Raw genomic sequence first — 208605 nt, 5'->3', positions numbered from 1 at the left:
TGTGTCAGGCACTGTGAGAGGTGCAAGAGAAGATGAGACTCATTGCTGACCACAAGGAACTAAAATAAAGACCATGGGAAAAGAGGGATGGGGACAGGGAATCTGCAAATTTAAGATTTTTTTTTTTTTTTTTTTGAGACGGCGTTTCACTCTTGTTGCCCAGGCTGGAGTGCCATGGCATGATCTCAGCTTACTGCAACCTCCACCTCCTGGGTTCAAGTGATTCTTCTGCGTCAGCCTCCCTAGTACCTGGTATTATAGGCACCTGCCACCACACCTGGCTAATTTTGTATTTTTAGTAGAGATGGAGTTTCTCCATATTGGTCAGGTTGGTCTCAAACTCCCGACTTGAGATGATCCCCCCACCTCAGCCTCCCAAAGTGCTGGGATTACAGGCATGAGCCACTGCCCTCGGCCTCAAGATTTAAATTATACAGAAATGTATAGCAGTTAGAATATTTTTAAAATTATGGTATGTTATCAAGAGACTATAAGGTAGTCTTTACTCAGGAGTATAACTTTTTGGCCTGGCACAGTGGCTTCTGTCACTTTGGGAGGCCAAGGCAGGAGGATTTCTTGAGGCCAGGAGTTTGAGACCAGCCTGGGCAACACGGTGAGATTTTGTCTCTACACAAAAATTTTTAAACAGAGTGGAACTCAAAAAAATTTTTCTAGCATGGTTGAGCTGTAGTTCTATCCTAGTTCTAGATCTCTTAATATCCTTCACATCACATGAGAATCATGGCAGCAGTATTTAGAAACTTGCACCACATCCGCTGTGGAACTTATCCTTCAGTCTCTGTCATTGGCATTTACACACTTGATTGTCATCAAAATGAATAATGCCATTTTCAGTGCTTCTATAAGTAGTTATCAAATTCAGGGAGACCAACATCCACCAAGGTCCTCCTGAGTTAGTGATAAAGAAGGCCACATCTGAATGCAGATATGAGGGCCTGAGCAGCCATGGGTAGCTTGAGGAAGTTTCTCTTGAATGATCCCTCTATGCCAGGGCTCTGCAAAATGTGGAATTCGGACTCCTGCTGCTGTACCCACCTGGCAGGGAGAGACTAGGCAAGCCTGTAAGGGGCCAAGTCCTGCCCCGCTGTGAGGATCGCTCCCCAGGGGTGGAGATCTTTAATGGTGCACCCCAAGCATGGTTTGCTCGCAGGCCATGACACCTCTTGGAGGTAACTCTCCTTCATGAAAGTGCCCCAGAACCAACAAAGGCAGCTCTCTAAGGTAGGCAGAACAACATCTGTGACAATTCACCAATCAGTGACCTGAAAGGAAAGATCAAAGTTGGCCAAACTTATTTGTCTGAAATGAGAATAACATATAGTGCTCCTGGAGAAACAGAAAAGTGGAGTTTGGGCACACACACGTGTGCTCAAGTGCTTGTTTGTGTGTGCACATGCAGGGTTGTGTCCACATGGAGAGGACATCTGAGCTCTGCACCCAAACCAAATGAGTTTTTGTAATGTTGAAAATTGTCCTAAATTGGCAAAAACAAGAGGTTAGCTGGTCTTCCTTGCACTTTGAAGAAACAGGTTCAGATCCAATACCAATTCCACAGCTTATGATAACCCAGAGTCCCCTCATGACATTTGCTGATTTCTGGGGCTCATTTTCTCCGAGATCCTGTGTCTCTAGCTGCAGGAATATCATCTTTGTTCCGCTCAGCATCAGCCCAAAACTCAGTCCCCTCTCCAGTTTGCAAAAGAAATCCATTTACACCAAACATTTCTAAAATATGGTGTACCTAGCTAAAGATTCACACATCACACGGAAGACCTTATGGCCTCCTACCATCCACCAGGTCCTCTTCCTTCTCTCCTCTCCTCTGCTCATCACCCCTCTTCCCTTCTTTCCAGTGCTTGTCGCTGAATGGGCTCAGCCCAAATTCACCAAGGTACTAGGCAGCTAGAAAGCTTTATCTCTTTTAGAAAGAAGACAGATTGGCTGGGAGCAGTGGCTTATGCCTGTAATCCTAGCACTTTGGGAAGCCAAGGGTGCATGGATCACCTGAGGTCAGGAGTTCAAGACCAGCCTGACCAACATGGTAAAATCCTGTCTTTACTAAAAATACAAAAATGAGCCAGGAGTGGTGGCAGATGCCTGTAATCCCAGCTACTCAGGAGGCTGAGGCAGGAGAATCGCTTGAACCTGGGAGATGAAGGTTGCAATGAGCCGAAATCCTGCCACTGCACTCCAGCCTGGGCGACAAGAGCGAAAGTCTGTCTCAAAAAAAATTTTTTAAAAAAAGAAAGAAAAGACAAGAAAAAGAAAAAGAAAGAAAGGAGGAAGATATAGATGGCAAATCCATTTTTCTCTGTCACATTTACCTTTGCTTCACCTTCACATCTGCATGAGTACCCTTTCCCTCACTTCTAGAACATTCCCTCTTCTTACGTGGTTGCTTTAACCCATTAAATATGTTGTCTAGTAAAACCTACTCCTTTACTCTCTTGAGGAGTATAGACTTTTTTAAAAAGTAGAAAAGTCATAAATACAAATGTTTGAATGGCTTATATAGGAATTCCAGCATCTATGAAAGAAACAAAACTGAAGTAGAATTTGTTTTAACCCAGAAAATTCTAATCAAACCTAATACATAGCCAGAAACTTTACCCTCTCTTAAGATTAGCCTTGTGTGTCTTTACCACACCCCTCACTCAGAATGCTTGTTTTCATGAGATTTAACAGGAAGCAAAAAACTCAACCTTGTTTTATGGTTACACCGTAATATGTGCATTCAGATCTTTCGTGATTCGATAATGGGTAAAAAATCTTCCTGTGTTCAGAAATTAAATTGGCTGTTTTTTTATTTTCCTAAGGCAGTTAGCCTTAATGATTGGCTCCTATTTGTCTGAATATGAACTGTAGGGATCAAAGACTTTGCTGTATTCATTCTCTTTCTTGTCCACTCTTTGAGAAATTAAAAATTACAACAAGGCACAAAAGCTAGTGTGTTTCACTCTTCCCCCTTATTCCTATTCCAAAGTTCAGAAAAAGTCTATGTTTAGTTGACAGTTAACAGAGGTGCTTGATTTTGGGTTTGTGGAATAGAAGTTATGTTAAAACCATATGTTCACCTGGAAAAAAAATAATAATTTTGGTAAAAAATTAGATTTTTATATTCTCTCTCTCTCTCTCATACACACACACACACACACACACACACACACTTGCCCCTTCCTTCCTCATCCGTCTTTTGCTCACTAAGCAAAAAAAAAAAAAAAAAAAAAAAAAAAGGTTTACTTAATAGTTTCTATAAAACACATTTAGATATTTTCACATTTTAACAGGGTTCACGTGTCCCCTACCAGCCTTGAATAGTTTAAGCAAAAGAATGAGCAACTGGGTAGCTAGAAATTGTCAGTTGTCAACAAAAAGTACCTTTAATAGCTGTGGCAGGCACCTCCAAGATGGCCCCATGATCTCTGCATCCTGGTGTTTACCCTTGTGTAGTCTTTTCTCTCACTGTACCAGGTCAGGTCTTTGTCATCAACACAATATGGAGTAAGTGATCACGTGCCATTTCCAAGATTAGGTTATAAAAGGCATCCTGTGGTCATCTGGGACGCTCTCTCTTGAATCACCCCCTCTGAGACAAGCCATCTCGAGGGCAGCCCCAGAGAGTGCTCCACATGGACAGGTCCTGAAGCCTCCTGCCAACAGCCACATGAGTGAGCCTAGCAGCAAGTCCTTCAGTTGCAGTCGAGTCTTCAGAGATGACAAAGTGTAGTCAACAGCTTGACCACAATTTCGTGAGCAACCCCAAGGCAGAACCACCAAGTTAGGTCACTGTCAGATTTCTGACCCTCAGGAACCATGTGAGATAATAAAGGTTTACTGTTTAAGCTGCTAAATTTTAGAGTAATTTGTTATGGCACAATAGATCCCTAATAGCTGATAGAAAATGAACTTATACTATATTCTTTGTGGATCTAACAACAAATACATAGAAGTCAGGGGTACTTGCTAGTAAGAAATGACTTGATCTCCATGGGTTTTTGTTTGTTTGGTTTTTTTTTTGGTACTGTATTTCCCTCCTTACAAAGTAGTCAAAAATTCAACTGCTGCTCCTACTCAGAAGCCCTTTTAGTGTCTGCGATGTCAGGAAGCCATTTCTCTTAAAACTCTGGAGTTTCTGTTATCAGAGGAAACGTCCGGTCTTACAGATTGTTCCACAGATATTAAAAGCACCCTTTCCCTAGTCTGATCACATAAAGTCTCTCCCTTCTACACGCTCATTCTATTTATTCAACAGATTTTATTCATGGATCAGAAGGAAACACATTTGTTTTGTCAAGAAAGCAACATTTCACCATAATGCCCTCACAATCGGGGGTCTTCCCCAAGTTACTACTGGTCAGCAGTGGCGTCTGAGACCCCTCAGGGAGACAGATCTCTACGAACCCTGAGGGTACACTCAGCGTCCTTCAGGCAATAGCAGTTGTGATAGCAAAGGCAAGCATTTGTGAGAACAGTGGGTGAAGGACCCCTTGGGCAGCTGCCCATGCTTTGTGCAGACAGTCTTCTCTTTAATCAGAAATGTTCTGATGATGCAATGCCTTCCTGCCGTATTAGCTCTTGTGCCCTGAAATCTCAAACAAGCACTTTGCCTTATGACATGGTAAGAGCATAAAAGGAAAATCTGATCTGTAGGTTACGTTCTCAGTATTTTCCCTGTGTCGTGGCTTTCGTGCTTTGGTGTCTCAAATACCCTCTCTGCTTCTCCCATTGTAAGAATGTGAGAGGAAAGGCTGATCTGTAGATCGTGTTCTCACTCTTTCCTCCTGTTGAAATGTTGAAATAAATGTCAACATTTTCCTTCATGGCTGTATTTCTTCTAAAACCTAGAACTCTAGAAACTTCTATCTGGGGCTGGCAAAAAATTAAAGATTTCCTTTGTTTTGCTGAAATTACCCAGTCCTGTCAATATGCATCACAGAATACCCTCTGAGGTCAAGTCCAGATATTTTGAAACATTACAAGAAAATTTAGATTTAGGAGGGAAAGGAGATTAGGAAAGGGGGAAAAAAGGTGATTTCACAGGGACCACAGGCATGCATTTTCAGGAAGGATTTTAGTCATCCACTTAAAATTGTTTTGCTTCAAAGTCATGTACAGTTCTCTAGAAATTGATGACACATTTTTTAAAACAACAGCTTATTTGCCAAGGTACTTGTATAATATGTAACACATAACATCTAACAGGCACTGCCCTTTGGTCTGAAGCACACAGCACCAGTCATGGGGCACAAAAGTCACTTAAAAATTATTGATTTATATAAGTAATGCACAGTTAATGAGTTTTAAAATGTATAGAATACTATAAATGAAAAAATTCTCATACCCTAATACTCAGAGATAATTATAGTCTAACATACCCACATATTTTCTGCTGGCCTTATTTCTTAGAGAGTATGTGGATACAATTGTGCAAGATATATATATATATATAAAACTATGTACAAATATTATATATACACAACAAAAAATGCAAAACTTCCCAAGAGACACAAAAGAAAACAAGTGAATGAAGAGTCATGTCATGCTTCTAGAGAAGACTCAGTAATAAGATTCATAATGAACTTTTTTGGAAGTTGACAAAATAATTCTAAAATTAAAGTGAAGAATAAGGGCAAATGGCAAAGCTAACTTCTCAGTAAGTGCCTGTGTGTGCCACACACGGGTTCCACCCACACAATCATCATAATAAACTTATAATATAGGGACTACTATTACCCTTACTTTACAGAAAAGAAAACTGAGCCATGTCGAAGTGAATAAATTTGCTGGGTCACATTGCCAGGCAGCTAAGAAGCTGGGATTTGAACCCAGGCACAATGAAAGTGAAGCCTGCACTATTATCCAAAATCTGCATTGCTTCTCAATTTTCCAGAAATACATAAGATCAGTCAGGAAAATATGAAAAATAGTAAAAGGTTAGGAGAACGGATGATTTCTCCTTAAGCCTACTGTTGTCCTACAGATATTCCTCTGTGGATATTCCTACAGATACTCTCTTTTGAGCCTACTGTTGTCCAATAAAGTTTCAGTAATTAAAATAATATAGAACAGCCACAGGAGGAGACAGACGACTTACAAGAAGAGAATAAAAGATCTAGAAACCAATGGAGCATTAATAGGAATTTATCACAAGATTATCAACATGATGAAAAAATCAGTATATCAAACCTGAAAGAATAAGTTTTAAATAAATGGTGTTATGACTATTTTATATTTAATTTAAGCATTACAAATGGTTTAATATTATCATTATAAAATATAAACATATTAAAATAATCAGTAAGAAAATTTAATCAGTAAGAAAATTAAATTCCAAGTGGATTAGAGATTTAAAAGGAAAAAGAAAAAAGTTAAATCTGTAAGCAGATAGAATTAAGTATTTATTTGGTAATGAGGTATAAATAATATTGGCCTTCTAAACTCAATGATAGAGATAGGAATCATAATGTGAAAGACCAAATAAATCTGATCACATCTGAAAATACCATAAATAGAGGGCAAGCAAAAAACCGATGAAAATGTTACAAACACACATATATGCATACACGTGCGTGCACATGCGCACACACAGTCAACAGAAATATTTTATAAATTAATAGCAGAAAAGACAACAATCTAAACTTTAAAATATGCAAAAGATATAAACTAAATTCAAAAAGAAAGTACAGAGATTTTCAATTAACTAATTAAAATATACATCAAAATAAATAAAAATACTAATTAAAACCAATAAATGTGCCATGAAGCTTGGAGGTTTAAAAATTTATAATAATGATACCTAGATATTTGGAGAGATAATAAGCATACAAACTGGTGCAACCTTTTTAGATGATAATTTGGAAATCTGCATCAAAATACCCCTGAACTCAGCAATTTATCTTCTGTTAATACAGTTGAGATAATCATGGATGTTCAAAAACATTTAGCCACTCATTCACCATGTTGTAATAATAGTAGGAAAAAACTAAATATACAAAATAAAGAATTAATTAATCTATGGTACTTTTAAATAGTAAAATACTTTGCAGTCATCAAAAATTATGTAGAGTAATAATATTTAAATAAATAGAAAATGTTTGTGATATACTTTGTTTAGAGGACAAGTTCTGTGATTTCTACTTCCAGCCAAGATAGAGTAACAGGAACAAGATTTACCCTCCTGACTTAAACAACTAAACACTGAACAAAACGTATGAATGTACGGTTCTCAAGATATGAACATCAGGCAATGGACGATAGTGAACCTTGAGAGATGAGAAGCAAAAAAAGAGCCCGGCAATTGCCCTGATTACTGCCTGGAGAGTTTCTGATCCATGACAAAGAGAAGAGGAAGACAGATGAAGTCCAGTGGTCTCTCTGAGATGAGGAATCAGAGCTGGGACTCTGGGAAGGCTAAGATAACTTGAGTTCACAGAGTACTGAGGAGGAGATCACTACAGAGATATCTGTAGAGTCCTCTTCAATTACTCAACTCAGTACTGATGAGCTCATGCTTCTGAGGAAGTGATCTGTGGTCAAAGAAAGAACCACCCAAAAAGATTAGAGGGAACAATCACCACAACTCTTATAGAGTCAGAAATAGTACCTGTGCCCACTATTCAAAATGGAAAATGACATAACTCATGAGTTTTGTCTCAATAGTAGTATAAATTAACCACAGACTAAATGTCACTCTGGGTACACACAAAAAAACTTAAAAGTAAGACCCAAAAAGGTCAGACTTGTTTCAGGGCAACCTAACAGTAATTCAAAGCATAGCTCAAATATTTATAGAAATACAAAAATATTCAGCCGTCAGTATGTTAAAATTAACACTGCCTGGCATATAATCAAAAATTTTCAAGCATAAAAAGGAGCAGAAAAATATTACCCTTAATAAAGAGAAGAATCAATCAATCAAAACTAGCAAAGAATTAACATAGATAGTAGAATTAGCAGAAAAGGACATAAAAACAGCTATTACATCTAAATTCTATATGTGAAAAACATCTAGATGAAATATTGTGTTAAGCAGAGATATGGCAGATTTAAAAAAGACCTAAATAAAACACCTACAGATAAAAGCTACATTTCAGATGAAAAATATATTGTATGGGATAGAAACTACGCAAAATAAAATACAGAAAGAAAAAAGATCTGAAAAAAAATACAGCATCTGTGAATTGTGGGGAAATTTCGAGTCATCTAATGTAAGTATAATTGAAGTTCCAGGAGTAGAGGAGTGAACAGAAGGACAGAAAAAAAGTTATGTGAAGAAATAATGACCAAAATATTGCAAGTTTGATGAAAAGCATAAATCTCTGAAGTCCCAGAAACTCAAACACTAAAAATAGTGATAAAGAAAAACTCTTGAAAGTGAGAAAAGAAAAAAACATGTTACTATAGAAAAACTAGGGAGAGGGTGACATCAGATTTCTCATCAGAAACAATGCAAGCAAGAGGACAGCAGAATGAAATCTTTAAATAACTGAAAGAAAAAGTCACCTTAGAACTTTTTACTCAATAAAAATATTGCCCAAAAGTAAAGACGAAATAAAGACTTTTTCAGATGTACAACAGCTGAAGTAATTTGTCAGTAACAGACAAGTACTACAAGACATGTTAAAGGAACGTCCTCCAAGTAGAAAGAACTGATACCAGACACAGATCTGATCCACAGGAAGGGATGCAGAGCACCAGAAATGGTAGCTATGGGGTAAATACAAAGATTTTTATGTCTTACTGTTTAAATTATTTAAAAGATAATTGACTGTTTGAAGCGAAAGTAATGACAATGTAATGTGGGTTTTATAATATGTGTAGAAGCAACATGTATGACAGCAAGAGCACAAAGGCCAGAGAAGAGAAATGGAAGTTGACTGTCGTAAAGCTCTTAAATTATCAGTGAATTGGTACAATATCACCTGAAGGTGAACTGTGCTATTTAAAGATGTATACTAACTCCGAATCACCCTAGAGAAACCACTACAACAGCACAACAAAGAGCTATAGAGAATGATCTTACAAAGGAGAAAATTAATTTGGAATTATAAAAAAATACAATTAATCCAAAATAAGACACCAAAAGGATAAATGAGGAACAAAGAACAGATGGGACAAATAGAAAACAGATAGCAAGAGAAGAACTTTAAGCCCAAATATATCAATAATCACCTTAACCTAAATGATCTCTGAACACCCCAACTAAAGGTAGAGATTCTCAGTTTGGATTAAAAAAGGAAAACCTAACAACGTTCTGCCAACAAGAATCCAGCTTTAAATACAAAGACACAAAAAGACTCAAAGCAAAAGAAAGAAACAAGATTTTCCATATTAATGCCAACCAAAACATAGCTGGATTGGCTATCATAAGATTAGACAAAAAATGCATATTATATATTGTCCTAAAATTATATATAATCAGGAATAAAGAGAGTTATTCCATATATTATAGATAACCAGGAATAAAGGGAGTTCTTCCATAATGATAAAGGGGTCAATTTATCTAAAGAATATAACAATACTAGCTGTTTATGCTTCTAATAATTGAGCTTCAAAATACATAAGGAAAAAACTGATAAAAATGAAAGGAGAAATGGAGACATCCTGAGTTACAGTCAGAGATATCAATATTCTTCTTTGAGTGAGTGATGGAAGAAACAGAAAAATCTGTAAAGATACAGAAAATTTGAAAACCATTGTTAAGCAATTAGACCTAATTGACATTTACGGAACTCTCCACCCCACAGCACTGGAATAAGCACTCTTCTTAAGTAGACAAGGATCATTTACCATGAGAGAGCATATTCCAGTCCCAAGCCAAGGCTCAATAAGTTGAATGGATCAAGGCACACAAAGTGTGTTATCTGACAGCAATGGAATTAGAACACAAAATCAATAAAAGAAATATCTAGAAAGTTTGTAAACGTGAAAAAACCAAATAATACACTTTTTAAATAACCCACGGCTCAAACAAAAAAATCAAAAGGGGAATTAGAAAGTATTGTGAACTAAATGGAAACAAAACCACTACATATCAAAATTTGGGACATGCCACTAAAGAGGGAAATTTACAACACTAAAGACGTACATTAGAAAACAATAAAAGTCATAAATCAGTATCATCGGTTACCACCTTAAAAAACTAGAAACAGAAAAGCAAAGAAAGCACAGAAAACAGAAGAAAATGAAATAATACAAATCAACGCATTAAACAGTGAAATAGAACAGAAAAACAATAAAGAAAAATCAATGATGCCAAAATCTGCTTTGTTGAGAAGATTAATAACCTTGATAACTCTCTAGCCACACTGACTGAGGAAAAAAGAAAAAAGACACAAATTACTAATATCAAGAAAAAGAGAGTTGACACCAGTAAGTTTCTATAGATGTTAAGAAGATAATAAGGGAATATGATAAACAATCCACAAGAATGACATATTGATAAATGCAATAGTATGGATGCACTGATAAATGCAATTGTATGGATGAATTTCAAAATAATTATGCAGTGTGAAAGAAGCCAGAGAGAAATAAGCACATGCTGTATTATTCCATTTATATCAATTTCTAGAAAATGCAAACTAACTTATAGTAACAGAAATCAGGTCAGTGGATGCCTGTGGATTAGGTGGGAGAAGTTGAAGGATGAACTTCGAAAGGGGTGTAGAAGCTTTACACGGGATGGGTATGTTCATTATCTTGACTGTGGTAAGGGTTTCACTGGTGTGTATACATATGACAAAACTTAGATTGTACAATTTAAGTGTATGCAATTTTTCATATGTCAATTATACCTCAATAAAGCCGTAAAAAAAGGAAATTTTAAATGTAATATACGTTATGACTCAATGTATAATAAATACTCAACACACATCTGCAAATGCATGTGTAAACACATGCACAAGTACACATATGCAATGTCCCATACATGTGTGCACACAGACATAGGAAAACATGTCTAGGGAACAAGGACTCCAAAATCTTGTCAGTGGTTATTTGCATGCATAGAATTGCAGATGATTTTTTTTCCTTGTTTTTATTTCTCTGGATTTGCTATTTCCTGCAATGAAATATATTATTTTTGAACATGTATCACAACAAATATGTTTCTGCCTTTAATTTCTCAACATTTGTCTTATTGCATTTGTATTTCTATATTAGGTCTACATGACAGTGATGATTAAACACTCCAGTCCCTAGTCTGGGAAAACAGACCTCTAATACTGCAAAGGCAGAACTTTGAACATACAAAAATCCAGAAGTTTGTTCTGTTCAAAAGTCAAGGATAGCATAAGACTTAAAAGGTGATGCAAGACTAAATGCCCTAAACCAAAAGATAAGCTTCAGATATTTCTGCGTTCAACAGAGTGCTCCCTCATTCCTATGTACACACACACACACACACACACACACAAACATTTTTAAGATATTCTCAATGAGGGGTCATGGGCAAGGTTCTGAAGGACTGAGAATTTTAAGCGCACAGAAAGACATGTTCCAGATAAACATAAGGGTTATTCAATCTTTCTTCTAATTCCAGGAAAAAAAATGACATCTTAGCCTAATTCAGACAATGAATACCCTTCAAAATATTGAAGGTGCGATAAAAGGAAATTGTGTGATAATGTATGCCTCAGTAAAGGCATATGAGGCCAATTGTCTCTCACTGTAGGAAATTTTTCCTCTGTAATGAAACCTTCTCTAATTATCTGTAACCATTTTCTGAACGGTCTTCAGTTTCCTGGTATAATTTAAACCTAATTACCTATTATCAACCATCCGTATTCCAGGTTGTTCAAGCCCATTTGTGCCAAGCCCAAGGATGAACCTGGATCCTAATTATCCACTTAGTGCTAAGGTGACTCCTATGACAACATGTGAATAGCACATTTCTTTCTCATACACTTTTACTTATTTACTTGAGAAACACTTAATATGCATGTTCTGTATTCCAAGTCATATGTTAAGTAAGTTCTATGTTCATAGAAACAGACACTTAAGCTAGTAACCATGATAAAATGCCCCAAAAAAGAAAATATATAGCTCTCATTATACAGTATTTTTAAAATTTATATGTTAATAAAACCCTAGGAATAGTAATATTCCCCCAAAATCTGAAAATTTCTGGTACAAAAGATGTAACTATTCTTTATCTATTCTATAGTCTAAGTAAATGACTATCGCCTTCAACAGATTAAAAGGCATATGGAAACAAACAAACAAACAAACAAAAACACCTCATTATATGCCAGGCTTTAATATTCTTAATATCTCAGAGACTTTACTAGTTAATACAAAAATGTTTTTGTTTGTGTGTTTTTGTTTTTTTGTTTTTTTGAGATGGAGTTTCCCTCTTATTGCCTAGGCTGGAGTGCAGTGGGGCAGTCTTGGCTCACTGCAACCTCTGCCTCCCAGGTTCAAGCTATTCTCCTGCGTCAGCCTCTGGAGTAACTGGGATTACAGGCACATGCCACCACGCCCAGATAATTTTTGTATTTTTAGTAGAGATGGGGTTTCACCATGTTGGTCAGGCTGGTCTCGAACTCCTGACCTCAGGTGATTCACCTGTTTCGGCCTCCCAAAGTGCCGGGATTAGAGGAGTGAGCCGCCGCACCCAGCTAAAGAGGTTTTTAAAAATCTACAAGTTACAAAAAATGCAAATGGCCAACAAACACAATGTTCAGTACCCTCATAATAAAAATGTATTTAAGGAAATGACTATATTTCTTATGTGCCAAATTGGTAAGGATGAGAAAAGACTTTTAACGTTTAGCTTCTGAGTAAAGGAGTTACTCCCTGTTCCAGGACCTGCAGTTGGTTGCGGGGTTGAATCTGGGAGAAACTTGTTTTCCCCAACGCCCCTCAGCCTAGTGACATCAGCCGGAGGGCCTGAGCCTCTCAGCATGGCTCTGTTTTACACTTGAGGTTCGAGGGCCAACTGTGAAAATAAAACAGGAGATCTTGAACACTTTCCAAAACCCTGCCAAAAAGACAACATGGCATCTTTAGAAACTTGATGAAAATGTCATCAGATAAACTTCTTGGTAAATGGATTGTATCAGCTAGTGTTTGCCCAAAATTCTAAGTAAAAGTCAGCAACTGAGAGGCTTGGGCTGTAGAAAGCCTGAATAAAAGATAATTCAAAGAATATCTACAACCAATTCCTTAACTTTACCAAAGGTGACATTGAGGTGATGTGAAGGGGTATGTCCAAAACCACACAACTAGCTGGTGACAAATTCTGGGAATACACAATGACCTGCTCAGCCAGAGGTCTTTACTCAAAGTGGTTGACTTGTCTTTCTGATCTTTCCTTTTCCCCTAGAACTGCTGTCCCACCCAAGAGATTTCTAACTGTGTAATCTTGAGGAAAATCCCCTAAACTCTACATAAGTCATAGATGTCTTATCTGTTTAAAAAAAAAAAAAAGAAAAAAAAAAAGCAGGGGTGGGGGTGGTAATATTAGGTAATAATATCAAACTGTTAGGTGGTATACATAACATAATAAGTAAGAAGAGTTAGTATGAGGTCCAGCAATAGTAGATCCTTAATAACTGTTGGTTTTCTTTCCAACCCTAAAGACTTATCGCTTTACTAATTGTAGACTAACCATTTTGGAGCATAGATTATGTAATACTAGTAAAGTTAGTAATTAAATACATGCAATCCCTCCATGGGAGGAATAAGAAAAATTGAGAGAGCTGAAGAATGGGTAGTTAATGGTGGAAATTTATATAGAGAAGTTATTTTAAGGAAGGAAATCACTTCTTGTTATCCTCTCTAATCATAGCACGCAGATAGATCGCTTCGCCTAAATACAGGATAACTTCTGCTTCTGCAAACTAAGCTTTTATCCTACTGCTAAAACTATAGCAGAATAAAATTTTAAACTAAGTATTTCTATAGAGAGAAGTATTATATTACCTATAAGAGAAATGTCAAGGTTCTTGGCTAACCTCTCCATTAAAAGCATCTAGTATCAATAGCACAGTTTTGGCAGAAACAGATTCTCTTCCAGGTGAACTGCAAGGTGGCATCAATGGTGAGCCAGATGAGGACCACACAGGGCAGAGCAGCAAGATAGAAGGCATTGGGGATTCTGAGTGACTTCATGAAGCAGATCCATCTACCATCCCTAGAACACCTGGATACCCATGTGTTGTTATATGAGAGAGAGATAAACCTATGTTTTGTTTGAGCTACTCTATTTTTGTTCTCAACTCTGACTAACGCCTGAAGCATCATGTATACACAGTTACTAAGGTATGTCGATCAAGAGTAACAATATTAAGTACAGTTAGCTAAGGGAATGTTTGCAATCTCCTCCACAGTTACATGTGCAAGAGTAAAGTAAAGGAGATGATTCTAACAGGAAATTACAACTTTTTGTTTGTTTGTTTGTTCTGTTTTGTTTTGAGATGGAGTCTTGCTCTGTCCCCCAGGCTGGAGTGCAGTGGCACCACCTCGGCTCACTGCAAGCTCCGCCTCCCAGGTTCACGCCATTCTCCTGCCTCAGCCTCCCGAGTAGCTGGGACTACAGGCGCCGCCACCACGCCCGGTTAATTTTTTGAAAGGCAGGCAGATCATGAGATCAGCAGATCGAGACCATCCTGGCTAACATGGTGAAACTATTTTTGATTCTATCATTTTCTCTTCAGTCTACTCCTTTTCCAAGTAGCTTTTGGGCACTTGTTATTTAACAGAATCTCTGTGAGGGGTCGTTACAGATCATCTCACTTCTTAACCATAAAACCCTGAATGACTTTTCGGCTTGTAATACCCCCAGACCACTCTGCAAAGGATGCTACTTTCCTAATTTGTCTGTCTGAGTACAAGCATCTTGATCCTAAGATCCAGGTGGAATACACTAGATATGTGACTCTCTGTATGACAGTACTAAGTATCTGTATGTGGCAACTGGGGGCTTCTCTGACTCAGGACATGACGTAGACGTCAAACAGCTTTGTTGAAGTCTGAACACGTGTGTTGTAATGAGAATTGCATGCTATTTGTTTTGCGGATTGTATACAAGTAATTTGTCGGTAGAATGACCTTTAATTTGTGATCAAATATCAAGACAAATATGAGGTTTACCCATAAGCAACTGGGTCACTTTTTAATACCCATTAAGAATTTCGAAGTATTTAGAATGCAAGACTCACATTGAATTCAGTAGTATTTAGACCTGGGTAGAAACACATGTACACATCTATGTAATAAGAATCGAGACCATGGTATAATTTAAGGAATCTATATATTTGCAGTTATGTATTTGTAATGCCTAAAATATTGACCCATTAGAATAATAGTCCTGCAACTCTTCTTTAAATAGGTATAATTGGAAATTGTTTAGATTTGCGATTTTAAGTGAAATCCTTACTAAGTTTATATCCACTATTTAAGCTTGTATGTAGCATCAAAATTTCTAAGAGAACTTAAATTTATAAGAATTAATTCATTACTTGGGAAGGTTTTAGTCAGAGTTCTTAAGAAGAAAAATCAAATACAGTAAATATATAAATGCAGTTTAAAATATCTGAAAATATTTAGTTAGCTAAATTTGTAAGTGGAATAACCTAGTGTTGAAGTTTGTTAAAATGTGCTAGACATATAAATGGTGTAATATGATTTTAAGGTGGTCTTCAATTTATAATAAACTAGATGTTTTTACATTTCTAACTTTGAAAAATTGAATAGTAATTTTAAAATCAAAATAAATTCACGAAGAGTCTTTTCTGCCCATAAAATTGGCCCCAAAATCACTTAAAAAAAAAAAAAAAAGGATGGGCGCGGTGGCTCACACCTGTAATCCCAGCACTTCAGGAGGCTAAGGTGGGCAGATCACGAGTTCAGGAGTTCAAGACCAGCCTGACCAACATGGTGAAACCCTGTCTCTACTAAAAATACAAAAATTAGCCTGGCGTGGCAGCACGTGCCTGTAATCCCAGCTACTCAGGAGGCTGAAGCAGGAGAATCACTTGATCCAGGGAGGCAGAGGTTGCAGTGAGTTGAGATAGCACCATTGCACTCCAGCCCGGGTGACAGAGCGAGACACCATCTCCCAAATTCATCGGACAGAGCTATAAAGGACATGTACAAGGTTTGGTTATCTGCCCCAACTGCCCATCATTAAGAATACACAGATAAACCGAATTTACCGATACTTACCTGGGGCTGTTCTGTTATGCTCTGTTGCGTCCTGACAGCTCAGCAATGCCCCTTTGTTTTATTAAAGTAATGGCTACTGGTTTCACTGTTGATCTGGGGAAAGTTTGCACGCCACTGTATTTCTAAGTACATGCTGTTTACTTTCAGGCTGCAGGACTCTGCTTTGATAATGCATTCTCCAAGGGTCATTACGTAGAGGGGTTGAAAAGTTCTTTCCACAGTAAGTACCTCTTTCTGATGGTATCACAACTGCAAATGTGCAGCACACATTACACTTCCCATGTAACCACTTCCCCTGAGAATGAATTAAGTTGTTCAGAGTCATTGTGCTGAGAAATGTTGTATCTGCCATCTGGGGATTACACTACTTCACTTCAACTCTGTTTCCTGAAGGAGACCCCTCCACTGTCCAGGCTCCCTTCCTTTCTCTTTGCCTCTTCCCTCTTTCTCTGTGCATCATTTTCCTCTCTCTCCTCCTGACTTGTCTTTATTCTCCCTCCTCCCCACCCTCCATCTGCCAAATGCACTACTTCGCTTCACTTTTTCAAGTTCAATTCTCACTCTCTTTTCCTCCATGATGAAAACTGCTGCTATTGCTCCCAGTCATGATCTTTTTCCCCAATGAAAACAAAAATGCTCTTTCTCATTATGAAACCAGATGTCTGCTACAGAGTTAGCTAAATATTTACAAACATTGAAATAGGATCTCCTGTGGAGAGCAAAATACCTGACAGGCCAGACTAGACCATGCTGTCAGAGGGTGGATCTGGAGAAGGCTTTATGCAGTGAGCTATGAAGTCAGAGGCAGCTATGAAAAGGTTCAGGGCTGAAAGATTCAGGGCTGAAAACCCAACTAAAACTTGGATTTTGGTCCTAGCTCTACTACTTACTGGAGCAAACCAGGCCTTCAGAACTTGAATATGCAAAATAAAGATAACGATGGTACTTCCAGGATTGCTGAAAGGATTTAGTAAGATACTGTAGGGAAAGCACTTTATAAAATTATACTCATACAGTCATAAGGCATGGCTTTTTAAACATCTGGAAGCTCTTTAAGGGCAGATCACAAGGTCAGGAGATCGAGACCATCCTGGCTAACACAGTGAAACCCCGTCCCTACTAAAAATACAAAAAATTAGCTGGACGTAGTGGCGGGTGCCTGTAGTCCCAGCTACTCGGAAGGCTGAGGTGGCAGAATGGTGTGAACCCAGGAGGCAGAGCTTGCAGTGAGCCAAGATCATGCCACGGCACTCCAGCCTGGGAGACAGAGTGAGACTCTGTCTCAAAAAACAAACAAACAAAAAAAAGAGTTCTAAATCAGCAAACGATGTTGTTGTTTTTACTAATGCACATAGCAGATAGGCTTTTACCAATATAAACTACGTTCAAGAGGACATTTAGTGATTCATTAATTGTAGAACAAATGCTGTTCTTTACCTGCCTCTTTTTATCCCTCCACCATGTGATGTGATTTGAGAGGACCTGGGAAGACACACCACCACCACCACCACCACCACCACCACCACTACCACTAAAATGCATTCCTTTGAGCTAAAGGTTTGTCCCTGCTGAAACTTAACTAGACATGAGAGGCTGAAAGGAATCTTTTCCTGTTAGTCATTCACAGTACACTATGAATCATAATGCAATACACATTTATTTTCCTGCACGACCTCTAGGTGAGAGAGGTGTTAGCTGAATGAGCTCCTAGAACAGTATTTCTCTATGTGTGACTCCCAGACCAAATTCAGACCAAATTAATCAGAGTTGCCTGGGGCTTTCAGTAAAAAATTGATTCCTAGTAAACTTCTACTTCACAGCTCTGCTTCAAGCCTGTCCCATACTTTTATTTCCAGCGTGAAGACAGTTCTGTCAGGGACAAAAGGAAATCATGACGCTAGGAGGTTGCACACACTTTCAAACCACAATATCGTTCTAAAGAAAGCGAGGCTAAACCAACTACCTCTTTTCAAAAATCCTCAGCCTTCCACCCAGCTGACTAATTGGGAAGCAGGGTCTTCTTCCCTTCAAGTGTGGTAGTTAAACGAGGTTTGGAGTCCCTGGATTCTGTAGTCCCAACAGCTTCCTATGTCTCACGTGTGTCAGCTTGCACAGTGACTTGGAATCCTGAACCCTCTGGGCAGTTCTCCGTGAGCAGAGCCAAACCAAAAGGGAACACCAGTCCTTCCTTGGCCCTGGGCCAAGGTTTCCCTGGGCCTTCAACAGGCCCTCAAGAGCTGTTCTGCATGCAGAACAAGGGATAGAATAGGTTTCAGGACAGATTTTAGAATCGACTTTGATGCTAATGGCTCCCACCTGGAGCACTGTAGAAGGTTTCTGGTTTTATTAATGGCGTAGTGACTCCCTAACTCAACACATTAGAATCTTCTCCTTTGCCCCTAACATTCTACCAGGAGCCAAATATTGTTCCCAATAACACGAGCATCTCCCTCCTATGTCCTCTTCTCTTGTTTCCCACCGCCAGCATGAAGAACTATCTATCACTGTCTAACTCTCCTGATCTAACCAGTGGCAGGAACTATCTAACTATACCCTGGACCATTTCAGTGGTCTCCTCTCCCTCCCTGTATACCCTGCTCAGTTGACACAATTTCCCAAACACATTCATTCTCTGGAATGCCAAAGACAAAGATGAGCTGAAGATTCCCAATCTGAATAAGGCTATTCCCCAAGTTGAATAAGCATAAAATATACCGATGCTTGAAAAAATATTTAAAATAAGGCAAAAAAATACTAGAACATGTTTCTAGTAAGCAAGTATAAGGATCATTGTTTTCTCTTAAAAAAAAATATGGGGTTTTAACTAACAATTCAGACATAGCTATTTTACAACCCTGTGAAGTTAAAGATTATCTTGTAGAAAACTGACAAATGGGAGGTATTTTTGCTTCTCTCTCGTACAAAACACAACAGAAATTGCTTTATTACACTGTAGGACCTTAAGCAGTTTTGCATCCAAGTTATCAGTATTATCTTAACATCTTATGTAAATACCAGTTTCTCAGATCCTTATGGACTCAGTCCTGACATCCTGTTGCTTCCTTCATTAATTAAACTTCGACAGACACTATTTACTTCATGAGAATCATGATTTTAACAATTTGAGGATTATACTTTCACAATAGGTACCTATTTTCAGAAACATTTTCTGGTGTGACTCCCAGACCAAATTAACTAGCCAGAGAATTGAACTGAAGAGTCTGCTCACAAGTGACCAAACATGGGATGGAACATGAGAATCAATAGTACCTGCCATTCAGGTGCCTGGTACATGCTAAGGTCTTACTTCCCTGGTCCATTTAAGATCGTGTCTTCCTCTACATTAACGGGATCACCCCAGGTGTTGCCTGTTGGATACTTACATACAAATCCTGCAAATTTTGACTATGCACTCATGCATAATTCTGGGAAATTTCTGAAATACGCCAAACTTTCTTCAAATTCATCTCTAAAAACCCAATGCTCACCTTTTCATGAACTTTTCCACTGTATGAAATTTTCCAAATCTAAATATTTTAATATACAGAGTTTATGGTATTGAGTTACAATTTACATACAGTGAAATTCACAGATCTATGATTTTTTGACAAAGACATAAACCTGTATAACCAATGCCTCTGTTAAAATATACAGCATTTCCATTATTCCCAAAAGCTCACCTGTGACTACCTATATTAGTTATATTTTGCTGAATGGCAAAGTATCTTCCAAAACTTAGATATTTGAAACAATGAGCATTTGCTTCATTATCTCATATGGCTCCTGAGGGTCAGGAATCTGAGAGTAGCCAAGGTGGGTGGTTCTGGATCTTGTTGTCTCATAAGCTGTTAGTCATGCTGGTGGCCAGAGCCACAGTCTCTAAGGACTTGGTTGGAACTGGAGGATTCGCTCCCAAGCTCATTTGCTTGATGCTCATGTTGGCCTTCAGTATAGATGCTCATGGCATGGCTTCCCCCAAAGTGGGTGATGAGAGAGAGGTGGGGGAAGGGAGAAGACCTATATGTACTTGAATATGTATTATATGGTTGTTGGGTAAAGTGTTCTGTAAATGTCAATTAGTTTGAGTCAATTATCCATGTCTACTAAGTCTTCTATATTAGGCAGAGTTTTTTGTGTATTATTACTGAAAGAAAATTTAAATGATATCTAATTATAATTGCAATTTGTCTTATTGCAATTTTTACTTATTGTGTTTTGAAGCTGTTATTAAGTACATGTACTCCACAGAATTGTTCCTGTTTTAACAAATCGTCCCGATTTAACATTATAAAATGTCTTCCTCTTTCTCTGACAGGACAGTACTCCTTGTCCTAAAATCCACAGTCTGCTACTAATATAGCCTCCCCAGCTTTCTAACAAATAGAGTTTATGTGGTACACATTGTATATTTTTACCATCTTTCTATTTTAATTATGTCTTTTTATTGAATGTGTGTCTCATAAACATTATACAGTTGGAACTTGCTTTTATTATCCAGTCTGGAACTTTCTGCCTTTAATTGGGCTATTTAGTCCATTTACTTGTAATGTAAATATTGATATTGTTGGCTTTTGTCTGCCGTCTTGCTGTTGTTTCCCATTTGTCTACTGTTTTTGCTTTTTTATTCATCAGTTCCTGACTTCTTTTGGATTATTTTTACATTCTGTTTTTCTCCTCTATTGAGCTTATTATCTCAACTCCATTGCTTTATTTGTGTTGTTCTTACTGGTTGCTAGGGTTTACAATATGCATTTGTAAATCATCGTATGTTCCTTCACACAGTATCATACCATGTAAGTATTATGCCACATAAATAAACCGAATGAACATTAAGACAATATATTTTATCCTCCTCATTGTGCTATTATCACACATTTTACCTCTACACATGTTAAGATCTCACAGTGCATGGCTGGTTGTTTTTTACTTTAAATAGTCACTTATGTTTTAAATCAACTATAAACAGAAAATATTTGTTTTATATTTTCTTACTTACTTGACATTTCCTGTACTCTTTATTTCTTCATGGAGGCTTGAATTTTCACTTGGTATCATTTCACTTTACCCTGAAGAAATTCCTTTAACTTCTCTTGTATGAAGCTTAGCTAGTAATAAATTTTCTCATATTTGATTTGCACAAATATTTTTGTTTTATCATAATTTTAAAAATATTTTTTCTCTGGATATAAAATTATATGTTTACTGATGTTTTTGTTTCTTTTTTAGTATATTAAAGATGTTGTTCCATTGTTTTTCGGCTGGTATCGTTTCTGGCAACAATGCAGTAATCAATCTTATCATTCTTCTGTTGCATGGAATGTATTTTCCTCCTTTCGGGCCTAAATTTTCTGTGTATCACTGGTTTTCAACAATTTGATTATGCTGCAACTTTTTTGTTTTTAATCTGTATATGATTGTTGAGCTTCTTGAAACTGTGAAGGATTTTTTAACCATTTTTTTTTTTTTTTTTTTTGAGACGGAGTCTCACTCTGTTGCCCAGGCTGGAGTGCAGTGGCATAATCTCAGCTCACTGCAAGCTCCGCCTCCTGGGTTCAAGTGCTTCTCCTTCCTCAGCCTCCCAAGTAGCTGTGACTACAGGCATACGCTGCCACACTCAGCTAACTTTTGTATTTTTAGTAGAGATGGCGTTTCACCATGTTGGCCAAGCTGGTCTGGAACTCCTGACCTCTGGTGATCCACCCGCCTCGGCCTCCCAAGCTGCTGGAATTACAGGCTTGAGCCATCATGTCCAGCCTAAATTTTGAAACTTTTCCTCGATCATTTCTCCAAAAGAAATTGTTTGTGCCTTAATCTTTTGTTATTCCTTCTGAGACTCTAATTGCAGGTGTGTTAAACTCCTTAGTATTGTCCTACAAGTCCTGGAATCTCTTTTATTTAGTTTTCCAGCCTTTCCTCCCCCTCTGTACACTATAGTCTCTTATTTTCAATTACCCTATCTTCAAGTCCACTGATTTTTTTTAATTCTATGTGGTTTATTCTGTTGTTAAGCACATTCAGCAACTTTTTCATTACAGATACTGTAATTTTTTGGTTATAAAATTTTCATCTGTTTCTTTTAGTTTGGTCTTTCCATTTCTCTGTTTAGATGCCTTATGTGATCCCCTACTGTGATCATATTTTCCTTAAATCTGTGAACATGATTAAAATAACTGTTTTAAAAATCTTTGTCTGCTACTTTCATCACCGCTGTGTCTATTCCTATTTACTGATTTTTCTCTTGGTTTTGGGTTATATTTTCCTGCTTTTTTGAGTGTTTAGTACATTTTAATTGTATGCTAGACATTTTAGATGCTATGTTATTGCGTGTTTGTTGTTGTTTTCCTTGAATTTTGAATCTTATTCTAGTAAGGAGTAATTTACTTGTGGATCAATTTGATCCCTTGAAAGCTTTTTATATAGCTTTACTAGGATGAGTCTGGAGCAAGCTTTACTCATGGTACATTAAGTGTTCTTTTAATGTATGCCCCTTTCAGGGTCTCCTCTGAATACTCAAAATTTCAGTAATGTCTCTCCACTCTGGTTTGCTAGAACTTGAATGTATTCTACCTCTGGGAGAGAGCTAGACTCTATTTTCAGCTCACAGCTTCCTTGTCATTGTTCTTTGCTTGATAGTGGGATTTTGCCTAGCATTGTGGAGTCTCACCCTGTGCATATACAGCTTAATATCTGTCCAAATCCCCAAAAGGACTTGTATGTAGATTTCTGCTACTTACCTGGTACTTTTCTTAGTTTTCTTTTCTCTGGTATCCTTTCCCTAAAATATAAGCTACCTCCATAATCTCAAACTCAGATCGCTGTCCTCTCTGATAAGCACGACCACTGTAATGTTTGTGCTCCTTGCCCTGCACAATTCAGAAAGTACTTCCAGGCAAAAAGCTGGGGTAATGTGGGAATTACCTACTTCCTTCCTTTCAAGGAATACAGTGCCTGTTGTCCAAACTCTGATAGATTTTTCTTGTGTGCTGTTCAGTTTCCCAGTTGTTTATGGTGAGAAGTCTAGTCTAACACCAGATATTCTATCATGGTGCTGAAGAATCAGTTTCGATTATGACTGTGTCCTGCTCAAAATCATTTAATGGATTACTACTGTTTGCAGAATAAAATCAAAATTCCTTAGCTTGATAATCTGATCCAACCTACTTTATCTCCTACTTCTGCTCTTTCAGAGTATCCTCTCTTTAAAAAGCTAATGCTTTCAGCCCAGTTATTAGAGATTTGGTTTGAATCCTACCTGAGTCACTTACTAGTTCGTAACCTTGGACTAGTTATTTCGTCTCTCTGAGCTTTGGTTCTCTAATCTGTAAAATAAGAGTTACATCAATACCTACCTTGTAGCGGTTTTAAAGCATAAATAAAATAGTTTATATAAAGCACCTAGCATAGGCTCTGTTATATAATAGAAGCTTAACCATCAGAGGTATTTATGTACCTTTTCTAATTCTCCAACTGGCCGGCAATTTCCTCAAGAGTGGATTTGTAACTGATTCATCTCTCTATATTTCCCACAACCTCTATCTATTAAATAGAGTTCAATGGTTAAAGGTGTTGACCTTGTAAACAGACCACAAAGGTTTGTTCCTTCATTCTCCAAATACGTATATACTGAGTTTGTGTCACGTGTTATGTATTTAGCTCCATGCAATGCAGCAAGAATATTACTGGAAGCAAAAGCAGACATGATATCTGCTCTAGTAGAGTATGGCAGTTTCGCATGAGAAAGATACACAAACCAAAACAACAACAACACCACCACCACCACCAAAATGTAAAATGTATTCATGCTTCTCATGTCAATTCATTTTAGATTCTGTTGACCTAGACTGTGTGGTGAAGGGAAGTCTCCCCGAAGAAGCCAAATTAATCCATGAGCTGAAGATGAATTTCCATTAATAGCATGAGAGATGAGCAAAGAGCATTGAACGGTGCAAATCACTGAAGGAGTAAGGCAAATTCAGAAAACTCAAAGCAGGCCAGTGTGGCTGGAAAACAGTATGTGCTGCAAGATGAGGATGGAGAAGCCTTACGGAGTCCTCTAGGCTAGATTCAGAATTTTGATATTTAGCCTAAGAGCAGTGGGACATAATTGAAGAGTGTTAAGTAGGGAGGTTATTGAGAGGAATAGAAATGTACAAAGATAAATAAGATAACTCAGTGTGTCAGTTACTGTTGCTGCATAGCTAATTACTTCAAAATACATCAGCTTAGAGCAACTTTGTTATGATGCAAAGTGACTCTATGCTTCTGGAATTTGGACAGGCCATGAGGGTGGAAGGTAGAAGGAGAAAGTGGATAGCTGCTCTATAATGTCTGGGGCTTTGAGATGGGAAGAATCAAAAACTGGGGAGTGATTTGAAGGCCAGGGACTGGAATCATCAAAAAGCTAGCTTACTCACTTGTCTGGGCCTTGGCTGAGATAACACAAAGACTAGAACTGCCAACCAGAATGCCTACACTTGATCTCTCCATATGACTTGGTTTTCTGATGCCCTGGTGATCTCAAGGCTCCTAACATGAATGTTCCACCTAGCAAGATAAAGCTGTATTGCTTTTTATGACCAAGCTCCAAAGTCACATGATGCTACTTTAATGATACTTTTGATCAGTGCAGTCCCAAGTGCATGCAGATTCATGGGAATAGAGCATAGACTTCACGAATCAATGAGAAATATATCAAAGAACTTGAGAACAATGTTTGAAATAGCAAAATCAGTAATAAGGTTATTGTAGTAGCCATGGTGAGAGATAAGCATAGCTTGAAGGAAGGTGGTAGTAGTAGAGGTGGAGAAAAGATAGATAAGAGATAAAATTAGTGAGACTTCCTGATAAAATTGGCATGAGAGAAAAGAAGAGATGGTGAGGATGACTACTGGGTTCTTGGCTTGTGCAACAGAATGGATGCCAGTGCCACTTACTAAGCTACAAGACAGAGGAAGTGAACCAATTTGCTCACTGTGCTTTGTGGAAAGGATAATGTAAATTTGCCTTTGGGAATGTTGAATTGAGAGACACTTTGAAGCATCCAAGCAAAGAGGTAAGTAGGCAGCTGAATGGACTCAAAGAGAAATTAGAACTGGAGATATAAATATAGGAGTAATTAGTATTTAAATGGTGATATTAACCCCAGATGCAGATGGTGTCGGAGAGAGAATCTAAGGTGAGAAGAAGGATGCACCGAAAGCTTTGGACAGCTTTAACACAGAACTGCCACGGAGAGGCCAAAGGTGCTAGAAAGAGCAGCCAGGCAGTTAATAGAAAAACAAGGAGATTTTGCAGCTCAGAGGCCAAGAAAGAAAGAAGTTAAAAAGAGTGTCAACAATGTCAAATGCTGATGAAAGGCTAGATGAGAAGAGGCCTAAGGATCTAATGCAGGGAGGTGATTATTGCCTGCCATGAGGAGGTTTCTATGGAGTTAACAGGTACATCAGGAAAAATGAGAACATGGAGGCAGCTTGTCTGAAAAGAAGATGGAAAGCAACCCACATCTTTTATTCTATGACCGCCAACAATCTCAACTTGGCCAAATCCAGTGACTGATTTTTCTGATCTCTCTCTTCTGCTGATTTCTCTGATATGGATACTTTTAATAAACAGGAAGTGTTAGCTCTTCCTGTTGAATTGATCCCTTTACCATTATGTAATGGCCTTCTTTGTCTCTTTTGATCTTTGATGGTTTAAAGTCTGTTTTATCAGAGACTAGGATTGCAACCCCTGCTTTGTGCCAACTCTACCTTTTGCAGAATCGTAAATGCTGTACTCTTTATTTTTAAATTAAATGTGTTTTTCCTGAATCCAAAATGGTATGTATAATGCATTATTTTTAATGAATAAAAATCATGTGAAAATATGTGATATAATTTATAACACATATGTATTTTAATATAAAATAGTATCTGTAATCACTAATATATCAGATACACAAATGAAAAATGCAAAGAAGAAATAAAAATCACTTCTCATCCTGCCACGTGTTAACGCATGTCTGAGAACAGCCTGATCATGGAATCAGTCTATTTGCCCCAGCTCAGCCTCTTCTAAGAGGCAGGAGTTTGTCAATTTACGGAAGAGGAACTGGAATGGTGAGACCCTTGGCTGTGAAGAGGCCCCTCTTCTCTAACAGGGAGAATCTAGAAATTACCTCTGCTCTCATGCACAATAAGCTGGTTGGAAGCAACTCCTTGGGTGTGCATGTGAGCATCAGGCTGAAGTTCTACAGCACCGCACCCCTTCACGGCACTTTCCGACCAGGTGCGTGCCTGCCTCAGGTGCCCCCTGCAGATGAAGCCTCATTCTCAACTCACTGCAGGCCACAGAGTCTGAGATGCGCCTCATACCATCTGCCCACTTCTCCAGCATCGGGTCCTATTTCTCAGGTATCATGAAGCACTAAACTAGGTGCCCACTTGAAGAAGATAAAGCAGGAGGCCGGAAGTTTGGAAGCTGCCCCACCTACCCTGCAAGCTGGAGTCTTCGTGAATTAAATCGTGTGCAGATTGAACTTGACTGTCTCCTTTGAGAGAAGAGAGCAGTAGCTGGTTGGCAAAGCCCTGCTCCCACATTTTGAGGCTGTTCCTTTAAAAGCACCCACTATTCCTCTGTTTGGAAGGGAGAGTCCTGCTTTGGCTCCCAATTAACACTGCAATGGGTCGCCACGGGATGTTAAATACATTTCTGCAACTGGGGCAAAAATTCCTGGCCTAATATTCTCATCTTGTTATGCTCAATTACAATATCCAAATAGACCAGCAGAAGTTGAACAATAAACCCAAATGACAATATAATAATATCCCAATTCCAGCCTTGTTCCACCTCAGCTGGGGAGTTGCATGTTGATCAAGTAAATTTTTTTTTTTTTTTTTTTTTTTTTGCCATTCTGTGCATGTCCATACATGACCAGAAAACTTTCTCTCGATTGATTTTAGAATTGTAAATAAATTTTACAAATTTGCAGATGGAATCTGTGAATAAAGAGGGTCGAATATATGTTCTCAAAGCCCAGGACACAGCACATTCCAGACCCATGTTGTGTTGCCATCCAAAGACCACAGAAAGAGTCTAATTTGCCTAGAGGAGGGAGCATAGACAGAAAACGCAAAGAAAAGAACATCTCACATTAGCCTTGTCAAGACCCCAACTAGTCTGTGACCCTTGCACAATGTCTTCAGCCTCTGATTGTCACATTTGGATGAAATATTTCCTCTTAGGGGTAATTGTGGTTCTATGCTTGTCATGTCCTGGAGGAAACGTATCCCCTTCTATACCCTCTTTCCTACTCAGGGAGGTTTTTTAGGGAGGAGGGATGCAAATAACATTTCCAAATGTCCAACACGCACTGCCTCAGCTGGGAGACTGCCAGGCAAGTGACAATAGTGACATCTGAGAGGCAGAGTCCTACAAGGAGACACCAAACCCCCTGACTCACGCGAGCAGTAGCAGCTGGGCTTCTGTGCTCTCAGCTGAGCGGGATTCCTACTCTCTGGGTGAGTAGTTCGCCGGGAATCGTCTCTCAGAGGTTTCACCTCCGAATTTCAGCATGTGCGTCTGCAGGCTTCAAAACACTAGGTTGGCCTTTAAGTCCCTTAAAGGCTGTACTCTTCCACCCCCATTGGAAAACAAGGCTGGGAGTCACTAGTGTGTGAGATTTTAGGCAGAAATTCAACTATTTATCCCCTTATTCTGTGTCTCTTCTAGGAGTGTGAATTGTAAAAGCTGCAGGGCATGCGTGCTTCAGACTTTTTGTTCTAGGATTCTTAAGCTGCAGGGTGGGGCAGGGGTGAGGGCTGGCAACAGGAGGTTAGCTGCCCACACTCTGTTCCTCTTTATAATATGGAGAGTCTGTATTGTTGGAGGAACTCCCTCTTAGGTTCAGGAGGCCTGTACACAATCCCTCCAGCAGAGGCTCATTCTCTGCTTAGTGGTTTTATGTTAATTATGATCACTAATTGCACAACTTCTGATTAAGATTGTGGATCTCAAGTACTCAACCTGTGGGTTCAACCACTAGGGGTGGTTGATTTTTATCACAGAACAGAACAGATAGAGAGAATGGATGACCTTATCACATAGTAAGTCAGCAATTCTTTTGGGTAGAGAACAACAACAACAAAAAAAAACTCAAAAGAAACCTAAAGGAAATGTCAAAAGATACACACTGTTTTACGTTTCATTTTTTTCTTTTTTTTTTTTTTTTTTTTTAAGATGGCGTCTCACTCTTTTGCCCAGTGTGGAGTGCAGTGACACGATCTAAGGTCACTGCAACCTCCACTTCCCAGGTTCAAGAGATTCTCCAGCCTTAGCCTCCCGAGTAGCTGGGACTACAGGCATGCATCACCATTCCTGGTGAATAGATACACTATTTCTAACAATGCTGTTGGAAGAAAGAAGAAAAGGTGTTCATTTAAAACAAAAGATAAGAAAAAGTAAAAAGAGAGCGCTAAAAGGCGGCTTGCTCTGCATATGTGAAACAACTACCCTGAAGTTTGTGAAACAACAGCAGGAGCCTTCTTAGGTGAGTTGGCATCCCTTGCCCTGGAGAAGAATACAACTGAACATTTTGTTTTGATGGGCTCAGTGAAAGCTGCTTGTGTGCTGTACAGCCTAAGGCTTTCTTGGTAGAGAGAGACTGTTCCCAGGGATTCCAAGTTAGAGAGGGCATATTACAAGGCAGGAGGGTGACCCCACCCAAGATCCTCAGTTATGAGTGTGGACTAGTCACCAGAGTCCCCAGCACAGTTGTGGTCCATTGAAAGATAACGGACACCTCATCTGGAAGTGCAAACCAAAAGGAGAGAACCTCCAAGGCTACGAGTACCTCGTGGCAGCAATGGCCATTTCTCATTACAACCCATGTGGTGGGGAAGCACAGTGGTGACGCTCCTGAGCTCCCTGAGCTGATGAAGCAGGTAGTATCTGTAATAACTGTGAAAGATTTTTTTAACGGAGAAACATGTACTATTGTCTAAGGACCTAATTTTGACCTAAAGGCAAAAATCCGTATTTACTTTACAGGGCCATTCAACGGGATTGCCATTGAGGAGAATTCCCTCTTACAGTGGCTCGTTGTGCTCCCAGGCTCATTTCATATCTACTGCAGCAATCATAGTCTTGCACCTATTGTCAGATTACTGGAGCAATCCCTGTTGCCAGTGGCCCCTCATTTGCATGTAGCATATGCAGACCAACATTCAACTTCTTACTCTACCTCACCAGCCCCAGAGAGACCCATCCAGCTGAAAGCATTGGGAAAACGACTGCAGCATCCCTGAGTGGACAGCTGCTAGCAAACAGACAACAAGACCATCCCCACTTCACATGTTTTGACATGAGACGAAACCCTCGCGTTCAACAAGAGAGGTCAGTTGCAAAGACTTATTAATGGGTCAGAAATTCAATTCAACTATATTGATTCAAACTCAGCTGAAAATTTAAAAAGGTAAAAGGTGAGTGTAGTTTTTTTTTTTTTTTCTGTGCCAATTTTTTTAGTCATTACACCCTAGGAAATGGTCTTTCTAGGAACTGGAGAATTGGACCAGTGGTTTCCCGACACCTTCTTTGGGGTGAGAAACCCTGACATAAAAGGACAGGTGTTCAGCTGATGTGCATCGACATTGACAATCATGTTGTGTACCTTACAGGAAAAGTTGAGAAGAACCATAATGATAGGCAGCATCTCCTCTAGAACCAGACAGTATCTCAACAGAGATCCAAAAAACTAACATTTCTTTTACGATCACAGCAGCTGCTTAATTCAAGATACTCAACATTTCTACATGTATTAGTATAACAAAAAGACAGTTCCGCATTTTTTTTTTTTTTGAGACAAGTTCTTGTTCTGCCATGCAAGCTGGAATGCAATGACACGAACACCACTCACTGCAGCCTTCAACCTCCTGGGCTCAAGCAATCCTCCCACCTCAGACTCCTGAGGAGCTGAAACCACAGGCGCGTGCCACCATGACTGGCTAATTTTTTTATTTTTTGTAGAGGCAGGGTCTTGCTGTGTTGCCCAGGCTGGACTTGGACTCCTGGGCTCAAGCGATCCTCCTGCCTTGACCTCTCAAAGTGCTGGGATTACATGCATGAGCCAGCACATTTGGTGTTCCACCACTTTATATAAAAATAAGTCAGGGCAGTGAAGGAGAATGTTATATTTGACAAGGAGCTGTAAAAAAAAAAAAATTAAAAGTCTCAAGATCCCCAAACTTATTATACCAAATGGAAAGTTAAGCCTGCACAATGAGTCACCAAGCACCTCCATCCTTTTTCCCAGGTTAGTAGCTATTATTGCACAAACTGGCATCAAAACATTGTATATTAGCCAGACCTCCCCCGCATGGAAAGGTAAAAGGCCTCAAGCGTGGCCAGATGGCTGCCCTCACAAATTGTTCTTTGCTGGCCTTGAAACTTTTCAAGATGTATATCCTCTCATAAAACAAGGACATATCAATTGTAACTTTATGTCTAAGTCCAGCTCCTAAAACTAAAGTCTGTTAGATTTCACACTGACAATGCAGATTACAAATTTATCTTCCAGATACCAGAACATCATCTTGTCTTTGTTCTGTTCCAGGTACAGGATTTTCTGTTCCAGGTACAGAACAAAGACGAGATGAGATCAATCATTCCTCCACTACCCTGAGACATCTGCATGATTGAGTCTTTATTTACTCCCTTTTTCTTCGAGCATTCACCTTATCTTATATAAAATGTAGATTTACTGAGCACTAACTGAAGTCTTGCAAAAATGTCACCATTTGCTTCACACTTGCCCTCCCTTCTTCCTACAGCCTTCTCTCCTTTAGGGAAATGTATGAATACTAAGCTCCTGAAAACCTCTTCAGAGAGAGCAAGCCACGGATGTTTTCTGTGACTTGTGTTGATGAAAGGAGTCAAACTCTGTAAAATATTTGAAAATATTTATTCTGAGACAAGCCATGGCCCATAACACAGCCCTCAGGAGACCCTGAGAACATGTACCCAAGGTGGTTGGGGTGGCGGTTGGTTTTACACGTTTTAGGGAGACTTGAGACATCAGTCAAACACATTTAAGATATACATTGGTTCAGTCCAGAAAGGCGGGACAACTTGAAGTAGGAGGGCTTCCAGGTTATTGGCAGATCTTAAAATTTTCTGATTGGCAATTGGTTGAAAGAGTTATCAATGGAAAGGAATGTCTGGGTGAAGCAGCGTCACTGTCTAAGGTAAATACCTGGGGTTTGCTGTCTCATGCCAAGAAAATTAAGGACACAGACACATACAAGGAGTGAGCTTAGGAGTGGAGGGTTAATAGATAAAAAAAAAAAGAGAAAGGAGAACAGCTCTCTCTCTTGTGAGAGAGAGGGGCTCCCAAATGGAAATTCCAGCCTGGAATGGGAGGGCACTGGATTCTATAGGCAGATTTGAAGAGGTGGTGTCTGATTTACGTAGGGCTCACAGATTGGTTGGACCAGGTGTGACATTTACATAATGTGCGGGGAAGGCTGGTCACCCCACCCTAATCTTATTATGCAATAGGCTTCCACTTGGCCAGCACCATGTTGTCTGCTGCACATGCGGCTGACAAAGAGAAAGGAAGTTGGAGCTTCCATTTTGAACATGCCTAGTCCCAGGTAACCTTTTCCTATTAGCACAACTGCTGATATTCACCCATGCAAACTTCTGGTTTGCTTGTCTATGTTTGCAGCTCAATTTTACAGGCTGCTCTTTGTTAAAAAAAGAAATGTTTTTTTTATTTGAGGGCCACTTTTCATTAAAAGTGAAAAGGAAAACCTTTTCAAGGACTTCTGTACCCTGACTATCTGCTTAAATAATCTCTTCTTAACTTTGTATCATGGTTTACACTTGTGTTTTTCCTGGGTGCGTCTTAAAGCTCTGGCTCAGTAAGTCTCCATTAACTAAGACTCTTGCCTCAGTCTCTCATTTTTGGTTAACAGAGTACCGTGGTTCTAATCGCAGTAGTTGCCATTTACTGAGATCTTTCTTTGTGTCTGGTCCTGAACTAAGCTCCTATATTAGCCATTTGGATGATATAAACAACCTGAGATTATGGCATTATTATTCTTATTAGATAGGAAACTGAGGCACAGAGATATGAGGGTCACATGGTAAGTGGAAAAGCCAGGATCCAAAGTCTAATCAAGGCGACTCCAACACCTGCTCTTAGAGTGATAGTGTCTGCCTAATCTCTGTGTTTATTGTCTATTTTGCATCATTCTTTAGGTGGATGCCTCTGGTTGTGCACAAGAAAATAGGTGTAGGTTAGTTCCTAGTAACGAAATGCTATTGCTACACCTTGTCTCCTTGTGCCGTAACTGAGGTCTACTAGTACAGAATACATCATAGACCTAGACATATTACAAGAACAGATCATATGTAAGCTTCCTGCTTTCTAGAACGTCCTGTGCTAACACAGATGTATTGACAGCATTTTCAGAGACAGATAAGGCATTTCAAAACAAACACATATTCTTAGAGAAGTACAAATGCCATGTACCCCACAGAACAGACTACTCACGAAATGCTTTTTGAAGCAAAAAGTCCATGTTTCTGGAAATGACAGAGGTTCTCAGAGGTCTTGAGGTCAGCATTTTCTGAGCCTCGTTGAACACAGAACACTTCAAAATAATAACACATTGACTTAATACTACAAGAGATTATGAGATGTTTTACATTTAGAATCAAGTACAAAGCAAAGATGATCTTACAGATGAATTAGTATAAGAAAAAAGTTAAAAATTAATGTATAAAGTTTTTCCAGTAAAAGAACATTTTAAAAATAGATGAATTAAATCATAGTTTTGTTAAAAGAACAAAATATCGTACTACATGTTGAACTTATATGACAAAAAATGTGACACAATCTGTGGATCTTCAACCAAAGAGCTACATGAAGGAAACAATATGTTGGGGAATGAGATGATGGACATCTGAACATTTGTGCAGGATAGGATCCCCAATGAAAATCCCAGCAGGTTCAGGTATGGCTCACTATTCTTTAAAGGTAGATTTTCTAAAACGAGGAGAAATATATAAATGAGGTTTAACCTTTTTATTTTAATTTGATCTTAAATATATTTTACAGAAATTATATCCATGGCATTGTTTCTTTGTCTATGGAAGAACTCAGAAGAATATTTGAGGATTAATAGTGATCTAAGGAACTGCGGTTGACAGGAATTTGTATAGAGGAAAGAGATGAAGATGAAAGAAGAGAAATGGAGGCAAGTTTTCCTTTTACCCCATAACCCTGTGCAACCCAATCTTCATTCTAATTAAATGCAAGAGTCAGTTTAGGTCCTAGATTCTTACATTAATAGCATAGATGATCAGAGGTGACCAACAAGAAGTTGGGATACCAGTTAGGAGGCTTCCGCAGTAACCCTATCAATAGGCAATAAGGGCTAGAATTTAGAAAACTAATGTTAGAATAAGGAAGGAAGGGGCCGGGCACGGTGGCTCACTCCTATAATCCCAGCACTTTGGGAGGCCAAGGCAGGCGGATCACAAGGTCAGGAGATCAAGACCATCCTGGCTAACACTGTGAAACCCTGTCTCTACTAAAAATACAAAAAATTAGCTGGGTGTGGTGGCAGGCGCCTGTAGTCCCAGCTACTCAGTAAGCTGAGGCAGGAGAATAGCGTGAACCCGGGAGGCGAAGCTTGCAGTGAGCCAAGATCATGCCACTGCACTCTAGCCTGGGCAACAGAGCGAGACTCCATCTCAAAAAAAAAAAAAAAAAAAAAGGAAGGAAGAACAAATTGTATTTCTATGCTTAAAAGGAGAATCAGTTGGATGCATTAACTTGTTTTGCATTGGAATGGAAAGAGCAGGAGTTTAGGACAGCTCTCAAATTGGGGTGGTAAAGAATCATTCCCGGCCAGACACGGTGGCTCACGCCTGTAATCCTGTAATCCTAGCATTTTGGGAGGCCGAGGTAGGTGGATTGCCTGAGTTCAGGAGTTCGAGACCAGCCTGGGCAACACAGTGAAACCACGTCTCTACTAAAATACAAAAAATCAGCCTGGCATGGAGGTGTGCACCTGTAGTCCCAGCTACTCAGGAGGCTGAGGCAGGAGAATTGTTAGAGCCTGGGAGGTGAAGGTTGCAGTGAGCCAAGATTGCACCATTGTACTCCAGCCTGGGCAACAGTGCAGACTCTGTCTTAAAAAAAAAAAAAAAAAATCATTCCCAGAGATACCATACCAAATACTGGAGGAGAGGAGGAACACCTGGTAGGAAAAGGAAAAGGCATGGTGAGTTCAGCTTTGAATGTGATGATGTTAGGGGGCTGTCTTGACATTATACTCTTAGAAATACATGTCAGCTAAATTCTAGGCTAGACCCATTCATTAGTAATTTGCTAATATATAAATTTTGTCAATATACAAAAACTACAGTTAAAGTTGAGGTCACTCAGGCAGAGAGAACAGAGCAAGAAACACAAGGGACAAGAATGGAGCCCTGGGATCAGAAACTTTTCAGAGGCCAGAGGAGAAAACGTACCCACAAAGGAAAGTAAAAACATTGCCGATGTGACAGGAAGGAGCACAGAGAGAGGGCAGAGAGAGCTTGTATAAGAGGCAGTGGTAAGTACAGTAATGGTAATGCCTCCAAGTGGTTAAGGTTGAAAAGGACAAGGAAGTTTCCATCAGCCATAAATACAGTCACTAATGAATTTTCAAAGTTATTTCCGAGATATGGAGGGTGGTGTGGGCAGGACGCAGGGATTGGAAATGAATTTTAGAAAAAGTGAAAACAAAGTTCCACGCTGTTTGGAAAATGACAATGAAATGAAAAAGACTGCTGGCCTCTCCAATCATGCCTCAGAGGTATAAAAAGGGGCAGAAGTAGCAACCCCTACAGCAGGCACCAAGTCCTCAGAGGAGATGCAGGTCTCAGTGAAGTCAAGAGTGTTCTCTCCGAAGAATGTAGGGGTGAAGGAAGCCCATTAACAGTGGAACAGTAAGTGTTCCTTCTGCCTAGCCCATCTTCCTAAGTACCCCATGCTAGTTAATTCCTACTGATCCTTCAAGGTTCTGCTTAAAGGACTTTCTCAGGAACTCTCTGGGTTCAAAGCATTTCCTTTTTTTTGTGTTCCAATAACCCAGGATAGTCTCCTATTGTGCCACTCTTCACACATATAGTTGTCCGGTATCTGTTTTCTTCTAGGCTGTGAGTCCTGTGAGACTAGGAAATGCATTTACTGCATTCATTATTGTATCCCGACATAATGGTAACTCAGTAAATGATTTATGGAATGAATACATGAATCAATCAATCCATAGGGATTCCAGAGAGCAGAGTGCACGTGCTTGGTCCAGGGGACACCAGTGGGAGAATGAGGGGGTGGGTGGGCAAAACAAGGTATTGGAATGAAAGTAGGACAAAGTAGGTGACTCAGAGGGACATGGAATTTAGTTTGGGATGAAGAAGAACATGGATGAGAGACAGAAAGGTATTAACTAGTTTCAGCACTCTACTTGTAATTCCAGTCTGAAGAAAGTTCTGTGTTGATACTTTCAAAGATTTCAAATAGTATCCAGGGTTGGATGATGTTCACTAATCATGGTACAAATGGTGTCCCAGGGTCTTTGCCCAGATTTTCAAACAGAATATTGGTAATTAAGTTCAGACCTTGCTAAAGGGTAGCAAGTTAAGGCCCATCTGTCTATCCATCCACCCATCCACCCATGTATCTGTCCATTCATTCATCTGTCCCTTCATCCACCCACCCATCTGTACAGCCACCCACCTGTCCCTTCATCCACCCATCCATCTGTACATCTACCCTCCTGTCCCTTCATCCACCAATCCATCTGTACAGCCACCCACCTGTCCTTTCATCCACCCATCTATCTGTATATCCACCCACCTGTCCCTTCATCCACCCATCCATCTGTACATGCATCCACTTGTCCATTCATCCACCCATCCATCCATTCATCCATCCACCCATCTATCTGTATATCCACCCACCTGTCCCTTCATCCACCCATCCATCTGTACATGCATCCACTTGTCCATTCATCCACCCATCCATCCATTCATCCAGTCATCTATCTAAGTGTCCATTCTTCAAATCCTACTGAAGGCCAGACATTTTTCTAAGTATTAATGATACTCTAGGGTGCAAAAGAGACAAAACCTCTGCCCTCATGGATTGATGGAGAGGCAATAAATAAGATAATACGGAATAATGGAAGATGATGAGTGCTGAGATGAGTCAAACAGTGAAGAAGAGTAAGGAGTGTGTGTGTGTTGAACCTGGGGAGGGTGGATGACAAACTTGAGATGAAAGAGCCAGAGAAAAGCTCACTGAGAAGGTGACATTTGAGCAAGACAAAGAACGTAAGGAAGCACACCATAAAAATTGGTTAGAGGTGAGCATGCCAGGCAGAAGGAACGGCTGATGCAGAGGTGTTGAATGTTCAAGTCCCTGGCATGTATAGGATGCAGGCAGGAATCAGGTGAGGCAGGAGCAGACAGAAGGAGGGAGAGTCAAGTAGGATCTGTGTCAGAAGCTGAAGGGGACACAATGGGAGGGCTTCGTGGGTTGTTGTAAGGATTTGATATAGCTTTTCCTCTCGCAAAGAGGGGAGACTTTGGAGGCTTGAGGAGTGTGACCTAAAACCCGACACATCTTTAAAAGGTTCCTCTGGCTGATAAGTTTGGGGAGGGTGTCAAAAATGGAAGTGGGGCATTTGGGAACTACTGCATCATCCGAATGACAGATTGGGACCAGGGTGACCGAGGTACGGTCCTAAGAAGTGGTAACATTCTGAATATAATTTGAAAGTAAAGCTGATGAAATTTGTCGTTGAATTGGGTTTGGGTGAGAAAGGAGGAGGAAAGAAAGATCTCAGTCCTGAACACCTGAAAGGATGGAACTGGCATTTACTGAGAAAAGAAAGGTTGTAGGTAGAGGAGATTTGGCATAGGGCTCTATTTGGAATATATTAAGTCTGAGGAGTTTTTAAAATATCCAAGTGGCGGGTTAAATGGGCTATTTAGAGCTCAGGGGACAGGTACGGGCAAGAGATATAAATCTGGACATCATGGCTCACGCCTGTAATCCCAGCACTTTGGGAGGCCAAGGTGGGTGGACCACCTGAGGTCAGGAGTTTGAGACCAGCCTGGCCAACATAGTGAAACCCCATCTCTACTAAAAATACAAAAATTAGTTGGGCATGGTGGTGTGTGCCTGTAATCCCGACTACCTGGGAGGCTGAGGCAGGGGAATCACTAGAATCCAGGAGGTGGAGGCTGCAGTGAGCTGAGATCACACCACTGCACTCCAGCCTGGGTGGCAGAGTGAGACTCTGTGTCAAAAAAAAAAAAAAAAAAGACATCATAAGCATATTGATTTTATTTAAAGTCATGAAACTAGATTAGATCACCAAGGTAGAGAAACAACAACAAATGAGCCCGGGGACCCTCCTACACTTAGAAGTCGGGTAGGAAAAAAAGGAACTAGCAATGGAGACAGAGAGAGATCAGTTAGACAGAAAGAAACCCAGGAGTTTGCAGAAGCTGAAAACAAAGTAAGGAATCTTTTAAAGAGGAAGGAATAACCAGTCATGTTAAATGCTATCAGCCAGTAGGACGAGGACTGGGAATAAATCACTGGATTTAGCAACACCATATCATGGGAAACTTGAGAAGCTAGTGTTTCTGGAATGGTAAGAATGAAAGCCTGTTTAGAGTGGTTTCAAGAAAATGTAGGGGGAGAGGAATTAAAGATAATGAGTAAATAGAACTATTTCAGGGAATTTTGTTGTAAAGGAGAAGAAAGAAATGAAGGAAAATCTGGAAGGGAATAGGAACAGGAGGCAATGTTTGTTTTTAATGGAAGAAATAGCCATCAATGTGTTCACTCAAGAGGATGGCCCAGAGGCAAGGGAGAAGTGCTGGAGCAGCCTCCTGGGGCAGGTGAACAGGGCCTCGATCTAGTGCATAAGGGAAGAGCTGAGCCTGGGCAGAAATCTCCATCCTTGGTAAGTGATGAGAAGGCAGAGCAAGGGCGTGCAGATGCTGGGAGCTGGTGCAGATGCTGGTGGGAGTTTGCAGAAGCGCTTTTCCAGTGGCTTCTGCTTTCTCAGAAGGTCATCGGCTGAGGGTGAGGATGGGAGGAGGTGCTGGCGGTTTGAAAAGAGAGAAAGAATGGTAGTGAAATCATCCTCTAGGATGGTGGGAGCGAGAAAGAACTCAGTCCAATACAGGAGGTCAGTCAGGCCACAGCAGGGATGCCCTGGAGGTCTGCGGGCATGAACTTGAAGTTACAACCCTCAGTGTGAATGCGTGGTTCCCTCCAGGCCCATTAGCCACAAAGCTGCAGACACAGAAGTGGGAGTTGGGTATCACCAGGTGAGATCCCAGCCAGGGGCAGCAGAAAGCAAGAGATGGGTGAGGGAGTTGGGGTTTGTTCAAGGGGGTTTAGGAGGATGGAATTTCTCTTGAAAACATGAAGTGGGGGAGGACAGTGAAGAGACGTGTGGGTCAGAGGATTTTCTGTTGACTGTTGGAGTTGAGGCAGCAGAGGAAAGGGCCAGGAGGGAAAGAGGCAGAGGTAGAAGAGGGCAAGGCTGGAAGCTGAGATGATGGCAGGGGTTGTGGTCATGGATGTTGTGGAGATCCAGGGCCTGCCTGAGACCGGATGGCAAGTGAGATCGCTGGCAGAGGACACAGGACACAGGTCACATGAAGGGGATCATCTGTATAGCTTTCGAAGTCGACAAGCAGGGTGAATGTCAAGTGGAGTGGCCGTGACTCAGGGCCAGAGCCTTTGAGAGCTGAAGAGGAGCGATGCGACGCAGAGTGGGGCTGGGGTGCTGCTGCCCAATGCCAGGAGACTCATCTGTGACCAGAAGCAGCAGGGACAACACGAGCAGCACCTCCAGCCCCCGTGATGGGAGAACGGTGGAGAAAAGCCCTTCTGAGGGCAGCAGGGCACAGCACCCAGGGAAGATCCAGCAAAAGGGAAACTGTGCAGAGGAGTGCGAGATGCAGGGGATTTTGCCAGGATGCCAGGTGAGTTCTTGAGAAACTGGAGAAGGTTTCTGAGAATGAGAGAGGGAAGGAAGACAGAAACGGAATTGGGTATTTCCAGAGTGTTATGGAGATTTTGAGAGCAGGGTAATGTAGCGAGTGGGAGATGAGGGGTGATCTGGGGGGTGGGGGGGAGTGTGGCATTCCAGGGATAAAAGGCACCATAAGCTTAGACTTGAGGTCTCAAGGAAGACCATGGTGGTGAGCACAGGGGAAGTAGAGTAGGAGTCAGATCCCTCATAGAAGGCTTGGAAGCAGGAGGAACCATCTTACTCCAAGCCCAAGGGACCCTCCGTGCCCCTGTGAATGGAGATCAGCAGGCCTGGGAGGAGGCTTTTCTTCTGACTGTGCTGGGCTCGGCTGCTCTTGAGCCAAGGAGCTCAGGAGACTGGAGGGCCTATAAAGGTTGCCCCACACATGGTGCAAGGAACTGTCAGGGCCACGGGGGAGGCATTCAGGGATCATTCCCAAATGCAGCCTCCCATGGTGTCCCCAAGGCAGTTGCACCATTAGCATTCCTGGACTGGTTTCCCACCCAAAAGGCCAACTGGAAAACGGGAGTTGGGTTGTGAAATCAGCAGCATCAGGAAGCCTAAGGAGCTGATATATGAGAGATGGTGAGGTGAGCAAGTGCAGAGGAGAAAAGTGGAGGTTGCCCTGGATGGACCAATCTGTAACTGGAGGGCTGGGTGCAGCATACCCCTGGAGACAGGAGGCTGGGGTGACCAGGAACACTGGGGAGTGATGAGTAAGGCTCACTGGAGCTGTGACCTCTGCAAAACTGAGCTGGCCTGCAGGGATGGGGGTAGGGGAAGGACGCCTGACCCCAGGGCAGGGACCAGGGCCCACCTGGACTTCTCAGGAGGCATGCCATGGCTGGAGCCCTGCGGGAGCAGTATGGCATTAAAGGGTGGTGCCCACAATAAAGAAGGAATCCCATGGCAATATGTTCTCAGGAACAGCCCCGCCCAGCCCAGCGATCCAGCCCTTCTACCTTGCCTCCCCTAGGACAGTTTCCTCTCAGGATCCACCAAACCCCCTCTATCAGGACCTAAGTATGGGAAGGAGGAAAAAGACCCACAGATGCTTAATTCTGCTCTGTACCAGCGTTTGAAAGCCACTCCTGTAGTATCAAGTGGAAGTTCTGGGTTGCATTCTTATCAAGAACATTTGCATTTCTTAATATGCCAATAAACTCCTTACTGAGTGCATTGTGTCAGGCTCTGGGCTAGCTCTTAAAAACTGTGAGCAGGGTGGCAGTAACAGGCCACAGCCAAGACCTGGGATGGTGAGGCAGCTCAGGGCTCAGAAGGTGGCCCACCATGGCAAGGGAAGAGGCAACAGGAAGTTGTGGGGAGAGTCAGGACTTTGAAGCTTCCATGGGCTCAGATGTGGGGCCTCAAAACCCACTGTACTGGCATGCAACATGTTGCAGCAGGAGGCCAAGTTCTTCATGTACTATGGCCTGGCAGGACTGGCCTTGGAGCCAGCAGAGGATCCAGTGAGCAGCTGTGGAAGCCAGAAGCAGAGAGACCAGACTGCAGCTAGAGTGTCATCCGTGACTGGCAAACTCTTCCCTCGTCTTCTTGGATTTACTGCCTGCATGATTAAGCAACATACTCTTTTGAGAGTGCTGAAAAGTCTCCCTTGAAGCTTTGTTGGAGACTCTCAGTCTTAGACCAGGGGCTACTGATGTGACAAGGAGGCTGATCCTAGTTCTATGAGCCCAGGCAAGATTCCTGTTTACCTTGACCCCATGAAGAGACAAATCACTCAAAAGCGAATGCCATCATCTGCTTGAACATTGCGTTTTCTCTTCTGCTATCATTGTTACTCTTATTAGCTATCATCGGCCGAATGCTGGTTATACGACAAAAGACTTTACCAAACACCTTAGCTTCGCAATCTCCTTTAGTCCCCAGGGAGGAAACGTTCTTCCCATTTTGTAGTTCAAAAACCTGAGGCTTAATAGAGAAAAATAAAGAGTTGTGTATATTCTTGAGGGAGGACAAGGAGCTAAAACTCAGGTCTGATTCCGCAGCTCATAACCCCTTTTAAAATTTGTGAGGACAAATACACATAATATACAATTGACCCCCTTAACCATTTGTAAGTGTACAGCTCAGCAGCATTAAGTACATTCACACTGTTGTGTAGCCATCACCACCATCCGTGTCCAGAGCCTTTTCATTTTCCTAAACTGAAACTCTGCCCCCATCGAACAGTAACTTCCATTCCTTATACATCCCACTGGCCCAGGCACCCACCATTCTATTTCCTATCTCTGAATCTGACTACTCCAGGGACCTCACGCTAGTGGAATCATATGGTATTTGTCTTTTTGTGACCGGCTTATTTCACTTAACAGAATGTCCTCAAGGTACGGCAGAGTCATGGGAGAGGATGTTTTCAATGCCATGACCACTGGGTTGGGGGGGCTGTTGTTTTTCCTCTGTACCACTCTGCTACTTAGGCCCACACTCTTGATTCCACTGAGGGCAGCGTGCAGACTGAACTGTGTCCCCCCGCCCCCACAAATTCACATGTTGGAATCCTAACCCCCAGTATATATGGATATGAAAGTATTTGGAGATAGTGCCTTTCAAGATGTAAGTGAGGTAAAATAAGCTTATGTGGATGAATCCTAACCCAACAGGACTTGTGGTCCTCATAAGAGGGCAAGACAACTAGGGATGGGAACACACAGAGGAAAGAGCACACAAGGACACAGCAAGGAGGCAGCTGTCTGCAAGCCAAGGAGGGAGGCCTCAGGAGAAACCAAACTGTTATTTACACAGCAAAGACTGTGGTATTTTGTTATGGCAGCCTGAGTGGATTAATACAGACAGGGGTCTCTGTGTCACAAGATAGGATGAACTGTCACATACAGGCCTCTCCCACTGGCAGTAATGCCTCTTCAGTCTTATTTGTGGTAAGGAGGACAGTGGTCACTGGCGGTCTACATTTATGTACCACACAGAGAGAGGTGTGGGTTCTAAGTCCACCATGAGGACAGGCAATGGATGTTCTTTCAACATTTTGAGTTTCCACTAACACAACACTACAACCGGCATGGTCTGTGATTTCCTTGGCCAAATTTACCCTTTTTTTTTTTTTTTTTTTTTGAGACAGAGTCTCGCTGTCACCAGACTGGAATGCAGTGGTGTGATCTTGGCTCACTGCAGCATCCGCCTCCTGGGTTCAAGCGATTGTCCTGCCTCAGCCTTCCAAGTAGCTGGGACTACGGGCATGCGCCACCACACCTGGCTGATTTTTTGTATTTTTAGTAGAGACGGGATTTCACCACGTTAGCCAGGATGGTCTCGATCTCTTGACCTTGTAATCCACCCACCTCAGCCTCCCAAAGTGCTGGGATTACAGGTATGAGCCACCGCACCCGTCCTCACCTTATTCTAACCAAGCTACACAAACTCTTCATACCCAGAAGCACCATAAAAATATAATGTCTTCACCAACTACACAAATCACTTTTCTCTAGCCTGCTGCTTTATGGAACTAGGAGAGGAAAAAGACTCAGAGTGAGTGACATGACCCAATAAATGAGCTTCCCCCACCTGGAAGTCACCAGCCTCCTTATTAAAATTGCAAGGCACTCTGACCTCAAATACAGAGGAATTCTCCCACATGTCTTTGTGTTGAACATTGTCATTACTGGGTGCCATAATCTACATATAACGATTACTTTTCAGAAAAACAAGTAGAAAAATCAGCCATTTTTTTCCATTCTAAGACACATCAGAAATTCTAAAATGTAACCTTCAAGATGGGCCAGAAAAGCTGATGGCCTGAAAGGAGTTCAAAAGTATGCAGAGGGCTGGGGGTGGAGGTGTGAGTCCAGAGAACGCTGGAGAGACATCCAGCCTGACATTATCAAGAAAAGGGGCTGGGAGAATCACTCACTTGCTAGAATTTCCTGGGGCCTCCCAGGAAATTCAATCAGGAGGATCATGCCCTAAAAGTCATTTTGGAAATGTGTAACTCAGCACAGGAAAACTGAACAAGGATGAGAATACCCACTATGGAAATAAGATTCATACATTTTCAGATGACCTCAAGGGAACATCAGCTACCTTGGTGACGCTGTGGGTCCCTGGGGCAAATGTTTCGACCACAAGCCAATGTAGACCCCAGGCAGGGGAAAAGTCTTCATGCTTCAAAGACCAGAAGAGACATGGGGGTTGAGTGAAGGAGCAGTGATGATGCCAAAGAGAATAGATAAGTATAGAATTACAGGATAGGAATTAAAGGTGAACTGAAAACTAAAAGGGAAAAATCTTATTCGCAAAGAGGATAGTCAAGGGCAAGGAACTGCAGCCCCTAATGAGGAGCAGTCCCAGGACTGGGGCTATGGATGGGCCTCACAGATCTGCGAAGCTGGTGGGAGGTCCCCTGCCCATGCTTCATCCCAGTCCACGGTAACCTGTGCTGGTCATGCACCCCCACAACCAAGTAACAGAAATTGTCTGTGCATATGATGGATTCCATTGAGCTTGGTGGACAGGTTTGAGAACAGGAAACTGACAAAAGGACTAAAGTGGAAAATGTCTTTGAACCCAGAGTGACATATCTACCTCTTTTATCACTTGAAAGTGTCAAGTGGGGAAGTTGACCAGCATCAACAGCAAAATGGCCCTGGCTTTGTGGTGGCCCCTGTCTTCTCTTTCCCTAATTCTGTTTTCTCCATTGGGTACTAAATACGTGCTGGTGAAATTTATCTCATTTTACTGATTAGCACAAGCATAGAAGGCATCCATTAAACAAATATTTACCGAACATCTCCTCTTGCCAGGCACTGTGTTATATCATGGAAATGGAATGGTGAACAAGATAAACATGACTTTTCTCCTCACAAATCTAACAATCTCAAGATATCCAACTACAGTCAGAGTGCCTGCCGTACTTCTGATTGACCCTTCTACTCACCCAAAGCTTCTTTCTTTTCCATTCCAACAGCATCTTTTCAGATGTTCTATTTGACTCAGAAGTGAAAATTCATCATTATGTCGTTTGCTATGAGCCTCTGTTTTCATTTCCTAACCATTGAGAAAAAGGACTCTTGCTAGTGCACCATCACCACCTGTCTTGCACAACTCAACATTTCCCAGGACCAATTTCCTCCCTCATCCCCATTCCTCCTCCTAAGAAAAACATGTCTCTTTTCCAAGCTCGGCCCCTCCACTTGTGTTCTAGGTTTGATCTCTCAATCCTCCCAGCTCCCAATGCAGTCTCACCTTTCAAAGGGTTCTTCTATGTCTCAGTTCTGACGTCTGTATCTATCAGCTTCAGATAGTGGTGTCTGTATCACTCGCTCTCTAAGCATGTTCTAGACACACATGCCCCTATAACTAAAGCGTTCCCTGATTTTCACTTTCCTATGAAACTGCTGCCCTACCTCTCTCCTTCCTTTCTCTGCCCAAATTCTTACAAAAGAGCTCTACTCCAGCCTTCACCACCCCCACCACACACCTACTACTTGGAGCCTTAGGGTTTGAACTGCTCATTGAAGGTAATAGATTGCCTTCTGACCGACTTGCTAATGAAATCTTCTCAACTCTCATCTGTTCTATACTGGTGCCATTTGACACTTTGACCACTTCCTCTTTGACACTCTACTCTTGGCTTCCATGACACCCTACTTTCTTCTTTGTGTTCCTCCTATCACTCTGATTGCTATTTTTGGGTTCATTCACTGATTCCTCTTAAATGTAGACGTTTTCTAAAGATCTGTCTTTCCTTCTCTTTCTACGAACTCTCATAAATTCTCCTAATTTCAACTATCAGCAAATGCTGATGGCTTCAAGATCCATATCAAGCCAGTCTTCCTTCTCACCCCTCCTCACTTCACCTCACCTGCAAATTCACTCATGCTACCTACAAAATATCCATTACACTTCTTCACTTCTTTTGTTACTTACTACCACTGTCCAAATTCAAGCCTCGTCATCTCTCAGCAGGAGTGTTACAATAGCTTCCTATTTATTCTCCATGTGTACCCTAGTCTTAGCACACTCAATTTCATTTCCTCCTCTATAACCAGCCTATGGAATCATGTCGACATTTATTGCTTACAAGTTGCTCAAAATATGGACAAATTATTTACCTTCTTTGAGCTCTGTATCCTTACCTCACAGCATTGTGGGAGGAACCGTTGTTCAGGTTGTACACTGCAGGAGTGTGTCCAACTGATGGAGCAAGTGGCAACTAAAACCCAACCCATCCTCCAATCACTAAGTCAGTTCCATGACCTGGGCTGAGTTTAAGTCTGCTCAGAGAAAGAGGTACTTTTCTCTGCAAAGGAGGTACCTTTCTTTTCACACAAAGGTACAGTAACGGCTGGGACTTCCCCAGATTTCTTTTTCAACACATGTATTTTATCCTCATACTTGACACTCAGGCCCAAATCTTCTGTTTTTCCCAAATATGCTGTGTGCATTAAGAAATCAGTGTTTATGTTCCCATTATCTCTACAGCACTTTGTCCTCCCATTCTCTGCCGGAGAAACCTTCTCATTCTCCAGTGTCACTTGGTTTGGGAGAGCTCTGTGCATTCCTTCTACTTTGGGACTTCCCTTTGAGTCCTGCATCCTGGTTACACACTTACACAGCAGTTATGTCACTTTGCCTTGCATTGTACTCTTGACAAGGAATCTGTCTTCTCCATTTGCGTTGAATGGCCTTAGGTCAGGACCCTGAGTGGAGCCCACCCATATTTGCTGGTTTGAACTCAGTAATTCTTGTAAACCCGGGATTGTAGCTAAGCATTATAAGGGTACAGTTTGGGACACAAAGGTATAGAGAAGAGTTTAAGGCTTAAACATGCATATCTAGAAGGAGCTAGATTAGAGAATGATTTTAAAATAACCCTAATTAAAGCAATAATAGTAGTCATAGAAAATGTAAACTAAAAAAGAGAGAAACTAAAATTACTTATAATTCCACCACTCAAACCATTGTCATCATTTTACTGTATAAGCTTACAAATGTTATTCTATACATATTATTTATTTATTTATTTATTTTTTTTTGAGATAGAGTTTCACTCTTGTTGCCTCAGTTGAAGTGCAATGGCATGATCTTGGCTCACTGCAACCTCCGCCTCCCAGGTTCAAGAGATTCTTCCACCTCAGCCTTTCGAGTAGTTGGGATTACAGGCGCCTGCCACCACAGCTGGCTAATTTTTTATATTTTTGGTAGAGATGGGGTCTCGTCATGTTGGCCAAGCTGGTCTCAAACTCTTGACCTCAGGTGATCTGCCCACCTTGGCCTCCTAAAGTGCAGGGATTACAGGCATGAGCCACTGTGCCTGGCCATATTATTTAATTTTTAAAATAAATTACCAACTTTTTCATGTGTTACACTGTAAATAGTTTCCCATGACATAAATACTTTTGATTAACATTATTTTAATGTCTGCATCATATTTTATTGTATGCTTGTACCATAATTTATTTAAATATTCCCTGAATTTCATTTTTTCTCTGTTTTATATAACACTGGAGTCAACATCATTATAATTAGATATCTGGCACACCATTAATAATCTCTTAAGAATAAATGCCTAGCAGGGTCAAACATTGGGTGTTTTCTTTTCTTTTTCTTTCCTTTTTTGGAGACAGGGTGTCACTCTGTTACCCAGGTTGGAGTACAATGGTGCAATCATGGCTCACTATAGCCTTGATCCCCCGAGCTCCATCACACCTGGTTAATTTTTAATTTTTAAACTTTTTGTAGAGACAGGGTCCCACTATATTGCCCAGGCTGGTCTCGAACTCCTGGGCTCGAGCAATCCTCCTGCCTTAGCCTCCCGAAGTGCTGGGATTACAGGTGTGAGCCACCATGCCTGGCCCAAAGTTAGGTACTTTTTAAAGATTTTTGATGCCCGTAATGAAACGGGCCCTTGGAACCACCACCATACCAAGCTAACCATTCCATTTGAGATCAATGGCTCGCCAATTTCACCAGTCTCGCCAAAATGGGTATTGTCAGAGCACAGAATTTTAAGGTTGGAAATAATCTAGGACTTGATCTGTCCCGTGGGTCATACCCAGAATCAATGGGGCGTTATGTGTTTTCTTAAACTCCTCAGTTAATTATTCTGTGCAGCCAGGTTTGAGAACCACTAATGCAGTCAAAACCCCTCACTCTAGATTTGAGGAAACTAAGGGCCAAAGAAAGTACATAACTCTACTAAGTTGACCCATGGAAGGTACACAAATAAAAATGTATCCAAAAGATAAAGGAAAAGAAAACGATGTATTCAGGTAGAAAATTAAGTAGCAATCATTTCAAGTTAATTATGGATAAGAGAACTAGGCATTTATATTTAAAATCATATTCTAAGCATGCAGACTGTTTAAGAGCACGGAGTGAAAAGAACACTTGTCTTTCTTCTATTCCATGAAGAAACCATTCTCAGCCAATCAATTCACAGCCATTTGTTCATTTCAAAACTTACGTATTTTTAAGTCTAACTTTACAAAGAAAAGGGGATAATAACATGGACCCTGATAAATTAACTATGTATGTGTGGGGTGTGATAGACACAAAAACACAATTTTACACAAAAAACCCTGATGGTACCAAATAACTAGTTTTTTGTGAAAAAGAAATGAAAATACCTCCCAGCAGCCACAAAATACTGTAATCTTGTGGCTTTAAGAATCTTTAGTGAGTAACAGTAAGACATGATTGGATTTTGTGTTTTCAGGTTACATTTTATTTCAGGTTAAAGAAAAGGTGTAAACTTGTGTGATATGTCATTTCTCCAGACTTGAGCACATGGAGAGGAATGGCTGCATGTGTGTTTGGTGAGAGGAAGGGTACAATAGCCTAGAAACCCTAAGATGACATGTCTTTTAGAGCAGCTGAATTAGCAGTTGTGATCAATGCTTACTTCCAATTACCACTTTACAAGAAAAAGTGATTTTAGCACCTTTTTTTCTGAGAAAGGCAATGTTCTCAGAAAGGAAAGAGAAGCTTTTTACTTTGTTATTTGCTGGTCTCAGGAGATACTTGTGGTTTTGAGAGTGTTACTTGCCTGTTACTGAATCCACCTTACTACTCCTGATGGTGAAATGAAGAGAGATATTACTTTAGTATGAATGGCTCGGTGGGTGACTCTGTAGATGAGTGCATCCCTGCATTGCTGTGAGCTGTATGAGGCACGGCCTCAGATTCCAAAGTGCTTAGACTACAGAAAAAGGAAGGAGAGTAGGCTCCCTTTCATGGAGGATCTCCTGCCTCCGGGTGATGAGGCAGAAGCTCTGCACGCTTCTCACATCACTTAATATTCCCAAAGGAGACCCTCCGATGGGAAGAGCGTGCATGTAAGAGATAATCAAAGAAAATCGCCATTCCTGGAAACCATTCTACAGTGATATAATTAAGCCAAAGGAAAGAGCACTTAATGGTGTTTGGAGAAATGAGAGTAACTTCATTCAGAAGATGATCTTACCCTGTTCCAGGACAGTTCTGCTAAACCATGAATGGGGCACATCAGAATCATTTGGTGGGAACCCCCTAAGTGGTTCTCAGGGCATCCCTTTCCCTCATTGCCTAGAGCAGGTTTTCTCAGCCTCAGAAGTATTGACACTGGGGCCTGGCACTTCTTTGTTGTGGGCGGCAGCTGTTCTGCACGTTGTGGGATGTGTAACAGGACCCCCGACCTCATGAAACTGATCTCTAGTTGCCAAATGTCAGCATGTCCCTTGGGGGCATGACTAGCTCAAAAGAACTAGTGATAGACAGTAGACTTATGAGCAAGGTAAGGTAGAAGGGTCTTAGATTGCCAGGCAAGGAGTTGACTTTTTAAATGCAAATGACATTCTTCTCAGTAAATTTTGGATGCTTTTTAATAGGCAATGGGATATTAGCTTTGTGTAGGAATGCAAATTTTAGGAAAAGAGTGCTCAGAGATGGTTAAACACGCACAGACAGTATTAGAGAAGAATATACAAAGAGCAAATCAACTAATTAGGGTGCAGTTAGAAGCTTAAAGACATAAATGTGATTATTTTGTGGTGGACCTAATGTAAGAGAAAATAAAGATGCAGGAAATATTTCTTTATTCTTTTGTAATGAGTGACCCTACCAGAGGGACACCTACCCAGAAACTGAACTTGAGTTTGTGTGTTACCAGCAGTCCTTTAAAATGAGAGAAGTTTCCACTATGATGTAACATAAGTTAGGATAACAAATCACATGAGTTTTATTGAGAGGCCATCCTCATTTAGAAAGTCACACCACCTCTGGAGCACTGACAGTGTCTTCCTTAGAAGGGCAGGTTTGGGGGAAAAAGGGAAAAAACATTGATTGCCCTGAGGAAAGAGAGTGACTCCACATAAGGGCATTGCTAATGGCCAGCGAGACCAGGGCAGACAGAGGCACGCACTAGAACGGGTCCTGACCCAGTGCTCATTCCAGACGCCAAGACGGGCACCCTAGCCTCCTCTGTGATATCCTGAGTGTGCCCTCCAGAGGCAGCTTTGCTTGTAAGGGTAGCAACTCACCTCCCTGAGGCTCACCCCTCATTGCTACAGTCTCCCTGGGTCTCCCACCAAGGAGATTCAAACCTCAGCCATCCTAGCCAGCTTCTACTTACAACAGAGCCCCAAATCCTTAACCCTATAGCCCAAATCCTCATCATCTCTTGCCCCTGAGGTGACAGTGCCCTTGCCAGTCCCTAAGCAGGGAGAGGCAAAGGGTGAGACAGGTTCGTGGTGAAGGTCCCTTTCACATTTGCTCTCTGGCAACGGCACACTAACTGCAGTTCTGAATTATGTCCCTGTCATGCTTGGCTCAACATTGTCCTGTACAGTTGAGTGAGTAAAGCAATGTGAGAATGTGAAAATTGGACACTAAAGTTATAACAGGGAAATTATCATCTTGCTTCTAATGCCAGAAGTACAGTAGTTATGCCGAGAGGTTACTTAACATTGTATTATGATAGGTAAAGACTCTGTTTTCTGATCACGATGAAATAAAGCTAGAAATAATGAACAGTTACACGCAAACGAACTGAACCACCAGGAAAAAGAAAAGGCGACAACATTATTTAAAATGAAACTCAACAATCAAAAATCAAAACTTAAGTGTCTCAGTCTTAATAAAATACCCAGAAGAATGCTGCATAGCAAACTTCTAGAACACAGCCAAAGCTGTACTTGGAGGGCAATTCTTTAATTCTTAAAAAAATAAAGTTTTTTTTTTTTTTTTTTTTTTGGAGACGGAGTCTCGCTCTATCACCCAGGCTGGAGTGCAGTGGCCGGATCTCGGCTCACTGCAAGCTCCGCCTCCCGGGTTTACGCCATTCTCCCGCCTCAGCCTCCCGAGTAGCCGGGACTACAGGCGCCCGCCACCTCGCCCGGCTAGTTTTTTGTATATTTTAGTAGAGACGGGGTTTCACCGTGTTAGCCAGGATGGTCTCGATCTCCTGACCTCGTGATCCGCCCGTCTCGGCCTCCCAAAGTGCTAGGATTACAGGCTTGAGCCACCGCGCCCGGCCAAAAATAAAGTTTTGAATGAAGTTACTAAGTACTTATCCTGCGAATTTAGAAAACAATCATGAGAGTCACAAATAAACTTGAAAAAAAAAAAAAAAAAAAAAAGAGGGAGAAGGACTTAAAGATAAAATTAATTGGTTAAGAGGAAAATTTTGCATTGATAAATTCAAGTGTAATAAAGAGTAGAAGGTAAAATAGGCATCTCTACATAGTTAAGCCACAGGAGGGAGAAGTGAAAGTGAAAGTAAACAAAGTTAGAGATGAAACAAAGAACAATACTTTATACATTCAGAACATTAACTGCTTTTAGAAAGATTACTTTATATCTCCATATAGTAATTAATTAGAAAATTATATGTGCATTATTTCTAGATAAGTGTAAATTACCAAAATAAATAAATAAAAAATAATCAAATGTGTTAAAAATAACAAATATAATTTAAGAATAATCACCAAAGTAGTACCTGACTCAGATAGTTGCCTTCAAATTTGTAAAGAATAGTTACCAGCCTATATTTACACTGCCAGAGCTTATTAAAAGATGAAAAGATTTATAATTTGCTTTATAAAACCAACATAACTTTTTTCCTTTTTTTTTTTTTTTTTTTTTTGAGACAGAGTTTCACTCTTGTCACCCAGGCTGGAGTGCAATGGTGCTTTCTCGGCTCACTGCAACCTCCACCTCCTGGATTCAAGCGATTCTCCTGTCTCAGCCTCCCAAGTAGCTAGGATTTACAGATGCCTGCCACCAAGCATGGCTAGTTTGTTGTTGTTGTTGTTTCTTTGTTGCTGTTTTTGTTTTGTTTTGTTTTGTTTTGTAGAGATGGGGTTTCACCATGTCGGCGAGGCTAGTCTTGAACTCCTGACCCCAGGTGATCCACCCACCTCAGCCTCCCAAAGTGCTGGGATTACAGGTGTGAGTCACCATGCCCAGCAAGCCAGCATAATTTTTACAGGACAGAGTTAGTAAATGTAAAGATTCATTTGTAATTTCACTTGCAAATATAAATGAAAATTCCAAATAAAATTAGATAAATGAAGCACATTAACAAATACAAGTACACTGTATACTCAGGAATTCAAAGATGACTTAATATCAGAAAATGTATCAATATGCTTCATCATACTAAAAAGTCAAAGAAGAAAAATCATATAATCATCTTAATATATGCCAAAGACTCCTGTGACAAAATTCAATACATATTTTCAAAACCCTGATTAAAGCTTTTAGTCAACTAGGCCTAGAACATCATTTAATTTAAAACAATTTAAATTTAAAATAATTAAAAATTTCAAAGAAAATAAAAACAGCCAACATTATAGCTAAGAGTAAAACCATAGAGACATGTCCCCTCTCATTCCTATTAAGCAAAATGTTAGACAGTCTAACAATTAGACAGCAAAAAGAAACAAACGCTACAAATAATGGAAAGAAAAAGACAAGCTGATTATTATTCTCAGTTGTGATTGTCTATATAAACAAAATAAATCTGCCAAAAACATAAAATAAATAGCAGTTCACAAGTTAAAATAAAAATAGAAAAACCAGGATTTCATCAGCCAGGAATTAACTATGAGAAAAAAAAAAGGAAAACAAATTCCCGATAGCAACAGCAAAACAATTTCTGAGAAGAAACTCCTTAAGAAACTTAAGCCAGGATCTACGTGAAAAAGTACTGTTCTATTAAGAGATGTTAGAGAGATACTGTATTAAGAGATAGTACCTGCTTCTAGAGAGGCATAAAATTGTAAATTAGCATAAGTTCAAAACAATTAAAATCAAAATACCAATAGAAACTTGTTGAAACTTAAGACACTAATGAATGAACAAGAAGAGTCAAGAAAGTGTAGACAAAAGTGTAACGACAAAGGTGGCTGGTACTGCCAGATTTTAAAATACTTTATAAAGTAAAAATAATCTGTGTTTATGCCTATATTCCAGGACTGGGGATGACTTCTTTGTGTTTTTTGCATTTTCAAGCTTTTATTCAAGTATTTATGAGCAGAGAAATCTTTAAAATTGTAACACCGCTAAGTCTTTCTCCAGTTGTGCCTGTTCAAGGTTCCCACACTCTCCTCCCTCTCTTCATTCTTGAGTTCTTCACCCCAGCCTCTACCTCCTAGTCCCCTCTTCATTCCAGACTTCATGCTTTGAGAAATTGAAGTCCTTGTGGGGCTCTGAACATTTCTCATTATTTTATGCTTCTTTCTTTGTGTGAGAGGCCATCACACAAAGAAAGAAGCACAAAATCATAGGAAATGTTCAGAATCCCACCAGGTCTTCGGCCACATCCACCTCCACTACATCCACCATTTCCAGCTGACGCTCCCTTATGTGGGGGTCACATTCTCCAGAAAGTTCTCTCTGATCTCCCATGCCCCATTTCCCTTGCCCTTCCTACACAATATGAAAATTAAATGTAAGAAAATTGATTCAAGAAAAAGAAACTTTGGTCGAAGGTGATATTTCACTATGGAAGGGGGGTGTCTTTTATTGTCTTATGTTGAAATCTCTTCTACTTATTTCTTAATTGGGTTATTTTCAAGATTCATGTCTTAGTCATGTTTGAAACCTTAGACTTCAAACCAGTTTATTGATCTCAACTCAAAAACACTTCTAAAACACAAATTGGATATTTTACTAGGGATGTTTATAATCCTATTCTTCAGTCAGATTTCAATAATCTGTTTGAAAATTGGCATAAATAAATTTAAAGCCCAGAGATTTAAAAAAGCATTTATAAGTAGAGCCTCTATTGAGATATTCAGAGCAGAATGGGTGCCCTCAAGTGACTTACACTAAATTTTGTTTTATTTTTCAAAATATTCTAGAATGCCACCCTTTGTGGCCCCTGTCTGTTTTGCTTATATCTATTATAGCAACAGTGATTTAAATATTTTTCTGAGCTTTTAGACCTCCAACGGTTTCTTTTTGAACTCCCACAATGGGCTCTTATGATTCTTCTTTATCTCCTATGATATTTTCTTGTTAGTTTTATCCCCCTCCTCCCACTTTATTTTATTTTATTTTATTTTGTTTTATTTTATTTTATTTTTTTGAGACGGAGCCTCGCTCTGTTGCCCAGGCTGGAGTGCAGTGGCGCAATCTCAGCTCACTGCAAGCTCCGCCTCCTGGGTTCACACCATTCTCCTGCCTCAGCCTCCCAAGTAGCTGGGACCACAGGCACCCACCACCACACCCAGTCAATTTTTTGTATTTTTAGTAGAGACAGGGTTTCACCATGTTAACCAGGATGGTCTCGATCTCCTGACCTCGTGATCTGCCCGGATCGGCCACCCAAAGTGCTGGGATTACAAACATGAGCCACCGCGCCCGGCCTATTTTCCCCATTTTTAAAGGGAAGGGTTTATTAGTGAACTCAGCAGTTACAAGCCAAGGGGGTGAAAAAGTCAACTCTCTATTCAAGAGCAACTAGGAGTAAACAAACTTGCCCTTTTACCTGTGAATTCACACCTGGTCATGGTGGTGAGGAGGTGAGCAAATCAGGACTTCCTGGCCATAGAAACAAGTGTGTGTTATCAGCAGAATTTTTGTGTGTTTCTGCAGCCTGTACTGTATGCCTTATCTTAGACAGCAATGTCAAACCAAGCAAAAAAGGAAAAAGTCGTCATACTCTGGTAGTTCTAGCACATGGTTCCAGCTAAAAGAAAAGGCAAAATCTTAGAGCTGCCCCAGGTCATTGCCCTAAGCTCCCCTCCTTAGAACAACCAGAGCAAAACACAACCCACCAAGTCACACCCTAGTCAGAAATTGAGTCATAATGGAAAAGGCATTGTTGCATAATGACTTATCTTATTCATCTATGTTGATTATGCAGTCTTTAAATCAGTCCTTTTAAAAAGAGAAAAAGAAAGAGATATCTCTTCATTGGGGATGTCAGGTATGAAAAGGAAATTCTCTAAGCATCCCAAACACAAGTGGAACCAGGATGGGCTGTTCTCACAATCTGGGCAATCTTCTTCAGGACAGAGAAAGGTGGAGAGGTCTTTGATGACAATATGCCCACTTAACCCAGAGCATGGCTGTGCTCAGCCCCCTTTTGTGTGGTTGCTTGGCTTGTTCTTGCGTTTTGAAGCACCATCGGAACAACCCAAGTGTACCAGTGACAGCCCCGGCCCCTTGCCGGGTGTGCCCTTCCTCTCTAGCAGCAGCCAGTCCCCCAGAGAGACTTACCCATAGCCCATCTGCTCCACACTGCCTCATTAGGGATCAGCCCTCACTCATTCATTTATTCCTAAAGCTTATGTGTCTAGGAGTGGGGAAAAGTGATGGAGTAGTAGAGGATTATGACATTTATTGGTTCAAATTTAATTCTGCTTTCATAACTACAGAAAGCATTTGTCTGGCTAGGTTATGCCAAGTAGATCCATTAAAAGTTGTTTCTCGGCCAACAAACACATGAAAAAATTTCTCAACATCACTCATCATCAGAGAAATGCCAATTAAAACCACAATGATCTCATCTAACACCAGTCAGAACGGCTGTTAATAAAAAGTCAAAAAAAAAAAAAAAAAGGTGTTATCAAGGACATAGAGAAAAAGGAACGCTTATACACTGTTGGTGGGAATGCAAATTAGTTCAGCCTCTACGGAAAACAGTGTGGAGATTTCTCAAATAACTAAAAATAGAACTACCACTTGACCCAGCAATCCCACTATTGGGAATTTACCCAAAGGAAATGAAATCATTACATTAAAAAAGACATTTGTACTCAGATGTTGATCGCAGCACCATTCACAATAACAAAATCATGGAACCAACCTAAATGTCCATCCAGTTGATTGGATAAAGAAAATATGGCAAGGAATACTATATAGCCATAAAAAAGAATGAAATCATGTCCTTTGAAGCAACATGGATGGATCTGGAGGCCATTATACTAAGTAAAATAACTCAGAAACAGAAAGTAGAATACTGCATGTTCTCACTGACAAGTGGGAGCTACACAATGAGTACATATGGACATAAAGATGGAAGTAACAGACACTGGGGACTCCAAAATGGAGGAGGGTGGGATGGTAGTGAGGGATAAAAAATACCTGTTGGGTACCATGTTCATATTTTGGTGATGGGTACACTAGAAGCCAAATCCTCACCGTTATGCAATATATCTATGTAACAAACATGCACATGTACCCATGAATCTAAAATGAAATCAATATTTAAAGATTTTTAAAATATATTTTAAAGAGTAAAGCACCAAACCAAGGAACACGGGGGTCAAGGGTAAGCTTGGAAACGCCCAGGTCTGCTCTGCTGCGCCCCCTGCAGGATCCCGTCCACACACGCAGGAGCGGCAGCTGGTGCGCGCTGGGGCAGTTTTGCTTCCCTCCTACCTGCCCTCTCCTGCCCCAAGTTCAAGCCCCACCTGCTTTGTCACCCACCACCAGCGATGGAGGTTCCCACTCTGGTCCTCCATGTCCCATGGGTAAAATGGACGTAGCATGTCTAATTGCGCATGTTCCCGCAGTGATGTGAGGGACTGAAGGGCTTGTGTAAGGGAAGGCGCCTGGAGCACTGACTTCGTCCCCTTTTCCCAGTCCCTGCTCAGAGCCGCGCTCCCAGGCCCCCGGGCCCTAACCGTATCCCAGTCCTCCGATCAGCCTTTGCCTACTGAGGGCAAAACGACGGGGTACAAGAACAGGGGCTGCTACATCGCCCCATTGCCTCTGTCTTCCATTTCCCCTGCTTGGTCCTAAACCCGGAGACGGGGCCCTGTGCCGACTGGCGGGGCGTTCCTGGGTTCGGACGCGGCGCGGGTCACAAAGCGCATTCCGCCCTGGAACGCCCGGAGGAGGTAAAAGCCGCGCAGGCCCCGCACTCGCCGCGCACTCCGGCCGTTCCGACGAGAGAGCGCTGCACGCGTGAAAATGACTCGAAAGCTGCCCCGCATCTCCGCCCCCCAGCCCCGGCGCCCGCTCGGCGCCATCCCGCAGCGCCCTGGCCGTCGGCTCTTCTTTCCTCCCCTCCGTCCTGCGTTTCTGGACCCGCACACCACGCTCCTGTTCCATCCCACCTACTCGTCCTTCTGCCCCATCTGCTACCCGTCTCTGAACCAGTTCGTGCCCGTCCACTACCCCGTCGTGGGCATCGCCCTGCCGAGCTCTTCGTGCGTGGATCTTCAGAAGGGCTGCATCTGCCGCCCGCACGCCCGTTGGGGCCCCAACTTCCACTACATCCCTCCCTATCCCCCCACGCCCCCGCCCAGCCCCTGCTTCTAGAGCCTGCCTGCAGCCCGCCCCCGCCCCAGCCACACATGCGGCCTGAGGATCCACGACCCCACGGAGAGGCCCCTGCAGGGACCGTGCTCGGGCAGCGAAGGAGCGGACCCCGGGGTCCCCACGGCCTGGCTGTGGACACGGGGACTCAGGACCACGGACACCCACCCTCGGCCCCGCTGCCTGCTCAGCCAGCCGGGCCCGCCTCTGCATTTGGAACCGGCTTCCCCGTGGGCCTTGGTCTGGAACCACCGAGCAAACTGCTGGCCCGAGACGGAGAAGGGAGAGCACGAGGAAGCGGCGCCTCTGCTCGCTGGGAGGGAAACGACTGGCCAAGGTGAGGCCTAACCACATGCCCATGACCTCCGGGTCTGTCCCGTGACGGGAAGCCCTTTCCTGGAGGGGTAAGGGCTGGATCGCAGGAAGCTGGGGCTGTGGGAGCATCATTGCCTGGAGACCGCGTGGGACGCCGTTGCCTGGAGACGGCAGAAGCCCGGGGCCAGGAAGAGAGGCACAAGGGAGCAGAGAGCGCATGGAGCCCGATGGAGCAACGCCAAGGCCATGGCGGGACACCCCAGGGAGAAGGTGACCCAGGATGAGGTCCGTCAGAACCAGATCTTGCAGGAGCTGTACCTCAAAGAGCTACCAGCCCGGAACGTCTATGCCCGGCATCACGTGAACCCCTCCACGAGGTCCACAGATCACCAGGAAGTCCATGTCTTGGCATGGTAACCTGGAGGAGCCTGGAGACGCCAGATTTCAGAATCTCATTCACCACGTTGCCCAGGGACCAAGGAAGAAGGACCCAGACACAGACTGAAAATTAGGAAACCGCATGGGACTCAGAGCCCTCGCTCAACCCAGAATGCCCGGATCGCAGGCTGAACCACGGCAGGGTCTGCAGTGACATTGCTCTGTGCAAGGCTCAGATGTGGAGCCTGGGAGAAGATGATCGCCACCAGTGACATCCCAGAGGTGGAGTGAGGCCCGGATTTCACGTACCTAGTGTGCACTGCCCCGAGAAATAAATTTTTTTGAAGTTACTTTTGAGCCATTGTATTATTTATACCAAAACACACTCATGATAGGAACCCCAAACCTAGTATGGCTTTTTAATCTCTTTTCCAAGGAGAAAAACTTACATGATTTCATAGGAAAATTCACATTGCTATGGTGATCTCAATCAGAAAGAAGTCTGCAGGAAAAGACTAACATATTGAGGCTTGTATTTGTTAGGATTCTTTCCATTGTGAAAAACAGAAACCAAATTTAAGCAGAAATGAGAAATATCTAACTCCTGAACTTCAGAGTTCCAAGGAATTCAGGCATGACAGGATCCAGGGACTCAAACAGTGTCACAGATCTTTTCCCTTCTCTGATTCTGCTTATCTCTGACTCTTCACTTTTGACATGATTCATTCTTAACGCTGACAGATTCTATCCTTGTGGAAGGAAAGACTGCTACCAGCAAAGCTATACCCACATTTCAGAGACAGAGTAGGAGAAGCAGCGAGAGAGACAAATTTTCCCACCTAATCCAGCCATAAAGAATCTCAGAGGATTTAGGTTCATCTATCCTGTGTTACAAAGCTGCTGCAAACTGTGCAAGCCATACCATGTCAGGGTTGACCAAGCCTGGACATGGACTCACAGGAGCGAAATCCACACAAGAAGCTTTCTAGTGGAATCAAAGGAAGGGTGAGAAAATGTACTGCTCACACCCAAAGTGGAGTCTATTACAAACTTAGACATTCTCCAGGAATAAACTATAGGGTAGGACGGAAACTGTCAGTTAGCGGCATTATGGCTGATTGAATTTTGGAGTCAGCCAGCCCTGGGTTCAAATACTGTGGGGTATTAGGGAAAGCAATCAAAACTCTCTGAAGCCTGATATATGCATGTGCAAAACATACCTCATAAGATTCATGTAAAGGCTTGTACAGCCTGTGCCTGGCACATACTAAATGCTCAACAAAACATGAATCCCTATAGTGGTCAGCAGCACCATTTCATGATGTCGAGTGTAGTTTGCTGTGACTTGTTTGCATGTTTAGACAAAACACCTGCATTCATTCAACATTGTCCTGCCATCCCCAGAGTGGTACCCACTTATGCCTTCTCCCCACAGCAGCCCACACTAAATGTCAATTCTGTACTCCTTTCCTATAACAAAGCTTCCATTTTGTCTCCTTTCCATCTCAGCCATCAAATTGAAATGCAATCAAAGAAATGTACCCTTGCAAGCGTGTGAATGGCGCTGTTGGAGACAATAATAAAACACTCTTGCCGATTGCATGTGTTAACTATTTGAAAAATGTAATTCTAGAAATGTATGTAGTAGTAGACTGGTCTCCACCAGAGATGTTTTAGAGCAGCACAGTGTTCCAGCATCTCTAAAATGTTACTGGATAGGTAACTGCCTATACAGAAAGCCAGATCTGACTGAGACACAGTACCAAGTAATAGGCATCAATCTTATTGTTTTTTATCAATAATAAAAGTCTGCTATTGTCATTCAAGCCAATAGCAGGCTTTTATTCGCGACATAGAGTCAATGGCCTTTGGTGTTTCAGACACAAGCTGTTCCCAAAAGCTTGAGCCCAGAATAAGGTAACAAAAGCATCCTACATTAAAGCTGGAAGTGAATAAGATGATGATAAACTCACAAGTAACCTTGTGAGACAATCTTAGATTCTGTTTTGTGTGTTATATTTTGCTATATATAACTAATATAAATATTGTGCATATTATTCTGAAACTTCTTTATCAACGTGGCTTTGAAGTGTACCCATGTTCATACATGCAGCTGAAGTTCATTCTTTTTAAGCTGCAGATAATAGTGGATGTGGAGTAGGTACACAGCTTCTCTGTACTTGTATCCATGGGCATATTTAGTCTGCTTCCAAATTTCCACAGTTACAAATAACACATCAATAAATATTCTAATGCACATGCCCTTGTTTGCATGAATGAGAGCTTCTTTAGGCTATGTGCCTAGGACAGCTATGAGCTATGGCTAAATGCTCTCCACGGTGATTTTACCAATGTGCTGTAAGTTCAACAGAGAAGCATCCCTACTGCCCCAGGACCTCACCAACATTGCCAGGCTCTTTAAACTTTGCTAATCTGCAAGATATAAACCAGTAACTATTGTGGAATGCCATGTCCCTTATTGTTAGTGAGGATGGGCTCTCCTATGGGTCTTGACTATTTGGTGTCCTGAGGCTTTGAATTTCCTGTTTATATTGTTTGTCCATTTTTCTATTGTCTTTTTTCTTTGGTTTTCAGAAGTTCTTTGAGAAAACATGGTGTCAGATGCCACACAGTATCTTCCCTCTTGTTCAAGATCTTCAGCAGAGGCTGAGGCTGAAGGCAGAACATGCTGAGCATCAGCCACAAGCCCACTGAGAGGGATGTTCCCTAGGAACTGGCCCCACCTGCACCCCCACCCCAGTGAGCAACCACTCCACATATGAGGAGAGCTCATGGGTCGTCCTTGGGCCTTTGTGTTTGGTTCATGAAAAGAGCTTATTTCTTCCTCACTCTACCAGGGTGAGGGGAGATCCCCAAGAGAATTATTCCAAAACTTTGAGTGCCATCAAAAAACCGGGACTGGATTTTGATTCCTGCTGTGCACCTGATTAGCTGGTAGATTTGCTGTACTGTCCCTGAGCCCCTGAACTGGAGAAAAGTAGACTTGAGAAGAGGTGGTTTGGTGAGGCCCTGCCCAATGGAGTGGGGCATGAAGGCACGCTCCCCTCAAAGTTGGGCACATGCCACAAGAGATTCTGATTCCTAAGAAGTAGGGAGATGGAGCCCCAGCGCACCTGCAGACCTGAAGGTAGACTGTGGCAGGAAGCTGAGCTAGGAGCTCCAGGCACAAAGCAGCACAGGCCCCACAGGTGTGCGTGTGAGGCCACCCACTGCAAGGCAGCCTGAAAGCACAGTTGGGTCCCTCCAAAACCCACCTTTGCCAGGGTTTCTCCTCAGATGTGAGCCCCTTGTAGGACATGAAGGTGTCACCATCCAGCCACTTGATGCCCTTGGGCAAAGAGCAGGGATGACAGTTGCGGCACCCCAGGGAGATCCATCATATGTAGTCAAATATGTAGACATGGCTTTTTCCCCATCTCTCACTGCTCCAAATGAGGTGGGACAGACGGAGGAAGAGGACAGGTGTGTGATAGCAGCGCATCACCACCTTTATCCCACCCATTAGAGTCTCAGCTCCCATCTCCCCTGAGCAGAGTAGAGGAAAAGAAAGGCTTTGAATCAAATGATTAAAGTTTTAACATGAACCAGAGTTGAATCTGATAAACCCCAAATGACTCTTCAAAGCACCAGAAGTGACCGCAAAACTGTGAGACCTAGCAGAGATAACTGAAGAGAGCTTCTACCTCATGGAAAAAAAAAGGGCTTGACGTTGGGGAAAAAATCATGTTTCTACCACGCTGCTTTGAACTCAATTACCTGGCTACACCTGTCTTCCACCTGCCGCAACAGTCTACGGGGCTGTTGTGATGATAAAGTGAGATTTCATTTGACACTCTTCCTACCTTGATTGCACTTCTCTAGAAAAGCTTACCCCAAAAATGTTCACCCATCCAATCCTGAGGCCTAGGGCTGAGTGTTGTGTCTTTAATTCATTCATTCCTCTGTGTTTCTGAGGCAAGGAGGAGGCATGTAGAATCTGGGCTCCAGTCAGCAATCTGCATGTGTTTTTATTGCTTCCTGTCAAATCAAGGTTGCATGTTCTTTTTAGAATCCCTTTAGGAAGCGGAAGAAAAACCCCAGGGCGCCCCCTGCGGGACGCGTGGAACAATCGCGGGCGCCCTCACTTGGGTTTGGGACTTAACGCTGCTCACTTGCCTGGGTCTTAGGGTCCCTTCTTTGTCACTGAGGTCAGACTACCGGATACCTCCAGGAAACGTCCGCAAGGTTCCTGGTGTGGCGGACAGACCCTCCGGGGCAGACAGAGCAAGGCGAGAACGAGCCCTGAGGACAGGCCCTCCTTCCACCCCGCGCCACCGCCACCGCCACCCCTCCCCACGGGCCAGCGGGACCTCCAAGCATGATCTCAGTACATATTTCAGGCTGATTTCACCCGATGACAATTTCCCCGAATACCGAGGGAAAACCACTCTAGGTTATTTATTCTAAATAAGCCAAAACAACGTCCCAAATGGACATGCCTGGTGGAGGGTTTAACTGAAGCCAGACAGCTGGGAGGAGAGCACAGCTCTGTTGCAAGCTCCTAGATGGCTCCGGGCCACAATGCTTTCCCACACTCAAGGCCTGATGTGGTGTGGAGCCGGGCCATCACCTGGTCCCTGGGTCAGAAACAGGTGCTGGAGCTGTTGCCTCTTCCTTGGGTTGCGGGCGGGGGTGTCGCAGTCAGGTCAGCCACAACCCCTTGTGACTAGTGTTGCATTTTTAAAAAGAAAAAGACTCTGTCATCAAATAGCTTTCTTCCATGATTTTCTTCCCCTTCTCTCTCTGCACCTCCTCACTCCCCTACCCCCAGCCATCTTCCTGCCCCTTCCTTGTGACTGTCTCCCCCATCCATTAGGTCATGCATGTCATCAGGGCAGAGACGTGCCTCTGTGCTCACCTCTGGATCCATGTAGGAGGGCCATGTGTTCAATGAATGGCAGAAGTCGACAATAAAACTACAAAAAGCCAGTTTGGAACTTTGGTCATAGCATGGCTAAATGACCACCCGAGTTCTCTCATTTCCCCCTAAAGTGGCTACCATGCACCTTTGGCTTGGAAGCTAGACAGATGGAGTGGAGGGAAGTACAAGATTGGTCCTTTGAGATCCCTGAATGCTCTTTCACAGAGGTGAGGTTTCCAAGAACCCAAGCAAAGCCCACCTTTTGGTCTCACACCATAGAGAGGTGGGCCAGGCACCCTCCTAACACTAGGTTGCCCACCGGACTCTTGGGAGCTGCCTTGAACAAGGCCTGAAGGGAGACCCGGTGCTCAACCCTGAAATGGAAATCCGCCACCATTTGATATTTGTCCTTCAAACCCCCAGGTCGGATTACAGATACAAATAAAATTAGGCCAGATGGTCCTTACCTTGCTTGGAAGCCGTACTACAGATATGCAAATTAACTTGGGCAGGAGAGACCCAAGCAAATCTCACCATTGCTCTTGTGTCCAAGTTCCCATCATTCATTCATTGGGCCAAGCTCTGTGGAAGGTCTAGGGTACCAGCAGCGTGCTGGGGGTCCATAATTCCAGAGAAGGCTATGGCTGTACCTTCCAAAGCATTTATTGGCCGTTGTAAGAGCTGAGAGAAAAAGACCCTTAATTTTCACACAGAATAAAACAGGGCCTACCTATTACTCATTCAATCAGAAAAGCTTTGTGGGCATTCTGACACCTGACTGATGTTGCTTGAAACAGAAAAATTGGAAAACTGGAAAGGGAATTGATTTTCAAGCATGGGGGCTGGGAGTAAATGTCCTACCATCGCCCACCCACCTGCCCCCAGTCAAGTACTTGGCTTTCTTATTTCAATGAACAGATAATTGAGGGTCTACAAAAAGATTCTCAAGATTCCAAGCGTCCCCATTAGAAATGTCTCTAGAGCCGGGCATGGTGGCTCATGCCTATAATCCTAGCACTTTGGGAGGCTGAGGTGGGCAGACCACCTGAGGTCAGGAGTTTGAGACCAGCCTGGCAAACATGGTGAAACCCCTGTCTCTACTAAAAATGCAAAGATTAGCCGGGTGTGGTGGCATGCACCTGTAGTCCCAGCTACTTGGGAGGCTGAGGCAGGAGAATCACTTGAACCCAGGAGGCGGAGGTTACAGCGAGCCAAGATTATGCCACGGCACTCCAGCCTAAGTGACAAAGCGAGACTCTTGTCTCAAAAAAAAAAAAGAAAAGAAAAGAAAAGAAAAAAAATGTCTCCAGAGTATCTGTGCCCTGTCAACTGTGATATGTGAATGAAATCAGAGAGAGTGACATGACAGCAGGGTCGGGAATAGCCCAACATCTAAAGCTTTCTCTTCGTTTTAGGGGACTTCAGCCTCCTCACAAGAGAGCAGCTCTCCACTGCAACCTGCTGACCTCAAGCCCCTGCCTCCTCCATCCTCTTTCTCTCTGGGACCACACACATGGGAATCATAAACACATAAAGACCCTGAGACTCAGTATGGGCTTTTTTTGTTTGTTTTGCCTTGGTTGGGGCTGGGAAAAGAGATAACACCAGTCAGGTTTTAGGGTTGCTACTGTTTTACAGTAACCTACTCTACCAGAGTGGTTACTGGGAAAGGCCAGATGGTTCTCCCCTTTTGTTTGGAGCTCTGAGCTTACTCCACCCCTGTGTTATGGCCTCTTAAGTTTTTAGGATCCACCCAACTGGATGGAAGCAATGGCAGACCCTGACTCTGCAGGAGTGCCTGTGCCACCCCTGGGGAGGCCTGCTTGAGAACGTGCCCTACTGAGAATCACCAGCAGCAGAGCAGGTGCGATGGATAAACATACAGGGCAGGGGACTAGTGGGGGTGGGAATTGCACCGCCACACCCTGAAACAGAGAAGTGTATTACTAGGTCCTTCAAGACCAAAAACATCCCATCACAGCTTGTTGATCATTTCTTTTGAAATGCACAAAAAAATATATAAAACAAGAAGTTCCCCAGTGTCATTACCAAACTAGGAACTCAGGCTTGAGCCTGGGACACCTTAGAATACGTTTTGCTTTCTGACGTCTTCAGCCAACACTGGTGGAAGCCACAACTGGTATAAGCTTTCTGGAGGGAAATTGGGAAGAATGCATCAGATGGTCAGCTATGAATCTATCTATTTAATAGATAAATTATTCTATTTCCAGTAATTTATCTAAGGCAAATGGTCAGATGAATGCACTTTGTTTGTAAAAGTAACAATTGGAACACATCTAAACACCCATGTGATGGTTCATGTTATATGGCAACTTGACTGGGCCGAAAGATGCCCAGATTAAACATTATTTATGGATGTGTCATTATTTATGGATTAAGGGTGTTTCCAGGGGAGATTAGCACTGGAATCAGTGGACTCAGTAAGACAGAGAGCCTTCCCCAGAGCAGGTGGGCATCATCCAAATCCCTTGAAGGCCTGAACAGAACAAAAAGCAGAAGAAGGAAGAATTCTTCTCCACCCCTTTTTAAAATCTGCCTCACTCATTGCTTGAACTGAACTGAACCATCTCATCTTCTGCCTTCAGACTGGGATTTACATCATCAGTGCCACTGGTTCTCAGGGTGTTGGACTCCAACTAAAGAAATACTTCACTGGCCTTCCTGGGTTTCCAGCCCGTAGACAGCGGATTGTGGGTCTTTTCAGCCTCCATGATCATGGAGACAGTTCTTAATTTTGTATGTATATAAAAGTCAATATTGGTTCTGTTTCTCTAGAAAACCCTGAATAATGCAATTCATAAATCTAAGATTGGTACTGCAAGATCAAATCTGTGAATATTCATATATACACCAAAAGGATAATGAATAGTTTTATAACTTCCTGTTTTTATTAATTTACCCAATAAGCAAATAATCAGGGAGGAAAAAGCTGTTTATATTTTGAAAGCAAAACAAAGTATCTCCGTCCTTAGTTTCATCCGGCTCTTCAGAATAGCCAGGATGTCTTATTTCACAGCAGACTTGCGTAAGTGTCAGAGGGTTGAGAGTTAGTTTGTTTTTTAAGATCTTTTTAACTGCTCTATTTTTTACTGAATGAACTTCACTCATGGCTAGTCTTGTTCACAAACTCATGTCCTCCACCACTCCCCGCACTGGATTATTTTGAAGTAAATCTGAGACATCATAGTATTTCATTCACAAATATTTCAGGATGTCACCTCGAAAACATAAGATGCTTTTAGAAACATAACAATGCGACCATTATCATACCTAACAACAGGAATGCTGTAACATCGTGAAATACCCAGCCAGTGATATATTTCTCTGGGGCCACGTGTAGCAACTGTGTTACCCCTGGGTGGGTTACCTAATCTCTTACACACTTACTTTCTTCATGTTAAAATGGAAAGGATATAGGATAATTGACTGTTAATGAGATACGGTACTTAAAGACCTTAGCTTGGGGTCTGGCACATGGTGGCATCAGATCATTTGCGATGTTACACACACATTTTCCATTCACCAGGTTTTGTATGAATTAACCCTTACTTTGTAAATGTCCTTTTCATCGTCTCTGGCCCTTTTTGGAGTGGGCAGTAAGGATACCAACATTGTATTATCCCTTTTTTACAGAGGAAGAAACTGGGGCACAGGGTTTGTGACTTGCACGAGGGATTCAGCTAGCATACTCCATTAGCAAGTGGTGGAGCTGTGATTGGAGTCCAGGCAGCCCGACGCCAGGGCCACCTCCCTGAAATCCCTACCACTGTAGTCCCCTCTTGCGGGTACATAGCAAGTGGAGCCTGCTAGTCCCCACTCACCACCCTTGGACAGACTGCGGCAGTCTCAGAAGCCCAAGAGGTAGGAACCCATTCGAAAAATGGCACTCTCTCCACCTTCTCCATAGCCGAAAAAGAAGAAAGATATCCTTGGCCTTAAATTGGAGAGCCCCGAGAGGCTAATGTGTGCACCCTGGGATGTCTGTCCACTCCATTCTGGCCGCCTAGGTAGGTTGCGACAGCCTGAGCGGGGCTCTGTGAGCTTCAGGCTGGACAGCGGTTCCTCAGCAGCCACTAGAGGGCGCAATGCGCCGTGGGCAGGCACTGAAGTCCTCGTTTGCCCAGCTCAGGCGTGAACTTGTTTGTCCTGTGTCTCAAGAGAGGAAATGTTGGTCTCTTTCTCAAGGTTCTTCACCCAATGCGCTGTTTTCTTTTCCTCTTGATGTCATCCTTTTACACAGGCAGGAAACTATGTTCACTTCTACTACCCTGTGGTCATTTAAAACCACAAACAAAGCTGATTGACCAGGAAGTCAGATAATTAAAAGAGCCTTAAGTTCTTGATAAAGCTTTGTTGACTGAGGAAAGAAAAGTAGCCAAAGTATCGTGATTGACGGGGGGACCAGCAGCCAGAGAGGCTGAGCTCTCCAGATTGCAGTGGAAAGGCATAAGTTGGTTATTAAAACAAGTTGGCGAGCTGTGACCAGTATTTGGAAAAATTGAACTAGACTTGAACAAAATAGAACAGAACAAATAACATAGAACAGAGCTTTTTCCATTCCGTGTGTGCATACTGAGTTGCTTTCTGAATTATGTTTCTCATTGTACTTCAAAGTTTTAAAAATATGAAAGCCTTGGCCGGGCTCGGTGGCTCATGCTTATAATCCCAGCCTCGGTGACAAGAGCGAAACTCTGTCTCAGAAAGAAAAAAAAAAAAAAACAGATAAGAAGAATAAATTTGGAGAAATGAGGCCATCAGAGAGGATAAGAGGATGAAAATACTCGTCAGAACATAAAGCTTTGGTCTCCAGGCTTCCCCAGGCCAAAGGTGGGAGACATCAATTAATCCACCACCGTCTTGGTGGCCGTCAGACAGAAACAGTCCATCTACTAAGTGTGGGGGAAAAAGCTATTGCACATGGCCCTCATGTTTCTCTACGGCCACATCACAGCTTCGGTTGATTTAAGGTGAAAAATATTTGAATGTTGACAAGCTAATTGTCAGGTGATGACAGCAGAAATTGGTTTTCATTTTTTAAACTGATAAGAACATGTTTGTGATTTTGACAAGCGTGGTAAACAAACAAAATGGTGATTTATGTTGCTCAAATGAGAATAAAATTTATTTCACAAATTACTGATATTTCTAACATACACAGTTTAATTGTTCATTCTGGAAAAACAGGGGAAAGGGTATACGCTATCCAAGCACAGGCTTCCATGTAAAGCTCAGCCCACCATGACATGGGGATCCCCCCAGCTCTCACCCACTATGACACGGGGATCCCCCCAGTTCTCATCCACCATGACATGGGGATACCCCCCAGCCCTCACCCACCATGACATGGGGATACCCCCCCAGCTCTCACCCACCATGACATGGAGATACACCCCAGTTCTCACCCACTATGACACGGGGATACCCCCCAGTTCTCACCCACTATGACATGGGGATGGCCCCCAGCTCTCACCCACCATGACCATGTTGATGCCCCAGCTCTTATCCCATCCTCCTCTTCTCTAAGCCTGAGCTCAACCGGGTGTGTAGAAGGCCAATCCTAGCCTCATCCTGCAGCAGAAAATAGGTGTAGGAATGAGGGGGTGTGGAGCAAAACATGTCATCTTCCAGCCATAGGTGTCAGTCCAGCAAGTCTTAGCCAGTCTTGAGAGTACACTTCTTTCTTCTTGAGCCTAGTTTTGGGCTTGAAATCAGGAAAGATCTATTTCCCCCTTTTCTGATGTGGTGGGAGATGGGGGCCGAGGAGGAAATCTGCCATGGGAATGCGAAAATCTCTACCTTGCAGTCAGTTCATCTGGTGGTCTATCCCTGAGGCTTCCGTTTCTCTTGGGTTATCTTTGCAAGGTGGTTATGCCAGAGCATCACAGGTGAGCAGTGGCAACTGTCGCCTTTCCTATGAGAGCCCCAGAGGAAAGGTGAATTTGGATGATAAGAGCCAGGGCTCTGAGGTCCTTCTCAAGTGGAGAGCCCCTCTCCAGGGACAGCCTGGGAGATGCGGGTGGAATTATATTGTGAACAGCAGCGTTTCTCAGAAGTCCCTGGGTGTATGGGCGGGGATATCCACACACAGAGTTCCCATCTCCCAGAACAACATTACTGGAGATGTGTGGCCTCTAACATTCAGACTCAGCAGCCACCGCTCCTAGAGCCAGCGTCACCCTCTGTAGCTCACTCCAGACCTCATCTGGAACAGCCTCTGTTCTTCAAGGAAACTAGGAAGGAATTTTCCACTTTACACAGCCCCAGATCCATAACCAAACAAGCATGTGTTGGAGAGAAGTTTATAAATAAAAAACAGGACCAAGTGCCCAGGAAAGGTCAACCGACTGTGACGTGGCAGGAAGTGGTCTGCGTCACTATGGGGTGCTGATGGGTGTGGGGGCCCTGGGGGCTGAGGCTCCCTGAGCACATTCCATATTTTGGCAGGCCAGCCCCTCACGGCATCCCATGGTGTGCCAAGCACTTCATCTCGCCTGGTCCTCCAGGGAAAGATCGCACCTTCCCGGGCCCTTTATTTCACGTGACTGGGTCTCTCCCAGGGCCTTTCTCACGAGCCGACTCAGGGTATTTGAGGGGAGATACCAAAGGAAGTGGGTTTTGTGGCTGACTCAGTCATTATAGGAAGGTGAATGTAAAGGTAACCCAGTAATTCAACACCTATATTTCACCTCTCGGGTCCAATCTCCTCTCTCAGCCCTACCTCCAGGTCAGTCCCTGGGGATTCCCAGGGAAGCCTCTAATTCCCTCAAGCCAGGATCTTGGAAAGGAGTGATGAGGGTTTACAGCTAATTTATACTATTAAAAAACTCTGTGAATCATTAAATTATAAATTGGCCTGTGACGAAGGCACACTGGCTCATTGGAAACGGACTTCGCTTTGCTTGGACTAGAATTCTGGAGCCCACCCCCAAGGACTAGGGATAGGACCCCATTGACCTCATATTTGCTCCAAGCCCAGTTGGAGAAACGGGAGAGAGTTGAGGGTGGCCTTCAGCTTTCCTATAAACTGCCTTTTTGTCCCTTAGCCATTGAACTCTTAAACCTCCTTTCTTATGCAAATTTGGACTTGAGACCATCAGCAGAGCTGTTACCTGCCAACCTGCTTACTTGTCAGCGGTGAGGCCAGGCTACTTTAATTATTCGTATTCTTGCTGCATTGCATCCCTATTATTTCATTAGGAATTAGTAGAACTTTAAAAAGTTTCTTTGCATCTCGATTTCTCTCTCCAACATGGGAGTCATCATTCCTCATGGAGGATTTGCTAGTTTAATTAAAACAGGCTCTTTCTCCTGTTGCATCCAAGAGGAAAATGGGCGTTGCTGGATCTGTTCCGCACTCTGTCCCCTCACTTGCTGCTGTTCTCTTCTCTGGGCTGGTCTCTGGAGGCTGCCTGCAGTGCTGGAGCGGGCAGGGTGGCTGCGGGCTGGCTGAGGACACTTCGCCCTTCCTTCTGTGGAGAGCGTATGAGACCAGGCCAGGAAACCCCCTGAGGGTAGTGGACACCACCTCTGGCCGCTTGACTAGCCCTGGTGCAGTAAGATCTGGACCGCAATGGGTGAGTGGTCACTGGTTTGTGGTTTGGTGAGGATTTGGGGAATATTCCTACCCCATTCCGATTTGAGGGCATCTCAGCACCCTTCCTCCTCCCTTCCCAGCCACTTCCCTCTGTAGGATGGAGGGAGCCAGAGGCAGCCACAGTGTGGGGAAACGGGAGAGATGCTGGGATGTGTCCTCTCTGAAGGGCGTGCCTGTGAATTTTACAAAACGGATTCTCTAGCAATTAATTATTTATAAGTGAATGATCACACTCACAGGACATCAGTCGAGGCTGTCAGCAAAATAGAAAGCCGACCCGTCGGAAGAAAAGGTATTTTCTGGAAACCTCTGACTTACAGGAGACCAGCACTGTTGGTGAATTCTTTAACTGGAGTTTTATAAGTGAAAAAGCTTCCCTCTTTCCAATGTGTCTCTACTTTCTTTTTATTGAAAAGTATCAAAAATGTAATAGTAGTAATGAATTATAGTAGCCATTTTTTAATGCTGTTATTCTTAAAATGTATTTTATGTCCTACCTCAGAGCAGTGGGGAGGCAATGGGAAGGCAATGGGGAGGCACAGCTTAATGGTACAGAATTTCAGCTTGAGAGGATGAAAGAATTCTGGAATGGATGGTGGCGATAGCCAAACAACAGTGCCACAGAACTATACACTTAAACATTGTTAAAATGGTAAATTTTATGTGCATATAGTTTACCGAAATAAAAAATTTAAAAAGCAAATGTTAAATAAAAAGTGGACCAATGTCAAGTGGAGGCCTCTGTAGGATGCTAAACAAATGTGTAATGTGAGGTTACCTTGGAACAGAAATCCTTCAAACACAGGAGTGGGCTCCTTAGCACCTGAAAGTCCATCCCACACTGGGCACAACCCACCGCCTGTGAATGAAGGCACAGCGCCTCCCAACCCACCCATTCCCCACTCCATCTGGCTCCCGCTCCCGCCCCCGACCCCACCGGCTGGTTCTCCAGGCTGATTCCCCTCCAGCCCGCACTGACTGCTTGCTAAGTCTCAGGGTCAACAACCACAGCCTCAGAGGGTTGAGCTATGTCTAATTCCCTCAGGCCAGGGTCTTGGGAAAAAAGCGATGAGGGTTGACAGCTAATTTTTTGTATTAAAAAACTTTGTGAATCATTAAATTACAAATTGGCCTGTGATAAGGGCACACTGGCTCATCGGAAACTGACTTTGCCTTGCTCGGACTAGAATTCTATCATCTGTGTGCTAACTGCGTCTCTCACAGGCTGCTCAGAATTCTGCTTGACGTGTCTAAAAGGGAAAGGAAAGGAATTCTTGCTTGCTTTAGTTTGACAGATAAAGCCTCTCAAAGCATGGAAGGGTGACCAAGCGGCAGTCATGGCCACACCCGTGGGTCCCCACTGGTCTAGGTGACTTTTAACTCGCTTCTGGAAGCACAGTGCTAAGGCTGTAGTCACAGCTCTTTGAACTGGCAGAGAGAGAGACACGGACACAGCAAATGACCCCTGAGCACGGGGCCCTGCGGACACTGAACAGACGTGGACAAATACTGCTATCCTTGCCAACCCTCTCCTGGTGCTAGACTGCCCTCCTGTCATCCCCCGACAGCAGAGGCCCCCATCTCAGACTCCGTGGGTGCCACATCATGGGCAAACTTCCGGGCATGCGCACTGCCATCTCTAAAACCCTCCATGTCCTGTTCCCAGGGGGCGCACGTGCCGTATGCACCCAGGCCGCAGTGAGTGTGCATGTGTGTCAACAAGCCCATAGGCTAAAAAGGGCCTTCTGCAGAAGCCATGTCTTTCCCTGAAGAAGCAGCTCTGATCGAAGCAAACAAATGCCAACAAATACAACAGACTCTCTCACTACTACGCAACTGCCAGCTTCAGAGTGGATGGCCCCGATGAAATGTGTCCTCCTCCAGCTGTGAGCCACCACGTAACGACAGACCCTCCATCAGAGCGTGACGAACCTTGTGTCCTCCCACCCGCTCACCTGTCGTGAGGTAGCAAGGCGTGTGCTGCAGCAGCTGGACCGCAGGGGACGGCCGACACCTTCTGGGCGGCATGTGATATCTCACTGTCTTCCAAAACTTGGTCTTCACACACTGTGACTGCTCCGTGAAGTCCCCATGCCACCGGATCACCCCGTGCTTCTGTCTGATGTACTGGATGGACTCCGGCATGGCTGTGTAGTCCTCAATTTTCTCCAGCTCAATGAGAATAACCTTCATCCCGTCCTGGATGAGGGCATTGTAGACCGCGATTTGTTCTTCTGACAGGTTCTTCAACAGGCAAAAGCCCAGCGATTCAGGGACCACAATGACAATCAGTCTCCTGCACAGCTTAACATTTTCATCGATGACATTGGCCACAGCTGGAAATAAAGAAAGAAGGCTCAGAAGAGCTCACAATTAAAACAGCCTGGGTCTTCATGCTAGTGAGAATATTTGAAACAGGCTCTGAGAAGAGAAAACTCACTTTTTTCTTTTTTTTTTTTAAATGAAGTCTCGCTCTGTTGCCCAGGTTGGAGTGCAGGGATGCAATCTCAGCTCACTGCAACCTCCACCTCCCAGGTTCAAGCCATTCTCCTGCCTCAGCCTCCTGAGTAGCTGGGATTATAGACACGTACCACCATGCCCAGCTCATTTTTGCATTTTAAGTAGAAACAGGGTTTTACCACAAGTGGGTGTCGAACTCCTGGCCTCAAGTGATTTGCCCACCTTGGCCTTGCAAGGTGCTGGGGTTACAGGTGTGAGTCGCCGTGCCTGGCCAAAAATGGACTTCAGAATAAACATGACTTAGTCAGGAATGGATTAATACAAGTTTTGGGGGCTTTTTCTTTTTTTAACATTTGTCACCTCTTCTGTGAAGCCTCCGTGGCTTTCCCTGAAGCCTTGGTCCTCTACAGTCATGAATCATGTTTTGCATGTGGTTTCTTTGTATGTCACTTTCCCTGGCCAGCAAGTATCTGATGTTGCCTAACTTTGTATCCCCAGACTACCTGAAGGTCTGGTGTATATTAGCAGATGAACACATTTTTAAAAATAGATTTTAAAAGGATAGTAAACATGTAGTTAGCTGAAATGTTGCGTTAATCTTGAATTTGTGTTTTCCTTTTTCTTTATAGTTATTTAAAGGACTAGGATTTATGTGACTAATTTAGAAACCAAATAACATGCCCTGATGATTGCTTGGGAAAGGGAGGGCTCTTTAAATACCCAGCTGTGCAGATGCTATTCAGTCTACAGTTGCCTCTCACAGGAAATAAGAATAGACTGGAACCTCCCTGAGGACAGGCCCTTCTGCTTGGCTGATTTTCGTATTTCTAGTGCCTAGAATACTGTTCATCACATAGAGGTTTTCAGTAAATATGTGTTGAATAAGTGAGAGAATTGGCATTTACTGGTGACTAGAAAAGAACATTTATTTCAGATTTCAGTCATTTTGCTGTATAGCCTTCCAAGAAGGAGAATAAAGGGACAGGAAGGCACCATTGTGTAAGTGTCTAAAGTGTGCTGAGCTCCATGCCAGCGGCCCCTTCTCAGGTTTTCTCATTCAGTTCTCTCATCTGAGTCAGGGAAGCACCCCATCCCCATTTTACAGATGAGACAACTGACGTTCAGAGATGTTAACTGAACTGTCCAAAGCCACCTTCCTATCAAATGGGAAAAGTGCACTAAAACTTCCATTGTATTTAGGGAGGGGAGAGGCAAGTAGGGTTGAGGTTTATAAAATCAGCGTTAAGCATGACCTGATTTACATTGTTCAAACCCATGGAAAACACCTAGCAGTTCGTCTCAGGGACGTGAGGGCAAATGACCACTCGCCACCTTTCAGTCCTTTAGCCACAACGTAGTTGTGTAGTTGTAACAATGTAGTTACATCACTGGCCACCTGTTTCTGTGAACGGTTTAACCATATCCTCACTCAAAGTGAGATGCACGCTGCTGCAAGCAGGAACCCCAGACACTGCGACGTAGGGAGGAGCCTAGAGCGGGCAGCGAGCTTGCGCCTAACCTCCTTGGCTGGGGACTAGGGGCTGGCGGGCAGGGGGCGCTGGTCATAGACTTCCTGTGGTTCCATGGGGAAGGCAGGCAGAGTCATCGCCATCAGTAAAGTGGAGGAAAAGAAGGGTGGCTTTCCTTCTTTTATTTGTTATTTTTATACCTCACTCAAAACACACCTTGTCCAGGGAATTCATCTCTGCCGAATATAAACAACTTATATCCACATTGCCTCTCCAGCACCTCGGGCAGGATCTTCAACACCAGGGTATCCACGGCACGCCTCTGGCTTTCCCTGTGGGGCTTGGGGTATAAGACGTAGGCGTCATACAGCTTCCCGTCTGAAAAGGAAATGGATACGCTCGTGGAATTGTTGCTACCGAATTCTCTCATGTTAACAAACTGGAAGCCTGAGCGGCTACCATGGTGTCCTTTGGCCTGGGATCCATGACTTCCGAGTGCCCAGCTGGCTGACGGTGCCAGGGGCTGCCAAGCGACATCATCTCCTCTCACAGATGGACCCCTGAGGGAGGTGGTCTTATCTCCAACGCACAAGAGTGAAGCCGAGACTGGGTAGGCTGCATCACATCTGCAATCCCTAACCTTACCCCACGTCTTTTGATTCTAAGTCCACCACTCCCTGTGATGCGGCCAGAAATGAGAATTAAAGGCAGGAGACTCGTCCAGCGCAGTAGCGTATGGCTGTAATAAACGGGCTGAAGCAGGACAGCTTGAGGCCAGGAATTCAAGACTACCCTCGGCAAGATAACAAGACTCTCCAAAGAAAATAATTGTTAAAAAGTTAGCCAGGCATGATGGCTCATGCCTGAAATCCCAGCTACTCAGGACGCTGAAATGGGAGCTTAGGAGTTCAAGGATGTGGCCAGGCATGGTGGCTCATGCCTGTAATCCCAGCATTTTGGGAGGCCAAAGCGGGTGGATCACCTGAGGTCAGGAGTTCAAGACCGGCCTGGCCAACATGGTGAAACCCTGTCTCTACTAAAAATACAAAAAGTTAGCCAGACATGGTGGTGGACACCTGTCATCCCAGCTACTCAGGAGTCTGAGGCAGGAGAATTGCTTGAACCTGGGAGGCGGAGGTTGCAGTGAGCCGAGATCACACCACTGCACTCCAGCCTAGGGGACAAGAGCAAAACTCTGTCTCGAAAAAAAAAAAAAAGGAGTTCAGGGATGCAATGAGCTATGATCACGCCACTGCACTGCAGCCTGGTGGACAGAATAAGACCATATCTCTAAAACAAACAAGAAAAGGATCTCTAAAATAAACAAACAAAAAAGCAAGAAACTACCCATTTACCCATGTTACCCTCAGCGTGTTCTGTGTGACGGAGCACTGTCCTAACTGCACCAGGCCAAACTGGATGACTCCCTCCTGATTCAGACCCACCAGTCTAAGAATTCCATCACTACAAGCCCACAGACTCACATCTGTGAAACGAGAGAACAAGCAATTAAGCAGACTCTAGTAATCTGCAGTGCCGTTGAGAGAAGTCAGACCCAATGGCGCATGTCATCGTCATCAGTATTTATTGAGTGAACTCAAAAGCAGCCTCTGCATTGGCCAATGCAGAGATGAGCAAGACACAGACCTCACTGGGCAGACCATTCACATGCACAGAAATGAAACAACACAAGACACAACACGGCAATGAGAGCCAAAAGAACAGAAAAGACAGCAAGAAACAAAAATCTCCATGGTCTGGAGTCCTTGGAAAAAAAAAAAAATTCACAATGAACATGGGACAGCTCCTGGATTTTTAAATTTTTTTGTTATTATTATTTTTAGATGGAGTCTCGCTCATATCTACCAGGCTGGAGTGCAGTGGCGCCATCTCGGCTCACTGCAACCTCCGCCTCCCAGGTTCAAGTGATTCTCCTGCCTCAGCCTCCTGAGTAGCTGGGATTATAGGCACCCGCCACCATGCCCGGCTAATTTTTGTACTTTTGATAGAGACAGGGTTTCACCATGTTGGCCAGGCTGGAGCTCCTGGATTTTAAAGGGTAGGAGAGTTTAGAGGAAAAAAAGTGAGGGTCTAAGAGTGGATGGTAAACAGGCTTGCAAGGGAGCAGCTTCAGAAGGGCATGGAAGGAGGAATAATTTCCTACTCAGGAATCATGTAAATCAATAAGGAACTTCAGCAGGGCCAGAGGCCTTGAGTGGAAGAAGAGGTAAGTGTGGGCGTCTCGTGGGAAAATGCGATTTTGAGCTTTGGGCTGTTGAGAAACTCAGACAACCTAGAAGGTACTAGAGAGGAGTGGTGTCCTTCTCTATTCTCTTTTCATGAGAGCTTATTGGATGAGCAGATTTGCAGAAACAGGTGATTTTAAGATTAATAAGGGAAAGGAAAACCTTGTAGTCTTCTAGTTTTCATCCAAATAATAGTAATGAAAACGTGCACAGATCTTGACAGTTTACATATCACCACTTCTCATTCCATCAGTTCTCACACCAACCACTGCTGACCTTCGGGTCCCTGCTCACCATTCTTGACCATCTCTTATGGAGAATGGTAACACACACACACGCATGCATGCACATGCATGCACACCCGTGTGTGCACATATAGTCATACACACGCATGCACACACACAGGTACACACTCCTTCTCTGCCTCCCACCCCATCATGAAAGGAAGCTGTGTGAGAGTGGAGACTTTGTTGGCTCCCTGCCCTACCCTCAGCCCGTGGAGCAGGACCGGGTGCAGAGGAGGCCTTCATCAGTGCTCACCGAATGTCCAAATGAAGCTTGATTTTACAGAGCCTCAAAGAGCTTTATCTATGTTGGGGACAAAGCTGAGGTCAGATTCAGCTTTTTAAGGTGGGATCACAGGGCAGGTACAAAAGGGGTAACTAATTTGTGTCTTGAATTGGCAAAAACCCAACAAAGCTGAAACTCCTTGTGGAATCTTGAAGGTCACTGATCGAGACCACCGCTCACATAAGTGGATACTTTTCTGTGTAAAATTTCATAGCACACATTTGACTTTCCAAAGCCAGAGGATTTTTTTTTTTTTCTGTAGATAGAAAATCGAAAAAGAAACATTTCATAAGGTTCTTATGTTTCTGAACTTTTGGAGAAGGAATTAAATTTTCCCATTTAAAAATGTGATCATATTTATCCTTTGGTTTCTGATGAAGGGCTGGCTGAGTTGATGCTTGGTTCACCACAGAATACAGTATTTCCTGGTCTGTTCTAAACTACAGCAGACATGCAGGCTTATTGCCACTTGTCCCAGACCCTGCCACTCGTATCTCGCTTCTCTCAATCTGTTTTTCTTTTCTTCCTACCGTTTCTGATTTAAAAAAAAAAAAAAAAAAAAACCATGTGTGCTAAGTGTATTCTGTCTTTTGCCAATGTTTCCCGTTCCCTGTTTCTAAATGAGGTGTCTGAAGATATAGGTACTTGATGCTCTCCAACTTCAGGATCAGAAGACATCTGAGTAGCAAGAAAGTCTCACACCTTTTAAAAATTCAAAATGTACGAACATGCCCAATTTTTTGGTCATCTTTTTTTTTTCTTTCTGTCTGACTAAGCTTTTGAGTAGAAATAGAACTTGCTGATGTTCTCAAAATGTAGTGAGTTTTCATCACTTTCAAATGACTAATTCCTAATTTACTGACCAATATATTAAGAGCAAAAGATCGAGCTGTAGTCTTTTGCTTTTTGCATCAGGCCACTGGTTTCGAAGCGCCTTGCCAGGCAACAGCACCTCAACACTTCCTGGCTGCGCTTCTCATGACCAACCGTGTGGGACGTGGTTCTTATCTCAAATTATGAGTAAGGAAGCTGAGACCAGCAAGACGGCGCGCTCTCTCCAAAGTCTCCCAGCTGGTGAGTGCATAGCCTTGATGTAAACCCAGGTCCGCCGTTCATTTTGCTGTGACTAAAATGAGAAACGGGCGCAAGAAATTTCACAAAACTTATCCCTGATTAGTCCTGTGCAGCTGTGTCAGTCTGAGTTTTCCAAAAGTAGCCCCAGCAATATTTCCAGTCCCACATGTTCTTCCAGAACTTTGCCACACCTTCGCAAAGACGCAGAGTCTCTTTCCACTCCCTTAAAATCGTTACGTCCTTCTTGGCTCTTGGCAAAAAATATATAAAAGCTCATGCACATAAATTAATATTTATGAAATATTGCCTAAAGATTATTCAATTCCCTACCTTCTCTTAATATGATATTGCTAAATTTTAGGCCAGATCAAACCACAACAGTGGAAAACTCAGATTCAATCTGGCCTCCATGCAAATGCTTTTACTGAACCGCAGGACGTTTGGTGGGTTTAGCCCCAATACGCATAGAAAACACTAGAGGAAAAGTCACACAAAACATGCTATGACATGCGAAAGTTGTTGCAGTCAAGCTTCCCTACACCACGCCCTTTTGAAATGAGGACTCTCTGTTGGAAAAAAAAAAAAAAAAAATCTGCCTTTGGAAATTAGTCTCAGAAAAAGCCATGTTCTCTCATGAAAATTGGAAAGGTTGTTGTGAACAGCACACAAGGGATCTTCTCGCTGCCTTTACTTTGGCTTGAAAAGCAAATTCACCTTTAATAATTGTCAAAGGTATCATTAACTCTACCGCGACTGGTTTTCCTCGTCCCCTTGGTTTCCCTTCGATCACTCCAACTGTTTGCCTTGTCTGCGTTTTAACCATTCTATCGTACATGCACATTCTCCAAAGACCTATCTGGAGGAAGGCGAGGCGTTTTCAAATCTCTCTAAGAGATCTGTACACAGACCCTTCCGTCCTCGTACACACACGCAGCCCTGCCAGGAGCATTTTTAAAGCTCCAGGGGCTTGCTGGAGAAGATACAGAACTTGCTGACTTCAGCCAGGGCAGTCAGTGGCTTCTCCTAAAACGGTGAGTCATGCACACCTAATTAATTGAGCGATACAGCTTAGCTAACCCAGTCAGGGTAAATGACTTATCCTACGAAGGACATTATTTCTCTCTTCCTCATTTTCATCCATTAATTGGCATTTCTTGATTTAACTCAGAAAATATCCTCAAGGGGAACAAGGACATAAACAGGATCTGGGACTCATCTCAGAATCTCATCAGTAGCTTAAAGCCAACACACAAAGATACTACAGGCGGTTCTCGTGGATGGAACTGTAGAGAATTTCATGACAAAATGCACACGTAGTTTTCTGAATTAAGCAAAATAAAAATAAAGAAAAAAAAGGACCCCTGGCTGCCTGTGGGCCTCCATCGCCAAATCCTCTGCCCACTAGTGGAAAATGTGGGCTGCGTCCCAGTCTCGGCAGAGGGTAGGGCTGCCTAACTCTGCCATCTGCCCAGCCCCCGCTACTCGGTGTGAGTCACTATTCCTGTTTTCTCTTCCTGCTAAACTCGACCTCACGAGCAGCTTCCCCACACACACTGCACAACACTCATAAGTCACAGCTGTAATCACGCTCCTGGGAGTCGCAATGACTCAGTGAGGGAGTCACTGAGAGAGTCAGTGAGAGAGAGAGAGAGACAGCGAGAGAGACACGCCACAGGGCCTGGGCTGCCAGGAAGAACACGTCAAGTGACGCAGGCTTCTGTGAGTCAAAAAGTAGAAAGCAGCTGAAGCACTCACATCTGTGTCAGAAAACAGTAAGTGGTGGGGACTGAACTGTCTTCTTCTCAAAGATGCAAGCAGGAGAGCAGTCATGGGTGTGCTTAGACAGGGCAGCCTCTGCAGATGCCAGAGCCAAAACCAGAGGCCAGAGCCAAACCCCACCATGCCCAGTCGGACTATCCGCAGTGCTAGGAGTACTTCAGGTTGCACTGGACACTTAAGGTTCAGATGACTTCTGTCATTAAAAGGAGTTTATTGCTTTCTCCATTGCTCGGGGTTGCTAATTTTGAATGCTGAAATTTAATTTGGAAAAAATCCAAGTTAGGACACCTATGTTTTATCAGACATGTGGACAATAACTGCGCTGTGTATTTTATGTGCAAAGCAGGTGCTTGATGGCAGTGACCTCTTTTATGTTTTAGCTGCCCATACAACATTCTCGGACACCCAGTTTCCCTCCCTCTCCTGCTCTTGTCACTCAGGCCTCTGGACTTCAAAGGTATAAATTCGTGCATCTCCACACAGATCAGCTGCACCGGGTTTCTTTGGGCTTATATTAATTTTTTCATCTAATTAGGGGACACTAGAGCAGATTTATCACTTTTTCAAGGACTTAATAGATTGTATCTGTTCTGAGACAAAACCAAAAAAAAGTAGCGTAAAGAGTCACAAGCACCATGGTGGGAAATGCCAGGCTCTCGGAGAGTCAGGATCACACTGAGGCGTTTCTGTGCCAAACAGCACTGGCAGGACATAGCCCCACAGACCAAAACCCACAGCCGTGGTGTTGGGGATTTGTCTTGACCTCCAGACAAGCAACAGAGGCCGCCCTGTGCCCCAGGCCCCTGCTGAATGCTTCCGTGTGCTTCAGCTGTTATCCCCACTGTCAAAAAGCAGGATGTCATCACTTTCCCTTTCTTTGTTTCTTTCTTTTTTCCTTCCTCCTTCTTATTTCCCTTCCTCCCTTCTCCTCCCTCTCTCTCCCCTGCTTTCTTTCATTTCTTTTCTACGAACCTCCCTTCTTCCTTCCATTTTCCCTCCCCCTCCTTTCCTTCCTCCTTCTCTCTCTTTCCTCCTTCACTGTCTCCTTCCTTCCTTCCTCCATTCCTTTCTAAAGCTGAGAAACAGAAGAAAGTTGAAAATCCAAGTTTACATAGGGAGTAAGTGGAGAAGTTGCATTCAAACTTGGTTCGATCTCTCTCCATATCTGAGAGTTGAAGACTTAAATCCCTTCAGGCACCAAGTACGGGGCCTAGAGAGAGCTCCAACTACAGGCAGCTCATCCCTCTCCATGACACATATTCTGCAACGTGTGCTCATCCACTCTGCTGAGCACACGCCACGGATTGAGAGCACTTTGCCCTCGGAGAAACTTCCCTGCAGCGGGCAGAGGATGGACGTGGAAACCTTTACAGCATGGTTGCAGCGGGACTCAGAAGATGATCTCCTCCCGCAGCTTAGCAAATATTTCCTCAATCGCGACGAGCCTGCAAACCTTATCTGACCGAATGATGCTGGTGATTAGGGACCAATCATTTCTCTAAAGCATAGGCAGTTCCAAGGAGATTCCTTTCCCGAAATTTGCCGGCAACATAGTAAAATATGACAAAGTATATTTGAAATCGTTGTATACGTATAAGAGGATGCCAATTTTGAGGCATTTTTCAGTGATTACACACACTTACCTTCTAGGGTCTCTGTAGAACAGAAGGCACTTCGATACCAAAGAACAATGTCGATCTTAAAAATGCTGTATATGTACACAACAGACACAGCCACAGCCAAAAAGGCGATAAGCCCTCCTATCAAGTAAGCTCGAAAATCTGGTGCTACAAATGACAGAAAAAAAAATAAAATAATTATAATTATAATAATGATACAAAGACCCCATTATATACTTTACTAATACAGATCACACTATGAATTCCAAATGGAAAGGTTTTGGATGTCAGTGAGGGCACTGTTTAAACATTTCTTTAAAGTCAAAAGAGTGGTGTGGGAGCAGAATAATCTGATCTGGACCACGATTGTTAGGAAACAACTCAGCTCCTGGGAACCTATAAGAGTAAAAGTCTGCAGAGTCCTAGTTTCCAGTAGACACAGGATAGACCCAACCGCACGAAGACTGCTTTCAAAACACCCATGTCCAGGTTCTGCTGAGTCAACACAAGACTGTCCAGAGGTGGCGCCTGAGTATGTTCATGGGGCACCTTCTCCAGCTGGTTCTGCTGCCTGTTCTTGATTACAATCCTATTGTAACTGCTTTCCCAGCCATTCAAAGTTGAACAGCTGGACACCCATCATCCTTAAACAACCAACAGTTGTCCCCTCTGGAACCAGCGTGGCTGGCTCCACAAGACAGGCCAAGAGCCAAACCTCTACCTCATCATCTCTGTGCCATCGATTTCCAGGCTGGGTGCCTGTGCGAGAGACACAGTCTCAGAAAGAATGTTTACACCCTACCCTGCTTCATGTGTCCATTGCAGAGCAATTATGAGCCTAAGTGGTGGGCAGGAGATGGCCAAGGAGCAGAACCAGCTCCTCTGGAACCTCAAGTCCCTGAAAACATGCTCCTACACATCCAAGAAAAGGAACAGCATGACTTCTGTCTCACCACAGCCCAAACCCATACCACCAAAGAAGACCCTCTGGGAAGGAAAGAATTAGAAAAGGGGAAGAGGGGGACAGGAAGAAAAGTCCTCCCCATTCTTAAAACCCACCTCACACACCACTTCCTTCTTCAGCCCCTTCCTCATCCTCCAGTCCTCACTGGATGGTGGGGTGGGCAGAGGAGGGGAGGAAGAGGGAGGTTCTTTTCTACTGAGCCCCTAGAGCACTTTAATTTTTAAAAAAGTTTATAGGTACATAATAGTTGCACATATTTATAGGGTATGTGTAAGATTTTGACACAAGCATACAATGTGTAATGACCAAATCAGGGTAACTGGGATAACCATCTCCTTAAACATTCATCTTTTCTTTATGCTGGGAATATTCCAAATCCATTCCTCTAGTTATACTGAAATATACAATAAATTATTGTTATCTACAGTCATTTTGTTGTGCTACCAAACACTAGAGCTCATTCCTACTATCAAAATTTTTTTTTTTTTTTTTACCCATTCACCAACCTCTCTTTATTCCCCCTTCACCACTATTCTTCCCAGCCTCTGGTAATGGCCATTCTTCTACCTTCATGAGATTAATTTTTTTAGTTCTCACATATGAGCAAAAATATGCAATATGTGTCTTCTGTGCCTGGTTTGTTTCACTTAACATAATGGCCTCCAGTTCCATCCCCACTTTGCTGCAAATAACAGAATCTCATTCTCTTTTATGGCTGAATAATATTCCATTGTGCATCTGTGACAGAATTTCTTTATCCATTCATCCACTGATGGACACTTAGGTTGATTCTACATCTTGGCTATTGTAAACAGTGCTGCAATAAACACGGGAGTGCACATATCTCTTTAACACGCTAATGTCCTTTCTTTGGGGTATATAACCAGCAGTGGGATTGCTGGATCATATGGTAGTTGTATTGTTAGTTTTTTGAGGAATCACTATGTTTTCCACAGTGGCTATAAAACACTCATTAAAGAGCTTATTGCCACCTGCCTTAGGCCACACCATGTCGTAAACATCTTGAGGCCCAAGATTTCCCATTTACTATTGCACATCTTTAAATACATGGCACAATAACTAAGAACAAATTTATGCCAAAACAAAATGAATTCATTGAGTAAGTCCCAGTGCAGCCAGAATAGACGCACGGCACTACACACCAGTGCCCGAGCTAATCCTGGGCACTTGTGAGAACCTCTCACTTCAATCATGAGACAGATCCTTCCTGCTTCCCCATCCTCTACCCCTCTTTGCCCTTTCCCAGCTCTCATTAGAATTCCTTCTAGGGGCAATATTGCCACCTCTCTCTTTGGGATGACTTGTGTCTGGGAATATTTAGTGTCTGTTTCAGAGATCTTGGTGTTGTTAACTGTCCTAATAAGAAGACCATGCCCACAGTACTAATGAGGCTCAGAAAGCCTCTGGCACATAGACAGGAGTGATGCTCTAAAATTCTCGGGCTTTTCACTCACTGCCTTCGGGAGTGTTGATGCCCTCTGCTCTATAAACGAGCTAAAAGAGAATGAAATTGGAAACAGGTCATTAATGAATACATTCAGAAGGACTCAGGGCTTTGAAATAGAAATAAATGGGGAGTCCATTCTTGATGTACTAGATGTCCTGGTAAAGGTTAATGGTGGTATTCACCATCTGAGTCATTTGACTACTACCAGCCTTCCACTGAGAGGGTGGGTGAGCATAAGTAACATGCCAATTCACAGAAGAGCACACCCAATTTAAATAACTTTCTAGAGACCCTGCTTCAGAAAAACCAAGTAAGATTCAAATCTGGAGGTGTCTTCAACAAACACAAGGAAGTCAAATGGAGAAGCTATAACCTTAGCTCTGTCCCCAAGTAAACCAACAAGAGGTTTAGATTTAAGAGGGTGAAGTTCCAGGAACTCAGGACAAACAAAACTAAGTCAACAGAACCAAAATACTCTACATTTGAAATAAAATGAGCATTGCCAGGAACTAAGGGATTTAAGAAGCAAGAGCTTAAAACAAAGGAGGTAACGGACTCCATCCCTCCACAAGCTTGACAGGTGTTAACTGGTCACAGCATTGGCTCCTCTGAGCTTGGACTTGGCCTCAGAATCCTTCGGAACACAGTGCTTTCAAATAGTCCAACAAGTCAGTATTGGGGTGGAAATCACTATTGGCCAACTTCAGTCTATATTATCCAATAAAGAACTCAAACTTCTAGGTTGGGACAGATTTAAGTTGTAACCACTTCAGGTGTCGTGGACTCTCCAAGACTTCTTACATCAGCTTCACCTCTGTTCTCCGGGGTGGACCCTGAGTCTCTCTCTCTCTGACCTAAGCCAGGCTGCATCTCTGCTGTAAGCTAATGGAGAGTCAGAGGGAGGAAACGCCAGCAGACTCCACTTTGGTGAAAACAGGTTTTCAACCTGTCCTCACTGACCTACCACACATTTCTGCACTTGTCTCAAAGTCACCTCCTTCATCACAATATGAGCTCACAAAAGACCCACCTTTGTCTGTGATCTGGCTCTCTGTTCTGTGGGGTAGATGAAGGTGACAACTGGGAAATGAGTGGGAACAAGTAGATCAGGGAGGCCATGAATGCCAAGCCAGGAGTTTCCATTTCATCGCCTGGCAGTAAATATCAGTGAATCACACTGTAAAAAAGTGTGGCATTCTATGGAAATGTTAACGACAGACTCTCACCTGGCAATGCTACTCTTCATCACATATCCCGGAGGGATGCCTCTACATGGGTACATAGACACACAAACAGGCATTTCCATAGCAGTATCATTTGTTAATAGTTCCAAACTCAACACAATGCAAACCACATACTTATAGCCCAGTGGATAAATTGTGACCTAGTTATTCAATGGACTAGGATATAGCAGTGTAAATTAATGAACTGTGCTACATGCTATATCAGTGATACACTGATAAGCCCCCCACACCTAAGAAAATAAAACATACTATCTAACTCTCTTAATATAAAACTCAAAAATAGGCAAAAATAAATTATATTACTAGGACTGTCAGCATAGATAGAAAATCAAAGAAATGACTTTCCTAAAAGTTGGGAGGATGATTATCAAGAGGGAAGGATCAAGAAGAACATCCAGGGGTTTTTCAGGCAATGCATTTTTCTTAATCCAGGTGGTAGTTTCATGAGTATTTGCTATACAATGACTTGTTATGTGATGCAGATATTCTGTGTTCCTTTACCATATATGTGCATGTGTTATAGCATGTATAATATATACGTTATATTCCACAATAAAAAAGTATAAAAGAAAATCCCAGCTGATTCTTACAACAGCCGTGGAAGGAAGTCGCTATCCTCCTCATTTCCCAGATGAGGAGACGCGGGCACAGAGAGGTTGAGTGACAGTGCTGTCCTCACAGAGCTCCTAAGTGAACAAGATAGGATCTGAGCCTGAAAACCTGACCTTCACGTCCAGGGCAGGAGTCACCCTACCATCCAGCTTGTTAGTGGGAATGGGCAGGAGGGTAAGAATCCACAGAACTTGGCAAGTCATTGGGTGCTGGCATGAGGGAGGATAAGGGAAAACATCAAAATGACCCCAGATTTTGAGCCCGAACAACGTGGAAGATACAGGAGTTCCATTCGCAAACGTAAGAAAAACAGAACCAGGAGGCTGGAGAGTTTAAAAATGCTTTCTGACATCAGCCAGTGTATCTGCAGTCCCTTACACAGTTGGAAATGCAGAGCTGTCACGGGAGGAAACAGTATACAGCTGGATATATGGAACATGTTTGCACCTGCCCAGGAATGACAGTTGATGCCATAAAGGGGAAAAAGATTTCAGGGATGAGGACACAGAAAGAAAAGCAGCACAGATGATGAACCTCATAAAGGTACCAGAGAGAGAGAGATGGCAAATGTAAGACTGACTGGGGGAAAGTGATGGAAAAGGATGCTGTATGACAAGGAAAAGTCAGTAAGAGGAGAAAAAAATGGGCAGTGGTGACAGATGAGCCCAAGGGTCCTTCCACATGACGCAACCCAAGAAGGATTCCCCATGCCATGAGGGTGAGGAGAGGGTGCTGTGTTCATTCAGTTAAGGCAGCTGAGGCCAGAACGACACTGGCCTTCAGGACACAGAAGTGAGGCAGAGAACGTGCACACCCAGAGCTGCAAGCTACTGTGCACGGATCTCTATTCATCACAATTCTAAGAGAGGTCACGGGCACTTAGGAGGCCAGGATCTTGGCAGGGGCAAAGGCACAATTGCTAACTCCATACAGCAAACACTGTGTTTTCTGTTACGTGTGTTCTGTTAGGTGGGGCTTCAGCGTGATGTATGCAAGCACAGGTTTAACTGATCATTGAAGGACACCAGCAAATTCAAGTCCTCTCTCTTGCATGTAGCTAGCCAAACACACACACACACACACACACACACACACACACACTAATGATATTCATAGAATCAAGAAGAACCACTGCCTTGATAAACCACACAGAATGTTGCAAGATATTTCATACACTTCTGATATGTTACGAATTTAAAGTTGTTCTCAAGATTCTGGCTTCACCTTTCACTATCTGTACACTGGCTTTAAAACTTCCAGTGGATAATCAATTAGTTCTGTACGGTGCTCAGAGTGCAATTTGTATACGCATTGAGTTGGAAGCCCTCCTGCTTAAATACCAGAATTCAGCCTCTACAGATAATTTTACAAAGTTACGTAGTAAAAACAGACATAGGCATTTTGGCTTTATATCAAATTATAAACATTTGGCAATCACACTTAATAAAGAAAAGCTTTTGTTTTCTTTCTGTTTTGATGTATAAATCTCGATGTATTGAAAATATGGCACTTTCAAAATATACTACAATAAAATCACAGCCTCACTCCAACAACATTATGAGCCGTTGCATGAACTTTTCCCTAGATTTCATACTGAGTTTGTCCCTTTAATACCATCCTCATGCCTCACTCTGAGCATTTAGAGTCACTCCTCCTTCAGATGTGTTTCCTGGCCATCGCTTTGTACACTCCGAACAGTGTGTAACCCACTGGAGTATTACCTGGGAGCTGTAACATAATGTATGCTGCGGACACTCCGGCATGGCACATGAAAGGAAGCCCATAATCTTCCATTTTCACTTCCAAGAAGGTGATGTTTACTGTGTACAAATTATGTTCCCGAAAAGAGGCATGGGTTCTATAAAAGAAAAGAGCCAGTCATTAATACATGAGTTGTATTTACCTAACATATTTTATAGTCTGTTTTCTGGAGATTAAGTGTTTTCTTGGAGAACACTTTGGACCATCATGTTATCCTAAGAATACTTTGCTGACTGGCCCAGTGAGGTATGTGGATTGTGTATTTCCAAATTTGCATTTTCTTCTGCATGGTGACAAGGAAGTATGATTCTGTAAGCTACAGACACCATTCTCAGCCCCAAAGGCCCTTCCCCTATTCCTTTCCACGTATCCTAACTTGTCCACACTGCAAGGCCCAACACAAGCTCTCCTGCCCTCTGACTTCATTATTTACGCCACTCCATTTATACCACCATAACTTGAGTTTATACCCATTTAATTAGCTAATGATTATGCACTGTCTTCCCTCAGAGTCCTTGTTGGTGCTTGTTTAGTATAGTAAAGAACTATACTACTATTTCCTCCTTCTACTGTTGCAGTATACACATTTGTGTCACTTCCAGTGTTTCCCTAGTATGCCCAGGGCGTTAAGCTTTGAAGGCCTATGGATCATGATATAACTGAATGGAGATGGTACTAATTTTAAGTAGTAGCTGAGAGAAACGGATCTTACTGTTCTCAGGGATACTTGGTATTTTACCATGTCTCCCTAACTATGTGGTAGGTGGGATTGATAACATGAATCACTGAGAGGCAAAAACAAGAGGAGAAGGCGATAGTGAGACCAGATTCACTTAGATGGAGAAATCCTTGCTAGCTTTTACAGAAGTCAAAAAAGCAAAATACCTACTCCACCCCTTCTCTGATTCGTTTGGACTCATTATAGTAATCATCCACCAAAGTGTTATTGACTCTCCAGCATCGTAGATTTGTATTATCCTTCGTGTCTGTTATATTACAGTCCACTATCAGGGTGGTACCTAAAAAATCAATATTATCAATATTCAATGAAAATTCTACAAACTTTCAAATTTGTTAACACCTGGATAACGAGTGCATCTTACTCTCAAGCCTCAAATACCTTTTGATTACCAGAAATACCCCCATAGGCTAATGTTATCTATTTTTTTCTTTCCCTGGAGAGAGACCATGAGGGGCAAGTGGCCTTCCAGGACATCCATTGTAAAGGGATACATATACATTACCAAACATCATCAGGTACACAAATGTTATTTCTACTCCTAGTAACACTAGCAAAGAACTTGACAGTTCACAAAGTATTTTATGCATTTTCTCCTTCATTCTTTGCATCTTCAAAACAATCTTACAAGGCAGGAAAAGGGGAGGTGTGATTATCCTCATGTTAAGGATGCAAAAACTGAAGTTCAGACAGATGGAGTGACTTGCCCAAATTAAGTAGAGGAAGAAATGAGAGATGAACTCTAGATTTCTAACATCAAATCCAGTGATATTTCTACTTCAACAAATGTAACCCTCACCCTTTCCCTCTCTTTCCCTTATCTTGCCTCTACACACGTTCACAAATTTCATCAATTTATAGTCTCAGTGGATTTTGTCCCGTGAGCCTAGTAAATTCTAACATTCAAGGAGTGTTCTTTATTCTAAATGATATTTTTTAAAAATATATGTGTGTGAAATATAACACATATATACCAAAGAGTATAGAATAGAAATGCAAAGTTAATGAGTTATCATAAAGCAAATATCTATAACACTTTCACCTCATCAAGAAAACAGGATATTCCCAGAAGCAACGTCTTTTGTCCATTTTTTAATCAAATTATTTGTTGTTCTGTTTTTTGGACTTTGTTTGTTTGTTGTTCAACTGTTTGAGTTCCTTATATATTCTGGATATTAGCCCCTTGTCAGATGCATAGTTTACAAATATTTTCTCCCATTCTGTAGACTGTGTTTTCACTCTGTTGATTGTTTATTTTATTGTGCAGAAGCTTTTTGATTTGATGTAATCCCATTTGTCTATTTTTACTCTCGTTGTCTGTGCTTTTGAGGTCTTATCCAAAACATCCCTGTCCAGTCCAATGTCATGAGCACTTCCTTTATGTTTTCTTCTGGTAGTTTCATAGCTTCAGGTCTTATATTTAAGTCTTTAATCCATTTCAAGTTGAGTTTTGAATATGTTAAAAGATAGGGGTCTAGTTTCATTCTTCTGCATGTGGATATCCAATTTTCCTATCATCATTTATTGAAGAGACTCTTACTTGTTCAATGTGTGTTCCTGGCACTTTTGTCAAATATCAGTTGTCTGTTGATTTGTGGATTTATTTCTGGACTCTCTATTCTGTTCCATTGATCTATGTGTCTGTTTTCACGCTAATATCATGCTGTTTTGATTACTACAGCTTTTTAGTATATTTTGAAGTCAGATAGTGTGATACCTCCAGCTTTGTCTTTGGTTTGGGGCCTTTTGGTCTTTTCCTCAAGATTGCTTTGGCTATTCAGGGTGCTTTGTGGTCCTATATGAATTTTAGGACTGTTCCTTCTCTTTCTGTCAAAATAACGTCACTGGTATTTTAACACAGATTGCATTGAATCTGTAAGTTGCGTTCAGTAGGATGGACATTTGAACCATATTAATTCTTCCAATTCATGAGCAAAGGATGATATATTCAGTGCTGAACAAAAATAAAAAACTGCTGTCCAAGAATACTATACCCAGCAAAGCTATCCTTCAGAAATGTAAGAAAAACAAAGTCCCTTCCAGACAAGCAAAAACTATGGGAATTCACTGCTACTAGACCAGCCATACAAGAAATCCCTAAGGAAATGCTGCAACTGAAAGTGAAAGGGTGATAATTACCATCATAAAAACATGTGAAAACTAACTAGTAGAGGTAAATTCAAAATTGAATTCAGAATATCTCAATTCTGTAATGGTGCTATGTAAATCTTTCAAGCCCCTAGTAATAAGTTTAAAGGTCACAATGGTCAAAAATAACTACAGACACAATTGGTTATTAAAGAACACACAATGTATAATGATGTGAATTAAGGCAACAAAAGTATAAACTGTTAGGAGGAGGATAAAAGTCTAGAGTATTTTTATGTGACCAAATTGTAATCAGCTTAAAACAGTCTATTATAACTATAAAAGTCTTTATGTTAGCCTCATGGTAGCCACAATGATAGAAATTGCAGCAGATACACAAATAAAAAGAGAAAGGAATCAAAATTTAGGACTACAGAAAACCACCAAACCACAAAAGTAAACAAGAGAGGAAGAAAGAAACAAAGGATCTGGAAAACAACCAGAATACAATTAACAAAATGTCAGGAGTCATGTTCTTACTGATCAATAATAACCTTGAATGTAAATGGATTAAATTCTCTAATTCAAAGACATATAGTGCCAAACTGGATTAAAAGAAAAAAACAGGAACCTACTATGTGCTGCCTAAATGAGACTCACTTTACTCACAGACTCACAGTAGGTCCAGTAAGGATACATATACACAGAAAGTGAAGAGATGAAAAAAAGATATTCCACGCGAATGGAAAACAAAAGCAAGCAGGAATAGCGGCACTTATGTCAGAAAAAATAGACTTTAAGTTAAAAATTATAAGAAGAGACAAAGAAGGTCATTATATAATGATCACTAGATTGTTGAATTCCATTGTTGAATTCTCAATTGCATTTATTTCATTCATTAAATTCTTAAACTCAGACTTCTCTTGGGTTCTTTTTTATAATGTATATCTATGTTGAATTTCTTATTCAGAAATGTAAGAAAAATAAAGTCCCTTCCAGACAAGCAAAAACTAAGGGAATTCATTGCTACTAGACCAGCCTTACAAGAAATCCCTAAGGAACTTTTTTCATAAATTGTTTTTCTGATTTCATTAAATTCTTTGCTTGTATTCTCTTGTATCTAGTTGGGTTTCCTTAAGATCATTATTTTGGATTCCTTTTCAGGCATTTAGTAAATCTTATTTTCTTTGAGGTTTGTTACTGGAGAATTATTGTACTCCTTTGAGGTGTCATGTTTCCTGTTTTTTAATGTTTCTTGTGTCCCTATGTTGATAGCTGCACATCTGATGCAACAGTCACCTCTTCTAATTTTATGAAGTAGCTTTCTTAGAGAAAGACTTTTTCTGTAGATTCATCCTAGCATGTCAGTTGGATAGGGTATGTTGGCTTTGGTTCTAGATAGAGACAGAAGTATAGTCTTCATGCAGTGACTTCAGCTACAATCCACATCTGCAATATCTTTGAGTATTTCAGTGGCGTAGGCTGCAGGAGTTTGTACTGGCAGTGGCATGGCTTTGCAGGATGCTGGGCTACCAGGTTGGTTCTCAGGCCAAGGGTGTATATGCACACACAGTAGGTCCAATTGAAAAAGGGTGTGGTCTTGCAGGTGCAGGGCTACTGAGCTGGTTCTCAGGTTGAGGGTGAGTACATACACCCTCATGGGTATGAGGGTGAGCAGAGTAGATCTGCTGGCTAGGGGAAGCTTCCCCGGTTATATAGGACTGCCTGTCCATACAGGAAGCAGGGCACCATGTGCCTTTGGGCACAGTAATTTCACAGGGCCCATACTCTAAGTAACCAGGATTGTGAAGTTGTAGCCACCTGTATGAACATGGTGGAATAATGAGAAAGCCTTGGGGATGGAGAGACGCAGGGGCTACTGGCCCCCAGAACAGGACTCACTCTAGCAGTAGCTATAATTCCAAGATAGTGCCATGACATAGCTCATAGGTCATAGGGGATAAGGGTGTGCACAAGGTAGTTTCCTGCACTGGAGCAATGTAGCCATGAGAACTCCACGCTGCTCCCCAAACTGGGCTCAGGGCCTGTGAGGACTGCAGGTTTCCTTTGTAGCAAGAACTGCAGGTGTCTGTGGTTGCAGGGGCCTTCGGCTTACCTTTTCCCTGCAAGGAGAAGTTTCTCTTGGCTCCAAGTCAATCTTGGTGGGGGAAACAGAGTGACAGAGAAAGGGTGATTTCCACCCCTCTCTATGCTGCCATCCTGGGTTTCCGTGCTCCACAGAGATTCCATCATTTCTGTGCCGTACTCTAGCGCCCTCCTTCAGACACACTAGTCAAAATGTAGCTATTTATTTTATATTTTGGCCCTTTTGTAGGGGAATTAGTGCTAGGAACCCCTAGTCAGCAATTTTGTTGACATACTAATAATCTCTATCTTTATAATATATTTTAATACTTACAAGGAAAAGACTCTCTCTTTTTTCTTCTATTCAATTTTTTTCTTGGCTGTTTCCAGCATTTTTGATAGAAATTTTAGAAATGTTTTGACAAGTTTTAGGATATTCAGTAATTTAATTGGTATTATATTAAACTTGCATATTAATCTAGAAGAAATAACATTTTTAATACTGAATGTTTCTATTTAGGAACATCTTTTGAAATTTCACTAAAACACATATTACTTTATGTTCCACCTATAAAATGATAAAATGTTGCATTTCTAATTATGTAGGCAACTCTTTCTAATTTCTTGTTCAGTTGTTTCTTACTATTTTCTTTCTTGTATTGCAATTGTGAATGCTGTTTTCCCTGGTTACATAATATATGCCATTTCAGGCATATAAAAATGCTATTAGCTTTGAATGTTTATCTTGTATTAAAATAACATTAATAAGCAAATGCTAGTCATTTTTTTTACTTAATTTTCTTAAAATTTCTAAGTAGAAACCAGTAGATCATGTTTTAAAAATTATGTTTGTCTTCCTCCCTCCAAGACTTCCAAAACTCCTTCTCTTGCCTTTTAATTGTCTAAATACACTGGCTAGAATTTCCAAAGACAGGAGTAGGGGAAGAAAGTCAACTAAGAGAGATAAAACAGCCAAGTGTGTCTTTTAAGACTATTCACATAATGAGGAATGTGTAGACAATTATCCTTTTTATGGGTATTATTATTTCCTTAAAAGTTTAAAAGAATTCTCCTAAAAATATATGGGCCTAGAGGCATTTAAACAGATTTTATCTCTTACCATTTGTTGTTTTATATAAACTTTCCCACGTTTCTAATTATTTTATATTTGGGTGTCTCTGCATTTAGGGGATTAGATTTGCTGGAAGTTTATCTTTCTCCCCAACTCTCACCTCAACTCTTCTGCCCTTAACCAACTTTGGGACAGATTCAATTAGTTTATTTTCCTTTAATAAATTCATTATTTTCTACTTTTATTCTAGTTGTCTCATTGGTCTTCCTATAGAGTCAAATGGTTAGTTGTATGTTTTAATTATTTCCACACTTATTAATAATAACATTATTTAAAGATATAAACTCGTTTAGAGTACAGCATTGGTCATATGCCATGAAATTTAATATGAAGTATTCTCACTATCATTATTTTCTAAATATTTTTTAACTATGGCTTTGGTTCTCTGACCAAAAACGCAAATAATTAAGAGATGGATTTTTTGTTGTTTATGTTTTTAAATGTTTTTTTTTTTAGTTTTAATTGACAAATAATAATTACATATATTTATGGGTACAATGTGATGTTCTGATACATGTTTATATTGTAGAATAATTAAATCAAGCTAATCAACAAATCCATCACTTCACATACTTAATGAGTGTGATTATTTTATTGTTTTGGTTTAGATATAAATTTTTACACTTACTGCATCATGATTACACCCCATGATCTGTACAATTTCCTCTTTTGGACTCTGGGTTTTTCATAGATGTTTCTGAGAGTGAGCTATGTATTAGACACATTACTTTTGCTAGATTACTCGAACCATGTAGACTCTTACTTTCCTAGCAAATTTCTCAAAGCAAGAGTATGTTAAAACCTCCCCCTACAACCGAAACAATTGTGTTGTTTTATTGTATTGTATTTCTGAGACTTTTAGCATTATATATTTTGATACACTACTATTTGACACTTAAAAGTTTCTCTTTTGGGAGGTGTTGAGATTTTTGTCTAATTTGCTTTTTCTTCAGATGTAATACAGCATATTTATTTTACTAGTGTTTTTTTTTTTTTTTTTTTTGAGACAGATCCTTGCTCTGTCGCCCAGCCTGGAGTGCAGTGGTGCGATCTCGGCTCACTGCAAGCTCCGCCTCCCGGGTTCACACCATTCTCCTGCCTCAGCCTCCCAAGTAGCTGGGACTACAGGCGCCCGCCACCACGCCTGGCCAATTTTTTGTATTTTTTAGTAGAGACGGGGTTTCACCGTGTTAGGCAGGATGATCTTGATCTCCTGACCTCATGATCTGCCCGCCTCAGCCTCCCAAAGTGTTGGGATTACAGGCTTGAGCCACCGCGCCCGGCCACTAGTGATTATTTTTTAATCAAAAAAAATAATTTGACCCCTTTTTATCTACTTAGATCACAAACTGAGGCAATGCTTATTGATGCTTTTCCATGCAGATTAAGGAATGTAACATAATACTTTCTTCACTCCTTTCATATACCTTGCATTGTGAGGTAATACAATCCAGAACTCCTGGTCAACATTATTTAATAGTAGTTTTATATTATACTACATATTGTCTGAAGAATTATTTGCATCTTCATTGCCTTTGCATAAACAGATTTATAATAATCATTTTGGGTCCAGAGTTCTCACTGACAGACTTCTCTGCCACCACAACTTTTCCAAGCTTTAGCTCTCTGGTGTTTTATTTTGATTCCTCTCCCCATGAGTTCAGGTATATCAAAAGTTGGAAACTGGGTGTGTATGGGATTTATCTTCATCCTTAACATTCAAATATTCACCAGAATACACAAACATAATGAGCTCTTCCCCTGGTGATTTCAATGGCTTCAATGATTTTACTCACCAAGCTGTACTTCAATTGAATTATTTTTTGGATAAATGATTTTAGGGACACTTCCTCCATATCCAGCTCTTTCTGCTAAAAAATCATACCCACAGGAAATTCATTAGAATCACATATGATACATTCCCAAGTACTCTGATGCAATAGCATGAAGCCCAACACAGCAGACCATCAATAAGCTCTGGTCAAAATCTCACTCCACCAATACGCATTTTCAACCAGAAGTAACTGAATTGCCAAAAAAGAAAAAACAATAAACTAGAAGCTGAGCTATAAAGAGAGTCTACCTTGGCCATTATATTTTGATATAAACCATAAACTATATTGTTTATAATGTAAACTAATAAGCTTGTATAATAAAATCTCATTACTTAATAATCCAAAAACACTTTTCAGGCAGTGGCTATAATAAGCAAAGGCCTGGCTTAGGTGCTGGCTTGAGAGAAATAGTAACCCTCTTATTTCACCTTCAGAAAATTCCCTCATGCAATTCCTGTTTCATGGCAACCATTACTCTGTTTTCTATTTCTATAGTTTTGTCCTTTTAAGAATGTTATAGAGATGGAAAAACACACAACATCATATTTTTGAATTACTTTAAAATAACCATGGCACAAGTATACATATGTAGCAAACCTGCACGTTGTGCACATGTACCCTACAACTTGAAGTTTAATAATAATAAATTAAAAAAATATATATATATCCTTGGGAACTGGTGGGAGTGAGTAGAGGTAAAGATGAAAAAAGTCTAACCAGAAGTTGATAATTGTCAAAGTTGGGTGAGGGATCTGTGAGGGTTCATCACATCTTCAGTTTTGCTCTTCCTCCTCCAACTCTGCATTTCCATATTCTTTTATATCCCATCCTCTTCTTGGAAATATTTTATTTCCAAGATTTTTATTCCAATAATAAGAATAATTATTGGAAATAATTTTCATCCTACCACCAAACTTTAGCATTATCTCCCTATATTGACCCCCTGGACTCCCTGCCCCTGAGTCTTTCTGTACTTCTTCCCTCTCCCATTTGTCTACCAAAATTTAGCGATCACCTACTTAGTTCTATTATTCCTCCTATATATTTGGAGTGGGATATGGAAAAGTTGCAAGAGAGAAGCTAAGAAAAATGCAAAAACACATACATTTTATGATGGCAATAATTGTGCATTCCACACACTGTTTAAATGCAGCATGTCCCAAACAAAAGTTATCCCCAGCTAGTTAATGTACCATCATCCACTAGATCACACACATGTAAAATCCAGAAGCCATTCTGGGCAACAGCTTTTCTTTCACCTTCTTCAATCTATCAATCACCAAATTCCACTACTTTTACCTCCTCATTTCTCAGTCTGGCTTTTTCTTTACTCCTAAGCCTTCTATTTTCCATTCTTTTCCTAAGCAATCTCATTCACACCCACTTCTTCAAATATCATTTCAAGGCCAATGACTTTGAAAGTCATGTCTGCAGTCCTTCCTCTAAGCTTCACACCCATACAGGCCATGACCTACTCTGCACCTCCACAATCCAAAGGCACTTCACACTCAATGTAGCAATGACCAAACTCATAGTCTCACTCCTAAATCTGGTTTTCCTCCAGAGCCATTTTATTTCACTGAATAGCATCACCATCCAGTCAATAGTGCATGTCAAAAAGCCTGGTTAACATTTTTGACCTTGCCATATTTCTCCCCATATTCAGTCCAACACTAAACCCTGTAGGTTTTACCTCTTCAAATGCCTTGAACCCATCCACATGTCTCCATCTTCAATGACACCATGTTACCTGTGCCTTCGTGCCTTACCTGAACTTCTACACCTGCACTTCAGATCCACCCTAGAATAAATCATTCTGTGCACAGCAGCCAGTCTGCTGTTTCAGAAGTGAAAATCAACCCACGCTACTCTCCTGCTTTCAATCTGTCAGGCTGCTTGTCATTGTTCTTAGAATAAAATTTATGCTACTTACTCTGAATTGCTGGTTCCTACATGATCTTGGCTCCTGACTTCTTACCCAGCCTCATCACCTACCATAATTTCTCTCATTCAGGATCACTCTAGCCCTGCTTTCCACTCCTCAGATATTCCGAGTTCCCTGTTGTGCTAGGGTCTTCACATTTGCTACTTCCTCAGTCTAGAAAAAATCTCCCCAACTCTGTCATCCACATAATGCTTCCTGACCATCAGCATCACTATTATCAGAAAGCTTTCCCTGAGCCACTGCCTTCTCACCAGGCCCTGGTCTGTTTGATCTCAGGTTTTTCCTTTCCTTCATTGCTTTCATCTTCCCTGTAATTACACATCTTATTAGTGAATTATCTGATTAATCTCTGCCTTCCTTCCTCTCAGCCTTCAAGCTTCATCAGAGCAGTGGTGGTGGCTGTTTTCTTCACCACAATATTCTCTCTGCCTGGCACAGAACATAGCTTTGTTCAGTACTCAGCAAAGAGTCCTTAAATGATTGCTTGAAGAAGAGCTCTCCCATGGCTTCTTCCCAAGTTGAGACTATCAGCGCTCTTTTGGATATTTTATCAGCCTCCTAAGTGGCCTCCAAGCTGCAAGGCCCTCGTCAACTCCGGCTTCAAACCATCTCAAAACTGACATCATCCATCACAAATGCAGCCCAATGACTCTGCATTTGCACTGTCCCAGGGCCCTTCAGTGGCTGCATGGTAAAGCCTATGCATATGCAGCCACCTGGACCTTGCCCCCGTTTAACTCCATGGCCTCAGCTCCCACCCTCCCCACCCCGTATTCACATAGGCTCTAATGAAAATCACTTTAGATCCAACATAAACATAATGCTTAATACTTCCATGCTTTGTCCTATACTGTTCCCTCTGTTCTCTCTGCCTAGAGACCCCCTCCTCACCCTCCTTTACTTTTGTGAATCCTATTCATTCTTCAAAATTCAGCTGAGAACTCCTTTCCTCTTGGAAGCCTTCCCAGACCATTTGCTTGCCACCCATGGACCCTTCTTATTCTTCTCCTGCTCCGCAAACACTGTCTGTGACTCTACCTTTAGCACATGATGTCAAAATGATCCATTTAACCCCTAGATTCACCACCACCAGGCTGATAGTTTCATAGTAGAAGAAACAACACTTCATTTTTGAATTATCAGGACCTACCATAATACTGGCATATAACAGATCATAAACAAATGTTTCTTGAACATGAAGTAGTGACTACTGAACCCAGTTACTTCTTAAGGGATTCTTCATTTTACTTGAGCAATTTCACCTTTCGAAATTCCCCCTCAGTTACCAATGTAAAGTTAATGCGTTATAGAAGTCAATCATTCGCTTAATAAATAGATCTGTGCTTAATCTCGGCCAGGCACTGGGCTCAGTGCCAGGGATTCCACTGTGAACAAGATGAGGAAGGTGCTTTCTTTCAGAGAGATAATGGTCAGCAGAAAACCCAAGAGCATTAAAATAAAAATAAAACCTTGCACAATTAATTTTCTTAATTACCGCGCTTTTAGCAAGAACAATTAAAATTGAAAACCACCCAAAAATATTTAAATCAAAGGAGTAGTTGCAGCAAAGAACATGGAAGGACTAGAACGGGCTCTCTAGAAGAACAGCTGGAATGCAGGGAGTCACTGGACTGTACAGAATAAAGAGCCCTGTCCTGCAAAGGCAGCACCCAACCATGCTGGCTCCCATCCATGCTGAACCTATCCCCTTAGGGATCCACAGCATCCGGAAATAGCTCCGTCTCCCCCAGTACTCTGAAGTGTGTTGGAAACTAGTGACAAGTAGGAAGCTCTACATCAAAGAAGTATCCAGCCTTTGGTTCTTCTCATCTAGATGAGTAAATATAGAAAACAACTTTCTACTAAAGAAAGAGCAAAAGCCGCTACAGCAGGAACTCCTTGTCCAATGTGTTTGGAAAAACCAATGCTGGCCGGGGCACTGAATGCCAGCACTCTGGCTCTGTTTCTGACAATAACCAGCTTTGTGACCTTTGGTAAGTTGCTTCTCTCCTGCAACTCTGTAAAATGTATAGCTTGGGGAGAGAATGTGGAGCACGATGGCAGAATAGAAGAATCCGCCAACTGTCTCCCCTACAAGGACACCAAGTTAACAACTATACGCAGAAGAAACACCTTCATAAGAACCAAAAATCACTCATAGTATCTGGTTTTAACTCTGTATCACAGAAAAGGACACTAATGAGATAGAAAAAACAGTCCTCAATCGCCAATGCCAACCTCGCCAACCCCCCACAGTGGCGGCATGGTACTGAGAGTGTCTCTGTTTGCTGGGGAAGAAAGAACACAGCAATTGTGAGGCACTGAACTCAGTGCTGTCTTGTTAGAACAGAACAGAAAACCGGACCAAACTCAGCTGCCACCGGCCCATGGAGGGAGCATTTAAACTAGCCCGAGACAGAAGAGAATTGCCGATCCCAGTGATCAGAACTTGACCTTCCATAAATCTTACCACCAAAGGCTAAAGTGCTCTGGGTCTCTAACTAAACTTGAGAGGCAGTCTGGACTGCAACTCTTAGGTGAAATCCTAGTGCTGCCCAGAGACCGTGTATTGGAGTGGGGCATGCAATATACCTCAGTAATCCCATCTAGGACAGCCAAGGGAGTGTGGGCATCACCCCTCTTTATCATCCCAGACTGCACAGCTTATAGCTCTAAAAGAGATGTTTTCCTTCTGCTTAAGGACAGGAGAGGGAAGAGTAGAGAGGACTTCATCTTGCATCTTGGATACCAGCTCAGCCACAGCAAGAGAGGACAATGATCAGAGTCATGAGGCCCCTGTTCCAGGCCTCCCAGACAACATTTACAGACATACCATGGGCCAGAAGGGGACCCGCTGCCTTGAAGGAAAGGATTCAGTCCTTGCAGCACTCATCACCTGCTCACTGAAGAGCGCTTGTGCCATGAGTAATCAGTAGCAATTATCCAGGTACTACGGTGAATGCCTTGGGTGAGCGTCTGAAACTTGCTGGCTTCAGGTGAGACTCAGCACATGACCAGCTGCAGTGATTACAGGGCAAAACTCCTTTTGCTTGAGAAAAGCAGAGGGAAAAGTTTGTCTTGCACTTTAGGTACTAGCATAGCCACAGGGGAGGGTAGATCATGAAACAGGCTCTTGAGGTCCCCGATTCTAGGACTTGAATCTTGGCTGGCACTTCTGCACATGCTCTGGGCCAAAAGGGAGCCCAATGCCCTGAAGAGTGAGTCCCAGGAAGGCAGCACTGGCCACAAGCTGACTTAAGAGCTCTTGAGCCTTAAGAGAACATCTGTGGTAGTCTGGCAGGACTCCTTGTGGCCGGCTGTGGCGGTGGCTATGGATAGTGAGGCTCCTCTGCCTTTGGAAAGGGGAGGGAAGAGTGGGAAGAACCACGTCTTGTGGTTTGACTGCCAGCTCAGCTGCAGCACAAAAAAAACACTTGATAGACTTCTAAGGTTTACTCTAATCCCTGACTCCTAGACGGCACCTCTGGATCCTCCCAGGGCCTGAGAGACCTCACCAATGGCAATCAGCCCTGATGGAAGGGACACAGGCTCGGCTGGCTTTGCCACCAGCTGATTGTAGAGCACCAGGGCCTAAAGCAAACATAAGCAGTAGCCAGGGAGTGGGTAAAGCAGGCCTTGGGCAAGACCCAGTGCTGTGCTGGCTTCAGGTCTGACCCAGCAGTCATAGTGGTCATGGCCACAGGGGTGCTTATGTCACTCCACCCTCAGCTTTAGGTGGCTCAGAACAGACAGACAGACTCTGTTTGGGAGAAAGTAAGGGAAGAGAACAAGTCTCTACCTGATATCCAGAGAATTATCCCAGATATTGTCCAAGATCATCAAGGTGGTACCTCTACAAGTCTGCAAGAACCACAACATTACTGGGCTTAGGGTGCCCCCTAAAGCAGATACAGCTTAGATCAAAACACTCAAATCCTTTTGAAGGCCTTCCCAAGAAGGACAAGTACAAATAAGCCCAGACAGTGAAGACTACAGTAAATACCTAACTTTTCAATGCCCAGACACTGAAGAACATCTACTAGCATCAATACCATCCAGGAAAACATGACCCCCTCAAATGAATTAAATAAGGCACCAGGGGCCAATCCTGGAGAAACAGAGACATGTGATCTTTTAGTCGGGGAATTCAAAATAGCTGTGTTGAGGAAACGCAAAGAAATTCAAGATAACACAGAAAACGAATTCAGAATTCTATCAGATAAATTTAACAAAGAGATTGAAATAATGTTTTTTTAATCAAGCAGAAATTCTGGAAATGAAACAAAATGCAATTGGCATATTGAAGAATGCATCGGAGTCCTTTAAAATCAGAATGTATCAGGCAGAAGAAAGAATTAGCAGGCTGGAAGACAGGCTATTTGAAAATAAACAGTCAAAGGAGACAAAAGAAAAAAGAATAAAAAACAATGAAGCATGCATACAGAATCTAGAAAATAGCCTCAAAAGGGCAAATCTAAGAGTTATTGGCCTTAAAGAGGAGGTAGAGAAACAGAAAAGAGCAGAAAGTTTATTCTAAGGGATAACAGAGAACTTCCCAAACCTAGAGAAATATATCAGTCCCCAAATACAAGAAGGTTATGGAACACCCAGCAGATTTAATCCAAAGGAGACTACCTCAAGGCATTTAGTAATCATACCCCCAAAGGTCAAGGATAAAGAAAGGGTTCTAAAAGCAGCAAGAGAAAAGGAACAAATAATATACAATAGAGCTCTAACACATCTAGCAGCAGACTTTTCAGTGGAAATCTTATACGCCAGGAGGGAGTGGCATGACACATTATAAAAACATTTACCCTAGAATAGTATATCCACAAAAATAACCTTCAAACATGAAGAAGAAATAGACTTTCTCAGACAAACAAAAGCTGAAGGATTTCATCTGCTGACCTGTCCTACAAGAAATGTTAAAGGGAGTACTCCAATCAGAAAGAAAAGGACATTAATGATCAATAAGTAATCACCCGAAGGTATAAAACTCAATGGTTATAATAAGTAAACAGGAAAACACAGAATATTTTAACACGGTAACTGTGGTGTGAAACTGTTCTTATCCTAGAAAGACTGAATAATGAACCAATCAAAAATAATAACTACAACAACTTTTCAAGGTGTAGTCAGTACAATAAGATATAAATAGAAGCAACAAGAAGTTAAAAAGCAGGGGAATAAAGTTCAGGTGTAGAATTTTTATTAGTTTTCTTTTTGCTTTTTTGTTTATGCAAACAATATTAAGTTGTTATCAGGTTAAAATAACGGGTTATAAAATAGTATTTTCAACTCGTGGAAACCTCAAACCAGAAAACATACAATAGAGACATTAAAAAAATAAAAAGCAAGAAACCAAATCATATCATCAGACAAAATCACCTTCATTAAAAGAAGACAGGAAGAAAAGAAAGGAGGAAGAGAAGATCACAAAACAAGCAGAAAACAAATAGCAAAATGACAGGAGTAAGTTCTTACTTATCAATAATAACATTAACTGTAAATGGACTAAACTCTCCAATAAAGAGACATAGAATGGCTGAATGAATGAAAAAATAAGACCCATTGATTGTTTCCACACTTCACCAATAAAGACGCACATAGACCGAAAATAAAGGGATGGAAAAAGATATTCCATGCCAATCGAAAACAAAAAAAGAGCAGGAGTAGTTATACTTAGAGAAAATAGATTTCATGACAAAAACTATAAAAAAAGACAAAGGTCACTATGTAATGATAAAAAGGTCAACACCCAACACTGAATCACCCAGATATAAAAACAAATATTATTGGAGCTAAAGAAAGAGATAGGCTCCAATACAATAACAGCTGGAGACTTCAATGCCCACTTTCAGCACTGGACAGATCTTCTAGGTAGAAAATCAACAAAGAAACATTGGACTTAATCTGCACTATAGACCAAATGGATCTAATAGATTCATTTACAGAACATTTCATCCAATGGCTGTAGAATACATATTCTTTTCCTTAGCACATGGATCATTCTCAAGGACAGACTATATGTTAGGTCACAAAACAAGTCTTAAGACACTGAAAAAATTGGAAAAATATCAAGCATCTTCTCTGACCACAATGGAATAAAACTAGAAATTAATAACAAGAAGAATTTTGGAAACTATACAAACACATGGAAATTAAACAGTATGCTTCTGAATGGCCAGTGGGTCAATGAAGAAATTAAGAAGGAAATTGAAAAATTTCTTGAAACAAATAATGGAAACACAACATACTAAAACATATGGGATACAGCAAAAGCAGTACTCAGAGAAAAGTTTACAGCTATAAGTGCCTACATCAAAAAAAGAGGAAATACTTCATATAAACAATCTAATGGTGTATCTTAAAGAACTAGAAAAGCAAGAGCAAACTAGGCCCAAAATCAGTAGAAGAAATAAATTAAATCAAAATGAAAAAAAGAAGATCAATGAAACAAAAAGTTGGTTCTCTGAAAAGGGAAACAAAATTGACAAACCTTTAGCCAGACTAAGAAAAAAAGAGAAGAGATACAAATAAATAAAATCAGGAATGAATAAGGAGACATGACAACTGTTATTGCAGAAATCCAAAAGATTATTAATAGCTACTATGAGAAACTATATGCCAATGAATTGGAAAATCTAGAAGAAATGGACAAATCCCTAGACAAATACAACCTATCAAGATTGAACCGGGAAGAAATCCAAAACCTAAACAGACCAATAACAAGTAATAATATAAAAATTTTAATAAAGTCTTTTTATTAAAGAGAAAGAAGTCTCTTTATTAAAGAAAAGCCTGGGACTCGATGGCTTCACCACTAAATTCTACCAAACATTTAAAGAAGAACTAATACCGATCCTACTCAAACTGTTCAAAACAATAGAGGAGGAAAAGATACTTCCAAATTCATTCTGTGAGGCCAGTTATTACCGTGATACCAAAACCAGACAAAGACACATCAAAAAAAAAAAAAAAAGAGAAAGAGAGAGAGACAGAGAGAAAACTACACGCAAGTATCTCTGATGCATACTGATGCAAAAATCCTCAACAAAGTATTAGCAAACAGAATTCAACAATACATTGGAAAGATCATTCATCATGAGCTAATGGGATTTATCCTTGGGATGCAAGGATGGTTTGACATTTGCAAATCAATCAATGTAATACATCACATCAACAAAATAAAGGATAAAAACCATATGATCATTGCAATTGATGCTGCAAAAGCATTTGATAAAATTCAACAGGCCTTCATGATAAAAACCCTCAAAAAACTGGAAGTAGAAAGAACATGCCTTAACGTAATAAAAGCCATATGTGACAGACTCACAGCTAGTTATCATACTGAATGGGGACAAACTGAAAGCCTTTCCTCTAAGTTCTGGAACACGACGAGGATGCCCACTGTCACCACTGTTATTCAACATAGTCCTGGAAGTCCTAGCTAGAGAAATCAGACAAGAGAAAGATATAAACAGCATCCAAATTAGGAAAGAAGAATTCAAATTATCATTGTTGGCAAATGATACGATCTTATATTTGGGAAAACTTGAAGACTACACGAGAAAACTATTAGAACTAATAAATTCAGTGAAGTTGCTGGATACAAAATCAGCATACAAAAATTAGTAACATTTCTATATGCCAACAGTGAACAATGTGAAAAGAAATTTTACAAGTAATCCCATTTACAGTAGCCACACATAAAACCATATGATCATTTCAAAAATGCATAGGAATTAACCAAAATTAAATACCTGGGAATTAACCAAACAAGTGAAAGATCTCTGTAATGAAAACTATAAAACACTGATGAAAGAAATTGAAGAGGACACCAAAAAAATGAAAAAATATTCTATACTCAAGGATTATAAATATAAATATACACATATCATGTAATATATACACCTATTGTGTATAATATGTAATACATCATTATATAATACACCTTTTATTATTTAATATATACACATATTATATATAAATATATACACCTATTATGTGTATATATTATAAATACATAAGTATGTACACCTATTATGTACCCACAAAAATTGAAAACAAAAAAAATTAAATTAAAAAAAATTAAAGCTAAATTAAATTTAGCTTGAGCTAAATTACTTTTAGGGTTTCTTCTTCCTCTAAAGTTCTACTTTCAAACCTCCAGGCATATGTTACAGAGAGCTGGCTGCTCTGGGATGAGAACACAGGTCCCATGAGCAGCAGGATATCCCAGGACCATGTCCAGAACTCTCAGCTCTGCAGCACTTGAGGCAGGGGAGGCCTCAGCTGGAAGGCCTGCAGGAATATTCACAACAATGAAGGCTGAGGTGAATGAGAGTCATGTTCATCACATCTACCATTTTCTAGATACCTGTGTTGCATCAGGCACCCCAGCAGCTGGTCTATGTGCATGATCTCATTTAATTTTCACAAATCAACCAAGAGTTTTGAGTGTTCTGTTGTTCCGAAGAGGGAACTAAGCTGCTCATGCCCTTCTGCCTCACTCTTCCCACCTTCTGATTCTAAGAGTGGCAGGTCTGAGAGCCTGCTAGCCTTCAGGGAAACCAAGACCTAGAATCACTCCTGCTCAAAGCCCAAAGCCCAAAGCCAGAAGCCAGTTCCCACAAAGCCAAAAGAAGACAAGGCGACAGACATACATGAGCATACTTACTGATGCTCACAGTGATGCCATTTAAAACTTCGTACTGCTTCCCTGAGTGTGTCAGTATAACTTGACACGCGTAGTGCCCTCTGTCCTCTGCTGAGACATTGCTCACCAAAAGCCTGGTTTCCAAAACAGTAAACCGCTCCCCTGTAATCTCGTTACAGTCCTAATACAAATAAAAACAAAATTCAATTCAATGAATACTTAGAAACTTGTGTGATCCCTAGAATTTAGGTAATTTACAATCTAACTGAAAGACAACAGCTAGCTAGCTAGGTAAATAGAAAAACAGGTAGATGACAGATTGATGATAGACAGACACAGCAGAATTCCTTGCCCAGTCTGTATATAATGTGTATATATGTGTGTGTGTGTATATATATATACATGTGTATGTGTATATAGATATACACAGATTTGACAAAGGATATTTTACAGGCTGAAGTGAATGATACAAACATTAAGTCTAGCAGGAGTTGAGAGGAGAGTGGCCTATGTGAGTTGGAAGGAAGACTTCATGGAGGAAAACTGAGCCTGGGTCAGTTTTTCACAGGAGGACATGAACAGGCAGGAACATCCTCCACCTTCAGGAGCCCATGTCTGCCAGTGGACTCCCACTTAATGGCCCAAGTGCCTCTGCCAAGACTGGAAACCCGGGTTCATAATGACTGCTCCTACTGTGGGCCCAATTTCTGCACTTATCAAGCAGTGGACTTTATAGAAATCCAAAATAATTATTTGCCAACATCCAATTTGAAGGTCTGAACAGTGAGCAAAGGAATCTGGCCAGGTTTATGGAGGGCAGATGTCACATCACTTCTCCCACTCTTCCCACCTCCTCCATGGACAAGGCAACAACCTCACACCCAACCAACCAGAAGACCAGTGAGTCTCAGGAATGCTTTCTCTCCCAGCAACCACCCAGAGGGCAAGCCTCACCATTCCTCTGTCCTGTCCTAGGCTCACATTCTCACGCTAATCACCACTTCTTTTATACCTTGGGCCCACTTCTGAATTCTCCCAAACTTGTTCCCTGTCCTTCAAGAAGCTGCACTCCACAGAGTGACTGCTTAGCTAAGTGGTCCATTTGTTCATTCAAACATTTGAGTTCCTGCAGTTTGCTTGCACTGTGACAGGCCTGGCCATGCAGGACTAACATGCAATCCCTCTCCTCAGGAAGTACACAATCTAAAAGATAAAACCAACATGGAAACACCTAATTAAATAAATATTTACCTGCCCAAGCGCTAAGCTCTCTCCTCACTTAGGCACGGTTCAGAGTCACACTTCACTCTCCACCCCTGGAACAGCATGAATAGAGCCGCCCAGCAGGATGCAGTAAATAATTAATGCCAAACAAGCACTGGTTTATTTATAATGTGAAATGCTACTTCCTAGAAGGCTTACATTATTTCCCTGTCAATACCTGATATGGGAAACCAACTCATAATCTGACAACTGCTTATCAAACAAAATGGGAGTTACTAATCAGAGTTAGATGTATAAAGGCATCAGACTCTGATACTGTGGTGTCTCCTTCTTTAGGATACAGACAAGCACTTTTTTTTGGCGGGGGGGGGGGGTGAGACAGGGTCTTAGCTCTGCCGCCCACTTCCTGAGCTCAGGGGATCCTCCCACTCCAGTCTCCTGAATAGCTGAGACTATAGGTATGCATCACCACACCCTAATTTTTTGTTATTTTAGTACAGACAAGGTTTCACCATGAAGCCCAGGCCGGTCTCAAACACCTGGGCTCAAGGAGTCTCCCCACCTCAGCCTCCCAAAGTGCTAGGATTACAGGCGTAAACCACTGCACTCAGCCCACACAAAGCACGAAGTCTAGTCTTTGCACTTCATAAACCTCTTCCCTGGACAGTCTTCCCTGGATAGTCTCTGGCTAGGTATAATCTCTGGGCCTCCCTTTCTGTGCTTTCACAGTTGAGCAGTCCTCTTTCTGAAGGATTCATTCTTTCTTTCAAGATATACATATTTTAATCATCTTAAAGTTCAGCCTTGCAGCTGAAGGCCATTCTGTCACTTTGCTATAACTTGAACTGCCTCTATTCTGATCCACTGGAGCATTATTTCAAAGGTTAAACTCTCAACAAGCTTGGATTTAAATTTAAAATCTTTAGGGTAATGTCTCACTAACAAGATTTAAAATTAAAATATTAAAAACAATAGCGTCCACTTTTGAATGCCTTATATATTCTAGGCATCGTGAGGAAAACTCCTGACCCGGGATGTACAATATTTCAGAAACACAAAATAACCTGAGAATTCTTACTAAGATGCAATGAGTACAGAAGAGTGATGGAGATAAAACTAGTGAGGTAGTCAGGAGCCCTCTCACAGAAAACCATGAAAAGGAGACGAGCATCAGAAGCCTTCTGAGCAAGAGAATAAGACAATCAGATTTTCTTTTGAGAAACATCCTTTAGTTGCTGTGTAGTTTAAAGGATTAAAATAATGCAATGCTAAAGACCATTTAGATTTTATTTCCATAAACTGAGGCCGAATGGAACCTAAACTAAAGCAGGGAAGTAAGGATAACAAGTAAAAAACAAAAAACAATTATTTTAAGTAGTTCCAGTCCACTGAATGTAGTGACAAATTTGGGATACGCAGAGGGAGCAGGACCTCTACAGTCCTAGCTTGGGTATGCAAAGGTGTTACTAGGAAGAAGAAAGAATGCAAAGAAATGGAAAAAATGGTTCTATCTGGGGTAAGATTAAAAAATAGCTCTAACCACAGTGCATGAGGTGAGTGGTGGGGATGGGAGGGTCTAAGAAGAATCTATATTAGACAGTTGGACAAAGGAATCCGGAGGGTGGAAGAAAGATCCAAGTGGAAGAGAACTTGGAGCCATACAGAGAATATAGTGAAATGGATGGTTCTATAAATCATCCACTTGAATGTAAGCAAAAGCAAGCACAGAAGATGACCACGGCTGAAACTATGGGGAACCTCAAATCCTAAGACCCAACTATAGAGGAAAAAAACTCAGTGATGATTACAAAGGAAGTGCCAGAAAAAATAAAAATAATAATAATAAAAAAAGATAAACAGAGACCAAGAATGAGTAAGTCTTAGAAGAAAATGAGAAAGGAGTTTCCAGCTGATGGGAGTGCCCAGCAATGTTGAACGCCACAATCAGGTTGAAAATGAATGTCAGTTTAGCAACTGGAGAGCCCGAAGTAACTTTAGCAAGTCCAGATTGAGCACAGTGATGGGGGCCCCAAACCACTGTGCTGAGGAGTAATTTGGGATTGAAACGAAAACAAAACTGGAGACATTACCACTTTTCCAGGTGTAGACAGATGTCTTAATACCCTAACGTTGTCCTCTGTCAGCTCTTCAATTTCAAAGACTTCCTGGGGACTTCTCTCAGTTTTCAATTCTTCCAGATGTAAGCCAGGATTTTCACAGGGATTTGCCATTAACAGAACCCCTGCCTCCAAGTTCTTAAAATTAAATATATTACTTTCTGACTGATTCCCTGTTCCAGCTCATTCATTCCTTTATTGTAACTAAATAATAATAATCTCTAATATTTATGTATTAGGTACTTATTATGTACTCATGCTGAACTAAATGCTTCGTGGATAGATTAGGTCATTTAATCTTTGAAACAGGGCCATGAGGCCATATATGTCTGGATTTAGCAAACAAAAATCATTCTATATTTTATGCAGAAAAGGATTCAAGACAAGATACTAAGTGCTTTGCAAAATCTGTGAAAGTACTCAGGAAGTGGCATCGAGGACAGAACCACACTGCCAAACTGGCTTGCCCTGAGAGCTGCTACCTCTACCACAACCTGGAAAGTGGGGAATTGACTCTGAAATACACCACCTGCAATTCAGAGACCAGGAGTTGCCACTGACACAACTCCAGTGTGTCAAGTAAAGCCACATCAGGAAGAGCCACCCCAACAAATAAAGCGGAATACTCAGCTCCCACAGACCTGGAGACTGGACACTTCAACACTGCTGGAGAAATTTCTGTGTCTCCAGGGCTGTGCGTTCCAGTAGAAAAAGCAGGAAGATCCACCATCCTCACCTTCACCTTTCAGCAAAGCCAGCTGGAGACATGGAATTCTATCCAGAGTCTTAGCAGTAGGTGACTCAGCAAAATGTAAGGTGGTTTGGTCATTTTGTTCCTGTGTCTTTTCAGCTTTATGGCCTCTACAGGATAAAAAGGCTCGCCATGGATGGTGAGTGCCTACTCGCCATGGGCATCACACTTTTCCACCTGAACTTTCTGTAAGTTCAACTCACTTTTCTACCTTAACTGGAATTAGCCCACCTGACCTCTCTATTTTCGTCTAATTTCCAAGCTCTTCCAGGTATCATTTCCTTTCCTGTCCATCCTGGATTGGGAGCCATATGGAGAATATAGAGTGAAATGGATGGTTCTATAAATCATCCACTTGAACATAAGCAAAAGCGAGCACAGAAGATGACCATGGCTGAAACTATGGGGAACCTCAAATCCTAAGACCCAACTATAGAGGAAAAAAACTCAGTGATGATTACAAAGGAAGCGCCAGAAAAAGTAAAAACAATAATAAAAAAAGATAAACAGAGACCAAGAATGAGTAAGTCTTAGAAGAAAATGAGACAGGAGTTTCCAGCTGATGGGAGTGCCCAGCAATGTTGAACGCCACAATCAGGTTGAAAATGAATGTCAGTTTAGCAACTGGAGAGCCCGAAGTAACTTTAGCAAGTTCAGACTGAGCACAATGATGGGGGCCCCAAACCACTGTGCTGAGGAGTAATTTGGGATTGAAACGAAAACAAAACTGGAGACATTACCACTTTTCCAGGTGTAGACAGATGTCTTAATACCCTAACGTTGTCCTCTGTCAGCTCTTCAATTTCAAAGACTTCCTGGGGACTTCTCTCAGTTTTCAATTCTCCCAGACATAAGCCAGGATTATCATAGGGATTTGCCATTACCCAGAACCATTATCCATCACTTCAATCACTTCAATCATTTCCTTTCCAATACCTCAACTCTGTAGCCCTCTGTCCTTCCAGCATCTTCACCTGCAAAGCCCCCATTCTGATGGATCCCTTCATCTCTCTCCTACACGCCTCCAACCAGAGAGCAGAGCACTGTAGGAGCTAATCACATAAACAGGTGTCTTGGTACCACTACAAATTCATGGTCTTCACCTTAGCAATTCTTTGCATCTCCATCTATTTACCTACATTCCTCTTTCAAATATTCCCCATAACACATCCTTACAATTATAAAAATTAGGAGCCCTCAGACATGAGTTCTCCACTTCCTCTCCTCCTCCTTTTCCCTCACTTTATCAATTCTACTTTATAACTTTCTGAAATGAACCACACTTCTTAACTTGATTTCTAGGATAGTCCAAATGATCAGCATGCCACCATTCTCAAGGCCTTCCAGTGGATTCACTACAGCCCCTACGGAAGGACTTTTCTCAAATGCGAATTTGCTCATGCCATTCTCCACAGGGTAGGATTCACTGTTGAAATGCTTTAGGTTGGCATAAACAGTGTTTATTTTCTAGCACCATCTTTCTACATGTGCCCTAAATTCTAACCAGGGCCCCCAAACACCATTCTCTTTCTCACCCAACACCTTTGCACCTGCTGCTTCCCTCTAATTACTGACCTTCCTTGCTGTACCCACCAGGCTAACTGTGGTCACTCTTCAAGCACAGTTCAAAGTCACCTTTTCCGGGAATTATAGCCATGGACATTCCCAGGGTCTGCTCTGATTTCGCTTTCTGTATGTTCACCTCATGCTGTAATAAAATTCTTAGTTTACTTGTCTGTTTCCTCTGATAAACTGTAACTTCTTTGAGGACATATGACATCCCTTGGCACAGCACCAAGAAGATCACAGATTCCAAATACTTGAAGAATTGATTCCAACCCTCTGGTTTTACAGATGACAACATTGAGGCCCAAAGAATGAGTCCAGGTCTGAGCACATGGTAGTGGCAAAAACAGCCACACCTGGGTCACCAAAACCGAGCAGGTGATATAGTATCAGGTGACCCCTCCTGCTTACACTGCTGGCCCCCAGCTTTTGCCTACTTTTGCAAGCCCAGGGGCTGTTTTTAAAATAAAGGCATCTAAGCCCCACCCATGGGTGACCTGCTTCAGTTAGTAGAGGGTGAGGCTGAATATCTGGATTTTTAAAAGGTCCAGAGGATCAACTCTGATATTCACTTAGGATTGCTAGTCACAGCTCTGAGGCCATCTCCAAGTGCTGCAGAAACAGAAGTTAGAATAGCCAAGGCAACATTTCAGAAAAAGGAAAAGCAGAGGACTTACACAAAACTTACAAGACTTATCTAATGCCGTATTAATTAACAAGGATAAGGACTCAGTGCCGTGGCTCACACCTGTAATCCCAGTACTTTGGGAGGCTGAGACAAGTGGATCATCTGAGGTCAGGAGTTCGAGACCAGCCTGGCCAACATGATGAAACCCCGTCTCTGGAAAAATACCAAAAATTAGCCAGGTGTGGTGGTGTGTGCCTGTAATCCCAACTACTCTGGAGGCTGAGGCAGGAGAATTGCTCGAACCCAGGAGGCAGAGGTTGCAGTGAGTCAAGACTGCGCTCTGTCCTCTAGCCTAGGAGACACAGTGAGACTCCGTCTCAAAGAAAGAAAGAAAGAGAGAGAGAGAGAGAGAGAGAGAGAGAGAGAGAGAGAGAGAGAGAGAGAGAAAGAAATAGAATAAGGGAATGCTACAGAGGGTTCTGAAACAGATCTACACACGAAGACCAATATGATTTAAGTCAGAGGTGGCATGCAAAGCAACGTGAAAAGAACAGGTAAACCAGAAGTCCACACAGAAAAAATTTACATTTGACCCTGCCAACACTACACACTTAAAAATCAGTGGAAAAAGAAAAACAATGAAACTTCAAGAAGAAAATACAGGAAAAGGTCCTTTTACCTTGGGGTGGGAAAAAGATTCTTAAGTCACAGAAAGTACTAATCACAAAGGGAAATCAGTACATTAGACTGCATTAACACTAGGAAGTCTGAGACCTCATTACCAGAGAAGAAAAGCTAGCCATTGCTTAGAAGGGCACATTGTAACAACTACTCATATCCAGATCTATAAAGAGCTACTACAAATCAATGAGAAATAGACAAGAGGCTAGCAAACCACACACCGGCCAAATGCGGCTAACCACCTGTTTTTGTAAATAAAATGTTGCTGAAACGCAACCACACTCCTTCATTTCTATATTGTCTACAACTGTTTTTGTGCTTCCAAAACAGAGTTGAGTGGTTGAAACAGAGATCATCTGGCCTACAATGCCTAAAATATTTATTATTTGGTTTTTTACAGAAAAAAAAAAAAAAAGATACCTCCTGGAAAAGGTAACCCGCAGCCACTCAGGAGGCTGAGGCGGAAGGGTCACTTGAGCTCAGGGGTTCAAGGTTACAGTGAGCTATGATTGCACAACTGCACTCCAGCCTGGGCAACAGAGCAAGAGCTTATCTCAAAAAAAAAAAATTTCACAAGCAAGCACTCAAAGAAAAAAAAATTACACACACACACACACATCCAAGTGCCAATAAGAAATTTTAAAGAAGATCAACAGTATCAGTTATGATCAGGGAAGTGTTAATTAAGGCTGAAATAAGACACAATTACTCACTTATCCAAACAGCAAATTAAAAAGGCTAACAGTACCATGTGTTGTCAGATATAGGGGCATAAATAACTCTTATACACTGCTGCTGGAACTGTAAATTGGCACCAATTTGGAAAATGGTTTGGCATTTTCTACATACCCTTATGACCAACTATTTCACTCCCGTGTAACATGTCCCACAAAATTGCATTCGTAAGTGAGAAAAGTGTTCATACCAGCTTTGTTTCTAAGATCCAGAAATTGGAAATGACTCAAGAGTCTAACAATAATAACAGTGGAATAGTATAAGCAATGAAAATGGATGAAATATAGCCACATGCAATAGCACGGATGATTCTCACTGGTTCGCTATTGAGCCAAGGAAGCTAGACATAAATATTACATACGATCTTATTCAAATTAAATAAAATTCAAAAATTGGTAAATCTAATCTATGATAGTATAAATCAGGGAAGTGGTTATTTGGGGACTAGGGAGGCATAGTTTTTGCAAGAGGGATGAGGTGGGCCTTCAGAGGTGCTAGTAATGTTTTCTTAACCTTTGTGGGAAACGGTAATTAAAAGGTATGTTCACTTTCTGATAATCCAACAAGCTTGTCCACTTATGATTTCTGCATTTTATATGTATGTGTCAAACTTCAATGGAAAGGTTTTTTTTAAATGCATTGCAAACAATCATACCTAGCATATATAAATATATAAAATCTCCCATAAGTCACAAGAAAATGGCATGAAAAGTAAAATAAGAAATATACCAAAAGATATGAGTGGGCAGTTCAGAAGAGGATCCAGAAATGGCTAATAAACATATGAAAAAAAGTGGTTAATCTCACTAATAATTAAGGAAAAGCAAAATAAAATAGCAAAAAGGTGCACTTTATACTCACCAGATTGATTTTAAAAATCAGTCTTATAACACAAAGTTCAACACAAGGTTGTAGGAAATCTAGAATACTCCTGGTGAGCCAGGCATAGTGGTTCATGCCTATAATCTCACCACTTTGGGAGGCCAAGGCAGGAGGATCACTTGAGGCCTGGAGTTCGAGACCAGTCTGGGCATCACAGCAAGATTCTGTCACCACAAAAAAATTTTAAAAATTACCTGGGCTTCCACATGAGCCCAGGAATTAGGCTGCAGTGAGCCATGATCACACCACTGCACTCCAGCCTGGGCAACAGAGTGAGACTCTGTCATAAAATAAAATACTCCTGGCAAAAGTATAAACGGATACAAAATTCTGTAAAGCAATTTTTGCAACATCAACAAAGTTGAATACTTTGTTCATCTGCATGCCCTACAAATGAGCAATTCTAGGGCTAGCAATCATGTATCTTAGAGAACTGCACACACTAGCAAATATGCTTAAAAGACAGGTATAAGGACATTCACTTCCACATTTCTTGTGAAAGAGGGCAACTAAACAAACTAAATGAACATGAAATATGTAACAGAAAGGATCGACAAAATCAAAAGTTAGTTTTTGAAAAGAGTACTAGAACCAAGTCTCTGATGAAACTAATCAAGTAAGAGTGTGTGTGTGCGTGTGCGTGTGTGTGTAAGAAAAAGAGAATGAATAATGACTAAAGGTGAACCTTACTTTGAAGGTTTTAATGTCTGCAGACATTAAAAGAGAAGAGCTGATAAACAATTTTCCAGAATATATGAAACTTTTAATGAAATGAGAAACTTCCTAAGACACAAAATCTTACCAAAGTCACACAAGAGAAAGTAAGAAATTTGCGTAATCCTTTCACCATTAAAGAAATGAATCAATAGATGAAAACCTTCCCATAAAGAAAACTCATGACCCAGTGGGGTGTGCTGGCAAGAGTTAACAAGCAGGAAAAACTAATTCCAATCTCAAATAACTAGCCTGTGCTCCTCCATGCTAAGGGTTACTTTCTATGTCAACATATGCCAGGATCATCAAGAAAAGAGAAATTTCAAAGATGAAAACATAAAGTGCAGAAAGATGAGCTTGAAAAAGAAGGGCTAGGAAGAGTTAGACTATATATTTTTATTTGCTAGTATAGCATTATACAAGAATAATCACAGGGCACTAATCATGGTAGACACATGTCGAGGAAGGTGTGATGACCCAGAGCAAATATGGAACGAGAACAGGAAAGTGGTTTTCCAGGGAGTGACCTCTTACGATTTGTGATTATTGAACCATGCGCATGTAGTATGTATTTAAACAAACATAATTAATGTTAGAAAATAAAGAACAGCCTGAAAAACAAGAATAACTGGAGGAAGGTGGTGGATCCAAATAATAAAATATTACAAAGATACAATAACCAAAAAATTTTTTAAAACAGTAATTAGGAAGGTAACATATCAATGACTGCTAGCTAACTAATCTATCTTAGGCACACAAATTTCTTTACCAATTCTGCCTTAAAAAATACAACTTAACCTATAAACAACAGTGGGTTTTAAAGAAAAGGAGGAAAAATATCAATAAGAAAAAATTTTTTTTACCTTATACCACTTTATTGGACCCAAAACACAACTCTTCGGGAAGTGCAGATGACAGGTGAGACTATCATCTTTTCCAAGATGTAATATTTGCTTGTACTCATCTGATACATTCGGTAAACCTTTTACGGAAGTGTCACACCATTGTTTTTCAAAAACAGTTAGGTTTACATGTATTCTATGACAGCTATCTCTACCCCTGTAAGACAGATTGAGACCTCATAAACTCTTCTAAAAAATCACAAAATCAAATAATTCAGCTCATTTTCAAATGTTTTCAAATCATTGTCACAGCACCACGCAAACCCTCTGCCTCTAACAAAGCAGTAAGCACCCCCCAAATCATTCATCACGAAAGGACAAATGGTATTCGTACAGTGGAGAAACTGGACAACACCTTAACTGAGTGATCAAAATGGACATCACCAACTGGGGGCAAGTGGACGCCATGTGCCTCTGAGTAATTTTCTGAAGGGGACACAAAGCACTCACCTAGCATTCCAGCCAAAACGGCTGAACCTAATCATGAAGAAATACCTGACTAACACCAATGAAGGAGATAATACAAAATAATTGCCTATAGTCCTTAAAAATGACGGCATCATGAAAAACAAAGACTGAGGAACGTTCCACATTAAAATAAGTTACATATTCATGGCAACCAAATGTGATGCATGATCCTAGATTGGTAACTGTACTGGAAAAGAAAGAAAAAAATTATAAAAGGTCTTCAATGAGACCACTGATAAGATTAGAATATAGATTATAGATTAAGGTATCATATGATGGTTACGTTTCCTGAATTTGACAACTATACTGTCATTATGTAAGAAATAAACAGATATACATTGAAAGGAAATAGGAAATATACACTGTTGATAGGAAATATACATTGAAATATTAAGAGCTAAGAGGATATGATGCATACAACTGAAATGGTTTAAAAATGGCTTAGGAGAAAAATACTGTTTATAATTTATATCATATATATGGTGAAAGAGAAAATTATAAGATAAATGTAAAAATATATTCTTAAAAATGAGGAATCTAGATAATCTAGATAAAGGGTAGAAGGAAGTTCTTGATACTATTCCTGCAAAATTTATTTAAATTTAAAATTATTTCAAAGCAAAAAGTAAAAATATACAGTTTCCTAAATACGCATCCTATCTGGATGTTAGTAGTAAAAGTCTTGGAGAATTCACGTTCATTTTCTTTCATGGCAGATATCCTTGTCTAATTTCTATTAAAGATTATTTTTCCTCATTTCACAGCTCCCAGATTTAAATAGTTTAAATCTAGCTTCGACATCCAGATTCATTTATGTGATGTATGATCTTCAAGTCTAGTTAATTCATAGCCTAGGCTAAAATAAGAAAGCAGACCTCCACATGCTCTGAGTGGTTTATTAGTGACTAAATCTGTGGAAAGGAGCCAGGCAGAGCTAACGACCACTTCCACTTGTGAACCACTCGATTTCGTGCATTTTGTCTGTCTGGTGGATAGAAATGAGGAATCCGGCAGAAATCAGAGTGGAACACGGGCCGTGCTGGGACACAGAAAGGGGCCGGCAAATATCACGGAATCAAAACAAGAGACAGAGAATGGAGTACCTACTTCATACCTGGTCTCAGTTAATTTGCACCTCAACCCTATCGGGCCAGCATTAATTCCATTTTACAGAAAAAACCAAGGCTCAGAGAGATCAAGTAATTTGTTAAGGTCATGCAAGCCAGTGTGGGAGAGTCACAAAACTGTGGCCCTCAAGCTAAATTTGGTCTACAGATGTGTTTTATTCAGGCCCAACAAAGCTTTACAAATTATAAAAAGTTGCACACACAAATTCCAATTTCCAGATTCCCTTGAAAAGTGAGACGATGGGCTTGATCCTAATAGACAGCTACCTTTGAGGGGCAGTCACCACCAGGCCTGTGTTACTCATTCATGTTTCTTAGCACGGGTTCTCCAGTGAGGTCTGGAACATGCTCGATGCTTACTCCCTGCCTTAAGCAAATTCCTTGTGAAAAGGGCTCATAGGAGGCTTATTCCTATCTGGATGTGCCATTTCCCACAAAAGCTTTTGGCATTTCAAGAAAGATGGCAGTGGCCAGGCTAGGTGGCTTAGGCCTGTAATCCCAAAACTTTGGGAGGCCAAGACGGGTGGATCAGGAGTTCAGTAGATCGAGATCATCCTAGCTAACACGGTGAAACCCCGTCTCTACTAAAAATACAAAAATTTAGCCAGGTGTGGTGGCACACACTGTAGTCCCAGCTACTTGGGAGGCTGAGGCAAAAGAATCGCTTGAACCCAGGAGGCTGAGGTTGCAATGAGCCGAGATCGCGCCACTGCATTCCAGCCTGGTGACGGTGTAAGACTTCGTCTCAGAAACTAAAAAAAAAAAAAAAGAAAAAGAAAAAACAAGAAAGAAAGATGGCAGCAATAATATTGGGACAGACACACTTTGTGAGTGGGTCTGGTCTGAGGTGCCATTTCCATGGGGAAAGATGCATATCAGATTCTAAAAATGATTTACTAATCTGTTCTGTTTAAAAATATATTCACTGGAAATTGTCTTGTAACAGTTATAAAAACATACAACAACGTAATTCTTCTCAATGAGTTTTCTATGCTCATTAAGAATTTTCCTAAAAGAATTTATACATACACACATGAGTTAGTTCTATTTTAAATGAGGAACTTACTTTATAACACATTGGTAGACTCCTGAGTCCCCCCATTCCATAGGGAGAAACAAAATCCAAGTCTCGTCCTGGTGAATTCTAGACTGTATGATTTTGGACACTGGGATTTTGCTAGAATTTTTATACCATGTTACACTGACTTCCCCAGATGTTATGGGAGGGAATGTACAATTAAAAGCAAAAGGCTGGCTTGCTGAAAGCATCTCATTTTTCATAAAAATGTCGTTGCATCCATCTAGGGAAAGAAAAACAAAACAATTATCTGTGAAAGAAAACTTTAGTTCTATTTGCTGTTAGTTTTTTTAAATGCCTCTTCAATTTTCCAGCCAATTTGAAATTTTATTTGGGAGTTTCCTGAGTCTGAAAGTTTCCTAAAAATAGAATGCTGATTATAAAGTATATTCCAAGTTCTTCAAATGTATCCATAAGACAGAATTTACTCCGTTCCCTCCTCACAAACCTCTTCCCCATTGGGAGTGATTTCCCTCTTTCCTTTCTATTCTACGACCCCTAGCTCTTTTCATCCACAGAGTTCTTTACTCTGCACTCATTCATCTACAGAGTAAAGAAGCCCTTCTTGTCTTTTCTGTTTCTGCTCTGCCACCCAGTTGCTCTGCCTTGAGTAAAAGCTATTTCATCCCAAAACGATTGTTAAAAAAAAAAAAAAAAAAAGTTGGTTCATTCTTAAAGCTCATTTCTACCAAATTTCTTAGAAGAAATTTGTTCTATTGATGGTGTCTTTGCTTTCATCTTGTCATAAAATAACCCTTTATCATATAAAACAGGCAGTAGTAACTCCATTTGAGCATTTTTACTCAAGTCTTCACTTACAATTTGCCTAACTCCTTCCCCTCCCCGAAGTCACCTCCAAGCTCAAAGGTGACATTCAGGGCTGAGCATCCCAGCACGTGGAGCTGGTTCTGTTTCCTCTTCGCGGTCTTGGGAGCATAAGCAGCCATGCTCCGGCTGGCGCTATCCCCTGGGGCTCCCAGTGACGGGCCAGGAGCCTGTGGACTAGGGCGGTCTCTGGGAACTGAGGACACACAGGACGGACGTACCTGCTGTGACAGACAGTGGAAGGGCGATGGACAACCCGCAGAGCAGCAAGGACCACATCCCCAAACCGGGCTGCAAGGAAGGGAGAAGAAGGTGGGAGGGGAGGGCGCTGTGGGGCAGGCCCGAAGCGCCGGCGAGGACGACCTCGGAATCTCAAAGACAACCGCCCAGGCCGCTGACCTTTCCTTCTTCCTGGGGAGCCCTCTGACTTTGGCCCCACGTTTCCCCAAAGACTGCCCGTCCGCTGTCTCCTTCGTCTGCGCGCCGGACCTTTAGGATCCAAGGCAGGGAGCTCGCCCCGCCGCGGAGGAGGATGGGCGAAGAGTGGGCGGCGGCGGCGCTGCGGCCCGCTTGGGAGCCGCTTCCGCCCCCTGACAGCGAAGCAGGCTCGCGTCCAGAGCTCCCGCGAGGGCCCGGGCGCCCCCCAGCGCAGCCCGCGGCCTGGGTCCCGGATGTGGGACCCCATCCCTGCCCGCGTCGCACGGAGCCTCCTGCCCTGCGCGCCCTTGTCCTCGGGATCCGCGGTCTAAACGGAAACCCCAAACACCGGCTTACTTGGGAGCAACCAGAGCAGGCCTACCTGGCAGGGGCCGGCGGGAAAGCAGAAAGGAAGGCAGGGAGCCGCTGGAGCTGAAAGTAGCCGCGAGCTCCACACCTCGACCCAGAGAGGGAGTCGTCTCCCCCATGGTCACCTAGCCGGTCGGAGGCCCGCCTGGGGGACCTGATCCCTGGCCTGCGGTGGCACACATTGTTGCCACGTCTTTTCCTGCACACCTCTCCTACTGTCAGGGCCCCACCCATGCCTGGCTCAGCCAGACTCCCGGCCCGGTGTCTACCTGCCTGCAGGATTGAAGCGTGCAGGACCTCGTGGAGAGTAGAAGATATGGCAGGGACCTGAGCCCTGTCATGCCACTTCCATGCCTAGGTATTTCCCCGCCACCGTGGGCGGGGCAGACCTGCCTTCCCCAGTGGAGCGTAGAAAGGAATGTGACATCACTCTAGGAAGTGGCTTGAAAGTCTCTGAGCCTGATTGTCTGGCATCTAAGGCCTTCATCACCAGGAGTGTCTGCTTAAGTCTATTCCAAGTTGAACGTCTAAATGAACCGTTCGTTCCTTTCCAAATCCCATTTGAGCAGTTACTGCATGCTCTGCATTGGTCTATGTGGAATGACCCCGAAGTGGAAGGCATCCCAAATGGCTTCTACGGAGAATTATAAATCTGCCTGAGTCATGCTCATTAACTTCTGTAAGGCAGGCATCCCATGGTGTTCTTCAAGTACTTCAGAGCCTGAAGACTGTTCCTGTCTAAAACTTCCCCATAAGGTGATGTCAACAGGGACCTGTTGCCCTAGCCATCTGGAGACACCCCAGAGTCGTCCCACAGGGCACTGAGATGTAGGAAAAGATTCAAAATGTAATCTCCATTCAATAGATGACTGGCCAAGCTCTTCCAGATGGTCTTTGAAAGATCAGAGACAGTGAGACAAAAGCAACCAAAGGAGCAAAGATGCAATAATTGTGCTAATAGCAAAACTTCCTGTGATGGGCTGAAGGTCAGTGGTTTGCAGATTTCTACACTCTTAAAAAGTATTGAGGATTCCAACGTGCTTTTGTCTATGTAGGTTATGCCTGTCAATATTACTATGTTAGAAATTAAAGTGAGAATTTTTAAATTTTTACTTTCTTATTTAAGTAACAACCCATTACGTGTGAACACAACTATCATACAATTTATGAAAAGTAACTACTTTCTAAAACAGGCTTATTGAGAAAAGTGACATTGTTCTACATAGATGCGGATCTCTTTGATGTCTGGCTTACTAGAAGATGACTGGATTCTCATATTTGCTTCTGCAATCAGTCTCATGATATATGTCATATAGTTTCTGAAAAGGTCTACCATACACTAATGAGAGAATGAGAATAAAAAAGGAATAGGTCTTAATATCATGATGAGCATAGTTTTGATTGCACAGATCTTTTTGAAGGATCTGTCAGGGACCCATACGGCTCCCACTCTTTGAGGACCTCTTTCTTAAGCTGTAAATAGAGATTATTATTTATTTCCCCTACCATCAGCAGTAAACGAGGTTCCTCTATATATGTATATTCTTCAGGGTTTATGTCCTCATCCAAAACAAAACAAAGGTTACTATTTTTATAAAAGTCATATGATTTGCATTCAGAACTATTGCTATAAGCACTGTTGAAAGTTATTTCTAAATCTTTTTTTTTTTATGCTATCTTTTTTCATTTTCACTTTATGAATAGATGCATTTGTGTCCTATCTTCTTTCTTAGCCTGAGGACTATATGCCAAGTCTAATGGGTATAGTTGCCCCAAAATGTATGAAGTTAAGACAGGCCATCCCAGTCCCCTGCAGTGCCTCTCACTGGACACTTCTGATATTGCACTTTGCTACTGATTCTGTGAATCTGAAACTTAACTTCCTGGGATGAGCTCTGTGCCAAATGGGTTTCCTGATACATGCAAAATGAACACTTGGCTTTGAAGGCAGAACTGATTCCAGGCATTGTAAACTTAGCAATTAAAAATAACAGGAAACCATAACACTTACTGCAGATTCTCAATTACCTTGAAAAAAAAAACCTTAAATGTATTCATCTCCTTCGAACATTTAAGGTTTTCCAAATGTATATTTTGCTCTTATAAACATTGCTGCTCCTAAGATTCTGGTAATGTCCTTCTGTGCGAGTATTTCAGGGGTCGTTTAGTGAATGGAATTGCAGAATCATTGGGTAGGTACATCCCCAATTGTATTAGAAAAGCCCCAATTTTTTTCCATAACTATATTCTTTAGAGGAAAATAATTTCATTGCTTCGTGTTCTTACCATTATTTGGTAATGTCAGACTTTTAAATTTTGCCAGTTTTGCTGCTCTGATGTAAAAGCTATCCTGTGATTTTATTTTATATACATTTAGATAGGGAGGTAAAGCCCATTTTTCAGAGGTGGCAGTGGTAAAGCCTCCATAACAGGGTGTATAATATGTAATTGATGCTTATCACCATCCCCCTGCTTGTCTAATTCTCTCCCACTTGCAGATATTTTTACAATGGGAATATTCTTAATGTTTTCTACCATTAGTCAGTGGCCATAGGAAATATATTTTCAGTTGGTTTTTTTTTAATGAAGTAAATCAACTTCCTGTAGAGATTCATTACTTCATTCTGAGAGCAGACAAAAAGCAACAAATCTGTGTGTGAAGAAGGCATTACAGAATTCTGCTTGGTTGAATTTTACCTTCAATCTGTTTGGCCCTCAGACTAGGATATGACGGCTACTCAGAAGGGTAGCAGGGCAACAATTTGGATTAAAGATTTCATATACAAATGTGTATTTTACATGATGCCTGATGTCTGATGTCTAAATGTCTGATGATTTCCCATTGGCCATAACCCACAGATAAGGTTTCCCAATGAGAATGAAACAGAAATATATTCACAAGCAACAATTAAACTTTCCAAAACTCAGTGTTAGGTTGGGGTGGGGGTTTCGGGCTCCACCAAGATCTTTATACTTTTCAGGCCCTTAAGTTCTCATATTTCCTCTCCGTGAGGCTTGGGAATATATAGCAGCATTTCTGTAGTAGACTGCTATTGTTGGGATAAAATGAACTTCCAGAAATGGAAGCAGCAGCCAGGGACACTAGAGAGAAGTCCTTAAAGCACTTGGTTTCCTGCAGTCCTGGGCTTAATCTCTCCCTTGAGCTCCATTCATTAGTTCGTTCAGTCCTTCATCAAATATTTATACAGTTCCCACTATGTTCCAGGTGATATTCTGAGTGCTGGAAATACAGCCGTACGGAAGACAGACCCTCTTAGAGTTTACAGTCATTCTAGTGTCAAGTAAATAGAAAATTTTGAAGGATGATTTCAGGTTGGTGAGAACCCTGAAAGCAATTGTGATGAAGTGATGGAGATGGTGTTGGGGAAGTCCTCCCTTCAGAAGGGTCTATGGTGCAGCAGAGGCCCATGTCAAGGCAAGGAGTCCAGCACGTGGAGGTCTGGGAGAAGGGCTCTCCCCAAAGTAGGAAACAGCTAGGACAAAATCGCAAAGGAGGAAACAGTTTGTAAATTCCAAAACAACACAGATGAAGCCAACAGCCTCGGCTGCCTCAGCCTCCCACGTGGCTGGGATTACAGACATGCGCCACCATGCCCAGTTAATTTTTGTTTTTTGCTTTTTGTGTGTTTTTGGTAGAGATGGGGTTTCACCATGTTGGCCAGGCTGGTCTCAAACTCCTGGCTTCAAGTGATCGGCCCACCTCACACTGTAATTGTTAAGTGAAACGTTCAACCATGTTAATAGTTAACTGGCAAAGTAATGCTTATCGCAAAGGATAACCTTCTTTGTCTATCAAATTCGCAATTATTTAATAATGAGTATTCTCAGTGCCACACATTGCTTGTGTAAGAGGAGCAAATGTCTCTATGGAACATCAAGAACCTGAAAAGGAACTTGCCCTCTGAATATATGCTAAGCAAATGATTAGGGAAGTAAAGATATTAGAGAAAGGATAACTATTGCACTTTGGCTACTGATAGCTAAAACTAGAAATAATCTGGATATCCAATGAAGGCAGCAATGCTATCAGATTATGGACCATCCATTTGATAGACTTAGTGACTACTTATAGATTGTATTTCATATAATAGTAATGCGGGCAAATATTTATGCTAAGTTTTAAAAAGAGTATTAAACTCCATGTATATGGTCTCAGTTATGTCCATAGAAAGGTAATAAAATATCAATAATTATCTTTAGATTGTGAGGTTATGGGTGACATTTTTCTTCCTTGTATGTTTTAGAAATTTCCACATTCTCTCAAACCGTTATTGCTTTCATAATAAAAAAAAATTTCTCCTAATTTATTTTATAAAATGTCTTAAATATAATTGACTCCCAAGGGGATTACTATACCACCTTCCTAACAACCTCCCTATGTACCTTTTACCTCTTCCCAATCTGCTGCACAATAGTGCCGTATCAATGTGTTTCTTTGTTCTTCCAACCTGTTGCTTCCAGTATCTCCCATATACCTACTCCCAGTGGTAAAGTTCAAATATTTCAGTCATGGATTTAAGACCCTCTATCATATGAGATTGTTTCCTGAACAACTTTCTCTTCACACTCTTCTTCTCTGGCTAGATTTCTGTTTTTTCTTTGTAATTTTCTCCGTGTCTAGCATAATGTTATCCACATGATTAGCACCTTTTAAAAATCTAAAAGTAGGCTTCAGAACACAAATATTTCCACTGTGTTTTTGCATTTGAGAGAGGCCATGGGTCCAGTTTTAGGAAAGACAAGCACTCAGAAGCAATCAAGTATAGTGTGGAAGGCGGGACTACAGAATAGCATCTGATGATAAAAAGTGTTGAGACAGGTGGCGGCTGTCCACAGCCTTGAAAGCAAATGAGAAGCTGCAGTCTGTCCCTGGCTAAGCAGGGTAAGTGACACAACGTGGCTGAGGAGGGAAAATGCAGTGTTAGCCAGGGAAGGATTAACTACATGAACCAAAGCAGGAGTGGGTCCCCACACAGGCTGTGAAACATGCAATACCCTTTCACTACAGAAGCCTAAGGAATCTCATTCTGAGGATGTGTAGATTGACAGGAAAACCAATGAACACTGTAGAATGGTATCATTGTAGCCCTTCCCTTCCGGAAGCAGAAACCAAATGACACTTGGGATCACTGCCAGGTCAAAGGTTTTAAGAAAAACAAGCTTCATCGACTTCACCCTGTAGGTAAATTAATCTCTCAACTGGTTGAGCACAGTTTTAGAGAAGTCAACAGCCTCCTATGAGTCTAGAGTCAGGTGATACAGGTTTAACTGGTCTAACAGCTGCAAATTTTGAGAGACTGCCATGCTAATGTTTGGGGCTCAGATTTAAGGCACAGGTAGCATTTACGTATTTTAATAGCCAAACCTTCTTCAGAAGAAACCTGAGCGGTGTGTGGTAAGATGAGCATGTTTTTGTTTTGAATGATTAATACTCATTTTAAATAGACCTATTCCTGTAACTCTCCCTCTCCTTAAAACTTAAACATCCTGCCCCCTCACCCCCCCACACACACACACTTTGGTTGTAAAATGAATGTTATCACATCAAAAATTATCCCTTTCCTCTGTCTTCCCACACACATTTTTCCATGTGTACTCCATTTTATGAATTATTGCCACTGTGGTGATTCATTTATTTTATTTTAGTAAAAGAGGAACAATTTTTCCCTTCCAGCCCAACCTGCTTTCTTCTCCAACTGCTGTGCTCCCTGTGCCCTGCACACTAAGCCAACCTCACCGCACTCCCAGAGTCTCACGTCAAAGGCGAAAAGATTTTCTTTTGACAAATAAGCTGGAAGAAATCTCTGATTTCATAAGTGCATAGTATTTATGCTTAGAAGTCCTTCAATTACTACTTGGGGAATGTACTATATGAAAAATGCTAAACCAGATCCTGACTTGCTAAAATGGGATTAGGTAGCAGCTGTGATCACTTAAAACTTAACACCAACATTATATCGCCCCTCAACCCACACACACACCTAAAACCCTAGCATTTGAAAAATATATATTTTGGATGAATACGTTTTTTGTTTTATCTGTACTCATCAAGTGATAAAACTAAGAAAATATATTTTGAGATTCTATCCCACATACTGGACAGAGGCTTTCTACATATAAACATCTTGTAACATAGGAAGTCCTGTTTTACACATGAGAAAATGGAGGTTCCATACAACCAGGTGCTGTGTGCTGGTTTCAAAGCTGTGACAGTGCAGGAATTTAGTCCCGGATCTTTTTCCACCAGATGGCATTCCTGTTGTAAAATAATTCCAGAGACTCCCTAAAAACCTATTTTGCATTTACGGGGGAAAAGTTACCTGATGAAGAGAGGAAAAAGGATGACTTTTCAATGGTGGTTAGCACTGATTTTCCTAATGGTTTGCACATTAACTGGTATCATAACCAAAATGTGGTGCAAAGCTCCCTGAACTCCTCCAGTGAGAAACATTCTTTCAGGCTGGGGGCTGGTGGAAGGGCTGTGGGCTGGACAGGGCTCCTGGCCTCTGTGGTTATACAACTTCAATTTGACATTGTGTACTTTGTCCCTAGTGTCAATTGTCATTTCTAATTTATAACTCCTCTCTATCCCTTCCATTTGCAGATTCTAATAGGACTTCAGAGAAGCAATTCATAGAATTGCTACTAACAAAGCAACCATTTTCTGAGAACCAGCTTTAGGCTAAGCACTAGACTTGTCATAATATATTTAATCTTTTTAATCCTAATTCTATGAGTTACATATTATACCTATATAATGAGTAAATTGAGGCTCAAATACTTTGCCTAAAGTTTCGCCCCAGGTAGATGGTGGAGGCAGTGTTCATTCATAGTGGACTCAGACTCTAAGCCAATCTGCCCCTTCTCCCCAGGTACTGACAGAGTCACCTGCCCTTTAGCATTGCTGTGAAGTAAGGAGGCACTGACTGGGTGTCATCTCTGACCATCAGAGTTAACAAGCTTTAGAGCATGCATTTTGGACAGCAAGTTCACCAATTTTACCCACCTTCTGGGTCAAAGGAAAAAATGAATAAAAGCCCTTTGTAAAATGTAAAAGTCTATACAAATATCCCCTTCATCATTTTTGGACAGGTAAAGTGGTAAGTTAATAGTAAATTGATAAGAAGCCAATAAACAGTTAATGATAAGGCTCACATTTGAATCCATTTTAGAAGCAGGTGAGCAGAGGGAGTAGAGTTTAGCTAGAAGAAGGGAGTTAGGGCTCACTGTTAGGCCAATAGCCTCTGACCTCCACTCCCCTCCCCTCCTCCAGCCCCTCCCCACCCCCTCCCCACAACAGGAAGAACTCTGCAGCAGGTCTCCTCACCTTGTTCAGGCCTGGGAATGTGCAGATACGCAGGTAAGCTGTGGACTAGACAAAGAACAGATTCTCAAGGATAACATTCAGTACAAAGTTTGAAAATTTTATTGGAAAATAAGTACAGTCTATTGATCCGTGATGCATGCTGTACACTAATTTGGTATTTTAATATACAAAAATTTGGCTTCTGCTGCAAAATTATATAAACAGGTTTAAAAAACTCCTTCATCATAAGCTAGTACAAACATAATTTATCAAAAATGTCAGTTAAAAAATGGCTCAATACCTTTTCTTTTATTGCAAATAAGAAAGGCAAGAGAGGGAAAATATAAATTGTGCTAAACCAGTTTTAACAACCGGTAATTAAATATTTTGTTGCATTTGCAAACTTCTTCAACACTTAGGGCATCTTTTTAAAAATGCCATTAAAAACTGCAAGAAAATCTAATTAAAGCGGAAGGTATTAAACGTTTTTTGTCTTGTTTTAGTGGGGACAATAAGTCAAAGGAAGTTCACGGGGAACTAGGAATGTGTCTTCTTCCTCTAGAATCCAACCCTTGGAAGATGGGGAATGACTCTGCACTTTTCTGTTTGGATCCTCCTCCACCCAGGCGTATCCACTGATTCTTGTCCTTCCTTAAATTCCAGCTGCCATGCTACTTGTAATTCTTGGTCCTGGTCACCCCCACTCTCTGGCCAATTTTGTCACTAACCTAAGTTTCCGAATTGGCTTCCTTTCTTGGCACTATGCGTGCTCACACATTTTCTAGATAACAGACTGAAATAATCTGCAAAATTAAATTTGTAAAACTTCTAATAGGCTTTTCGGGACGTGACATCCCTGATCCATGGGCTTCCGGCTGCAGTCTGTGTGCCACATGAAAGCTAGGCCCTGTCTGTTGGAACAGCAGCTCCAGAACAGCACTGTTCCTTGAAACAGGCAAAGTGGACCAAGGAGAAAGCAGGTGGAAAGGCAAGAGTCAGAGACTCCAACTCAATGTGTTTTTGTTTAGGAGGAATATTATTATTCCAAATAAAAGTTTGTGTCCACCCATATTAAATACAAGAAATATAAAAACCAGAAGTCCTGCCCATGTTCATACAACTCATAAAACTGTGCTTGTGTCCTGTAATTGGTGGCATATAAATTTGGCTTTCTGGTTTTGCAGGGTTTCTCCAATTATTCTGAGGCCTGTCATCCCATTTTTAAAAATATTTTTTCTATACCAAAAAAACAACAACAACAACGTGCTTTCATTTTTAATGAAAATGAAACATTTTAAGAAATGTTTGCCTCTAGGGAAAGAATATATGAAAGTAGAAGAGTTTTTCATAAAATCTAAACATAATTTTTGAAAATTCCAACATTCAGAAGTTTGGAATTTGGTGTCTTGAATAAAAGCATTCCTAGACTCGGTCGCTTCCTAGCAAAATGTCATTTCTTCTCACAAATGTGCCAGTGTGGAGTGAGGGGGGAACATTATTGACCTGAAATCAAGTACTCAGAACACCAGACTAAAGCCAGAAATGAGGCTCAAGTCCTGGGTTCAATAGAACTTAGAGTGTGATTTTTTAAAAAAATAGGTCACTTTCTCTATATATAAAATTAAAATAATTGCAAAAATTAAATAAGATAATTGGGGAATGTTTTTAAACATAAAGCACTATATAAATTTATGTCACATGTGCAAATTGCTCCCGAAAGGCAGTAAGGGACAGAGACAGCCCCCCACAGCCTCTCCCTCAGACACCAGCGATTCCAGCTGGAGGGAGACCAGCCTCCCTGACGTGCTCACTGCCGTCACTGCCATGGGCCTGACCGGGGAGAGAGGGCTGGAGAGGGAGTCGCCTCTTAGGGAAAGTCTCCTGGAGACTGTGGAATTGGAGGATGTTCTGAATTTCGGTAAAATTCTGATCAGCTGGAGAAAGTAAGAGAAGGCCTTTTAGGCAAAGGAGGAGGAAGGGGGACAGGCAAGAGCACAGACAGAGGAGTGCTGGGGGCAGGCGCCATGGCCACCAGGCCAACCTGGGAATTCACACAGCGGGACAGCAAGGGGAGGCTGGAGGACCAGGCAGGGAGGCGGGCTGGGAATGATGTGCTGGTGGGAGAGCATGGGCTTCAGCTCCAACAGGTGGAGCCCGCGGGAGGTGTTTGAGCAGGAGCAGGATGACAGAAGAGCAGCATCACAGGAAGGACGGTTCGTGTGTGGGCTATGCAAGGGACACTGCGGAGGGACGAAGCTGTTAGGGAGCTGTCCCTCCGAAGATGTAAAATGCAGAATAATAACAAAGCATGGATGGTCATGCCAGGGAGGAAAGCATTAAGAAGTGGATCAATTCCCTGCTACTGTTGCTTTTTTAAGTTCTGTCTCTCCTGCGGAAAGCTAAGATGACTTCAAAACCTTGGAATACCGGAGAATCCCTTTGTTCAGTGAAGTGAGCTTTCAACATATGTAAAATAAAATTCGGTCTTTGGAAACTAACTTCTGCCTGGAGATGTGTATGGAAAATGCAAGCAGATGGAAAGTTCTCCAAGAATACATCTCCCTTCCTCAGTGAGGTGTCAGTCTCACTTCGCCTGCAGCACCTCTCAGGAGAGCCGCTCCAGGACCAGTGACTCCACAGGGTCCCCAGACAAGGCACAGCCCCGCCCTTGGGCTGTGGATGACTTAACAAAGCCATCTATAGATGGTGGCCATTTCCCGCATGCCCTTTCCTCTAGTTTGCTGTCTCCATGCCTTTTCTTGGCAGTTCAAACATTCAGAGAGGGCATTTATTGCCTTTTTTTTTTTTTTTTTTTGAGATGGAGTCTCACTCTGTTGCCAGGCTAGAGAGCAGTGGCCCAAACTCAGCTCACTGCAACCTCCGTCTCCCGGGTTCAAGCAATTCTCCTGCCTCAGCCTCCCATGTAGCTGGGATTACAGGTGCGCACCACCATGCCCAGCTAATTTTTGTATTTTTAGTAGAGATGAGGTTTTGCCATGTTGGCCGGGCTGGTCTCAAACTCCTGACCTTTGGTGATCCACCCACTTCAGCCTCCCAAAGTGCTGGGATTATAGGTGTGAGCCACCACACCCAGCCTATTGCTTTTCTAAAAGATCTTCCCAAGCCCTCTACTCCGAAGTGCCCTGGCCTGCTATTGACATCATGGCTTATTCCCTTAACAATCCGATTCCAGGTGACCTCAGGGATAAAGGATGATACAGTTACATTCCATGAACTCTACAAGTCAGCATGAGGCACAGCCTGGCCTGCAACGCCATAAGATAGGAGGCACCCAAAGAACTCTTGGCAATTTCTCCATGCTACCCGAGAGGCACATGAGCCTCTCTTTGCAGTTTTTCCTTAGTGGCCGGTGACAGTAACTGGTGTTTAGATGAAGGTGACCGTCGCTGGACTGGCATGTGGTACCTGACATTCTTCCAGAACCTTGTCTTTGCAGACTGTGGCCCCTGTGTAAAGTCCCCTGACCAGCGGATAACCCCATGTTTCTGCTTAATGAATTTAATTGATTCTGGCATTTTCTCATAGTCTTGGATTTTCTCCAGCTCAAGCAGGACAACTTTAATTCCATCCTGAACAAGAGCATTATACATGGCTATTTGCTCTTCAGATGAACCACCCAGCCAGCTGAAGCCTGATATTTCTCTGACTAAAATGATAATCAGTCTTCTGCTTTTCTTTACGTTTTCATTAATGACCTCAACAATGTCTGAAAAACAGGAAGCACAATATAGTAAGTAAATTTCTATTTATCATCATTCTCTCCTGAACCAAAGTCACACACGGCTTTCTTCAACCTTTTGGCTCCTAACGCCTCTTTCTTGCCTTATGAAAAATTAAAGGAGTTTCCCATTTTTAAAATTAATTTGTTAATTAATTAATTTTAAGAGACAGGCTCTTGTTCTGTTGCTCACACTGGAATGCGGCGGCATGATCTTGGATCACTGCAGCCTCAAACTCCTCAGCTCAAGCAACCCTCTCACCCTGGCCTCCCGGAGTGCTGAGATAACAGGCGTGAGCCACTGCAAACCTCCCATTTTACAGACGAATTCAAAAATTGGCCCTCAAAAGACAAATATGTCATTTAGAACTCAGAAAACTCTGTTGGAATTTTAAAAACTTACTATTCAATCATTTGATCTCTACCACTCCTGTTTTATTGTATCAGTTGTAAAGCAACTGTTGGGTTTAACTAGTCATTAAGTTTTTCAAAACGAAATGAAAATCACTTAATTATTGCTCTGACAAAATATGCGAGAAGTAAATACTTTGCATTTAATAAATGTAAAAATCATCATACACTTCTGAAGAGGTTCTTTAAATTGTGAAACACATACCCCTATGCCACAACCTTCTGGAAAGATGGAATCCACATTTTACTAAGTAGTTTTATAACAACAAGCCTTTACTTTGTTCCATGACACACATACCTTCCCCAACGTAGTCATCCCTTCCAAAAATGAACAGCTTATATCCACACTGTTTTTCCAAGACCTCAGGCAAGACTTTAAACACAAAAATATCACAGTCAGAGGCAGACCCTTCCCCAACGGTCTTTGGATACAGTATATATGCGTCATAGGTCTTTCCATCTGAAGCTAAAGGAAAAACATAATGTATTTAGAACCACAAGGCAAAAATAAGAGATTTGATAAAGTTAATATCACAAACATTCATTTCATAATGAACTATTCATCTTTTTTTGTACAATGGCATGACTGAAGCAGCAATACCAAAAATATAATCCCTTTAAAAAGTGTTCATCTCTTACAAGGTTTCTATTTCTTGTGTTTTACAGCAAATTTGCTCTTCTATTTGAAGGCTGCCTCGTATATGCTTAGTATAGAGCCATCCTTAAAGTCTCACTGTTCTCATCTTCTTCCCCAAAGGTCTCAGCCCTGAATTCTATCCATTCATTTTGTTTAGACATTGTGGTATTCCTCTTTTTTTTTTTTTTTTTTTTTTTTTTTGCAAAGTTTAAACAAAGGAGAGAGAGAGAACCTCCCGGATGCATGAAGATCTAGTCATTTAATTTCTTTCATTAAGGTAAGATCTATGTCTGTTCTACTCATCACAGAGCAAGGCCTCCCAATGGTTTGTGCATAAATGAATTTATAAACAGATGCTCTAAATACCTGTTTATTCTACCAATATGAATGTTGAGGCAGGAACTTAGAAAACAATGATATTCAGCCTAATGAGTTATAAAACTATAATTCTGTGTAAGAATAACTAATATTCTTGTATATGCCACTTTTCATTTTAGAACTTAAGTAAAAACCCTCTTAGTCATCTTCTACATCTCCTAACTATCCCCTATCTCTAACAAGAAATACTGCATGGAATACAAAATTATACCTTTTATTGGGAGAAAATCATAGCAGGAATCCCTGTACCAAAGCACAATGTCAACCTTGAAGATTTTATAGATGAAAACAGAACACATAATTATGACTGTCAATGTGACACATATACCAATCATGTGCTTCTGGAATTTAGTGACTATAGGGAAAAAAAAGAGGAGAAAAAATATTAGAACCAAAAAGAATTAAAACTTTGAGCACAGCAAATTAAATATCTTCATCTCAGAAAGACCATATTTGGGACTGGCCTGCATTCAGACAGTATTAACTCATTCATGATTATCACTTTGGAATGGATACTAACGTACAAAGCAATCTAGCATGGATTATATAAAACTAAGGTGCATTCTATGAAGTTTCTACCTAAATAGTATAATATACAATAACACGGAAAAAAAATACCAAAGACCACAGGATACAGCATTCCACCGTAAAACAGGGAAAAGTTAAAATCACTCAAAAGCCTACAAAAGTTCCCTGAGGTCAGAGAGTCCATTGGGTAAAGACTGGTGGAAAGGGAAAAAGGTAGATGCTTAGGGAAGTTTCACATTTCCACATTCTCCTGGCCTCCTTCTCTACTTAGTTATTCAATAATTATGGAGGAAGTCGGGGAGCAGATGGAGTAGGTGATGGGGAGGGAGGTAGAGAAGAAGAAACAGGAAAGAAAAAGAAAGTACCTTCTAAATATCAGGAACCATGTAAGCATCCAGAAAAGGGAATCTAAAAGCTTTATTTACTTTTCCAATTTAGATGATTTGGATACAAAATAGAAATCAAGTTATACCATTTTCCAGACAAATAACCAGCTGGCCCAAATGGTAGTTCACATTTACGATCTTAAGTACTGTCGCTTCATATAAGATCATGATGCCTGTAGTAATAATCCTCCAGATTTATTTTTCCTATTTAAGACCACCAGGACTATACTTGGTCCTTCACAGTTCCCTGTGACTTTTACAGGTGTCCACAAAAACACACCCACACAAACACTGACTCTCACTTGCACAAATGCTGCTGAGATTTTGATTAAAATTTTTTGGAATCCATACATTCATGTGGGGGAGAACTGACATCTTCATAATATTGAGTCTTTCAATCTATGAACATTGTATATCCCTCCATTTAGTTCTTCTCTAATTTATCTCAATATTTTTTGGTTTGTATTACAGAGGTCTTGAACAGCTTCTGCTAGATTTATTCTTAAGTATTTGATGATTTTTGATGCTACTATAAATGTTATCTTTTAAATGTAATTTCTATTTGTATGCTGCTAGTATTTAAACATAGATAGAAGTTAATTTTTAGGGTCTTTCAGATATTCTTCCATGCACACAATTACAATATCCTATTTTTAATTAAACCACAAATTACCTTAAAATGTTTCATAAATACTTTCAATATTATGTTTTATTATACCAATTCATGAAACCCAGTGACTTTTGATGTCCTCTTTGAAAGTGGATATTTATTTAATCTTACTCTATGTATCCATCAATGTAGTCACTTACTTCAAAATATTCATTAGGTACCTACAATGTACCAGACCTAACTTGCCATTAGCTGTGGAAATAGAATGATTACTAAGATAAATGGTTGCCACCATCACAGAATTGACAGTTAAGTATAGAAAACTAAGTACCAGAGATCCTGTGACATATGCTATAGAAGTAGATACAGAGGCCCTAACCTCCTCTCTTTGGGCTGAGAGCTGGGTTAAGGGCAGGCAGCAGGACAGAAAAGCTTCCAAGAAGAGAGAGTAAAAGAGAAATAGAAGTTACCTAGGTAATGAGGAAGTGAAGAGTGTTCTAAGCAGAGGAAATGGCATTTCAAACTTCAAGATCATGGAATCTTACTACGGTAAAACAAAATTGTGTTTCAATTAGCTTGTTGTTTACCTGGATATATTAACTGGACATATGCTGCATCCATACCATGTGTATTCCTGGCTAAACAGGTAAATGGATGTTTATAAAATCTACTTTCAGTTTCTGATATATTAAGCACTGTGATGAGGGTACTCCTTCTTTTGTTTGCAGGATTTTCCACACTATTCAAGGGAGAGAGTAAATAAACTTGTGTAAGTAAATTGCATCGATTACAAATAAAACATGTATACCCTGTGTATTTCCTTATTGGTGACAAAATTGCAGCTGAAATAATCACCCTGCCCAATCATAGTCACAATATTCAGACTGCTGGCAACACTAATCTGAGATTTTACAACCCCAAGACCACTGTCAGTAACAGGCTCAGGAGCAGAGAAAGCAAAAAATTACCACTTCCAAGAAGAAAAATGTAGACAAATGCATTGTGGTCTCCATGGGGCACAGAGAATAATATACAATATACTAAACAGAGGAGATTGGGGCAGATGACAAAGTGCTTCGCAGGTGACGTGAAGGAGAAGTCATAGGACAGGAGATCCTTGTCCCATAGATGAGCAGTAGGAAACCAGTAGAGGCTTTCGACAGCAGTGTGGATTGCCTGATTCTTGAGCTCATTAATGAGTCTCTTCTAAGCTACTTGAGGAATATGAAGAATAATGAAAGATAATTGCTTCGTTGAAATGTTGCAACATGTATAACTTAAGAGAAAGGCTTCTAAGTGGCCTGTAATTTGTACCACAATGGCATGTACTTTTTATCTTAAATGTACAAGATCTTGTAAATTCTACTTAGCAAAATAAAAAGGGCAGCAAAGGGTGAGGAGCAACTAACACTTGCTTTTAAACTAAACCAACAAGGTTATAGAAAATACCATGTGGGATTTAATATCAAACTGTGAATGACTCTGAGCATATATACCTGTAATAGTCTTCCCCTAGCACTGGGTCATCTTCATCAATGTAGGACCCATTCCACTTCCAGTAGGCAGTGTCACTCAACTGGCCAGTGACATTACAGATCAATTGTATCTGGGATCCTGCAAAGAATGTATTTTTAATCGTAACATTAATTGATCTTTTCTGATCTATCTAGATTAATAAATGGCTATTGAATTAAAATTTTAAATATAGAAATGCACAAAGAAAAAGGAAAATTACCCTAAACCCACCACCCAGAGAAAACCACCATTAGTAACCTTATGTATCTCATTCCTTATCTTCTCTGTGAACACATGCAATTTTTGAAATGGGGTCTTATTGCCTACTATTTTGAAATTACTGTGGATTGGGAATTTGGGCCCACATGATTTGTCTTCCAAAATGGACTGTGTCATGGCTGCTTAGCACTCCATAATACATATACACTATGATTAACTATTTCCTATTGATGAACACAATTTCCTAATTTTTCATTATTAAGATTAATATTTTAATGAATATCCTTGTTTGTACACATCCTGAAGTATTAAAATCTGGAAGTAGGATTGAATTAAAGAAACATATTTTAAAAGCTAACCCCCTCTCTTTAGTGAGGCTGTATCAGTCTACATTCTCTGCAGTAGAGTATGTGAGCACGATTTTCCCCGAAACCACCAGATAACAAGTGTTTTTGGTTAGACATTGCCTTTTGAGAGAAGAAAATGTCACTTAAGTTTTCATCTACATTTCTTGAATTCACGGTAAGTCAACATGCTTTTTGTTAGCTTGGTGCTCATCGACCTTGCTTTTAAAAACTGTTATCCCTCTATCCATTATTTAACTGCATTTTTTTAAATGAGACAGAGTCTCGCTCTGTCACCCAGGTTGGAAGTGCAGTGGCGCAATCTCGGCTCACTGTAACCTCCTCCTGAGTTCTAGCAACTCTCATGCCTCAGCCTCTTGAGCAGCTGGAACTACAGGCGTGCACCCCCATACCCAGCTAATTTTTGTATTTTTAGTAGAGACGGTGTTTCAACATCTTGGCCAAGGTGGTCTCAAACACCTGGCCTCAAGTGATCTGTCCACCTTGGCCTCCCAAAGTGCTGGGATTACAGGCCTGAGCCACTACACCCGGCTGGATGTATGCTTTAAATTTCAGTTTTCCTGAGATTAATATTCAGGGTTTTGGGTTTTTTTAGTTTTTTTCCTCTCTTATAAATTCCACATATTTTCAAAGTTTTTCTAAGATATTTTATGGACACTTCTAAGACATTTACTGGTGCAAATGGCATTTGTTTTCCTATTATGCTTTCTAGCTGGTTATTGCTAAAAAAGTCTTATATTTTAGAACATTAATTCTAAATGTTAATTCGTTATCTGACTAATTTATATAGAATTAATTCTAGTATTTCCCAGCGATTTTCTTGGGATTTGTATGATCTGGAAACAATAATAAAAATGTCTTTTTTCCCTTGTGGTAAGCATACCTTGTTTTTTTCCTTCAATTGCATTAGTAGGCACTTCTAGACTGTGTTCAGTAATAGTGGTTACATGGGCATCTTTGTCTTGCTCTTGGCTTTAGTGAGAAAGTCTATAGTATTTCATCATTAAGAATGTTAGTGACTATTGGCTTGCACTGATGTTATTTATTAAGTTAAGGAAGTATCTCTCAATTCCTACTTTTCTAAGTCATCTTAGGAGTAATGGTATGGGATCTTATTGCCTATTTAACACCCTTCAGGATAATCTTACGACAGGGTACTATATGCTTCTGATCCACTGTCAATACAATACATTAAAATAATTATTTCCTAATTTGAAGCTTTTTTTTTTAGATTGAGAGATCAATGCAGCCTAGGCATCAGAGCCCTCAATTACACACTTCTGGGGCAGGCACTTCCAACAGGGGCTGTGGCCAGCAGGGCAACACCTGGTTCTTGGGGAAGAGGCAACAAAACCTTAGATATTACATGGTTTGTGGTACTCCAAAGGGCCACAGTATATCAGCAGATATAAAAATAACTGTGGTATTGAAATTTGAAGACAGGAAAGAGAATTAGGTGGAGGAAGACTTTTTAGACTCTAAAGGGGAACAACCTAACACAAAAAAGATGATTGAGAAACATTATTCTAGAGCCTATTGGCCCATATTTAATTTTGAGTTTTGACATTTTTGTTTCTATCTAAGAATGTCTTTCTACCACCTTCCACCATAAATAACAAGTACAGAACTGGCCAAGTACAGAATTCGCAGATCACAAACATGAACCTTCGAACCTCTGTATGGTTCTTGACTGCTGTCATGCAGTTACTGTTACAGAAGGCAATTCCAAAGCCAGCCTATTTTGGGTCCCCTGATACAAAGAATCACTTTTTCTGTCTGGATCAGTGGTTTCCAGAAGAACTTTCAGTGATGATGGAAATGTTCTATATTCATGCTTATCTCTACAGTAGTCACTTGTCACATGTGGCTGTTAAGCCCTTGAGATATGGCTAATGTGACAGATGAACTAATTTTTAATTTAACTAAATGAATCGACTGACTTTTAATTTTACACGTCTGTAACCCCATGTGGCTAGTAACTACTGCACTCAACAGTGCAGAACTAGATGCTTGTGGGGTTTTCTTTATTCTTGAATAAAAAATGTTCACTAACTTGGAAAAGTACTTTTCTAGAATGACTACCATCTTTGGGGCCTGTAGTCTTACTCTTCTGACTCAAAGCTTGGATCTGGTCATAAGAAATCCAGTCCTGAAACTGTAACACTGCTGATGTCTATCGTACAATAATTAATTCTTCAGAAGTTCTCTAAGATGTCAAATATAATTTTTGTTTAATTCAGAGATAAGTAACACCTGCTCTATTGATTCACTATTACAGCAAACCCGAATTTTGTCATTAAATATTTTAGCTCTGTACCAGTCAACAGCATTGCTGGTTCCTATGCCTTTTAACCTTGGTGTCTGGTTGGTGTTTTCATGGTAGTAAGTGTCCACAGAAAAGTAGAGCTGGAGATATCAGACATGGCAAGATGTTTGCCATAGAGGCAAGAAATAGAAAAAAATTAAGATATAATGTGTGTCACTTTCCCTCTAATTATAGATATATGCAGTAAATGGCTTGGATTATATATAGTAAAGATACAATTTATCTTACTCTCACGTTTAAAAAAAAACTGATTCCAACATATCCTGACTGGAGCCCACTTACCCAAGTCTACTTCTATTGTCTCATTAGCTGGGCTCACAATCACAGGCCTTGTGGATTTGTTTTCCTCTGAAAGAAAAACATCCATAAAGTTTGTCAGTCTCTTATAGATCAGAAGCTCAAGTGACGACAACAATTAGCAAAATATACTAAATTACTTCTGGCCAGATACTCCATCAAGTGTTCAAAGCACATATGCCAGGAGACAGGAGGCAGAAAGTGAAGGAAGAAAGCTGAGGCAGAGGTCACAGCACCCTGTGAACCCTGGGGCAGAGCTAGACCTTGTGAACCCATAGAGTGGGGTGCAACTGAAAAAAAACACATCACCAGGTCCCTGGGTCCCCAGACAAGTGCCTCTCATAAGTGAAAGCACATCAGGAAAGGCAAGAGTAGTGGGAAGTTAGTTCCTTGAATTGGGTGTTATTGGCCAGCAGGGCTAATCAGTACTAGACCTGCTTGCATTTAATGACTGTGGTAATGACCCAGTAGTGAGAACTACAGGGTTATGGAATCATGCTGTAATTTATTAAAATAGGCAAAAAGAAGTATCAAGGAGCCCCAGAAATTAATCTGACTTATTTATGAAAAGATTGGCTTCAGGGGTTGACCTGTGGCCATGAAGAAACTATGAGAAACTATAAAATTGAGTACTCGGTATTCCCCCAGTCAAAAAAAAAAAAAAAAGTGAACACCATGATGGTAGGATATTCTCTCTTTTGTTCCCTAACGTATACCTATAACAGTTCCTGAAACATAGTAAATGCTTAATAAATATTTTTGAATCCTTGAGTGAACAAAAAACACTAAGCATCATTGGGGTGGGCCTTGGGAAGAAAACAAAGTATTACCCCACCCGGAGTAGAGTATATTGTTTCTACAAATGGGATCAGAAAAGGGAACAGAGAGTATCTAAAACACATTTAACCTAGCTTAAATATTCCCCAGTGCCCAGTTCTTTCTCAGGTTCTACTTGCTGGTTTGGTTGCTATGTTTCAGGAAAGACAGACCACAGCTACCCAATGACAGGCTGCTAAAGACTCAAGAACATGGTTTGATACAAAGACCACTGAAAATTAGGATTCACTGATGCTTATGAATGGCAAGGACCATAGCAAGGAATTAATTTTTGCTTAATAAAAATATTTTTAGGAAAATAAAGTATTATATAACTAGAAAAGTGAAGCTATTTATAGGGTGATCATATTCTGAGATTGCTTGGGCTAGTCCCAATTTATACCTGTTGTCCCAGCATAACTACTAATAGATACCCCTCTAACCTACAAAAAGTTCTGGTTGGAATAACACTTCTTATATTACATAAAGCTTACAACATCTCATTATTTACACAAAGTTTGAGCATTCTGACTATCCCCTGGTAATTTGTGCATTTTGTTTCATTTTGTTGTGATATAGTTTTCAATATGAAACATGGTTAATGCAGAATTGAAAGACACAAGAAAATGAACAAGAACAATCACGGTACACCTATTAATTGCATAGCTGTTTTGCACCAAGCATTTCTTTGCACCAGGCACACGAGTTTAGTGGACCCCATATCTCTAATCTTCCCAATAATCTTGGGAGATTGCATCATCTTGTTACAGAAGAGGAAACAGGCTTAGAGAGGTTAACACCTAACACAGAACGAACAGGAGGTAGATGCTGGAAATGTGACTTATTCCAAAGCTCGTTAGTGTCCACACCCATGCTTGCTGCTAGACACTGAGACTCACTGAGATTCCCCAAGTGCAAGCTCTCAGAACATTCCCATATTCCAGCCAGAGGGAGCCCCAGAGCTTTCAGTAAGAACCATTTCTAGCCATGCCAAAGAACAACCCTCTTAGATCGGTTGGAAAACACAGCTCATAATGTCTCTATTTAATTAAAACTACATCTGAAGCAGGAATGGAAAACATTACATAGTGTTTAGTAACAAAAAAAACAAAACTAAAGTCATGTGACTTTTGTGGTATCACTGAGGTCATCTTGGATTTTGTTTCTTCATGGACAATGAAAGTAATATTACAATCATAGTCTCTGGGCCTTCCCAGATCTAAACCTTCTAGGGCTGGAGCTATGACTCACCTAGAGTAATAAATTCTATTACCCGGGTAATAGGATACTGCTTGCCCAAGTATGTGTAGGATGCATGACAAGTATAGTTCCCTCTATGCTTTTCAGCCACATTCATCACGATGAGCCTATCTTTGACTCCACTAAAGTGTATATTGTCAAGAAGTAGAGGTTTGCAATCCTAGATAAAGGGAGAGAGAAGCATTGAAAACCAATAACCAATAACTTTCCCCAACCTACCAGTCAAAGGAACTCCATTTTTTTCACCTTAGCAAACGTTATATTTTTAGAAAGAGACTGGAAAACGTCCTTACAGACAGTAAGTTTTAATATTGGTTTTTTGGAAACAGTTAACTATATTCCTATGACATTAAGTTTTCAAGTCTATGAGACTTCATAGTACAAGAAGTGAATGCCAATTTATTTTGCAGGAAAAACATGTTTGGAAAAAAGTTAACACTATATAGTTTCTTAACAATACTGCACTTCATTTCTTCATTGATATTATTTATTTAGTATGTCTTACGCTCTACGAGATGATTCCCCATTTGAGTTCCACCAGACTAGGCAGATTAAAGATACCACAACATGGGGTGTTACATGGAAAGCTAGTCGACTCACTTTTAAGACAGTTATGGAAACTAGCAGGTTATTTGAAGACCATATCTTTAATAAAACACACATAGTATATTTTGTAATAAATAGTTATATCTTAAATACCTTAAGCTTATAATCAGCCTTCTCTTTAAACATCTATTTCTAGAACTTTTCTCAATTACATCTTATTAAATTAAATAAAAACGATAGCAAGTAAGTTTCTAGTTAAGCTTCAAATTAAGTGAATGCAGTCTTATGATTCTTTTTAGGTTCCCTATCAAGTGTCACCATTAAAGAGAAAACAATATGCAAAATAAAAAGGTACTTTGCAGATTCATTCTATTGTCCAGGGAACTATTTTATTTTCTGGAAAAGTGAAATGTCATATTTAAAACAAAATTACCTTATACCACTGTAATTTAGGTAACTCATTATTTTCGTCTTTAAAAAACTCCATATAAGGGCACACAAGTCCTCCATCTCCTGCAACGGGTAGTCTCTGCGTAAATATGGCTTCTGCATTATAACACAAGTTAGGCTCATTCTCCACAAATTTTGCAGTTATTTTAATTCTGAGGCAGTAAGATGAATTTCTAAAATAAAATAAAATAGGTAAGTTAATCATTATTAAAAGTATTTCTGTCCTTAACAACTGTAGGAAACTAGAACACATTTGTAACATACTAATTCCTCTCTCACCTTACCACACAATAGTAATGTCCTGAATCTTCTACCTTAGCAGGAACAAACCAAAGTTTCTTTTTGTGCTGATGAATCCTGGAGGCTTGTTCTGTAGATATAGGTGTCTTGCTGTCATTTTTATACCATGTTATAGTGCCTTTGTATTCATTTGGGTTAAGAGGACAGGGACGAACATCAATTTCATTTGCAGATGACACTAAAATTATTTTTTCTTCACGTTCCTGGCATTTATCTTTAAAAGGGAGAAGGGGGGAAGCAATTTATATAAAAAATCTGCCAGTGTCTCTTGATTTAATAGCTATGAAGAAATACATCGATTATTAAATATATCAATTCACATTACACATAAAAGCTTCACAGCCTTGTGATAAGGGCATTATCCTGGGAGTCTGAGAAGCATATTCAAGTCCAGCTGTGTCACTTACTGCCTGTGTGCTGTGCCTTTGGCAAGTTATTTAACCTCCTTCACCCACTTTTCACTCATCTAAAAAGTTGAGATAATGTAGGAGGAGAGTCATGCCTTTCAGTACAAGATGGAGTAATAGAAACTGGATTTACCTTCGCACATGAACAACTAAAAAATGGACAAAATATATGAAACAATGGTATTCAAGACATTGAACATCAGAAAACAAAGGATAGAAATCCCAGAAAGATGGGGAAGAAAGGAGGTGAGCTCTACTGTTGTCCAAAATTACAGCCAGGCCATGACATTGCCAAGAAGAAACACAGGCAAAGCCCAGTGAGTTGAAGAGACGGAGCTGAGAACCTGGGTAGAAAAGTTTGCAGGGCAGAGTCCCCAAGTACTTAGAGCTGCATGATGACAGGGAGAGAGAGTCTCATGATAACTGAGAGTCTCCCCCAAGTTTTCAGCTGAGTATCTATCAGTTAGCATAAGCATATAAGAAAATTACCCAAGGCCAGAGGGAGTATTGTCAAAAGAACTGGAGGGAGTAACACGTGGAGCACAGCCAATGCTGGAAAGAGTTGCTGTTCCCAACAGCCAGAGTGGAAAGCTTCATTAATGATAAGGCATCAGGCACAGTACCCAGAAGGGTTCTGACTCAGTCATTAGGGAAAATTAGGCCTAGAATAAACTTTTTCCTGATCCTAATAAAGCTTAAAAGCAAGACCCGAAAGGATTAAACCATTTCCAAGTAACAATCATGTGGCAGAACAAAGCTCAAGAACATTTTGGGGAATATGAAAATATCCAGCACCCAACATGGTAAAATCCACAATGTCTAACATTCAAAAAAATCATTAGGCATGCAAAAAGCAGTAACATACAACCAATGATAAGGAGGAAAAAAATCCATCAGTCAAAACTGACCCAGAAATGACACAGACAATAGGCTTAATAAATTTAAAAATTAAAATAGTTTATTACTATTGTATTCCATTTATTCAAGATGCTACAGGAAAGATCAAACATGATTAGTGAAGACATGAAAGAGATTTTTAAAAACTTTTAGAGATGAAAACAATAATGTTGAGTTACAAAAAACAATGGATGGGATTAACGGCAGATTTGATATTGCAGGGAAAAAAAAGATGAGTGAACTTGAAGACACAGCATTAGAAATTATCCAAAGTTAAGCACAGAGAAGAAAATAACAGAATAAAATGGGCAGGGAATTATTTTACTTAGGACAACTTCAATACATGTAATATGAATCACTGAAGAAGAAAAATGTGGAAAACAGAAAACATACTTGAAGTTTTTCAAGATGTGACAAAACTGATGTATACATAGGCTCCCAAATCACAATGAACCCCAAGCAAAAGAAACATAAAGCAAACTACAAACACATAATAATCAAATTGTTTAAAACCAGTGACAAAGATAAAATCTTCTATGTAGCCAGGGAGAAATGACACAATTATTGCAGAGGACAAAGACAAAAAATGATGCAGCCTTCTTTCCAAAAACAATACAAGCCAGAAGAGAGTAAAACAATATTGTTAAAGTACCGAAAGAAAAAGTCTACCTAGAATTCCATATCCAGTGAAAATATATTTAAAATTTAGGGAAAAATATGGACTTTTTCAGATTTGCCAAAGCTGTAAAATGTCATCACCAGTAGACCTGCATTACAAGAAATATGTAAGTCCTTCAAAAAAGGCAATATTCTAAGATGAAAATGAATCTACACAAAAGAATGAATAGCAACAAAAATGGGTAATTACAAGATCATCTTTCTTATTTAAATCTCTTTAAAGAAAACTGAGTGTTTAAATAAAAAATAACAAAATGCTATAAAGTTTATAACAAATAAAGCAGTAACACGTATGGAAAGAATAGGGCAAAGTTCAAGAAAGGAGAAATGGGAATATACTGTCTTAAGTTTGTATACTGTATGTGAAACTGTATAGTGTCACTTGAAGGCAGACAGAGATAACTTAGATATGGCTATTTAAGCCCCAGAGCAGTCATTAAAAAACACATACACAACAAACAGTTATGACTAAAAAGCCAAAAAGCGAAATAAAATGAATCCTAAAAATGCCAGTTAATCTAAAAGGCAGCAAAAAGAGAGAAAAAAATAACAGAATTGATGGGACTAATAGAAAAACAAATAGCAAGATCCCAGAACTAAGCCCTAATATATGAATAATCACACTAAAATTTCAAATAGCCTAAACACTCCCATTGAAAGGCAGAAATGGTCAGATGGGCCAAAGAAAGGCCCAACTATGTGGTGCCTAACATAAACACATACACCTACATACACAGATTTTATAAATAAAGGTAAAAATAGATTAAAAAGAAAAGAAAAATATTTGCCATGCTAACACTCATGAAAAGAAAGTTTGATTAATTAGCTAGGGTTAACCATTTCACAATGTATACATATACCAAAACATCACATTGTACATTGTAAATATATATGATTTTGTCAACTATACCTTAATAAAAATTAATTAAAGCTTGAGTGACTATTATCAAAGTAGATTTTACAGTAAAAAAAATTACAAGAAAAAAAGGGGAATTTCATAAAAATAAAGAAGTTGGCCGGGCGTGGTGGCTTACACCTGTAATCCCAGCACTTTGGGAGGCTGAGGCAGGTGAATCATCTGAGGTCAGGAGTTTGAGATCAGCCTGGCCAATATGGTGAAACTCTGTCTCTACTAAAATACAAAAAAATTAGCCAGGTGTGGTGGTGGGCACCTGTAATCCTAGCTGCTTGGGAGGCTGAGGCACAAGAATCACTTGAACCCAGGAGGTGGAGGTTGCTGTGAGCTGAGATCGTGCCACTGCACTCCAGCCTGGGCGACACAGCGAGACTTTGTCTCAAAAATGAATAAATAAATAAATAAATTTTTAAAAAGTAAAGAAGTCATTAATCAATAGGGACACAATAATACCAAATGTTTAGGTAGCTGCTAACAGTGCTTCAAAATATATGAAGCCAAAACTGATAGAAGTGCAAGAACTAGAGAAATTAGTTCTGCAAGAAACTAGAGAAACCCCACTCACAAGGACTGATAGAACAAGCAGTAAAATTAAACAGACAATGAGTAACAACACAGAAGATTTGAACAACACTATCAGCCAATTTGACATAATTGATATTTGCAGAAAATTCCAACCAACAACAGTAAAATATTACACTCTTTTATAAGTGCACACATAAAACTGAGCAAATTTTCCATATTCTTCCCCATAACCCAAGACTCAGTAAATTTAAAAGGATTCAAATTAGACAAACTTATTCTCTGGTGACAATGGAATTAGATTAGAAATCAATAACAGAAAGATATCTAAGGAATCCCCATATATCTGAAAACTAACATACTCCTAAGTAACTCATGAGTCAAAGAAATCAAAAAGAATATAAAGTATTTTTATCTGAATGATAAGGAAAACATAACATATCAAAACTTGTGGCATTCAATGAAAACAGTACTTAGAGGGAAATTGCTAGCATTAAATCCTATATATTTTTTAAAAATTTCAAATTGATGACTTGAGCTTCTACCTTAAGAAACTAGAAAAACAACAAAGTAATTCCAAAGTAAGCAGCAAGCAGAGATTTTATGCCTGGGTCTTCATTTATGGAGCTGGCTGACTGACAAAACAGAGACTAATGCCATTGAAAGATTTGTATTACTTAGTGGTTTGGACAGAAGGGGTATGCCATACCACGCAAAACCACAGAGAGAATCACCAGATTGGGTTAGGAGGCAGAAGCAGAAACAAAAAGAAAGCCTAGGCCAGAGTCTTTACTGGGGTTCCCATAGGAAAGGCAAAGCAGGACAGCATAAACAGCTTCAGACTGGGCCGTCTGAACCATTCTTGCAGGCTTTGGGCATAGAGGTTGTCCCTAGTTCTCTGGTACCTGACCCTGTGTTGGTTGAGGCTGGGGTAATATTGGTTTGGGTGTATAAGAGTTGGATAAGGAGGTGAGTGGGGTACAGTCTTGGGTCAGGCAGTCTCACATGAAGGGCCAGCTGTGAGCTGTCCACAACACACCTAGGAACTGCTTAGCCCTGGGTGGGGCAGTCTCTCCCTAGATATGAAACACCTTCCAGAATGTCAAAATATGGTAAGACACAGAAAATAAAAAACATAATTAATGTAGCAGAAGAAGTAAGAAGAAAATAGTAATATAGATCAGAGAGGAAATCAATGAAATAGAAAACAGAAGAACAATGAAGAAAAATCAAAGATACCAAAAGCCAGTTCTTTCATAAAAACAATAAAATTGATAAATCTTTAGCCAGACTAATCAGGAAAAAAAAGAGATGACATCTCTTTTAAATAATTTGTAAAGGGTCATGAGGGAATATTACAAACAATGTTATGCCAATAAATTTAATAACATAAATGAAATGAGCAAATTTTCCAGACTACTAAAGCTCCCTCGAGAAGAAGTACATAGCCTGAATTGCCCTATATCTATTAATACTATCTTCTATTCAAAGAAATCGAATTTGCAGGATTTCCAATATGGTGGGGTTGGGGGTGGGGCAGTCTCATAAATCATTCCTCCAAAAGAGCAACAAAAAGACTGGCAAAAAATTTCAAAAATCAAAGGCTTCCAATAACCAGAAGAGCATTTATTAGAAAACAAGGAAACAAACAGAAACACGCCAAATCACAGATCAGCAGGGTTTGTAGCTTTATAACTTAAATGACTCCCATCCTACTCTTCCCAGCTCTACAACAGCCATGAATAGCAGGGCTTTGCAGACACACAGGCTTTGAAAACCAGCAGGCTTGCAAGAACAGAGAGGGTTTGGAGCACCTCAAAAAGTCCCATTTCCAGAGCACTGCCACTCTTTGACTTGACCAGTAGGTCCTCAAAGTCACATTCATAAGGTGGTGTTGTTATTGACCTCACCAAGAGCTCCACAGAAAAAGCACTAGCCCCAAGGTGTCTGCTGGAAAAACTCAGTGTTAATTGCTTTTTACAACTGCCAAAAGCTGCAATACCAGAGCCATAACCTCCAGAGGGCTTTGAAAAGCTCTAACACATTCCTGGGGAACCTAGAAGGGTGCCCATGTATGCAGGGCTGTGTGCATGCCCAGGAAATTGCATAGAAGGCACCAGACTCTCATTTCTGGATGACTCTGAGGTCATACACAAGCAGGAAGTGAAGGCTAAGGCAGAGTTGTAAACAGCCTTAATGTTGAAGGTATGCTCCAACACACATGGAGCCCGTCAGCAAAGGGGAGAAAACTTACCGGACCAAGGAATTTAAGTCAATCTCTGGCTCAGTCCTTAAAGTTCTTACCTTTCCTAACTACTCTCCATGATCCCAATCAGTTTCACGGTTCTCATACCAGCCGCCTGCTGAGGTCTCCAATTTTATATATTCAACCCAGACCTTTCCCTCAGGCTGTAGACTGCCTAGTCAAAGTCACCATTTAAACATCTAACAGACAGCTAAACTTAACACGTCCAGTCTGAAAACCTGATCTTCCCCATCCCATCAATGGCAATTTCACCTTGTGTCTGCTAAGGTCAAAATTTCCTAAGATAATTCTTGATTCTTCTGTTTCCCTCACACCTCACATATGACCCAATTCCAAATCCCTCTTGGTTCTGTTCCCAAAATATTTCAAAATTTGTCTGCTTCACACTTCTCCTTGCTACGCTTTGACAAGCCATTAACATTTCTTGCCTAGATAAAGTCATCATCATGGCTTGCCTCTTAACTGGCTTCTCTATTTCTCTCTTTGGCTTCCTCAGTTCTATTCTCAAAACAGGAATCAAAACATAAGTCAGATCACCTCTCTGGTTCTGAACAAAGAACTCTGCAGTTTTCCCATCTCAGCCAGACTACAAGCCAAGACCCTAAGAAAGGGCGCAACATTCTATATAATCAACCCTCCGCCATCTTGCCATTACCCAGATAGCCTGGCCCCTTATGACTTCCCTCATCTCTCACTATGCTCCAGCCTCGCTGATATTTTCATTCTGAAAGCACGCCAAATACTCTTGGCCTCTGGGCCTTTGCACATGCTGCCTGGAATATTTCCACACCCCAATCTGATATCCAAATAGCTCTCTTTTCCCCTTCCTTAAGGCCAACTCAAAAGTCAGCTTCTCAGGGAGGTTTTTTTCTGGCCACATTCAAAAAATTAACCTTCTGCCCACTCTAATGACAAAACCTTATACTCTTTTTTCCTGCTTTTTTCCTCCCTATACTTGCCATCATATGACACAATATATATCTACTTATCTGTTATCACTCTCTTCTACAAGAATATAAACCCTATGCAGGCAGGTATTTCTGTCTGCACTATTCCCTGCTGTATCCCCAGTAGCTAGCACCTGGCACACAGAGAACAGATTAAAGAAAATGAAGAAATGGAAAGAAAAAGAAAAAGAACTGTATCTTGATGACTTCCAGCTGTGGGTTCATAAAGACAATATATAATATCTCCTCCAAATGAAAGTTAGAATTTCCTGTATCACACTTTCAACCAGCAGTTAAGTGGAAAGAGGCCTGGACCTAGATGGGAGACCTAGATTTTAGCTTTTGTTCCAAAACTAGCCACATGACCTTGGGCTCTTAACCTCACTGGGCCTCAGCTTCCCACTCTCTATGTGAGAGAATGAGAGGAAGATGCTGAAAGGAACTTCCAGCGATACAGGTCTATGACAAGCTCTGTGCCCAGGGATTCAACAGAAATGAGTATTAGAAATGACTGTTAGGGAAGGCACTTCATGTATTCTAAATAACAGATTTTGTTAGCAGACAAGAACACAAAGAAATACTTAACTTACCAGCCTCCAGAAAAGGAATCAGTAGAGCAATGAAACAAATAAGTCGGAGTAACACTTTCATATTCTCCTGGAGAAATGGAGGAATGGAAGAAAGACAAAAGCAAAAATGTTACTTTTCCAGCAAATCTCTAAAACTAAATATACCGACACCATCCCTGTCCCCACCCTCACCGCCAAGACAAACTGATGAATTGGTTTTTCTACATCATGAATGTTATCATGTTTGACTTTTGGTTAAAAAACGGGGTGGGGAACGAAAAGGGATAAAGAGTTTTCACAAAATTGAGAACAAACTCAACAACTTAAGATTTTAAACATTTCTACCTTCTGTCCCATTATACATTTCCAGTCTTACATCCCATTTAAATTTCCCCAACTCTAGTTTACATCCAAAGTCAGCTACGCACTCGCCCCTAAGCCAGTTCACCTCCATTTGTGTGAAGATTTGTTCCCCACTTATGTCCCCTGCTGTCAGGACCCATTTGCAAAAATCAACCCACACTTTTGGCCAGCTCAAAGGTCATGCTTTCATTTTATATTGCAAGATACTGAATTGCTTGCACAATAGGATATAGCTACATAGAAATGCACCCAAAAAACCTAAAAGAAATGATAACAACATATTAAAATTGGGTTGGGTGGGTTTCCCCTTGTCGGGGCTTTCTATACTTTCTAAAATATCTACAATGAACTTTGTATGAAAAAAAGAGGAAAGGACAAAAGAGAAAAAAACTCTTATCCCCTCTGCTCAACCTTAGGAGCAATGTCTAGAGTAGACCATGTAATTCTGTGCTTTGAAAACATCTGCCTCTTAATTTTTATGGGAGATTAAATTTGCCTATATTCTTATCTGTAGCTATAAGTAAGTAAATAAATATGAAAACACAAATATTTTAACACAACACTCATTCAGATTCTAATGACACACAGTCATTTAAATATTAGCTGGAAAATGTTCTATTTAAAATGTATTGTGGCCGGGCGTGGTGGCTCACCTCTGTAATCCCAGTACTTTGGGAGCCCAAGGCAGGCAGATCACTTGAGGCCAGGACTTCAAGACAAACCTGGCCAACATGGTGAAACTCCATCTCTACCAAAAGTACAAAAATTAGCTCAGTGTGGTGGTGCATGCCTGTAATCCCAGTCACTTGGGAGGCTGAGGTAGGAGAATTGCTTGAACCCAGGAGGCAGGGGTTGCAGTGAGCCAAGATCGTGCCACTGCACTCCAGCTTGGGTGCCAGAGCGAGACTCCATCTCAAAAAAAAAAAAGAAGGTGTATAGGTATTTTTTTAAGTTACAACATGCTTTTTAAAACAAATACAGGGGGAAAAAAAAAAAAAAGATTATCATACGAGACATACCCATTCATATTCTCTTCACTTTACCCCCAGTATCAGGATGATGATCCCTAAGCCTGGTTCAAGTCTTGAAACCTACCTCAGAGCAGTAAAACTGCATTCCTTCAATATCTTTTAACTCTCACCCTTTATTTACATTACTGGCTTCCAAAAATAGTCTAGAATACCAGTATTATTACCATATTTACCTTTAAACTATTTTCAGATGACTAAATAAGATAGAAGCCTTTGAAGCCCTGCAGCCTGGTCTATGAGCTCTTTCTGTGACTGCATGAAGTGTGTTTTAAGTCTTTACGATAGAGAGGAAGGAAAGAAGGGTTAAAATATTTCCCAATCACCAGTTCTAGGCCAACCAGCTATTTGCATTAGTTTATCAACAACAAAATAAGGGCATTGCAAAATCAGCTGAACACTGCCAGCTGTCGGTTCATTTAGTTACAAGATCTGGCTTGTCTGATCATTAGGCAAGGGAGAAGAAAAAGAAGGCGTGTGACTGAACTTTATGGAGTGTATCATGAGATAATAATTCCAAATTAATTGTGGACAATGTTTAATCACAGGTCCGAGGTGGGTGACCTGTACCACAAGGCAGGGTGATATTGGACGCGACTCTCCCTGGGCCCCAGTGTGCTCATTTGCACAAGGGGTAATGAACCAGCTGAAGTTGGACCTCATCCTCCTCTAATAGACGATAAAAGGACACAGGGCCATGACCCCTGGGTCCAAGTTTACTTCTGCCCCAGAGCTGCTCTGGGAAACAGTCAGGGGGGGTGGGAGTGGCCCTGTCCTCTCAGGAGTAGGCTTGTAGGATCCATGTTGATCCCCAGGACCCTGGGGCAAGGAGTCAGCACTGAGCTTGGGAATGGGCGTTAAGGGTCACGTGACCAAAGGGAGCGAGGACATCAGAAGGGAAGGAGATGAGGGTTGTACCTAGATTAACCCACACACTCCCAACAAAAATCAACGCAAACCCCATTATGCCCCTGAATAACAGAAATTCCAAGGCAGGGCCAGGCTGACTGGCCTCTATAGTGCTCACAGTTGAATGGCCATACAAGTCAGAAGTCCCTCAACATAGACGGCACATTGAGTAAAAGCTCAGCCTCCATGCCCCAGTTCCCCCTTTTGACAAGTAATGCAGTGACAGCATGTCACTGATGGCGCTATGTGGGTGAAATCAATGGCCACATGCAAAGAGCTTAGAACAGTGCCTGGCAAATGGTCACTCCCAAATCTTAGCTATTGGAAATCGGCCCATGCTCTGATGACAAATAACAGTTTTGATAGAATGTTTTCAGTTAACCATTCATGTCTTTATTCACTTACTGCTGCATTTAACAGTCATACATCAAATATCTATTTGGCTCTGGGAACAAAAATAGGAACAAGGGTCTCACGGCCTGGCTCCAGGAGCTCAGCAGTCACAGGAAATATGGACACAGAGTTAGGCTGTGATGTGGGGGTGTCTACCAGAAAAGCCATGCCCAGGGCAGGAGGGGAGACAGAGGCTAACTAAGCCTGGAGGAGGCAGAGGGGAGGGTCCAACAACATCATGTTCTGGAGCATAAACCAGAGGTGGGTTCTGAGGGGGAGGCTGAGAAGCCCCAGGTTCCCACAACATGCGGAGGTTTGATGAGGAACTGAGACTGTCATTTGCAGGTGGCAGAGAAGCATGTACAGGTTTTAAGCCATGGGCCAATGTATGTTAGATCTCCATTTTTTGCAGACATTTTGGCACCTGTGTGGAGACCGGGGAGCCAGGGAGAGCAGGCCACCACAGAGGTTCATGGGAGACAGGATGAGGGCTGGGCCAGCTGCAGTGACAGACAGGCAGGCAGGGGCATATTTGAGAACGCTCGGGAACAAAGGGGAGAATCAGCGATGGACTGGGCCAGACTCACTGAGGTCAGGGCAGAGAGGGCAAGGGCCAGGTTGGGGGGCAGGTTTAGGTACCCACAGATAGCTCAGAAAAGATGCTCAGAGGGTGTCACCCACAGCATCATAGACCCAGGTCTCCTGGGACGAGGTGAGCAGTACTGACTCAAGCAGAAAGCAAGAATTTGAACATGCAGTGACAGTGGAGTGAAAATGGACAGCAAGGACTGGAAGGGGTTGAAATTGGGAGAGCTTGGACACAGCACTGGAACCCACCATTTTACTGTAGCACAGCCAAGGTGACCTGGGAAAGCGGACAGGCATTGACGCTTACTGGGGCTGAAGCCTCTTTCCAAAATTTAATAAAACCATCAAGCTGCCCCAAAGACTATGTGTCCACAGAAATAAAATATTTTTGCATACAATGGGAGATAGTCCAGGGCTCTGGATCTGAGCGTGGAGGAGTTCAGCTATTTGTGAGAAAACGCCATCCGTGGGACCCTGGGGTGACACAGCCCTGTTACCTTGGAGAAGGCCTTGTCTTTTACCAAGGGGTCCAGCTTCTCAGGAGGGAGTCACCATCTTCAGAGGGTGTGTCTACCTGGGGAAGGAAAAACACATGAGTCAAGTGTGAATGAAGAGGTCCAAAGGCACCAATTGCTGTGAGGATCTCAAGAGGTGTGTATTAGTCCGTTTTCACGCTGCTATAAAGAAACCTGAGACTGGGTAATTTATAAAGGAAAGAGGATTTAATTGACTCACAGTTCCACATGGCTGGGGAAGCCTCAGGAAACTTACAATCATGGTGGAAGTGGAAGCAGGCACATCTTACATGGCAGCAGGAGAGAGAGCAATGGGGGAAGTGCCAAACACTTTTAAACCATCAGATCTCATGAGAATTCACTCACTATCATGAGAACAGCATAGGGGAAACAGCCCCCATGATCTAATCACCTCCCACCAGGTCCCTCCTGGACACGTGGGGATTATAATTTGAGATGAGATTTGGGTGGAGATACAGAGCTAAACCATATCAAGGTGTCAGAAAGGTCATGGCATTTAAATGATCATGAAATGGTCATGAAAATGAGTCCAATGTTTAACAAGTGTATGTTCCATAATCCTTGGGGACAAGATACTTTCAGGAAATCAAATCACAGGGAGAAAAGAATACCAAGAGTTTGACAACCACAAGCTATTTTGATTAAACACAGGACAGGAAAGAAAGCAGTGCGGAGCAGACCCTCCCGACTCCCACATCCATGAGGAGGCCCATCCTACACATCTTGCACGTCTGTCGTAAGAGCTCAATAAATACTTGTAGAAGAAAGGAAGGAGGGAGAGAGGGAAGGAGGGAAGGAATCCACCTACCTACCTACCCACCCACCATTTTTGCATGAGACACACGGGGATGAAAACCCAGCCTAGAATCAAAGAAGAGAAAGGATGGAATGAGGGTACTGGATGTGGGTCAGAGAATAGGATTGCAAGGGGAACCGTCACTGGGGTCTGGAGATGGCCGGAATCATATAAGAGAGGGTAGAATCCTACATAAGGAGTTAAAGAGTTCACACCCAGATGGTTGTCGAAAGAGTTGAGGGGTGGGGATGACCCCAAGGAGAGGGAACTACAGGAATAGGACTACAGACTAAGAAATGTTACTGCCAGAAGGCATACTAGGTAAAGAAACCTCCCTTATTCAGAATTAGTTAATCAAAGTCCATTGTAATTTTTTTAAAATGACTTACAGTAACATTCAAAACGTATCTTTAGAAAATACCAATAACAATAAAAAGTCACAGATGTGTGTATGCCACTGTGTTATTTTTCAGATTGAATTTTCCACATTAAATAAAACAAGAAAGAGAAAAGGATTAACTTACTGAATACATTAATAAGCCACAGCATACGGTTCCCCCTGTTTAGCCTTCAAGCAAGGATGCCTGTGTTAGGTGTGAAACCCCCGGACTGGCTAACATCCTCTCCATAGCAGCTTCCAAGAACGACAGCAGGGAGTGCTCAGATGCTGACGTCCAGACCCAGGGAGTCAGCCAGATCCTAGGGTGACCCGAGGCCTAGGCTGGTCATCCCCACTTCTGGAGGCCTTGTCCATTCACTGCAGCACACCACGGCTTTATGTGACAATCACATCCAAAAGCTTGCGATTGTGAAGATCTTCCCGAATACGGCCCCCATGGCTGTTCGGTGATCGTGACGTATTTGGAAACACTGGCGTATCACAACATGACTACAGCAGCACGTGCAACACACACAAAAAGTTATTTGTTGATTAAAGATAAAATGAAAATGCATATTTGTGGCATAAAGTAATTTCCCACTAGTCCCAGAAAGAGAAACTGTAATGTGAAACAAATTACAAAAGTAGAAATTAAGTACAAGAATTAACAATGAACATATTGGCCCCCAACAGAAGTCCCCCTTCCAGGAAATACTGACTTCATCCAACAACGCCTTCCTGTCCCTCTGCAAGGAATTTCATACCCAGTGCACGCACGGGAAAAGTGGCAGCTGGGGAGAGAGGGGCTGTCACAGGAACCCAGGTTTCTTCCTCAAGGCCTAGGCCTGGTGCAGGGGAAGGAGGCATTTTTCCTGCTCTGTAGCCACAGTGCATTTATTAAACAGCTTCTTTTTCTTGAGGAATTTCCCACAATGTTGAGGAATTCCATTCTTATTCTGAGGAATTCCCCCACATTGTGAGCCCTGCCTTCTAGGATAGAAGCTAGGCACAGGCAAGATGGCACACAGCAGAGGCACCCCCGATCGTATCAGAATCTCCTGGAGGTCCACTTCTGGGAACAGCGGCAGTAGAGGTGCCCAGAGCTGGGGGAAGCTCATACTGGCACCTGGCATTCCATGTCTGTCCAAACACAGGCTGCGCTGTCCTCACCATGAGACCTGCACACAGCAGTCCCACCGCGTGGCTCCTGCTGTGTCTAGCTACGTTAATCTCCATTCCTCTGTCTCCAGCCTTTCCTATTGGGAGGGGCCCTGAGCATGTACACGTCAAAGTCTACCTGTGTCTATCCCGCTCTGTACAGCCCTGGCCAGTCTATGAACCGGGCAGTAGAGTCCATGGGAATGACCACACGGGCCCTGGAATTAGGGCCCAGGGTGTTTGGGGAGGGAATTCAGGGGTCCCAGGTACATGAGGGACATGATTAAGAACAGGGGTGCTGGTGGATTAGGATTAGGCCAAGTGGGCACATCCTCTTGACCTTCCACACTTCCTGCCATGCTGAGGGATGTGTCTGTCCAAGCTGTAAGAGCAGAGCCCTCCAAGGCACAGGGCCAAACCTCTACAGAGGCCCAAGAGGAGAGAAGAGACAGCAGTAGGTGACTACTCCTTCTTCCAGGGACCTGACATAGCCAAGCCCCAAATCTGAGATTTACAAGAAAATCCTCACTGCACTTTCTACATTTCCACCTGATAGCAACACACTCTTCTACCTTCCCATGGAGTGATAAATAAATGCATTTGCAGCATCATTTAATATGGCCTCTCATCCCTAATATTAACCAATATGTGCATATGTGTAGATCTGATATAATGGAGAAATACTCAGAAAATTAGGCTCCAACTTATTTGCCATAACTGAGAAGGGGCCATGGATGAGTCCTGAAAAAACAAGAGCTAAAGCAGGTTCTTTAGCTCATGAAATGTTACAGTCCATGTGTTCTACTGAAAATCGGTGGAAACTTGTACGGGGAATGTGTTACAGTACTGAAACCAAGCCCATAATTATGATGTTCTCCTGTTACCCTTTGTTTGTTTGTTTTTTGAGACAGGGTCTTGCTCTGTTGCCCAGGCTGGAGTGCAGTGGTGTGATTATAGCTCACTGCAGCCTTGACCTCCTGTGTTATTCCTTTGTTGTAAGAATTCAGACAGTCATTAAAAAGTCCCCATCATTGTTAAAAACAAAAATGTCAGTTTGAAAGAGAAGATAAAAGGAACTTACAAAGCCATAGAACCACACACTTATGGAAAAGACAGTATTTCCTGGAAGGGGGGCTTCTGTTGGGGGCCAATATGTTCATTGTTGATTTAGGTATCCATACTTACCCAAGCCCTGGTTAGAATCCACAAATTCCCAGGGAGAAGCTACAGACAGCCGGAGAGCCTGAAGTCTATCTCCCTAGGTTACTAATTTCACCCACAGATTTTCTCGGGGGAGTTATTTTTCTATTAGAGCAAACATGGCTACATTATGAAGCAGAAAGAAAAATCTCCACGATCTAAGATAAAACATGAGGCTTCAAAGAGGCATCACTTACAGTGAGCTGCTTTGGAGGGCTAAGTTGAGCCTTTGCTTTTTATTTCCCAGAAGGAATCCCTGGGAGGTAAAATCCGAGAAGCACTGTCCTAAGTAAATGTCCATAATAATCTCTATGCAATTCTGATGAGAAATGGAAGCATCAGGGCCCCACACACTCATACCTCTAATTAGAGTAACCAATAGGGGTAGAGTAACCTACCCCTAATGATCACAGAGCCCACCCAGGAACTTCCATACCCAAGCTAGAGCAGGAAAGTGTGGAAGTAACCACAGAGCATTCTGGGGACCACTGTGTTACGTTCCAAACGTGACACAATGGTTTCCACACTGTGGAGATTAGTCACCCACACTCTATCACATGCACACAACCCAAAAACCCAACTGTGTGTTCGATGTGGTCACCTCTGATTTTCCCCCAGAGAAACAGCTCTACCAAACTATGAGCAAACACTCTCACGGCAGGGAAATAGAAGCTCACTCACCCTCTCAGAAAGCCCAGGAAACACCAAGCCTGGCAACGTTCCTATCACTAGAGGGATCCTAAAGCCTCGCTCATAGTTATCAATGGCTTATTTACCCATATAAATGGGAGAAGGAAAGTTTTATTTTTATCATCGAGGATGCACAAGGATATGAAGATAAAGTGAAAATTTCCCAAAAGGTTTCAGGTGTTGCTATGAAATCTCAATTATTCAGCTAATACAAGGCGAAAAGCCACAAGATTGGTGGTTTCAACTAAGGCATGTGGATTTTAAGGGCAAAAGGGTCAATGAGACACAGAGAGACAGGATCACTGTCACCAGATGCCACAGACGGGGATGGACCTACCCCAAGCCTCTTGACCACTAGGTTCTAGGTTGAAGTCTGACTTTTCCACCTCACCCCTACAAACCTCCTAGGGCTCCTGGACAACAGAACCAGAATCCAGAGACAGGGATGGGCCTCGTCTCCTGTCCCTTGGCCCCTTTCTAAATGCCCTGCCTTGGGTTTCCCAGCCTCCCCTGTACCTCCAACACACCTCCTCTCCAGCCACCAGGGGCTACGATGCCAAGGCCACTGTTGCACTGGACTTGTCCAAAAGTTGACTGAGAACCAGAGACCTTTCTCCCTGGAGCACTGCCTCCCAGTCAGGCAAGAACAGCTATTTCTCAGATTGGGATCCACAGACAGTTTTAGAGGACTAAGCCTTCGCTACAAGAAGTGTTACATTGTTTTCACTTCTACAATTTTTTTATTGGGGTAAATATTTTTCACCATATTGCACACGGTGAAACACACAAAACTTAAGTGGACAGTTCCATAAATTGCCACAACTGAGTGCACCAGGAATACTTCATCAGGATGTAGACCTGCCACCCCTCAAAGTTCCCTTGTGGCTGTTCGCCCCCACATACAAAGCACCAACCTTTCTGATTTCTAATTTGACCTCTACAATCCTATAGCAAGTAACGGAAGTGCATTCCTGATGGCTGGCTTAGACATGTCCGGTGCCCTGCTATCTCAGCACCCACGCCTACAATGGCACTTTAATCACTCACTACCTAGCAATGCAGGGAAAGCAATGGTTCTCACTGGGGTGGGTATGACCCTTGAGGGAACATTTCGGAACCTGTGGGGAAGGGGACCCTGGGTGATCAGGATGCATTTAGCATTGGAGGCCATCGAAGCTTGACATCCGGAACAACACAGGCAGTTCTGCTCAGTAAAGACTTGTCCTGCTTGACCTCCAGGGGTCTCACAGATGTTCCTACTGATGGAAACATATTTACAGCGTTTGAAACCTAGCCCCCCAACTCCCTTCCACATTTATATAAAATACATATATTGTTGGCACAAGTTTATACACACTAAATTTTTCAAGAATGCAATCACTGTGAAAATTGAGAGAAGAATGGCCTTTGGCTACCATCGAGACCTTGACCAAGAGTCACTCATGCTTCAGTGGCATTTGGATGGCCACTGAGACTCACCTGTCCCTACCCCATGCCAGCTGTCCTGCAGTCTATAGAAAGCACCGGCTCACCTCACTAGGTTGTAGTTCAGCTTAGCTCAAGTGTCTGCACACTGAAATGCATCATTTTAATACAAATTGCTTTTATTTCTCCTTAACATCTAAGCATTACATTGATTTTTTAAAGTTATGTTGTAGATAAGTTTTATTATACCGTTTCAAAATTATAAAAGGGGTGTTTTAAAATATTTGCATTAAGGGGGGTGCTGGGTTTTAATGAGGTGAGACCCACTGATGGGAAGTGACACCATCTAACTTTTCATTTAACTCTTGGTCATTAGTCATTGGCTGTATTTTCAGGGAACTATGAGTTCTCATGTTTGGGATGCAAATGTGCAGAGGTCAGCATGGCTAGGCTCTTCCTGTTCACAGCTCGCTAAACCACGATTACCGAACTGCACTTACAGGGAGGGTCATTTCAAGAGACCACCGAAAACTCACTATTCTCTCCTCTTTTTCAGGGATCTTTAAAAGAAAGTTCCCACTTCTCTTTGTGCCAAGAATGCTTTTTCTCCTGAGCACTTTGCTTTCATCTTGAAGACACTGCTAGCTGTGCCCTGCAGGGTTTCCTCTTTCCCACTGCCTACAGGAAAGAGCCTTTATGTTGTCAACCTTGGCTATGCGTTAGAACCACCTGGGGGGCTTTGAAAACACCCGTGCCCAGCACGCCCCCAGAGATGCTAGTTTGTTTGCTCTGCATCCAGTCCTGGCATTTCCCTGAGTGCTTCAGGCAGTGCTAAGGTGCAGGCAGAGCTAAGACTCAGGCTTCCCTCCACATTCACGGCCCTACTTGGGTAACTTTACCAGCATCTAGGTCATCCAGGTTTACACTGCACACGTCAAGCCTCATTTCAGACTCCACTCCATCTCCACTCTTGTTTTCCTTTTCCCCTACTTTTAATTTATGGGACCCCTGTCCTCTCGTGGGCGTGAGTCCTCTTGGGAAGTGATAGGTGTCTCCCTCAGGCCACCACCATGTGTGAGCTCCTGGATGTGCACGAAGAGGAGACAGCACACAATCCAATATGCAGGTGACTAGGGCCTCAAAGAGCTCCAGCCCCTTTCAGTACTTGGTAAGATAACTCAGTACCAGGGCTTTCCACGTGCTCCCTGCGCTAGACATGGCCAGGAGGCTCCAGGAGCATTTCCTGGAACCACAGCAGACAACCAGAGGAAAAAGAGGCTGCTGACAGTTCTGATCCTCGTCTTGTGCCACCAGCCCACCTCACAACCTCAAGGAGACAAAAATGCAAACCAAGCACCCACTCACAGCAACAGATGGGCAGCATCCTGGAGCTGTGCCATGGCAGGTGAGCCACAGGTGCCCCTGACAACTTCTTTTAAAATGGCAAGTACCTAGCACATCCATTATGTAGCATAAGAATATGAGGATCTCTGTACTTCTCCACCCACTATGCTGTGGTAGATTCACCGCAATTGTCCAGCTTTGCCTCTCTTATTACTGAGATGTCTTTTCTGTAATGTCCCAGCTGGCAGGTGGACACTCAACTTGCACTGATGCATCCCGGCCACAGGGTTTCCATCCGCCCTGGTCCCTGTGCATGGCCAAGCCAGAGTGTAGCTCCACATCCTAGAGCTCCACATCCTAGGAACGGAGGCAAGGGACACCATGAACTTGGAGAATAGCAGCCCTGCAATTCTCTAAGGAACGGCAGAGCTGCATCCGTGCCCATCATCTCCTGGTCCTCTCCACTGGAGCTGCTGAGTGGTGTCCTCTAGGCAGCCAGTGCATCCATACCCTTGTACAAAGGGGCGAATTTCAAAGATCCCCCTTTTGAAGAGAGACTGCTGACATCCTATGTCTTACCAAGAAGACTCACATCCATGAGGGGACAGAGGTTTTCCTTTGTTGTATTCACTGCTGTCTCCCCACCACTCACCACAGTGCCTGGCACATAGTAGACAGTCAATACATCTTTAATAAATTAGTGAATCTAATATTAAGCAGTGTTTCACCAACGGTGAGAGGTTGACTCAAAACATGTCACAGGTTTCAGAACCATTAAAAACAAAAACAAAACAAAAAAAAACTTGATGTCACATTATGACATACAAGCAGGGACTATTAGAAACGAGGGGGGCGGGGGTGCTGCTCTGGGCCTGCCAAGGTCATGTAAGAATTCAGATCAAATACCCTTTCCTGAACAGCAATGGAGGCCACATGAGGGCGGACGGGTGCAGGAGAAGCGTCACACACAGCAGCTTGGCAGCTAGCCAGAGACTGAAAATAAATCAGAGTTCCACATCCCTGCCCCAGCAAACGCCATTCCCAAAGGTTCTACCTTTCTGTCTAGCATAAACGTTAACGTCGGATATGAATACAGAATATTAAATGAAATATCAAGTGAGATATCACACAATACATTAGAAGGGATTGAGAGAGAAAACAACGCCAATAGCCGCTTGGTAAACTGAATGGCAAAAAGGACAGTGAACATCCCCATGCCACCTCTGGCTTTCCTCAGATCATCAATAGTCATGGAATTCTGTTTCACACATTCAATTTCCAGAAGCCTGGCACCAAACCGCAGTGACTGAGACATCCATCACATTCCTGTGACAAGTGGACCCTTGCTCCTTGGCATCAGGAGCCCAAGTTCATGGTGTCCCTTGCTTCAGTTCCTAGAATGTAGAGCTAAATCACAGGAATGTGCCCATCTGAGGAGATACCCTGCCCCAAAGATAGCGCAGTGGACAGCCACCCCACCCTGGAGCCAGCATCTGCATGGCTTCCCAGCGGCCTTCCTTCCTCCTGGCAGTGCAGAGAAAGCCCTGGCAGGCAGGGACGAGTGGGAGGGAAGACAGAGGAGCTTGGATGCAGAGGTCTCACCCTCCTTCAAGACATCATCCTCCAACAAGTTAGTCACCTAAGCTTCTGCTTCCTCCTCTGAAAAACAGGGGTGATGACAGCACCCTCCTCACAAGACTGTAGGGAGGATAAAAGACCAGTCGCTGTAAAGAGTCTTATAAATTGTAAAGTGCTGGGCATGCCTGCTGTAAATAATGAATGTCTTCTCAGTGCCTACTTGCTTGTAGCTACATTCCCTAGCACCATTCTTTATCTGGAGGGGCAACAAGTTACCCTCCCCAGTACGGTTAAGGCCTCAGCCCTTACCTTGTTAAGGAGACTGATGGTCCTGAGCCTAACCTCTAAGAGGGACCCTCCCGAACCTGTAGAACGTAGCCAGATAGAAAACCCGACAGCCCTTCACACGGGAAGTCACACACCTACTAGAACCCACCTCCAGAACAATCTGCAAGTTCCTTCCAGCGACCTGAACAACGTTAACTCCTGCTCCACACAGGAAGCACAAGCAGACCTCACTGTCATCCCTTCTTACACAACACACTCTTACAACCGAGTACAACTCACGGAGGACGCTCACGGCGCCCTGCAGAGCGGGGCACTCCTAGGTGTCAAGGCCGGGTCCGTCTCACCCCAACGTAGTCCCCGGATGCTCCAGCTTCCTCGTACCTGGACTGGCGGCCTTGGAGGGTGATGGGATCCCAGCCCCCGGCGGAACCCGGCTCAGCTCGGAGGGGCGAGAGCCTTAGGAGCCGAGCGAGGAGTGCTTCGCAGCGCGGGCGCGCGACTGTCACATTCCTGCCGCTCCCTGGGGCGCGCGGGGCAGGCCGGCGCCCCGACTGCCCGGCCGGGCCGCGCTCCGGCTCCTCCCGGCCGGCGCCGCGCGCTCCGAGTCGGCTCCTGGCGGCGGGCAGTAGCTGCTCCCGCCCTCGCGGCCGGGAACTGCCGGGCGCGGCTCTGGCTCCAGCCCCGCGGCTGCGGGGGCGGGGAGCGGGCGGTGACGGCTCGGCTGGGCCAGTCCGCTGGCGGCGAGCGAGCTGGCCGGGTGTCCCCAGCTCGCCACCCGGAGGAGCAGGGGCAGCTGGACAGACCCCTCCGGACGCCGCCCTGCCTCAGGCAGCCCGCAGGGGTCCCGCCGGCTCCAAAACTTTGGAGAGCTGCCGCGCACTCCCGAGTCGCGGCTCGGCTCCTCCAGGGCTGCGGCGGCTCCACTAGAGTTAGTTGAGACAACTCACCTAGCCACCACGACCTGGCTCTACTACCCCCATGGAGCCTGGCGGCGACCCGCGAATTGAGTTGGCGACTGCAGGGCATCAGATCCCGAAGCAAACGCTCGCCAGAGCGACCTCTGGAGCTTGGTGCCTGGCCCCGGGCTCTCTCCGACTGGCTTTGTGCACTAATTTCTTTATACCTCCGTTTCCTCTTCTGTGAAAAGGGATCATAACAGCACTCATCTCATCTCCGGAGTGGTTGAGAACAGTAAAAGAAAAATGAGCTAATATATATAAAATAGTGCCAGGCCCAGAGCTGATACTACTCACGCGTCATCTGCTGGTTTCATTGTTGCTGTTACGCGCCCGGATGAAAAAAGCAATTTAAGTGTCATACCATAAAATCTTGATACCACACTTGGGGGCAGACAGGGTTTTTAAAATTTTAAACTTAAAACCCATTTATGCCCACCAGCTCACTTTGTCAATGAGAATCCACACCCAGGGGGATGGAAGGATGGCCAAGGTCATGCAGCGAACACCTGACAGGATCACACCTTGGGTTCCTTGCAGGGAGGGGAGGGGAGGGCGCTGTGGTCAAGTCTGCAGCTCCCTCAGGCTTTTCCCCTCCACTTCGCTAGTCTTCAGCAAGTGACTGGCCCCTCCAGCTTGTTTAGAGGTCTTCATGGGCCATCCTCCAAGAAGACTTTTAATAAATGATGATAGCTTCCTTCCTTCTAGTACACACCGCCCCTTCCTGCATCCCTTTCAGACTGGGCAGGCTCTTGCTCGCCTAACCCACCCCTGGATATGCCCCTTTCAAAACTCAAGAATTGAGGTCACCTGAGCCTCAGCTGTCCGGAACAACTCCAGGCTGGAGGAAAAGATGAAGGAATGAGCAGCAGAAAGCAGCTCATCTGCCCTAAAAGCTGTCTTACAACCTGGCATGATGACAATTTCTCATTCTTAAACAATCTGGTTCCAGAAGCTTTTATGGTTCCTTTTTCTTGAGAAAGCAGGCTTTCATCAGAGGCCAGTGACGTAGCATGATGAGAATTCCTTAACAATCCCAGCTCTCAATATTCCTTTATACAGCAGAGGGTCTCACAGCCGTGACTCCACTCAGAATCACGGAAGGACATGACACTCCTGTATTCGGATCAGTCACATCAGAGTCTCTGGGGCTGAGGCCCAAAAAGCAGTGTTGGTAAAGCTCCCAGGTGATTCCAGTGCGCAGCTAGGGTTGCCAAGCAGTTATTCCTCTAAGCTCCCACAGTGATGCCATTACTGTGAATCCTCCAACTGAAGGCCGCTTTAACCATGTGTTCAAATGGCAGTTCTGAAAGCTACAGCAGGTGGGCCTGGCTGGATGCTGTGGAACCAGCCCAGAAGCACTATGATGGTGAACACAAATTCGTCTTTCCATTTACATAACAAAGGTTTTTAAGCAGTTTACAAGTAGGAAGTGAAATTGATTTGGGCAACCATGTAGAAATAAAATCTATAATTTTTCTCTTTTGTAAGTGTTGTCCCCTTTCAGCCACTCCTGCCCGGTGTCCTGCTAGACATGCAGGCCTCTAGACCCCGGTGGGACTCTCAAACACCCGCCCAACACAGAAATGGAATTGGAAGACCTCCTCTTTCTCACCTTATAACCACTGTTCTATCTGGGACTTGAAGTCACCTTCTCCCTCACTCAGTTGTCCTGACCACTTTCACTGACTCCCTCCTTCCCTTTATTTCCTTTCCTTGGATAACTGGTGTGCCTGCCTGCCTCACTCCATCCCCTGGATAGGAGGTTCCCATAAGGTGGAGACTGTAATCCCTGTATCCCTATCTCAGCACCACAAAAATGCTCTGAGAGCACATCAACATGCTTCACTGCAAAGTCTACCGCTTACACTGACATTGTATACTAGTGATGCAATCCAATGGTCCACCTCTTGGACAAAAACTTACAAGACACAGAAATAGCATTCTTAGCCTCTGGATACCTTCCGGGGTGTCTCTCTCCCACCTCTGAAATGCTTATCATTCAGGAGACTTGACTGAGACCCTGTTCACTGATGGTTTTCAGTTTCTCCTCCACTGGTCTAGCTGATCAGATCCCAGGACCCTCTTTGGGAAGAGTCTCTGATAATGCACATGAAACAAAATCATATTGACCGACACAACATAATCCAATGCCTGAAAAATAAAACATCTCCTATGGCACATGTGGCAGGACATTTTGAAAGACTGTCCGTTATAAACATTAAGGCTAGGCTTGAAAGAAGAAGTATTTTATGCTTTTCTTCATTGAACCTCCAAAGCCAAAGTATTGGACAACTTAGACCATAACGTTTATATCATAAACCATGGAGTACAGAAGAATGTGTGGTAATGTAAAGCTATTTGTTTTTGTTCCCACTCCAAGGAACAGAGTTGATCAGCAGGTGGGAAGGGGAGAAGCAGAGGGAGGAGGCTGCTGTTTACTAGACCCTGAAAGGTCTCTGAGGGGGGACTCAGAGCTTCCACTCTTCAGCACCACCTAACAAGAGAAATCCCGGTGTATCAGGCCATTCCTACATTGCTATTAAAACAAAAACAAAAACAAAAAACCTGAAACCGAGTAATTTATAAGAAAAGAGGTTTAATTCTCCCATGGTTCTGCAGGCTATACAGGAAGCATGGCACTGGCATCTGCTGGGCTTCTGAGGAGGCCTCAGGAAACTAACATCATGACAGAAGGTGAAGGAGGTGCAGGTACGTCACATGGCCAGAGCAGGAGGAAGTGAGAGAGAGGTGCGGGAGGTGCTACTCACTTCTAAATGACCAGATCTCATGTGAACTCAAAGCAAAAGTTCGCTTATCACCAAGGGGATGGCCCAAGCCATTCGTGAGGGATCTACCCCCACGATCCAACCAACTCCCACCAGCCCCAACCTCCAACATTCGGGATTACATTTTAACGTGAGATTTGGTCAGGGACAAATAACCAGACTGCATCACCTGGACTCCTCCTGAGTGAAGAGGATGATGGAGAAGACTAGAAGAGAGGAATGCCACTTGGTTTCCCAGGCCTAGTTCTGGACTTCACCAGGGTCATAGCAAAGCCCTGTGTCCAACATGGCCTGAGCCAAAGAGCAGGCCTGGCAGCAGATATGCCTGGGCCTCAGGACAGGCTGCCTCGAGAAAAGTCCAGTGTATCTCAGAGTATTCAGGTAAAGCAGATGAGAGTCCCCAGACACTCAAAGGGGACAGTGAAGAAGCTAAGAAGACCAAAGAGCCCTTGGACTTAGTCTGATGGGACAAGTATGGTCCTAGCTGAAGTTTTCAAGAACAGAGGATAACTCATGGACCAGAACCCTTCCTGGGACACCAGGACAACCATTCTTCAGCTCTGTCTACTTCAGCCCCACCACCCGCAAAGAACTCCATTGATCCTTCAGAAAAAACAAATGCAGGGTTTGGAAGGAAAGAATTCTGAAGAAATTGTGTTACTACTCCCAGAGAGACTGAGTCTTGAACCAGTGGAGACAAAACAACTCTAAATTAGCGAGATCTTTTTCTACCATCAGGTGGAAATGAGAATTCCTAAGTCAAGTTGTCTTCAACTGTAAAGAAATAAAGAAAATTACATTTTTGCACAGAGGGCCTCTGTGATTCTTAATTTGCTACACATATTTTTGTTATTTATGGCACTGCCGGTAATCTCTCACAGAACCACAACACAGATTGGAAACCACTGTCCTAGATGGACTTCCTTCTACAGGCTAGGTTTGTTTTCCCACCTCTCATACATTTTCCATCTGCTGACTTTCAAGTAACTATTTTCTTATCTACATTTCGCCTTACTCTTTCTCACTACAACTTCTCAGTTTCAATCTACTGAACACTCTCCCTTTCCCTAGGCAATTGGTGGTGGGCTACTATGATCATCTTTCCATTCAAATTCCTCTGATTTAATAAGACCTTTACCAACCAGAAAGCCACATGTGAACAGGAAATAAGAGCTGATGAGAAAGTGTGACATATTTCATAAGGCGGTCACAGGCAATAAACCATTTCTTAACCTCTTTAAATAAGAGAAGGAAGATAAGACATAAGTGACAGGCAGACCAGCCAACTGTTTGTTCTAATTGCAGCTTGAATCTTGCTCAATGAAGGCAAATGACTGAAAGAGGTTTCTTGCACCTCATTTTTCTCATGTTAACAGATACAGCACAGTAAGTTCCAGAGGCCAATAGACTTGGCGACATCCAAGTACTATTGCACCTAACAGAACCAGATTGGTGGCCTCTGTCTCTCATGCCACTGGCTTCTGATTGCTTTAACACATAAAATTTGAAGCACCAGGAAATGAACTGTCCATGGCCACCCAAGAGGCAGCCCTTCCCATCATCTAAGAAGTGTCTGTTCTAACCTCTCTGCTTCATCATATGCCAAACATGTGACAAGAATACAACCCTTTTTAAACTTATTCTTAAATTTAATACTCTTTCCCTTGTAATTCCACACAGTCCCACCAATCTTTGGTTTTCTGCAATTTTTTGTAACTGATCTCTAAGTTTTGTCACTTTTCCTTTTACACAATCAATTTCCAAAATCTAGATTTTCATGTTGGAGTCTTTCAACCTTTTAATCTTTCTGAATATAACTGTCAACGTATTTTCTCTAGGTGGCTTCCTTTTAATAAGATCAATGTAGTAAACTAGAGATAACTGCAAATTCTTTGCTCCTCATCTAATTTAGAGATAAAGTCTAATTTTCCTCCTCTTGAATCTGGACTAGCTTAGTGACTTGTTCAAACAATTTCAACCAATAGAATGTGGTGGAATTGACTTTCTGGGATTTCTGACCTCAATCATAAAAAGCCTTTCAGGTTCTTCCTGGGCCTCTTAGAACACTCAGTCTTGATGCCCTGAGCTGCCAGGTAAAGACCATGACTGTCCTGAGACCACCATAGTGTTAGGAAGTTTGAGCCACATGTAGACCATGTACAGGTGCTCCAATCCACAGCCCCAACAGTCAGCCAAAGTACATTCCAGCCATGGGGTGCACTATCTTGGATGTTAGGCCAGTCAACTCTAGCTAGTGGCTGTCTGGCTACATCTGCATGACAGGCCCCCAATGAGAACCACCTAGCTGAGCCTTATCAACCCACAAAATCATGAGAGATAATAATACACTGTTGTTTTGAGTCATCGAGTTTCAGGGTAGATTATAGCACAACAATAGACAATCAAAACAATAACTGTCATAGTTCTCCATAGCTTATCTTGTACTGTATAACTTCAGTCTAGCATGCCAGGTGTCTCAGAATTAAAATAACACCTATCCTCCCTTCTCCAGCATCACCTCTGAGCAATGTCCAATTACGAAGGGCTTCCTTAAGATTATTATTATTGTGACCAGCAAACAAATAAAAACTGAGAACTATGAGATGGTCAAATAGGTTTAGTTTTGAATATACTATTTTGAGTAAAAGAATTAGCTATAACTATGTACTTTCAAGGAAATGCTAACTAGAATGATTTTGTTTCTAGTGTTGTTATTCAAAGATTTTCTAAGAACTACTAACACAGCCCACGAGAAGTAAGTCTCCATTAGTAAAGACACTTGGAAGAGTGAACAGCAGGCCACTATCAGCAAAGGAAGAATAAAAATCTGGTCAGATGCAGGAGTGCCATATTTATTTAATCATTTCCCTAATGTCCAAATATTACATTCACATCCAACCATTCCTCTTATATTTCTTCAGAACAAACAACTTGGCAACAGCTCAGCAATAGGTGAATGACTTGCCATCAAGAGTTACTGTTGGCCGGGCGCGGTGGCTCAAGCCTGTAATCTCAGCACTTTGGGAGGCCGAGACGGGCGGATCACGAGGTCAGGAGATCAAGACCATCCTGGCTAACACAGTGAAACCCCGTCTCTACTAAAAAATACAAAAAACTAGCCAGGCGAGGTGGCGGGCGCCTGTAGTCCCAGCTACCCAGGAGGCTGAGGCAGGAGAATGGCGTGAACCCAGGAGGCGGAGCTTGCAGTGAGCTGAGATCCCGCCACTGCACTCCAGCCTGGGTGACAGAGTGAGACTCCGCCTCAAAAAAAAAAAAAAAAAGAGTTACTGTTATCTAGCTGGGCACAGTGGCTCACACATGTAATCCCAGCACTCTGGGAGGCCGAGGGGGCTGGATCACGAGGTCAGGAGTTCGAAACCAGCCTGGCCAACATGGTGAAACCCCGTCTCTACTAAAGATACAAAACATTAGCTGGGCATGGTGGCGCACGCCTGTAATCCCACCTACTTGGGAGGCTGGAGCAGGAGAATCACTTAAACCCGGGAGGCAAAGGTTGCAGTGAGCCAAGATTGCGCCACTGCACTCTAGCCTGGGCGACAGAGTGAGACTCCATCTCAAAAAAAAAAAAAAAAAAAAAAAAAAAAAAAAAAAAAATACTGTTATCCATGACTGCCCTGAGGGAGAATGGGAGCTAGAAAAGTTCCCTGCCTTGGCCCCAGGGGTTGGGAGAAGAGGCGATAGGACCTCTGATTCCTTCTTTGCTTCTTGCACTATCATGAATAAATTACTATCTTAAGAGCCTGGATGGCAGTGCTGAGTTATTCCTACTCTGGGATGGTTAGACCCGCTGAGGAGCTCAGCATACCATCTAGAATATAAGCTTGTTTGTCCTCAGAGGCCAAAGCCACTGGATCTTGAGTCCTCCTGAGAGAGAGAATAATAGAAGCCTATCATCTGAATTCCCCAGTAATGGCATGAAAGTCTTAGGACCCAGAACTGGAAAAGATTTTGGGCAGAGGTTCCCTGAGTGTGACTTATGCATGGGGTCTCAGAAGGTGGCTACAGGATTCCCTTTTATTCCTCTAGATCTGTGCTATGCAATTCATGTAGCCTCTGGAAACATGTGACTATTTAAATTATTTTAAATTAAATGAAATTTTAAAATGTAATCCCTCAGTTGCACTAGCCACATTTCAAGAGCCTAATACCCACACATTGCTAAAGGCTATCATATTAGACAGAACAGATATAGGACATTACTTTACTGCAAAATGTTCATTGGACGTAACTGCTTAAGGTTTAGATAATTCAGGGACTCTAGAACAAAGGTCCTTCTCTGGAAAGCCAGTCTTCATCCAAAATGGACAATCTGGTCATTTTAAATCCATACTCGAGCAAGAATCTTCTTCACACTCTTCCTCTTTCCTTTTGATCAACCAGGTGATCATTCATTTTGTATTTCATTGCTTGATCAAATCCTACCTGCTCTCACATGTCCTCTGGATATTAGGTTCTCAGTTTGAATAATATTATAATTGTTATATTCATTGACATAATACTTTGTAAATACAAGGATTCGTGCCAATATTCTAATTTTTCTAGTAAAAATAAATGTCAGATCTTCAGAGACAGGAATGCATGTACTTTGTAGGGGTGAGGAATGTCTTCATCCCCTATCCCAAAACACTCATGGGCAACTCGATCAATGCTCAGAATGTCAGAGGCAGTCAGCTAAAAAGAAGAGTATAAAGCATTTTTTATTGTAGGTATCGCCCCAAATCAACAACACAGTGTTTATTACGTTTTGATTTAAAAAACAAAAACAAAACAGATTTTAGTAGCATTACATTAGCCAATAAAATTGTAAAATCTTACCATGTTCCTCATTTTGTCATTCCTTTTTGTTTATTCTCCAAGAAAAACAAATGAGTAATGGTCCTCTGCCCTGTTCCTTTGACATATTAACTGTGTGCTGCCCCCACAGTGATATCCAGCAGAGGCAACACTGTGGTTCCCAGGCATGGGGTCATAAAATCAACAACAGACTGTTTATTACATTTTGATTTAAAACAAAACAGATTTTAAATAGTATTACATTAGCCAATAAAATTGTAAAATCTTACCACGTTCTAATTTTTGTCATTCCTTTTTGTTTATTCTACAAGAAAAAAAAAAAATGAGTTACAGTCCTCTGCCCTGTTCCTTTAACATATTAACTGTGTGCTTGTAAATAACCTAGCAATATCCCAGCTAAATCCGGGCATGAAAATAATGACACAGGGAAACAGTCTCTAAATTAGAAGATGCCCATGAAAAAGAGGTGTAGGTATGCACCCAGAACCCAGGTTTTCCTAAGAGCATGAAGAATGAGTCCCAGCATGTAAAAGTTTAAATGAAGAAGAAAGTCACAAATTCACTAGAATGAGAGTTTCTTCCTTCTGCAGTCTCAAGAGAAGGAGAGACCCTCAGGAAGAACATGGTGATTGAGAAAGTATTGATTGCTTTTTCTGTTTTCTCTGCTATCTTCTTGAAAGTAGTGATGCCAGCCGGGCATGGTGGCTAATGCCTGTAATCCCAGCTACTCGGGAGGGCAGAAGAATCGCTTGAACCCAGGAGGCGGAGGTTGCAGTGAGCCGAAATCTGTGCCATTGTACTCTAGCCTGGGCAACAAGAGCGAAATTCTGTCTCAAAAAAAAGAAGAAGAAGAAAGAAAGAAAGAAAGTAGTGATGCAGGTATTTGAAGGACCCAGAAAAAGCTGGTAATTTGGAAAGACCCTGAAACAGACTGCAGAGAGAGCAGCCTAAGCCAGGAAGGGTAGGGTGCAGAGAACACCAACAAGAACAGTGTCAGGCACATCGTGGGCTCGGGGGCAGAATAGTCTCTGCCATCACCACCACTTCACATACAGATCTTGGATATCTTTGGCCAGATGTATTCCTGTTTTTCATAGTACTGGATGCTATTGTGAAGGCTATTGTTTTTAAATTTCAATTCCTGAATGCTCATTGCTAGCATATAAGTATACAACTGATTTCTGTATATTGATCTTATAACCTACAAAACTCACTTATTAGTTCTAGTAGATTTTTAGTAGATTCCATAGGGTTTCCTACATAGACTACCATGTTGTCTACAAATAGAATTTCTTTTCTTTTCCAATCTGGATACCTTTTATTTCATAGATTGACTTTTTTTTTTTTTTTTACACCAGCTAGATCCCGTAATACAATGTTAAATAGAAGTCGGGAAAGTGGACGTTCTTGCCTTGTTCCTGATCCTGGGAGGGTAGCTTTCATTAAGTATGATGTTAGCTGTAGACGTTTCGTATACATCCCTTGTTGGGTTGAAGAAATTTCCTTCTATGACTAGTTTGCTGAGAGTTTTCACCAGGAACAGATTTTGGATTTTGTCAAGTGCTTTTTCTGCATCTGTTGAGACAATTATATGATTGTTTTTCTTTTTTTAGTTTCATTACTATAGTGAATTACACTTACGGATTTTTCCAATGCTAAGCCAACCTTACATTCTTACAATAATACCTCCTTGGTCATGATGCGTTAGCTTTTTTATATACTGTTGGATTTGATTTACTAGTATTTTGTTTAGAATTTTATATCTATGCTCATGAGGAATACTGGTCTGTACTTTTCTTGTAATGTCCTGTTTGGTTTTGATATCTGGGTAATATTAGCTTCACAGAGTTGGGGAGAACTCATGAGTTGAAAAGCATTTATTCCTATTCAATTTTCTGGAAGAGTTCGAGTAGAATTACTATTATATTGTTCTTAAATGTTTGGTAGAATTCACAAGATGTGTTGTCTGGGTCTGGAATTTGCCTTGCAGGAAGTTTTTTTTTTTTTTTTTTTGAGACGGAGTCTTGCTCTCTCGCCCAGGCTGGAGTGCAGTGACGTGATCTCGGCTCACTGCAAGCTCTGCTTCCCAGGTTCACACCATTCTCCTGCCTCAGCCTCCCAAGTAGCTGGGACTACAGGTGCCCACCACCATGCCCAGCTAATTTTTTGTATTTTTAGTAGAGATGGGGTTTCACCATGTTAGCCAGGATGGTCTCGATCTCCTCAAGATCCACCCACCTTGGCCTTCCAAAGTGCTAGGATTACAGGTGTGAGCCACCGCACCTTTTGGGAAGACTTTTAACTACAAATTCCATTTCTTTAATAGATAGAGGGCTAGTCAAGTCATCTATTTCTTTTTGAATGAAGCTGGTAGCTTGGGTCCTTCAAAGAATTAATCTATTTCATCTAAGTGTATATGTTTTATGAGTAATTTTGTTCCTAGTATTCTCTTATTATTCTTTTACTATTTGTAGTATAGTGTAGTGATATCACCTAGTTCCTACCATTGATTGTTCTGTCTTCTCTTTTTAATCCACAATCAATCCAGCTAAAGGTTTATCAATTTTACTGATTTTCTCAAAGGTGTCATCCCTTTGGTGTCCTTGATATTCTTGATTGTATTTCTGTTTTCTATTTAGTTGCTTTCTGCTTTGATCTTTATTATGTCTTGTCTTTTGCTTGTTTGGTGTGTAATTTATTCCTTTTTCTAGTTGCTTAAGGTGGAGGCTATGGTCACCAATTTCACAATTTTCTTCTTTTTTAAATAGGTATTTAGTGCTCAAAAATGTTCCTATAAATGATACTGTATCACCCCACATATAAGAACCCTACAGTAGTATAGTTTCATTTTCCTTTGCCTGATCTTTGTGCTATTTTGTCATTCATTTTACTTTTACATATCCTATAAACCTCACACTACATCATTATTACTTCTGTTTAAATAATTTTCATTTAAAGACATTTAAATAATAATTTGGCATTTCTGGTGCTCTATCCTTTGGATAGATCCAGGTCTCCATCTAGTATCCCTTTCCTTCTGTCTGAAGGATTTCCTCTAACATTTTTGTAGTGCAGGTCTGTTGGTGATGAATTCAGCTTTTATATATCTGAAATGGTTTTATTGTGTCTTTGTTTTTGAAAGATATTTTCACTGTGTACAAAATTCTTGGCTGACAGTTTTTTTTTTTTCCTTTAGTGTGTTAGAGATCATGCTCCAAACTCTTCTAGCTTGCATTGTTTCTGTGAGGAATCTGCTATCACCTGTGTCACTGCTGTTTCTTGGTAGGCATATTTTTTTCCTCAGTTTTCTAAGATTTTTTCTTTATTGCTGATTTTAAGAAATTTAATTATGGTGAAATGATGTGTTTGTCCTCAAGTTTCTTAAGGTTCACTGAACTTCTTGAGTATGTGGGTTTGTAATTTTCAGTTCAGCTTGGAAAAGCCCTCACCATTATTTCTTCAAATATTTTTTCTGTCACTCCCTTTTTCCCTTGAGTGACTTCAATTACATGTGTGTTTCGGTGACTTGAAATTTTCCCACTGTTTCATGATGCTCTGTTCTCTACTTGTTTGTTTTTCCTCCTCTGTGCTTTTATTTTTTTATAGTTTCTATTGTTATGTCTTTAGATTCACTAATCTATTCTTCTGCAATATCTATTCTGCTATTAATCTCATCCAGTCATTTTTTTTTTTTTTTACCTCAGAAATTATAGTTGTTATCTCTAGAAGTTAGATACAGGCATTTTCACATCTTTTACTTCTCTACTTACCTCTTTGTGTTTATGGAATACAGTTATAACAACTGTTTCCATGTCCTTTGTCTGCTAATTCTAACATCTCTAGGTTGGTTTTGACTCATTTTCCTCTTCATTATTATCACTTTTACTTGCAGACCTGATAATTTTTTGGTTGAATGCCAAACATTGTGGATTTTAACTTGTTAGCTGTTGAGTATTTTTGTGTCTTGGGATGCATTTGAGTTATTGAGAATAGTTTGATTCTTTTGGATCTTACTTTTAAGACTCGGCAGACAGGACCACAGCACCATTCACTCTAGGACTCATTTTATCACACTTCTGAAGCTTGACCCTTATGAGTCCTCTAACAAATGCCTGTGACTTATGAGACTTTCCAGTCTGGCTGGTGAGAATAGGAATTATTCCTCCTCTTGTCCACTATTTCATCTAATGTTTTAGGGAGGTGCTTTTTCTGACTTTGGGTAGTCTTCTCACATGCACTGGTGTGCCGAATTCTTGAGTGGGACCCTCTGAACTGAAGAGCTTTGAAGCTCTTCCTCTCTGTAGCTTTCTCCTTTCCCGTGAACTGTAGCTTCCTTGATCTCCCTTGGTTCTCAGCTCTGTCTCATCAAGTCAGGAAGTTCACTGAACTCTGCCTGGGTCACCCTTCCCTGTGCCATGGCCTGGAAACTCTCTCACATCAGTAAGCCAGAGAAGTCATAGGGCTTTGTTTTCTGCCTCTCAGGGATCACTGCCCTTCCTTAGCTGATGTGCGGTTCTTAAGAACCCTGGTTTTGTATATTTTGTCCAGTAATTTGGTTGTTTCTTATGAGAAAGTAACTCTAGGGCCTATTACTCAATCCTGGCTGGCATCAGAAATCTACTGACATAGTTTCTGAAGTTCATCAGTGAAGATGCCTGAGATTCTTTACACATGCCCATCCCCACCCTGCAAATTCTTTTTTAAACTTTGGTTGTAAAGGTTTTGGTATCTTTATAAAACATAAGCAAGAATTAATACATTTTAGTCAAAACCAAGACTTTTGGGGAAGGAAGTAAACTGTGAACGATGTCAGATAAAGAACAGCCTGGCAGCTGTCAGGCCCCAGAGGCAGAGAGAGAAGAGGCACCGGCCTGGATGGAAAACCCCCAAGGTTGCACCACCAAGAGCGAAAAGGAAAGAACAGCTATCAAGGAAAGAGGAAAGGTGAGAGTGAAGAAGACATCTAAAGGTCAAATCTATTGTCTCCAGGGTTGCCAAACCTAAGAATTTTGAAAGAAGAATCATTAACAATTGTGACTGCTTGAACACAGGCACCAGGAGAAAGCTGAGAGGGAATATTGAGAATGTTCGAAAACATTATTACAAAGAAAATGATGTGATATTATCGGTTCTCAAAGGTTCCTGAGATCCTTTCAGAGTCCTCAAGGTCAAAACTACTTTCATAATAATTCAAACATGGTATGTGTCTTTTTCATACACATGTACAGTGGACTCTTCCAGAGACTGCATAATGTATAACTTCTCCAACACTGAATGCAGAAGCAGATATGAGAACTTATCTGTATTCTATTGAGCTAAGCATTAAAGAGATTCACAGAACAATGTAAACAAAGTAAAAAAAAGTAATTCTTTTTGATGCTTTTGTTTTTAAAAAATAATTGTTTTCAATAAAAGATTTATGTTAACAGGCAATGAGTGTATCAGCGTTTTTAAATAATTGCTAAAAATTTATTTTTTTTACTTTAGGCGTGGACGCGTGTGTGGAACGGGAGGGCGCACTGTCCATGGGCATCCCTGGCCTGTGCCGCCCAGATGTGGTGTTAAAAGTGAGGATCCAAAGTGAAACTCCAGTGAACCTCAGGACTACAAGGTGACCAGGAGGCAAGGTCTATAAGGATACTTAAAGCTCATTACACGTGGTACTCTATGGAAGGAAGTGTCAATGCTATGGAAAACAACCCCGATAGAGAAAACATCATGAGACCTTGGAATGACTACATTATTGGCAATGCCATCATTGTTATAGAAAAGCCATGAAAGCCATCAAGCCTGAAACAACAAATTCCTGCTGAAGAATACTGTGTCTAGAAGTGCATGGCTTCACAAGATTTATGACTGAGCCAATCAATGAAATCGTAAAAGAGGATGTGCATATGGCAAAAAAAAAAAAAAAAAAGTAGGGGTAAAGGGTTTCAAGATATGGGTCTTGGATTAATTCAGGACCTAATAAACGCTACACCAGAGAAATTCACAGTAGGTGACTTGATGGAGATGAGTGCTTTTGAACCAGTGCCAGATGATGAGGAAGAAGTCATAGAGGATGCAGGGCCAGGAAACAAGCTGACTTTAGACACTCTGGGAGGAGGGTTCCAGTTATTCAAGAATGCTTTTGACTTATTTTATGACATGGGCCCTTCTATGATACAGGCAATAAAATTAAAGCAAATGATAAAGAAATATTCATATTGTATAAAAACATTTTTAGAGAAATGAGAAGACAGGAATTCAGACAGAAATTATGGTGTATTTCTGTAAAGTTACACCAAGTGTGCCTGCTTCTTCTGACTACTCTTCCACCTCCTCCCTATCTTCCACCTCTATCATCCCTGAGACAACAAGACCAACACCTTGTCTTCCTCCTCCTCAGCTTACTTGATGCGAAGGCAACAAGGATGAAGATCTTTATGATAATCCACTTCCACTTAATGAATAATAAATGTATTTTTATAAATTAAAAAAATTTATTTTTTAAATTTCTCAGTTTTAATATCGAATGTAGTTAATATCAATAGAATTAACCAGGTAGACAGAAGCTCTTCAAAGTTCTGGGGAGTTTTTAAGAGTATGAAGGGGTCTTTAGACCAAAAGTTTGAGAACGTCTACTGTACATAAAGCTTCTGCAGCCCTCTGAGACCACTGTGTAGTTCATGAAAGTGTCTACCTAGGAGCAAGAAGAAAGGACACACCAAGAGGTCAGAAGAGAGGGGCACCCTCGTCAACAGCTGCTTCACCCCTGACCCTGATTTCAAAGCAATACTTCGCAGCACAGCAGCCCCTGTCAGGTTCACCATAAGGACCTACGTCCTAAGTCATCACTGAGATATGAACTGCTCTTTAGGGGGCCCAAATCCTGCCCTGAATTCCCCAAAATCACCAATTCCCTTTCCAATGTACTGCACCACAGCTTTCTTAACTGTTCATCTGACCTATGCTCAATAATTGGCCCTTATGTAGGAATGAAATATCTAGATTTCAAGCACCTATCGGGTTCCTGACCATGATTTAGACACTTCAATAGGACATCACATTTAATACTCATAAGTATGAATGGTATTACTACTTTTGTTTGGGAGGGAGTTTTTTTTGTAGGTTTTTGGGGTTTTCATTGTTGGTTTCTTTTGTTTGTTTGTTTGTTTGTTTGTTTGTTTGTTTGTTGTTGAGACAAGGTCTCACTCTGTCACCCAGGCTGGAGTGCAGTGGCACCATCTTGGCTCACTGCAGCCTCAATCTCCTGGGCTCAAGTGCTCCTCCCACCACAGCCTCCCAAGTAGCTGGGACTACAGGCCTGCACCACCACACTCAGCTTATTTATTGTTTACTTTTTTATTTTTGTAGAGACAGGGTCTTGCTCTGTCACCCAAGCTGGTCACAAACTCCCAGCCTCCAGTGATCTTCCTGTATCAGCCTCCCAAAACTCTGGGATTACAAGAGCAAGCCACCCCATTGGCTACTACTCGTTTTGTAGACGGCAACAGACATCCTAGAGAGAAGTTAAAGAACTTGCCCAAGATTACCCAATGATTAAAATAATTGAACCAGGATCCAACACACTCTCCAAAACTGATGGTTTTCCCCCTTCACATTGCTGCCTTTTACTGATCTACCATTGACCACTGCCATTGTTTTTAAAGTTAAAAATGACCCTAAAACACGTAGGAGTTTGAGATTTGCTCTCTAGAACTAGAGGAAGTGCAGAATGATGGTTACTAGCATAGGCAATGGAGCCCAACTGCCCCAAATGTATCCCAGCTCTACTATATACTGTCTGTGTGGCACTAAGAAAGTCACTTAACTTCTCTTATGCCTCAATTCCCTTGATGGCAAAATAATGTTATCAATAGTCCCCACCTTATTGGGTTGTTGGGAGAACCAAATAAGTTAACACATAAAAAAGTATTTAAACATAGTCAATGATAGAGATGATCATTACCTGCCAAACATTCATTATATTTGGGTACTTATATACTCAACCTCTTTGAACTTTAACAATGAGCGTAATATACCCATTCAGTAATACCATAGAGGTATTGAGAAAATTACAGAAAATTCATGTATCTGACAGTATTTCTACTATGCAAATAAGCAAATGTTACTGGAGCTTCATTAGGCATAAACTCATAGTGTGATGTCATTTTGGAATAGGGAGTTTTCGGGTAAAGAGCAAGCTAATATTTCTGGCTAACAGAGTATATACGAGTCACCACAGCCGATAAATTCCTCATTCCAAAAGCACCAACCGAAACCACATTTAAAAAGGAGGGTATTTCGACACAAATACTCAAGTCTAAAGTAACCAAGTGTAAAATGCATAAATAACTTGGTCTCTGCATGATAGGACAGCAAACTCCGTCAATATGTGAAGAACTATTGAGAATTGAAATCTAAACACTCAAAGATAATAAAGAACTTAAAGGAAACAAAAGGTTGGCTTGCAATGAGAAGTTGCACAACATTTTTTACGTAAACTCAGAAATCTAATTATTGCCATGTCAAAGTGGTTTTGTTTCTCTTCATTTTCATTGTTAAAAAGTTCTATCCAAACTTGAATCATTTCCTGTCCTGATAATTGCAGTATGGCTTTCTCATTCCTCCTACACTACTAATATCCAAATCACTATTGCCAAAGAGATTTTCCTCTCTTGTTGCCAAATAGGTATCCCAGATCATTGGATGTTGCATGGATACACACACACACACACACACACACACACACACACACACACACACACCTGTCTTACCTGAAGTCCCTACTGGGGCTTCCTATCATGTGTCACCATCTGACTTACTGTATATATTACTTCTTGATCTTGTTAATTAACTGTCTATCCCCTCTAGAATGTAAGCTCCATGAGGGTAGGTTTTGGTCTGTTTTATCCACTGTTGTATTATCATTGTCTTGAATGAAGCCTAGTAGGTGATAGATACATTTTATATATTTATTGGATGAATAAATGTGTCATTTAACTCTGCCCATTAAAGGTTCTTGCACTTGATTTCAATATTTTTCAATCTCTTCCATTTAGTAATATTTTCTCTTCTCTCCCTCAACTCTTTTCCACAACCCATTATAGCTGTCTCTGCCATCTTTGCCTCCTCTCACCATGCACTGTCCATGAATGTGCAGGTATTAATTTTAGGACAATCTGTCCTGGATCCTTCTGAAGCTAAGTGGGAAGCTGACTCACCCAATGGGACTTCAAAGGATTGAGACCCAGGGCAAACTGTTCCTCACTTTTGACAAAACAGGGGGCCTGAACATGACACTGGGCAAAGCAGAGAAGGGGGAGGCTGAAATCTGGATCACCAGTCAACCATCTCCAGGATGGCCACACCCAAGGGCTCACAAGAGGGGTTTGCACAGGAGCTTAGAACAACCTTCTAGGCTGACAAGGGGGCCTCTGCATTAAAAGGGCCGGGAAGAGAACTGAACCTACTAACATTCTTCACTGAAACCCAGCTCCTTCAAACCCAGACTGGACAGCCATTGGCCCAAGATATGTCAGAGGGATCCGGTGAGTCAGAGAGAGGCATGGCTTGAATCAGTGGTTCCCATGCCTAGCTGTGCAGCCTCTTGGACATTCTAGAGCCCTACCTGAGCAGAATCTCTACAGACAGTGCCTGGGAATTAGCTATAACCTAAGGGAGTTTTAAATACAAGCAGGAGTATTTTTGGTTGGGTGTGCATCTACCAGGCAGAAGTTGGGGCTACCAGACATTTTGCAATACCTAGGACAGCGCAGCACAACAAATTGCCTCTATCCTAAAAAAAAATAAAACCTTTCAAACATCTCACCAGACTTCAGTGGAGGTGAAATCTGAGTCTGAAGCCTAGCTCTGTTTGTCATATAAACACAAAGTATTTTTTGCACAGTTTTAATATGTATTAAATTTTCCAGAAAAGCAGCTACCGTGTCAATTGAGGACAAGCTGAACTTGATTTTCTTCTGAAAGTTTATAAAAGATCTTTCATGATGGGGGGAAAAAAAATCACATCCCCAACAGGAATGCCACTCATTCTATTTGACTCTCCAGCGAGGCACAGGCTGTTTCAGTCTGTATTCGCAGCTGCTGCATTAAAGACTTCTCTGTGTATAGCTCAAGCATCTGACAACTTCTTTCTGTCTTCTAGCTCAGTCATGTCTACGCATATATGTATGAAACTGAATATGGACTAGTTTTTATATCTTCTTTACATTATAGCTAAGGTAATATATTTAAATTTTTAATATCATGCATAAGTAGGTTATGTTGTCAATGAATTTCACTTAGAGGATATTATGAAATCGTTGTTAAGAAAAAGAACATTGTAAGTCTGTTGAAGTTAAGAACCACTGATCTAAACCTTCTAATCGGTCCCTCAAAAAAGCTAATGGTTGGAGCTGAAGACACTATTTTCTTTGATTTTTCCTGACTGTCTACTCATTCACTCTTGACTGTATTCCATTCCTCATCCACGGTTTGTGACCTACTCAGCAATAAGTCTTCTGGGGAGAACATTTCCAATTCTGTGCCTTATTGCATCCCAGGCATCACAAAAGAGTTTTGTTCATGGATGGATCCCTGGGAAACTGTGCATTACAGACCCTCTTCATATTCCTCAGTTTTCCTTTAGAAGCACAGACGACTAATTAGACCTTGTTTTTATTCATGTGAGCTCTGCTTTGAAATCTTACACCCAAGACCACCAGGAGGACTGCACCTGACCATGTCAGCTGACACCCCAGCAGTGAGTGCCGCAGTGGGGCTGCAAGGGCCTAACAAGGCCTAACATTCTGTGTTTCTTTATCCCTTTTAGATACCCTACTTCTTCCTTGTATCTTGCCTGGGTGCCACCCTGTCTATCCTGACTGCTACATGTGACTTCATTCTGAACATACCTTCATGACTGTCCTCAACCCATGCCAGAAACTCTCCCCTTCACTTCCTCAGGAAGCTCCCAGTCCATGAAACAATAAGAAGTTTATCAAGAAGAACAGGAGACCAAGAGGAACAGGAGACATTGTTTGTGCCAGTCTAAATCCAAGCTAGAATTATTCTTGATGCAAATATGATGAAGGATTTTCTTCATCCTTCATCATATTTGTTGGTTTCTTTTGTTTGTGTGTTTGTTGTTGAGACAAGAATTAGTCTTGATGCAAAGATGATGAAGGGAGTTGCAAGAATATGTTCTCTCCTGTGGTTTTCCTAGCAAGACACTCTACAGAGTAAAGGTAGCACGTGTTAAACAATCAATGAGTTCTAGACAGTTGTGTGGTAACCAAGGAAGAGCCACCATGAGAGGCTCCCAGCAATCAGCCTGGCAAGCCACAGGGTGAAGATATGGTTTGGCTCTGTGTCCCCACCCAAATCTCATCTTGGATTGTAATCTCCATGTGTCAAGGGAGGAACCTGATGGGAGGTGATTGAATTACGGGAATGGTTTCCCCCATGCTGTTCTCGTGATAGTGGGTGAGTCTCAGTTTTTTTTTTTTTTTTTTTTTTTTTTGAGATAGGGTCTTGCTCTGTCACCCAGGCTGGAGTGCAATGGCACAATCTTGGCTCACTGCAACCTCCGCTTCCCGGGTCCAAGCAATTCTCCCGCCTCAGCCTCCCGAGTAGCCGGGATTACAGGCGCTGGCCACCACCCCCAGTTAATTTTTGTATTTAGTAGAGACAGGGTTTCGCCATGTTGGCCAGGCTGGTCTCGAACTCCTGACCTTAAGTGATCCACCTGCCTCGGCCCTCAAAGTACTGGGATTACAGGCATGAGCTACAGCACCCAGCCAGATCTGATGGTTTTAAAAGTGGCAGTTTTTCCTGTGCTCTCACTTCACTTCTCCCACCTGCCACCATGTTAGGTGCACTTGCTTCCCCTTCCAAAATGATTATAAGTTTCCTGAGTCCTCCCCAGCCATGTGGAACTGTGGGCCAATTATACCTCTTTTCCTTATAAATTACCCAGCCTCGGGTATTTTCTTTTCCCTCCCTCCCTCCCTCCCTCCCTCCCTGCCTTCCTTTCTTCCTTCCTTCCTTCCTTCCTTTCTTTCTTTCTTCTTCTTTCTTCTTTCTTCTTCTTTTCTTCTTCTTCTTCTTTCTTCTTCTTCTTTCTTCTTCTTTCTTCTTCTTCTTCCTCTTCTTCCTCCTCCTCCTCTTCCCTCCTCCTCCTCCTCCCTCCTCCTCCTCCTCCTTCTTCCTCCTCCTCCTCCTTCTTCCTCCTCCTCCTCCCTCCTCCTCCTCCCTCCTCCCTCCTCCTCCTCCCTCCTCCTCCTCCTTCCTCCTCCTCCTCCTCCTTCCTCCTCCTCCTCCTCCTCCTCCTCCTTCTTCTTCTTCTTCTTCCTTCTTCTTCCTTCTTCTTCCTTCTTCTTCTTCCTTGTTCTTCTTCTTCTTCTTTCTTCTTCTTCTTCTTCCTTTTTTCTTCTTCTTCTTCTTTCTTCTTCTTTCTTCTTCTTTCTTCTTTCTTCTTCTTCTTCCTCCTTCCTCCTCCTCCTCCTCTTCCTCTTCTTCTTCTTCTTCTTCTCCTCCTCCTCCTCCTCCTCCTCCTCCTTTCTTCTTCTTCTTCTCCTTCTTCTTCTTTTTTTTTTTTTTGTGAGATGGAGTCTTGCTCTGTCACCAGGCTGGAGTGCAGTGGCGCAATCTCAGCTCACTGCATCCTCCACCTCCTGGGTTCAAGCAACTCTCTTGCCTCAGCCTCCTGAGTAGCTGGTATTACAGGTGCGCCACCATGCCCGGCTAATTTTTCTTTTTAGTAGAGCTGGAGTTTCACCATGTTGCCCAGGCTGGTCTTGAACTCCTGACCTCAGGCAATCTACCCACCTCAGCCTCCCAAAATGCTGGGACCACAGGCATGAGCCACCTTGCCCAGTATCGGGTATTTCTTTACAGCAGTGCAAAAACAGATGAATACAGGTGACTACCTTGCCAGCTCCCACACTACGCTTGCCTAACCTTTCCCTGCCTCAAGAATAGGGGAGGTAGTGTGTGAGTACTTTACTTAGGTGATCTCACCAGATAAACCCCTTTTTCTTTCTCTCTTCCCCTTTCCATTCTCTTGTTCACCATCTTCTTCTCTCTCTTGTTCACCATCTCCTTCCTAATCTCTGCCAAGCCTCATTCCTTTCTATCAATCAAGAAAGACCCATATGAGGCGCTGTAGGCATATTTCTGTATTTTTTTACAATTGAATTCATGTTACATTATTTTATTTTATTTATTTTATTTATGTATTTATTTATGTATTTATTATTTTATTTTATTTTATTTTATTTTTTTGTTGAGACAGAGTCTCACTCTGTCACCCAGGCTGGAGTGCAGTGGTGTGATCTCAGCTAACTGTAAACTCCACCTCTAGGGCTCAAGTGATTCTCCTGCCTCAGCCTCCCAAGTAGCTGGGATTATAGGTGCACACCACCACGCCCAGCTAAATTTTTTGTATTTTTAGTAGAGATGGGGTTTCGCCATGTTGGCCAGGCTGGTCTGGAACTCCTGACCTCAGGTGATCTGCCTGCCTTGGTCTCCCAAAGTGCTGGGATTACAACCGTGAGCCACTGACTGGCAAATGTATATACAAAGTATTATTTTGATACAATTTAAAAAGATTTCCCCTAGCCTTTTCATTTACCATTAATATTTATGCTAAATTCTGCTTTGATTTACTCTAATATATTTTAATCACGGACCTCTGGGTATACCTCATTCCATAAAAAAGCTAAATGTATTTATTTAAAAATCTCAGCTTGCTTCTCAAAATGAGTTTCATGACACTTTTTCCATAAGATACAAACACAATTTCACAGATAATAAAGATAGCATGGTATTATTACATGTGCAGTAATATGTCTCTGATTGGTAAAACTTTGGCATGATAGTACATCATCTGGTGTAATACAACGCAATGAACATTGCGTCGGAATGCAGAAGTACCTTAAGGAAATAGAGTGAGTATCCTGCATTCGATCTTTCACGATTTCCATGTCTTTGGGTTGATGTTTACTCAGTTGATATCTGCTCAGTATGTCTGTATTTCTTAGTGAAGTAAACCAGTTTCCCTGATCCCTGCCTTCAGTCTACAGGCATGGGCCTAAAAGACACCCTGGCCATGACGGATGGGGCCATGAGAATTCACATGCTCTCCCCAAGAATTTCACATTGAAACTGAAATACGTGGAGTTAATGCCTATGTGTTATAGATGGAGTCAAACCAAAGTGTTTAGCATTGGACATCACTTGGGAGATGCAGAGTGGCTGTTTTCTGAAAACAAGGAAAGCTGGTTTTCAGAGAGAGAGAGAGAAAAGCAAGGAATGCAGACAAGAAATGAAGAATGATTCCTTCAGACCCTGGCAGACAACCTCCCAGGCTGGTCCCAGTTCTTCCAGAAACACGGCTATGTCCTTGCTCTTGGGTTTCACGAGGCCCTTCTGAATATTAACTATAATTTTTCACTTGAACAAACCTGGCCCATACCTGATCCTGGTGCTTAAAATCACCAACTCATAACTGAGCGCCTCTCACTCATGCCTGTTAGTAAACTGTTTTTTTAGATTCAGTCGCTATTGCCAGGTACAGCACTTCTCTATTTCATGTCCACTCGTTCATGACTGTGCACATGTGTGCACAGGAGAGAGGGAGAGAGAGAGAACTGACACAGAAAACTCTGACTTCACTCTAAAAGTTTTAGGCCTGGATCTCAGCAGGCCTGACCCAGAAATGCAGGCCCTCCATGTCTCACACTCATAATGTTCTCATGAGACAGAGGCGTGGAATGGAATTCTGCCTTATTCGTGGAAAATTACATCTATAACTGCCAAAGGGCCAAGCTATTCTTATTTACTGACCAATATGTTTTCTTCTTCCAGGAAGGCCAGGCCCCTATGAGATGGACACATCTTTTCTTTGGCCTCATTTCAAAGTATAGCATGGAAACCAGTCCATGGCCTTAAGGTGGCCCAACCCCGTGTGTATTGATTCAAAGGGTGATCTTAGGTACCGGGAATCCTATTTTTGAATGTCTGAAACAAACGTATATCTTCCAGGGCTGCCCTTTTCTTGATTCTGGTTGCCTGGCAGCTTGACAACTTTAAAGGAGGGACGTCTAATACCTTGAGGTGAAGAAGATGAAGGCTGAGAACAAAAAAGGTGTTGCATGGCGTTAAACTCCAGTATAGAGTTTAAGTCCATAGCAAGACAATAGCCTAAGCAAAAATATCATTAGCTGTAATATGTGCAATAAGAAAAAAAATGCTGCCAAATAACTAGGACCTACTATCCACTGCAAGATGCATCCTAATTTCAGAAATATTAAAATGTGGTTTTAAAAAATGTGCTAGGCTTTGTTGAGAGAGAGAAAGGGTATTTTTTTTTGAACTCCCCAAACTGGGCTTGACATCCCAAGAGTTATGGAGGAAGACTGGACCCATAAACCCTAGAGTGAGCCAGGCTGGACTTAGACAGTGGAGACCTTTTGACCACACAGCCAGGGAGGCCCTTCCTGTAGAGCTAGAGGGAAGATCTGCAGAAGGAGAAAGAAGGAAGGCAAGAGTTCAGCTCTGATGGTCAACTCTGGAAGGAGTAGAAGCTGAGTCACCAGGCTGGCAGAGGAGCAGCCTGGAAACGGCAGTCCCCTTCCAGAAAGCAGTGCTCAGTGACACCTGGCTCCACGGCTGCAGGGGCTGCCTCTGGCAAAGTGGAGGAAGCTGACAAGAATTCTTAGGTGCCGAGGAGGGGAATAGAAGTTGCTAGAGAAACCAGAGGAACGGAAGAGGCCTGGAAAGAAACCAAGGGGTTGGCGGAGGCACATCTGCAGGCAACAGCAAAGTCCACGGTGGTCAGCACCGGGTGGCTAGATGTCCCAGACCCCTGGGTCAATGACATACAGGGCACAGCCTGCAGCAAGGACCCAAGGGCACAGCATGGCCATTGACCAAGCAGAATGAGCCATCTCCCTGGGGCCAGCTCCATGATGACAGCCTAAGAGGCAAACCCTGTAGGACACAGATTGACACTAGGGCCCGACAGGAGCAAGAGGAAGAGTCCCCAGGAAGCTGCTTGCCAAGACCTGCTGAGATTTAAAGTGAATTGTGACAGATGTCATATGTTCCTATGTTCCGCTAAAAACCTGGATGTGGACCAAATGTGCCGGAGCTCATTTACTGTTGCATTTGATCATTAAACCAATTTTATTGTGTGCACACCATGTACCAGGCAGGGTTCCAGGTACTTGAGGTGTACCTGGGAACAAATCCGACATCACTACCCACCTGCAGAGCGTGGAGGGATAATACACGGCAAACATAACAGCAAAGGGGATTGTGTAGTGTGTGCAAAGGTGAATTGAAGAAAACAAGCTTCTGCTTCAGGAAACCTGAATTGAGAGCAAATTGGTGTTTAGTTATACAATACATGTTTCCCATCTAAGCCTCACATTTTATGCTGGAATTGCCTGCATCTGTGTAACACTGAAGGACAGAAAAATGAACGCAACACAGGCCCTGTTCCTAAGACATTGACAATTCACCAGTGAGTTTACACAGTGAGCTTCATGGAGGCAGGAATTCCGCCTTTCCTGCATGTCACAAATGTTTACTAAGCACCTAGTAAAATACATGCCAAGTACTTGGCACATGCACACAATGCACACATGACACACATTCATGCAACCCACACCCACACAGCACATGAAACACACACAAAACACACACAACAGACACGTACATTCACACCATACATACAACTCATATACAACATATGATATACACTGACTCAACACACATGAAAACCCACACACACATTCATAAAACTACACATGAACACCCACACACTCAACACGTACACTTACACAACGCACACATCAAAGGTTTCATGCTAAAGACTTTTCACTTTTTTCACTTTAAAGACCACTGAGGGCTATAGGTTGACCTGGCCAAAGAAGCACTGAAAGTTAATTATACTGAGGCAGTAAATGAAAGCTTTGATACCTCAGGGGGAGGTTTGCAGACTGAGCCATTTCAGGAGATCACCACTTGTCCACCTGAGTTCCCAAAGGGGCCATGACAGAGTTCTGAGAGGGGACTAATGACCACAAGAATGATTTACAGAGAGTAGTGTGGTGGCTGCCAAGGAGGGAAGGAAGAAATGGTATCAAAAGGTATACATTTTTCATCATGAGATGAATAACTTCTGAGGGCCTAATGGACAACGTGGTGACTATAGTGAGTAATACTGTATTGTACACTTGAAGTTTGCTAAGAGAGTTGATTTTAGCTGTTCTCACTGTGCACACACAAAACAGGCAACTATGTAAGGTGACAGGTGATCATTCCATAATGTATACATACAACAACTCCTCATGTTGTATACCTTAAATATACACAATTATTGTTGGTCAATTGTACCTCAATAAAGCTGAAAACTAAGATAATAAAAGAAAATCTACCGATGGAACCACAGCTAATAGTCTGGGGTTCTTATGTAACTTTTGTTTAAGACTCTTCAAACTACGTCCCTGTTAGGCTGAGAAAGCCACTGAGCCCCAAGTGGATCAGGGATCCTTCCCAAGCCGTGGTGTTTAATGAGTGCAACAATTGCATTCTGAAATTGCATCATTGGTATCGCAGTTCCAGAACTTAATCTCGTGTAGTTAAGTTTAAAACAATAACCTACTGACCATACAAAATTTCTTTTCTAATTTTCAGCAGACCAAAGGAAATACAATTTGGTTTCCATAGCAAATATTCCAACTTCATGAGGGAGTACAAAGTGTTTTGAGAAGAAATGCCCTCCATGGACAAAGGAATATTTCTGAAGTGCAATAAAGAACTTACAGTATCACTAGATATGCTTGAATTATCGAAGAGAAGTTACCACCCAACATCAGCATGAAGTTACAGTGTTTACCACCATTACCCTCCCATAAATGTTTTCATTGCTCTACACAGCAGATATAACCTCAGATACACTTATTTTGAGTAATCTAAAATAAATGTGAGATGGATAAAAACCAACTATTTTTCCTTTTCTATACCTGCACTCCACACACTTCTGTGACCAGGGATTGAAGGGATGTCAACGAATACTCTGCCACCAGCTGAATGACACCAGCTGAGTGTCCTACAATTCAATTCAATTCTGATACTAACCAGAGTTAGCACAGACCTCAGGTCGAGGGTTCAGTCCCCCAAGACTGCCCCCTATTTCAGACACCAAATACAAGAGCCAGGTTGTCACCTATATGTCTGACTGACTGGCTGTAAACCAGGGTTCCTACAATGCCCTCCTTGGGTTTGATAATTTGCTGGGATGGCTCACAGACCTCAGGGAAACACATTTCCCAGCTTATTATATGCTAAAGAATATGATCAAGGATACAGAAGACAGCCAGATGAAAAGATACGCGGGGGGGGGGAGGTGTATGGGGGAGGATGTGCGCTTCCTTGCCCTCTCCGGGTGGGCTACCCTTCACATGTTCAGCAGCCCTGGAGCTCCCCAAACCCCAGAGTCCAAGGATTCTTACAAGACTTTGCTACTTGAGCATCACTGATCATTAACTCAATCTCCAGCCTCCAGGCCTTCCCAGAGGATGGGGGTAGGACTGAAATTCCCAAGCTTCTAATCTGTTCTTTCTAGTAACCAGTCTCCACCCAGGAGCCTCATTAAAACAAAAGATTCCCATCACCCAGGAAATTCCAAGAAGTCAGGAGCTCTGTGCTGGGAACCAGGGCCAGAAATCAAATATATATTTTGATTATGTCTCTATATATAATATGTATATATATGTATATTTCCTATATATATATTTCCTATATATATATATTTAGAAAAATTATATATTTTTTTTCTTATTCCTTTACAAACGTATTCTTCACCATGCCAGAGGACTGATTTTGATGGAAAACTCCCAGGAAGTCACAGTTTTGGTACTCTTCCAAGGTCCTAATAAACGAAGGTAACTACGGAAACTCAAGCACTCGGAACACTGGGCAATGTAAACGCTGTCTGCCCGGCAGGGTTCCCTCACACGCAAACACCATTTCTGAGAAATCCTTAGGACACCTCCCCGAGGGGACCGCACAGACTCAGACCACATCTAAACAAGCCACAAGTTTGCTCCAGTTCTCTTTGGAACGGGTGAGATTCACTGGAATAAATAAATATGCAGCGAACAGGCCAGAAGAAAGTTAGGACAGATATTCAGAAATAGCTCTTTGTGTACAGAAATAACTGAAGGGAAATGTTGGCAGCTATTTAAGGATCCAAGAAGTTGGAAGACACTAAACAATAATATTTGCATCCATTTTATTTTGTAATGTCAACAGGACATGTCCATGCCTGCAGAGGCCACAAACAGCACCAAATCACTGATGGGAGAGGCCCACGGTGACCCCCCGCCCTGTTCTTTCCAGCTGTGTTTCATCAGCTTCTCTTCCTTCATCCGTTCATGGGGATGACAATGTCCACCTTGGGGAAAGCGCAAGCATATGGATGAATACAGACCGAGTCCTTGTTGTGGTGGTTGGCACTCAGGGCTTTGTGTTGTTGTTTGGTCAAGCCAAAAATAGAGAGGCACCATGATTGCAGGCGTACCATTAAGTACAGTAAGAATGTCTTCCTAATCCAAAATTGGACATGCGGTTTGATGAGAAAAGGGATAAACATGAGATGGTGTTACCCAATATTTAAAACCAAGACGTCAATATTTTATTTTCTTAGTTAGTCATGTGTCTCAGATTCATGTCATTAAGCATTACCTTTTATTATAAAAGTCATTTTTTCCTTCCCCACTTATCATGAGAGTCTTTCAAACTCAGCCAAACACGTCACAATGGAATTATGAATGAACACGAGAACAGTAAGAAGTAGAACTGAGAAGTTAGAGACATGCAAATTTTATCTAGGAAAATGTTACCAGGTCATAAAGAAGACAGTAGGACCAAGAGTAGAAAGTGCTAATGTAATTTCACCATTTCCCCTGCTAGAAGGAAAAGTGAACCCAAGAGGAAGGCGGTTTTCAGCACGGGTGGATGACCTTTCTGCTGCTGCTGTTGTTTTGTTGTTATGGTTGTTTGTATCCTCTAATGTTGCTAACACAGTACAAACCACCCAATTGAAAATCAGACTTGGAAAAAGTGATCTCAACTTTGCGAAAGTTGACCTCCCTCTACTCTTCTTTTTGGCTAATCACTAACAGCACTTATGAACTTTATTACAAATAAAATTATCAGAATACATGCCAGAGCAATTAGATGTAATAAAATTAATCCAGAAATGCTATTTGCAGAAGAGTCAGCCATTTATGCCAAAATCTGGCTTCCCTTAAATTTTATCTTCGTATTTTGAAAAGGAAAAGCAAAAGCAGTTACCATATTTACTTGAGAGTCAACACAGCCAAAAAATTTTAATGCCATGCTAAGCAATCCAGTCTCCGAACATCCACACTTCTTTCTATCTCCAGGGTTCACTGTTATTACTTGCCAAGATTATGTGGGGGAACAAGAAAAGCTCTTAAACTTTTTTCTCAGCATGGTGGTTGAAGAGAGACAAAGTGTTGGAAGCTAGAGAAATGGAGAGATGTCGAAGGCAGCAATGCATTGGGGGACGTCTGAACCATCCCAACCCAAGGCAACTCACCCACCTCGTCAATGCAAAGTTGAGGATACTGCAACTATGCAACCTACATGGGCCACACAGTGAGACAAAAACACAATTTCCTTCGAAATAATCCAGATTCACCATATAAATACTCCTGAGCAAGCTTCTACTTGCTGTTTGCTGCAAGCTTAGATGTCAAAACCTGCCATGCAGGACTCCACTCCCTCCCAGACAAAGCCCAGACCACTCAGTCTAGCATTCCAGATGCTCCTCAATCTCCCTTGATCCTACCTTTTGGAACATGTCCCTCTCCTTGCCCTTGATGGGCTTATGTTTACTATGTACCAGTTTCCTTGCAAGTTTCCCTAATCTCTACCTCTTTTCTTGCTCATGCAGTTTCCTCTGCCCAGAATACAATCCTTCTTTCTCCTCCAGCTCAAGTCCTCTTCTTCCTCCTTCTTCCCCTCCAACACCTATCCTAAATACTGTACCACTTCTTTAGGGTTTTCCCACCCCTCCAGTAAGGAGAAACAGGCAACTATCTCTCCCTGCTCTGAAACCTTGAGGTTTTCATCTCCCCGTCTCCGATGGCACTCTGCAGCCCCTACTCTGTATTGCTTGAGTTCTCTCCCCTGCTGCTCGGTTAATATGCTTAAAAGTAGGCTGAGATTGAGTACAGCTTGAACAGAGAAGATGTTTAAATATTTGCCAAATAAATGAAAGTGGCTACGTTTATACAACTTATATCTACAGTGCCTTAAAAAATTGAAAGCACACTTACTAGGTGGAGAGCCCTTGATTACTTCCAGTACAAAGGTTTCTGGGGAAATAGTCCTAAATTCCCCCACCAGGTGAGATTTGGCAACCACTATGGACAGGTTTGGTCTAACCAGCTTCTTGTTTACTTGGGTAATGTACTGACTCGGTGACTGTCTACTTCTCGGGTCAGTGGTTCTCAATCCACATTATACTAACTGCACAGTATGATTACCTAAGGAGTTTAAAAAGCCAGGCCGCATGCAGTCCCATCACATTAGAACCTCTGGGGTTAGGATCCAGGCACCAGTGCTTAAAAGGCTCCCAGGTGATTACAATATGCAGCCGGGGTTGACAACTACTGGCCTAGATGACAAAGAGTAATTCCACACAGCAGACATTTCCCCTATTTGTATGTCACTGAGGCAGCAGCAATGTCCACTTTCAACACTGACGTGGCGGACTGGGGCCCAGCCAAGAAAGAGAGTTCAACTCTAGAGGCTTATGTTCACACACACTAGGTTTCCCTAGAACAATAGTTTACAATCTGGACATCAGTTCCAGACTAAAGTCAATGTCTGCCTCTACCTCCAATCCAAAGCATTTTTTACCTTCCTATGAGCCTAGGTTCTATATATATATACACACACACACACATAAATTATGTATATATATACACACACACATTAGACATATACACATATATATTATACATATATAAATATATATATCACATTTCCTTACCAACTTATATTTCAGCTAGAGAAAAAAAGAAGCTTAGAGTTCTGATCTTGCAGTTACATAAATCCCAGAGTTTGAGGTTGATGATACAGATTCAAGCACAGTGAGTGATACCGAGTGTAATTTCCCACATTATCAAAATAGCAAAAATGTAACCCCCCCCCTTCACCCTGTGAGTCAGTCCAGAAACCCACTGTGTTAATCTTGAGAAATGCTTAAACCTTGAGGGAAATTTATTCAAAGAGGTTGTCATGGCAGGTTCACATGAGACTTTTTAAATCAAGTAAGTTCCAGTACACATTCCCTCACTGTTGACAATCATCACATATTTTCCCTCCAGGAAAGAACCCCTGTGAACCTCGCGTGTGGTTTTACAGATTCTTTAGCAGACAGCTGACACTATTTGTGAAACCAAGTTTCCCCATGGACTCCATGCGGTGTGTTTAACCATTCCAGAGAAACACCTACAAAGTCCCTACTTTATTTGAAGTTGTACTTTATTGTGATATGCATTTCATGTGTATTAATTTGGGCTTCAATATTATATACTGATCATTTCAGTAATCATATCTCTTTTCAAAACTAGTTTATGGGTACCATGCACCAATTTGGATAACTCATAGAAGTGGCAGAAGAGAGCCTGAATGCACGCTTGATATGAATGGACTCAAAAGCCAGTGCCCAAACAAATATGACTGCTTGAAGGACATCTGAGAAAGAGCTCTTCCATAAACTGGTGTTTCCCTTCCTCATGTTCCTTACTATTTCAGCATAATGATGTGTGCAGAGCTGAGAGAGTCCAACAGACCCATGTTCAAATTCTGACTCTTGTTTTTGATCTGCCGCAACCTGAAGAAACTCACCTGCTATTTTTAAGCCTCAATTTCCTTAGAGACAAATCAAAAATCATAAAGCCTGCGTAAGGAACACAGACAATGTGTAAAGCTCCCAGACATCGTGGGGAGGAGACGGATGGCTGCTGATCCTGGCTGGTTCTAGAATAGCAGATGAGGTGGGTACCCGGGCTCCAGGACGAGGAGGCTGAGCGTCATTGGTGCAGCCTCCAAGATTGGCTACTAATCAGCCTAGAGCAGGGCAAGTGAGACTAAGGAGACAGCAAATAAAATCGCAGGCAATGAAAAGTCTAGAAAAATTGTTCCAGAATTTCCAGTCAAGTTCTACCCTCTCACTAACTCCAGGAATAGAATGAGGGAAGCCACATCAATATTCAGGGGGCATAATCATGGCTTTGGAATGTTTTGCTTTTGTGGCCCATGTTGGAATATGTTATTGGTGTACATGACCAAATGGCTCTGGTCACCAAAAGCAACACCGCCTCCCTCAGACAAGAAGAGACTCATGGTTAAGACGTTCAGCATTTTTGGAGAAAAGATGGGTAACTTATAAGCACATTCACCACTAATAATTTCTCCCCAAAGGATAAAAGGCGGCAAACTTCCACAAAAGACACAAATGTGCTTTGAGCCTATTCTATAGCAATGGCTCATTCCCTTGTTCATTGATTCAGGAAACAGACCTGAAACTTAGTAAAATCCTTAGTCATACCATTGTCACCGGCTGCTTGAACACAGTGTCTTAGCCTGGGCTGCTGTAACAAATGATCACAGATTGGATGACTTAAGCAACAAATATTTGTGCCTTACAGTTCTGGACACTGGAAGTGTAAGATCAAGGTTCTGACAGATCCAGTGTCTGGTGCGGGCCCACTTTCTGGTTTGCAGACAGCTGACTTCTCATTGTATCCACACATGGTAGAAATAGAGCTAGCTAGTTCTCTGACCTCTTCTTATAGGGGCACTAATCCCATTTATGAGGGCTCCACCCTCATGACCTAATCATCTCCCAAGCATCCCACCTCCTAACTCCATCACTGGGATTAGGGTTTCAACATAGGAATTTAGTGGTGGCTTGGGGGACACACAGATATTCAATCTATTGTACACAGATAAAGGAAAACCCAAAGCCTAAAAAGAAAATCTATTAATCTTAAAGTATTTATTTCCATTACAATTTCAAGTTTTATAACTACATTTCTAGACTTTTCTATGGTAAACACACCTTTTGCTGCCTCTTTTACCTGGCATTAGCACTTGACAACCCCCATCCCATGTTGCATCTGATTGGGGCAATTCTGTCTGCGTTGAGTACCTGGAATTCACCAGAAGTCCCTTCTCAGAAGCAAGCCCTGCCCTCCTTTCCCTGGACTGGGAGGTGAAGCTCACTGAAGGGGGTGAGCTGACTTTGCAATCGTCCCACTTCCTGCCCAGATGTTCCCGTGTCCGTGGAAACCTGATCCATCAGTACCTCCTCAGGGCCAGCAGTTCCTGAGACCTCCCCCAAACACCTCCCACAACACACACACTCACACTTGCACACACAACACACACACACACATATTAATCCCCACCCTGTGCTGGTCACAAATGACAGTTTATGACAGTTTTGCTTCCAAAATGGGCCTGAGTGTCTTATCAACAATATTTTATCTCAGTCTCCTGTGTTTCTTCACACAATGGAAGCACCTCTGGGCTTAGAGTCACCAAGACCCTAAGACTGGTAGAGTACACACCCCTTCCCCAGAGCCGTGACAACACTACAGACTCATAAGCAAAGCAGCCTCATCATCATGGAACCAGGGTGGCCAGCATGAAAGACGATGCATAGTAGAGACACTCTCCTCAATGCCTTCCCCGGGTGGTTGGGCTTCAGGAATTTTGTTCTATTCTGAGCACAGAGAGCCATGGCCTCAGATTTCAGGGGTGGGAGGAAAAGTTCCAGTTCTCTTTGCCCACTCAGTGGTCCTGAGGAAAGCTCTTAGTTGGTCACCTCTCAAGTTAGAAAGATAACCCTACCTACACCTGGAGAAAAGGATGTCAGAGAAGCCCTACTTGCGGCTCTCTCCCGAGACCCCATCCCTGAAGGACTCCCTGGCACCAAGCAGGCCCCTGGGGCAGATTTACCCGGGCTCTGGTCCAGAACCTAGAGGTGGCTAGGTCCTCTTCACCGCCCCCTTCCTGCGTTCCTTCTCATTGCTGACATTTGATTCTATCTCGCAAATGGACTATAAGCTGCTCTGAATTTTCTTCATCTTTCTATTTCCCCTTCCATTCCTTCTTCCTCTCACCATCCCCAGCACTTAACACAGGGCTTAGCAGAGGTTGGACATGCAATAATAATCTGTCAAAATTATCAGTCAGTTTATTAATGCATGAGATAATGAATGAGAAAGCCCTTTATAAACTGAGTTTTATTTCGGAGAGACGTAGAATGTATTTTCGTAAAATGTCTCCACTTGTCTCACACGGAGGACAAGGCTGGCCAAGAGAAACAGTGTTCTGGTTGCCAGCCCTATATGCAATGTAAGCCCCATCGTGATCTCCTGTGGCAAATACAACACAGTCTGACAGGTGCTTGTGTATAGAACCACACCTCCCTGGTGTCATTCAGGTGGGCATTTACATCTACAAGGTAAGAGTTTACAGACCTTGGCACCATCTTCCCAGCCCATGACTAAAGTCAACCTGAAACTCACAATAAAAGCCAAACTCCTTACCATGGCCCTAAACGCCCCCCATCCTCTGGCCTTTGCCTGTGTCTCCGGCTCACCTTGGTCTCCCTTCCACTCTCTTCACTGGCCATACATAGAGCTGCTTTCTGCTCCTCATGCTGGGCTTCTATGATCTGCTTCTTCTGCCCTCTGTCTGGCTGGTTCCTTCTCATCCCAATCACCAGGCTAATGTGGATCATGGCTCCCTAGTCGCTGTCTCTGCAGCCTTTTGTCTCTGTGTTTCACAGTGCTCAGCCCACGGGAGCCAACTCCTGCGGCTGCCTAGCTGTTTTGTGCAACCCTGGTGGGGTCCACTCACCCTTGTGCCATCCCATGACTGGACACACAGCAAGGTCTCAAAACACAATCATCAAATGAAAAAAGTTGTGATTGCAAATGGTTTTAAACCAATTGAATAGATGCCCAACCTGAGTCAACAACGTACATGTCAAACGTGGTTGTATTTGCCACAAGAGATCACAATGGGGCTGACACTGCGTGGGTCATGATATGAGATAGGAAAATTCAGAAAACTTACTAAGTTTGCAGCTTTTTCCTTTGAGACTGCCAAAGTCTAATAAAAACCAGTTTGTTAGCAGGCACTGTTGACAAGCACATGGAAAAGCATTCTTTCAAACATTCCTGGTGGGGGTGTTAATTGGTGTAACCTGGTAGGGTGGGGGTGGGTAATTCTGAAATACATATCGAAATCACAAGTGTACACAGCCTCTGACCCCGCAATTCTGCTTCCAGGAATTTAACCAACAACTTGTAAACACTTCCGCAAAATTACAAGGGCAGGCTGTTACTGGTTGCAACATTGGCTGAAATAACAAAAAATTACAAACAACCTAAATGTCCACTGAGAGGCTGAAAATGCACCTCCTTTGATACAGCCATGGATCAAGGTACAGAAGGTGCACACTATGAGTATGAAAGAGATGGAAGAAAAAACTAGAAACTATTAACCAGACTCACCTATTGGTGACGAAGAGGGAAAAAAGCGTCTGCAGAAAGGGAAGAGAAGGACACTTCCCTGAGGAACCTTTTAAATTGTGTTACCCCTTCAAAAGCAAATAAACCACGTGTCATCTGCTCAAAAAAATTAAAGAGTTTCAAAATCATATGGAAAAGTTTAACCAAAAAAAGTAAAATTCCATTTTATAGTCTTTTCCCCCGTTTTATAACTGGAAACACTAAGCAAAGGAAAGGGAGATAAGTTGCCCAGGAGAAATGAAGCTGCCCTTAGCTCCCAAGCTAGCACTCACCATACTCCATCCCAGCCTCCTTGGAGACATTCTCTGGAGTTCCTTGCTGCAGATATGGAGGGTCAATAGACAGGAAATATAAAGAAATATCTCTCAATATTTTAAACGCCCATCATATCTGGGTTGGTGTGATAAATTGGAGGGTCCTGCCAGGGAGGATCTGGTCTGAAAAATCAAATCCATTTCACATTGGCCCATGTGGGTTCAGAGAAGCTGAGGCTGAGCCCTGCCTGATCCCCAAGTTGAGGGGTTGTTGTGGCCGAGTTTTCAGGTTCAACACCTCCAAATGCAGTAGAACTGGACTCTCAGCACCTTTGGATGGAAGAACCGAGTACATCAGCACTCAATTGTCCAGGCCAGCGTGGCTCAGGGGCTCAGAAGGCAGATAGACTTGGTGCAGGCTGATGGATCTCTCCTCACTAGCCCGCGGCTTTGGGAAACTTACTGAACTTCTCAGGGTCTCAGCTTGTCTGGACCTAGAGTTGGAATAATGTTTCAAGGTTGTGAGAAAGATTCAAGATAATATATTTAAAGAACCCAGAAGACTGCATGTTCCTTTAGTAGGTGACTCAATAAATGGTAGTCATAGGCGCACATAAACAGCACAAACATCACCAGTGGCCTAAAACCATGTGACATTGTCCGACCTACCTTCACTGACCCACAGGCTCCAGAGTGAGCCTGCCTGCACTCTAATTCCAACTCTGCACTAACTACTGGTACAACCCTATAAATCACTTCTCTGTGCCTCTGTTTCTTAATCAGTAAAATAAAATACTAGTACTGATTATTTCATACGAGAAGTACTTAACACCAGGTCTCCTACCTAGTAAGTGCTGTATTACATATTAGTTTTTATTATTACTATTCAGTGCCAAGTTCAAACCATGACTAAATGTCAGTTTGGTCCTGATTTTTGCAGCCCAGCACTGAGCTGGGAGTCAGAGTGAAAATCGATGCCTCCTTAAAGTTTTTGATATTCATGCCAAGTCCATGACACTTGCACCTATAAAGACAGAGTTCTCCATTTTCCTGGTCCTATCCTTGGCTTGCATTCATTTGTTTAATATCCTTTCAGAGCGTGAAAGGTTTACTCAGTAGAAACTGAGACTCACCCAAACTAAACTAAATAACGAGTTGCCCCTAGAAAAGCTCCATTTAGGTTGTTTTTTTTTAATCTTCTGGGATTCCTTTTTGGAATATTCCTTTCTCCACAGAACTGGGTAAATATGTTTCTACCTCCCTTACATTGACTCATTTGAGAAACATTGATTGATCCCCCCTGTGGGTGTCAGACCCCAAAGCAGGCCCTGGAGAGAGGTATACACACGAAACCAGCCCCTGTCTTTGAGGAGCTCTCAGTCCACTGGGGAGTTGAGCAAAGCCCATGGATGATGAGAATTCTACAGGAGGGGGATGGCTGGTTTTCCTCTAAGTGAATGGAATAGATAAGCAACAAAATAGAAACCTTTTTAATCTAAAATGTATCCATACACTGCTGGAACCCACCAAACACTGTTACTGAATCTAAGAACCAAGAAACATAGAAATATGTTATATACCACACCACACACATACACATACACACACACACACACACACACTTCCCAAGTTTATAATTAGAAGACGTCAAAATTTCGGCATGCAGCTCTCCAGAAACTATATATTTTAGAAGGCAAGACTTATCACTAAACTTTACAGTAACAACAATAATAATAACGCCATTTTGCATTTTTACTTTTCTACTATTCAAAAAGCTTGCCTCTATCTTGCCTCTTTATAATCCCAGTACTATCTTGTGAGTTGGTTAGCACAGGCCTTCTCTCTAAATTTTATAGCTAAAAAGGAGACAAAATCACAAAGACTGAGGTTTGCTCCAGGTTACTCAATCAGTAAAAATTCAGAGCAAAAGCATTCAGTTCTCTCGCTCTCTCAGCAGACTTTCTGAGAGACATCAAATGAGGTCAAAGTCCTCAGAAATTAGGTTGGCAGAAGTTACTGTAAGAGGTGACTGCCTTGGCAATGAGTAACCAAAAAAGACGAGAGGCTGAACCCAAAGGGGCAGAATTGGAAGCCAGCAGATTTTGCAAAGGGTTTCCTTAAGGCAAATTAAGACAACAAAATATACCTTTGCCTATTATCAGAGTAGTACACTTTTCAACAAATTATAAAACCTGATGCCGATGAGAGTGTTAGAAAAGGTTCACACAGTGCTGGTGGGCATGTAAATTAATAAAACTTTCCTAGGATTAATTTAGCAGCAGGGATCTAGAGTTTCTAAAATGCCCATGCTCTTTGACCCCTACAATTCTACCTCTGGGGATTTATCTCAAGGAAAACTCATGAGGAGATGCAAAGGTTTAGCTGCAAGGGTGTTAGTTTTAGTACTGTTAATAAGAGAAAAACAATCAACCACCTGCCAACAGGATTTAATAAACTATCTATGCAATGAAATGGAAAAGCTTTTGTAAAAGCAAATTCATTCTCATGACAAGATGCTCGTAATACATTGCTGTGAGGTAAAAGGAGATTACCGAATAGCATGTAGAGTACAAGTATATTTCTTCAAACCGTAAATGGACTTAGAGACAAATGTACCTACCAAAATGTTAACAGCGTTTATCTCACAGTGGTGTGTTTTTACTTCTCGTCTTTTACTATTATCTCTATGCATTTTTTTAAATTTTATTCTTGACAATGAGCTTGTGCTGTTTGTGTAAATGTTTCAAGGACGTATTTTAGAAGTATACCCTCACTATTCTTTGAGCACTTACGTCAAGTTCTCCTCCTAAGTAAACTAACAGTCTTGTGCCCAATTGGGTTTGTCAGTTCAATGATTAACAACAGCATGTAGCATTAGTAAAGGTCATAAGAATCTTTTTAAATTCATCACTGCCACTAGGCAGATCAAATTTATCTCAAGCAGTTTTCTTGGTTCTTTCTGGACAACTTTATCTTCTTCCTTTTCCTAACGGATCAACACATTTACAGTAAACACCAATCTCCTGCATCGAATGCACACACACACAGATACACACACAGACACACACACACACACGTCACTGTTCTCCAGCTGTCTCACAGGTGAATGCCATGACTCACCAAACCAGTTGATCCTTAGCTGTATTTTTTGAAGCATCCTTCCCCACCATCCACTCCTCACACCCTCACCAACACAACACAACATTCACATTTTACATAAGCAATAAGGAGTTATAAATTGAATTGAATAAGCTTCATTTGGTTCTCCTTTTTGTTTTGTTATTTTCTTTCCTTGATCCTTCAGGTTCAGTCCCATTTTCTCATTCTGATGCACAACAACACTATCAGTAGGAATTATAGGGATCAAGGATAAATGGAGATCAAGGATAAATTATGGAGATCAAGGACAAAAATGCAAGACAATGTTTATAATCCCCTCTGAGAGTGCATGGTCTTCTCTATAGCTGTAGGTGCAACACTGGCAAAGCTTCTGAGTGGGGGAAAAAAAACATGATCAGGCTTTTAAGATCACCTTTGAAGTCCTTATTGAAGAAAGTGTATACAAGTTTTGCCAATACAATGCATTATACCTTTAAATGAAACCAATAGAGGCTGCTGTTAATAATATAACACCTGGGTGCAGCACACCAACATGGCACAAGTATACATATGTAACAAACCTGCACGTTATGCACATGTACCCTACAACTTAAAGTATAATAATAATAAATAAATTAAAAAATAATAATAAATAATATAACACCTTCAGGCCGGGTGCAGTGGCTCACGCCTGTAATCCCAGCACTTTGGGAGGCCGAGGCAGGTGGATCACGAGGTCAGGAGATGGAGACCATCCCGGCTAACATGGTGAAACCCCGTCTCTACTAAAAATACAAAAATTTAGCTGGGCATGGTGGCACGTGCCTGTAGTCCCACCTACTCAGGAGGCTGAGGCAGGAGAATCGCCTGAACCCGGGAGGTGGAGGTTGCAGTGAGCCAAGATCGTGCCATTGTACTCCACCCTGGGTGACAGAGCGAGACTCCATCTCAAAAAAGATAAAAAATAAATAAATAAAAAATAGCACCTTCAGTCAAACACTGGGTGAGATTACGCCTCTCTAACATTGTAGAAGCTTAATGGAAAGTGATAAAACAAGTCTCAATTCTTACAGTAATAACAGTCTTATAAAACGACTTCATTTACAATGCCTTTCACTTCACATCTCTCACCACATACCAAAAGTCAGGTAACTATTTGTGGTTTATAAGTAATATACAGTTATAAAGCATATTTCCCATATATTTCATAGTTAAGTCTTCCATAGGTAATCACAGTTGATCTCTTAATATGGCTCATTAACACATCTTAAACACGTCTACACTCTGTATAACACATACAGATAACACATACGCTCTGTATAACATACACATATAACTTCAAGAAATCCTTAAAATGTCATTTCAACAAACAACATAACATAACACAACATAACATTACCTTTTATCAGATTCCGTTTGTCTTTCCTAAATACCTCATTAACGTGTGAGTAAACCCCAAAAAGGAGGGAAAAAAATGCAGAAGCAAAAAACCTGCAGTGCAATTAATCATCTTACCATCTCTGTTCATCCTTGGGGCGTTTGGGAATGGCTGGCCTCCCAGGAGGTGGAGAATGTCGGGGTAATCCGACAAGGTCTCTTTTCCCAAATGAAGCCTGCTGAGCTGATGTTGGTTATTAAAAACGAAAGTGCGTTTTGAAATCAGCCCTGGCTAGAGTTGTTCATTCAGGTCTGTGCCGCAGCAGACTGACAGCTCACATCTTGCCAGACGCCCCAGCTGGTGCGGAGGCTCAAAGGAAGGAGAAAGTGGGGTTTTGGAGATGGCTGTGTCACAGCCTCTGAGGCCTTTAATCCCTTGGCCATGACACATCTGGGGAATGATGAACAGGAAGCTCAGAGCCAGGCAGACAGCCAGAATCACTCAGCAAACATGCCAGATCCTTAAGAAACACCAACACCCACTATGGCACCAACACCCTCTACCGCACCAACACCCGCTACTGCACCAACACCCGCTACTGCACCAACACCCGCTACTGCACCAACACCCGCTACTGCACCAACACCCACTACTGCATGGTAACCTCTAACGCTTCCCGAAGCTGGTGCTTTCTCTCATGACTTTGTGTTGAACCTGGACAAGGTCTGCTGGCTGAATCCAGCTCATTATCATGTTCCCATCATCAGAGTATTGACCGGTGGGTCCCAGGTCTGTGGTGGCATAAGCTTTCCCTTTCTGCCTACCTCCCAATCCTGACAGCAGTCTCCCTAGAGGCAGCCCAGGCCATGCTGCAGGACTCTTTATTCAGGTCTGCTCATGTCCTAGATCCCGGCCACTTCTCATCGTGCCCACCACCCCTGCCATGTGCGCTGAGAACTCTGGAAGTCTCCCTTCACCACACCCTGGAGGTAGGGTGACCACTGATCACCCCGCAGCTCATGGAGATGAAAGCTGGAGCCTCCGGCTTCCACAGACACAACCAGATCCACCTAGGAGAGCTGGTGCTGCCAAGCCGCCTCCTTTTTTTTTTTTCCTGAGACTGAGTCTTGCTCTGTCTCCCAGGATGGAGTGTAATGTCACAATCTTGGTGCACTGCAACCTCTGCCTCCCAGGTTCAAGCGATTCTCCTGCCTCAGCCTTCCGAGTAGCTGGGACTATAAACGCCCGCCATCATGTCTGGCTAATTTTTGTATTTTTAGTAGAGATGGGGTTTCACCATGTTGGTCAGGCTGGTCTGAAACTCCTGACCTCAGATGATCCACTCCCCTTGGCCTCCCAAAGTGCTGGGGTTACAGGCATGAGCCACTGCACCTGGCCTGCCTCTTATTTCTCTCATACCCCTTCCTGTGCCCTGCACTCAGATGAACATTCTCAACATGATACAGAGTCCAGCCTATCACAATGCTACTCAAAAATCTGCAGTGTAGGGAGGAAGAGTCAAGCCTCCAATTCTAGCATTCAAGGCCCGCAGACATCTGGTCTCACACACTTTCCTCTCATTGTTCCATTACCCTTTCCAAGAACCCTTTGTGCTCACCTGGATGGGCCGCCTGCTGACCCTGAGAGGCACTGCTCAAACCTCTGCTTCAATGCTCTGCAGCCTCAATTCTGCCACTGCCGCTCCTTACCCTAGTCAATGTGACACCACCCAGCACGACACAGCCCACCTCCTCTTTGCTCCTTCTCCTTCTTTCCAGTTTTCACCACCATTTGCTCAAGCAGACCCCTACTTAAGCATCCTGGTATGATTTTCCCGACTCTGAACCTGTGCCTTCTCTCTGTGATGATAACGGAGATAGCAAAAGTGAGCACTTACAGGTGCCAGGCATTCTTCAAGGAAATTTAAATTATGTATTCATTTACTTATTTATTTTTAATTTTATTTTAGGTTCAGGGGTACTTGTGTAGGTTTGTTATATAGGGAAATTGTGTATTCAGGGGGCTTGGTCTACAGATTGTTTTGTAACCCAGGTAATAAGTATGGTACCCTATAGGTAGTTTCAATCCTCACCCTCCTCCCACACTCCACCCTCAATTAGGTCCTGGTGTCTGTTGTTCCTTTCGGTGTGTCCATATGAACTCAGTGTTTACCTCTCACTTATAAGTGACACCATTCAGTATTTGATTTTCTGTTTCTGTGTTAGTTCTCACAATAATGACCTCCAGTTGTATCCATGTTGCTGCAAAATACATGATCTTGTTCTTTTTCATGGCTGCATAATATTCCATAGTGTATATGTACCACATTTTCTTTATCCAGTCTACCACTGATGAACATTTAGGTTGATTCCATGTCTTTGCTATTGAGAATAGTGATGTAATGAACATCATGTTCTTATGGTAGAATGATTTATATTCCTGTGGGAATATACCCAATAATGGGATGGCTGAGTCAAATGGTAGTTGTGTTTTAAGTTCTTTGAGAAATCACCAAACTGCTTTTCACAGTGGCTGAACTAATTTACATTCCCACAAGCAGAATGTAAGCATTCCCTTTTCTCTGCAACCTTGTTGGATCTCTTATTTTTTGACTTTTTAGTGATAGCCATTTTGACTGGTGTGAGATGGTATCTCGTTATGGTTTTGACTTGCATGGAAATTTAAATTTTTTAGGCTCATTTTACAGGTGAGGAAACTGATTGAGATTATGTAAGTACTTTCCCCAAGCTCCCTTAGTCAGGCAGGGGTGGAGCCCCGGTGGAACCCAGGCTTGCATTGCTCTTCAAGTGTTACCAGGGATCCACCGCAATTTACTTGACAACAGGTCTTATCTCCTCAGGAACAGTGCAAGTTCCTAGCAGCCATTGTCTCATACTTCCTGGCACCCTTTCTGGAGAGCACCCCAAAGACCTTCCAATTCCAGGCTATTACCAAGCAGCTGGATTAATTGGCAAATTATTAGTTCAAGGATTTTTCCGGCCCTCTTTTCCACTCCAGACAATTTCTTCTCTCTTCCTCCTTCCCACTTCTCAAAAAGGAGAAAAATTGGAAGAATCTGCACTGTTTAGCTAACACATGTGAACACACACGCCACACATTTGCACCCACACACGCGCTTTTGCCTGGATTTTCTCAGCTGTATTATTCCCCTACAGAGTTCAGGGAAAACAAATAGTCATAGTTGGCAACAAAATTTGAATACCAGAAGTTAATGGATAATCTCCCAAACTCTAGGGTCCTTTATGAATGCTAGAGTCTAGAATTCCCTGAGCCAAGCCCAGAGCTTTTAACATTTAAAGTATCAGAAGGCGTCATTCTAATACAATTTTATCAGTAACGTGGTCTTTGCCGAACTCTAGAATGACTGTGTTTATACATAAAAGGTCAGATATAACTCAGTATTTTTCCATAATATTCTTATGGAAAAGTTTACACATTCCGAATTGATTTGCATTTATAAATGTCTCTAATGTGGCTGTAATCCAAGTGTTTCTTATACCTCCCAATTGAAAAAGGAGAATAGGAAGAAGCACGTTCAGTATGTGTGTGCACGTGTGTGCATGAGCGTGTGTGTGTGTGTGTGCGCATGTGTGTGCAAGTACGTGCATCCTTAGAATCTAACCTTGGCTCCCCCTCAACATGCTACAGGTCACTAAGAGAGCACAGGAGGCTTCTGCTTTCCTAAGTCCAGCAATTCTGTAATTAGAGAGACACCAACCTGAACGCCAGCAGACCTGGGTTAAAGAGTTACCTTTAACTTCATCTATTTATCTTTGGGAAAATCACTTCACCTCACTGGATCTCAGTTTCTACATCTGACAAAAAACTAAATAAAACAGAACAAAATAAAACAGTATAGTCTAAACTCTTGGGACCCAAAGTGTGGCCCATGAGCCAAAAGCATCACCAAGGAGCACAATGGAAATGCAGATCATTAGGACCCACCCCAGAACCACTGAATTCAAATCTATATTTGACTAAGCTTCCTGGGTGACCTGTGTGCACATTAACACGGGGAGCAGTAACTGACCTTATCTTCAAAATGCTTTCCAGTGTGACACATTCTGTTAGTTTAACCGTTGTCTCTTTACACTAGAAAAGTAACCATGCCATCCCCGATGGCCACTGGCAACCTTTGTGGTCAGGCCCTAAGGATCTGGCTTGAGTGCCTGGCTGCTTATCATACTCCTGTTGCAGGCAATGATACATGAACAATTCATATCATCCCCATGACTCTTTCAGACCGCACAGTGTCTTCAGCTTTCTATCAAACCTCTGGGGAGAATGCCATCCCTTAATTCTTCATACCTCCAGACAGACAGCTTCCACATCCATTACTGAGTTTAAGGGATTTTGCAAGCACAGATGAGGGAATGGGAAATATTCTAGATGAATGATTACAGGGATAGTCTTTCAGCACTTAATGAAGCCACGATCGCCAAGGGAAAGCATGAACTGACTGAAAACAAGCCAGGTCTGGTGAAGCTCATGCAATCTTTTGTTTGATGGGTTTGTTAGATGGTGAGATTACCACAGTTAAATGCTGTAAACTTAGTGAATCAGAATTTCATGTAAGTATCTGCAAACATCTGTCTTGTGAGCAAAATTAAGAATATGGTTAGTAGAGTTGGATACATGTATAAACACCCATACTCAATGGTAAATGAGTCCATCTGAAGAGTGTGCTCTACTGGAAAGCCTCAGGCTCAGTTCCAGGTATTCGGTTCTACCCTAGCTCTCAGGTGTGGAGCTGACCTCTCCTCCCAGAAAAGAGGCAGCCAGGCTGGGCATGGGCATGGTCATGGCACTCTTCAGTTGTGGAGAGTACAGAGCAGAGGAATGCAGGAAAGGAGGGAGGGTAGGGAGGAAGGAATACATTTTCCAAAGAAAGCAAATACAGATTTAGAAAGCAGAACTGGAAACTGAAGCCAAAAAAACATTATCAAGTGAGCATTGGCCAAAAGAACCAGATGATGTGCAGATGGTGTGTGGTAATATTCCTGGAGGCCATGAATGCAGGAAAGGAGAATGCCTCGAGGCCAAGCCAGGGGCTGGGGAGGGAGCTAGGAGGTACAGAACAGGCTTCTACAGCAGAAGGGCAGAGCAGGCAAGCTTACCACATTCTGGGAGTCCTGGAGTTAAAATGGACTACGAATTCATTGAGAGAGCAAACCAGGATCCCAAAAGATTCCATTAAGATAGAACCATAGGCTAAATCTAACATCGTGAGATTTATCACAGACTAAAATCCCACTCTTATTTCCCTGACCTCATATTGTTAAGTACAGGACAAGGCATATGAAAAAGCAAAGCACTAGTGGAAAACAAAACTAAACAAATGCCAGAGTCTTGGCTGACCAAGACGTCCACAGTGAATTATGTGTGGTAGGAGGCTGTGTGCTTAGCTGCCCCAGTGGGAGTGTACCTTCTGATATGAAGGAGGGTCACACTGGAGAAAGCCCCAGACACGCTCCTGTCATGGCATGCAGAGAAAACAATAACAAAGGCTGTTCATGGCCAAAGAAGACCAGCTAGGCTCTCCCACGGGCCCTTAGGCTAAGAAGATTGACATCCGTACACCTGGAAGCCACGAGGCCACACCAGGAATCACGGTACCCTAACCCAGAGACAGAACGAAGGCAATGGGGTAGACGTCCAGGAGGCCAATGTGAAAAAGGTCTTCGTAACAATACATTGAGCACTCAGCAATGCAGAGACAGTGTTTGCCCCATTCCCAGAAGAACTCAAACAAAGGCCACTTGGACGAGTATGAACAGCCAGTGGAAATTGCTTCTACCATCTCTTCTAGGCCATCTAATTTGGGGTTCAGTTTTGGGGTTCTTTGTTTTGCCCTCATGACAAATCAATGTTATAAACAGGGCACTTTCTCACTATTCACATTTTGAATTAGGAAACCAAGCCTAGTATGGGAAAGCCAAGACTAGGATTTGGATCTACAGACTTTGTTTAACTCCTTTTTCTTCTGTTTTACTCTATCACAATGCCTCGATGTACATTTCTGTGAAGTTTGGGTGCAGTGCCATTTTCAGTTATTTTAGTGAATAAAGAAGTTATTGTGTTTCATAAGGTAAGATGATATCTTACCGGTATTCATTATATGTCAGGTTCTAAATATGAGTCATAACCCAATAAATGTGTCTGACTTACTGTGCAGTTAAAGGTTAGGTGAA

General features: G+C 41.9%; 2 protein-coding genes, 1 long non-coding RNA gene and 1 pseudogene across 10 annotated transcripts; 2 read left to right on the top strand and 2 right to left on the bottom strand.

Moving 5' to 3' along the window:
- The first annotated feature begins 57546 nt into the window (after positions 1 to 57546).
- Positions 57547 to 57976, top strand: LOC103241153 (cilia- and flagella-associated protein 144-like; annotated as a pseudogene).
- A 12903-nt stretch (positions 57977 to 70879) lies between these two features.
- On the bottom strand, positions 70880 to 125577 carry IL1RL2 (interleukin 1 receptor like 2). Of its 4 annotated transcripts, XM_073023293.1 has the most exons (11): positions 120487 to 125576; positions 119909 to 119978; positions 118851 to 119085; positions 116151 to 116346; positions 106011 to 106170; positions 95347 to 95421; positions 88396 to 88525; positions 87467 to 87603; positions 81482 to 81625; positions 74386 to 74547; positions 70880 to 72576 (listed from the first exon to the last, which is right to left on the bottom strand). In XM_073023293.1, the coding sequence occupies exons 2-11, from the start codon at positions 119964 to 119966 to the stop codon at positions 72086 to 72088; spliced, it is 1788 nt and encodes a 595-aa protein (XP_072879394.1). In that variant the 5' UTR covers positions 119967 to 119978; positions 120487 to 125576; the 3' UTR covers positions 70880 to 72085. The 4 variants fall into 4 exon arrangements, with proteins under 4 accessions (XP_072879394.1, XP_072879395.1, XP_008006443.3 ...); XM_073023294.1 differs by having other exon boundaries at positions 95347 to 95418; positions 119909 to 125577; XM_008008252.3 differs by having other exon boundaries at positions 119909 to 125576.
- Positions 125578 to 125675: 98 nt separating this feature from the next.
- LOC140713377 (uncharacterized) lies at positions 125676 to 135977 on the top strand. Its single transcript, XR_012095451.1, has 3 exons — positions 125676 to 125889; positions 127768 to 127854; positions 135218 to 135977. It is a non-coding gene; the product is annotated as an uncharacterized lncRNA (long non-coding RNA).
- On the bottom strand, positions 127898 to 202796 carry IL1R1 (interleukin 1 receptor type 1). Of its 5 annotated transcripts, none has more exons than XM_008008243.3 (12): positions 202531 to 202796; positions 153564 to 153640; positions 149807 to 149873; positions 142563 to 142797; positions 142267 to 142456; positions 141279 to 141447; positions 139197 to 139262; positions 135986 to 136103; positions 135077 to 135228; positions 133177 to 133320; positions 132249 to 132416; positions 127898 to 131527 (listed from the first exon to the last, which is right to left on the bottom strand). In XM_008008243.3, exons 3-12 carry the CDS (start codon positions 149865 to 149867, stop codon positions 131121 to 131123), a joined length of 1710 nt encoding a protein of 569 aa, XP_008006434.2. In that variant the 5' UTR covers positions 149868 to 149873; positions 153564 to 153640; positions 202531 to 202796; the 3' UTR covers positions 127898 to 131120. The 5 variants fall into 5 exon arrangements, with proteins under 5 accessions (XP_008006434.2, XP_008006436.2, XP_008006437.2 ...); XM_008008245.3 differs by lacking the exon at positions 202531 to 202796 and adding an exon at positions 163864 to 164092; XM_008008246.3 differs by lacking the exon at positions 202531 to 202796 and adding an exon at positions 163941 to 164092.
- Between the last annotated feature and the right edge of the window lie 5809 nt (positions 202797 to 208605).

Source organism: Chlorocebus sabaeus, chromosome 14 (genome assembly GCF_047675955.1).
Source record: "Chlorocebus sabaeus isolate Y175 chromosome 14, mChlSab1.0.hap1, whole genome shotgun sequence".
Classification (NCBI taxonomy): domain Eukaryota; kingdom Metazoa; phylum Chordata; class Mammalia; order Primates; family Cercopithecidae; genus Chlorocebus; species Chlorocebus sabaeus.
This window is presented reverse-complemented; position numbering and strand designations above follow the sequence as displayed.

Bases quoted from the DNA above. Each gene is read 5' to 3' on its own strand.
- IL1RL2 (XM_008008252.3), bottom strand. From the start codon at position 119,966: ATGTGGTCCTTGCTGCTCTGCGGGTTGTCCATCGCCCTTCCACTGTCT. The intron at 119,086-119,908 runs GTACGTCCGTCC...TTCTTTCCCTAG, and splicing joins TCCACTGTCTGTCACAGCAG to ATGGATGCAACGACATTTTT. The intron at 88,526-95,346 runs GTGAGTAAAATC...TTGATTTTTTAG, and splicing joins TTCAATTGAAGTACAGCTTG to GTACCACCCTGATAGTGGAC.
- IL1R1 (XM_008008243.3), bottom strand. From the start codon at position 149,867: ATGAAAGTGTTACTCCGACTTATTTGTTTCATTGCTCTACTGATTCCT. The intron at 135,229-135,985 runs GTATATATGCTC...TCCCTTGAATAG, and splicing joins CTAGGGGAAGACTATTACAG to TGTGGAAAATCCTGCAAACA. The intron at 131,528-132,248 runs GTATGTGTGTCA...CCTGTTTTTCAG, and splicing joins GGATGACTACGTTGGGGAAG to ACATTGTTGAGGTCATTAAT.